At 35.6% G+C, this 250,014-nt stretch overlaps 17 protein-coding genes and 1 long non-coding RNA gene across 30 annotated transcripts in view; 6 read left to right on the forward strand and 12 right to left on the reverse strand.

The window, feature by feature from the left end:
• LOC128238438 (probable pyruvate dehydrogenase E1 component subunit alpha, mitochondrial) overlaps positions 1-13,943 on the reverse strand; it is a 15,278-nt gene extending 1,335 nt beyond the window's left edge. Inside the window, exons 1-9 of one of the 2 annotated variants that reach the window (XM_052954359.1) lie at positions 13,806-13,943; positions 8,281-8,340; positions 7,558-7,731; positions 6,771-6,897; positions 6,328-6,419; positions 5,631-5,797; positions 3,907-3,988; positions 2,578-2,714; positions 800-908 (exon numbers count right to left, since the gene is read on the reverse strand). In XM_052954359.1, coding sequence (XP_052810319.1) covers positions 800-908; positions 2,578-2,714; positions 3,907-3,988; positions 5,631-5,797; positions 6,328-6,419; positions 6,771-6,897; positions 7,558-7,731; positions 8,281-8,340; positions 13,806-13,856 — 999 coding nt within the window. In that variant the 5' untranslated portion in view covers positions 13,857-13,943. Of the gene's footprint in view, positions 1-799; positions 909-2,577; positions 2,715-3,906; positions 3,989-5,630; positions 5,798-6,327; positions 6,420-6,770; positions 6,898-7,557; positions 7,732-8,280; positions 8,341-11,979; positions 13,547-13,805 lie in introns of those variants that run through there. The other variant, XM_052954360.1, reaches the window with a different exon arrangement.
• A 3,359-nt stretch (positions 13,944-17,302) lies between these two features.
• LOC128236941 (uncharacterized) lies at positions 17,303-22,646 on the forward strand. The gene is made up of 6 exons (XM_052952080.1): positions 17,303-17,320; positions 17,551-17,790; positions 18,675-19,370; positions 19,714-19,962; positions 20,895-21,180; positions 21,431-22,646. The coding sequence occupies exons 2-5, from the start codon at positions 17,777-17,779 to the stop codon at positions 20,908-20,910; spliced, it is 975 nt and encodes a 324-aa protein (XP_052808040.1). The 5' UTR covers positions 17,303-17,320; positions 17,551-17,776; the 3' UTR covers positions 20,911-21,180; positions 21,431-22,646.
• A 1,849-nt stretch (positions 22,647-24,495) lies between these two features.
• LOC128237623 (uncharacterized) lies at positions 24,496-30,495 on the reverse strand. The gene is made up of 6 exons (XM_052953211.1): positions 30,272-30,495; positions 28,642-28,749; positions 27,566-28,022; positions 26,714-26,888; positions 25,356-25,550; positions 24,496-24,554 (listed from the first exon to the last, which is right to left on the reverse strand). Exons 3-6 carry the CDS (start codon positions 27,725-27,727, stop codon positions 24,496-24,498), a joined length of 591 nt encoding a protein of 196 aa, XP_052809171.1. The 5' UTR covers positions 27,728-28,022; positions 28,642-28,749; positions 30,272-30,495.
• A 13,949-nt stretch (positions 30,496-44,444) lies between these two features.
• LOC128237624 (uncharacterized) lies at positions 44,445-52,743 on the reverse strand. The gene is made up of 5 exons (XM_052953213.1): positions 52,672-52,743; positions 50,499-50,562; positions 47,110-47,349; positions 46,667-46,932; positions 44,445-44,561 (listed from the first exon to the last, which is right to left on the reverse strand). The coding sequence occupies exons 1-5, from the start codon at positions 52,741-52,743 to the stop codon at positions 44,445-44,447; spliced, it is 759 nt and encodes a 252-aa protein (XP_052809173.1).
• Positions 52,744-66,966: 14,223 nt separating this feature from the next.
• On the reverse strand, positions 66,967-74,985 carry LOC128237493 (zinc finger protein 37-like). The gene is made up of 5 exons (XM_052953071.1): positions 74,872-74,985; positions 73,530-73,645; positions 70,923-71,079; positions 69,328-69,876; positions 66,967-68,360 (listed from the first exon to the last, which is right to left on the reverse strand). The coding sequence occupies exons 2-5, from the start codon at positions 73,629-73,631 to the stop codon at positions 67,747-67,749; spliced, it is 1,422 nt and encodes a 473-aa protein (XP_052809031.1). The 5' UTR covers positions 73,632-73,645; positions 74,872-74,985; the 3' UTR covers positions 66,967-67,746.
• Positions 74,986-79,424: 4,439 nt separating this feature from the next.
• On the forward strand, positions 79,425-83,504 carry LOC128237497 (defensin gallicin-like). Of its 2 annotated transcripts, none has more exons than XM_052953077.1 (5): positions 79,425-79,527; positions 80,951-81,012; positions 82,109-82,135; positions 82,950-83,074; positions 83,408-83,504. In XM_052953077.1, exons 2-5 carry the CDS (start codon positions 80,973-80,975, stop codon positions 83,444-83,446), a joined length of 231 nt encoding a protein of 76 aa, XP_052809037.1. In that variant the 5' UTR covers positions 79,425-79,527; positions 80,951-80,972; the 3' UTR covers positions 83,447-83,504. The 2 variants fall into 2 exon arrangements, with proteins under 2 accessions (XP_052809037.1, XP_052809039.1); XM_052953079.1 differs by lacking the exon at positions 79,425-79,527 and adding an exon at positions 79,912-79,968.
• Positions 83,505-86,993: 3,489 nt separating this feature from the next.
• Positions 86,994-92,690, reverse strand: LOC128237494 (zinc finger protein 771-like). Of its 4 annotated transcripts, none has more exons than XM_052953073.1 (7): positions 92,600-92,690; positions 92,087-92,206; positions 91,230-91,452; positions 90,624-90,744; positions 89,669-89,825; positions 88,500-89,027; positions 86,994-88,086 (listed from the first exon to the last, which is right to left on the reverse strand). In XM_052953073.1, the coding sequence occupies exons 4-7, from the start codon at positions 90,723-90,725 to the stop codon at positions 87,482-87,484; spliced, it is 1,392 nt and encodes a 463-aa protein (XP_052809033.1). In that variant the 5' UTR covers positions 90,726-90,744; positions 91,230-91,452; positions 92,087-92,206; positions 92,600-92,690; the 3' UTR covers positions 86,994-87,481. The 4 variants fall into 4 exon arrangements, with proteins under 4 accessions (XP_052809033.1, XP_052809032.1, XP_052809034.1 ...); XM_052953072.1 differs by having other exon boundaries at positions 90,834-91,452; XM_052953074.1 differs by lacking the exon at positions 91,230-91,452.
• A 3,107-nt stretch (positions 92,691-95,797) lies between these two features.
• LOC128237496 (zinc finger protein 721-like) lies at positions 95,798-101,887 on the reverse strand. The gene is made up of 5 exons (XM_052953076.1): positions 101,755-101,887; positions 99,951-100,070; positions 99,079-99,235; positions 98,079-98,582; positions 95,798-97,112 (listed from the first exon to the last, which is right to left on the reverse strand). The coding sequence occupies exons 2-5, from the start codon at positions 100,050-100,052 to the stop codon at positions 96,526-96,528; spliced, it is 1,350 nt and encodes a 449-aa protein (XP_052809036.1). The 5' UTR covers positions 100,053-100,070; positions 101,755-101,887; the 3' UTR covers positions 95,798-96,525.
• Positions 101,888-110,971: 9,084 nt separating this feature from the next.
• Positions 110,972-124,755, forward strand: LOC128238382 (superoxide dismutase [Cu-Zn]-like). 2 transcript variants are annotated; one of them, XM_052954254.1, is made up of 5 exons: positions 110,972-111,163; positions 111,948-112,030; positions 115,532-115,719; positions 123,787-123,913; positions 124,393-124,755. In XM_052954254.1, the coding sequence occupies exons 1-5, from the start codon at positions 111,067-111,069 to the stop codon at positions 124,531-124,533; spliced, it is 636 nt and encodes a 211-aa protein (XP_052810214.1). In that variant the 5' UTR covers positions 110,972-111,066; the 3' UTR covers positions 124,534-124,755. The 2 variants fall into 2 exon arrangements, with proteins under 2 accessions (XP_052810214.1, XP_052810213.1); XM_052954253.1 differs by having other exon boundaries at positions 110,977-111,163; positions 111,948-112,048.
• Positions 124,756-124,901: 146 nt separating this feature from the next.
• On the reverse strand, positions 124,902-139,396 carry LOC128238381 (cytochrome P450 4F6-like). The gene is made up of 11 exons (XM_052954252.1): positions 139,151-139,396; positions 137,646-137,799; positions 135,514-135,695; positions 133,779-133,903; positions 133,429-133,485; positions 131,105-131,228; positions 130,449-130,587; positions 130,112-130,241; positions 129,129-129,410; positions 128,649-128,714; positions 124,902-128,094 (listed from the first exon to the last, which is right to left on the reverse strand). Exons 1-11 carry the CDS (start codon positions 139,313-139,315, stop codon positions 127,974-127,976), a joined length of 1,545 nt encoding a protein of 514 aa, XP_052810212.1. The 5' UTR covers positions 139,316-139,396; the 3' UTR covers positions 124,902-127,973.
• A 2,493-nt stretch (positions 139,397-141,889) lies between these two features.
• On the forward strand, positions 141,890-155,407 carry LOC128237348 (leukotriene-B4 omega-hydroxylase 3-like). Its single transcript, XM_052952775.1, has 11 exons — positions 141,890-142,115; positions 144,207-144,360; positions 145,851-146,032; positions 146,966-147,090; positions 147,805-147,867; positions 151,726-151,849; positions 153,409-153,547; positions 153,930-154,059; positions 154,276-154,557; positions 154,748-154,813; positions 155,185-155,407. The coding sequence occupies exons 1-11, from the start codon at positions 141,951-141,953 to the stop codon at positions 155,288-155,290; spliced, it is 1,536 nt and encodes a 511-aa protein (XP_052808735.1). The 5' UTR covers positions 141,890-141,950; the 3' UTR covers positions 155,291-155,407.
• A 4,522-nt stretch (positions 155,408-159,929) lies between these two features.
• LOC128237349 (cytochrome P450 4F6-like) lies at positions 159,930-173,556 on the forward strand. 4 transcript variants are annotated; one of them, XM_052952777.1, is made up of 12 exons: positions 159,930-160,258; positions 160,460-160,482; positions 161,641-161,794; positions 164,083-164,106; positions 165,144-165,268; positions 166,249-166,311; positions 169,425-169,548; positions 170,164-170,302; positions 170,629-170,758; positions 170,972-171,253; positions 171,439-171,504; positions 171,812-173,556. In XM_052952777.1, exons 1-12 carry the CDS (start codon positions 160,094-160,096, stop codon positions 171,915-171,917), a joined length of 1,401 nt encoding a protein of 466 aa, XP_052808737.1. In that variant the 5' UTR covers positions 159,930-160,093; the 3' UTR covers positions 171,918-173,556. The 4 variants fall into 4 exon arrangements, with proteins under 4 accessions (XP_052808737.1, XP_052808740.1, XP_052808739.1 ...); XM_052952780.1 differs by lacking the exon at positions 160,460-160,482 and having other exon boundaries at positions 159,933-160,258; positions 171,812-173,555; XM_052952779.1 differs by lacking the exon at positions 161,641-161,794 and having other exon boundaries at positions 159,935-160,258; positions 164,083-164,264; positions 171,812-173,555.
• Positions 173,557-184,122: 10,566 nt separating this feature from the next.
• On the forward strand, positions 184,123-189,551 carry LOC128237350 (cytochrome P450 4F6-like). Its single transcript, XM_052952781.1, has 9 exons — positions 184,123-184,373; positions 184,783-184,907; positions 185,196-185,252; positions 185,654-185,777; positions 186,258-186,390; positions 186,597-186,726; positions 188,085-188,366; positions 188,725-188,790; positions 189,307-189,551. Exons 1-9 carry the CDS (start codon positions 184,209-184,211, stop codon positions 189,425-189,427), a joined length of 1,203 nt encoding a protein of 400 aa, XP_052808741.1. The 5' UTR covers positions 184,123-184,208; the 3' UTR covers positions 189,428-189,551.
• Positions 189,552-189,687: 136 nt separating this feature from the next.
• On the reverse strand, positions 189,688-192,847 carry LOC128237351 (uncharacterized). Its single transcript, XR_008261582.1, has 3 exons — positions 192,171-192,847; positions 191,054-191,170; positions 189,688-190,765 (listed from the first exon to the last, which is right to left on the reverse strand). It is a non-coding gene; the product is annotated as an uncharacterized LOC128237351 (long non-coding RNA).
• Positions 192,848-196,883: 4,036 nt separating this feature from the next.
• LOC128238978 (snake venom 5'-nucleotidase-like) lies at positions 196,884-204,872 on the reverse strand. 3 transcript variants are annotated; one of them, XM_052955359.1, is made up of 10 exons: positions 204,747-204,872; positions 203,299-203,660; positions 202,853-203,066; positions 202,427-202,612; positions 201,923-202,120; positions 201,637-201,768; positions 201,194-201,322; positions 200,393-200,548; positions 199,630-199,824; positions 196,884-197,322 (listed from the first exon to the last, which is right to left on the reverse strand). In XM_052955359.1, the coding sequence occupies exons 2-10, from the start codon at positions 203,632-203,634 to the stop codon at positions 197,120-197,122; spliced, it is 1,749 nt and encodes a 582-aa protein (XP_052811319.1). In that variant the 5' UTR covers positions 203,635-203,660; positions 204,747-204,872; the 3' UTR covers positions 196,884-197,119. The 3 variants fall into 3 exon arrangements, with proteins under 3 accessions (XP_052811319.1, XP_052811318.1, XP_052811317.1); XM_052955358.1 differs by lacking the exon at positions 204,747-204,872 and adding an exon at positions 204,615-204,744; XM_052955357.1 differs by lacking the exon at positions 204,747-204,872 and having other exon boundaries at positions 203,299-203,970.
• A 7,270-nt stretch (positions 204,873-212,142) lies between these two features.
• LOC128238178 (snake venom 5'-nucleotidase-like) lies at positions 212,143-220,351 on the reverse strand. Of its 2 annotated transcripts, none has more exons than XM_052953797.1 (10): positions 220,218-220,351; positions 218,785-219,146; positions 218,339-218,552; positions 217,913-218,098; positions 217,409-217,606; positions 217,123-217,254; positions 216,680-216,808; positions 215,879-216,034; positions 215,108-215,302; positions 212,143-212,783 (listed from the first exon to the last, which is right to left on the reverse strand). In XM_052953797.1, the coding sequence occupies exons 2-10, from the start codon at positions 219,118-219,120 to the stop codon at positions 212,581-212,583; spliced, it is 1,749 nt and encodes a 582-aa protein (XP_052809757.1). In that variant the 5' UTR covers positions 219,121-219,146; positions 220,218-220,351; the 3' UTR covers positions 212,143-212,580. The 2 variants fall into 2 exon arrangements, with proteins under 2 accessions (XP_052809757.1, XP_052809758.1); XM_052953798.1 differs by lacking the exon at positions 220,218-220,351 and adding an exon at positions 220,100-220,118.
• A 9,690-nt stretch (positions 220,352-230,041) lies between these two features.
• LOC128237625 (snake venom 5'-nucleotidase-like) lies at positions 230,042-235,584 on the reverse strand. Its single transcript, XM_052953214.1, has 9 exons — positions 235,261-235,584; positions 234,815-235,028; positions 234,519-234,704; positions 234,031-234,228; positions 233,723-233,854; positions 233,233-233,361; positions 232,430-232,585; positions 231,689-231,883; positions 230,042-230,244 (listed from the first exon to the last, which is right to left on the reverse strand). The coding sequence occupies exons 1-9, from the start codon at positions 235,582-235,584 to the stop codon at positions 230,042-230,044; spliced, it is 1,737 nt and encodes a 578-aa protein (XP_052809174.1).
• Positions 235,585-239,993: 4,409 nt separating this feature from the next.
• Positions 239,994-242,962, reverse strand: LOC128237626 (autotransporter adhesin SadA-like). The gene is made up of 4 exons (XM_052953215.1): positions 242,944-242,962; positions 242,062-242,402; positions 241,268-241,898; positions 239,994-241,057 (listed from the first exon to the last, which is right to left on the reverse strand). Exons 1-4 carry the CDS (start codon positions 242,960-242,962, stop codon positions 239,994-239,996), a joined length of 2,055 nt encoding a protein of 684 aa, XP_052809175.1.
• Positions 242,963-250,014: the final 7,052 nt, after the last annotated feature.

Here is a 250,014-nt window from a genome sequence, read left to right on the forward strand (position 1 = left end):
TATAATAAGCTATTATACAAAACAAAGGAAATATTTAATTATATAAAGCATTCAAATCTAAGAAGGAAGAAGTGTTGCCATTCTGGTCTCAATGAGGGTAGAAGGGTGCTAACAACAAAGGACAGAGCGCAGCACCCTCCTATAATTTACTAAGCTAAAACCTATGCATAGGAAGTATAAAAGAAGAAGATGAAACCCGTTTTCCTGGTACGCTGTATCCAGGGTTTTACCGAGCCTTTGAGACTCCAGAGTGGTACGCATAAACTCAAATATTGTCAATATATGCAGACTGAAAGTTATCTAATTGTATTTGAAATGCACAGTAAAAATGAGAGTGATTTTGTTAGGCAAGGAGCTAAGGGGGATTACAACCTCTGAGTTGGTATCTGAGATGAAACCAGTGTGTGTGTCACATAGTTATTACTTCAATATAAAACATGCAAGTTAATTAACTTTTCAGGTGTGTTTTGGTCATGAGGTATCAAGTTTGAAAGGCATGAGAGTTAATGAAAGACCACACACAACTATCACATAATATAAAATGAAATACCTTAAGTTCCTCAGCTGTAGCCAGGCCATTTTCAATCATGCCGTTCTTGAGTTCTTGTTATCATGGAAATACTGTAAGTATACCTTAAGTTCCTCAGCTGTAGCCAGGCCATTTTCAATCATGCCGTTCTTGAGTTCTTGTTATCATGGAAATACTGTAAGTATACCTTAAGTTCCTCAGCTGTAGCCAGGCCATTTTCAATCATGCCATTCTTGAATTCTAGTTATCATGGAAATACTGTAAGTTTACCTTAAGTTCCTCAGCTGTAGCCAGGCCATTTTCAATCATGCGGTTCTTGAGTTTCAGTATCGGGTCTTTCCTCTCTCTAACCTCCTGAATCTCATCCCGGGTACGGTAGCTGCCGGAGAAAAAGAGTGATTGGTTTTGTAATAAGAATATCACCCATTTTGATAAGAATAAAACATAATGGCACCCCTGAGCACTGCTTTGTTCAAAACGTTTGCAATACAGCATTTATGTATTTCAAACAGAAATGCATTGCTCATAACTGTGACCATAAACAATACGGTTCATATACTGGCAGGGGTTCAAATAGCTGATTATTGTCAATCCTAGGTCTGTTTCAATATATGGGATTCATGTTCTTTTCAAATTGTTTCCCAAGTAATTTATATTCATTTCAAGGTATAATTATGTTCTTCCTACTGTTTAAATTTTCAAGCAAAAAAGACAGTCTTTACAATGGTACAATAGGTACAAGCTCTCAATCCTGATTTAGGGATTAAATCTGAACTTTAAAACTTTATACTGGTCAAGTACAACATACCAGTGATGTTTATTTGCCCTTAATCACTGTTTTCATGACACTGATTATCATGATATTGTCCTTCAACCTAATGATCCCGAAAAGCAATAGGGGTGATCTATTGGACAAAGGCAACATACCATTGAAGTATGTCCAATGTTTTAAACTTATGGTATGGAAAAAAGTTTTCCAAAAACAGCTGAAGTAACCTTTACCTAACATTTGAACTACTGACCCCAACGAAAGTGGTATCTTATTGGTCAAGGGCAACCTTGCACTGATGTTTCAAGGACCTTGGTCAAACTGTTTTTTTTACATTATTATAAGGGCAGTGTTGTTTTCATTACACTGTTGACCAGAACCATTGACCTACTAATCCCTTAGTAATAGGGAATAGGGATCATGAATTGGTCAAGACTGAAGTTTCATAGTCCAATGTCGAACTGTTCTGAAGCTATTATAAGTTTTCATAACACAGTTAAATTCATCGGATACCCCATTACAGACGTTACACACTACCCTATGCATTGTGTACCATAGGCAATTCGGCTAGGAAAATCTTGTTATCATAAATAATCAATAGGGCAGTTTCACTGGTTCCGCAAACCGCAAAGTACCGGATGCTTTATAATTGAAAAAAATTCTGGCGTTTGCCGGATTTACACCGGGTCCGCCTTTTCAGTACAATAATATTTGGCAGTAGATAAGACCACACGGCCATGGAGGCTACTGACAATGTATAGTTATTGAACAATATTTGAGTGTATTATACAAATTCATTGGCAGAAGAGCTGTCCCTCCTGCCTCATGCATATTCATTAAAGCAAATTTTGTCAGTCAATTGTCCTACAGTATGTATAAAGTGTAATGGAAGAAAGTACCATGGTTGCCGACGATGAAACAGATTAAACACTGATCCTTGACCTAGTGACCCCCAATCAATAAGGATCATCTACAGGTCAATGGCAACTCACCACTGAATCCATGATTCTACATACAACCATTCTCAAAATGGTGTGTGGACAAGATATGGTCTACTGAAAGACTGATAGACCTACCAACATTTATGTTAACTTATGTTAACTACGCTAAGCTCATAGAAGTTTATTTCAGCCATACCTTTTTAGCCAGATTAATGGGTCTTACTGCTAAACACTGATTTTATGCCAAGGTTAATGAATTTGCATAGGTCAGCTGTCTCCAATATTACTGACAACAACAACACCTGAGCTGTTAGTTCTTTTAACAGACAATTTATTACCTTGTGCCAGGATCGCTCATGCTGTGACCATGGTATCTGTAGGTAGCGGCCTCAACCACGAGGGGACCGTTCTTGATGGAATACTCCTTAGCCCACCTGAAACACTCCCGGACAGCCAGCACGTCCATACCATCAACCTGTGCATCACAGATATTATTACACATCTTCTGATATTGTTTGTTATTTAACTGTTTGATGTTTGATTTGTAGAAAGTTTTTTTTTAGTATATTCTGTTTTTCTCACAACCTGACTGGTTAGTTGAATATGACAAAAATTATACACAACCACTGGTCAAGAGTGGGAATATCGAAAATACAAGTTTGATCGGTTACCTAAATATTCTTGGATATATGAACATATTATAAAAGGATATTTGTTTAAGTTATTCATATTGTGTGAAGTGTAGGTCAGATCAATGTCAAGGATATTTTGGAAAAAACAACAGGAAAATGAGTCCTTGATTTATAACATCGATGATGTAGCAAGCCTTAAGTATTTTTTCAATAAAGTAATATGGTAATCCATCAATTCATAAGTAAGTTATAGCCCGGACACCAGCATGTGTACGCTGACCTTTAAGTGTCTTGTATGACCTTGACCTTTGAGGTATGGACCCTGGTCAAGGTCACTGCACATCGTCTCAATGAGGAAAACATTTGTACCAAGTTATATGGAATATTTCCATCAATGCATAAGTAAGTTATAGCACGGACACAAAATGTTACAGCCAGACGGACAGACCGACAGACAGACTGACAAAGTGCATGCCTATAATCCCCTCCCCACTCCGAGGCGGGGATTGAAAAGGATGAATAAATGTTGAAAAAATGGTTTATATGAAGAATACCACGTTTTATTTAAAAAAAGGTGCAGAAAAACGCAGTATTTCTACCTTAAGGTAAGTAGTAGATCACAGTAAATCTTTTAGCACTTACTAATCATTTTAATATTTTTTTGCGTTTTCAAATTAATGGTTACGATCTTGATATCAGTTATTGTATTTTCCTTAAATGCATTATTTAGTAAATAGTTAAAGGTTTATCAAATTTATGTTTGTTGTACATGTGTATGTATTGATTTTGAATAAGAGTGTCACTTTAAAGTCTAAAAACTCCAGTATCAGGCTAAAACATTTACTACTTTTGAAATGAGAAGTGTCAAATCTTTGAGAAATCAAATGAACCTTTAATTAAGGCATTCCATGAGGATTCTAGCATCGTCATTAATTCTGTATGATTTTAAATAGTGTTCAAATTTCAGAATGGGACAGAACATAAACCAGTATGCCTTGAATGCATAGGAAAAAGGCCCATCTGTTTTCAACCTACCCATATTCCAGGAATGTAATCTCCTCTAGTGTAATATTGACTGCTTGCTGATGACCGGCCAGCACTGGTTCCCATACCGTACCTGGAAAGATTATAACGTTGAAAATTAATATTTTGTACATGGTACTCTTAAATTGAAACAAGAGCGTAGGAAGTGAAGCCAATGCTGGTCTGTTGATTTTGTTTTCAGTCCAATAATAACATAACTCAACAATCATCAAATCTAGAGTTGTGGGACTTTTTTTTTTTATTTATCGGAACATTAATCTGAATTGAAAAATATATGCCATTTAGGTGCAATATAATTTTGGTGACCCAATATGGAAAACAATGGGGTCACTGCATGACCAGTCCTAGGCCAATGGCATTGTGTCATTTATGTTGGAGGCGTGATATATGTTTATATGGGTTGTCCCTGGCAACATGTGTACCAAGTTTCATTTGAATATCATGAACAGCTTTTGAGTGATGGCCAAGTTTCATGTTTTTGTACAACCCTCAGGCTTGTTTTCTTAAAAAAGGACAAGCTTAAAATATAATGGGTATCTTTGTTTTTACAGGAGACTTGATTGCAACAATGGACATATTAAGCACATGCCCTTGGCCATGCATTGGTAAAACTACTTAAGTCTTTTTTAAATTCGCCGACTAGTTTCCACTTGCAAAGCTAAACAGTAATCAGTATTTTTTGTGACTGGTGGAAATGCACAAGATCAGTCATTGAAAAAAATGCACAAGATCAGTCATTGAAAAGACTTTTTTTGAGGTTGTTTTCAACATGCCATGCTTTATAAATATCCAGAATTTGAGCAAGCTGGGAAAGCATTTCACTTGTGCAGAGCTTGCAGGCTAGTGCTCATTTATACCACTTTAAGATCACCATTCTATTCAAAAGTTGAAGAAGTAACTGAAACAGTGGTTTTCACTTTAAATACAAGCTTCTTTGTTTTAACACAAAAAATATTCAGAGCATCATAAACTGATAAATTTGACAGAGGTTTAGAAAATGACAGGTTTGTGCACTGCATATAGTACTGTAAGTGTGGACTAAATGGCATTAGATAAAAACTAGAAATCTACGAATCAATTGCATCGCCAGTTAGAAGCGCCCATATTTTTTTCTAGTATACATGTAGGTCACCAGGACTTTGACCCTAAAATCAATAAGGGTCATCTACTGACCATACATACCAAGTTTGAAGACTCTATACAGAGTCAATTATATGTTATTGATTGAAAATGCCCATATTCTTTCTAAGAAATGTCACAATGACTTTGTCCATTTGCCAACCAAATCAATTGGGGTCATATAATGATAATATTGAAAGTGCACACCAAGTTTGAAGACTCTAAAACAAGTTTTTAAACAATTATTGATCGGAAAAATCCATAATTTTTATAGCAAAATTCACCATGACCTTTACCTTGACCCCAGAATCAGTAGTTGACATTTACTGACCATGACAAATGAGCATTCCAAGTATTCTGTAAAAAGTTACTGATAGGAAACGAAATTTGGTCGCCGACGATGACGCAGCGGACAATAATGTCAGACTATTTAAGTGATACATGTATGTGTCAGCCATGCTTTACAAGGGACAAAAAACAAGTGATCAACTGATCAGGCACAAAAGAAATTCTATGCAATTGAAATGATAACATTCTTGACTCTTTGCCTCAAAGTACAAACTATCTTTGACAAATCGGTTCAACCTGTATCCTACCCGTTGTTTTCGCAGATGAAGATGCATGGCAGATTCCAGAGGGAAGCCATGTTGTAGGCTTCGAACACCTGTCCCTGATTGGCTGCACCGTCCCCATACAGTGCTAGACAGACATTGGGTTTCTTCTCATATTTGTATGCCAATGCAATGCCTGCACCAAGGGGCACCTTGATAATATAAAAAAAAACTAATGTTTATTTGCATTACTTTGAAAACTCCACCCAGGCTACAAAATCCTCATATAGCGTCAGGACAATGCTTCTTCTCACAAATGTAGGACAGGGGGATTTCGCACTCAACAATTTTTTTAATTTTAATACCAATTTTAAAATAAACCCGGTTTTGAAGCTTGATCCCTGTCAAACCAATTGTACAGTCGGGCACTACTGGGTAATTCCATTTTGTACTTGTAGACCATCATCTGCACCCCGTTGATTCTTTTTTAAATTGATTGTTTAGCAAGTTGGTTGGATTGAAATATTTAATTTCAATTTGATAATGAATTATAAGCTGAGTATCACGCTGTCTGTAGGTACAGCTCCAGTGTTTGATGTAAGTCCCAGATAAATGGCCACAGGAAGACATCTTTAATAGTGACAGAACTCAGAGAATCTAAGTCCCCTTGAAACGAGACACACATACAAAAATTATCTTATTATTTATTTGGCCAAATAACTTATTGCAATATCCACCACACCTGAGCTCCGACAATGCCGTTGCCTCCATAGAAGTTTGGAGCATACATGTGCATGGAACCACCCTTTCCACGCGCACAGCCTGACTGACGACCTGAAACATACAAGCACAAAATAGATACATGTACAAACAATACGCTCTCACGTCAAGAACTTGTGAAGGTCATTATTTCTCAAATAATTCTGCAATGTTGGAATCAAAGTTTCAGACTCTGTAATTGATAACTGTTAAACATAAGTGCCACGACAACGCTAGTCTAGCTAAACCAGAAGAATAACTCAACAATTATAAAAGCAAGAGTTATGGACCATGCTATACCAGGAGTGTACGTATTGTTTTCTGGCAGCATGTTTTTCCTGACAATAACACTGATAACACCAAGACTATTGCTTTGAAAAACAGACAAGCTAAAAATGAAATTTCTTACTCTAAGTGTAAACATACCAGTGAGCTCTGCCAAGACCCCCACTAAGCTAATGCCACGAATGTAGGCCCAGCCATGCGCCCTGTAAGCTGTGATGACAGCATCCTCCTTTGTTAGAGCTGCCTCCATTCCCACACAGCATGCCTCCTGCATGAACAACATACAATTACAGGCTACAGTTCATATGTGTAAATGCGAGAAAATGGCTTTCATACAATATATGGCATACAAACTGTGTATGGCTTACAAGACTCTCTCTGAGAGTTAACTGACATGATTGGATTATGACTGCCCTCGATAATTTCCTACTTTGTTCATCAAAAGAATGATCAAACCCAAGTCAACATTCATTAGTGTGTTCTGTGTTATCATATAAGTAAAAAATCTGTTCATTGGTTTAACAGTTATAAATACATGTATATACAACAGAGTGGTTCAGCATATGTCAATAATCTATCCAATTCAAGTTGTCCAAATTTCCTAATTTGATTAAGAAACAATAAAATAGAGAGGAGGTAAATCTATCCAGAAATAGCTGTTTTTCATTAAGTTTGCATATAAAGATGGTCCCTGTTTCAATTAGATATCTTAGTTGTAAACCTTATGCTGCTACAGAGTGATCAGGGACACCAGTACAGTTACAGGCAGAATCCTTATGATATTTTTATTGAAACGCAGTTTACGCCAAAAAACGAGGCTACATCTGAAAATTTACAATATCAAGCCTTACATGATTTTTATTGAAATGGGTCCTGAACTGTCACTCTTCAGTATGGAATTTGTTAATGCATCATGCAGTGCATTTACCTGTCCAGAGTATAGATGGCAGAATCCCCGAACAGCCTTGGACTTGTACAGGTTGGCAGCGACTGTCTCCAGTCTGCGGATGGTGACCATTTCCCTGTAGAACTGCATGCCTTCCTCCTTCGTCATAGTGACAGTGCGGCTTGGGCCCTCAGTGAGCTTGTGAAGCTTGTACGGCTGTATCGGCAAGGAATGTGGTTCTACATGTCTTTATTATCAGTGGTTCAATTTGCTGAACATCTGAGTCCTATTCTTATTGTTTTGACATAGATTTCATTATTCCTAAACATGTGCATTCGCATTTAAAATGCACTGAACAATGCCTGGGCTCTTCATTTTAGCCCAGAACCCATGGTTTTAAAGTGTGTGACTGTGTCCAATAGTATTATAGCAGATTTCAAAATATATCATTGTATCAGTATAACAATAGTGTATTATTATTTTTACAATGAACACACAGTTTTACTTTTCAATAAGTGTTTATTCACAGCTTTAACATTAAGATAAAGCAGTAAATCTGTTTCCTATTTTATTGGTTATTAGCAAAGATGCTACTCAAGGTTTGACAAAATCATAAAATTTGAGTACCAAAAAATTAAAAGAATATCATGTTAGCTAAATATTGCTTGCCTAAAGTATTTTAGAAAAACATATATTGTTATTTGTGATAATATAAACTTATATTTGGTGTTGTAAAATTTAAACAATGTCTATTAATTTACCCACCTCTGTTTCAAATGTTGCCTCAGATGCATAGTTGCAGGCTTGAGTTGTACTACAAGCAAACTGAAATATATAACAAAACATTGAAAACAGATAGTGCATTTTATTCCGAAAAGATTCTTGAGCATCTTGAAGCAAAACTAAATTTAAGCACAAGGTTATCATCATGACAGGAATCTAATATCAAGATAACCTTAACACACCAATATAGTGTTGTGCTGATGATCGATTATAATCGACAATTGATCGGAAAGGCCTACGTCAGCGACAATCGATAGTGAAATTTTAACAATCGATTATAGAAACAAGGGACATTAACGCTACCGACCAATTTACTTATTTCTGGTTAATGCTAGTTTTTGTTGAAATGTTAAGGTCTTACTATGTTAAGTTATGTACTTATATTCTTATCAAGTCAATAAGTCACTACAGTACCTTATTACAAATTTTCTTTGTAATTTAACTGCTAAAGGATTGGTTCTCAACTTCTCATGTTTGTGGTTTAAAAGTGATTTTTAAAACATGTTATCGTTTACTTCTAACCATGTAAAAATTTAGTTTTCTCAGTTTTCTGAAAGAAACTGGTTCTGTTAAACAGAAACTGTTCTTGTAAAACATACAGAATATTCAACTGCTTGTTGTACTTGTTACTGACTGATTACTAAAAAGAGATTGATATCTTTCTTTGTGTTTATTTTACACATGTATACAATACTAAATGTAAGGCAATAATTAGAGCCTGTGGTCTCATGTTCTATAAAAGTAACATGTAAACACTAAAAGATAGTCGCTTTCCAAATAAAAAATGTAATTTATATAAAGAAATCTGCAAACAATATTGTAAGGGAACATTGGTGCTTAAAACTGGTGCATGCACTGTATCTGTTTGCCTTAAATATGATGAGCACAGATAATTAAATAATAATTAAATTGATTAATAATCGATCATTGATCGGTTTCATAAACCGATTATCGATAGTAATTTTTCTGTCCGATTCCCAACACTACACCAAAAATAACTAAATACTGTCTTGCTATCAAAAGTTTAATTTATTTCCTCTTCTTCACTACCGGGTACATGTACATTCAATGAAGGAACCTGTTTATAACACCAGAGACATTCGGATTTGAATCCACTAGCTCATTCAGGCTACTAGATAGGAAATTTTACTAGCCCGAAACTAATTTCAAAAGCCCAAACTTAAACACCATAAAGTAATGTAGATTATTATAGTGATACATATAATAGTGTAGTTGTCAAAAATTCAGTAAGAGTAAAGCTTTCAAAATGGGAAAAAAGAGGAAAATATTTTTTGAACATATCATTTTGTTTAATGGATGATGAGAATTATGCATGTACTGTAAGTGCCGATATGCACCAGCGAATGTGCAATGACATTTTTCTCTTTTCTACTTTCAGTTTCACTTTCAAGTTTCGAAAGTAACAACAAAAATACTTAAAGTTTCTATAGCCAATATTCCTATACTTGTTCTTCAAAATAAAAGGCAAAACAATTCAAAGGAGTAAAATAGAACCTTACACTGTACCTGTTTAACTATGTCCAACAGTTCTCCTGTAACGTGTGAGATCAACAAGCATGCTCGACCCTGAAGGGGTCCACTGGTCTTTATATACACTAGATTCTCTATTCACACAGAGCCCGGGCTTTGCAAATTTGCATATTACCAACCAAGTTAACATACATACTATAAACGTACTTCCGTTTATAACGGAATGCTATGAACGCACATCCGCCGACTACAGCGGACCGTTACACTCCTTTCACTTTGATTAAGTTTGTCAGGAAGTGAACAGGCATCTGTTTCCCGCGCATTTAAGACGATGTTTGTAGAATGATAACTTTCTGTTCGCATTCAAAATTTGAAGATCTTTCTTTTTATATTAGCTTATATATATATATTATCAAATATATTTAAATAAAATAAATAAAGTATCAATGTTGATAATGATATTGCTATTTTAGCATTTTTTATTTTCATAGCCATCATAGTTAGCGTTAATTTACATAATGGGCGGAGTTATTGACGTCAATGAGTTTGCAATGAGTTTGACAGCTGCTAAAAGACGCAGTTACTGGTTAGAAACTGAACGATAATCATTTATCACCTTGGGTGTTAATTAATTTTGACATGTGTTTATATTAATTAATTGAATAAACAAACATTCAGCACATGGCTTGAAGCCCTGAATCTCAGAGCAAATAGCTTTTTTATCATCGTAAATTTCTGCGTATCCGACTTCCCTTTTGTCAAGGCGACTTAGTGTCAAGGACGCATCTTTGAATAATAAGGCTAAAAAAATAAATTGTGTGGTTAGGGTAACATGGCCCCTAAGAAAAGGTAGGGTAGGTAGGGATTTTTTTTTTTTCAGTTTGGTACAGGTTTGTCTGCTTTGTTTTTGTCCCTTTTCAACAGTATTTCAGTTATATTAGGACATTGCTGGGGCTAAACATTCGGTAACTATGATTTTCCTAGGTAAACAAACTCTTAGATTGATAGACCGGCGCTCTCCCAACTGAGCTAGCCGAGTTTTGTTGTCAACTATTACACACCTTCCGAAAGCAAAACATATTGATAATTATTTTCGACAATACTGACCTGCTTCAGCATCTCAAAAACACTTCTCTGCCATTCTCCAAGAAGTAAAGTTAGGAATATTTTATAAACTGTACAAATGGCAGACCCAGGCTTCAGTCCAGTTTAAAATAAAGTCACATTTTGTCAAGCACCAGCCTGTGTGAGAACTCACATAATTATATTTCCTTTCTATACTAGTAGTATGGATGCCCTGCTGCTATTCTATTTAAACTATTTTTTTATGATTGCATTATTGGATAAAAGCATGACAAGTGAAAAGGGTCATGCCTTGTCCTGCAGTGGTGGGTGGGGTATATTAAAATTAGACGGCATTTTTATCTTATGTTTGGGAAAACTTTTACTATTATCCAGAGACATTTTGTTCCATTGTATATACCTTACTCTGAAGAACGAAAAGTCCCGATGGACTGTACGACAGGAATTACACAATGCTGAACAGCTGTTCTTCATACAAACGGGTCCATGGCCCCTTGACAGCTGTTGACATGTCAATCTCGGATATAGACCCCGGCTCGTACAAAAACATTATCTATACATCTTCGAAACTCATTTTAAAAATTTTGGTGTTATGAGCTTAAACTCCCAACATTCTGTAGTGTTACGGTGACCACATGCCGTTTTTATGATGTTTATGACGGCAGAATTGGTCGCCATGTTTTTGTTGTGTAGCGATTTGAACGCATTTTTTTTTTTGCTGTAGCAATTTGTACAACTCATTTTTTTGGCAACGTGCCAAGCATAACCCCCGGATAGTACCGTACAGTTACGTATAGGGCACAAAATTGCGATTTTATTTTTCGCAAGTCCAATAAAAACAGTAAGGTCGGCGGCATTTACCAGGTAGGGTCGGGTGACCCGAACCACACAATTTATTTTTTTAGGCCTAAGCATATAAAAAAGATGATGCCTTACGTGTTTAATTGGCATAAAACACAATATCACCTCCAATCATTTGTATGATCGAACTGTATAGAAATAGATAGGCGCTTTAATTTACAATTAGAATGCATGCAAGTAAGTCCAAATAATTGTACGTTGACAGATTTTTATTACGATTTTTGATATGGCAAATCCTTCACGTACAAATTGTTTTGTACGAAAAGTGGGTAGTTATTCCGATCGGGATTCCAGGTTAAAGCATACTGCGTCTATAAAATATAATAAAAGCAAGAAATATTACCAGATAATATTATTTTATATTAGTTCCATACACAAAAAATAAATATCCAACAAATAATTATGAGTTTGACAGGTTTTCTTCATTTCATTCTGTCAAAACGTAACATTATATGTCCATGAAGGGCACCTGAAAGGCTTCAGGGCACAATTTTAAAACAATCGGAACATTTCGGCAATGGCAGAATTGTTTTACGATGTCTATCTCGAAGCTTGTCGGAGGTGGCCGAGTTATTACGATTGGATCGAGTTGTTCCGCTTGGCATAATTGTTGTCTGTATCAGTCAACTTTTGTTTTATTGGAAAGGTACACAATGTGTTTTAATGCATTAAATGCTTGTTTTGTGCAAAATAACTTTTCACTTACGTGGTAAAATATGTATATAAAAACCTTTATGATCAATTTCTACCTTACTACCTTGTGTCTACCTTGTGTCTTCTAGGGAAATGTTTAGCCCTTTAGGCTAGTTGATCCCTTTAGACTACTTCTATGCAAATCTCCACTCCGATCTGATTTTGTTTATCAATGAAAATATTGAAATTCACTCCGGTCTGATTGTTTGCTGATAAAATTAATACACATCACTTAGATCAAAACGTTTGTGTGCCCATAACTTATCCAGTTGTGATTTAAAACTGTTCACGGTGCTGCATGTAACAATATTATGTGGAAGGCCGTTCCAAATGGATATAGTACGATGTCCAAAAGAATTTAATCGAATAGACTTGTGAGCTTTAGGCATTGCAAGCTTCAAACAGTGACCTCTTGTTCCACTATTGTCCGCAAAATTGAAAAATACACTTGCATTGATGTCATCAACTTCGTGAATAATTTTGAAAACTTGTATCATATCAAATCTTTTTCTACGGTAGTCCAATGTTGGGAGATTCAGTTCATTCAATCGTTCTTGATAGGAAAGTCCACAAAATTCAGGTATTAGTCTTGTGGCTCTACGTTGCGCATTCTCCAGAACTTGCTTACATTTCTTTGTGTATGGGAAGTATATTAAATTTCCATAGTCCAAGTGGGAACGAACAAGAGACTTGTACAATGTTAAGAACAAGGATTTGTCCATGAAGGTGAATTTCCTTCTAATAAGCCCAATGATTTTGTTTACTTTGTTGACTGTATTATTAATGTGGGTTTCAAAATTCAAATTATTTGTGAAGAGCACACCCAGGTCTTTTTCAGAAAAATCCCTTGCAAGTTTGTGAACATTTCCATTCTCATCTATCATGTTATAGTCATTGTAAAATTTTTCATTACCAAATGACACAATTTTACATTTCTTAATATTAAATTTCAGTAACCAGTCCTTACTCCACTGACATAAACGGTCAATATCTTCCTGAAGCTGTTGTTGATCAGTTGCGGAAAGAATATTATTATAGATTTTACAGTCATCTGCAAACATTTTACAGAGGCATCCAACTACATCCGGTATATCGTTCACGAAAATTATGAAAAGAATCGGCCACCATAAAATACTTCACTTAATACGATTTCAATATTTTTCAAAGACCCCCGGTTTTTGTACAAACCCGTTTTGACGTTAAGGATTGAAAGAATTTAATTTCTTTAATTTTCAAATGAAACACCCTGAATACCGATGTACGACGAATCTCATCTTTAAGATCGACGTATATCCGGATACATTGTGTCCGAATATTTTTATGTTCAATATTGCTCATTTTAAACAATAAATACATTAAAACAAGATAAAGTTACTGACCTGTCGTTTCAAAATGCCGTTTCCAACGGCTCGAATAACGGCATGCATCATAAATATAAAGAAAAAATATTTTTCCAGCCAAGGTCAACAACGGGCCGCTTGCGTTCACTGAGTGAAACGTGGTTACGCTAAACTATTACTGAACATAACCGATTATAGAGTCGAGTGGTACGATATTTGCGAGTTTCACGCCCCTTAAGAACTATACGATTATCAATATTGTAAAGACATAAGAAACACGTACAATTATTTATATATAAACTATATGTTATTATTTATTTACAAAGCCAATAATGTAATTATTTAGATGACCCTCGAGGAAAACAGCATTTATTCATTAAAAACAATTCGTATGAAAATGTAATTTGCCTTTTTGAAAATGCGAGCAAAGATGTTCAAAACGAGCAATTGTCCTGTCATAATTGAAGTAAAACTTACACTACATGTCCCTCTTCTGTAGGTTTAATAACTTTTCAGGCATGATAATTACATATATAATACACGGTATCGGATGTGAACGAACTTAATGTACCTAGTGGTAAGTCATACTTGAATGAATTAAGTTGAGCATTAACTCTACTATAAAAAATACAAAAAAGAGAACCCCCCATCCATTCAAACACCCTTAACCATAGCTCTACTACTATACCACTACCTGACTTCCACCACTTTCACCACCACCAACACAACCACCCGGCACAATCACTACCGCCGCCGCCGCCACCACCACCACCACCACCACCACTACTACTACTACTAGAGCTATCCTGTCGATTTCATTTATGTTTTGCTTTTATACATTTTTCTTTTTGTCATTTATGCTGATATAAAATGACCTTTTATCAAATTAAAAGTTCATGGTCATGAGTCTCGAACTCAGCTGTAGCACAAACGGCAGTTGCGTTAGCATGACCCACTGCCCTATGGCCACACCACCGTCCTTATAAAAATACAGTCCAAAAAAGTTTCAGGAATAAAATTATTTGGAACATGATCATCTATCAAAAAACAGCCAAAAAATCAATACCCCTCCCCACCCCCCACAAGAACAAAATAAAAATAAAAATAAATAAAAATACTAATAGTCTAATATATAACTTTTTTAACGACGGGTGTGGCCATAAAGTAAGTCATGTCAACGCAACTGCCGCCTGTGAGCAGTAGCTGTTGATAAAATACAAATATATAGAAATCGCTTGTGCCAAAACCTTTTCAAAACACTTACGATTCAGATATACTACATTTTTATTACATTAATTGTGTGCATATATGCACAGTTGTTTATAAATCACTAACTTTTTCTTCAGTAGAAAGTGAGATATTAACTTATAATTTCTGTTTATATTGTAGGAGGGGGAAGCAAATGTTCATTTTGATTGAATATGAAATTTTTGACAACTATCTTAAAAAAGGTTAAAGAAACCAACCTGTTGTTTTTTTACCACTCCTGAATGGTAGGCTGGCATTCCAAAGACCCCCAGCATTCCAAAGACCCGCCAAAGACCAACTTGAGACACCATCGCGGCTGTTTCATGTGTGTCTGTGTGTGTTTAAATAATAAAGCTCCTTTCGCTTAGAAAACACATGTATTATACAATGTTATCCGTCAACGAGCACGTCCAAGGAACTATTATAGTATAGACTTGCTGTATATAAATGAAATATAAAATTATATTAAAGAATTTGTGACCTAAAATGAATTCGTGCAGTTTTGAACATTATAATCGGCACCCAGTCGTATCCAGAAAAAAATCCTTTTATACGGAGCACTAATATGCGGGAAGATTTGGTTCTGGAAGTCCGTCAGCCAGATCGGTTGTTTCCCGCATTTGAGGAACTGGAAAAGTCGTCGGGCGCCGAGGCGGAATCGGTCCAACGCTCAAACTAATGCGCTGCAGCATCAAAAGCTCAACATTTTCATATTCGGTTAATCCATAAATAGTTATTAATTGAATATTCCGCCGTGATTGAGATAGATTTATATCCATAGACATTTCCGTGGAGTACGTTATAGTAGTTAGTTCGTTTTTAAAATAATCCGCACTGTCCGATCGTTCAACATTACTTTATATTTTTGAATTAAAGGGACAGATATAATTTCCGAAGGTGACATATACAGTTCATATTGAACGTGTGTACATCGGATATCTGTACATACATAAAGCTAAATAGCCTCGGAGATATGATATGTAACTACATCATTAAGTACTAACATGGCAATTTTGTTTTGTCCATATGCAAGTAGCAAATAATTAAGAGCTCTCACAAGATTGGCAAACTCATTCATGATATGCCGTAAATAGTGTTACTGTAAATACCTTCATGATAATATACGCTCCATTTGATTGCGCTAACGCGTAGTTTTTCAACCGTTGAGTTTGGTATAAACTTACCTGAAGAAACCATGAAAGTTGCAACAACTGATTAAACTTATATTAAATCATGATAAAAAATATGTTGATTAAGTAGTCACTCAATGTCCTGTAAAATCATATCAATTGATATATTGATCAACTAATTGATTGACTGATTAAATGACCGTTTGTTGACCAATCGATGGACGTATAGATCGTTGATACATTAGATTTGCTAGCCAAGGCTACAATCGCCGCCACTGAGAGTCATTCGGGTAAACTCCTTAGAAATTAGTGAACTGTCAGTTAAAGACTTTATATGAATATTTCTCTGTTCTTGTCATCATATATATATATGTTTATCTTAACGAATAAACGCATTTAATTCAAGTTTGGTCAATCAGAAATTTGGATCTGCTTAATTTTTACTATGCAATACTATGGACGGGAAATCAGCTAAAAACTCAAACCTTGGCATTTGAACCAAAATTATGTTTTCCTTTTCATAAGCGTTATATTTGACAGAAAAATCAGTCATTTATTACAAGGAAAACAACTTTTTTATGATCCAAAACCTTGGTTCTATGAACAGTTTTTATACTGATTAATGTATTATATTAGATTTTTATTTGAATACTTCAATAATCAAGCTGGGCCTTTAGTAGATCTGACAATGTTATCCATGCATAGTTAAATTTTTTACTACATGTATAGTAGTACAGTTTTGTGTGTTTTACCAACATTGATGCTCGCGCATAAACAGACCACTTGTCAAAAACATTCGGAACTCCTCGGCCATTTTTTCAAAAACAACCTCGGATGTATATGGACGGTTTACATACTCAAAAAGTGGTACGTTTAAGTCCGCTGCAAATAGATCGCGTAGTAATCTTATTTAGTAGTTAAAATTTATGACTTAACTCTTGGGAATCGTTATTATGTTTGCAATAATACACTTCACTGACAATCAATTTAAACTGAGAGCAATGAATACAACTCTTAAACACTACATTTAATTAATGCTTTTATTAAAAAAAAATACGGACTACTTCAACAGATGTACCGGAATACATCCGAGGTTGTTTTTGAAAAAATGGCCGAGGAGCTCCGAATGAGTCAAAAATTGATGGACGCGGAAGTAATATCGAAGTTTATGGAAGGGTATTAACGCAAAAATTACATCTTGCTTTCTTACGTTACATCGTGCTTTCTAACTTGTACATCTTGCATTCTGACTTTTACATGTTGCTTTCTTACATGCACATTCTGCTTTCTGCTGTGTGCGTCTTGCTTAATTGTATGTTGATATCGTTATTTAACGATCAATTATTATTCATTTGTTGATCTGGTATATTAATTCAATAACTTAACCTGCAACTGTTTGTATTTAGGTCTATTTACTCAGCTTGAATGACGAATGTCATAAGGTAGAATGACGCATAGCCGAAAGCCGAATGCAGCAAGCATAATACGACGCGACATCTGGTGTAATAATATGTGACACCCAAATTATGCTAACAGGTGGCGCTACAGTTATATTCTCGGTAAAGTCCGTATTGCGGTTCGGATTCAGTTTACCAAGTTACGTCCCTTTGTTTTAAAATTTCCATTTCCACTATGGAGGAAATAAGGTAAATATATATACAAAACGATTTAACCAATTTTTGTATTTATTACTAAAACTCTGTGGGTCAAATTATATTTCCAGCTGACAATGACAAGTTGCAAATTTCCAAATCAATGATTTTAGAATTATTTTTTTTATCAACAAAATAATTATAAAAATAGAACAGTTGTTCAAAGTGCTTGGGCCGTAAAAAAACTTCTTAGTAAAATATTTCATCCTCTTGAAAAGTTCCTAATTTTTGACATGGCTTCTTTCCAATACCTGTGACCATCCACAACATTTTTTAATGTGTTTTTATTAATTAGGACATTTTCTTGCCTATTTTCAAACTAAATTTGTACACACATTGTTAGATTTTTTTAAATTCAACTTGTCAAAAAATGTCATTTTTCACTAAGTTGAAATTATTCACTAAGATGCTTTATGAATACGGCCCCAGGTTCTTGTTCACAGTGTCAGCTTAAAACTGAATTGAAGGAACTGCTGCCAAAATCAGCTGATTCTGAGAAAAAAATAAAATAAATTGTCAAAACTGTCAATCTGTGAAAGTGCAGCTTTAAGACGAATGATAACATAATATTAATTGATGAGTACATAAAAACAAAATGTACAAAAATGGTCCCAAGAAATGGTTATAAAATGAATATTGCATGTTGGGCTGAAGATGCCTTTTTAGTAGTTTTCTTTAGTTGTAGCCTTCATGATATTGGAAATGTATAACAGATCTTATTCATTTAAAACAAAAAAGTTTTATACCTTAAGGCAATAGTATTTGCAATACAAACACCACTGAGAATGTAGAAAAAAATGTTTATTAATATCTTCTATGACAAACAATTCATTTGATTAACCTTATATTTTGTCATTGGTGTTTTGTTTCTGTTGTAGGGAAAACCATGAGCAGACGGAACTTTCGCATATAAAATCTGCTATTAGAGACAGAATCATCCAGGTCGCTAATAATGTTGGCAATTTCCGGACTGAAAACATAGAATATGAAATAGACTCAGTAAGGACATTACTAACTCAGTTGTCCTATCATGTAGATGTAAATATGAGTTTTGATAAAGTTAATGAAGCCTTTGATATCCTTATGAGTGCTGAATCAGAAGAGTCTGTCTGTCAGAAGAAACCAAATTTATTGTATACTTCTGCAAAAGGCCGACCTTCTTATAACATTCCTGAGGAGACACTTTTATATTTTATTGAAAAAGGATTTACATTAAAGCAAATGTCGGATATGCTGTCAGTCAGTACAAGAACAGTCAGCAACAGAATGGAAGACTATGGGCTTTCAATAAGGCAGTCATACTCTTCCATAAGTGATGAAGAACTGGTGGCAGTAGTTCAGCAGAAAGTGACCCAATTTCCTTCCATTGGATACAAGTCAGTTAAAGGACATTTGATGTCAGTAGGCATTCGAATAACGGAATCACGCATTTGCAGAATAATGAGAGAAGTTGATCCACTTGGCGTTATGCTTCGCAATGTTCTCTGCAGGACATACACGATCAGGAGACGGTCATACTCAGTGCGAGCACCAATGGCATTATGGCATGTGGACTCTAACCATAAATTGATAAGGTTACTATAAATAGTTTACTTAGTTATTTTGTATGAACTGTAATCCATACATTTCAATTCTTATCAAACAAAGTATTTTAGATAAGTATACAGTAGTGTAGTAGTTACGAAGTGCCAATAACTATCCAGGTCATACATCTTTTTCACTGTATATTTTATATTACACTTAACCTCATGACAACTGTCAATCAAACTGAGTTACTCGGTCATACATGCATATATTTTTATTCATAACATTACCCGGTAGTTTTTTTAACATGCCTGTCTGATATAAGTACCATTGTATGAAATTTAAGTTAAAATGAATTAATATTATCATCGCATGTGATTTGTTTTATTTCAGATGGAGATTCATCTTTCATGGTGGCATTGATGGCTATTCAAGACTTCCTGTCTACCTACAAGTAGCTGCTGACAACACTGCTGCTACAGCTTTCACTTCCTTTCAAATAGGTGTTCAGCAGCATGGCATACCAGAACGTGTCAGGACAGATAAAGGCATGGAAAACATCAGAATAGCTGAATTTATGCTTCAGAATCATGGTGTTGAGAAAAGAAGCCATATTACTGGCAGAAGTGTACATAATCAACGGTTTGTAATAATATTCCTCTTTTAATTAGTTTGAGTTTTAGAATTAATGTTCACCATTTAATACTTTTTACATTGTAGTTGTAATATCATACAATCTTTTGAGCCAATTTACTATACAAATGGTCCGAAGACTCAAATGAGTCACTATGTAGACATTTTTCATTAGGTGAAAAAAAATGTAAAAAAATGTATGTTTGTTTTTGGTTTCATGCCCAAAAAGAAAAGGGTAGGTGGGTAGTAATTTTTTAATCTTTTTCTTTTTATAAGGCAAATTGATTTTTGAGATTTTTCTGTTACCCAAAACTACAACTTATATGCTTATGAACATCTATACAATCAGCATGAGCAACACTGGAATTGTTTAGACCAAAAACACTTCTTTCTTAACTTTTAAAAGAAAAAAATCAACCAAATGATAAAAAATATTTCTCAAGGCAATAAAAGGTTTAGGGTCCAGGCAAAAAAATAAGGTAGGTCGGGAAACTGGAAAGAAACATATATTTTGTACGCCTTATGATTATTATGAATTTGACCATACCATGATGTTTCATCCATATATTTACTTTTGGCATTTGATTATGTTTAAAATGTAATTTGTGAAGACAGTTAAAATTTAAGGTCAGTCTCTCCCAATTCCATTTCTTGGGAAACACAGTACTAGCATCTATTAAGAAAGGACATAAGAAAGTACTCTTTTAAGGGAATAAACCCATGTTTTTGTGGTTAGCAATAGAACACATGCACGCTACATTTTATGGAAGTTTAAGACTGTACTTGCCAAAATCGTGTATAGTAGGACATTTATATAGTGATTTATGATATGTCCCAAATTTTTTTGAAAGAAAAAGATTCAATTAATCAATTAATCAATGTCAGCCATTGTTTAGTATCAAGTTCTTGTTGAAGGTTAACTACATATGTTTTGATTTCAGAATTGAGCGGTTCTAGCGGGAACTGTGGCAGGGATGCACCTGCACCTACTATGAGCTATTCCGTACAATGGAACAGGATGGAATTCTTGATGTAGACAACGATGTAGACAACGAGGTCAACCTCCTTTCTCTTCACCTTGTCTTTCTGAAGAGGATTCAAAGTTCAGTGGACCATTTTGTACATGCTGTTTCCAATCGACCACTACGGACATAACACAATAAAACACCGATGCAAATGTGGATTATGGGACAATTCTTGGACCCAAAGATTCAGCTTACTGCTGAGGTAACTGAGCATTATTGGTGTCTTGATCCTGTGACAGTTCTTTTTCTTGATAAACCATTAGTGTTTGAGCTTATTAGCATTTTAAAAGTTTGCATGTATACTCGTTTTGGCATATACGAGTCGTACTGTCTCCAATATTGGAAGTTTTTAACACCCCTTATACACTGTCAAAGCAGTATCATAGATGTTCATATCAATGATCACTCTAGTTCCACCTCTAATACACCGAAGGTGGTTGTATATTTTTCAGGAATCAGAGGTTTATGGCATGGACTTTGGTATTCCTGAATCTGTTTGCAATGATGATGAAGAAAGTATAGTTGTACCACAACTGTTACAAGTGCCGGAAGTGAACTAAAAATAATCCTGAGGCTGAGATAAATGCAATACTTGAACAGCCTGTTGACACACCATTCAAAGTACAAACGTACATGGATGTATGTTCTCTCTTTGAATCCATTTGATTGGTTTTCATAAAAATAACAGATAGCTCACACAAGTTTTGCAAAAACAAAGGGACAACGAAAACAAGTACTCTTAAGTTGGAAGTTTGAAGTCTTGCATTCTTGGTATACATAAATGAATAAGATATCACTACAGTACAAATTCATGTGGGCAGTATAGTGATGATTGATTGTATGATATTGCGATATTGCATGCACTATGAGTTGTCCAGCTTTTGTTTTATTTTTACTGTTTAACAGGCCAGTGGTCTTCATATTTCATATACAATATTTTTCTATGGTAACATTGATTACTTTTAGTCAATGTAAACAATAAGAGCTGTAAATTGGACCGATTGTTTGGCATGTTGTGCAATGAATGGAAATAATTAACAATATTTGAATGGTGTTTTGAATGCAAGTCTCACTAACCTCTCATTGTCATTTGTGTTTAATTTAAATTTCAAACAAAGCAGAAAAAACTTGCGATTGGATTGTCAAATGTTATGTTTTCCTCACATTTAAAATTGACCAAGTTAAATAACTTTTGTCTGACTTTATCCAACTTATCTAGGCACTTTCCACTTTAGACTTGGGTAAGGCCAGGGTGTCAGCTGAATAGTTAAGCATAATAGCCAGGTCCTAACTTTTTATGTTAACCATTTTGCACAACAACATCACAGCTGTGACAATTAAATTGGAATAGCCTTTTTTATATAAAAGTACAGCATAACACAAAGAAACACTTTACATGGTTTAAGATTTATTACAAACATGATGAGTTTTTAAATATCATATATGTTAAGTTGTGCCTTGTCAAAAGCCACGTATATCAGATCAAGCAGTATCATCTTGGTGATTACAAACAACAAGATATGCTTAAATACAGCCACATCTGTGGCGAAAGTGAAACTGTTTCATTAGATAATGGATACAAATGTTTATCACTTGAATTATGTGCCTTGTCAGTGAAGGAGGGCTATATGCAATGTTTTGTATGTAGTTATAAAAACAATAAGTACATGTATGTGTTGTTTTTTATATTAAAAGTAAATTGTGTAGTGCACTTGCTGACAATGATGTTTCATGAACAAGAGCACGGCTGAGAGAAGCCTAATCCATATCCATAATGTCTCGGATAAGATAGTTTTCTGCATTATGTATAAACTGTATATTGTGCGTAACAGTTCTGTATTACATGACCCATGATATCATTTAGTTGCATCATTGTTCAAGAAAACATAGATTGTAATAACATATAAATACAGGATATGGATGTATTTATACAAATATTGTTTTTATGAAATACAAGATTTAATATATCATAGAACAATGCAATCTGAAAGAACTGTTTCATATTGCTCCATGAGAGCAGAAAAATACTCTGTTAGCCTTATTCATTCTAGAATAATTCTTAAAATATGTTTACAAAGGGATTAGGCAAAAAAGAAAACCTCAATTTTATTGTATTGACCTTACTTAAAGGTCATAGGTGAAGTCCAAAAATGATGTCTTTATTAGTGAAAATTCATGGCTGTCACACAAATTACAGTCCATATGGTAAAATATTGACCTCTCAGTGGTAATTTGAAAAATCAGTTTTTGTTCTAAATGTATAATTTATAAAATGGCAGTTCTACATGTGCCATATTGATGATTGATTTGTTTTTAAAATATGCCATGAAAGGTCTTTGATTACAACTTGGTATAGATACAAGAGAAAACATCATCTTAACAACAACTGTCTCTAGAAAACTGAGGCACTCACAATAAACAATTTGCCACATATTCAAAATAATGCTATAGATAGATCATTGCAATCTATTTCTTGATTATTTCTTAGCTAGGTAAAGCGTCTTCGAATGTATAAAAGATGTGGTCCAGTCTACATGGAAATAATTTCTACAGTTTACATATAAAAAACAACAGTATCGCTAAAAGCGATGGATGCCTCCCAAACTGTTCTATGATATGGCACACATTGTAATACAATGCACTGGGTATCAGATGAATTGTTGTAGCAGCATTATACACAAGTTGAAAAAAATAATAACATGCAAAAATATTGGCAGGTTTGAGAATTTTATTTTAAAGTATATTTCAAGCAATGAAATAAAAGAACAGCAATTGTTAAAGGGATAAATAAATATATATGCTGGGCAAAATTAATATTCTTGTGCACTGCACTTCCTGTCATTGCCATCTATACCAAGTTTCATTTGAATCCCTTTAGTACATATCAAGATATGGCCTCAACAAGCACTAACTTTATAAATTTGCATGATTCTTGTGCAGTGCACTTACTCTTATTGTCATCTACCTATTTATCAAGTTTCATTTTAATCCCATACCTAGTTTCGAAGTTATTTACTCGAAAAAGGTATGACAGACGGGCAGACAGACATGCAAAGGTACAAAGCGGCGACTATATGCTGCCCTCCTTTAAAAAGCATAAAAATGGGGCCATCCCAATGAAAACTGTTGTTTTTTTTAACCCAAATCATTTGAGCAATCTTGGGGTGGTAATCTAAGGAACATTTTTACAAAATCTGTTCAAATCTAGCCATCTTTGGCAAAATGACATAGTATGGTAAAACATGGCTAGCAAATGAACTTTGTTCTATTCTTTAAAGATCTCTTTACTTTGGTCATACAACATTACGCAATTCCAAAACCAACAGCATCAACAATAAGGCTCAAAAAGTGCTTTTCAAAAGTCTCGTACTCCTGAATACGAGCAGTCTGTGAGAACATAATTGAAGGTGCACATGTGTTGACAGTTGTTAAATTATTTGATGTGTGGCTAAATTCAACCAATCCACATTCTATATTTCGTGGAAGTGTTTCACATCCTATGAGAGTCCAGTGTTAATCACCGCTGTGTCTCAACTCCATCGTAAATATCAATCCATGGTGTGGACAGTGTTCCGCCTGAAAAACGAAACAAGGGCATGAACAGAATAATAATTTCTACCTGAATGGAGTATATTGCCCATATTGTTAAAAAAATAGATGGTAGGTAAGGTTAGATAATCATATCCTTACTATTTTCCCAACATACATACAATGACCAGTTCACCAGTAATGTATAGGTTTTATCAAGAAAAAAATAACAATGACAGACGATAATGCTAGTTCAAAGATTGGCTTGTCCTTTGTTGTCTCATCAATACTCAAAAGATCAATTTTTATGTGAGGCGATTGTTAAAAAAAATGCAGTGGCCCAACTCAATTTTTGTTATGCAGTTGGAAGGAAATAAGGTTGTTTTTTTTCTTCAATTTATTTTAGAATCAGGGAAGAGAAGTATATCCTCACAGGTGCAGAAAGAAATAACAGTTTGGAACATTTTTGCAGACTTAAATTAATAAATAATTAATAATTGCTGACTTGGTGAAATATATCGAACATCTTTAACTGAAACAAACAAATTTACTCTAAATTAAATTAAATTCATGAATCCAAAAACATTACACAACGAAGTGTCAATAATCAATGATTTTTTTTGCCATTTGACTTGTAATCATTTTTTCAAAGGTTAAACATTTTGGGATAATGGAGGGGAATTTTGACCAAATTTGGGGAAATAGGTACATTCCTTGGCTAGGTGAATGGGACCTTATACTGGCCCTAAAAATTAGGGACAGCCCTGGGGGTTCTGTTAAATTTGAAGTGCATATAAAGATGCTCACATGCAGACATGAATAACATATTAAATTTTTTTAAGTACATACGTTCCGCTTTCTTTAAGAATTTCCCAAAGTTATACATGATCATTTCTTCCCTTGGCTTCAATTCGCTATCTGGTGTGTAAGTCAGTTTGAAGAAACTTTGTACATCCGACGCACTAACTGGAGATGTGGTAAAGAACTTTATACTCTCCTCAGCATGTCCCTGGATGGCAGTTTGAACACCAAGAAGTTTCAAACCTGCAAAGAATGATTTAGGAACATATAAAAAATTATACTTTTCAATGTCTTTAGACGTTACCTGAAATTAAAATGTATACCAATTTGCTTCCATCTGCTTGATTTGAAGTAAAAGAGAAAAAAGATCACATTCGGTTATGGTGAATACATATCAACATCCAGTGAAATGTATGCTTTAGAAGTTTTAAAAAAGGTTTAATTTTGACAAATCTTATTTCATATTAATCTTTAAATAAAACGGGTGCACATCTCAATAATGTTTTATATGAGAGTGATGTTCCTTGCTATATATGTGCAAAATGACACTGGCAATGTGTGCATACTATGTGTCTCACTATATACTTGACCTGCATGTTTGAAACTTTAAAAATACTAATAACAAATTGTTTCCTTACTGAAATCATTTGAAATCATATTCATGTATTTACAACACAATACATAGTTTTTTTTCCCAAAAGTACTCGGTATCAATACTGAATACAATCATCCATACCATTGAGTCTTGTGACACATATACCTTAGTCCATTCAAATATTGGACGTTCTTTAGTTTATAATGTCCAACCTTTTGCATGACATTGACAAGAAATGATCACAATGGCTTGATTCTTTTCTTTAACCCCCCCCCCCCAAAAAAAAAAACACATTGATTTTCAAGGCCACTGTATACATTAAAACAAAAATATAGGAAACTGTGACAATCTTTTTCACTTTCCAATTTAGAATATAATTACTAAATGCAAATACTATATACATATTCACATTCTTGCCAGTTAAATTCCCTATATGAAGTTTCCATAGTATCAAATTTCTGAGACAAGGCTCCTAACTCATTCCAAACACAACCAGCTTCCCAGTATTAAAACCATGTTTAACATTTTTCTTTAAAATCTATTTAAATTCTTAAATAAATGGCTTCAGAACTTTAATAGTACCTTTAATTGTCACAGCGTTTAATTTTCTAATACATCGTAAATGAGCCCTTAAACTTTGCAGTCATGACTGGTACCGAAGAAATTCAAACTGCTGACAACCTATCTTTTTCAAATTAAACATTGATATTGATATATCCTTTAAAACATGTATGCAATCAAGATGGAGAAATGCATTGACTAAAAATATTGATTTCAAACAAGTATTTTCAAACATTAAGTAAACCCATGCCTTGTCTGAATTGAAGAAGTGGTCCAATCACATGATAAAAGGTGAAGTGCTGTTTCAGAGCATGTACAGCTTCACTGGTAGTTGATGATGACAAAACTTTTCTAAAGCCCGCCTGCTCCAGCAGATCACCATGTCTTTGAACAAGGTCTCCAGATCCCGTACTGTCTGTTGAGATCTGCAAAATAATTACCGATCATAAATGGGGATTATACCCTTTTGAGAGAGGGAGTCATATTTTTATTTGTTTTAGACTATATACAAAGTTGTTAAATACACTAACCAAACGGTATAAGAAGATTGAGCAAAGGGAGATGATCAACATAATGTATATGTTTGATTCAAATATATCATAAAGTTTCTTACAATTTGTACATGTTTACACTGGAGACTAATTGATAGCACTGGTCACAGTGTTATGGTTTTTATATAATTCCACTGTCATTATCATAATGATGAATGAAACTTCATCCAAAACATTTTATTCAGTATAACATGCTTTAGCATTTTCTTTCAAATCAGGGGAGGCTATTTCGTGACAACAGGTAATAGAGTTGTGGTTCTTGTACATTAATTAGGCCATATTGTCATTACTAAATTGATAATTTAAGTTTCATTCAATTCCTTTTAAATCTTTCCAAGTTCAGATAGGTTACAAAGGACCATAAATCATACAATATGTATGAAGTTAGAAGTTGGTATCTGAAATGGTTTTAAAAGTTGTAAGGAAAAAACTTGCATATATTTTTTCAAATATAACAATGGGCTGTGTCTTTTATGTTGTATTTACAGAGAAAAATTACTTTGAAAGGAGGTAAAGTAAACTTCAATTCGTTAACGAAAGTCTAAACATACCTCTTGTATGGCTGCTAACACATCAGGCCTTCCAACATATTCATCTGGTATATCTGCTAGATCTGGTTCTTCACCAGTACAAATGAACCTGGCCAGCAATGGATTAAAACATTTTGGGCCTGGGTGTCCTGCGAGGATGGCACGTGCAGTAGCTCTTCCCATTGTTTCATAGGTCTTCTTTTCAAGCAGGCCTGAATCTAATCTGAATGATCCATTTTCAAAAAGGTCATTGTTCCTAAACAACAAGCTGAAAAACTCCCTGGTTAAGCCACCTGCATCTAAGCCTTCTTCTCCTATGAAGTGAATTTTTATAGGTTTTTCCCAGTCAATTGTCAAAGCATCCGATAGTTCTTCAAATGTTGTTTTAAAGAAATTTCTCCTCACAACATTGATTAGCCAGTTTTCATTACTGTCTCCAACCTTTGCTGCTATGGCATCTAATTCTGCATCAAGAGTCCTTAAAAACAAATATTTCTTATAAATACTCAAGACAGGGAACAAATTGTAGATGTAAAACAAAGCTATACAAGGTCCTAAACTAGATGACAGCATTTTTCGTAGTATAAAGTAAACTCCTAAAATAATAACTCCGGTTATAATAAAACTTCGGATACAACAAACAAATAATTTTGGTCTGATTTTCACTTCCTTATTCCATGTAATGATATACAGATATAACATACTCTGGATATGTTTAACAATTTTATAATGCATGGTCAAGATACACCCCAGTTCAGACAGAAGCACACATGCACATACACGGAGCCGCCATTGTCAAAGCTATGTCGAGCTTACCACATGCAGGTTCGACAAAAACAGTTATTGTCACCTTATTAAATCTACAGACGGTAACGTTATGCTTATGGACTTGACCACAGCTTTTTACATGTATTGGTTTCTGCGTTTTATCAATGTATTATATTATGCTGACTGTATATAAGTTGTCATATGTTTAATTATGTCTTTTGAATAAATTGTTACAATTTCATTTTAATAAACAATCATGAATACCAAATCATCCAGCCAATGAACTAAAATTGAGTGAGAACATTATTTGGGCTACCAAAAACACTTACCTAGCAAGGGTGGGATTAGACAGCTGGTTCTCACAACAACTTGCAGCATGCTCTTCTATGGTGCTGACAGGGAACTCATCATGGCATATAGGACACAGCTCTGTACTGCTACATATAAAGAATATTAGTGAATTGTCATTCAATACTGAAATCATTTAACCTAGGTATGTTGTTTTTTTGGTTTAGTAGATTTTAATGATTTCATATTACATTACAATGAATTTAATGGTATATACATGTAGCAAAGTTGTTTTGAAATAAAAACTTTGTCAGTAATTATTTATTTTGATATATTAAATGAAGGAAAACATCATAAGCTGCTGACCTATTAAGTAGTTATTGTATGGAAATTCCACAGAACAAGTAGACTGACCAAACCACAAACTCATTGCTGTACACCAATATACCGCTTTATGTCATAAACTGTTTTATGGGTGTATAAAAATGACATTGTGCAGATTTTAACCAGAACTTGATTTTAAGTGGAAATGACATCCACATGAAATACTTGAAAAAAAAACTGCAAAACCTATATGTTTGGAAATGTTCTTCATTACTTTACACTGGTACTATTTGGTGCAACAGAAAAACATGCAACAGCTGAATGAACAGGAAGTCTGGGGGAAGGGGGTGCAAGATATGTAGACAATATATTCTTCAATATATTCTTAAAAAGCCACAAACAGTAACTGATAAATTGTGTGTTCTGCCAACATTTCAAGACACTGAAGTAATTTTTCAAAGACTCAAACATGATGTTATTCAGATTCATTAATAAAAAGAAACGTGTCACAGGCACAGGTGCCCTTGCTATGTGATGTTCAAGATGTTTGACAAAAAAAATACTTTAATATTTTTCAGTATCACTGTAAATAAACACCAGAAGTGGAATTTGACAGAGTTCAATGAAGCTTTTTGACCTTTAACCTGGCAACAAGGTTGATTACCTCTTTATCTTGTACAATCCCCTTTGAATGTTTGTTATTTTGGTATGTTCTGGGAGTGCAACAAAGGTCCTTTTCTTGTGTACATGATGAGACAAATTTGAATTACATACTATAATGAATTATTCAATTATTATATTTTCAATCTTGGCAGAACACTTATAAAACTTGTAACTCATAAACTTAAAAAAGAAAATTACTGTTCTGATGGTTTGCATGTATCCATTGCCTTTAAATAACACAACTGTAATTTTAGCTAAACTAGGTCTATCACAGAATGTGAAAAAACAACTGAATAATAGCATATTTGTATGAGGAGTAGTTTGAGGTATTGATAAAATGAAAGTGTGGTAACAATTGAAATATTTATTAGCCTTTCAATAAAAAAACTCTCTTATCAGATATAAAGAAATCAATTCATATTGGATTATAATACAAAGTTGTATATTACACAAACCAAGCCATATAATAAGATAAATTTGCTGATCAATCTATAAATTGAATATCCTTCAAAAATTAATTTGGCTTTAAAACATTTCAACTATTTTATAAAATTTGTTTTCAGATTCATAACTGATTTTTTTTTTAGATCTTAACAATTTCTTTCCTACTGCTGAGAAGGAGTTTTCAAACTTTAATAATTATTGGCAATGTGTAACTTGTAAATAAACAAACAAAATAATTACACATGCAAATTTGCAGACTGGAATCTGTCCCTGGCTCATCTTTGCACTGGGTGCATCTACCTGAAGTTTACAATTTACACACATTTAAATGATAACAACATATTATGGTAATTAATCTCACTTGCATGAATTGAAAAGTTTGTCTTTTTTGAATATACAGCAGAAACATATATACAAACTCTGGCTCAGTTTTCTTTATGCAAACATGATGTCATATCCACATACAAAATATACAGACCTTTGCTATTGCATATTTAATATTGTAAATTGAATGGTCAATAATTGCTTTTACCAATGGTAAGAGTTAAGCACAAAGTAAGTTCCCCCCCCCCCCCTTAAAATAAAGATTTAAGCTCACTACAACTAGTTCTCTACCTACACATGTACCACCCAATAAAATCTTAAAGATTCCTTGTTATCAACAAATGCCTAGACCTTAAGTTTATATGAAATATGAAGAGTTCATTAAAATGGATGGAATGATATGAATTCTGTATCATGGAATGGGTTGGTCTTTAATCAAAATCTAACTTTTGATAGATACAAGTAATTACTGGTGAGGTACCTAATCAGTCCCACAAGCATCAATATGGAGGCGAAGACGTTGAAGAGGAATACTTTTACCACACCTCAAACACATCTCTGTTGTTTGATCATCAGTATCAACCTGTTTCAAAATTCTTAATACATTTATACATGCATACACTTACTATGCAACTTCGATAATTATTCTTTCCTAAATAGTGCTAATAAATTTATGCAGATTTGAAAAATTACATACATGTCACTTAGACTCTCTGCTCTAAAAGATGATAATAATTTCCGTATAGGATGCCGAGTAAAAACGAAGACTATCATGTTTATAAAAATGCAATGCTACTTTGAGCAGTTTAAACCAAAAATAGTGACACAATAAACATTTCTAAAGTTCGGAGCTTTGAGCACATGAGTATTATCTTACTGTGATACAGTATCTAGAAATAACTCAAATAAAACAAAAGCTAAACCTTATAAGAGGCAATCAAAGAAATCAATATCCTTATTTCAATTATACCTGTGAGGAGCATAGATTTATATCAAGGTCTTTCTGTATTGGCCTGATGTAGCAAACTGCCTGTCCTAGAGAACTTTCATCACAAAGATATTTTGTGGTATACCCTCCTGGGGGAATTGGCAATGGCTGCAATGTGTATTTGGAGTTCCCACAAGTTCTTAGTCATTCAAATCCACCACAATTGATAATGGGTGGAAATGCCTCCTCTAGCTTTTGTTTAAACAAATCTGCATCGTATGTTTTGATGATGGTCAATTTCTTCTCACCAACACCTGCCTGAAACAGCAGGGCTTTTTCTTCCCGTGAAGGAACTGTATCCTTTAAAAATATGAAAAAGACTTTTTGTGAATTTTTCTTAAATTTTTTCTTTTGCAGGTTATTTTTGCTTTTCTGACTTACTTTCTTATTCAAATGTTGTCAAAATATGACGATACATTGTACATGTACGCTACAAATATTTCCATACAGGAGAAATCATTATCACACCAATAACATAAAACAGGAAATCAGGAGTACAAAAGAGAACTGTTCAATGTTTATTTGATGTTGTTTTTGTAGTGTCCATTAAAAAAGGGAAACACATTAAAATAGTAATAAATTCACAGTGTGAGCCTTGAGTATGGATGAATCATGCAGCATTATCTCATTTGTGACTTAGATGAGCATAAACTCTTTGGCAACTTAAATAACTTGTTTTATTGAACATCATGGATAAAGTATAAATTATTTCTTCATAACTCCATTGATACCTGGTGAGCGACACAAATTATATGGCACTTCATACATTCTTTGCAGAAAAACAGACACAGAAGTTAAACATTGAACTATACATCAAATGTGATGTGTGGTAAAGAGTATGGCTATATCCAAGTGTATAAGACATACAAATAATCTGTATACATATCATATACATTGGCTGTCAATATGTTTATATATATATCTATTTACAATATTTTTTAATTATGTCTCCCCCTCTCTGGGGGAGACATATTGTTTTTGCCCTGTCCGTCAGTCCGGTAGTCCGGTAGTCCGTCAGTCCGTCAGTCCGTCAGTCCGTCCGTACGTCACACTTCGTTTCCGATCGATAACTGGAAAACCGCATGACCTAGGATCACCAAACTTGGTAGGGAGGTTGGTCATGAGGTGTAGAAGATCCCTATTGTTTTTGGGGTCACTAGGTCAAAGGTCAAGGTCGCGGCGACCCCCAATGTAAAAAACATTTCCGCTCAATATCTTGACAATGGTTTGACCTAGGTTCACCAAACTTGGTAGGGAGGTTGGTCATGAGGTGTAGAAGATCCCTATTGTTTTTGGGGTCACTAGGTCAAAGGTCAAGGTCGCGGCGACCCCCAATGTAAAAAACATTTCCGCTCAATATCTTGAGAATGGTTTGACCTAGGTTCACCAAACTTGGTAGGGAGGTTGGTCGTGAGGTGTAGAGGATCCCTATTGTTTTTGGGGTCACTAGGTCAAAGGTCAAGGTCGCGGCGACCCCCAATATAAAAAACATTTCTGCTCAAAATCTTGAGAACGGTTTGACCTAGGTTCACCAAACTTGGTAGGGAGGTTGGTCATGAGGTGTAGAAGATCCCTATTGTTTTTGGGGTCACTAGGTCAAAGGTCAAGGTCGCGGCGACCCCCAATGTAAAAAACATTTCCGCTCAATATCTTGAGAATGGTTTGACCTAGGTTCACCAAACTTGGTAGGGAGGTTGATCATGAGGTTTAGAAAACTCCTATATTTTGGGGGGTCACAAGGTCAAAGGTCAACGTCGCTGTGACCTCTAATGTAAAAAAATATTTCCGTGCAATATCAGGAGAATGCTTTGATCTAGGTTCACCAAACTTTGAAGTGAGGTTGGTCATGATGTCTAGTTGATTTTGCAATCAGTTGGTCAAAGGTCAAGGTCACTGACCTTGAGGTGAAGAACCGGTTTCTGCTCAATAACTCAAGAACGTTTACACCCAGGAACTTCATACTTGGTATGCCAGTTAGTCATGACTAGTTGATGGCCCCTATTGATTTTGGGATCCATCATTGATTATTTCTCACCTACGACCACACAATGGGGGAGACATGCGCTTTTTCGAAAAAGCAATCTCTAGTTTACCTGCAAACATTTTGACAATAGACAAAATCTATGAGTCCAATATGTTACTGGTGGCCCTGTTGCATTTCCTCGCCTGCGGGTCCCACTGTTGTAAGGGGCAAACAGTGCCCTAGTGGCAGCATGAAGCTCTGCAGAGTGGTTTCTGTTGGATGTTGTCGAACCAATAGATGTTGCTGTTGTCACTGATGGAGTTGATTGTGATTCAGAACAAGTAGTTGATGAATTTTCCGAAACCAAAAGATTTGCTGCCTGCCGCAAAAGCTCTGAAGCCCTTAACTGGTTACTCATTTTCCTGATAAAAAAACATTACTGTAGTTGTTCAGTATGTACATACATAACAGCAAACATGGAGGATTTTTATACATAAAAATCTTTGGACAGCCACTATTTCCTAAAGACAAGAAAACATTACCAATCTTGAACACATTTAAATAATAAGGATAAACACTGAACAAGACGAAAACAAGACAGCTCTGCACATTTAAATGATACAGGGCTTTTTCAACAAATTTTGGAAAGAAGCCTAGCCTAATTTTAGCATGTGAAATTCAACAAAATGGGAAATCTAAGCGCAAAATGCAACCAGTGTGCGCCTGCCCTGAAATCGGCTTAGTTACTTTTTATTTCAATGTTTCCTTGATCGGCCACATAGGCATACAGGATTTGCAATTACAGAGGGTGACACATAGGGGAACAGCGTGCGCTCCTTCCTAAGAACTACTTTAAATATGAATTATTATGTTGGCAGAGGGGTTGGATGCCATCTTTAAACCACTAGTGGCATATTAAAAACAAAATACGTTTAGCTTTAACTGTCTAACGTCTCGTAAAACTGTTACTGTGTTAGCACAGTGGCTTGATGACAGGAGTTCATATTAGTCCATCTAGCCATAATAAATAAGTTCAACTAGCCAAAATTATATTTTAAACATACTTCAACATGTACATTTGTATATCATCAATATAATGCATTGCCATAAACAAAGACCAATTCTTGTTCAAAATTATAACTTCTTCATAACCTAATATTCATAATATAAACAGTGTTCTAATTTGAGAAAATGCAAAGTATATGACGGGTTGATTATTTGACAGGAGAACCCAGGTAAGGCAACGATAGACTATGTAAAAGTGTTGTGTGTTTCTTGATTTACATGTATATATGTGGTTCCTGTCCTTTGGTCGCTTTCGCTAATCGATGAAGGCGAGCGGGGTTCGACGTCATTTTGACAGAAAATGTATGGCGAGTATTTGTGATAATTCGCTATCTGAAGGATTTTCGTCGTTGACTGTTTTTCTCGACAAGGATACTGGTGTTATCATGTACATTTAGGGCCACTGCATCTAGGAGCCAGGTATTTTGCTAATAGCTTACAAGGAAGTTATAATTTTGAAAGAGAATTGGTCTTTGTTTACATTTTCGCTGGGCGAGCATTCCTCACTTCATTATACTTACAGTATAGTGTACTTTTTAATTTTGTCAAATCTCATTTTTTCACTGTTAAAGTTTATGGCAATGCATTATATTGATGATATACATGTATGTTGAAGTATGCTTAAAATATAATTTTGGCTAGTTGAACTTATTTATTATGGCTAGATGGACTAATATGAACTCCTGTCATCAAGCCACTATGTGTGTTAGGCGAGACGGCAATGTACACGATCATGTACATCAGACGCCTGTCGCCTTTAATCCAATACCTGTAATATACCTGTAATACCTGTAATCTTCAGGCCGTAAATTTAGCTTTCGCTATCGTGGCCCCTCTGGTAAATGTCTTCTTTAGTGGTTTCTCGACTGAGTGCGGTTATGTTAACATAAAAACTTTTTTCTATTCCAATGTTCAATGTTAAGCATTGATTTAAACTGGTTTATGGACTTGGCAGAAACAGTCTCTTCACTAAGGGAATTCCAGTACATAATCGATCTCTGACTGAATGAATAAAGTCTTGAATTGTGTTTGCTTTTCTTCTTGACAAATTTGAGATGATGTCCTCTTAGGTCTCCAGACGAAAGAGTGAAGAGATGATCCAATCTTAACTCATCGTGGCCATACACAGATTTATAAATCTGGATCATATCTGCCCTATCTCGTCTATATTCCAGAGTTGGAATTCCTAAGGCTTTTAGTCTTTGCTCATATGACAAGTCCGATACATCTTTAACTAATTTGGTGGCGCGTCTCTGAACATCCTCTAGTCTTTTTATGTCCTTCTTTAGGTATGGAGACCATACACAAGAGCCATATTCTACAATTGGTCTAATAATTGACTTATAAAGGTTGAGAAACATATCTTTGTTCATGAACTCGAAGGATCTCCATATCATTCCAGTAACTCTGTGTGCTTTGGAAGCAATTTCTGTGATGTGTTCTTCAAAAGTTAGCCTCGAATCAAAAATCACACCTAAGTCCTTTTCTGAAGCAACTGGCTCGACTTTAACGTAGTTTCCATCAATGTCCTGCATAGTGTATCTAGCACAATCATTATTAGACCCAATGTGCATGACCTTGCATTTGCTTGCATTAAAGCTAAGTTTACTTTCAGTGCTCCAGTTACATAAATTGTCAAGATCCTGCTGTAACTTTTCACATTGTTGAGGATCGCTTACGGCCGAATAAATCTTAGTGTCGTCTGCAAAAATCTTCACTATACCCTCCACCACTTGCGGCAAGTCATTTATAAAGCACAAGAACAGCACCGGTCCCAGCACGCTTCCCTGAGGTACCCCACTGACCACGTTTGACCAAGATGAAACGCATGATCCAATACGAACACTTTGGACACGATGTTGTAAGAATGATTTTATCCATTTATGTACTGTACCACAGATACCAAGATTATTCAGTTTCATAGTCAGACGATCATGTGCCACCTTATCGAAAGCTTTACTAAAATCCAAGTAAATCACATCAATTGGGTTACCTTCATCTATCAGTTGAGTCCATTCGTCTAATATTTCAAGAAGTTGAATTGCGCAGGACCTGCCACTTCTAAATCCGTATTGGTCATTGGATAAAAGTTTGTTTTGATTCAAGTGGATCATTAATGCATCACGAACTAGCTTTTCACAAAGTTTGCAAATACTACACGTTAAACTCACTGGCCTATAATTGCTAGGATCCTTTTTACTTCCTTTTTTAAAAATGGGTGTGACAATCGCCTTTTTCCAGTCTTCTGGGACTTCTCCTTCTCTCAAGGATTTACTAAATAGTAAGTACAATGGATAACTGATTAAATCACTTGTTTCACATAAAACTTTTGGGTGAATATTGTCAGGTCCAGGAGATTTATCTGGCTTCAGAGTTTTAAGCACTTTATCCACATGTTCAGGAGTAATATGTAAATCAATTAGCAGGTTCTGAACATTTATATCCCTTTCAATTGAGTCACTAATAGGGTCTGTTCTCACGAACACACTGCTGAAGAAATCATTTAGTACCTCAGACTTCTCTTCATCTGTCACTGCTGTGGTATTGTCACTCTTGTTAAGATGACCTATTTTGTCCTTTGTCTTCCTTTTAGAATTTACATATCTCCAAAACGACTTTGCATTTGTTTTCACTTCAGAAGCAATTTTCTGTTCGTAATTTCTCTTGGCACTTTTAACTTCTCTAGAACATTCATTTCTTGCCTCTGCATACTTATTATAATTTGTCGTAGATCTAGAATATTTGTATTTCTTCCAAGCTTTGTTTTTCTTTATAGTTGCAAGTTTTGTATTTCTGTCTAACCATAATGGACTGTTACAATTCTTGATACTGGACTTTTTCTTTGGTACATGTTTGTCTACACTGTCACATAAAGTGTCTCTGAACACAATCCACATTTCGTTCACACTTTTCCCCTCCATCAAATTGTCCCAGTTTACACTAGAAAGATCTTCTCTGATTTTTTCATAATTACCTTTATAGTATTGAAATCTCTCATTCGCCACATTATGATTCACGTATGAAGCGTCCAACTCAAAACTTATCATAGAATGGTCACTACATCCCAGAGGGGAATTAATAGTTATTGTCTCTTGGTTGATAACTGAATCTTCTTTTGTAAAAACCAAGTCTAAGCAACTGGGTGCTTGGTTATGTCTAAACCGTGTCTCTGACAAAACGTGTTGGTGTAGAAAATTATCCTGTACACAATCTAAAAATTTGGTTCCCGATGCTCCCTCTGTGTACTTACTTTCACATTTTTTCCAATCAATGTCTTTGTAATTAAAGTCTCCCAATAACACATATTGGTCATATTTTAATGAAACAGAGCTGTTTATCAAGTTAATAAGTTTTTGGTCATTTTCAACACTTGATGATGGGCTTCTGTAAATCATACCCAGTAGTACACAGCAACCTTTTACTAATTCAAACTCACACCAAACATTTTCATTAAACTCTATATGGTCAAAATTGTAGACTTGCGTTACCAACACTGACAATTCTTTATCATTTATCAAAAAAGAACAAGAGATGTTTGTCAAACATTATGCCCCCTGAGCGCCAAGTTGCCAGAAATATTTGGACAATTGAATGAAATATGCATGGACTGAAATGACAGCTGATTTGTCATTGGATGCATATGAGGCAGGTCATCTACTGGTCATACCTAATCTTCATGTCAAGTTTGATGACCATAGGTCCGGGAATTGTTGAGTTATCACTCGGACAAGCTTTGGTCTTCCAACAGACCGACCGACATGTGCAAAGCAATTATATAACCCCTCTGCTTCGAAGGGGGGCATAATTAAACTAGATGTTCACTGAAAACTGATACTTCAACTCATGCATTTAGTGACATATAAATTTCTACTGTCTACTATATAAGAAAATAAAATATGGACAATCAGAAAACCTTTTTTCAGCTTACAGTCACACTGACCTTGACCTTTGACCCACTGACCTCAAAATCAATAGGGTTCATCTGCTGGTCATGACCAATAAGCCTACCTAGTATGAGGTCCCTGGGTCAAAGCGTTCTCAAGTTATTGATCGGAAACCGTTTTTCATGTTAAGGTCACACTGACCTTGACCTTTGACCTCAAAATCAATAGGGTTCATCTGCTGGTCATGACCAATACACCTACCAAGTATGAGGTTCCTGGGTCAAAGCGTTCTCAAGTTATTGATCGGAAACCGTTTTTCATGTAAAGGTCACACTGACCTTGACCTTTGACCCACTGACCTCAAAATCAATAGGGTTCATCTGCTGGTCATGACCAATAAGCCTACCTAGTATGAGGTCCCTGGGTCAAAGCGTTCTCAAGTTATTGATCGGAAACCGTTTTTCATGTTAAGGTCACACTGACCTTGACCTTTGACCCACTGACCTCAAAATCAATAGGGTTCATCTGCTGGTCATGACCAATACACCTACCAAGTATGAGGTTCCTGGGTCAAAGCGTTCTCAAGTTATTGATCGGAAACCGTTTTTCATGTAAAGGTCACACTGACCTTGACCTTTGACCCACTGACCTCAAAATCAATAGGGTTCATCTGCTGGTGATGACCAATACACATACCAAGTATGAGGTCCCTCGGTCAAAGCGTTCTCAAGTTATTGATCGGAAACCATTTGGTATTCCGACCGACCGACCGACAGACCGACCGACCGACATGTGCAAAACAATATACCCCACTTTTTTCAAAAGGGGGCATAATAAATCTGCAACTGCCTTTTGGTGTACATGAATAGCAGATGTTGTTTATTTATAACAAATGATCAGATGATAAAAAAATCAACCACATGACAAATAAGATTATGACTAAATTGCAAATAAGGGACATAACTATTGTGATCGATATTCCGGATACTCGTATATTTTCGGTAATTTCCGTATGGTTCCGTACATGTTTCCGAACTTGCGCCCTCTGTCGTAAAAAAGAGTGTAGTTTGCAACCTCCCTTGTTGTATTTGACAAAGTGCGTGCTTCCATGTATTATTTATACATGTATAATCGATTAACATAGGTTTCCTATTTTTGTACACATTAAATGTAGACAGTTTAAGATCATTATAATTAAACTGAACTGATTTTAGCATCAAACATATAACTTTAACGTAGACAAATTTGAAGATAGTCATATAACGAACGATTCATGCAATTTAAAGCAAAATGTGCAAGTCATAATGCAAAATGTGCAAGCCAGAATGCATTGTGTGCATGTCATAATGCAAAATGTAAAAGTAAGAATCCAAGATGTACAAGTCAGAAAGCACGATGTAACGTAAGAAAGCAAGATGTAATTTTTGCGTTAATACCCTTCCATAGAAGTTACCGAAACAAATTTCAAATTGACCTCAGACGAACTTTGATCTATTTACATAGTGAATACTGACTTTTGGGTCGACCAAAAATGGAAAGATGGATGAGCTAAGTGATATGACATTAGATCAGTTCAATTTGTGGTCCATTCATACATTGAAGGTATATTTAGCCAAACCATAGTTCTGGCTTCTATAACTTTAATGTTGATATTTATTTTTTTGATGTTTACAACGCATTAAAGTTATGGCGTAACCCCCATAGTAAAGTCAACCAGAATCAATTGAGTGTGATGATGCATTGAAATCACATGACCATGATGACGTCGATGGATTCTATTTATAGCATCGGATTCACATTGTTCATTTAGTTGAATCCAATTGCAGTAAGGCTGTAAATACCTTTTGATAAGTAAAAACAATTTATTTATTCCAAATTTGTTATTAGTTATTTATTAATTATTCGAAATAGAAAAAATAACAGCAAAATAAACACTAGGTCACATGGGTATTTTCTGAAAATCTTGGTGTCACGTGATTAAATTTGAACACAACTATGACCTAGATAAGGAATGCTTGTAATAGGATTTATTAAAAAGCTAAATCAACTATCTTTAAAGCGTTTTTTGGTTTTGAAAATGAGTTTGTGAACTACATTTTACTTCATTAACCTAAGGATACAGCTATTTTGTCTGTACAATGCATACAAGTGAAATAACAGCGTGACATAAAAATGTCACGAATTCTGGTAGGGTTTGGATACGGCGTTCTCTTCAGCGAACACATCCAAAAAGGTAATATATAACGTGTTCGCTGAAGTTCTTTAGCTAGCCAAACCAAAGCAGTCAATAAATGGCACCTTCGAAGAGCTTGCTGCAAGGTAACTTGAATTTGATTATTTATGCGTATTTTGGATAATATTTGTTAACTACATTGTGTTTTTATTTTGTTGTTGATATTACTGAATGTTGAAATGAAACAGAAAACTGCATATTTAAAGAAATATATTTCAGAATACGATTTATAACTCATGGTCTTCCATAGTGCCAAAGTGGGTGGGGAAATGATATAAAATTTTAAAATTAAATTTGACTGTAAATCCTGCCTCAGATAAAAGTAGCTTTAATTAAGCTCTTAATACATAAGGTGATGTGTGACATACTAATTTATTGAGAATGTCATCTTAATAGTTGTATAAGAAATGGGAAATGACAACACCAAACATTCTTTTTTTTAAAAAATGTATGCTATTTTTTCAGAGCCTTCTGTGCATGGGAAAAAGGCATTCCAGTAGACCATGATGGAGAGGAAATTGAAATGCGACTGCAAAGCTTAAGGAGTACAAGGCCAAGCTTCTTGTGGATGGAGAAGTCATACCAGATCCAGTCTCATTATCTTCCGGGTGGACAGGTGAAAAAAAGGCATCCAGCAATGGCCATCCATTTATATCACTGACATATATATGTATATTGAGGGATGTGGTCATAGTGCAGTTATGAACAAGTTAATGAGTGAATATAAGTTAGGGAAAGCTTACAGATATTTTGACAGTGGCTGGGTCCGGGAAGTGTTCATTCATGAAATAAGACATAACAGTGACAAGTGTGTGCTTAAGGCCAAAGTAACTCCCTCACAAGGCACTAACAATGCTTGTTATAATGTCTGGATATGTGTGCGAAAGGATCTGCCAGACAAGCCAGGAGGTGAGCTCCTGAGTGCATACTGTACGTGCACAGCAGGGATGTATGGGACATGTAACCACATAGGAGGGGTGCTGTTTCGGTGTGAACATGCAGTGAAGACTGGTGAGACAAGTACCACATGTACAAGCAAACCCTCTGCCTGGAACGTTCCAAAAGGGAAACCAGTCTTCAAGCCTCTCAAAGCTACAGATGCGACTTGGAAAAAAGGGTATTTTACCAAGACAAATATGGACAAGGGTGAAGAGCACCAAAGGAAAACACTAAAGAGAAACTTCACCCAATATAACAAAAGGCAGAAAACTGATCTTGAAGACACAGCCAAACTGAGGCAGTCACTTTTTAGTATAGCCACTGAAGAAGTGAAGGACTCTTGCTTCTGCTTGGCATATGAAGGCTGAAGATTAAAAAAAGAGAGTTTAGAAATGCCGCCAACTGTTTTGGAAAATGAAAAAACCTCCTCCTCAAAAGAAGACTTCCTTAATAAAATGAACTTTACAAGGAAACAAATGTAAAAGAAGAAACCGTTAATCAGTCTGATACACCAGAATGGTTTGAACAAAGAAATGGGCGCATTACTGCCAGTAATTTCAAAAGGGTCTGCACACGAGTCGATACACTAAAACAGAATGAGATCAAAGATGCGGCAAAACTTGTTAACTCTATTCTTGGAAAGGACAAGCCTGTTAAAACGAAGGCCATGAAGCATGGAATAGCCTTGGAGGCTTTCGCAAAGAAAGAGTATAAAAAGATAATGAAAAAAACGCATAAAAAGTTTTCATCTATAAACACTGGGTTGCAAATTTCTGCTGATAAGCCTTTCTTGGCTGCAAGCGTGGACTTGGAAACCAGTTGCAAATGTTGTGGTGAAGGACTCTGTGAAATTAAATGCCCCGAGACAATCAAAGATCAGAAACAGCCCCATGAAAATGTTAAGTACATCAAAGAAAATGATGGCATTGTTTCACTGTGTGAAAATCATCAGTAATTCTTCCAAATTCAGGGACAAATGGCCATTTCAAAACGTGATCATTGTGATTTTTTTGTGTTTACCTATCATGGTAGTTTATGCATTCGTGTACCATTTAGTGCAGAATTCTGGGCAACAATGGAAGAGAAGTTACCCTGGTTTTGGATGGAACATGTGCTGTGTAATTTAATGGATGGAATCAATGGCAAAGAAAATGCATGTATAGGGGAAGCAAATGTCAAGCAAAAAGCAGAAAAGTTTACACCTTTTTCTAAAAAAGATGTGTCAAGCAATGGAAACAGAACTCTGGAAAAAAATCTGAAATCAACAACAACTGTGTGTCTGTTTCTTCAGACAAGCCTGTTCGTAGAACCCTGCTCCTGGATGTAAGCACTAAGAAGACACTCAAAATAGTCAACACCAAGTAAAGACGGAAAAAGGCAGCGAAAACACCAATCTACTTATGTGGAACTTATGTGGAACATGTGGCGATGAATGTGTACAAGACCGTGTTCTGTGGCAACGACTGAGAAGGGGGCGAATAACAGCCACAACAGCACATGATGTTCTGACCTTAAAGCAAGCAACAACAAAGTCAAATGTGCTGAAGAAAATAATGAAATACCATGAGTGTGACCTTTCACGTCTTGATGCCATTAAGTTTGGCAGACAGCACGAAGAAACAGCAAGATCAATGTATAGTGATAAAATGAGGCAAAGTCATGAACACTTTAATGTATCTGATTGTGGGCTTTTTGTTGACAGCACATTCCCATTGTTTGCAGCTACACCCGATGGACTCAGGGAATGTTCATGTCATGACAAGGGGCTTGTAGAGAACAAGTGCTGATACAAACATAGAGACTCAAAAATAGACATTAAGGATCAGACTTTCTTCCTTAATAGTGACAATAAACTGAAAACTAACCACCGCTACTATTCACAAATTCAGTTTCAAATGTATGTTTCTGGGAAGACATTTTGCGATTTTGTGGTGTTCACATACAAAGGAATAGTAATACAGACTGTACCCTATGATCCCGAGTTTGTAAATAGGTTAATTAAAAAGTGTACAGATTTTGCGATAAATGATCTTGTACCTGAGATTATTCAACACAAGTTGAACATGTAAAAAGAATTTAACCTTGTGAAATATAAAATGTCCTAACTGTTTTTGACTGTATTCTTCGAATTGTTGTATTAAGCTTTCAGGATTGTTCAATACTATGCCTTTACCTTATTTTATTATGTACTTAATTTTCATTGTATTGTGAAGCTTGATATTTTTTACTCCTTTGCAAAAAGCATTGTTTGTAGTTTGTATTTTTGTTCCATTTTTATATGATAACATGTAAATAAAGAGATTACATCAAAATTGTGTTTCTCTTTTAGCTCACACTCTCATATAAATAAAGGTTGATTTTTACACTTTTTTACATTTAATAATGTTGTAAGGCCATCCTTAAATAGTGTTCGTTTTTCAGGCCATGTTGGAACAAAAGAGGAACAACAATTTATATATTTTACTTTGTCATTTCTTCATAGTCTGTCAGATGACTGCAAATAAATATTTGTTTAATTTGGCCATATAGAAAACAAAAACAAAAGAAGATAAAGTTCATTCTCATTTTAATACTTCCAGTGACTTCATTTAAATTAGCTTCCAATAAGTTACATGTATAAGAAATATACCATTTATCAAGCATTAAACAGCACATTCAAAAGCACATTATAAGCATACATAAGTTATAAATATGTCTTTGAGTAGTAAATAATTTAAGCTTCCTGCTTTTAGCATTAACATTAATGTACACTAATTAACATGAACATAAAAGTTACTTCACAAGTTTGGGGAGAAGGTTTGTGAAAGCCGCACAAATTGTCAAAATAGAATCTGCGTGTCTAATTAAAAAAATAGGCAAGGTGTTTTTCAAATTTTGAAATCTTTTTACACGCTCAATTGCCCTCTCAACATGTATGCCAGACTTTGAGAGTCTTCTCACACATTCCACTTCCCTCTGTGAGAACTGACTTTTCCCTTTCGCAAATGGTGGTATTGCCAGAGATGCTCCATGGGCTGCTAGTTCATAGCAATGAGGAAGCCCCTATCGGCAAGAACAAGGTCACCTACTTCTAGAAGCTCATAGAATCCAGATCGTGCTGTGATCTCCTTGTCAGATACTCGCCCGCCCCAGCACTTCGATAGGAAACTAACTGATCCATAGGGTGTTATGCCGATTAGGAATTTCAGGGTATTGTGACTTTTATAGTTAGACCATGTAGAAGCCCTAGCATCAAGATTTGTTGGCCTTTGAATGAAAATCTCACTACAGTCAATAATTACACGACACTTTTTGTAGTTCTTTTTGAATGTTCTTGGCATATTTTTCATAATACACTCATTCCAGCTAAAGTGCGACATTTGATGTCTTCAGGGTTTAAAACAGCACACACTAAAATATTGGCACCTAATCGAATTTTAACGGGCAAATTCAGGTTTAGTAAACTGACTAGAAAAAAAACGATATGCAACATGAACAGGTATATATTGTTACTTGTTACATAAATATAGTCTGAAATTTGGATGTTAACAAAAATTGTGTGTCTTCGCCAAATTTGTTTTCTTATACTGCGTTTATTTTTTGAAGGATATAAGGTTTTTAAGATTGCTTACCTTTTAAAAATCGTAAATGCATTGATATACTTTGAAAAAAAAAACATTGTGAAGGTAGCGTACATCAGTTCTCTAAAAATAGCTGATATCTGGATGTCTTCAAAATTGAAACCAGTTACGAGTCATGTTGTTTAGAATGCCTGTATGAATGCAAGATTGTTTTAATTGTTTGTTAGATACATTTAAAATAAACCTTTTATATCACAATAAAGTTATAACAACACTTTTCCGATAACACTTTGATTTTAAATTCAAGAATTGTTATCAAATTTTAAATTTATTGGCGTAATAATTCAAAAATCATTTACGAGACAATTCAGAAACAAGTACACTTGCTAGTGTTGGACAAGAACGCATATCACTGATAGCACTTAATAGGGGTTGTTTTTAAATAAAAATACTACTTTTATCATCTTTAGGTTATATAATTTGCCACTAAAGCAATTAAATGTTATTTCAAAACCATTTACGAGCCACCAGTTACGAGTCAAGTAAAACAATTATGTTGGTTCTAAATTGTTTCTTTCTGCTTAAAACATTCTGTTTGTGTTTTTTTGTGTAATGACGTCATGTATGAGTTGTGCATGATGTCATAACTTTGGATCCGCCATTTTCTGGAAGTGGATTTTCACAATAACAAAAAAGCGAAGGGTAAGTGTCTTTCTTTGTATCCTGTTTTTATTTTTTATTTTTAATTATGGAATTTATAAGACAATTTTCAAATTAAACTCTAAATATTTTTACTAAGTAAAAAAACTTAGAAAAATTATTAACTGTATGAAATGAATGCTGATTAAGTTGTGTCCCGTAAATGGTCGTTTCGTCCCGTAACTGGTCATATTTTAAATTCATGTTTCTACTGGGCATTGTTGGTTTAAAAAAGAGTTTTTGGTCGTTATCTTTTATTCCAAGGGGTAAAGAATAATAGTATAGCAATGATACACCATTATATTGTTACAAGCTTGTGAATTAATAACAAAAATGTTCACAAATGACAACTAAAAAAAATATTTTTATTGTAGAATGGCAAAGTCAAAGGCCCAAAGAATGAAGGAATATCGAGCAAGAAAAAAGGCTGAATTGGGCAAAGAGTGGTTTAAGCGAGAAAACCAACGAGTAAAGGGATATTTTGTACCAATATCAGAGTTGAGCGAAGAGACGCAGGCTCATAAAAGACAATTAAACAGGAAGCATTGTGAAACGTATAGAAAGAAACGTAAGATAATTGCCCACGAGGAAAACACACAGGAGGTTGGAGAAAGCAGTCAGAATATTGATTCACTTGAAGATGAAAATGGTGTTTCAAGCAGTACTGTCAGTACAGCAAATGAACAGTCTTTAACAGTCAAGATGAATTTTGGGATGCCAAAAGAATCAAGTAGACAGTCACGCGGGCGAAAAAGAGTGTCTAGAGCGCTGGCCAAGCAGTATCGAAAAAATGAGACACTACAAGACGAAAATGAAGCATCTTTTGAAGGCCATTGCAAAAGAAATTTGAGTCGTTTTGCGAGATTAGGCAAGCTTTGAGTCAACAATCTTGACACCTGTGTTGGGCATGTCTGGAATCTCATAGCAAGGTCATTATTAGTGAGATTTAACTTAAGTTTCATCAACACCATTAGCAGTACATTGCCCCGGCAAAGCTTTCCGGTTGGTTTTATGACATCAGATACTGTTGCCAGAAGCCAGGTAAACATTGTCATTGATTGCAGACCAGTCAATGTTGATACCTCACGGTTGCCAAGGTTCTTGTATGAAAAGTTTGTTTTCTTTATCTGCTCTTTTAAGTCTCTATTTTCACACATAAGGCGCTGATGATCCTTCTGCAGGGACGTATAGTCTGCCTTTAGGTTGTCAAGCTCTTCCTGGATGGGATCAGGTCCTGGATCTGTGCCTGCAAGTATGAAATGACTTGTGCTTTAGGCATATATACAGCTGCAGTCTGTGTGTGTGGACAGTTCTGGATTTATTATGTATGCATGTCTTTAATTAGCCTTCTATATAATTCTTAGTGTGATAGGATGCTAAGTTATTTTTTTAAGTACATAAAGTTTAAAGCCTAATCTAATACCTTGGTCAAACGATTGAGGTAGATCATGTCCTAACATCAGGAGTTCCTCAGCAATTTCGTCTTGGTCATTGGCTGGTTGGCGGTTTTCTTTGTCATTTGGTGTTAAGTCAAGTCTGCGTCTCTGGAGGCGCTTGAACCTATCTGCTCGTGCAGGAGTCTGCTCAGGCTGCTTGGCTGTGGTAGCGAAACTGAATACACTCGGTATGTAATCCTGGTGATATTGGTCCTTGGACGGTGTTCCTGCCAATGTATAACAAATTATGGGTCAATACTAAACTGCTGACCGATTAGCTGACCATATAGAAATAGAAGAGAGTTGCTGACCAATTGCTGACCATATAGACAAAGAAGGAAAACAATTGAAAAAAAAAAGTTTAGATATTTAAGATCTTTCAAGACATATTATGTTAAATTTATTTTATATACTCCTTAAAAGTGTAAGAATAGACGGATGTTTGTCGGGTTTTTTTGGAGGGGAAATTACATTTCAATGAAATGAATTGAGTTATTTTTTTCTGGGTTGTTGAAAATATGTGAAAAATATCACGGTTTTAATTACGATGTACAGTACAATTATTTGAAAGCAATATTTTTAATTGTTAATGTAGCTTTAAATGTTAGCTTCATTACCTGTGAAAAACTATCTGCACTACATTAAAGAACGATCAAAAGAATGGTGTTTGCCAAATCGGTATTGATCATTTTAATTAAGAAATTATTTCTCTTTAATCTGTTGTATGTTCTAAGTTATTTTGTGAATAATAAGGCAATGATAGGCAAACTGTTGCTAATGATTAAAGTTTGATAAGTATATATTTCATTTAATTGGTCGAGAATATCACTTTCATAGTCGTTGCAAAATTAACTCCGAAATATTGCCGTATTTTTCATTATTTTTCTGTAATTTGTGTGATTCCATTTGTAAATTTAAAAGGATTTTGTCTAGTGCAGTTTTGCGTGCTCATATAGTTAAATATAGTGAAATATCTTTTTAGCTGGACTTTGTGTTTTCTAATAGTTTCATTATGGCTTTGATTGTTGGACATTCGCAGGCGAAATACTTAGGCAATTTAACCAAGTGTCCCGTGTTTTCATACTCTGGATTTAAAGCGCGTGATTTCCTGGATAAAAGTTTGAAATTTTATCCGTTGGTGCCAAAGGAGTCGATAAGTGAGAAAGAAGATTATTATATTTACTCAATATGCGTATAGGAAAACTCGATATTGAAAAGTTGCTGACCAATTTCTTAGCTGACCAATGTAACGTATAAGGAAACCCGATATTGGAAAGTTGTACTGTTTCTATATGGTCAGTCAACTTCACGGTTCACTGCATAGTGCTGACCAATGTAACGTATAGGAAAACTTGGTATTGAAAAGTTACTGACCAATTTCTTAGCTGACCAATGTTACGTATGGGGAACTCGATATTGCAAAGTTGTACTGTTTCTATATGGTCAGTCAACTTCACGGTTCACTGCATAGTGCTGACCAATGTAACGTATAGGAAAACTCGATATTGAAAAGTTACTGACCAAATTCTTAGCTGACCAATGTAAATATAAGGAAAATGGACTATGATATATTTATCATTTATATATATATATATATATATATATATATATATATATATATATATATATATATATATATATATTGCTCACAACATTGATACTGCGATTTCTGCCATTGATATAATGCCGACGAGCACAGCGGAGAGCACACCCGGCAGTGATCTACCACCAAAGGCAGCGGGCCTACCATCGGGTATTTGCTCAGCGGAGAGCACACCCGGCAGTGATCTACCACCAAAGGCAGCGGGCCTACCGGCGATTCGTCACGTATGGTCTACTGTCCGCAAGTCGCCTCGGAGTAGAGTTCGTTCTTCGACATGCAAGGCTACTACGAAGGGCAACACACGAGAGGCGTTCATACTTAAAGCACTCACGGAACGGTCCGCTTACGAGGTTAGCAGGGACCTGCATTCAGCACCACTTCACTAAAGCTCAGAGAACATTTAGTATTCTGTTTAGAAAATCAAGAGATGTCCAAATTCCCAATAACAACAAAGTGGATTAGTGGAAGGCGGAAAAAACAAAAAATCATTTCAATAGAAAATTTTTGTGTGTGTATTTACCTGCCTGCTTAAGTTAGGTGATCAAGTACAGTGTAACAAGTGTTCCCAATGGTTTCATAAACATTGCGTAAAAGCACCAGTCGATATATCACATGTAGATGTTGAATTCATATGCCCAAAATGTTCTAAATGATTTAAAAAAACATCAAGCAGTCAGTCAGTCAATCAATCAATCAATCAATCAATCAATCAATCAATCAATCAGTCAACACATCAATCCTTGTTTAACTGAATATTTCATTATTCATTCATCAAGCACACTGTAACATATGCTTCGTTCACTTATTCACTAGCACACCCATTCAATCAATCACTCACTATCAATAACTCTTTCACTCACACAAGCAATCTATCAATCAATCACTACTCACTAGATCATTCACTCAAACAAAAATGGGACGTGGTGTGGCATGGATGTAGACAGTTTTCTTTCTATCTTTTAATGATAAAAAGACATCTATCTGCAACGAAACGCTCTTGGAATAACAAAAAAGAACAGTCGTCAATTCAATTAATCATTTCATATAACAGTAAAACATTTAAAACAAAAAACAAACAGAAAAACTTTAAAAAAATCCATCTTTGTTCATATGGTCAGCAATTCGTCAGCAAATCTCATCTATTCCTATATGGTCAGCTAATCGGTCAGCAGTTTAGCACGACCCCAAATTATGTATATATAATATGAAGTTATAATTATTATTCACCTGTTGAACACTATGTCATAATATTCTTTTAGGGTCTAACCATTGATACCAAAACTGTAACAATTAAGCCAGCATTCTATACAGATAATACAAACATATCCCGGATACTGTACTTTACTACCAATTATTTTTGTCTGGTAGTAAATCTACTGGTACAGTACCATTTTTACATCTCGAACACGAAAATGGGATGATAATTAAAACATGATACTGTAGTACTTAAAACAATAACATAATTACTTAGTACCTTCGGCGAAATGCATGCTGCAAAGACGGTCATGATCCGAAGGCTCCCACAACTTAACATGTTGACGGTCGCTCAGGCTTCTTCTCCCAATAGCGAGTAACCACTTCAAAAATATTTTTCTTTAGGAAATCTAAAGAAACGAACTCCAGAATCTTTCACAAAACGTTGTGTGCACCCTGGTGCAGAACAACTAGTCGGCATTCTGAGTTTTTGTTTACACTTTCTATAAATAACGCTGTCAAAAGATCCCGCAATATTCACGCTCTGATTGTAAATAACAATGGCGGTGTTTTGCCAACCTGTATTCGAGGCCGACCAGCAGGTGCGTGTGACGTCACGCTTCAATGTGCCTGTACCATCAGCCTGAAAAAAAGACGTAAAGGTGATGGAACCAGTATTTTTTCTGTTCATAAACTATATTGAGCGCGTGCATGCCGGACACCAGCGTCATCAGAGCGTGACGATACGGAAGAATGAAATTTAAACTATGAAATGCGGCGAAATAGCGCCCTACTATTTATTAAAATAATTCAAAATATGCTTATAAGCAATTACTATAAATACTTTTGGTAAACTCAAAAACACAAATAAAACATATTTCTATAGATTGTCTGAGATATATACTTTGTTTTCACTTGTTTATTAAAGATATTCATACGCATTGTTTACCTTTCATACGAAGGTCACACTTGACAGTTAGTAGTTGTCATTTTAGGCTTTACAATTTCAATGCTATTTAGATGTTTGACAGTTGTTGATCGGATAGAAATTGCGAAGAACAATACAATACAATGCAATACAATAAGTTTTATTTCAAGTCGGCAAGACACAAACATATTCAACATAAGCTCTGATGAGCTTTTTAACCGACCGTTAACAAATGTATATGAGATCAACAAGAGTAAAAATAGCTATAAAAGGAAAAAGTATTAGATATTTCTATATTATATATCATCTAAAAGCACACATATTAGGCATATCTAAAGCTGTGGAAAACGCTGCTGATCCTGACCAGTGGCCTAAAAGCTGCTATAAGAACTTGTGTAAATAAAACACTGAATTATCAATACCAGCACAAAAGTGCGACTGCAAAGAAAAATGGTTTTAAGAAATCAATTATTCCCCAAAATCAGATTTGAGAAGAACTGATCAGCAACTTTCTCACAGAGGGTAACTACATTAGCTAAACATCCTCAGTAACATATTAAAACATTTAATGAAATCAGAAATAAGATTATACGACACATATAAAACAGAATGGATGTTATGATGTCCTAAACAATTTTACATGCATGGAACAAAAGCAGAAATATTGACTACAAAGATGCAAAAACTTTGTCACGAGCAAGCACAACTCAAAAATAATAAGCACAAGTTGACATGCAAACATACAAAGGCAAGCATAACGCATATACTGAATAAGGCAGAAAGCAAACAAAATATTATTTGGGTATACGCACCTGTGCTGTGATTAAGTTAGAAAATGAGAAAACAATAATTTAATTTGATGAGGAATTACAGGCAATGCATCTACAGTTTTTACCATTCCAGGAAGCCATTCGAGATTTAAATTGATTAAAGTTTGAACATGTTCTGTAGTTTTCTGGTAGTGAGTTCCACAGCACAGGGGCAGCATATCTGACGGAATTCTTACCAAATTTAGTTGTTTTCACTCTAGGAATTTCCAAAATATTTGTATATCTGAAATTATATTTAGATTTTCTTTTATGTACTAATTCTGATAAGACAGGAGGTGCTAAGTTATTTAGTATTCTGAAAGTTTCTATTGCCATGGTTTTCATTCTTCTTATATGTAAGCTTGGTAAGTTAACTTTAGCTAGTAGGTTATTATAAGATGATTCATAGTCATTGTAGACAAATCTTAAAGCTCTTTCCTGATTTTTTTCCATTTTTTTAGTATTATTTTCAGAACAAAAATGCCATGACATTGGACAGAAGTTAAAATTTGAATTTATAAATGTATGGAATACAGTAAGCTTATTTAATTTACTTAAATTAGACCCAATTCTTTTCAAAACATTAAGTTGTCTTGCTGCCTTTTTACAAATATTACTTATATGAACATTAAAATTTAACTGATAATCTATGTCTACACAAGCAGCTTAACAACTTCATCGCAGGTAATATCATCTGGACCTATATTAAAAGTTTTGTTTTTTTTCAAAAGTTCTTTTTCCAACAGCTATAGCCTGAAATTTAACTGGATTAGCTTGCATACAATTAAAATTAAACCATTCAATGAGAATTTGACTTTCTTGTTCTAAAACGTTTTTAACTCATTAAAATCAGGTGAACTAAAAGATAGTGTGTTGTCATCTGCGTAATTATAAAGTGTTCCTTTCTGTATGAAATAGAAAATATCGTTAATAAATACATTAAAAAGTAAGGGACCTAGTATGGAGCCTTGAGGCACACCTTTCTTTATATTTTTCCATGAGCTGATGACATTACCAATTTTGATTTGCTGTTTGCGTCCAGTGAGATACGATTGAAGAAGATTTGTTGCTGATTCGGATAAGCCATAGGCAGATAGTTTACTTAATAAAATGTTATGAGGTAGGCAGTCAAATGCTTTTGATAAATCCATTAGGATAGCTGCTAAGTATAAATTTTGGTCTAAGGCATTTTTCCAATCTTCTAGTAATTTTAAAAGTGTAGTTTGGCAACCATGGCCTTTCCTAAATGCACATAAAAAGTTATCAAAGATACTGTCAAAATAGTCAGAAAGCTGTAAGGACATAACTTTTTCAAATATTTTAGATGGAATTGGTAAGATACTGACTGGTCTATAATTTGATTTTGTCATTGTGTCGTTTTTCTTATGCAGAGGAGTAACCTGGGCTTGCTTAAGTTTATCTGGGAATACTTGTGTTGATATTGAAAGATTGACCAGGTCTGTTATTGGTTCAACAAGTGACTGCTTACCTAATTTTAATAATTTTACTGATATTTTGTCTGCTTCTGTGGCTTTTTTTTACATTAAACTTGTCAATAATTTTAGAAACAGTCCCTCTAAACAGTACTCTTAAAGCTAAAATTACTATCTATGTGTTCTTGTTTTATTTTATTTAAACTTGGATGGTTATTCTTATCAAAACTATAATCCTTCCCTATACTCTATGCTACATTTACAAAATAGTCATTAAAAATATTTGCAACTTCCCTATTTTCAGACACTATTTTTTCATTTTCAGTTAAAATTATTTTGGGTTGTGAAGTACTTGATTTATTTGACAAGTAAGGTTTAATTGTATCCCAAAAATCATTTTCCTTACAACCACCTATACAACGTTCTTGGAAGTAGATGTTGATCGATTTCTTTTTTAGTTTATTTACATAATTTCTCTGTTTTCTATATTTTCCCCAGTGTTTAGAGGTTCGAAAGTTCAAAAGTTTATGGTAATGCATTTTTTTTTTTGTAAATAGCCTTTCTTAATTCTCTATTCATATTTGGGAGTTGTTTGCTTCTTCTGTACATTTCTTTCACAGGAACATGATTATTAAAAACATCTGTGACATCTGATTCAAATTTCTCATAAATACTGTCTATACAAGATTGTTCATTCTTGGTAGGATCAAAAGTTTGTATATTAATTTTCGAAAGATCATCATTAAATGCTTCAATATTCAAGTTTTTAAAACTTCTGTACTCAATTTTTTTTAAATTCCTGTTGGATTACCGATTTAATTACAACCATGGATTATACCGGTACACATAGCAGAGCTTGTCACGTCAGCCAGGTACAGTATGATTATTTTGTAAAAATGTAAAACCACTTCAGTAAATCATACAATGAAGATATCAATTTCATAAACTTATGACATGCGGTTGACCAGTTCAGAAATCGCTATGGCTGAGCGAGATATTGTCACTGAACAGATGGATGGGGTGTACAGTCTGTGAACCTCAACAATGGATGAGTGAGATGTTTTGACTGAGATCAAAGGATGGGAACACCTTCCAATTACCAACACGCTGGTTGAGAGATTGAAACTAAAAAGATACACAGGAATTGTGTGACAGGTGAACTCTTGTGCCATGCAACACCACTTTTTTGTAAATTAAGAAGTTGGGCGGGGAGGGTGCGGGAGGGGTATCCCCTCCTGCCAAGTAAAACCATGGCGGAGCGCAAGATTATGACTGAAAAGATCAATGGACGGTTGCGGTCCGACACCATGTGAATGATAAAGATTGTATGTAACATTAAAATATTTAATATGTAAAAATATACGACCAAAAGTGGATTATTTGTTTATTATATGTATCAAAGAGTACACAGTTGCAAACACATTTTTTATAATTCTCAGACCAAGAGATCACCCAAGGGACCGAATCGCCCCAATCAGATAGCTTGACTGGCCACAACTGCAGTCCAAATACCAGGTAACTGAAATGCAGCACCACTTTTTTTGTGACAGATTTTATTAAATTAAGAAGTTGGAAGGGGAGGGCGCGGGAGTGGTTTCCCCTCCTTCCAAAAAAAACCATGGTGGAGCGCAAGATTATGACTGAAAAGATCAATAGACGGTTGCGGTCCAACACCATGGCTTTGTGAGCTATTGTGACTGTAAAGATGAATGGTTTTGCTTTGATCCACAGATTGTGTGAAAGATTGCAAATAAATAGTGCCGAGTGAGCCCTCGTGCCTAGCAAAACTATGGGTGATTAGAGATTGTGACTGAATATGTTGAGAGGAAGGCTGACACCATAAGAGTGCAAGATTGTGATTGAAAGACAAATCGGCAAATGCGGGTTGATGGTTTTGCTGTGGGCCACAGATCGTGTGATATATTGTAACTAAATAGTCAGTCGAGGGTGTGGAGAAGGCGAACCATCCTGCCAAACAACCTCCATGACTGAGTGAGAGTTGCCATACCATTACAATGAAACAACATGGCTTTGTGAGAGAATCATTAATGTTACTAAAATACACTTAACTTTACAGGTGCACCTGTATGTTATCAAGCTGTGCAATTCTTTATTCATACGTTCTGTTCTATATATATTTTAAAACTTTAAAATGGAGGTGCACCTCTTACATAAATACAACTGCACCTCTATATTTAAGATGGAGGTGCACATCTTTAATATACAACTGCACCTCTATATTTAGACCGTCATGCCTTTTCTTAGACCTGCACCTTAAAAAATTAGGTGCAACTCCATTTTTTTTTTCAATTTACATCGCCGTTTAGTAATTTTTCACCCAAATGTTAAGCCAATCTGTACTGGCTTGCTCACACTCAATTTCATGGTCAAGTTTTTTTTATAGAATTGCCATTGTGTCAAAATTTCTGCTTGTTTATAAGTAAAAAAGTCTAAATGAGATGCCTAAAGAAGTTTGTGTTGTTGACAGTAAATACTGTAAACACTCTCTGCGATTCACTCAAATCTGCATGCGATAATGCACCAGTCAAATGGTCCCCCCAGGTCTGGGGAATAGTGGGGACTTTTGACATTTGGTCCAGCCAACCCTGGCTAAAATCCCCGCCCTGTGGGGACGAACAGATGGTAAGATCCCTGCCAAATGCCCCTGCACCCCAGGGACCCTAGGTAAGGCCCATTACCCGTTATATTTAAAGCGAAGACAAAAATACCGCATTCACCCGGCACTGAGGGCCACCTGAAAGGTAAACACACGGCCCATTTCCCCGTCTATCCCCTGTATACCCCCGGATCTGGGGGGCCGTGGTTACAATTGACTGGTGCATAAGACCCCAGCTTCTCGATAAATCTTAAGCGTAACGGACTTAAAAAGCTTGAACCTGTTATAAAATATTTCCATAAATTGGGGGAAAGAAACATGATATACAAAATAAAAAGTCATCTACATACAGTGTACTAATGCTCAATAGGAATATATATGTTTGGTCATAAAGAAGTTGTGTTACTATAGTTTAGATTTCAGTGTAAATCACTTGTAAATGGGATATGTAAGATTATAACAAATTACAGACTTTTTTGTATTTCAGAATGCATCCATGCCACCTGGTTTTTGACATTACTGCTGTGGACAGATTTTCAGCAATGCAGGTATTGCCATGTTATGTATTACTGGAGGCAATAAGTTTGGAAATAAACCAGACTTTTGTCAAGGTTTCCCTGAAATAAATTGCCAGTATGTTTCTTGCTCTTTGATATTAACATTCGCTTGTTATGACGTCATGATCAGTGTTTATTTCAATAGCTCATTGATGAACTGTTTCTTTCCGAATTGAATTTCTTTCATGCCGTTTTTGTTGCGGCTTTGAGATAATATCATTTTCTAATAGAACTGCTGACCTTCTTGGTCTTTGGACTGTATTGTGCATCTATTCGCACATTTTGTTTGCTCTTTTAACAAACATTGCATTGATTGCAAACAAGTATCACAACTTACTACACATGATGCAGAATTATGTTTCATTTAGTGTGCATATGATTTTTAGCTTATGAACATGAAAAACATCTACTTAAACAATCACAGCAACACAATGAGATCCCTATCTAAAGAAATATTGCTACTTTTCATTCATTCATACTGTCAATTATTCATGAATATATTCATTTACTTGAAGTTAATACATTTATTAAATTTTTATTTTTTTGTTATAATTTTTTTTGAATTAATGAACTTTTCTGCACATTTATCGCATTAATGCACCAGTCAGTTGTAACCTTGGACCCTCCAGGTCCAGTGGTAAACTGGGAATGGCCGGGGAAAAGGGCTGTGTTTTTACCATTCAGGTGTCACTGCAGTGCCGGGTGAATGCGGTGGTTTTGTCTTGGAGCAAAATATAGTAGTGCGGGGGCATTTGGTGGGTATTTTAACATCATTTCTTCCCTGCAGGGCGGGGATTTTACCCTGGGTTGGCTGGACTGAAAGTCAAAGTCCCCGCTATTCCCCGGGCTTGAGTGGTGTTTACAATTGACTGGAGCATAATTCCTACATAAAAGGTTATGTATGTCTCAAATGAGTGTTTACAGGCATTTTTCATACTTTTACAGTAGAAGATAGTCTTATTCTGTGTCAAACATTGATTTTTTGTCTTGCTTGCAGAATATGATGTGCCAATAAGCGCCAGTTTGCTGCGGCTTTTCGCCCATGGCAGTGGTCCTGCAATCTAGATCCAGGAGTTGCAGCTCTGAATCTAATATTTCAGAATGAAGATGTAAGTTAACTTTGTAGTACTTGTTTGTGTGTAAATGATTTCAAAGAGTGAGATTTATACTAATCAGGTGTAAATAAGCAACTTATAGACACTAGTTAAGAGCTGTAATCTTAATTTTAAGGCAAATCTAGCCTTCAAAACAGATACTTTAAGCAATTTTTTAAAAACTTAGCATAATTATGCTATCACTGCATTTTCTACATCATGTAGCCATCTCATACATGAAAACACTAGCAGTTGTCATGAATCTTTCAGTTTTGGTGTTTTTTTACCATTTTCTTTGCTTCGCCATTTGTCCCTGGAAGCATTTCAGTTTGGCTCTATGTCATTTTTTATATAAACGCTAAGCTGATAAAGTGGAAAAATCTTATTTCGCTTTGAAAAAATCTTAATAGAGTAGACAGGCCATTTATATATATATATATAAACTTTACTTGGTCAGATTAATTCAATGCATGAGGAAATAATGGCTCTTTAAAAGTTTGCGGCTTACCGATTGATGGAAATGGCTATTTCTGCTTTTTATGAAAACACCACTGGTGCTTATACTCATTCTTAAAGTGTTTAATATATCATTGCCAAACTTTCAGTATGTGTTGCATACAGCCTGAAATTAAACTATAGGAGTTTTGAAGTCTGTTTTTGCAAAAATATATGAAAATACTGTTTTGAAGAGATACATTGTAAGCTTGGTTAGTGTCTATATGAAACATATAGTTAGAATAACTGTGGTCTTCGGCCATATTTACATATTTTTAACAACGGTGACTTCACTTCTTCAGTGTGATAGTCTCTTCATCTGCGTCAATGTAAACAAATTGACCCTTGTTATCATATTCTGAGTTTAAAATAGGTGTTAATCTGTTTCAGATCGGAATTCATCACTATAGTACCGTATTCACCAGTAAGGTTTTATCAAGGATACCAGAGTGGCATCTGGGATTGATCTCTTCAGTAAGTTGGATTCACCAGTAACGTTTTATCCAGGATACCAGAGTGGCATCAGGATTTGATCACTTCAGTACTGTATTCACCAGTAACATTTCATCCAGGATACCAGAGTTGGCATATGGGACGATCACTTCAGTACCCTATACCAGAGTGGATTATGTATCTTGGATCAATGACTTCAGTACTGTAATCATCATGAACAATTGGAATAAGAGACAAGAATTGCATATGTATCAAATGCAGAGAAATGTGTCAATTTTCTTGGAGAGTATTCCCCTATCAATAGATCAATACATCATAGTTTATTACAGTCATCTTGTCAGTAGGCTGCTAAACTCTTGCTGTGGGGGGGGGGGGGGGGGCAATTTACTATGTCTAAAATACAGTGACATTGTTAAAATTAAAACAAAGCCTAATATGTTCTGAACAATTAAGTGGATTGGCAAAGTATATACTTTTTTTGTAGTTTTAAACTGAATGAGCTTATGAATGAGCTAATCTAAGCATAATTATAGTACATTTTTGTTCTGATAATGTTGTGAACAGTTAAATTGCTTTATTGTGCATATATTACAAGTTTACAACATAAATATATATGTATCAATAACAAGAACTAATGTTTTGTTGAATAATCTATGTGCTTGTTTTTAGCTCACCTGAGCACAAAGTGCTCAAGGTGAGCTATTGTGATCGCCCTGTGTCCGTCATCCGTCGTAGTCGTCCGTTGTCGTCTATCGTCAACAATTTGACTGTTAACACTCTAGAGGTCACAGTTTGGGCAATATCTTAATGAAACTTGGTCAGAATGTTACTCTCAATAAAATATTGGACGAGTTCGATATTGGGTCAGCTGGGGTTAAAAACTAGGTCACCCGGTCAAATGAAAGGAAAAGCTTGTTAACACTATAGAAGTCACATTTATGACTGTATCTTCAGGAAACTTGGTCAGAATGTTAATATTGATAATCTCTAGGTCAAGTTCGAATCTGGGTCAAGTGTGGTCAAAAACTCGGTCACCTGGTCAAATTGAAGGAAAAGTTTGTTAATACTCTAGGCCCCAATTTCTCGAAACTTCTTAAGCTTAACAGGCTTAAGTAACTTTTAATATTTCAATTACTCAAAATACATGTATACTTGAATGGAATTTTGATAAATGAAAAAAGGTTTAATTTAACTAACATATAGATAATTCCTATCTAAAGTATAAAAACTCTTAAAGAAGTAAATATTATCCAAATTATTGAAAACCAAAAATAGTGAGTTTAGCTTAATCCGGTTATAAGGGACTTAAGAAGTTTCGAGAAATTGAGGCCTGAGGTCTCATTTACGACTGTATCTTCCTGAAAGTTGGTCAGAATGTTTATATCGATTAGCTGTAGGCCAAGTTCGATCTTGGTCATGTGCAGTCAAAAACTAGGTCACCAGGTCAAGTAATAGAAAAAGCATGTTAACACTCTAGAGGCCACATTTATGACCATATGTTCATGGAACTTGATCAGATTGTTATTCTTGATGATCTGTATTGGATTAGATGAGCGATACAGGGCCTTCAGGGCCCTCTTGTTTTTTTAACTGTTACAGATGTATAATTCAGTTTAAAGACTCATACTTTAATTATTAAATATTTTCATACTTTCTGCATACATCGTTATATTCAATGATGGAATGGTGCTAACAACATCAACTACAGGGAATTTATATTCATTTCAAACTGCTGAGGTGGTCAAACCATTTTTCTAGGTTATTTGCAGAACCTTAAAAATCTAAAATATACACAATGCTGTTTTACATATTAAAATAGTTTAGTACAGGTTAATTGTCAGATAACTGTAATAATTAGTTTTAAGTAAACTCAATCTGTTTCGTTTACCTTCTTATGTTTAAAGTAGGAATCATTTATTTGTTCTGTAAATGCTTGTATGATATTCAGTATTAGGTAAATTAATATACTTGTGTTTGTTATTATGAGTTTTTTCAAACATTAAAATATCAAATTTGCTTTGCATTGCCTTACCCGTACCTTGTTATGCACCTTAATAATCTAATTGGTGTAGTCAAAGTCATAGTATGTCATAACAAATGAATTTTGCCTTTGACACTTGTTTACCTAAGAAAAAATGTACTGCATTAGCAGTTTCTGCAGTTGATAAAATACATAGAGCCCGTTCAAGGCAGTGCCTTATTTCATATTATAAAATGCGCAATACCTGTCCGTTGTGGTATTGCTATCACGTGTACGTCGGGCTAATTTTATCTTATATTTTTACAGTTGTGGAAATAAATGACAATTTAAAAAAAGTTTAACAAATTTAAAATCATACTTGTAATATATGTAGTATTGTTTAATGTCATTTTAATATTTAAACTCACCTTGGTAAAATTCGCCTAAAATACAAGCTTAAATTAGCACGACATACCAAATGATATATATGTAATGTGACCCTGGTTCTTTAACGTGCACCAGTGTAAAGCACTGTAACACGGGACCCCCATTTAACGTCCCTCCAGGCAGACGATAAGTATTTGTTTAGTGGTGCGGCGGGTAATCGGACCTGCGACCCCTGGATTGACGGTCAAGTGTGTTACCACTAAACCAAGCATCCGCCACAAAACTACAAAAAAAGTGTTTGCCTTTATATAGTCCTAAAATTTCATTAGGAATTTAGATGTGAGCGCATAAAATTTGATAAGTGACAATAAACAAAATATAAAAGGAAAATCTTTGTCTTCAAGCAAAACAATGAAATAATAAGCTTGATTACAGAAATATCATAATACAATGTTACAGACGTTAGACCCACATATGTGAGAACTGTCAATCAGAAAATTAAGTGCCTTTTTAGATATACATTAATAATTTAGGAGGTGTCATAAAACAATATTATGTAATTACAAAATGAATTAATTAAAAATATTTTCTAAAAATAAATGCAAATAACAGACTTAATTTATGTACGGCATAATATATGCATGGATAGAAAACGAGATATCAGCTTATTTTTATGTTAATATTGTGGGGGGGGGGGTGTTTATTGCAATGTGACTGATAATGAACTTTTGGAGAACTTTCCTAAAGAAAGTTAAAGAAACCAACCTGATGGTCAATGACTACCTCTGAAAGGTAGGCTGGCATTCCAAAGACCCGACACAGACCAACTAAAGACACCATCTGGTCTGTTTAATGTTTTTGATAATAACTCCCTTTCGCCTTGGAAAACACATATATACTATGGTATCCGTCAACTAGCGCGTTCATTAAAATGTGTACGAAAAAAAAAAATAAACATGATAATATTAATGACTTTGTGACTTCAAATTAATCATTGAATGCCACGTGTCGGTAAGAGTGCATCAATTACGGACTATAACATCTGGGAAATAAGGTTTGATTATTTATTTTTAGTTTTTTGAGTGGACAAAACAAAAACAAAACAAAAATGTTTATTTTGTACAGTTGAAGTTAACACCTTTAAACATATCAGGATTACACATCAACGATTGACAATTGCTCAAAATGCTGCACCAAGATTTATGAATCAAGTGCACTGCACTAATCCCAAATGAGATCTACTTGAAGTTTAAAGTACATACATAAAAGGCGTTTCAAGTAATGCTACGGACAAGATTGCCGGCGGAGAGAAGTAAAAATTATAAAAAATAATCCAAAGGGAAATAACTCTAAAAATACTATACACAAAGTAATCTTGTTTTTTGTAAAACACTGCTCTCCTCCACACAGCCAATGTAGATTGAAGTCTATATCGTAACAACATGGAGTAATGGAGAAAAGAAGACTTGTCTCAGGTCGGATGGAGGCTACGGACGGACGGACGAACGGGATAAACCGATTCCTATATAGCATGAGGGTATAATAATGAAAGGTTTAAGGCCTAGTTTAAGGTATGTTTCGCATGACAATCCCCTGTTGTGCATCTCCTGCTAATTGCACTGATGTCACAGTAGGGGCCAATTTCCTGTGTATTGCTTATTTGCTCAGGGCCATTTAGGGTCCATTTCCATTATAAAACATCCAAGACTGCACAGCAGGATACTCAGGATTGGACATCTGATAAGACAATTAGATAAAGGTCAATACACATAGGTTGTTTACTATACACGTTTTTTTTGTTGTTGTTTTTTATTTTTATTTTTTTATTTTATTTAATTTATTTATTTATTTATTTATTTTTTTTTGTGGGGGGGGGGGGCACTTATAGAAGGATTAAACTAGGCATTTAATTGATGAGATGTTTATGATGAATATGATGATATAGTGACTGTTATGATTCACAAAGAAGACCCACTTTCCAGTGACTATTATTGCCGCAAGTTAGAGAACTACAGTGTAAAGGTTAGCGAAGACAGAATGAATACCATATTTCAAGAGAATATTCGTTGCATTTACCTGAGTCTAATGATTACATCGGTACATTAAAATCAAAGGAAAAACACCGTTATAGTAAGTTAACAAAGATATATGTAAAAGCAAACAAGTGTACACTGTTTATGAAAGTTATCAGAACTGGTCTGATTGAACTGAGTACTTTAACCTAACGTTGACAACAAACATTGAGAAAGTACTTTAAAAAAATAATCCCCCCGTCTGCAGACCGTAACGTGATATTCATGACGAAAGAACAATTATTAACGCTGGGAAAATTAAATGTCTTACTAATGTCGCGACATGATGAAAATGAAGACATGTTTGAATTACATACATCTGGAGCAAAATTAATAGCAGTGGACATGAACAGAGAAACCACTATCGTAATCTAATGAACATGATGAAATGTCAAGCAAAGCGAAAACATTGAAACTGACGAGGAGAAGTATGAGGATACACAAGATGTCAGAGATCTTAAGGAACTACTTTAAAAACTTATAAACGAAAATAGAAATCTCATCAACGAATTACACATCGGGGAAAACTACTGAATCCGAGCATGTTTTAAAATAAGAACGTCCCGCAACCAAACTTAGACTTGAATACAACCTCAGAGCACCTTTAAAACTTATCAGAACACCCAACACCTTTAGTAGTTTCCAGAATTCCATCAATGAAAAATACATAACAGTCACCAACTGAACATGACTACGACATCCAGTCAAACGACGAGAAGCCAAGTAATGAAATGACAGGACAACTCAACAAAGAGAGATTAGCGAACTTTCGCGAGACGGAATTAAACCAAAACTGAAAATAAAAGAGTACTTAATAAACGAAAACTATATGCCTTGGCAATCTCTAAAGGATCAAGCTACAAACATGAATCACAAACGCGGAACATTTGCTGGATTGAAGCTGAAAAGACATAAGGCATACGGCAAGATGATGAAAGAACATATGCGACGTGACAGGTTAATGACAGCACCGACTAACACAGAAAGAATGGCACTAGCTGCAGTTATCAATGAAGATAATCTAAGAATCCAAACTCCACGTAAACCATCAAACCGTCAAATTACAGAACAAACTACAAACTTCAATCCGTTGGAGGCAGGAAGTTAAAAGAAGAGAATGATTGCCGTAACGGAAAAGATGACTTGCATGACGATGACGAGCAACCTGCGCGGGATTCTGGTAGCAAAGAGGTATGTGTGAGTATTGTTTGTGATGTTTGCCTTATGATTGCCTTGATCTGATGGGCTACCCGCCTCCTAGTTACATGTGTGAGAAGCTTAAACTAAAACGTCTTGTAAGAGACCTTCTCGAGCATCTCAGAAAACAGCCACTCGAGCAAAAAAGCGAACACAACAATAGGATACCTGAACCAATTCAGCGACGATTCTCCTTTTTACCAAAGCGGAAAAATCAGACAGTTCTAAAGCTAGTGACTTTATTTGCCGTTTAATGAGCGTGGACAAAAACGATGTCACTATCAAGCGTCGGTTATCATTTATACCTGGTGATGACCAATCAGTTTGCTAGTGTAGAATCCCTTCCGCTAACCCAGATAGACTGTTCATCGACATCACTGTTAACCAGGTGCCTCCCTATCGCTGTGTTCGGGCAGAGTGAGAGGTAACACCACAAAGCCACTCAAACACTGGACAGAACTGCCAGCGATCGGGACAAATATATGCGGGTCAACTTATCACAGCAGTCCCTAGCGAATAATCTAGGAACTGGTGTCAAACGGATGGACACAACGGCGCTAGCGCATAATCTAGCAACAGTGTCAAACGGATAAAGAAGACGACCACCATTTCCGTTCGGCAATCACTTGACAACAACATTTCTTCGTCTAGACCAACACTTCTAGCTATGAGGAAAGAACCAGACACAGAAAATACATACGAGAGTACCGTCTTATCGAGACTAAAATCACGCACAAACCTGGACGGAATATAAAAAATCATTTTATAATCTAATGAGTGCAGCTAATACATATAAATAAAAGAATACAATACAATATTTCATCAGCACTTAATATCCGTTTGATTTCCTTGTAAATTTAATGGTATTGGTAATCCTTGATAAAATAGACATCGAATATGATTTGGAAAATATAATAAAAGCTTTATTTATCATCGAATATGATTTGGAAAATATAATAAAAGCTTTATTTATCAGATATTTCGCTAGGTTTTCAAAACCGTTTTAGAGATATTTTTATAACATAAGTTTTCTTTTGTATATTAAAACGGGTGTAATTCAGACAGCCTCTGTCTTGACTACAAACGAGAACAAAGCAGGTTTGTGTCTTGCAGAGGACGAAAAAAATGTCTTTTACAGCTTGGATATATTATGTTAAGATTATGTTGCATGGATGCATTTAAGCTACTATGATTTGTGACAGTTAAAACAACTATTTTTCACTGATAACGCAGTAAATTCCCAGGGACGGGTCTGTAGACCGTCAACATGCATGTGTTCGTTGAAATGCGCGTTAAAAATGATCCATAGGGCAAAGGTTTGCCGCAAGTTGACATATTACGCCAGACGAATAACGCAAATGCAAGTTGGTGTTTAAAAGGGTCAATAAGCCGTACACGCATTATGTACCAAGTGTCATTTGGATATCTTGAGTTTGGGTTAAAGCTTGGGTTTGAAGTTTTAGTTTAAACAGTATTTATTTCAAATCTACATATAAAAGGTATTATAACAACAACACAAATATTAAGGATTGGAAAACAAGTCACTAATCCGTTCCTAATAGTTATTTGGTTCAATAAACATATACTATTCAAATCCGATCAAGATGCTTAAAATAAGATGTGTGATATATTTGCTTATATGTTGTTATCATTTCTAAAACACGTAGCTATATAGTAGGTTTATCATCTCATGCATGACACACTGCCTCCGATACCGAACACACCCGATCAAGAATAGAATCTCCTTGAACTTGATATAAACCTCTGCACACACAGAAATATATCGTTGTTTTGTTCAAAAGTTAAGCGATCGTCACCGAAAAGTAAATTATGAATAGTTGGTGCACAAGGAAGTTCATTGAAACATCGCTGTCTCTGGGTGGAGTATAAAGGGCAGATCATGGGGAAAAGGGACGCATCTTCAATCGCGGCGCACGTACATGAAGGGGATTTTGAAGTTTTAGTTTGGGTTAAGCTTTTGCATAAGGAAAACGACATCAACGCTGTGCCAATGCATCAACATTGTCTTCAAAACCATGAAGGTTAATGTCAGAAATCTTACAACAGATGCTCAGCTCTAAGGAATTGCAGTCAACCGTCTACCATAGAAGTCTACAGATCTTCAAAACGAAAATATTAGCACGGGATTAATCGGTATTTTGTTAAGTAAATCGACAAAATGCTACACAGCATTTCCTTTGATATGCTGGGATCCTTAAATACTCTTAATTTGCTGCTTTATAATCTGATTAGTGATCGAAAACACCAAATAATCAATGGGCGGACTGTAACTGTACAAGGTTGTAAAAGATGTTTGTGTTTGAATAACAAGGGTGGATTTTCATTTTTTGACAAATGTAATTTTGCAGCAGGATGTATGTCAATAGAAGAAAAGTAAACACTGCTGACCCATATTCACATTGGTCCTACCTTGTTTTCAACCCAAGATGACCCATATTCACATTGGCCCTACCTAGTTTTCAACCCAAGATGACCGATATTCACATTGGCCTGACCTAGTTTTCAACCCAAGATGACCCATATTCACATTGGTCCTACCTAGTTTTCAACCCAAGATGACCCATATTCACATTGGCCCGACCTAGTTTTCAACCCAAGATGACCGATATTCACATTGGCCCTACCTAGTTTTCAACCCAAGATGACCCATATTCACATTGGCCCGACCTAGTTTTCAACCCAACATGACCCATATTCACACGGGTCCTTAATATCATGCTAATAAACATTTAAACCAAGTTTCATGAACATGGGATAAACACTGTTGAATTTCTGAATGCATTTTCTTCTGATAAGACCTCGTTTTTTACCCACAATGACCCTAATGGCACTGGACCTAAATCTCAAGATCATGCAGAGAAATTTTCTTACTGAGGTTATTGGATACAAGTTGAACACTGTTGTAAACAACTTTAAAACAACATGCGGTCTAAATATTTGACCTAGTTTTCGACACGAGTTGACCCCATATTTACACTTTACACTCGTGTTACTGAAGATCTATAGAAAACTGTTGAATAAATATTTTGTTCGATGAAAAATCAGGCGAAATTCTATGTATTTCATTTTTGTCATGCAACTAGAACCATGCAGTCAATATAATATTGTCCATATTTTTAACTTAAACTGTATTATATAACTGAGCCACAGCCTGCTTGTTTTACATAATAAATTATTATCAAATTTGTTTTTATGATTTATCATAGGTTAACATCCACAATTTTCTGTTTATTATGTACACAAGAACATACAGCATTCTTTACAATCAGTTGTACATATCAGACTTTTATAAGTAAATATTGAAATGTTTGTATAACTATGAATGTAACTGTTGACAATAAACATAAATGATTTCCACTCAAAAGCTTAAAGTTGGGCGTTTTCTGAGTGACCACAGTATACTGATAATCACTACTATCAAAGCCAAAATATTGGTCAACACTGCAATATAAAGAAATGTATAGAAATATTATTTAGTTTGCATATACATAAAGTCACATATTCTTAAGCAATTTCCTTGCCTATTCCTCACTTGACAAAATATCTTTAAACATTTCATTGCAATGAAACAGATATATTTAGAATGCGTTGGTCAATCTCATATCATAACCAGCAATTTTTGTCCCTAGTGTCTGCTTGCTGCCAAAACTTATCGTAAAACATGCCTTGTACGGAAAAATATAGTTTATGTATTTTTTATCGGTCATTTTTAATATATCGTTTTGGTCTCTGGTGCCACCTCCAATGCAAAAATTTGTCAGAATCATAATTTTTGGAATTATATTTTGCTTCTATCAGTAACAGTTATTGCTTTTCAAGTGTCTCTTTATCAATCTCCAGGGATACCTCAACAGGAAGGTTGTCATGGAAGACAACCTGTTCTACGATAACCTGTTCACCCACAGCCACATGTGAAGCCTTGGCGTGAATGTTCTGGTGTTGTCGCATCTGGCTTTTTCTCCTGAATGGTCTTTCACATATTTCACAAACAAATGGCTTAATATCCGTGTGAGTGAGGGCGTGACTTTTCAGACAACCTCTTGATTTAAAGCGCTGACCACATACCATGCACATGAACTGCCTTTCACCAGTATGAATAAAAGAGTGCATTTTAAGTGTATGCTTGTGTCGGAAGGTCCTCTTGCATACCAAACATTTGAATGGCTTGGCACCAGTGTGGATGAGCTCATGATCTTTGAGATGCTTGCCATGTTTGAATGCCTTCCCACATGTAGCACACTGGAATGGTCTCTCATCCGTGTGAGTACGCATGTGGCAACGAAGATCCCTTTTTGTGCCAAGACATCTTCCACAAACCTCGCATTTATATGGCTTGGAGTCAGGATGGTGGTCTACGAAATGCCGCCTTAGTTCAGCTTGACTGTAGAACTCGTCTTCACAAACATGACACTTGGAAACTAAAATTGATATTTAGTATCAATGGTTAGGTATAATACATGTGTACTTGCTAAGAACTGTTGATATCTGGTGACTCCACGATATTTTGGTCTCATTTGATATGTAGAGAAAGAAAATCTAACATTATACCAAAATCAAATAACAAACAAGCTTATTTGGCTTTGGCAAATTGCAAAAAAATGACTTTTTACGTCCGATTTGACCTGAACTAAAGAACAAGATCCCAATCCGCCCTTACAGTATCAGTAATGTTTTATCAGACATTTATTTCTTTTACATGATGTATGACCCCATCAAATGATACCAAAGTATATGGGGTCACCAAACCCAAAAAATTCAACATTCAACAGTTGTCTGGTTAGCCCAGTAGTTAGTGCACTCGCTTCTCACCTAGGCGACCCGGGTTCGATTCAAGGCCTGGGCGCATGTGAGTTTGGTTTGTGGTCACCAACTAAGACAACTGGGTTTCCTCCGGGTACTCCAGTTTCCCCCACAACACAAGACCACACTCTCCCGCAACATCGTGCCAACAAGAGTTATTAATACAAGTTGCAACAGCTTGTTTCACAACGGTTGTAAAATTGATGGTTTGAAATAAAATTCTTAATTCAATATCAAATAATCAATTGAATTTAATATTAATTCAATGTCTCGATAAAAATCTTACTGTAGATAAATACATGTATACCTTGTGTCCACTAACACAGAAGACTGCTTAGCTTTAGATAACAGCATATTAAAATTAATAAAGAATATACAATGTACATATAAACACTCACTTTAATTTTAAGACAATGGAAAGTAAGATATTTGTGAGAAACCAAATAAAAAAATTAAATGTATTAATTAAGTTATGATGCAGCTTTTTACCTTTATATGTGAGATCTAAGATTATAATTTATTTGGAAGTCTGCCACCCTATTAATACAAATTGAACATCTATTCAAGAAACCCACTTAAACTGACCTGTTCTCGTATCTACATATTCTTCATCATCATCAGCATTTGCTTCATAATTTGTCGTGTCCATAGATAATTCAGAACCATTATCTCCCATGGCAGCATGCGCTACATCATTATCATCATCCCCTTCATTATAATCATCATCACTGTCACCTTCTATTTCATCATTGTTCATCATTGAGACTTGTTTCTTATCATCAGCATCATCACTCCCCTCAAAATCCTCCTCTTTAATATCTTTCACAATTTTATAACCCTCAACTTCATCAAATGCTTGATCCCGGTCATCATTATCGGACTTACTAATAGCAACATTGAATTGTCCTATTCCAGTTCTTAATGTCTGTGGTCTGTTTGATTTCCTGACTGGGGACATCCCTTGTGTTCCGTCCATGTTGAAGCTGTACGGTGCACGTCTTTTAACTTGTCGAGGTGAGCTGCGGGCCGGGGTTGTAGTTTTGGGTTTCGAGACCAAGGAAGTCGGTGTTTTCATTCCAGCAGCTTGCTTTTTCTTGTTGCTGTTTCTACTTGTTAGTGGTTTCCATTCTTTTGCTGAAATATATACACAAGTGAGTTTACCAAAGTATATGCAAGCTTGATTGCAAGAGAGGGTCAACTATATACATTTATTGAAGGAGTTAATATACTCTCATAGACAACTATACATATCATCGAAGCATGAAGAAGAGTATTATTATGGCTCCATCGTTGTGCAACTGGCTCCTCAACACAACAAGAATTTGTAAACAAGAGTGTTACAAGCAGATGGCAATGCAGGTCTGTTTTTTTCAGTCCATCAATGAACAAAAATCATTCCTTATGCAGAGTTATGGCATCAAGGAACAAAAATCTTTTCTTATGCAGAGTTATGACACTTTCTACATAATTACCAATGCTGGTCCGTTTTTTCTTGAACATTCCCTATGCAGAGTTATGGAACTTGCTTCACAATTTAGTTTCTAGTATCATAGCTAACATGTGTATCAACAGTTTTCAAGTTATGGCCAATTAAAGCAATGATGCCAAGGTTATTATAATATATTTTCTTCTTCTTAAAATCAACAACAAACTGAGCTAAAAAAGTATCCCTTAATTGATCTTTAATAATAATAAAAAATTTAAGCATGTGTTTTTTTAAAAGCTGCATAATTATTATTTTCAGTTACAAATAGGGTTTGGGGTACAATCAATAAAACTTTGCTTAAAGTGACACTCTTATCCAAAATCAATACATAAACATTTATAACAAGATTGTAACCATGTATTTAATAGCAAAATGTGCAAAAATATTAAATGATTGGTGAATGCTGAAAGATTTACTGTGGTCTACTTCAGTCTCATAAGGTAGAATACCGTGTTTTAAGCTCATTTTGTTCAAATTAAACTCGGTATCCTTCATAAGAACCATTGTTTTCGACAGTATTCATCTATTTTGGTATATATAAAAAAATACTATTAATTGTGGTAAATCTTATTTGGGAGAAAGAGTTCATCTTTAAAAATGGATCTTGTTTTCATACCATCATGTGTGATAGCGTGTTTACCAGCTCTATCAAACAGACTTTGGAAAATGGCTTTAGGAAGCAAAAAATGCTTACCTTTTATACAGTGATCCAGAAACTCAGTCTTAATATTATCATGGTCTTCCAGGAAGCTTTCAGCCACATCTGAGCCAAGATGAGTAAGTGTACCATTCTCCACACTGGCTGTTAGAAGGACAGAATCTTCACCACCAATCTCGGATAGCTGTACAATCTGTTAGATATCAGAGAATGAAAAGCAACTTCTAAATTTCAAAACCACATAAGGCCAGAGTTTTTTTATCTTTAGATTTACGGGAGATTTTTCAAAAAGTTGGGTAAGGAGGAGGAAATAAAAATAAAAATAAAATGCATAAAATGTCCCAAAGGAGAAATAAATAAAAATAAAACGGATTTTTCTCCGATTTTTTTTTATTTTTTAAAACTTCTTATATCATGAAGACAAAACACACCTTACTTGTGTCAGCTATTTCATAGGCTGAAAAAAGGGTGATAGATCACCATAAAGTTTCAAAAGCATAATTAAAAGATCCTTTTAATGAATGAAAATATTGACCTCAACACTGTGAGTTCAAGCGCTCATTGAAATTAATTGTATATATTTGTTCGAATGCATCTATGCATATGAGGTGCATATATTATCAACCCATGGATTTTATGAAACATGTCAGTGTAATAAAGAAGTTTAAATGGCCAATTCTAACCTTTTGCCCACAATATAAGCATATCCTTTCCATTGTGAAGTAATCAAACATTGAACACAGTTTCAGACATGGTATAATAAGGAGGTCAAATGTGTTTTTTCTGTCTTTAACGAAATAGCACCGTGACAATTTACCGTGATGTGGTTTTTACATAGAAAATATAACCAAAAAAAAGTAGAAGCCCTGATGGAAATTCCTCTTCACTTCAAAGTTTGACAGGGCTTACGGATACACAGACAGTCAAAATCTACATTTATGTACTTCACCAAAGAAAATTCGGGAGCATTCAGATAAATTTTACAAGTGTTATATGTTTAAAAAAAAAACAGGTCTAAGAACTGATTTTAGAATCAGTCCTGAAAAATATCCTTCTAATTCCAGCTATGCCCGTTGGCAATAAGCAACCGATAAGTTTGACTTCTTGCACTGACTGCCAGATATCTTATGTTCAGATTTTTTCTCTTTTATCGGAAACACACACTATGTTATTATTACATCATTTTCAGTATTCTATAACGATTTAAATTCGAAATCATTATTAAACTAATTAACAACTACGAATATCACGATACCTTGTGTTTTTCTCTTCAAATATGTGATTGTGAAGCAGTGTGTTCAATGCTCCCCAGAGTCAAATTCAGAAAAAAATATCCATTTTGACTATGATGAACACGATATCATTTTGCAGTTTGTGTTTGTCAGAAGCTATACATTTTTGCGCTGTAATCCAATTCATCCTTGTTAATATACGACGTGCGCCAACGACTTTTAATAGACAATACAACCCACGAATTTCTGTCTCCTTATTTTGACCGGAAGTTTCGCAATCATTCCACGAAACGCGAACAACATACTGAATCTACAAAAAAAATCACAATAAACACGCTTTAAGTTCACCACGGTTTGATTTAAATAATGAAATATAAACATCGGAACGTTTTTTGTAGAAAAACATTTCTATATAGCTGCAGAAATTGCGAGAAATAAGGGGTATGACAAAAAGTACTTTCACTTTTGACAGGACGTTGTTATGGTAACGGGTACCTGTTCTGTTTCTCCGCGTATTTCCGACTGGTTTACGTGGTTTGTGCAGTAAAAAGACCGATAATGAATGACAATTGGTACACCAGTTGGTTCTGAGATATGGGTTATAGAACACTAATTTTATTTTGTTCTTAACATTGGAGCAACGTTCGTCGGAAAAAATAAAAATAAAACTACGAAAATGAATTTTATTTTTATTTGGGTTTTGCAATATTTAGGTACGGCGCTCCCGTAAATCTAAAGATATAAAAACTCTGGCCTAAACAACACTCTTACTCACTCTTGAAGAATTTATTCACTTCAATTATTTCAACATTTCACTGTAACAGAAACTCAAGGTAATATGAACTGAAATATTGACCAACATATTTCTGCAGTTGCAAACAAACCTTCCACACAACAGTGTCACTGGTAATGACCAAATATGGGATAATTGTTTATTTGATGTAATTCTAAGATATCAATATATTTCCCAGAGTGAGCACCTAAGGTTATGTTTCACAAGTGGCTTTGGAAAATATATTGCAGTCTTACACAAAAACAAGTAATTCTTCTATTATTTCATGCTTATAATTTGTTAAAAGTAATAATTTACTAACAGTAAATAGGAGAACAGCCCAAAATGTAAGCTTAATGGCGGTATACTGGAAAGGAGTGGTTATTTTTTTCTGTCAAGCACTTTCCAGTTAACTTTCATTCTTGTGGTTTTAAATAACAGTGAAATTATTTTTCAATAACATCAGTTTCAGGTATTAAGTTAATCAGCATAAAATTCACTCTTATTTATCAGTAAACTATCGGAAAGCATTAAAATATTATTATTATTATTATTATTATAAAGAACTCCACAAGATTAAATACTAAGCTACATATATATTATATATATATTTATTATATAAAACTATAAGAAACATACCAAATGATGGATTTGTGCCTTGAGAACTGCTCTCATCACAGTTTTGTAGCCCGGGACCTGGGCCACTGTGTACATGTCCACAGGTGCCTTTCGGGATGCCATAGATAATGTGCACTCTGAAAAATAAGTTATATCTGTTCACAATCTTAAGATCTGCATTGTGTATGCAAATCCATAGCTGATAAGCATCAGATTTATAAAGAGTTTTGATACCAGATTGCCAAGTTGTGAGTTGTGCAGGTAGAAAGCTAATTGGAAGTGCTTTTTACCTTAATATAATTGGTTACTATTAAAAAAAGAATTGGTTAACCAAAATAATATATATATATATTTTTTTTCTACAAATATCCATAAAAGCACATTTTTGTAATTATGTGGACTACTATCTACAATAATGAGCATTCAGGGATACTTTTACATTTCTCATGTATCCCAAGTCTGCCATAGGCATAGATCGGTCAAAAGACCCTTTAATGGCCATTTAGATGGACTACCATTACTATGTGGAGCACTTTGCAGTTATGCTAGACCAATTTATTGTATAATGTAGGCAGATCACCAGTGAAGTTGATTCCTGGACATTTTTGCCTGGTTCATTTTTGCCCAGTGTCAAACTCGTCTTAGTACAAATCCATCAAAAATGTGGTAAACCAGGGTGGACACAGTGTAGATAGCTACAACAATGAGCTATCAGGGATACTCCTATTATTTTGACATATCTTATGTATCCATGTAATGCACCAGTCAATTGTAACCACAGCCCCCCCCAGGTCAGGGGGTATCCCGGGGATAGCCGGGGAAATGGGCCGTGTTTTTACCTTTCAGGTAGCCTCACAGTGCCGGGTGAATGTGGTGGTTTTGTCTTCGCTTTAAATATAGCTGGGAATGGGCCTTACCTAGGGTCCCTGGGGTGCGGGGGCATTTTGTGGGGATTTTACCATCTGTTCGTCCCCGCAGGACGAGGATTTTAGCTGGGGTTGGCTGGACCAAAAGTCAAAGTCCCCGCTATACACCGGGGGGGGGGGGCCGTGGTTACAATTGACTGGTTGTTTGACTAGGTGCATAACGTCAACATATCTGCCATAGAAGAAAATCATCAAAATACTTTATAATGCCTATTTAGGTGATCTAACGGGGTAGGGCTAGTACCCATGACCCCCGGAAGACTTGCAAATCGCTCTTACTAACTGAGCTAACCGGGCTGCTAGTTCTAACCCACACACGCTACATAAACAACAATATTTAATTTTAAATCATATCAATTTAAGCGTTTGTTTACGAAAATAGTTAAAATGGCATCGTTGTACAGATGTATATTTTTTTGAAAGTAAAATTACCATACCTTGATAAAACAAATCTGCTTTACAACGACTGATCACATGAAATATTGAGAAAATTGATTAAACATTCAATCTTTAAATAATATATATTTCGTTTTCGGACTAATCGTTTCGGATAACTTATTTATCGAATATTTTCGTTGTTACTGTCTCGTGGTTACAAACTACTAAGTTAAAAGCTTGTTGCTAGGGCCGCGAGTGATTTGACTTTCTCACATCATCATCATCATCATCATCATCATCATCATCATCATTTTCATCATCATCATCATCATCATCATCATCATCATCATCATCATCATCATCATCATCATCATCATCATCATCATCATCGTCGTCATCATCATCATCATCATCATCATCATCACCATCATCATCTAGCGAATGATCTAACGACAGTGTCAAACGGGAATAGTTCAATTATTAAATGAAAATGGTGAATTACAGGATACACTTGTTGAAAGCAACATCTAGACCAAAGATAAAAATGACGATGGAAGTGCAAACGATCTACGAAAAATGAGAAATTCATCTAGGCCAACACCTACTGGCTATTAGCAAAGACACAGGACACAGGAAGAAGAATTCATAATTTGTGAATAACGCACATGTAAACTGGATGTTTTGAAGGATAAAACCTTTACTCATATCTAGTTTGAGTGATATCCGACGCATAACTTCAGCTTCACAACTTAGTAACGGTTTAAGACATAAAACATTAATTTTCGAACAGAAATATGAAAATCTGAGATCTGATCTTTTGTCATATATCATTAGTTTGCAGATATTAACGCAAAAATTGGCTCATTCAAGACAAAAAAATTAAAAAAGTCGTCAAAACGGCAAATCTGTGAGAGTGCAGGTTAAAGGATTTTAGCCCAATATATTTATATAGAACTGCCACTGGGCGGATGGATGGTTAAGTTAACAATGGTCAATAACTCTCGCCTGACTTGATGCAATCGTACTCAAACCTTTAATTGTTACAAACTTGCTAATTGTATTAAATAATTTACAATACACAGTAGAATAAAAAGTGTTCTTAGGTAATGGCAGTCACAAGTTTATCGGTTAGAGCTTTGGGCCACTGAAAACATTTTTGTATTCGATTTTTATTGCCTTTGAAATCACGCTTGTCGCGCCTGTACATCCGTTCAACGCTTTTATATACCTGTCCCGTCCCGTCATATTATACACAATTTTATTCAGATTTCAGGTATATGTTTGTAAGCGAGCCTTTAAATAGCTTTTTCGTTAACAAAGAACAAAAACGACATACCTCTTTTACGAAGCACCCTACATGCACCGCTGAAAACACTTCTTCGTTAGTGGCTGACCGACAATTATGACTATTATGTTCATGCGTGTGGGGTGTGTGTGCGTGTGTGTGTGTGGGGGGGGGGGGGGGGCGGGAGAATAAGAAATATCTGTACTGTCTAAGGGACTGAGGGATGTGTGGCAATGTAGCCAGTGCTGCCCTAAACGCAATGGCAGTGCTAACACTGACTATATGTACCGGCAGTGAATTCCACTCGACAATAGTGCGAGGAAAGAATGAACATTTGATGTAGTCTGTTGATGAGTGTGGTATCTGATATGCCAAATGATGACAATGTCGAGAATTTCGTTGATATGGCGTCATGTATCAAGACTGGCTGTAAAGTCGACTAATCCATAATAAATTTTATAAAAGAGGCTAAGGGGGCTGGTCTGTCTTCTTCTTTCAAGTGATTCCGAGTTCATTTGGTTCATAATGTCTGTTACAGTTCCCGGAGCTTTTAATTGGCGTAGTTGTTTGTAACAAAGCTTGCTGCTTTTGTGTGGATCTGTTCTAGTTTTTGAATATCATTCACCTGGAATGGATACAAAACGGATGAACTGAAATCCAAAGAGGGTCTGACAATGGATTTGTATGCTGCTACACACACTGACATTTCTTTGTGGTACCATAATCATTTGTTCACTCATTTGTGTTTTTAATGAATAACAAGCAAGCCAATGGTGGCAACGATAATTGGTGTTATCAATTTTATTATCAATTCTACATAATATCTATATATAAAGTTGAAATCCGTTAGATCGATTTCCCAGCGGCCGGCCAAAATACTTCGAGCCTCGCGAATATCGAGCCAAGCGGGAATGCTTACAAAGACTAAAACAAAATCGGTCCTCGGCATCCAGTTATCGCCAACGAGATAATCGAACCAAACGATATCGAGCCAACTGGTTTCGACTGTACATACAAGTTTGTTTCCCATCAGATGTGAAAAATAAAACCGTTTTTTGTTGGAAGGCAAGACAAAATGCTCTCTCTGGATGATCTTAATTTGTAAGGAATCCATTTATATATGGATATACCTGTAAATGTCAAATACATACTTATATTTGTATACACCTGAATTTATCAAGGATATGCAAAAGGTATTATTGAACGCAGTATTTGTACAGTCTTTTTAAATACAACCAACACATATTTTCTTATTTAACATATTGCAACAAGAGTTTATTACAGGTTTTATCCATATGCAATATGTACATGAATGAAGTTATTTCAAACAAACAAGTAGATGTATGTCATGTATACAATCTCAAAAAGATTATATTCCAGATGTACTGTGCGATTTTCTTGGCTACAAATAGTTCATTAACTTAATGAAGCATGTACACTAATTAATCCCTGCATATTTTAGAGGTTAGTGATAAATTTGTTTCCTTATTTGCATAAGTTATTTAGTAAATGTTTACATTGATTTTTATCTATTCAGTTCTTGTATAAACCGCCCATTACTCGTGTTTGTAATATTTTACTGTGTCGGCATTATTGTTATCTTAATATGTGATCATGCTCTTGATTTGTGATTAGTTTTATTTATTTTTCTATCTGTTACATGTTCTGATAACGCATTTGCGTACTTTTATCAATGCATATGATAGTATTTAAGTTGAAATGAACCGCACAACTTATTAACAAAAACATAAAATGCTGATTTTCTGCTGATGTTAAAAAGTAGAATAAATAATTTAGGTGAATAAAGTGATAATAAACGTCAGATATCATATCGAATAATTTGTAGCCACAAAACATCGGTCCGATTTGTAACCAATATTGGATAAGATGATATATATCGGTCCGATTTGTAACCAATATTGAATAAGATGATGTATATCGGTCCGATTTGTAACCAATATTGAAGAAGATAATATATATATCCGTCCGATTTGTAACCAATAGTGGATAAGATGTTATATATTGGTCCGATATAAACTAGATATTGGATAACTGGCTAGAGTTTGTTTTATTTGAGTTTATCAAGGTCTGCCCGCGCCCATTGGCTGCATTATGGCTTGAACCCGCCGTGACGCCATCACGACTTAAATTGTGTTAAAATGCCATAAGTGACCTGAGATAGAAGTGACATCAATTCGCAGTCAAATCCAGACATTGGAAGACTTGAAGAAACAGAGTGAGATACAAGAGATCCGGGTGCAATACCCTAGAGACCTTTTGGTTCTTTAACGTGCTCGGTGTAAAGCACCGATACCCGGAAACTACTTTCCTGGGTTGAACCAATACTGAGTACACCACTTTTCGAAGCACTACTATTTAAATGCCGAGCGCCATGCAGCAAGGGAGCTACTTGTACCAACTTTTAACGTCTTTCTGTATGCCGCGGCCAGGGATCGAACTCACAACTTCCGGCTCCGTAGGCGGATGCCTTAACCACTAGGCCACGGAGACGTTGTAAAACGTGGTAGGGGTGGTGTGTAAGCTTATTTATACACGCACTCGCTCCGATAAGGTTGTAAGTCATTTTATGTTTTAGAGCTTAGTACACAGATAGAATATAACCCTGGTTAGAGCTACCCTGGATCTTAAACGTGCACCAGTGTATAGCACTGTCACACGGGACCCCCATATAACGTCCCTCCATGACGGAAGAAGATTAGTATTTTTTTTAGTGGTTCAGTGGGGAATCGAAGTGATGTGATTTGACTGACAAGTGTAGTACCACTACACCACGGATCCGCCACATCTGGGTTTAGATGCCTCACACAATTTATTTTTTCGTGTGTATCACGTGTGATTAACGTCACCCTCCTGTGCTTATTTCAATGCCACTCTTATTGTTGTTTGTTTCTTTTCGTACGTAAGTCTTCAAGGTTGGCATAAGATAACTTGAACCAGGCTACTGTTAGTTCAGGTCAAGCACGCATCCTTGTCATTTTTAGAAGCATCCTTATCATGTTTACTGTCTAACATCGAACGCGTGCAACATGAAGGTCAAAGTTATTTTGAGGCCCTTTGTACAATAACAAGCTTAACATGCATAATATTGTTCTGAACTATTCTTCATTTAATCACTAGTTTTCTCTGAGGTAATGTTACTACATATGTAACTTAAACCCGACGGATGGTTCCTGAAGTCCATCCTAATATCGTGTTGTTCTTCCGTTTCTGTAATAACATTAAAGTTAGTATCGTGAATGTGTGTATCTCATTCTGTTTATTTTCAGTTCGGGCCTCTTATTATTTTTGCACACGGCCTACTGATGAGTTTATTTTGCACACGGCTCTCTTTGTTCGTCTGTATATAATGCATTGCAATTGTCGTCCGTCGTCTTAAATTTGTAACGGAACGGCTGAATTCAAATAAAAGGTACTTTTTTTCTTATTTGACTATTTTTAAAAGTTGTTGTTCTTTATGCAATTAAAATAAATTAAAAAAAATTAAATAAGATCTATGAGGTTTTATGGGGTTGAGTGCAATGCATCTGAACGCAATCAACGAGAAATGAAACAACTTCACATATTTACCGAGTAGTAATTAAAGTATTTATTTTAGTTAATTAGTATGTTTAATGAATTTTAAAAACATATAATAAAGTATTTATGTCTTTGTTTGATATTAATTAGATGTATATTTAGACCAATGACGTCAGAGCCAATTGTCTTATCGTCTTAAATCATGTGACTGAAACTTTAAACCACGTGTCTAATATCAGCCAATCAAGGCACTCCTACTCCATTACTCTTCGTTCAGATTCAAAGCGGAACCACGCTAAAATTTTTGGAAAACCACCCCCTCCTCTCCTACAACGTAAGACATTATTGGCTCACCTCACTTTTTGAATTAATTTTATTTTTATTTTCTTATTTCTTTTGTTTTTATATTTTATATTTGTTCTTATATTATGGCTGTTTTTTAGCTGTCAAGATATGAAATAATAACTTTAAACTTCCGGCATTCTAGAATAAATGCCCTTATTTCAATTCAAACAAGTGTTGTTATGATTTCCATACATAGTGAAACCAGGTTTTCCATTACTCCGGAAACAATAGAACATAAAAAATGACAATATATTAGTTTTCCGAAGCTTACATTTTTAAACATTTAAATCGATAACCTTCCTTTTTCTTTCGTATAATAATGCGGAAGTGGATTTAGGCACTGACCTACTGTAATTCGCAGTCCGAAAACACAGAGTGTAATGCGAGTATTATGTCCGGTGTTTATATTTATTTTAAAATCATGCAATGCTTAAGGCAGAATTTAACCTGTATCAAATAGTTAGCTTCTGTATCAACTCAATTTCGCAATATAATACGTTATGCACCTTTTCTCGCTGTTAAAGACTGATTTCTAAGAAAATTTTGCATTGATTGGCGTTAAAAACAGCTTTTTATTCGAAACACCTCGGCCATTTTCTTTCGAAAACACCCTCGTATGTATATGAACGGTTTACAATGTCAGACATCTAAACAGTTTAACTACACTGCACGTAGATCGCGTAGTAATTTCAATTTAGCAGTTAAACTTAATGACTTTTCTCCTGGAAATCATAATTGTTTATGCAAGAGTACACTTCAATGGCAATCAATTTAGACTAAGTTTTACACGTTTTAAAACACGTCAATTAGTTAATACTATTATCTAAAAAAAATCCGAACTTTTACTGATGTACCGGCATTCATCCGAGGTTATTTTCGATGGAAAATTGCAGATTTTATGGCATAATGTTTGAAAGCGTACTGTTCTTTTAGACAAACAGCTGCTTTAATGTATCGTTCTGTTTTTGTAGGACTCTTTAACAGTGAAGCAGGATGAAAACAATGATTCTGATCGTACTTGTTTGTTCTCTGGGTAAGTATATCGAATGGTACACCCCACCCAACCACTTTTAGGACGCTTGTTTTTGGACCATTTTGTGCAGTATTTTGGATGCCAAGTTTATTTACGACTGATCCACTATCCACCAAAACTCCATCTGGACTAGATAAGGAAATAAGCAAATATTAATGACAATAATACAAATAATAATAGTCAATATCGTCAAAATGGCATTATTTTGGAAGAATACATCCATACTTTTTGTATGGGAGAGGCCCTTCCAGCACATGCAAACCCATATTGTTTGGATCATAAAAAAGGGGCATGTTCCACGTTTTCTGACATCAAATCTAGGCACCGCAAATGGTCACGTATATTTATACAATATTGAAGGGAAAGCTAATTATATTGGAATATAAAATAGAACTCTGAAAAATATTTAATTTTAAAAAATGTATAATTACATTGAATGAAGGCGTAAATACGTCTCTATAATAACTAATCTAGGAAGTCTACGTGACCTATAACTAATATTGCAACTATTTCCTCGCCCGGCCGTTTGGTGTAGCTATAATTGAATGTAACCTTGTTTTGATGTGTAGGCCTGTGGAATTTTGAGAATCATGAAGTGCATAAAACCTCCAAAATGCACACTATTACAAGTTAGATCTGTGGAGAGTATTTATTTGTTTCTAGAATTTTTTGCATTACCGCATCCTTACATATACCTTTTCATGTACCCCTACCATAACGGCACTACACATTTATGTACGCCTTATTACGCGTGCGTTATAACAAATTGTTGTAAAACATGACCAGAGAAGCCAAGGTATAATTTAATTATAAGATAATCAAGCAATGTTGACATGCTTTATTCATTATTTATATTAGATGATATATCGAAGTCCAGCTTTTAAAACTAAGCGTTTTTCTGGATTCCGGTCAAACAATGGGGGTGACATACTCATACATTGAACGGGGAAAATGAAATATATGAAAAAACTCAACTTATTGTACGTTTGTGTTTATACACATTGTTTTAGTAAGTTGTTTTGGTTTAATGTGTATTGATTATTGAAAATTGAACTAACTAAGATCTAATCAAAATTATTGCATATTCATGTTGCAGTGGCTGTCCTTGCAGCACCCAAGGCAAGTAAGTACACATTTATATCTCAGTCTGGAAAAGTTCATTTTACACGCGTCGCCTCTTGTGTGCTATATCATATAAATCTCATATTCATATTTAATGCATGCCTACCATATATATGTATAATAAACGTTTATTTAATGATTTATCGCAATTGTTCTTGCGTTTATGCTGTATGAACTCAGTAGGGCACCTGAGCAAATTCCATGAAGCGCGCTAGCGCTTCTTGGTCATTTGCTCGCTTGCCTTACTACCGTAGATTATAAACCTCAAGCTATATATATATATATATATATATATATATATAATCTTAAGCAAATCAAAATCGTTTTCCTTAAAAAAAGATCTACAAGTTTGAGAACAAAAAGTGATATGAATGAATAAAATATATATTCCCACACATGATCTTATTAAACGCCTAAGAAAACACGACATGTGTTTGTTTCTTTTCTGCATATTTTTTTCTCTCAAACTTGTAGCTTTTTTTAAAGGAAAACTATTTTGATTTGCTTAAGATTCGATGGTTAAATATGCGAGATTTGAAATTTAATGCAGTGCATTTTTAATAAGTCTGTCCTGATAAAAGGACGGGATATACTGTTGTCTCTGCGCATATCAAATACTGTGCAAGTTGGAGGAAAAGGATTCAACGATTTAGTACATTACCAAAGTCTACTAGTTTGTAAAAGTATGCAAATATGCGTTTTGTGTTCACTCACTAGTATAAACGTATTGTTAAAATCCGTTTAAAACCGCGAACCGGATAATGACGATCAACATTTGTTACATTTTAATTGGAAAACTGCTTTTTTCTTGAAAGAACGTCTGGCATGTGCTGCGGGTGAATTAGGCTGCGCCGCCTACTGTGCTACTCGAGGGAATTTTCAAGGAGGCTGTTGCGGAAAAGAGTACACGAACTGTCACGGCACATGCTACTGCAACGGGGTAATTAAATTGAACACCATCTATATAAACACACCTCTGACAGCACAGATCACTTGGCTCGCAGGATATCATTAATGCTCTTGCTCGCATGTTTGGAAATATCGTATGGTTAAGCCAACGATACTTGTAAGTTGCGGAAAATATTTTATAAAGGTAAAACCAGGCGGTTACACAATCACAATCTCATATAATTTTAAAGGCATTATTTGTTCAAACTACTGATATGCTTTTCTCTTTCTTTAAATGGGCTCAAAATTAGTTTGGAATTATAGACTGCTTATTGTATATCCAACGGTTGTTTCTGTGACATACATGGTATTTTCTTTATTTAAGTCTGGCCTCGAATACCGTTGCTACAACTGCGACCTGTGACCTGAAAACAGCATGAATTTCCTAATGGAGTCATAACGAATAAATATCGTGACATAAATACTTCTTGTTTGGAATGTGTTTTGGTAATGATATATTATTGTTTAGGGAATAATGACATAAATACTTCTTGTTTGGAATGTGTTTTGGTAATGATATATTATTGTTTAGGGAATAATAATTGATTACAGCGCTCGTTATGCAGTGTTCATCCGAAGATGCTAGCAATGGGTCCAGGGCCGAACACACGAAATAGTATGATACTATTAGTTTCAATTCTAAAATTATTTTATAACACTGTAAAGAGTTTGGCTGCGTAGCAGGTGAAGGCCTCATCAGCCTGGATAAAAATGATATCGTAAATGTGTTCAAAACAATTAATTGATTTTTAAAATAGAAAATTGAAGGCCATCAGATGAAGCAATAATAACACAGCTTAAACAAATGACGTAACATGGAGTTAAAGGTTGATAGATCCAGTCCTTGTGGAATCTTGAGAACAGACACACGAAGGTTAACATAACAATCCGCTGGTGTTCCTTGATTACCTTACATAATCATCACAGCTGCCCCCGATGACCCCTCACCGTGCATGGGGAGATATGTTCAAAGTTTTTAAGATTTTGAGTTTATTTCTGTTCATATAAGGGAGGTTTCAAAACACAATTTGTAAGAGTTAGTGTAGGCTACTTTATGCACACGGCATAACTAAGGAGTGTATACATTGTACACATTTAAAATGGCATGTACAATAGCACAAGTGATTTATGCAATTATTAGCGAGCCTTTAAATACAATTTTCATATATATTTCGCAAACGGCGTTGAAACTAAACTGCAACTTGTACGTGTAGCTTATATTGCTCCAAGTGGAAAATAAATTCCTCTAAAATACGCCATTTTGGACTAGCAATTGTTAATTGTTCATAGGAATATGGCCCCAAACCCCATGCCAACTCTTTAAATAAAATAATTTCTGTTTCGAGGGAGGAGCGCAAGTCAAAACGTTTCGCCCCAAAAAGTATGCCGCCTCTAATGTCAATCCTCAAACAGCCCCTGGACCGGTCAGATTTTGGTGGGTAACGCTGGTTGCAGGGTCTTTTTAAATTATATTTTTCGGCTGAAGGCCGCTAAACCTGCATACTTTTATAACCGTAAATCGGATAATACCCTCGGAGATCGACATAAACCGCAGCGGTGTATGAACTGCGGTGGTCAACGACTTCAATTTCATTAGCATCTTAAGGGCGTTTTTGTTGGTAATAAACTGGTTTCGGTTTTATATCGGTTTCACGAACTGTGTATTTGTTGTTACAGTTTCAAATAAATCCCAAACGAGTTTCAATCGTTTTTTTTTTAACGAAAACCGAAACCGCCTTTTGAAACTATCGAAACCCTTACCGGAGGCGGTTTCATCGGTTCGTTACATCCGAAAACTAGTTTACTTCGAAAACAACATGGCGGAAAGTGATCAACCACGTTTGTTGAAACTCAATCTTTTTCATAACAATGCCTTAAAATGGGCAAATGAGCTAAATGAAAAGGGTTATATTTGTAATTGTGTAGTTCAGTAGCTCCGCCATGTTGTTTAAAAGGTACACAAAACCATGCACTTGTTACTTCAAGCAAAACTATCAAAACCGGTTTCGTAACTGCTGAAACCATTGAAACCAAAACTGAAACTGGTTTGGTATCAACAAAAACGCCCTTAATTACCTAGTTACCAATTCCCTCTAAAATTTATAAAGCTGTGTTCTGCATATTCAATATGATATGCAGTAATAAAGTGCGAATTAGCTGTTTTTGCAAAATTACGATGCTTTACTCACAGAAAACGCATTATTTTATTATCGAGGCGTTAAAAAACAAAATCAGAATATGCAAATCGTTTCGAAATGAACGCGTACTGAATCCGAATAAATACATGTATATACATATATATGTTTGTGTTTATATTTAGGCCTTAGGATTCGGACAGGTTTATTTCCCCAAATAAAAAAAGAACTCGTAAACATCCGAACAAAAAAGCATTGATCGTAATGAAAATGCAATTAAATGCTCAATAAGCGTAAGATATCAAACTATTTTTAAAGGAAATTATGATCTCTCACTCGGTCATAGTTATGCAAACTTTGAGCTTGAAAAAAGAAGTAAATGTGATTGAACCAGTCTTTTTCATTTCATACACCATACTGAGCGCGTGAATGCCGGACACCAAAGTTTCATGAGAGTGTGACGAAACTGCGTTCGGTAGTTTTCGTCATTATAATCTCGCGCTCAGTATGGTGTTTGAAATTAAAAAGACTGGTTCCATCACATTTGCTTCTTTTTTCAGGCTCAAAATTTGCACTTTTGAAAGAAAGTAGTACTAATTGTATACGCGCACACGTAGCCAAATAAAACCAAAGAACTTGTTAACATCCGAACAAAAAAGCATTGATCGTAATGAAAATGCAATTAAATGCTCAATAAGCGTAAGATATCAAACTATTTTTTAAAGGAAATTATGATCTCTCACTCGGTCATAGTTATGCAAACTTTGAGCCTGAAAAAAGAAGTAAATGTGATGAAACCAGTCTTTTTCATTTTTATACACCATACTGAGCGCGTGAATGCCGGACACCAAAGTTTCATGAGAGTGTGACGAAACTGCGTTCGGTAGTTTTCGTCATTATAATCTCGCGCTCAGTATGGTGTATGCAATGGAAAAGACTGGTTCCATCACATTTGCTTCTTTTTTTCAGGCTCATAATTTGCACTTTTGAAAGAAAGTAGTACTAATTGTATACGCGCACACGTAGCCCTAATAGGGCTCTGCCGAGCTTCGCTTTTTGTGGCGGATCCGTGGTCTAGTAGCAATACACACATGACTGTCGCAGGTTCGATAACCTGCCGCACAACTAAAAAATACTAAATAAATCGTCTTCTGCGAGGAGGTCTCGTGCGACAGTGCTATACCACAGGTGCACTTTTAAAGATAGAAGTTCTAACCAGAGATACATTCTGTTGGTGCCCTATGCTCGCAAAACCTTAATTGTCCAGCAATCTTATCGGAGCACTCGCCGAATGGGCCATGCCCAAGTGCGAGTATAAATAAGCATACACACTAACGCTTGATCGGTACCGTGTCCATGGCCTAATGGTTAAGGCATCCGCCTACGTAGCGGGAGGTCGTGGGTTCGACCCCGGGCCACTTCGTACCGAAAGACGTTTAAGTTGGTACAAGCAGCTCCCTTGCCTGGCGCTCGGCATTTAAAGGGTAGTGCTTGGGAAAGTGGTGTACTCAGTACTGGTTCAACCCGGGAAAGTTGTATCCTGTGTATCGGTGCTGTACACCGAGCACGTTAAAGAACCAAGAGGTCTCTTCGCAAAGAGCTAGGGTATCGCATCCGGATCTCTTGTATCTCACTTTGTTTCTTCAAGTCTTCCAATGTCTGGATTTGACTGCAAATTGCCATTGCTGTCACTTCTATCTCAAAACACTTTAGAGCGAGTGTAATAATCCATATTCTTAACATATAGATAACTGAGACACAACACTCTCGTTTTATAAATGGTACCTTTTATCATACATCCCCAAGCTTCTATATACTATACAAAATGACATACAATCATATAATCATACAAACCTAAGTTAGCATTAAAATGTTCATACTTTATAAACTTTGACAATAAACACAAATGATTTTCACTCAAAAGCTGATAGATTTGCCTTATTAACATGACCACAAAATACTGATTATCACTATCAATGCCCTAGACTTTGAAAAAATCAGGGTTAACACTACGCTCAAGAATGATCATAAACATGTATCATGTATGTACTGAACTATTTAGTTTGTGCTGGTCAATCTCATGACCTCTGTAACTTTTCTGTCTTTACTGTAAGCTCCTTTGACTAAATTGGTCATTAAACATTTTTGTACGAAAAAATATTATTCAATTAGATTGTATCAGTTTTGTTTTCAACAGCTCTTTTGGTATCTGGTAACAGCTCCATTGCAAAGTTTTAATCATCCACAGTTACATGAATGCGTTTTCAAATGTCTTCATTCTCATTCTCTGTGGACACCTCAACAGGAAGGTCACCATGGAAGACGACCTCTTCTACAATAACCTGTTCAACTACAGCCGCATGTGAAGCCTTGGCGTGAGTGTGTTGGTGTTGTCGCATCTGGCTTTTTCTCCTGAAGGGTCTTTCACATATTTCACAAACAAATGGTTTAATATCAGTGTGAGTGAGGGCGTGACTTTTCAGACAACCTCTTGATTTAAAGCGCTGACCACATACCATGCACATGAACTGCCTTTCACCAGTATGAATAAAAAAGTGCATTTTAAGTGTGTATTTATTACGGAAGGACCTCTTACAAACCGAACACTTGAATGGCTTGGAACCGGTATGGATGAGCTCATGATCTTTGAGATGCCTGCCAAGTATGAAAGCCTTCCCGCAAGTAGCGCACTGGAATGGTCGCTCACCTGTGTGAGTGCGCATGTGGCGACCTAGATCCCTCTTTGTTCCAAGACATTTCTCACAGACCCCGCATTTATATGGCTTGGAGTCAGGATGATGCTCTACGAAGTGCCGCTTCAGTTCAGCTTGACTGTAGAACTCGTCCTCACAAACATGACACTTGGAAACTAAAATTAATATCAAGTATTATAGTAAAGATTTCCTACATGTGTATATACAAAAATCCACATATAGTAAACGTAAGTAAATCAAATTATGGATGTCTGGTAACCCCACAAATTGCGAACAAGACAGCAAAAATAGAACATGTCCTCTCTGATTTGACTTGAATTAAAGAACTTGATCAAAAACTGCAATAACTGTATCAGTTATATATTTTAGTATTCAACATGCACTAAAAATAAACATTATGGAAAAGCAAGATATGTGTGAATAACAATTTAAATCAAGTTATACTGCTGCTATCATAAGTGTGATATCTATATGTCAAAATGTGTGACATCTATTATAATTTATTTGTAATTCAGCCGAGTTATAAATACAAACTGAACATCATTTCAAGATATCCAATTGAACTAACCTGTTCTTGTATCTACATATTCTCCATCATCATCGGGATCTGCTTGGTAATTTGTCGTGTCTATAGATAATTCCGAACCAATAACTCCCATTTCAGCATTCAATTCACCATTCTCATCATCACCTACATTATAGTCTGCATCACTGTCACCTTCCATTTCATCATTTACCATCTCAGTTTGTTTTTTATCAACAACATCATCACTCCCTTCAAAGTTTTCCTCTTTAATTTCTTTCACAATCTGAATATCATCAGCTTCATCAAATGTGTGATCCTGGTTTTCATTATCTGACTTACTAGTTGTTACATTTCGTTGCCCTATTCCAGTTCTAGATGTCTGTGGTCTTTTTGATTGCCTGACTGGGGACACCCCTTGTGTTCCGTCCATGTTGAAGCTGTACGGTGCAGATCTTTTACCTCGTCGAGGTGAGGTTTTAGATTTTGGAACAAATAATGAAGGCGACTTCATTTCAAAGTCTTGTTTTTTCTTGTTGCTGTATAAACCTGTTAGTGGTTTCCATTCTTTTGCTGAAATATATATACACAATTGAGTTTACAAAAGTATATGTAAGTTCATTTGCAAGACTAGGGCAATTATGGATTTATCGAAGGATTTAATTCACTCTTGTAGACAGTTAACTATTTATATCATTTTCGCATGAAAAAAGATCACATTTAAAGTTCTACATGTAGTATCATTTGATGTGTACTGAAAAAATATGGTGACACTTAATTAAAAGCAACACATTACAAACAAAGATTTTTTGGCCTTCCACTTCAGATTTCAGTTGTTAAGAAAAGGAATAAAAAACATGGACTACATAGTTTGCTTTTGGTAATTTTCTGTTATATTTGAGTAATCAGCAAGGAATACTTTTTCAAATGTCACCAAAACTGTTTCATGTACAGGGCGACACAATTACTGACTTCAGTTACAAATCGGATCAAATTGATAATACGACAATGTTTATTGTTTGTTGATTTATATTAAAAACATTTTGAAATATAGACACAGTCTCAAAACTTTCCGGACAACCCTCGTACATTGCCAAATCATTTAAATCAATCTAGTTGCCACTACATCATGTATATGCAAAGTATGATAGTGTATATACCAGTTCTATCAAGCTGACTTTGAAAAATCATGTAAGGAAGCCAAAAATGCTTACATCTTATACAGTGATCCAGAAACTCAGTCCTAAAATTGTCATGATCTTTTAGGAAGCTTTCAGCCACATCTGAGCCAAGATGAGTAAGTGTACCATTCTCCACACTGGCTGTTAGAAGAACAGAATCTTCACCACCAATCTCTGACAGCTGTACAATCTGTGGGATAAAAGAGATTTGAAAAGCATTCTGAATTTCAAAACCACAAGAACAATATCATTTCCCACTCTGGCTCACTTATAAAGAATATACTTCCATAATTTCAGCATTTTAATTTTAGAGAAATACCAGGTAATAGGAATCAAAATGTGTGAACTTATATCTCCATTTGTAGACAAATGTTTCACATAACATTTTACAGTACATAACCAAATAATAAAAGGACAATTGTTTATTTAGTGTATGCTAGCAATTTAATTCCCTAAGTGAGCACTAAAGGTTTTATTTCACGAGTGGCTTTGCCATAGGTGAAATATTTACTTGAGGTGTTCATGAGGAGAAATGTATTGCAATCTCACACTGAAATAAACAATTTTCATTTTCATGCTTGTAATTTGTTAAAAAAGATATTTCATTCAAATTTAATGGGAAAACAGCGCGAAAATGAAGCAATACTGTTATACTGGAAAAGACGTGCTTACCAGCACTATGTGCGCTAACGTTTGTTTTTTGTAGTGAAATGGGCTAAAATGGTACAAAACAGTGACATTATATTTAAATAAACTAAAACAGTGAGTTTATCAGTATGTAATCCACTGTTACTTTTCAGTAAACCAAGCATGAAATAAATTGTTCTAATTATAAAACTCTACAATATTATATACTAAGCTACATCATGTTAACTTAATACATTTGTATATATATATATATATATATATATATATATATATATATATATATATATATATATATATATATATATATATATATATATATATATATATATAAGAAACATACAAGATGATGGATTTGTGCCTTGAGAACTGCTCTCATCACAGTTTTGTAGCCAGGGACCTGGGACACTGTGTACATGTCAATGGGTGCCTTTCGGGATGCCATAGATAATGATGTGTGTACCCTGAAAAAAAAGTCACATCTGTTTACAATCTTTAGATCTGTATCATGTATGAAATTCCATAGCAACTGACTGTTAAAGAGTTTCGATACCTGCAGTTGTGAGTTGCGCAGGTAGGGTGCTATTTGGGAGGATCAGCAGACAGCACACACAAACTGGAGCTGAAGGGATGAAGCAACACAGCCAAGAACCTTGCACTTATCAGTTAAAACTAGCCCCAATAATAGACAACAGGGAAACAGTTTTGTCACCTGAACATTTTTTTTAACAGGTTGTCAATCATGATTATAATTATATGTTGGCACAATTTTCATTACAGTAAACCTTCCAATGGGAAGTTATTTACAAGCATTAGCCATTGCTATTATGTCTGGAACCCAATACAAGAAAATATTGTATGCAGTTATTCTCCACAGAATATGATTAAAATTATAATAAAAACTTGTTGACTTCCTCCTTGATGACATCACCAATGAAGGGGCATATACCGTCTGGTACAGTACGTGGAGCGCACATGGGTGGAGGGAAGTCTGTGGAAGCCAGAGAACTGGTCTGTCTTTAGAGAAACCGTGCGCACAAACAACGACGTAGAGGGTTGGCACCAGGGACAGCAGAGCCAACCAGTGCAGCCTACCGTTCTACGTTCTGGTTCCACTCCTGCAGACCGAAGCGGAGGACGTCAGTATCACAGTCTGACTGATGTCAGACAACCTTGTAACAGAGGCAAAAGTACAAGAATATACATGAGCGCCTCTTCGACATGTGGTATAAATATGAAGACGACAACCTCACAACATCCCAATTGCTCAGGGAAGCCAGTCACCTGATTGGTATGGGTCCAATCCCAGCATCAATCGAAAACCGCAGCGAAGACGATGAGTAGTATGACAATAAAATGACTAATTGTGTATTGTGCTGTATGTGGACAATATGTATTCAAGTATTTGTGATCTTCATGTTGATGATATGTATTGTATTTCATGTATGTTTCCATATTTTCACATGTTGTGTATTGCATTATGAATTATATGTATTACCATGTTTTATGTCCATATCATTGAATTTAATTTATTTATATAGTGCTTTTGTTATGACCATGTGCTTTGTATCATGTGCTTTATTATTATCATCAATTATTATTATTATGTGTTGTTAATTTATTGATTTGTAATAAATATCATAATATTTATGAATCCCTTGTATTTATGTTACAATCATAAAATAGCTACTATACTATTGTCATGAAGCTTAAAAGTCAATTTCTAACAGCTAATAAACTCTTTAAAAGTGTAGCAAATGTGTGAAGTCTTGCATTCAAATGGCGATAATTACTAGTTATTATCACCTTTCAGACAGTGTGTCATCACACAATAGCCACTATATAATACATATGTGGTTCACTTGGTCCTGAAATGGTACACTTAGGAACTGGTTCACTTGTGAAATGGTTCACTTCGTCCTGCACCTGCGAAATATAATTATGTGAATTCATTTTTTTGTACTTTCGCGTGTACTTTGAAATTTCGCCAACTCAAACCTGCTAAAAAATCCCCCTGAATACCACCAAAATCCCCCTGAATTTTCAGCCTTCTGAACAAATCCCCTGAATGATCTCCAGGAAATATGACATGTATGTAGAATAAATTCATAAAATTTGATCATCCATACTCTACTAATGGATTATTAAGCTCTCCAGTATGTTCGTAAAAACGCGTAATTAAATTAGTTTTGTTGTTTATCAGTGTTTATTTAAACAAATAACAATATTTACTGTCTGTACCAGGTATATTATGCGTTTGTCTACGAACATATGTGTTAAACAGGCTAAAATATTGTATATGTTAATAAATAACCATACCTGGGTTAAAAGAAATGTTTTGTAGCGACTGATGACATGAAATGTACTGTAGACAATATTTCTTTTTCGGACTAGAAAGTTTCGGATAAATAATTTCTCGACTTTCACGTTGTTATTGTATCGAGGTTAAAAACCACTAACTTAAAAGATAGTGCAAGAGCGCGAATGCTTTGACTGATTTCAAACATTATTTGCATCATCATCATCATCATCATCATCATCATCATCATCATCATCATCATCATCATCATCATCATCCATTGCATTCATTACTCTCAACAGAGTATACTATACTCACAATATGTTTAACAGAAGGGTCAGACTATAAAAATCGCTCGTGCTAGATACATGTAGGTTCATCCCAACCCAAGCTCAGCGGTTTTTCAGAAACGTGGTTTACCTTTGTTTTTCTAAGATATAACATGGTGACGATCAGATCTACTTTTTTAAACAAGATGACCCGTATGTTTTTATTTCCAGGCCACCCAGTTTATTGTGTTTTTCTTTTGTTATTTATGTCGGGAAATAGCTCATTGAGCTTATATTTTTTATCTATCTTTGAATACTGCCGAACCCCTCTTTCGAGTATTACTGGCAGGTGCGCGTCGGACTGTTAGTAAAGTGAAAGAAAGAAATAAAAGATAACATTGTGGGACATGGAATAGAAAAACAAAATCCAGTCATGGTTAAAACTAGTTAGTCGTGAGAACATTTTTAAAAAGTAAAATATGATAGTACGTAAAACTAATATTGTAAGCTTGACACTGCCTGTTTGAACCTATCAAGTTCTGTTGCTGGCAGAGTTGCTACATTGACGGGCAGGCTATTCCAAAGAACTATGCTATGGGGGTAAAAGGACCACTTGTGATAATCGGATTGGACTTGGATTTGCTGAAAGCTATGGGGATGAACGTGCCGGCTAAGTCTGACAGGCTTCTGGATATAGGGTGGAAGGTTAATGGCCACGATGTTGTGTAAGATTTTGAAGAACATGATGAGCCGCATGTCATTTCTGCGATATTCGAGAGACCGCCAGCCAAGGCTGTTTTGCATCTCAGTAACACTTGCAAGAGGGGAATAGTTGTATTTAACCCAGCGGATGGCTCTTCGCTGGACCATTTCGATTTTATTTTTATTTGACTGTGTGTAGGGGCTCCAGACTGTTGATGCATATTCAACTTGCGGGCGAATTAGGGTTTTGTAAGCCATAGCTTTCACAGATTCATTTCTTGTGGTAATGTTACGCTTAAGAAAGCCCAAGGTCTTATTGGCTGTTGCTGTTATTCTTGTAATGTGGGAGTTGTATGAAATATCTGATGAAAGGTCTAAGCCGAGATATTTTGCACAGGGGACAGGTTGGAGTGTTTGACCATGGAGTATGTAATTGTGCTAAATGACTTTTTTGTTTTTGGTGATGTGGAGTACTTGACATTTAGAGGGGTTGAACTCCATGTCCCAATCTCTCTCCCATTGTTCCATACATGCCAGATCTTCCTGAAGCATTTGAGAGTCAGACAGTGAATTTATTGTAAGATAAACTGCCGTATCATCGGCAAAAAGTCGTATTTGGGATTGTACTGTAAGGGGAAGTGTATTTATATAGATCAGAAAGCAGAGGGGCCCAAGGACAGAGCCTTGGGGCACACCTGAAGTGACTGGTACTGCTCTTGATTGATCGCCCTCTAGGACAACTGTTTGGTTTCTACCAATAAGAAAAGATCTAGTCCAATTAAGAATCTGGGATGAAACACCATGTTCCTGAAGTGTATATAGAAGTTTAAGATGGTTAACTTTATCGAAAGCTTTCGAAAAGTCTAGCAATATCAGATCTGTCTGTTTCCCTTTTGCCAGATTATTAACAAGAAAGTCTGTCAATTGAAGAAGCTGCGTTTCACAAGAACGCAGTTCTCGGAACCCATGCTGGAGGTCGTAAAGAATTTTGTTTTCTGTAAAGTGAGAAGATAGGGCAGACGCAACTATATGTTCGAGAGTTTTGCATAAGATACAGGTCAAAGAAATTGGGCGGTAATTTGCTGGGTCAGTGATGTCTCCCTTCTTAAAAAGAGGGCAAACAAATGCAGAAGTCCAATCAGATGGGATTTTTCCAGAAGACAAGGACTTTTGGAATAAGACTGACACAACATCAGCAATTTCATGGCTTAGTTCTTTTAAGACAACAGGTTTAAGGAGGTCAGGGCCAGAGGCCTTCCCAGTGTTAAGGTTTTTGAGAAGTTTTAGAACCCCATTTTTGTCAACAACTATGTCCTTCATGGGGGTGTACTTACAAAACTGCAGGGGGTTTAGGCGACGGAGGTTTTGAAGACATAACTGTTTTAGAGACAATGGGGAAGCTGGAGAGAAAACAGATTGGAACTGTTTGTTGAGGATGTTAGCCTTGGCAGTGTTGTCTGTTTTCAAAGTGCCAGTTGTACTATCCATAAGTGGGGAAGATACTTGTGAGTCTTGCTTGGAGTTCTTTATTAGATTGTACAACTTTTTAGTAGAGAATTTGCTCTGAACTCCAGGTTCCAAATTGTCACAGTTTGAGATATCCAATATATTTTCAAGGTATCGGTCATATGACTGCTTTTTTATTACCACATACGGTACCATGGTATCATTTTTTTTTAAAGTGACACTTGTGTTAAATATCACATGTGAGACAAACATAAGATTTGAGTGATAAACCTTAAACTACTATATAATAATATATTAATTTCTGATAACAAGATTGTAACTGTGTATCTAGTAGCTAAAAACACACCAATAATTAATGACTGGTGGGTCCTAAAAGATTTATAGTGATCAACTATTGTCTCATAAGGTAGAAATACTGTGTTTTCTGCACTTTTCTTTCAAATTAAACACGGTATCCATCGTAAGAATAATTGTTTATTTCATTGGTCGTAACTTGTGGCTTCTAGAGCTCAAACAAGCCAATTCTTGTCAACGCACAGATAATACACGACAGACAATCCAACTTCCACCATAGCTTGCTCAGACGAGCTTAAAATGTCAAGTTATCAGACAATGTATTCATTGAAGGTTAATATGTGCTTTCATGTTTTCTGCGCCTATATAAAACTCTATACACAATCACATGACATGAATGAATAGACCGCTTCGGGTATTGAGCATCAACTTTGTTTTTTGGGGGTAAGATTGAGGTAATGCCCATTTTAGGTATAAGAAATTTAATAAAATCATACAGAAATGCACTCTGGTAAAAAATAAGAATTTAAAAATATTAAGATCTTATTGTTAAAATTAACAATGTAAAAAACAGCTTTGTTAATGTATGAAGATAAACTATTTTATGATCTGCCCATATGACAAGTATGTATAAATAAAAGAAGTATAGTTAAAACTGTTGTATAACAAATTTTGTAATTACATGTACATGTAGTACTGCAGATAAAAAGCGTGTGGATGTAACTTCCAGAGTATCTAAGGGGCAAAGTATAGTATGATGCAAACAAACTTCATATTTTAACATAGCATATGATATGAGTACATTAAACAAATTATTAGCCTTTAGGAATGTTTTTTTTTTTTAAATTGGCAGCTAAATGGCCAGTATCATTTATTGTTTTATCTGTACTCAAATCCTATGCTTTGCTGTATTTGGTCATTCAAGTCAAATTATTATTATTTTTTATATTTTTTGCCTATATCAGCCTATATTGTACCCCTTAAAAGACATGAAAGTTAACAACACACATAAGGCACAAAGTTTATTTATACACAATGGCATGTTACCATCAATTGAATGTCCATGTACATAGAAATTCATGAACAATGCATATACAGGGAATTTCCTAATGGACTAACCACATGTTTTAACCAACAAACACATAAAACAACCTGCATAATCTCCAAATGGTCCTCTATCCTCATACTAAGTTGATGGCTGAAGCTAAAACATTCTAACTGTATGTAACCACTACTTTTTCAGCCTCATTTGGAGATTCACATATGCCCTCATATACGACCTCTTCCATCACTGTGACTGTATTAGGATGATTCTTCAGATGTTTGCGAAGGTGAGATTGTCTTTTGAAGGCTTTCTCACACCGATGACATTCGAATGGCTTCTCTGACGAATGCACAACTGAATGAGCTTTCATATCACCTGATGTCCTGAAACAATTGCCACACACTTGGCATATAAATGGTTTTTCACCAGTATGTATATATGAATGTGATTTGAGAACATGTTTATTTCTAAAACGGCGCTTGCAGACCTCACATTTAAAGGGTTTAAGTCCAGTGTGTATAAACTCATGATCTTTAAGGTTTCTTGAGTGTCGAAACCCTTTTCCACAAACTGAGCACTGAAAAGGTCGCAAGTCAGAATGAACGTTCATGTGTCGTTCCAAATCTCGTTTCGAGCAAATGCAGGTACCACAAATCTCGCATTTGTAAGGCTGCAAGTCTGGATGGTACATGGTGAAGTGCGATTTCAGATGTGCGTCCACAGAGAACTCTTCCCCACAAACATGGCATTTTGTTACTGAAAAATAAAAATACTGTAAAATAGGATTTAACAAGAATACGCAGGAGCCAACACCTACACTCTTATTTAATTTTTCAGTAAAAAAGGGGGTATAACTCAACAATTATTCAAGCGAGAGTTATGGAACTTGCTGTACATGTGTGTGCTATCTTCAACAACATCTGTACCAATTGAAATTTTACCGTAATAACTTGAACCTTTTTTAATAAAACAAAGTGTCAACTTTTTGCTCATGAAGGAAGATGATACCCACGACGACGCCAAGTCTAAGTAAATTCAGCAACATTTTTTCCCGAAGTGATAGATGATTTTTAAATCTGTCAGTTCTTTAAGAGAATAAATTATGTTTCATTAAAGCTTACTCTGTAAAAATTGGCTTATTCGTGACAGCTGAAGAAATATACTTCCACAAACTAGAGCTATCACAAGAGTAATAAATACTGCAAGATGCCACCAGGACTTAGGAATGATAAAAATTTCACCAATCTTTGTTTTAAAAGCATTTACATATGTAACTTGCAAGTACATTATCTGAAAAAGCGAAAATTATCACACTTTTTTGTGTCGATCTATTAAAAATTGTAATGCTAAAAACAAAGTCTCTTTCTGGCATGTACCCATGTGTAACATTCTCTAATTCATCTACAATTTTGGTTTCAAATTTGTTCAAAAAAGGGGCATAACTCTAGAAATAGTTGCATAAGAGTGATCTGACAGCATGAGAGGAAAATGTTGTCTGTCATTCATAATATATCTGCGGAGATTTTTTTTTTCAGTTTTGTACCTTCTTGCAAAAGTTTTTGCATTGCTCTGATGATGACATTGGATATCTGTCATACAACAACTGCTCTCTTTGTCTGTAGATTCTATAAAAAAATTAAAACCCAACAAACCAAGTTACTGGACAAAATCCAACAACAGGCCACATATGTTCTTACATAAGATTTACAACACAAACATTACTCTTTTTAGGAGGCTCCCTAAACTCCTCTTCACCAGCATCTTCGTCCCATGATTTGGAATCATCTAGTGTGTCTCCTGTAACATTATTTGCTGCATCATCAGTGTTTACATCCATTTCAGAACCAATGTTGTCGATCTCACTACTTGGCTCAGTCTTTATACCATTATCTTCATCACCAAAGTCATCATCACTGTCTCCGCTAACATGTTCCTTATCTGTGTCACCTGACTGATCATCCTCTCCAATATTCCCCATCTTTATGCCTTTGACTGCAGTTGCCTTGTCATCATTAGGACATTCAGCATTTGTCTTTGATCTATTTGACATGCTTCCCTTTGCAGTACCTTTCACTTTTGCGAGACACGTTCCGTCTGGACGGTAGTTGTAAGGTGCGTACCTCTTATTATTTGTCCTCTCACCGGAAGTCAGTTTTATTGCCTGTGATTTTGATCTCAGTCCAATGTTGGTGCGCAGTTTACTGGTATAGGGCCTCTTTTTTTGAGCTGCAAAATATGATGAATGTAGCAAATTATATAATTAAATAAATATTAAATCTGATTTGGCATCCTTTTTTGAAATTTTGTTAACAGTAAAATAGATCTGCTTTAAAAAATATATACATGACTTACATTTAAAATATCATTGAGTTATATAAAAGAATACAGAGCGCAAATCAGTGGTTTACCACACTAGAAAAATTTAGAAAGCAAGAGATTTTCAAGAGGATGCCAAGGGGCATAACTCAAGAAAATTATATATCAATTTAGCTAGAGTCATATGCCTTGCTACATGTAACAGTGTGCCTATATCGTTAAGAAGCATGTATTAAATGTTTCATGTGAATTTTGCTGTCAATTTAATGTGACTATTGCCCCCAAATTCATGAGAAAATTGCAGCCAATTCATGCGAATATCGTGGCGAACATCAAAGCCTTGCTAAACTATGTTCTTTTCTTAGAAAAAACAACAGACAAGCTAAATTGCTTAACTCTTGCCCACCTTGTATACAATGGTCCAGAAACTCTGTCTTAAGATTGTCATGGTCTTCAACAAAGCTTTCAGCAACATCTGAGCCAAGATGAGTAAGTGTACCATTCTCCACACTGGCTGTAAGAAGGACAGAATCTTCACCCCCAATCTCGGATAGCTGTACAATCTGAAAGTAGCAAGCAAGAGCAGATTATTTAAAATATATGAAAAGTCTTATTTTGACTTCTAGAAACTATTTCAATGAAGATCTTAAGGTTATATTTTAATAAGTTGGATAAATAAAAAACAGTTGTGGAAACGAAAAAACAAAAACTAGTGTTGCAAACTGTCTCTACAGATTTTATTTTTTCCAAGTTGTTTGTTTAAGTTTCAAGTGCATCTTCTTTCTGGTTAGGGAAATTTATGCAATTATCTTGAAGCCAAGACTTTGTTACCTTGTATAGAACATGCTGTGGAGCTTCAGTGCAATTCAATCAAAGGGAATTATCCGATTCTAACCATAAACACATGGTATATATAATATCATGTTGAGTTATTTGACATATAGTTATATAGTAGTACATATTTCATGAACAATAATGATATACAAATTTACGATAAACAATATGAGGTCGGCTCCACGGCCCAGACTTTAAAAAGTTCAAAGAATAAGACTTGGCTTTGGTATAAAAATAGCCCAAACTTTGAAGAGAATATTAAAGTAGGGAAAAGATTCCAATGAAGCATATATAGTGAAACTGGTAGTTCTTGTTTCAGATAAGATGTTTCAATACAATGACTGTTCACTGTAGTGAAGTTGGCTCTAAATCATGAATCCAAATTTTCCAGTTCAGCTATTTCTAAGTTATTGCAAAAAAAAGAGCAGCCTAATGGTCCCATACCAGATGATGTATTTGCGCCTTTAGAACCGCTCTCATCACAGTTTTGTAGCCAGGGACCTGGGACACCGTGTACATGTCAACTGGTGCCTTTCGGGATGCCATGGCTGCATGTACGAATATCTGAAAAAAACAAAACAATAATAGTTAGTATAACTAAACAAACCAGTGACTTTTTCAGAGAGATTTGTTTTCCCATTCATAACTAAGACCTTGATTTCTTTTTAACAAATCCAGGCACAAGTGAAATAGTAGCTAAAGAATTTCTGCTTACACTGATATTGGTAGTGACCCAGCCTGTAAGCTAAAGAGATGCTCCTATCAAAACTCAGAAAGAGCTTCACATTTATATAAAGCATGCTGTAAAAATTATTGGTTAAACAATACAAGAGTTAAATTTTACATTTAGAGTTCTGAGGTACAAAGGTGTGCAAGGGTAAAACATATCTTATGTATAAAGTAACTAATTACAGTAATCCTATTCATCAATTTTATTCTTCAAAGCATTGACAAAAATATAAGCGACATGATTTTGTTTGATTATTTTCTGCTTGAATAGTAAAAATAAATAAATAGTAAATTCCAGTGTCATTTATTTAAGAAAATATTGTTGAAATCTCATTATGTTTAAGTGATGGAAACCAATTTATCTGTATGCATGTCTAAATTACTTCTCTAAACCTTTTTTAAACCCTATATTGTTGCAACAAAAACCGAGAGTGTAATCTTAATTTAGGGCACTGATTGAAAATATGAAGAAAGTATTGTTTTTTGACTGGTCAAATAAACAGGCACTTGAAACTTTTCTTCTAAAAAAACTTATAAAGCAACAATCATGACAGTCTGAGATCTACTGCTATCCATGATCTACTCCTGGAACAATGGTTTTATAAACTTTGTGTATCACAGATGTACAGCAAATTTATGGCAGGAAATACAAGGCTATAAACAAACAAAAACATTTTTGTTAGTTTATGCACATAGTATACTTTCACCTCAAAAAGTTAAAGAACATCAAGGAACAACAATTTGTACATACTGTTTTATAAGTAAAAAAATAATGAATTTAATAAAAATGAATCAGTTTTGTGAAGTTAATATTTGAATATTTATATTGTAACGTGCGACTTCAAACAAGGCCAACAGATTCCTTCAGAGAAAAGCATGCCTGACCCTGAAGGGGTCCACTGGTCTTTTATATACAGAAAATTCTCAATCCACACAGAACCCAAATACCTGTGATATAAATAATCGCTGCAAAACCGAAAGTAGGGTGTTTTTTATGAATCTACTGCATATTTTAGACTGTTAATTGCCATTTGTATGAATATGATATATAAATGAATACATGTTATGTGTATGGGGTGTACATAATCAAACCAGTGGTTCATTTAAGCCCGCAGAACATGCAGAGGCGGTGGGCGAGGTAAGACATATCGATATTGTGTAGCTTATTGTGGAGTTGCAGTAATTGAAAAATGGGCACATTACTAAATAAGACATAGCTATAACATTCTAGTGTTCCGTGGTATACTTCTTTTGCACATGACATCCCTCCTTTCATCAGTTGAATGAACATTTACCAGCTTGTTGTCCATCGCCAATTTGTTTTCAGCAGAGACGGACAGGTGCATGTGGAAATAGGGTACCGTTTCAGAAGATTTCGCAAAGAGGGTACCGATATGGATATGCACCGTGATTTTGGCAGTTAGTTTGTATCTATACAGTATTATGGCTGGTTTACACAATCTTAATATCATTAGAAATGTCTATCTCAACAAATGATTACGATCGCTTCATTACTCACTCAAATAAATAAACCGGTTGGTTTCACTTAGAAACTCTTAAGCAAAGAACACCGATCTCCTTTCTTTAATTTGTTTAAAAAGTTGCCTTACTTAAGTACTTAAGTTACTAGACCTTTGTCCGAAAAACAGACAAAAAAAACAATTCGGATAGTTTAACGACTAAAAGTATTGTTGTCAAAATTTTAAATGTGCCATCATTGGTAGATCTCGTCTCAAACGATAATATCTTGAAATTAGGGTATTTCAATGAAATACATTCTCGTTCACCAGAGCGATGATGCTATGTGTTCCACACCGTAACGTTTATCATTATCAAACCTTTCATGAATGAGAATGATGAATTATAAAAGCGCACTTTTATTTGTTCGGTTTTTATTTCTTTTACGTGTTTACGTTGAATGATTATATTTTTTCAATCATTATTGCACATTCTTCCGTGAAAGCGTTAAGGGGAGGGCCGTAACTAATGTTGTTGATAACTTGTGGCCCGACCCTTTTGCATACAACTTTGATAACATTTATTTCAAACTTTTCTATATATACATGTATGTAAATATTTCGACAATTGTAATAATGTTTATAAATATGCAATAGAATATTATTAAACTGAAAGCGTGTGAATCAATGTCCATGACTTATTTCGCACAAAAGTTACCGAACTGAGTTTAGTTACCGGGTTTAAAATCGCCCAAGTTTACTTTTATGCCAATATCGGAGAAAAAGTAATAACTTATTCATGAATACTCTCTAGATAAATGTATAATTTCTGACAAATAACGGAAATTGTATAAATTATCTTTGGGGAGCACCCTGTCAACTTTTGAAACCATTTAAATTTCGGTTCTGAGGCAGGGGCGAATGTTAAAAGGTTGTTAGCGATCCCGAGCCATGCTCTTAGCTGCGTTTCATTATAGTGTATAGCAGCGTCCACAAGTGTCTTGTGATTTATGGAGACCATTTTGCGCGATAACGTGCCTACATAATGTTAACTACGCTCGAAGAATCGGCATTTACCCAATCTTGCGCGCAGATTGAACTTGCTCACTTTTTGTAGAACTATTACAAGATAATGTTTTATATTTGTAGTAGTGCTAATGTAAAGTCAACACAAGGGTGAAGGCAAGTACAAAAGGCTATGTCTATTTAACAGTTTAATACACAATCTACAGTTGCATGTTATCCTATCGAGCTATAGTTAATGACTGACGCTGGAGCGTGCCGGGCTCCGCGGGCTCTGGCCAATCACGTGGTCAGTCTATCTATAGTCCGTTCCATAGATATAGAACATCTTCCTCGTTCTGGAATAAAAGAAGTTATTGCATTACAAAATGAGATGCTAATACCAATGTGGATTAGTTGTATACATTACATGTAAAAACAATAAATCGTGCTAGTTAACCACTGCTCCTACATTGTTCAAAGCACAGGTAAAGGAAAATGTGCTTATCAGCATTTGATCGCTGATTAGTGGTTAACCCAGTTCTGATCATAGTTGCGCACATTCCTTCTCACAAATCTGCCAGACCGTGTTACATAAGGGGAGCCTGATTCACTGTTTGAATTGCTTGAAGTCGGAATTTGACCTGAGCTGACCGACTGGGGCGCATCTGGGGAAATCGGAGAGCTAGCCGAAATGTTGTAATCTAAAGGCAGGATGTCTGACACAATTTCATTTGTTTTATGTAGAACTTTGCGATTTCGGCGGTAAATTTTTCCATCTCGTGTTTGTACAGTGAATGACCTCGGTCCATTTTGTTGCGCGACTTTTGCAGGAACCCAAATTTTTCCTGTTTGAACTCTAACAGAGTCATTAATGGATATGGGCTTTAATTGCCTTGATGATGAATCGTGATGCTGCTTTTGCTTCGATTTTGTATGAATAGCCGTCTGTTTCACCTTGCTAGCATTCACTATTTGGGGCAATAGAGCTTTGTTTGTGATTGGCAAAACTGATTTGGTTCTGCGACTACAAAGTAGTTGAACAGGGGTGTATCCACAATCTAGTGGCGTATTTCTATATTCTAATAAAGCAAGGTATACATTTTGACCACTATCTCTTGCTTTTTTCATAATTTTCTTCGCAATACCTACTCCGCGTTCAGCCAAGCAGTTACCCTGGGGATGAAGAGGTGAAGACGTTTGATGTTTGAAATTCCATGATTTTGCAAAATCAGCGAATTCTGAGCTCGAAAATTGAGGCCCATTATCACTATGTAAAACATCGCAAATTCCATTGCGAGCAAAATGTGCCTGCAGTTTGTGAACAATCGTACTAGATCGTGTATTTGTCAAATGGTCAACTTCAAAAAATCTTGAATAATGATCAATCGTAAGTAGATAGTCTCTGCCGTCCAAATGAAACAAGTCTGTTGACAAAACTTGGTACGGTCTGTCTGGGAATTCTAGAGAGATCATGGGTTCTTTCGTATTTGAATCTCTGTGAGTCAAACATATAGGGCATTGCAACACGTGTTCTGTGATCTGCCTTTGCATGCCAGGCCAAAACAAACAGTCTTTGGCGCGCTGTAAAGTCTTGGTTACACCTAGGTGACCTGTGTGAACCTGTTTAACCATTTCTACTTGCAGGGATTTTGGAATGAGGAGTGTTTGACCTCTGAAAAATAGTTCATCTTCGAATGACAATTCGTCCCGGTGATTCCAGAAATCGGTTACCGCGGACTCGCAGTCTGACCGCGATTCCGGCCAACCTTGTAGTATAGTCCGTTTCAATACTTTCATGTCATGATCGTCTCTAATAGCCTGTCTTATTTTTTCAAGTCGTGAGTCGGTTACAAGAAGCTGTCTTTTAACCGAATGGACGTGTGTGTCCAAACCTTCAATCAGTGTCGGGTAAGTTTCATTTACTGAGTGCCTTGACAAGTAATCAGAAACGGGAATGTCCTTTCCGCGTACGTGTTCTACTGTTACGTCATACTTTTGCAGAGATAGCAGCAATCTCTGAAGCCTGGGAGGGGCTGCCGACAGGGTTTTTTTCATTATTGCAGAAATCGGTCGGTGGTCACTGTGAACTATTACGTGTCTACCATACGTAAACTGATGGAATCGCTTACAACCAAACACGATTGCAAGGAGTTCGCGTTCAATGTTTGCGTACATTTTCTCAGTATTAGTTAAGCTTTTTGAAGCGTATGCTATGGGCCTACCGTCCTGCCATAAGGAGCATCCGAGCCCGTTTTGTGATGCGTCACATTCTAAGACTAAGGGCTTCTTTGGGTCAAAGTAACCTAGAACGGGTGAGCTTGTTATCGTCTCCTTGACCTTTTCGAACGCGCGTGTCTGCGGCTCATCCCAAAAGAACTCGATATCTTTCTGCAAGAGGCTCCGGAGAGGGGATGTGGTTTCGGCGAGTTTTGGCGCGAATTTGGCCAAGTAATTGACCATGCCGAGGAATGTTTCTAACTCTGCGCGGGAGTCCGGCGTTTTGAGTTTCACAATGGCGTCTATTTTGGCATTGTCGGGTTTGAGGCCATGACTAGAAATGACGTGACTAAAGAAAGGGACTTCTGTCGCTCCGATAACGCATTTGTCGGGATTAAATTTAATGCCTATTTCGTGTGCTCTATTGAGCGCTTTTCGCAAATTTTCGTCGTGTTCTGACCGTGAGCGACCATGTATCAAAATGTCGTCTACTATGGCATGAATTCCGGGCAAGTTTTCAAAGATTTCATTGCATTTCTGCTGAAATATGTCGCCTGAAGATGTGATGCCAAATGGGAGCCTTAGGTATCTATATCTGCCAAAAGGCGTACTGAACGTTGTAAGTAGGGAAGACTCGTGATCTAGTTTGACACTCCAATACGCATGCGTAATATCTAGAATACTGAAATGTGTAGCCCCACATAGCTCTGACGTCACGTCGTCTAAAGTCGGCATTGGGTAATGCGGTCTACGGATTGAGTCATTTAGAGCCTTTGGGTCAATGCAAACCCTAAGTTTACCTGTCTTTGGCTTTTCTACCAAAACTATCGAATTTACCCAGTCAGTGGGTTCGGTGACCTTAGTGACAATTCCGTCTTTGACCATGCGGTCGAGTTCGTCCTTAAGTCGTGGTTTAAGAGCTTCGGGCACTTTTCGCGGGGGGTTCACAACGGGGACTGCATTTTCCTTAAGGTGTAATTTCGCAAACCCTGGAATTTCCCCAACTCCCTGGAAAAGCTCTTTGTATTCAGACATTACAGAATCCCTAGTCAGTACTTGGGGCTCTTTGGGGGAGTTTTCTACAGAGTAGGTCAGCTTGATCAAATTCAACTCTAGTGATGATCTGAGTCCTAACAATGGAGGGGCACGATTCTCAACAACATAGATTGTAGCCATGATTGTATCAGATTTATGGCAGCAGGGAAGACTCACTTTTCCAAGAACCTTGAGAAGGTCGCCTGAGTAAGAGGTCAGTTTGCTGTCGGGGGGCTCGAGAGGGGCACTTAATTTTAGGCGTTTGAACGTTTCATGTGAAACTATGTTGCATTCACTGCCTGTATCAATTTTGAAATGTATTGGTACTTTGCTATGACCAAGAGTGATGGGAACGAAGGCACGGTCTGGTGATAGTGATAAAGAACGTGTGCTTACCATGTCGATGTAGTATTCCGGTGTGTCACATGAATATCCACATGCACCGTCTACAGCACTAGCGTCAATGTCATGTACAGATTTGTGGTAATTCTGGTTACTTCTGCACATATGTCCAAAATGATTTTGTTTTTGGCACTTGTTACACAATTTGCCAAATGCTGGGCACTGAGTTTTGGTAGGTCCGTGCACTCGTCCGCAATTGTCACATGATTTCTCATATCGTTGATATGAACGTTGTTGTTGGCGCTGCTGTGGTGGTTGGCGCTGCTGTTGGTGGTTGTCTGGCGGTGGCTTACGTCCGTTACGTCTGTGTATGGCGTCCACGGGTGTTGGGGTGACTGGCGGTGTGTCCGTTTGCGTTGACGTCAAATTCATGGTTGCCATTTGAGTCTGGCAGTACTCAAAGCTTTGAGCTATCTGGAGTGCTTTGTCAAGCGTTAGCTTCTCTCCTTCATTGATGAGTTTTTCCTTTATTCTTGAATTGTTCGTGCCGAAAACGATCCTGTCTCTGATCATTTCGTCTTCGTTTGCGTTGAACTTACAGTCACGTGAGCGTAGTCGTAGTCGAGTGACAAATTTGTCGATAGTGTCAGCTCCTTGAACTTCGTTGTAGAATCTGAAGCGCGCGAAAATTGGGTTGAGTTTTGGCTGGACGTGAGCTTGAAATTTCTTGTAAATGGATTTCAGGCTCTTTTTCTCGGCTTCAGTCAGAGTCCACGCTTGATGAACGTCGCGGCCTTTGTCGCCTATCCACAAGAGAAGATATGACACTTTCTCTATCTCTGATTTGGAGCTCAAAGGTCCAGTGAAGATGAGTTCCACGTGTCGCTTGAACCTTTCCCACGCCTCCGGGAGGTTTGTACTGTCCCAATCCATGCACGGAGGTGTAATTCCTGACATATCCATATTTCGCTGTTATGAATTAAGTCCAATAATGTCAAGATCACTGTCACAGGACTACGTAATTCGTCTATTTTCTGACATCATGTTTTATATTTGTAGTAGTGCTAATGTAAAGTCAACACAAGGGTGAAGGCAAGTACAAAAGGCTATGTCTATTTAACAGTTTAATACACAATCTACAGTTGCATGTTATCCTATCGAGCTATAGTTAATGACTGACGCTGGAGCGTGCCGGGCTCCGCGGGCTCTGGCCAATCACGTGGTCAGTTTATCTATAGTCCGTTCCATAGATATAGAACAGATAATGTTGGTCGTGAGTTTTTCAGTGATAGGATATGTGATGATCTTGTCATATAGAATGGTGTCGAGTATGTCCTTCAATAAGAATTTGGTCGTGTTCAAGGGCAAAAGTTCCCAGCTGACCGTGACGACTTAAAGCTGCACTCTCACAGATGTACCGTGTTGACAATTTTTTTTTTTTTTTGTCTTGGAATGAGCCAATTTTTGTGTAAATATCTGCAAGCTACTGATATATGAATGCTGACAAAATATAAGATCGCAGATTTTCATATTTCTGTTCCAAAATTACTAACGGTTTAAGAAAAATGCATAAATCATCAGTTTTTGAACTTAAATATGAAAATCTGCGATCTGAATTTTGTCAGCAGTCTTATATAACCTATATAACTGGTTTCCATGCAATTTTGAATAAATTGGCTCGTTCCAAGTCAAAAAATTAAAAAAAAGTTGTCAAAACGTTCAATCTGTGAGAGTGCAGCTTTAATACTGGCCATAATATACCAATATGTGTGTTGCGTGTTGCTGAAATCTATGATGCAGTACAAAACCCTAATATATATATAGTATTTCATAGGAATATTTATCACGGATCACTTAACACCATCCTAAAGCTTGGGAATATTGTGAAGGAAGTCGACGGTGTTTCCAACGAGCGCACCTTGGATTGGAACATTCTTTGTGATTAACACAAGAATCATCATGTCATCACATGCCCCAATGATCTGACTTTGCCTTCGGAGTGGACGTGTATCTCGAAATATTGGACTGACTTAGTTTTTTTGGACAATGGGTAAGGAACCCAGCAGATATCAGCATTTATCTGCTCCAAGACCAGAACTTTCAAATCATCATAGTTATAATAAGTTTTGTATTTGAAGTTTAACATTTTGTTCGTATATGTTTGCAAACTTGCAACCAAGTTGTGTTTTTATCAAGAGTTTATAAAAAGGAAAAACAACAACATGACATTGTTTGTTTGTCATGAGAAACAAAACTCGACCAGATTTATTATTTTGTTGTTAAAGCGTAAAACTATTTAGGAGTGAGATTTTTGTCAGCGCATTTTATCGGTGTTTAATAATAGCTTGTTTGTTATCATTAATTGATTTTTTTTCTCATGACAATTGTTTGTGGTTTCAGTATTCAAATGTTGAGATTGATGGTGTATATGTCTCTTTACCACCGAAATGATATCAATAAATAGATTAGAGGATGAAATTGTTTCATTTTGTATATTTTTATAATTAAACGTCAAGTGAACAAGTGCGGCACAGTGGTACGGCGACCCAGGTTTTAGCAATAACTTTTCACCCGAGGGTGCCCCCTCCTAATACGTCGGATGTACCGGGTTGATCTCCGTCATGTTGTACTTAATATTTTACATTTTAACTCTGAGAGTATTGATTTTTCCTGTTTAATTTACACATTTAGCTGGGTAGAATTATTGAACAATAGACCAAAATGGATCCCTATCCTGAAAATCCTAAACATTTAAGGTTGAGTGTGAAGGATTCAGGCCCTTTAAAGCAGTGAGCTAAAATTCCTTTTGCCATCTATCCTCTGCAAAGTCATTTATATCCAGTTCCAAGTTCTTTTTACTATTTCGAACAACAATACAAACAGCAACAACTTACATTAAAATTGTTCGGTAGTTTGAAACGGGAAGCACTCAGTCCAGATATTAGGATAAATACTGAACATGATCATCGCAACTACGAATTTATTCGTCCAAACTTTGCCCCTTGATGCTCAGCACAATTGGAGGGATTAGTTTAAGCTTATTTATTTTACAACTATTGTGAAACAAGTTATTACAACATTAAATTAATCACTCTCGTTGGCACGATTTTACACGAGAGTGTGGTCTGGAGATATGGGGGGAACTGGAGAACCCGTAGGAAACCCACTTGTCCTGCTTGGTGACCACATATCAAACATGCGCCCAGGCCAGACATCGAACCCGGGTCGCCTAGTTGAGAAGCGAGTGCGCATACCAATGCGCTAACCGGACAATTGGAGGGACACATCACAGGTTCTGGCTTGTTTTGATAATGTTTGGATATGAATTATGCAAAACGTACCAGTCAATCAGTTCAACAAAGCACAATCGCATAGTCATTGTGCACCGAAATGCCTGAGAATTTTACTGCTTTTCAAAGAGGTTCGTTTGTCACCGCGTCGTCTTTGCGAGCGTTATCTCAAAGCTTCGATTACATGTTTAAATGAAACAAATGCGAACTGTACACGTATGTATTTTTTGTGGAGTAGTTTGCCCCCGTATTTTCAGTAGTTAGTTCAACGCGATACGCGTTTAACTAATACGCACCATCGCTGACGCAGGTAGACGGGTTTTTCTTCGATACTTGTGGTCGATTGACAAGCCATAAATGCTGCACTTGATTAAAAATTCAATTTATGGTTTTGGGGCGTAGCAAAGGCTACGATAACACAATGATTCATCACCTAAAAAGGCTTAGTTAATATGCAAAATGCAGTAATTAGACTCACTGTTTCCGCCTACATTACTCGATGGACAAATACATGATTTTAAGGTACCCCCAAACTGAAGGACAGAAAGGAAGCAGCACCTCCAATAATTCTGTCTATGCCAAGTACAATCATAACAACTCGGCCATCTCCGGCAAGCTTGTTGGATACTGGCCGAGGTGTTCCTATTATGCCAAGTACTGAACCGAACGTGTGTTCGATCATCGATGTCGTTTACACAACTAGCCACCTCCTTTACATCACGTTTAAAGGCAGTTCAAAATTGTCCTTCGAATCAACTTAATCTTGTAACAAAATGATGAAAACGGTACATTAGAAACCTCAAACGTTGAGCTGAGATGAGCTGAGATGCTATTTTACGTCCTTACCACTTAAAGCTGCACTCTCACAGATTTCCAACGTTTTGACAACTGTTTTTTTTTTTTTTTTTTTTTTTTTTCGAATGAGCCAATTTATGCGAAAGTGCAAGAAAACCAGTGATATAATACTGCTGACAAAACAAAACATTGAATCGCAGAATTTCATATTTAAGGTAAACAATGATGTTTTCTGCATTTTTCTTAAACCGTAAGTAACGCCATATAACAATAATTTTCGAATGGGAAAATGTAAGTCTGTGATTTGATCTTTTGTCAGCAGACTTATATCACTGGTTTGCAGACATTTACTTAACTAAAAAAATAATGAATTCAGTATATTGATCAACACAGTTCCTTTTTAAAGTATAGCTCCTTTAGTGCATACCGTGTACTGTCTTGACCAAAGATACATGCTTAACAAGGCTATAAAATGCATTTGTGATGGTTTAAAGCCCATTTTGTAGCACGTTTAATTAGTAACTTGCATAATTAGTCGGTGACACGTTCAATAAAAATCAACGTATTCGTTTTATGCTCTGATGCGCTGAGCATTTTCTAAGTTTAACGTAGTGTATGAAGTGGTGATAGTTAGTGAAAACATATCTTTTACGCCGCAATTTGTTTACTGACTGTTTTGTTTCATTCAAAATGTTTCAATGGATTTCAACGTTAACTTTATTGATGCTGTTTATTTGTCATTGGATAGACTGTCAGAAAACGGTGAATCTTAACGACATTTGTAAAGGTAATATGCACTTTAGACTTATTACACAATGTAATAAAAGTAATTTGACAGGATGTATGTAGAGATTATAACGTAAATCGAAAAAAGTATCGTAAGTTTATGGACATGGAACGTTGACAGACAATGCAAATTTCTTATTGGCAGTGAATTCCTAAAGTTGATAATTTGACCATCGATCTTGAACATTTTACGTCATTCTTCGACAACCAAATAGACACTCCCTTCTATATGACATAGGACATCGTCTTATATGACAGTTACCCTTCATTGATGACGTAAAACCCACAACACCCATATTGCTGTATTCTGGCCAGTACGTATTCACGCTTAGCTTTGAATCTGGTGCCGACGACGTTTGTTCAGATTTTTCAGACCTGTAAAACAGCGTTTGTTCAATGTTAACCAGTCCTGTAACGACTGCATTTGTTCAAGGTTTTAGACATGTTAGGACAACTTTTTTCAGACCCGTAAAATATTTTTTTTCAATGTTATCAAGTCTTGTTAGACCGAAATTTATTTAAGGTTTTAATACATCGCTTGAACATTTTTTTTCAGACGTCTAAGGACAGTGCTTTTCAATGATTTTTGAAAATTTATGTACACCGTTTGTTCAAGGTTGCCAGTCCTATTAGGTCTTATTTTTTCCAGATCTATAACGGCATCTGTTTAAGTTATTAAGGGCAACGTTTGTTCAATGTATTTTCAGTCATGTCAGAAAAACATTAATTCGATGTATCAGTCCTGAAAGTACAATATATATATAGTATATTTTTATTGTTTTCAGACAAGTATGCAGTATGTCACATCAACCCGCCTGCAGACGGTTCGAGCAACATCACTGGCAAAATCATGCTTCATCAGAAGGCCGTAGGTCAAGCAGATCAAGTAATGTCACGATCGGAATCCTTCGGTCATTTTCCATCGAAAACATCCTCGGATGAATATGAACGGTTTACAATGTCAAATAACACGTTTTAACACTGCAATACATTATAACTAATATTATTTATTTTACGAACTGCTTCCACTTATTCACGTGTCGGTAAACATCCGAGGTTGTGTTCAGATACCACTAAATAAATTCCCAACATATTTTTGTCAACTGACGAATTTGCATGCAAGATAACAATTGATTTATGTGTTTCATGACCCCAACATGGGGAGAAAGCTCCACTTGTGTACTAAAAATTAAAGAACCTTGGATTTTTTTGGATTTTTTTTTTCTTAAGACAAATAAAATTGGTTGAACGTAACCACTGTGTAATCGGTAAAATGGCCATATCCGGTGTACGAGGACAAACAATGCGATGAAAATGTAAACAATAAAAAGTAGATCAAGTAGATCCATCATGTTCAACCCTTCTTGAAATCAATACCATTTAGCTTTAAAATCTATATATGGAAGGTAGCCAGTGGTCTGAGATAGTATAACGTTGCTTTGATTAACTGTCAAGTGTTTATTATAACATATAAGGCATGTAACAATGAGAATGCACTTCCATTTTGGTGTAATTTGCCCTTGTTTGCGATGGAAAATGGCTGAATGGTTCCAATTGGTAATGTCAAGTCAACGTTGTTATGGCCGGTTTCTTTACACAAACAAGTGTTGTGTTTTAGACTTCGATTAAAATATACACGGCCTTTGTGCTTATCATTGAGCACGCACTGGTGAAAAGAAGCCGGTATTACAAACGATTCAAATAACATGACATGACCAATTAACATGACTAGCGGCCAAAATATTCTTATTTCCACTATCATCTCCAAAACCGTTTTTTTTTTCTAATTTTTGAGGACCGGGCGCCAAAAATACTCAAGTCAAATCTCAGTCTCAATCTCAACGCTTTTTATTAAATTACAGCAACATATGTTTCAAAATTGTAAATGTTTTACCCTTTTAAATCGTATTCTCCCATTTATTATGTTAATAAAAAAATGGTCAATATTTTATGAAAAAAAATGGAAAGCAAAAAATTGTACTTGAGTCCAATTCATTTTTTTTGTGTTTTACGCAAATACATTTTGTGCTGTAGAAATATTGTTTTTGAATATTGAGCAATCATGATACTCAACATATAAAATGCATAAGAGAATGTGCTTTTCAAAATAGTAAAACATTAGTAATTTTTGATAATTCATACTGTAATGTGGAAAAGTGAGTTGAGATTGAGTTTGAGATTTGACTTAAGTATTTTCGTGATATTGGGGCTGAGACTCTGTACCAAACCGACCTATATCAGGGTATATCACTATTGTAGAACATTTTAATGTTCATATTGTAACACGGTCACTTAAAATGCACAATGTTCAGTTAATTATAAAAAAGCACTCTACGGCAAACCCGTGTAGGGTCGGGAGAAAAAAGGGCCGGTCGGGTTAGTTTAGACAAACTATTGTTTTATTATTGTTTTTTTTATGTGAGTTTTGGAGGGCTCTCATCCCAGCTTCTTTTTGAAGCCTGCGCTGAACCTTCGCTTTATGCAATTACAACGGTTGTTGCTTTGTGAATGATTAGAATACTTCCAGCACCAAAAGTAAAGAAATCGACCATTTACATCAAATTCATTAACAATGTGAATATAAGATAAAACATTCATTATAGTAAAACGTACCAAATGACAGCTGACATAATAAAGTAAATATTGAAAAAAAAACACTTCAATGTGAAGGCTCATTTCTAGATAAATTGGACATAGTAGCTGCAAAACTTTAACTGAACTAGAATTTACTATATTATGAAATGAAAATGACCGCCGATAAATTAAATAGGGAATGTATTTCTATATGTATCATGTGTTAGAGTGAACATCACTTAGTACTACAATAAACGAACTCTACGTTGAAGTGTTCTTCCTTGAATGTTCATCAAAATTTTAGATACAATGCATATGACATTGTGTTTTTTTGAGACACAACCTCACAGTTATATCAAATACGACAAGGAAATAACTGATGTTTATGTCAACAGCGTACGCATATTGTGGTGACTTATGATATGGATTGCTTAAGGCTTACATAAGAAAAACGCTCACTAAACATAAACAATTATAAAATTGCGGTTTAAACGTCAGCGTTGAAATTACGCGCTATAACTTAATCATTGGAAAGAAATAGTTAGCTCATTACAATTTAGGTTATGGTCGTGATATTTTACTACAGCACATTTAAAGGGACTAGATACCGGGTGATACATTTGCAAGAACAAAAGTAAATTGTCAAAAGCCTATGTAAATGTAAAAGTTGATATCTATGTGTACAACGCATTAAATCTTACTTACTGGTGACTTTGACATCGCTTACGAGTTTTTGCGTATTTATTCAAATCGAAATAAATATCGCTTGGGTTTGCTATTCTATACGTCACAGTAAGTGTACAAATAGAGTCAGTATATGAAGCATAACTTATCGCATGACTTTCACATGCTAAATATACGCACTTTCTGCTTCCCAAAAGAATGAAAAGTGCAAGGAAGGCATTCGGAGCTCCTCGGCCATTTTATCGAAAACAACCTCGGATGTATGCCGGTACATCTGTTGAAGTAGTTCGTAAAATTTGGAATTATATCATTAGTTAAATGTAGTGTTTTAGAGTTATATTTATTGATCTAAGTTTAAATTTATTGTCATTGAATTGTATTATAGCAAACATAATGAAGAATCCCAAGAGTTAAGTCACAAAGTTTAACTGCTAAATAAAGACTTAAACGTACCACTTTTTGAGTGTGTAAACCGTCCAAATACATCCGAGGTTGTTTTCGATAAAATGGCCGAGGAGTTCCGAATGCAAGGAAGGGTAAAATTGGTGCAAAATAACGTAAACACAGTGCCCGACAGGTTAAAATTGGTGATGAAATTAATCGATGGAAACTTTTCAAATAGATCAACCCATACAATGACAGCGAGTTGACTTAAACTCTTATTGTAAAGTTACTGTGTGAAACGGTCACGTGACTTGCAACATTCCTCGCTTTTTTAAATGGGGAAACCATTCCATTTTTTTTAAACAATGAAACTGAACTGAGTTTGTGTGTGAGCCGGCATTTATTCCTTACCTTTTGCAAAATGATTTATTATCGGCCACATACTAGCTTCTGTTTACAAATGTAGACTTGTTTTGAGGAAATATTGTATTCGCCAATGTTGGGATCATCTGGTGTCTAGTCCTGTTAACAAAACCTTTTTATAAGAATGGAATACATTTCACCATATACATGCATGTCAGATATCGAAACACACCATCATTAACCTGATTTAGATTATACATACATTTGTCAAATGCAGACAACAAGTAATATTTGAAGTATATACATATTATAAGTAAGTGCATTTTATTATAGTTTTCATGACCCGTTACTTTTCTTCTTGTAGCGGGGAAACTGCAAGTATGACTTCCTCAACGTTCAAGTGAACATTTACAACGTGCCTGAGAACGACGGCACGGATATGCACGGTTTTCACGTGCATGAGTACGGGGACATGGAGAGGGGCTGCAGCTCAATGGGAGGTCACTACAACCCAAACAACGCACCACATGGTGGCCCATGGAACCCACCCCGGTATGGTATACAATTGATGATGATCTTATTAACAAATATGTTTTGATTACATAACTGGATTAACTATTGCTATTTTGCGAAATGAACGTATGTATCTAGACACCCCAATAGCCGAAAAGACTGAAAAGACAGTCAACGTAACACAATGTCAAGAGCCACAGTTGAGCGTTCGTTTCTAAATTAACATTTGGCTGATGAGATTGCCTTTGAAATGGCATCATTGCTTTATTAGCCAATTTTGCTTAACATTAGGACATGTTTTACAGATACAAGGCATATGTCAAAATTGTGTCTTAATAAGCTTGGATTTACCGTTCGGTTAAAGTTTCTTAAACTTAAATGTTTTTTTAAAAAAACTTAAGAGACCAATGAGGACGCTAATTTTGGAATAGTAAACCAAATCTGAGACATACAATTTCATTGGCTAAGATTCAGAAGAAGTCCCAATAAGGAACCAACGAAACTACCTCATTCATTATTCATGACTACATGGTCCAATGAAGCAGAGGATAAATGTGTAACGGGAGTATCTGACGTTGCTATAACTGCTGCAAGAGGTTTATTTTATGGACATCTCAGCTGTTTGATACAAACTTTGTTATGTGCACAAAAATGGCATTACATACACGTTTTAACTTCTGTATACTTAGGCAAAATGTTAATAGAAGCAAATACATTATTGAATAACGATAAAAAATCACAAGGTTAAGAATCAATATACTATGTTAAGCTTAGGCTTCACTCTATAAAGTTTAAACGTCATTATTTAAAGGTAAAAGCTCACTATGTAGAGTCAAAACACCATTATGTAAAGCTAAAACATCATTATGTAACGCTAAAACATCATTATTATTATGTAATGCTAAAACATAATTATGCAAAGCTAAAACATCACCAAGTAAAGTCAAAACAACATTATGTAAAGCTAAAACATCACCATGTAAAGTCAAAACACAATTATGTAAAGCTAAAACCTCACCATGTACAGTCAAAACACTATTATGTTAAGCTAGAACATCGTTATGTAACGCTAAAACATCATTATCATTACGTTATGCTAAAATATCATTATGTAAAGTCAAAACATATTATGCAAAGCTGAAACATCAATATGTAACGCTAAAACATCACTATCATTATGTAATGCTAAAACATCATTTTGTGAAGTAAAAACATTGTAATGTAAAGCTAAAACATCATTATGTAATGCTCAAAATCATTTTGTAAAGAAAAACATCTTTATGTAAAGCTAAAACCTCATTAAAATATGTAAAGCTTAACATACTTATGTAAAGTCAAAACAATATTATATAAAGCTAAAACACCATTATGTAAAGTCAAAACATCATAATGTAATGCTGAAACATCATTACGTAATGCTATAAAAACATTATGTAAAGTCAAAACATCATAATGTAAAGCTAAAACATCATTAAAATATGTAAAGCTAAAACATCCTTATGTTAAGTAAAAACATCATTTATGTGAAGCTTAAAATCATAATGTAAAGTCAAAACATCATTATATAAAGCTTAAACACGATTATAAAAAGTCAAACATCACAATGTTACGCTAAAACATCATTATGTAATGCTAAAACATCATTATATAAAGTCAAAACATCATTATGTTATGTGAAAACATCATTATATAAAGCTTAAACACGATTATAAAAAGTCAAAACATCACAATGTTACGCTAAAACATCATTATGTAATGCTAAAACATCATTATATAAAGTCAAAACATTATTATGTAACGCTAAAACATCATTATGTAACGTCAAAACATCATTTATGTAAAGCTTAAGAATAATAACGTTAACTCAAAGCATCATTTTAAAAAGCTAAAACACCATTATGTAAAGTTAAAACATCATTATGTAACGCTAAAACATCATCATGTAAAGCTAAAACATCATTTTGTAATGCTAAAACATCACTATATCAAGCTAAAACATCTTTACGTAAAGCTAAAACTTCATTATGTAGAGCTAAACTATCATTATGTAATGCTAAAACATCATTATGTAAAGCAAAACATTATCATGCAAAGCTAAAACATCATAATGTAAAGTCAAAACATCGTTATGTAAAGTCAAAATACCATTATGTAAAGTCAAAACATCATTATGTTAAGTCAAAACATCGTTATGTAAAGTCAAAATACCATTATGTAAAGGTAAAACATCATTATGTAGAGCTAAACTATCATTATGTTATGCCAAAACATTAATATGCAAAGTCAAAACATCATAATGTTAAGCTTTAACATCATTAAGCAATGCTAAAACATCATTATGTAAAGCTAAAACATCATTATCATTACGTTATGCTAAAATATCATTATGTAAAGTCAAAACATATTATGCAAAGCTGAAACATCAATATGTAAAGCTAAAACCTCACTATCATTATGTAATGCTAAAACATCATTTTGTGAAGTAAAAACATGGTAATGTAAAGCTAAAACATCATTATGTAATGCTCAAAATCATTTTGTAAAGAAAAACATCTTTATGTAAAGCTAAAACATCATTAAAATATGTAAAGCTTAACATCATTATGTAAAGTCAAAACAATATTATATAAAGATAAAACACCATTATGTAAAGTCAAAACATCATAATGTAATGCTGAAACATCATTACGTAATGCTATAACAACATTATGTAAAGTCAAAACATCATAATGTAAAGCTAAAACATCATTAAAATATGTAAAGCTAAAACATCCTTATGTTAAGTAAAAACATCATTTATGTGAAGCTTAAAATCATAATGTAAAGTCAAAACATCATTATATAAAGCTTAAACACGATTATAAAAAGTCAAACATCACAATGTTACGCTAAAACATCATTATGTAATGCTAAAACATCATTATATAAAGTCAAAACATCATTATGTTATGTGAAAACATCATTATATAAAGCTTAAACACGATTATAAAAAGTCAAAACATCACAATGTTACGCTAAAACATCATTATGTAATGCTAAAACATCATTATATAAAGTCAAAACATTATTATGTAACGCTAAAACATCATTATGTAACGTCAAAACATCATTTATGTAAAGCTTAAGAATAATAACGTTAACTCAAAGCATCATTTTAAAAAGCTAAAACACCATTATGTAAAGTTAAAACATCATTATGTAACGCTAAAACATCATCATGTAAAGCTAAAACATCATTTTGTAATGCTAAAACATCACTATATCAAGCTAAAACATCTTTACGTAAAGCTAAAACTTCATTATGTAGAGCTAAACTATCATTATGTAATGCTAAAACATCATTATGTAAAGCAAAACATTATCATGCAAAGCTAAAACATCATAATGTAAAGTCAAAACATCGTTATGTAAAGTCAAAATACCATTATGTAAAGTCAAAACATCATTATGTTAAGTCAAAACATCGTTATGTAAAGTCAAAATACCATTATGTAAAGGTAAAACATCATTATGTAGAGCTAAACTATCATTATGTTATGCCAAAACATTAATATGCAAAGTCAAAACATCATAATGTTAAGCTTTAACATCATTAAGCAATGCTAAAACATCATTATGTAAAGCTAAAACATCATTATCATTACGTTATGCTAAAATATCATTATGTAAAGTCAAAACATATTATGCAAAGCTGAAACATCAATATGTAAAGCTAAAACCTCACTATCATTATGTAATGCTAAAACATCATTTTGTGAAGTAAAAACATGGTAATGTAAAGCTAAAACATCATTATGTAATGCTCAAAATCATTTTGTAAAGAAAAACATCTTTATGTAAAGCTAAAACATCATTAAAATATGTAAAGCTTAACATCATTATGTAAAGTCAAAACAATATTATATAAAGATAAAACACCATTATGTAAAGTCAAAACATCATAATGTAATGCTGAAACATCATTACGTAATGCTATAACAACATTATGTAAAGTCAAAACATCATAATGTAAAGCTAAAACATCATTAAAATATGTAAAGCTAAAACATCCTTATGTTAAGTAAAAACATCATTTATGTGAAGCTTAAAATCATAATGTAAAGTCAAAACATCATTATATAAAGCTTAAACACGATTATAAAAAGTCAAACATCACAATGTTACGCTAAAACATCATTATGTAATGCTAAAACATCATTATATAAAGTCAAAACATCATTATGTTATATGAAAACATCATTATATCAAGCTTAAACACGATTATAAAAAGTCAAAACATCACAATGTTACGCTAAAACATCATTATGTAATGCTAAAACATCATTATATAAAGTCAAAACATTATTATGTAACGCTAAAACATCATTATGTAACGTCAAAACATCATTTATGTAAAGCTTAAGAATAATAACGTTAACTCAAAGCATCATTTTAAAAAGCTAAAACACCATTATGTAAAGTTAAAACATCATTATGTAAAGCTAAAACATCATCATGTAAAGCTAAAACATCATTTTGTAATGCTAAAACATCACTATATCAAGCTAAAACATCTTTACGTAAAGCTAAAACTTCATTATGTAGAGCTAAACTATCATTATGTAATGCTAAAACATCATTATGTAAAGCAAAACATTATCATGCAAAGCTAAAACATCATTATGTAAAGTCAAAACATCGTTATGTAAAGTCAAAATACCATTATGTAAAGTCAAAACATCATTATGTTAAGTCAAAACATCGTTATGTAAAGTCAAAATACCATTATGTAAAGGTAAAACATCATTATGTAGAGCTAAACTATCATTATGTTATGCCAAAACATTAATATGCAAAGTCAAAACATCATAATGTTAAGCTTTAACATCATTAAGCAATGCTAAAACATCATTATGTAAAGCTAAAACATCATTATGTAGTGCCGAAACATCATAGTGTAGAGTGAAAACATCATTATGTAAAGCTGAAACATTATTTTGTAATGCTTAAACATCATTATGTAAAGTAAACTCATCAGTATGTAAAGCTAAAACATTATTACGTTATGCTAAAACATTATTATATAAAGCTTAAACACGATTATAAAAAGTCAAAACATCACAAAATACCATTATGTAAAGGTAAAACATCATTATGTAGAGCTAAACTATCATTATGTTATGCCAAAACATTAATATGCAAAGTCAAAACATCATAATGTTAAGCTTTAACATCAATAAGCAATGCTAAAACATCATTATGTTAAGCTAAAACATCATTATGTAGTGCCAAAACATCATAATGTTGAGTCAAAACATCATTATGTAAAGCTGAAACATTATTTTGTAATGCTTAAACATCATTATTTAAAGTAAAATCATCAGTATGTAAAGCTAAAACATTATAATGTTATGCTAAAACATTATAATTTATAGTCAAAACATCGTTATGTAAAGCTTAAACATCATTATATAAAGTCAAAACACCATTATGTAAAGCTTAAACATCCATATGTAACGCTGAAACATCACTATCATTATGTTATGCTAAAACGTCATTTGGTGAAGTAAAAACATGGTTATGTAAAGCTAAAACATCATTATGTAATGCTCAAAATCATTTTGTAAATTAAAAACATCATTATGTAAAGTTAATTTAAAAAAACATCATTTTGTAATGCTAGGACATCACTATATCAAGCAAAAACATAATTACGTAAAGCTAAAACATCATTATGTAGTGCTTAACTATCATTATGTAATGCTAAAACATCATTATGTAATGCTAAACAATATTATGCAAAGCTAAAACATCATTATGTAAAGTCAAAACATCGTTATGTTAAGTCAAAATACCATTATGTAAAGTCAAAACATCATAATGTAAGTTTAAACATCATCAAGCAATGCTAAAACATCATTATGTAAAGCTAAAACATCAGTATGTAGTGCCAAAACATCATAATGTCAAGTCAAAATATCATTATGTAAAGCTGAAACATTATTATGTAATGCTAAAACATCACTATGTAATGCTAAACAATCATTATGTGAAGCTAAATATCATTATGTAAAGTTTAAGCATCATTATGTAAAGTACATCATTATATAAAGCTAAACACAATTATGTAAAGTCAAAACGCCATTATGTAAAGTCAAAACGCCAAAAAGCTAAACACCGTTATTTAAAGACAAAACATCATTATGTAGAGCTAAAACATCATTATGTAAAGCTAAAACTTCATAATGTTATGCTAAAACATCGTTATGTAAAGCTAAAACATCATTATGTAAAGCTAAACATCATTATGTAAAGCTAACACATCATTATGTAGAGCTAAACTATCATTATGTAATGCCTAAACTATCATTATGTAATGCCTAAACATCATTATGCAAAGTCAAAACAACATTTTTTCTACAGTTTAAACGTTAAACTATAAAGCTAAAATGTCCTGAAACATCATACAAAGTTCGAACGTATATACGTTTATATTATAAGTATCTTCCATGGCCGAGAGTGTAAGATAGGCTCATTCCGACCCTAGCGTAGTGTGTTTTGCGGAAACGAGGTTTACCAAGTTTCCGCAAAACACCCTGCGCGAGGATCGGGATGAACCTATCTTACACGAGTGGCTATACTATGGTAGATGCTTTTTCTCCCACTTCAGTTAAACAAAATTAAGTAAAACTGTATTTTTTGCTGGAACTCTTTTGTGCCAAGTGAAAATTATTACGTATGGATAAGCGATAACACGTGGTTGTCATGGCTATGCGCGCAGTGATCCAGTTAATGTTAATAGTCAAATCGGTCTTTTTAAATGGTCCTAAGGAGATTGAAGCATAATTTCTTGAATGGTGCGTGAAAACTGTTCTATGTTGACATCTGAAGCGAGAAATAATTAATTAGCGTTCTAAATATTACCATAAGACAAGATTTCCTTGATGCTACTGACGACAGTCTTCAACAAGGGAGGTAAATACAATGTGGTGACCATTAAAATGGAGTTTCATACGGGCATTTTATCTTCGCCCGTGGGCAAGATAAGAATATCTAGCATGGTTAAATTATTGGATCTACTTATCTGAGGTGGGAGAAAATGACGATCTCTCTTCTCGATATTCTTCTTCAAAGATAGCATTTTTAAATACACTTACCATGATTCCAAATAGAATTAAAGAAACTACATGTAAATCAAAATATGATTTTTAAATGTAGAACTTTTGAAAGGGATTGAAAATATTGTGTTTCTTTATTTTCAATTAATAGTTAAATATTACAGAAATTCAGAAATATAAGCATGTTCTTTAGAGAACATGCATTATTGTGAAATGCAGTTTGCAGATGTATTTGAGTACACTTATTCATTTAGTTAAATAAACAGTTTTGTTATGACAATTGCTAGTTGTAAATAGTGCTTAAAATGTAACAATATTTATGAAAGTTTTACAGAGAGAGTGACATGACAGTGCAATATAAGTAACCAGCTTATACGGATGTTAAATTGTTGAAATTATTGTTATCATATCGTCATTAAATAGAATGCTTTAGCAACAAATACATTTAGTTAAATGGTAGTACTGTTAAATAGTCTACACTGTTCAGTAACTGTACAAGGTACAGTAGGCTAAACATAACAGCACATCTATTAATGTACGTTCAATATCACGTGCGTGTTGTGAAGTTTTGGCGAATGAAACAGCTTCGTCTGAGATATATTACGTGTATAACTTTAGGTCGATAATAACAATAGTACAAATACTAGTACTAATAATTGTGATAATAATAATAATAATAATAATAATAATAATAATAATAATAATAATAATAATAATAATAATTATTAATAATAATGATAATAATAATAATAATAATAATAATAATAATAATAATAATAATAATAATAATAATAATAATAATAATAACGAAGTAATTTGTTGGGTCCCTACGATTTCGGATACTGTACATATACCATCTTCATTCATTTTTTTCTAGGTTTGCAATCTTTCTAAGCGTCCTATTAACATGCACCTACTTTACCTGATTGCTTAGAGTTAATGGTGCATATGCAATTTATATACTCTAAACATAAAATTCCATAATTTTAATCCATTGCTATAATTTCAGCTCCCGTCACGTGGGCGACTTTGGGAACGTAAAACAGCTGAGCTTGACTGGCAACATCGAGACTCGCATTGTGGACTACCTTGCCAAGCTTAACGGACCTGACAGTATCATGGGCAGAGGCATGGTGGTAAGCTGCTATCAAATAAATTATAATTAAAGTGGACACATTGCAAACCATTACAACATGAGCTTTACAGAACTGTGAACCTAACTTTTGATCCAACTGTATGTGGCAGTGAGTAAACATACATGTATTTCTTTCATGCTTTTCGGTGAAAATTGGAGGTTAATCAGTGAAATATTAGCAGTGAAAATATTATTTTTCAAAATTCAGAAATATACCTGCTATATCATTTTTCAAGTTTGACCACTCGTGGTATTTCAGAACAAGCTTTAAATCGGTGGCAAATTAAAATTAATAGGCTGAACTGGGCCTGTCCAAGATCAACAAACTTAACAGTTTTACTGTATCTTAAATCGCCATAAGGTAAACTTTATTTCGTGTACTCAACAGTTAACTAGTTAATTTCAAACATTGGGTGATCCGAATCCTGCATGCATGTTTTTTAAATTCTACTCATCACGACAACCTGCTGCTTTTTCCAGCTACATGCGAAGAAGGACGACCTTGGCCGGGGAGAGGGACCCGACAGCCGGAAGACCGGAAATGCCGGTCATCGATTGGCCTGCTGCATCATCACCGCCTGTGAACCATTCACTCTCGATGGCTACAACCTGTACCGCTAACAGCTAGCAGAGTTATCGATCAGAAGTGGCATTATGAGTTACAATCAAGAGCTATTTTACCATAAACATTTGTGAACAATAACCTATAATGGGAAGTAATTTTATCACTTGGATACCTGGCATGGTCCAATTTGAAAGAGTTGTGCTCCACTAAGTCACAGATTGAGAACTGTGGTTTCATATTGTATTATGTGTCCAAAGCAATAAAAGCTGATGATGCTTGCTCGTGTAAGTAATTTTATGTCATAGCCAAGGTTGAAAATGCGTGTTCATGTAAGTCGAAATAAAATGTCATAGCCAAAGTTGATGATGCTTGGTCGTGTAAGTCATTACATATTTTTCTAGCCAAATTCAATGGAGCGTGTTAGTGTAAGCCAATATATGTTATAGCCAAAGCTGATGATGTTGGCTCGTGTAAGTCAATATAATAACGCATAGCCAAAGTGGATGATGCTTGCTCGTGTAAGCCAATATACGTCATAGCCAAAGTTGATGATGCGTGTTAGTGTAAGCCAATATACGTCATAGCCAAAGTTTATGATGCGTGTAAGTGTACGCCAATATACGTCATAGCCAAAGTTGATGATGCGTGTTAGTGTAAGCCAATATACGTCATAGCCAAAGTTGATGATGTGTGTTAGTGTAAGCCAATATACGTCATAGCCAAAGTTGATGATGCGTGTTAGTGTAAGCCAATATACGTCATAGCCAAAGTTGATGATGCGTGTAAGTGTAAGCCAATATACGTCATAGCCAAAGTTGATGATGCGTGTTAGTGTAACCAATATACGTCATAGCCAAAGTTGATGATGTGTGTTAGTGTAGGCCAATATACGTCATAATGATAACGATGTTTAAAAGGAATTGAATCTAACTTACTGATGTATGCCATCGCTTACGCTACATTTAGTTTCGCAGTTTTGCGAAATTTTGCAATTGGAAGTCAGTCCCAGTAAGTTTAAAAAATATGGTCAATGTATTTATCATCACTCATCACATGACTTTCACGTGCTGATGTAAGCGATTTGAAGCGTACACAAAGTCAATGGCAAAATGGATGAATCCTTTGATCTACAGGTCTTCCCTTGACCTTGACTTTTTGAATTACTCTAGTGTGGGGTTTTCGTAAGGCAACTACTATCGAACGTATTCATACATTCTTCAGGTAAAACGCTGTTCTCAGAATAATTTTGTTTACGGTGTACTCGATCAATTCAATCCAATTCAATTCAATTCAATTCATTGAACCCAGTATGTATAAACTGAAACAACTCTTCGAAAGTACTAATATTTCTAAACTCAAAAAATTATGCACATACGTAGATAAGGCCTTTAAATTTAGGAAAAGTTTACAAAGATAAACAACCTTTATTTTTCATTTTTTTTTGTTATAATATGTTGCCTTAAATTTCATTTTATGTATTGGTAAATTATTATTGGATTTGTATGTATTGAAGATCGGTATTGTTGTCTTTGAAATGTGTGAATGTATCATGTGTAAAAAGTTCACTTTTCTCATATTTCTATGTTGCACTATGTTGGCACTGTTTGTAATTCTAGGTGTATGAACACCGTCTCCGTATATGATGTCGACTTTCACCCTTAAGTATTACATTGTCTCCAATCATGTCCTTCGTTACCTGTAAAATCTTTCGTAAATTTTAAACAATCCTTACGTTTATGCTCAACCTGCTATGTCATTTGTAAATGTTAAATCGTGTATTTTGTTTTTCTCACGGGCCACGTGGCTTATTGAACATGTATTCAAAATAAACTATCTAAACTAAAACTATGATAATGGCAATCAGTGTAAGCTTGGCGGATATATAGCTTGACAGTTAAACGGGTTCCACTGACACTAAGCTAAACAGGAACCACTCCGATCTTGGCAGTTTAAGAATAAATGGTATTGCAAACCATTGTGAGCTTGAGGGTTAAAGGATATCAACAGCCACTGATAGCTTAACGGTTAAAACTTGAAAATGGTATTACCAAACACTGACATTTGAATAGTATTAAAACCAGTTTAAATATTCGAATGGTTTGACAGTCAAAACTTTTTATCATACAGCGTATTGGCTCAGCCTCCACGCTTTGGCTCCAGCTCCCTGGCTTTGGCTCCAGCTCAACCCAGAAAAGGAGTATAAACATGCTTATTCCGGTAATCAGGTGGTCATTTTTATTACCGACAAAATAAAAGCACTCGATAATACTGGCTTTATCTTAAATGTAAGCTTCTTGAGTGAAATTCAGCTGAAAATTGGTGAAAATGTTCTACTTTCGTTTGTAAACATTGATGTGTTTGATGGGAGAATCGGTTTTTTAACTCCATAAACAATCGGTTTACAAAATAACCCAAATACGTGTGAAGATAAAACATATTTATATGGCACTGCATTCCCCGATTTCTCAAATAAGCCATCATAGTTGTGATATTAGATAAAACTACGAGTCAAACTTACGTTTTACGATGATATCCGTTCTTTTGCTCTAGCTCGAAAGTATCATTGGCTCCTTTTTATACACAGCTCCTAAAAGAGCTGGAGCCACTGTTTCGCATCCATGCCAATCACGTCGTTTAAACGTTATAATCTAATAAACGGAGTCGATTTGACTGACTTCGTAATCTAAACACCAAAGGATTTATTTTATATATGACATTATAAACATTATAACATGGGCTACTACATAGAAGACACTTGTTTGTAACAGTGTCAGATTGTTATATATTATAGGTGAATGTCTGCGGATAATGGGTTGTTTAATAAACACTGAGGAACCGGTAGCCGGGATACAGACTTTTAGGATTTTAATCCCGAGGTGTTTAGTTATCTGTTTCATTCATATTTACTGTTTAAAGTATAGAGTGGGTAAATTAATTTTATTTTCACAATTGATTTCTGTGGAAAAGATATGGTGTATATACACAGCTTATGTATTTTTATAAGTACATACTAACGGAGGTAAATATACACAAAAACGCGTAAATAGTTGATGTAGTATTACATAATAAAAAGTAACTGCATATTTTTATTTAGTATTTGCACGGAAAAATAAATTTAATGACAAAGCATATAGTGATTCAATAAAAGGTATGAGTTTTAAAAGATACTGCTATTATCTAACATGAGCAAACATGATGGTTCACAAGAAATTCCAATAAACACGAATTTCTGAAAAAATCATTATGCATTGTTCAATTTAAGAATAGCTTTGGGTAAAAGACGTATTCATCGTCCATCCTGTCCAACATGTTTCCTCATCTCAGGTGCACTAGGTTTTTTCCTCCCCGATTTACCAGTTTGCTCCTTCCCAGTTCACCAGTTTGCTGCTCCCCGGTTCACCATTTTACTCCTCTCCGGTTCACCAGTTTGCTCCTCCCCGGTTTAACAGTTTGCTGCTCCCCGGTTCACCTGTTTGCTCCTCCCAGGTTCACCATTTTACTCCTCACCGGTCCGCACATTCCGCTCCTCCGCATACACAAACATCCCATCAGCTGGTCGCATCACATTAGAATAAGTCTTCTTCACAACGTGAGTTGGGTCCAAGCGGAATGTAAAACTGGATGGTATTATTTAAAAAGTAAGTTAGTAAGTATACGAAAGATTGCATTTAAAACTGATAACGAAAAAAGGAGCAATTAAGCAACATGGTTTCTGTACATGTATTTGTAAAACAAATGGTGTATAACTTACCATAAATGATAAACATATATAGAAAACAATTGTCCTTGTGAAGGATTCCGTGTTTAATTTGAAAGAAATGTGCAGAAAACACAATTCTAAAAGTTCTGTCTACCTTATGAGAATATCGTTTATCTATATGAAGTTTTAGGAGCCAACAGTCATTTAATATTTGTGCGTTTTAAGCTATTAAATACAGGCTTACAATGTTATTATCGGTAATTACCATTTTTCATAAATAATCCATTATTTATTTTTGTTATATTAATTCTAAAAACAAGTATCACTTTAATTAATAATAAAAGAAATTATATTCAGAGTTTTCTAATATTTGTCTTACTACTACCTATGATTTATTATATACATATTATTTATTTTTATGCATAAAAGCATGTTTTTACTACTAGAAAATAAAGCAATTATAAAACTTACTTTCGTAACATTTTTGCTAAAAGAACCTTTTCTTCATTCATTGCAAAATGCTGGCCGATGCAGTTTCTGAAATGGGGAAACACTATACTTAGTAACTTTGCGTTAAGGTATCCATCGGATATTCCACAACGTCTGGTAACCCTATAACATGTTAGTATCATTTGAAAGGGTTTAAGTTTAGAAATAGGCTTTTTGTTCTTGAAATTTTGCGAAACTAGACTTTTCAAGTCGAGTTCAGTTGAAATAATGAAAAAATAAATAAATAAATAAAAATAAAATAATTTTATGTAATCTGTATTTTCGGTCACTTCCATAACTGATATGTAATCAGCAAGCAGTACACTATCAAATGAAACCAAAATATAACGGGGTCACAAGGCATCAAATTTAACATCATGGTGAATGGTTCCTTTTAGGGAAATAACTTAAGTCAATACATGAAATGAACAGAAACAATTTGTCATTGGAAGGTGTTCTTACCTCGAGCCTGCCGAGAAAGGGACAAACTGAAATGGAGACATCTTGCTGATGTTCTCCGGAGAGAATCTTTCCGGTTTGAACTCCATGTGGTCAAGGCCCCAAACACTCTCTTTGTGGTGGAGCGCCACGATGTTCAGCTGTACTATGGTTCCTTCTGGAAGTTTTCGACCTCCAAGCTCAAAGCCCACTTCAACATCGCGAGATGCTATAGGAACCGGTCCGTGGAGCCGCATGGCCTCCTTGATACATTGAGTCAGGAACTCAAACTTTGGCAGGTCAGACCTTCATAGATAATCCAATGACAATAAGGCCTAACACAAAACGTTGTTTATTTGCCTTTCCATGGTCGATTTTAATTGCTAAGTGTATTGAAATAATAAACACAGATTTACACAGCTCAAACTTTGTTCCAACAACATCGAAGCCTTTTATTTTCTCACTCGCTTTACTTGCTCAACAAATATTTTCGTTTGACCATACAATATCTTGTATAAAAATATAGTTTATGAGTAACCCATGGGTCCATGATCTTCTGGTCGTCACAAGAGATATTAAAAAGTGTAAAAACAAACAAACTTGATCAGGCTAGAACGTTGGTTTAAAATGGTAAAATTAACGGAGGGAAAAGTACATTCGGTTTTTCAAAATACAGGAATGACTGTTTATTGTTCGAATTTATGTGACAGTTAGTTGTGCATGGCTCCTTTTGTAGGCTATGTGATAAGATTTTTCCACTATCTGATGGCAGGTTATCATGCAACATTTCAATCTTACAAACCACACGAAGGAGGGAAAACCTATCAATCAGAAATGGGTGGCAAAACCACTAACACGCATTTTAAACGCTCAAGAAAAATATTGCATCGTAACCTACACATATTCGGAAGATAATCTACTTTGGAAACTAACAGCGAGAGCTGGTCATGCTAGTATGAATGCATTTTACATCAATTACAAATATATCAATTAATTGTTATGTATACCATTTTATGACGTCAGAGTCCCTCCCCTCGAGCACTTGATCAACTTCCTGTTGACATTTAAGCTGATAATCTGGGTTCCCCGCCAACGAATACAGGACCCACAATGCCGTCGACGCTGTCGTTTCGTGGCCTGGGTCGGGAGATATGAAATATAAACTAACATCATTAAGATACTTTGCAACGCTTTACTTTTCTCAAGAGAAAGAAACGTATCTTAACTCCTGATAACATACTGACATTGCTTCGAAGATTATGAATGTACTATGCATTGTATATGAAAAGAAATCATTTATGTACTTTACGTCTTCACATGGATTTATGTAGACCGTGAACGTACCCCCTGACAAGAATGTGTCGACTTCTTGTCTAATCTCGAGACGAGAAAGTCCTACGCCCTCCTCGTCCCGGGCCGTAAGTAGAATGTCCAGGAAATCCACATACCGCTTACCATCAACACCCACCTTAACGCCTTCATCCTAAATAGACAGTGAGAATTTAAACAGCTTTTTATTACTCTTAAAATGTAAACTCCACAAAAACATCACTTAACGGGAAAAACATGTTTTGCTTTTTTGTATGCTTAACAAGGTTTATTTAATGATTGATCGAATTTTGAACGCGCGTGTTTTCTGTATGAACGCCGAAAAGCACGCGTGCAAATTTGATTACGGTTATAAATAAGCAGCATCTTCTGTAATTAAGTATTGGTTCTTAAAGAAATGTATCCGACAATATATATTTGTATTAAAAGAAACGCCGTATATTATTGGTTAAATGACTTCTTGCTACTCCAATCGGAGTGCAATATTGAAATAAACAATGACGTCATAACTCTTTGCGTTTTAAACAATATGAATGCCATTTTTTATCTATACAAAGAATTTGACAAGTGTAAATATTCTTGATTGTTTTTCTACTCAAGGATCTGTCCATGTAGATTTCATTGCATTATTAATAACGAGTTTGTAAACTGCATCAGACATATAAGGGTACCAGAGCCTTCTGTCGTTTGTCAATGATTTCCTCGGCAACGCTGTGGAGAAAGTCGCAGTCTTTTTTAAACTGTTGGCCAACTTTGGTGATGCGGAACAAGAAGTCGAAAAGCAAGTAAGGATGACTGGAAAAGATTTTATTACAAATGTTAACTAATATTTTGCAGTCGACTTTTAATCTCTACTGCAGCGTGTGCAAGTGCATGAGGCTACACACGTACATGTCGATAAGAGTGAGTTTTGTGCACGTAAACTGGTTTAAACTCCCAGTAAATTTACATTTTACTGACCGTTCCAAGGCGTTACCTAACAATCCTTGATCAACATACCTAGTTTTTAGACAATCTGCGCATGTGCGCAGGTAGTCTTAAGACCGCAAAATCCGAAAACTTTTCATGTCGTTTTAACCCATTTTTCTGTGTCAATGCGCTCTATATTTAGCAGAATGACGTCGAAACCATAAACATAGATTAGTTGTATTGCGGTCTGAGTATGAGTTCTCGCTTGTTCGGCTATTTCCGCGCTGTATTTCTGTATCCCGGCGTTTTATTTTTAGCAGAAAATAACTATTTTTAGAGCGCTATATTTATCAGGATTAATGTGGGTCAAAATAATGGGATAAAAAACAAAAATGATTGTCTGAATGTCAAAATAGTTGTATCTCAGATTTCGCGTTGCTAATGCTTAAAATACTATGATTTGCCTGCAATACAATAACAAAACACTATTCAATTTATGACTTTTAGGCGTTTTCTTTTCTAATAAGATGTTTTCATTTGTTTGCATAAAAGCTTCGTTCCGGTGTATTCTTGGCATAGTTTTAGACATAAGGCTTTCAATTCATATTAACACACATGTCCTGATACGACAGTGAGTCATGCATACGTTTGTTCAAGCTAAGTAGTTCGGATTAAACCTGAACGTAAAACATCCAAAGAGTGCGAAGCATTCATAACAGCGCTAGAACCTTTTTTCAACAAAGATACTTACATAAAACATTAATAACATTAATTTATCAACTTGAAAAAGCACTATCAAATTCTCATTCTAAGAACTGACAATTTCCGATAATCTAAAAATAGTTTATACATACATTAACTGACCGATATTCTTAAAATAGTTTATACATACATTAACTGACCACTTGTTTGTCCTTACCGCGGGAAAACGACCATCTGATAAGCTCTGCATTTTGAAAGGAATTGTTGCTAAAGTTGTTCGTAAAATTAAATTATTATATTTTTAAATATTTATTAACTATTAAAACGTGAATGTTCATAAAACTTGCCTATACTATGATATCTAATCAAAGCACCGAAACACCTTTAGAAGCAATTGAAAGGGGCATGAATAATAACCTTAAATACATGGGGATGGGGAATACGTTGATTGAAGTAATAAGCTGTGCGTTTTGAAAGGAATTATTGCTGAATTTGTTTTCCTTAAACAAAACGTGTATACATATAAAAGGAAATGATATATATATGATGTATTATTCTTTCCTATCGTATGATATCTAAGCAAAGCAACGAAAACCCTTTAGAAATGATTGAAACCGGGTGCATGCATTGTAACCTTGGGGATAATACATGGGGATGCGGGATTAAGACGATTGAAGTGAATTTTACATAAACAAAATGACACCAGACGCAATAAAATAGATATAGATATTTTTGTTCCCTCGCCCAATGTGGGCATAAGCGCTCTTAGCCCTCGGCACAGTTTTCACTTCTATCTATGTTCCCTTCACCCATTTCCCTTGTTCATTTAAAATTTGCATCCCTCACATAGCTGCCCGCAGATAGACTTTCAGTGCATTCGCGTATGTATGCACTGTGCTGTTTGAGGAGTTTTGGGCTGTTCTTCCATTATTTTTGTTTGTGATGTTTTGTTTTTGTGTTCTATTCCTTTGGCGTTTACCCAGTGCCATGAAACAGGGTTTATGTTTAAACTATTGCTACTGAGCTTGTTTCTGTTCTGTTTTCACATAAGTAGTGAAACCTTTTGTATACTTCACTTTTAACATGCACAACAAAGATATAAGAAATAGTAGTTATTGCATTCTGTATGTATCACGGTTCTAGAAGTGTTCATGCTCCAAACAACAGACACTTCTCCACATATGTATTACGTTTCGTTTGGCATATATAATTATGCTAATGTATTATAATGTGCAATAAGCAAGTAACAAATTTGATATATAAATTGCAAAGTATCTAAAGTGCTCGACTGTTCAGACTTACTCTATAACAAATTAATATATATATATAACTACGTAGCAAATCAACACAAACATAAAACACATATTTATTAACGAATGCTTACACGATTCTGTAGAAAACAGAAGGTGTCATTCTGTTGACTGTTTCCTCATATGGATCTCTATAAAACAAATTAGCAATGGGTGAAAAAACATGCTGACAAATTGTCTTTTTATCACTTTGACAAACAATCAAAACTTACCCATTACATGAAAACACTTAATATAGAATTCAACCAAGAAGTCACACATAAAAAGGATTTTAAAAAGATTTATTCATTTACGAAAAGTTCATACCGGGCTTGTCCCTGTAATTTTTATCGATCACGAAAATGAGATTCTATAAACAATGCCAAAGAAAACACGAGTAAAGTATAGATTTATGATAATTTTGACCAATTTAAATTTCATTTACCCTGATTTCTGGATGTCCTTATCGCATGAGAATGCGCATTTCAGAATAATTTCGAGGGTACACAGTGACAATGTTTCATACATTTCGACCCGCTCTTTTTTCGCAGCTTTTCCTCTTAGCTTCGCCTGTATACATGTTATACGCATTACGTGTTTAAATAAAATAACACATATATTATACATATCCTGCCTTCTTAAACATTGACTTGATAGGAAAACGACCGAAGATTGTCAAAAGACTTTCGAGGCATATATTCTTGCTTTAACTCGGATGAGAAAATCAGAACCCGGAATGATCTACTATTTTAGTATACATGGTGGGGAATCCACGTGACCAAATGGTAGGTTTCAGTGCAAGATGGCGTCACCAAAACGCTCGACTCGAGCCGAAATTCAAGGTAAACCTTGTGTTAACCTAAAGTTACTTCAACTAAAGAAATCTTTAACACTTGATCAGGATAAAGATTATAAGTTTCTTCCATGGCCGAGAGTGTAAGATAGGTTCATTCCGACCCGAGCGTAGGGTGTTTTGCGGAAACGAGGTTTACACTTTCTTACGCGAGCGGCTATGGTAGATGCTTTTTCTCCCACCTCAGTTAAAAATAATTAAGTAAAAATGATTTTTTTGCTGGAACTCTTTTGTGCATAGTGAAAATAATTGCGTATGGATATGAGATAATTCGTGGTTGTCATGGATATGCGCGCAGTGATTCCGATTAAATCAATAGTAAAATCGGTCTTTAAATAGTCCTAAGGAGAGTGAACCATTATTTCTTGAATGGTGCGTGAAAACTGTTTTATGGTGACATTCGAAGCAAGAAATAATTAACTAGCATTCTAAATATTGCCACAAGACAAGGTTTCCATGATGCTACAGACGACAGTCTTCAACAAGGGAGGTAATTACAATGTGGTGACCATTAAAAAGGAGTTCCATACGGGCATCTTTAATTCAGAAAAATAAAAACAGTTTGTCACATTTCAATTCCTCCATGCTTGTATACAATATCAGTGATACAATCACATTACATAATTTGCAGTCCAGACGACAACCTTTATATGGAACTGCAACCTATCTCATATCTTTTAAAATCATTAAAATATTCGTTGCCAAATGCATATGCCTGTTATGTTTAAACAAAACTTGTGTTTTTTTTGCGATTTTCCCAAATTACAACCTCATTTTCTGCTAAATCCGAGCCAAAATGATAAATGGAACTGTAACCTACCAGTCAGATTTCGTACATTTTGGAATCTTTGCAGAAGTGTTCTCGAGAACGGTTAAAGTTTCAAGGAAAACATGGATATGCTAATACACACTAGGTAGGTGGGCATATGATAGGCTATGTTAAAAAATAAAGAAACTTTTATAATTATATGTATTGCCTTGATTTTCGGCTCGAGTCGAGCGTTTTGGTGACGCCATCTTGCACTGAAACCTACCATCTGGTCACGTGGATTCCCCGCCGTGGTATACAAAGAAGTCTGTTTCTTGATCTTTAGTTTTTCATATAAATATTAAGATCGGAGTTTATGATGTTGTTTCTTAAAATAGTTGTATTCGACAATAATAAACCTTTAAGTAAATTATAAATAGCCAGCCGAATATATATTTAATCCTATATATATATTCAACTGGTGAAACTATATTTACTGTCTTAAAGTTTAACCGTTATATATTTCAAATGAGCAAAAAAGTACACTTAAAAGCGAAATAATTATGATGGAACGTTTACCACAAGAACATCGGCTGCGCGGTTGAAGACATCGGTGTACCCTTTCAGGATGTCAAAGTGAAAGGCAGGTGTGAGGAGACGGCGGTTACGGGCCCACCTCTCGCCGTTGGCGAGCACAAGCCCTTCTCCCAACCACTGTTTGAATAGGTGACGAGCGCTCAATAAGCCCTGGGCTTTTGGAGCTGAAAAGAGATAATACATGAATTATACATGAAATAATATACATTTATAGTAACTTTACGATGTGTGTAAGTGTATGTTGTAAAGCTGTATTGAACTCAAACCATTTATATAAACTCTTACTAGATATGGAATGATTACATAACTCGTTTTCCACACGCATGTTATCTGGCTTGGATAGGTCTATGTAAGCAAGTCTAACTGATATTAATATATTTTCCCCAGTCAACTTCTTAAGATATGAGTGAATCAAACCGCAAATAACTTCCAAATGAAAAAAGGTAAATTGTCGATTTTCCCCCATATATTTAAAGTTAATACTAATTTATTTTAGCTGGATTGAAAAGACAGTGTAAGCTGATATGAATTACTCTCGGTAGAAACAAGTTCCATGGCGGTACGTAACAATCCTTGATAAACATACCTAGTATTTTGTATAGTTTATATGCACTGTGCTGTTTGTGGAGTGTTGTGCTGTTCTACCATGTTTCTTGTTTGTGATATTTTGTTTTTGTGTTCTATGTCTTTGGCGTTTACCCAATGCCATTAAACCGAGATTATGTTTAAATTTTCGGGTACTGAGCTTGTTTCTGTAGTTAAGTATTGGTGTCCTTTTTAAGAGAGAGAGCCTTCCCTATATGTGACTCGAACTCAATGTATCTTTATTGGGAGGCAGTTGACTTTAAAGTACATCACACTCACCTTGCAATACATTTATGCTACTGATCATGCTATATTCCCTGATTTGACTTTCCAACTAATCGATATATGTATCGAACTATCATCAAACTTGCATGTGTTTTCACTGTCTCTATCTCTGTTTTCATCCAGGCTCTCTTTATTCATTCTTTCTCATTTTTGTGGTTGCCAAAATCATCATTTTATACTAAGCATGTAAATACACACGCATTTTTAAGATTGTATGCTGAATAAAACATATTTAAATCAAAACATATTTATCATATCCCCCTTTCAAACAGAGCTACGATCTCACCACACCTATGCCGCTCATCCCGACATGAAGAAATGATCAAATCGGGGCAAGAACGATGTGAAAGTTTTGAAAATCGCTGAGTATTGTCCGCGGATCGCCTTATCTACGATTGTACTACGATTTATCAACGACCACCGCGTTTCCGATACGTTGCTTTCGCGCTTGGACCACGTTTTCATCGCAACCATTACCGACCGTTTGCCACTTCTACTACATTGTCACCACGATGTACACGACCGTACTACGTTAGGAAACAGACTTAAAATACTACTCCACGTTGTCGCAGCGCTCTTGCCGACTATACTACGTTTTCTCCACGACCATAGCATGATTTGATTCGATGAGTATATATAAATTGAGGGATTTCAAACAGCTTTTCACTTCAATAAAAAACGTTGAAAAATGAACAGGCCAGAATAAGTACAACTTGTTATCCTTCAGCAAAAGCAGATGGAAAATATTCGTAGGAGAAGAAGGTGAGAAAAAATATACCGGGTCCGACCATGGATAGCTTCAGAAAGAAGGCTTCAGTTCAGACATTACGATGGACTGGTCAGTGAGTTAGATTGGAAAACACGACGTCGGCTTGTATAAACGCAGTGCAATTATTCGCTGATTGCATTACTATGGTGTTATTACAATAATGAAAATCTTGCAAAGATGCTTCCATGATGCTCTATGCTTATGCCGATCTTACTACGTTCTTACAACGCTTTTACTCCGGTTCATTTTAGCCATCTCGCTTCTGATACGCTTGTTTAAAACATGTTTGAAATAAGTGTGGCGAGGTCATAGATCTTAACGATCTTCGCGATTCTACTTTGACCGTTCAACGTTCATGAATACCTTCTCTCGATCTGCCATGATGATACAACGATTGGTCACGATTCGGAACCAAGCTTAGAGCGTGGTAGAAGCGTTGCCCTTAGTAAACTTGTTATAAGAGTTGTCTACTCACCGTTACTCTTGCAGATTTTTGCCATGGATTCAGGTGTGCAGACGACGACGAGTGGTCTCCGGAACAGGCCCCAGAGGAACACCACACCATCCTGCTCGTACTCGTTACATATTTTGTAATAGTGATAAAGCCGTTTTTCGGGTTCCTTTGGAAACTGTGCAGAAATGAAACATTTATATAGCTTAACATTGAAAGGCTTACATATTATGTTATTAAGACCGACATCTGCCAATAATTGTGTTATAAAACTTCAGGAAAAAAAGTCGAAACAAGGGTGTAAACGCACCATTTATTATTTGTATGGGCTTTCGCTAACTGTACCAAGGTGGTAACCCTTATATCTTTATTCATTTGTGCATAATCAAGTGCAACATTGAATAGTAACACGCACCATTGTTTTAACTTCTTGACAGAGTTATTGGTCATGCTGTACATGGGAGGTATGTACGCCGACACAGCTTATAACGAAACAAGGCCGATGTAAGAAATACTCCATATCTAGAGTGTCTTTTTTAAATCATCTTTTTATTAAGCATGTGGTTACGGTCTGATTAAACAGTTCTAGTTTTCTCACTTGGTAACGGTCTGATTAAGTAGTTCTCGTTTTCACCCTTGGTAAAGGTCTGATTTTGCAGTTCTAGTTTTCTCCCTTGGTTACGGTCTAAATAAGCAGTTCTAGTTTTTCTCACTTGGTTACGGTCTGATTTTGCAGTTCTAGTTTTCTCACTTGGTTACGGTCTGATTAAGCAGTTCTAGTTTTCATCTTTGGTTAGGTCTGATTTTGCAATTCTAGTTTTCACCTTTGGTTACGGTCTGACTTTGCAGTTCTAGTTTTCTCCCTTGGTTACGGTCTGATTAAGCAGGTCGATTTTCACCCTTGTATACGGTCTGATTTTGCAGTTTTTGTTTTCTCCCTTGATTACGGTCTGATTTAGCAGTTGTAGTTTTTACCTTTGGTTACGGTCTCATTTTGCAGTTCTAGTTTTCTCACTTGGTTACGGTCTGATTAAGCAGTTCTGATTTTCTCACTTGGTTACGTTCTGATTACGCAGTACAAGTTTTCACCTTTAGTTACGGTCGGGTTTTGTAGTCCTAGTTTTCTCCCTTTGTTACCGTGTGATTAAGCAGTTCTAGTTTTTACCCTTGGTTACGGTCTGATTTTGCAGTTTTAGTTTTTTACTTGGTTACGGTCTGATTAAGCAGCTCTAGTTTTCTCACTAGGTTACGGTCTAATTAAGCAGTTCTAGTTTTCACTCTTAGTTACGGTTTGAATTTGCAGTTCTAGTTTCCTCCCTTGGTTACGGTCAGATTTTGCAGTTCTAGTTTTCTCACTTGGTTACGTTCTTTTTTTGCCGTTCTAGTTTTCTACCGTTGATATTTCACGAAGATAATGATCGTTTTCACGTAAATTTACATTTTACTGACCGTTCCAAGGCGGTACCTAACAATCCTTGATAAACGTACCTAGTTTTTTATATCATAGAACGATCATTTTGAAGCCTTACCTTCACTAAAGATCCGAAAAGCCAGTGGTACGGGGGTGTTCTGAACCCTTCAAATGCTTTCTCTACCCTTCGAACATAGAGATAGAACGAAATGGCTCCATAACAAAACAATATTACACAGCCAAGTAACGATGTTATTAATGCTGAATTAAAAGTTAAATCCATTTCTGTGTTTGCTTATATATAAGACAAAGTCTGTACCTAACTCAATGCATGTCACATGCAAACTGATACTACACATTTTTATACTATCATTCACAAACGTGTATTGCATATCGAGTCAAGTGCTCCTATCGTGTTATCATCTGGATTAGTTAGGCGGGTCAAGATTTCTAATGTCCATGTCGCTGTATTAAGGTGGCATATAACTGCCGTAAAATAACCTGTTAATGTTCGCGAATGGTTTATATTACGAATCTTATCTAATTAACCAGTTATTATGTTAATTATAAATTGGAAATAGCAAACCATAAATTGATAACCAGTTACTGCTAGAAGCCAAAAGTGCATTTATAGTTAAGTGGTAACACGAATCTGACCTTGTTATCCAGTTATTATGTTACTTATTAAGTGCAATTCGCAAAACCATAACTTGTTAACCTGTTAGCGTTGTATAGCTAAAAAGGGTACTAAGTGGCAGTTATATGCACTTTCAAGCCTGTTTTAAGTCTAATAATATTTATCTTACCAAAAAAAGGATCGCGAATATTAACTAGATAGCTAGATAAGTATCGCGAAAATTAAGTGGTTAACACGAAACAATTTGCGAACGCTATCAGGTTATCTTACGGCAGTAATATGCCCCCATACTTTATGAAACATTTATGTTATGACGCAGATTAGCCTCAAATTTTGTCATATCTGTTTTTGAGAGATGTTAACTTAGACATGCATTCCGGTTACATACAATTATTCACGTTTTGAAAAATATAAACTTTATTGATTTAAGGAGAATCGTTTAAGTACTCGTAGTACTTCAATACTTAGGTGGATTAGTTTTGCGGGACACTAGTAACACGATTTCCTCGTGTTTTTGTGGGTATATGGGAAAAAACGATATTGTTTAAGCCACTCGAGGTTTTGTATTTGGTGACATAAGAAGTTATTTTGACTGTCTAAAAGCGAAGATATAAATTTAATAATATTTCCCGCCCATCCCATCCCTATTTCCAGGTTAATTTTCCTGTTACATGTGCTCGATTAACAGGCATATTTATTTTCATTTACAGAATTTCACCGTTTAATTGCCTAACATTAGTTAGTAACGTATTTGTTACTTTAATGATTTAAGATTTACCGTATGTTTAGTTTCGTTCCAGTTGTTTTATGATGTTTTCTAAGATATCAGTCATTATTGATGTTGCTGACTCTAAGGACGGACGTGACCACGATCGACCAAGGTTACGATCCAGATGTGCTCAGACGCTATAACCAATCTTCCAGCATCCGAATACTGTCTTTTCCTGTGTACATGTTCACCAAATACATTGCCAATTCCTAAACTGTTTGTGTTGTTGTATTTTGAGATTAGTGAATAATTAGTTTACTCACATATTGAGTGAGTAAATGTATATTATAATCATTTTTTTTTCGTTTCAGACAATGCCTTTGTAATATTATATTTTCACCCCTTTAAAGATACACTCTTACCTCCCAAACAAGAATTACGACAATAATTACAATTGTTTAAATATACCAAAGAAAGAACACATGTCAAAATCAATGGTTTCTGTGAAGGATACCGAGTTGAATTTGAAAGAAAGGTGCAGAAACACGGTATTACTACCGTATGGGACGATAGTAGGTCGCAGAAAATCTTTTAGCATTCACCTATTATTTAATATTTTTGCGTATTCAGCTATTAAATCAGTAGGTCCAACGTGTTTTGTGTTTTCCGAATTTTAAGTGAGGGAAATGTGTGATGCGGAATGAAATGGCGGTGTTCGAAGGGATTTTAGTGTTTAAGGAGGATATTTTCACCTAGTAAGTAAGTTATAACACGTTTCTCGCAATATAAATACGACTACCGGTTCTGAGGTAGGGGCGTATGTCAAAAGGTTGCGCCCCTAAGTTACGCCCCCCTCTAACGTCATTTGCTGGACCCAACCCTGCCTGTGGTCAATAGTCTACGGGGTCAAAATTTACATGTGTATTTGATGAAAAAAGCCATTTAGATACAGATTGTACATTATAAATGCGTATCGTTTTGAATTCAGTTTTCAGCCAGTTTTGTGAAAATATCGGCATAAACAAAATCTATCACATAACAGGGGCGTAGTTTGGGTTTAAACGTTGTGTAGGCCGATTTTATCTGGGTTCGGAGCATGCCCCATGGATATTTATTTTTAAACTAGATTGATGGTGAGGCATTTTAGCGTAGTCTTTCGGTATTTATATATATTTAACAGTATTCCGATGGCCTTTAATTTTACGTACTCTAACCTTCCGTATTAATATTTAACAGTATGCCTTTTACTTTAGATCTTTAAATCAATATGGCTGGGTTTCATGTTTTCTATTTTTCGGATAGAACGTATATAGGTCGCGTCCTATATGACCTACGCCCCTGTAAAAATGCTAAAGTATATTTATAGGTCTGTTTGTACACTTGCACTATTAAGATTAAAGCAGAAATGACCACAATGTAGTTCAACTATTGCAAGATAATGAGGTCACCGCGGTCGCCATAAATATGTGCAGAAAAACCAATGTAAAACTTCTCATACGCTGTGTGGTACTTGAAGTCTGCACTGCCATTTACAACTACTCGTGATCTGCGTTGAATTTATACAGCTGAGTTATGGATATAAGTTTGTATTTATTATTTAAGACGATTTTAATTGGGATTGTAGTGTTAATTGTGTATGCGGTTGTCAAATTTTACCTTCACGTACGGAGGGTGGAGGCGAGGTTTAAAGGAATCAGGACTCCCCCATTCCACTGGCTACTTGGATCGTTCAGTCAGGTAAGACGTTCTATTTCTTGAACTTGTTTTTGTTTGATTTGTATCGCCCTCATATAAATGTTTATTATTGTTTAACTGCGCTTTCCAAGGGATATATTGACTAGTCATGTGATAACCCTAAAAATACGTTGACTTTGATTCAATATCTGATTTTGTTAAAAAAAGTATTTATTAATTAAGAGGGCTGTCTCAACCTGTAAACACATTGATAACGATTCACACCAGAGGCATCAGTTATTTTCATTTCTGATCATTTATCTGCATCTTATTTGATGTTCATTAAAGATTGTACTAGTCTCTACCCAAATCGAGTTTTTATGTAATAATAAAACATTTAAAGTGACATTGACAGGTCAAAATCTAGCATCTTGATCACCATGTTCTGGCACGTACATACATTGAATACATGACGCATATCATTTGTACTATGATTGTGTAAAAACTCGCACTAGAACATTGAGGTAGCATTTTATCAAAAGCAAACTAAGGGAATACTTAGTGATCAACATTACATTTTATTTTGTTTAATGAGAAGGCATTATTTCTCATGTTTTCCAATACATTTATTTCAGTAAATCAGCAGTCAGCCGTTATAAATTTTAATCAGGTGAACCGGTACATACGTCAACAATGGCTGACCCAGGTGGTTACTCCCGAATAAAAAGCCTAAAAAACAAACGCCATTCCAATGTACTTTTTATGGTATAGGATAACATTATTTAGAAACTTAATCCTTTATACGTTCAGTGGACCGACCTTGAATGGTTGGTTTATAGTCAACGGAGGGCTCTGTGCTTGACATACATGTATAACAAACATAAATTTTGAGGTATAAACCTTTCACTACTTCCTAAATCATGCATTTATGGAAAATATTAATTAGTGTTAACAAGATTGTAACCGTTTATTTAAATAGCTAATTACGCAAAAATATTAAATGATTGGTGAGTAAAGATTTACTGCGATCTACTTTCATCTCATAAGGTAAACACACCTTGCTTTCTGTACCTTTCTTTCAAGTTGAACCCGGTATCTTTCATGAAAACCAGTGCTTTTGACATGTATTCATCCGTTTTGTACATTAAAACAATCTTATTAATTGTGGTAAATCATATTTGGGTGTAAGAGTGCATCTTAAAAATTGTGTTTAAGTACGTTGATCTGACATGGAAATAACACGGAATGCATCATTTTCTGATATCAAATGCCAATAATATTAGTACAGAGAATGAAGCAGATGTTTACACTGTATTTAGAATTATAGTAAGCGGAAACCAAATAATTCGGCAAGATGGTTCATATAAAATGTGTTGGTTTTTCAATCGGGATGCCCAAAACCTATCCGTCCGAAGGCGCTTAACATTGAAACGATATGGTTTGGCCAAAATTAACAACCTTTCGAAAAACATAGTGTGAATTAGATCATATGGAGACCTATAGACCCAATGGGTCGGATGCAACTGTTTGTACATATTCGAAATTTCGAGAAGAAAAAAACTTTGACTGGTTCTTATTGGTACATAAATAATAATAATAATAATAATAATAATAATAATAATAATAATAATAGTTATGTCAATAATAATGATAATGATGATAATGATAATGATAGTAATGATTAATATAGATATAGTTTGTATAACTCGGTTATTCATTATATTATTTAAACCAATTGTCAATATATATATATTTTCGTATGCATGTTATTTTATATTTCTAATATTTGTTTATGTACGTTTTTGTCTTGGCCATATCAATATTTATTCTACGTGTAAATGACCAAAGGCAAGATGCCGATTTGCCAATAAAAATTGTAAAAACTTGTTGTTATAACGATCACCCTTAACTGCAATAATGAGAAATTGAAGAGGAAAAGTATGCTTATGTTTTATAGGGACACAACATGGGATTAATACTTTTGTGAATGTCTTATCAAAAGGAAAAACATATATACAATTACCAATTTGAAGGCCTATATGATGACATGTTATCTCTAGCTTTAGGTGATCCTTTGCAAATGTTGATTGGTCTATAGTAAATAACATTGATATTAATGTCATACTTTCATTATAATCTTCTTCGTTTCTTCAGTTCCCGAAAGACCCCACAGGACGGATTCTACATTTTATCAAGATTTGTAACGAGTACGAGGAAGATGGAATTGTCTTCCTCTGGGGATTTTTTCGGAGGCCCATCGTCATCGCCTGCACGCCGGAATCTATGGCAAGGATCTCAAAAAGTAACGGTAAGTGAAGCGTTTTCCAAGTCAACGAATGGCTCAGCAAGGCAGTAGACGGAGTATTCGAAAAAACAACAACATTTTCCTAGTATATGAAAACATCCCTTTTAGGCAGCAGAAGGGGTCTTCGAAAACAATGACCATAACTGAGGCTTTTCCTAGTTAATGAACGACCATTTAAGGCAGCAGACGGGGTATTCGAAAAAATGACCATAAGTGTGGCTTTTTCTAGTTATTGAACGACCCTTTAAGACAATAGACAGGGTATTCGAAAAAATGACCACAAGTGAGGCTTTGTCCTAGTTATTGAACGACCCTTTAAGGCAATGGGTGGGGTATTAAAAATGACCATAAGTGAGGCTTCTTCCTAGTTATCGAACGGCCCTTGGGTATTCGAAAAAAATGACTATAAGTGAGGCTTTTTCCTAGTTATTGAACGGCTCTTTAAGGCAATGGACGGAGTATTCGAAAACAACAACACTAAGTGAGGCTTTTTCAATGATTATGCACAACCCTTTCAGGTAAAAGACGGGGGTGTTTACATTGTGTTTGAATGCTGCAGCACTTCCCGATTCTGTTTACTCTACAAATTATGATTTTTAATAGCGTTTTATAGCCAATTAACATGTTAAATAAAAGACACCTCAGGAGAATGCGGATAAGTTAAAACGGCTTTATTCATTGAAATGTTTTATTGTCACAGCACGCTTTCGGTTTAATGTTGTCAGATAGATTAGATCAGCAAACTGTTCAACAGCAAAAGCTATTTTTCAATTCCTATTATTTTATCTACGATCGAATATTGAAGTACATTATGAAGCAGATGTATTAAATCATAAACAACGAAAATATCATAAATACAGAAAAAGTTGCAAAACCAATGATACAAAAGCCTCGTATTCCCACTTGTCTGTTATTAATATTATTCAAATAATAAGGTTCAGTTATTTTCGGTATTTTGGTAATATTAACTATAACCGTGAGATTGGGTATTTTTATTTTTGTCAAAATTTGGAATTTCTTTGTTAATAATTACAAATGATATAATATAAATACTACTACAGTGAATAAGATTTGTATTTTAAACATACTTTATACAGACTCCGTTAACACTTAACATAGCTCTAACCTCTTTGTTTTAGCTCTTTGAAATAGTCAATTGTTTGATCAACAAGTTCTTGGCTCAGAGATTGGTACACTTGATCAAGCATTCCAATTCTCAACAATGAATCAAAACTGCCGAATGCATAAATAAAATATCGATTAGTTTTGTCAGGGTTTTGTTCAGATAGTATTTTGACATTTTCAGGAAGTTATCAACTTTAATAGACGCTATCTTTCGGTAAAGTCTATTTCCCGGCTTTCATTTTTTAAATTTGAAAACATGTTTTGCTGGTTGAAAACATATTTTAAGAACACTAATATCTTTTTGGTCCACAACTTAGTGCAAACACTAAATAACGCTCCAATCACCGTGCTTCACATTTCTCTTTCAGCTCCTAAATCGCGAGGCCTCATGGGTGTGTACCGGATGATCGAGCCGTGGTTAGGGGAAGGACTCTTGGTCGCCAACGGCCAAAAGTGGGCCCGCAACCGCCGCCTACTCACTCCTGCTTTCCACTTCGACATCCTTAAGCCTTATACCAACGTCTTTAATGCCTCAGCGGATGTTCTTGTGGTATATATAATAGTCGACAGTCAGTCTTTGGCCTGTCAGTATTTTCTTTCAAAATTATTTATCAATGTCCATACTTAGGCTTGGGCAATGCTCAATAGATAGATGGCTACCGTCGGGTAGAAGGATCATAAATGTCGTATTTGATTTGAAATATTTCAGGTGTAATACTGCAGGTTTTCAGCGATTGCCATCTTATTAGTTCGGGACCTTCAACATCTTTCTTCTATCATTCTGTCATTCTAAACAAAGAGAGATTAACCTTATATATATATATATATATATATATATATATATATATATATATATATATATATATATATATATATATATATATATATATATATATATATATATATTTGTTTTTGTACTCATTGCCTGTACTTAGAAACTTCAGAACTTCAGAACATTACCCTCAGTTTATTTTATTTCTTGTGAATAATAAAATGAGTACAGATTCAATTAAAAAGGGTTCTTAAACTACAAAAGGAAAATGAGTGTTCATTGATATTGATGATAAACTATCTGTATTTTATTCTTTTGCATAACAGGCTGAATGTTAAATTTAGTGCAACGATTAAGATCAAAATTATGATTTTAATATTGGCATTAATCTTTAGGAGTAAATGTATCACGAAATACACCTGTACTGCATTGCTCATTGCTTCTGAACTACTGAATTAAATATCGCAATTGAACTTTAACTTTAAAACTAAATAATATTCTTGCAAACTAATGTACACTCAGTCATGTCTTTGTTTTTTAATAGATGTCTAGCAGAAGATTTGCCATCAAAATGATATATGATCCGTTTGCTTAAATTTGAGTTAACACAAAATTGAATTAAAATCTACTTAAATATAGTTAAAATGCCTTTTAAATGAGTGAACGATACGTTTGGAACACATTTTAGAATTGTTTATTCTTTATTTTTAGGCGAAATTGAAGTCAAAGGCAGCCTCAAACGATCGGTTTGATGTGTTCCAAAACGTGTTACTATGTACCCTTGAAATAATCCTTAAGTGCGCATTCTCCTACGAAAAAGATATACAGCAATCTGGGTAAGTTACAATGGCGGATCCAGGAAAATTCGTAACTGGAGCAGGGCACAACATTCAAACCCCCTCAAAACATTTATTTCTCTGATGTTTTGAAATGACTTTTATAAATTCTTGATTCAAGAATACTTTTATACACTAAATAACTATGTATCATTTGACCCCCATAGCATCACGACCCCACTCCATAATTCTTTTGAAAAAAAATACCTATGGGTCATACTATGTCCACTCGCGTTTTAAATAGTTCGCCTCCTCTACACATGTAAAATTATACCGCCCACACTAGAATCGTCGCTGTGTGTACCTAGTCAGTTGCTTTATTTTCGGCTACTGGGCTTGTCCATGTAGCTCCACTGTATAAACGATATTAAGGTCCCTTTTAATCTTAACTTGGAGTGCATGTAAACCACGCATTGAATGATCAATATAGCCTTTTACAAAAACACAAGGCTAAATGAATTTGAGGACTAAATTGTCTAACTACACTATAATTTTGAACTGTTTTGTATACGAAGACCCTATCTTAGACCAAACTTTAGACCATTGGCATGCGTATAGTAAGAATATTGTCACAGGCTATGTCGCTCACTGATCTTGTCATAGTTCACTTAAGTTGCTTTATAATATTAGAATACTATTCATCAAATTCAGTATTTGATATCACATAGTAGTTCATATGCTGTTTTGACCAAATGCTTGTATTGTATTTTTTAGGGACACGAATCCGTATGTGAAAGCTGTCAATAGGATTACAGATTCCCTCTTTCACAGATTTCTGTAAGTTTATGTAAGGCCACACCATTAAAGAATGGCATTCACGTGCGTCAAAACGTTTGACTTGCTTGTATTTGATTTAATTGCTGGCAAAAACGAACCATCGCTGAAAATGTTAAAAATAAGTCAATGCGAAAAAATTGTTGTGTGTTTTGCTTTCTTAAAGATTCTTTTCCAATGATAAATGTATGCTGTAGACAAAGTGCAAACTATTTAGGTACTTATATTTATATGAGCATAGGCATGATTTCCAATGCATGCAGCATTGTAGAATATTTGCTTATGTATTCACCACGAGAAGCATGTTTGTCAGTGCATCGTCACCAAAGGCAGGTTTGTCAGTATTGCGACACCAAAGGGAAGTTTGTGAATATTGCGTCATGAAAGGGAGGTTTGTGAATATTGCGTCACCAAAAGCAGGTTTGTTAGTATTGGGACACCAAAGGCAGGTTTGTGAATATTGCGTCACCAAAGGTAGGTTTGTCAGTATTGCGTCATGAAAGGGAAGTTTGTCAATGTTGCGTCATGAAAGGGAGGTTTGTCAATATTGCGTCATGAAAGGGAGGTTGTCAATATTGCGTCATGAAAGGGAGGTTTGTCAATATTGCGTCATGAAAGGGAGGTTTGTCAGTATTGCGTCAACAACGACAGGTTTGTCATTATTTCGTCACCAAAGGCAAGTTTGTCAGTATTGCGTCATCAAAAAAGGTTGTCAGTATTGCGTCACAAAAGAAGGGTATCAGTATTGCGTCACCAAAGACATTAATTCAACAAAGGCAAATCTGTCAGTATTAAGTCACCAAAGTCAGGTTCGTCAGTATTTCGTCACCAATGACGGGTTTGTCAGTACTGTGTCACCAGTGGCGGGTTCGTCAGTATTGCGTCATCAAAGGCAGGTTTGTCAATATTGCGTATCCAAAGGCAGGTTTGTCAATATTGCGTCACTAAAGGCAGGTTTATCAATCTTGCATCACCGAAGATTTGTTTGTCAATCCTGGAATCACCAAAGACATGCTTGTCAATCTTGCATCACCAAAGCCATGTTTGTCACTCATGCATCACGAAATGCAGGTTGATCAATTTTGCATCACCAAAGGCAGGTTGTCAACCATGCATCACCAGAGACATGTTTATTAATCTTGCATCACCAAAGACATGTTTATCAATCTTGCATCATCAAAGACATGTTTACCCATTTTGCATCATCAGGATGAATTAATTCCAGTTCAAACATTCAACATAATCAAATCAAAACGATCCCTGATCATTGGAAACAAATAATACCTACTCATATATGCATGGCGACCAGCGAGTCATGACACGAAACGAAAGAAATTTTAATATTTATAATAAATAAAAAACACAATATTTGTAGATTGTAATAAACACATTGATTTGATTCTAAAGAAAGTAAATGTAAATAATACCTTGACATGTCAATAATTATTACGTTTTCAGATGACATTCACACATAGAATACGTCTTCAAATATGCTTAAGCTAAATAGTTAACTGTTTCTTTTTTTAAATGCTCGTTTTACAAATACAGCGAGGTTTTAACATTTATATTATTTGACATGAACAGTTCATTTTTTAAACTGAAATTAAGTTTCCTTTGTATGCAGTAATCTTATAATATATCAATATTATATTGTTCCTCTGCACAATTGGCAAAAAATACAATATCATCTGCGTTATAAGTAAGAAAACATTTAATAACCCCGTACTGACTCCTTTTGCTCCTTTCAGGTAACGTTCATCTTCTAAATCATAAATATAAAGAGAAAAAAAAATTGGTGAAAGGCATTCACCTTGCCCTAATCCAAGATGACTGTCGAATATTGCACCTCTATCATTTTGAAGCTTAACTCTTGTATAAACGTAGTTATACATTGACTTTATAACATTTAAAAGTCTACCACGAATACTTAGTCTATATATCTTAAACCAAACGTTTTGTCTCATAATATAGTCAAATGCTTTAGTAAAATCAATAAATGTGCAGAATAATAATTGCTTATTTTGATTAACAAACTGTGTTATTAGTCTATGCAACTTTCTGCCCAATTTAACAGTCTACTTTTAATCATATTCGTAAATAATTTTCCAATGACACTTTACAGTGTAATGCCTCTAAAATTGTTTGGATAATTGCTACTCCCTTTTTATTGTTTGGATTATTGCTACTCCCTTTTTATGAATTGGCACAATAAGGCCTTTAGCCCATTTATCTCTAAAATATCCAACGTGTAAAATTTAATCAACAGTTTTAACCAGAAAGGTGAAAGTTCAGTCTTCCCATTAGTAAGAAATTTATTTAGAATAAGATCTGGTACTGCACTTTTTCTAGTTCTCATATTTGAAATACCCCTTTGCAGTTCTTCGATCGTAAACGGAATATCTAATATCTCAAACATGCTGTTTAATTCTTTCTGCATTACAATATTATTCAAATAGATAACGTCATCGCCAGCGTTAAAAAATATGTCGTTCGGATCATTTATAGCCCGAAAGTATTTTGTAAATGTGTCTATCAATATATTTGGGGTTGTTTGCTTAGAACAGCCTTCTTTCATTAACTTTCAATAATCGTTTTGCATTTCTATTTTTCGCTGTCATATGTTTCTTTTTGTTTTCTTTTAATTTCACAAGATTGAATTTCCTTACGCTAGACTTTACTTCTACTTTCAATCATAAATTGTTTATCATTCATCACCAAATATATGTCTGTCAAGCATGCATCATCAAAGGCATGTTTGTCAATCTTGCATCAACAAAGGCAGGTTTGTCAATCGTGCACTTCTAAAGGCAGGTTTGTCAATCTTGCATTACAGAAGGCAGGTTTATTTGTCATGCATCACCAAAGTGAGGTTTATCAATCATGTATTACAAAGGCTGGTTAGTCAGGCAAGCATCATCAAAGGCAGGTTTGTCAATCGTGCGTCATTATATGCAGGTTTGTCAATTACGCATCACCAAAGGTAGGTTTGTCAATCATGCATCATCCAAGACAGGTTTGTCTAGCATATATAACTTAAGGCAGGTTTGTCTAGCATGCATCACTAAAGGCGGGTTTGTCAATCATGCATCACCAAAGGCAGGTTTGTCTAGCATGCATCACTAAAAGCAGGTTTGTCCATTATGCATCACCCAAGGGCAGGTTAATCAATCATGCATCACCATAGACAGGTCATTTAATCATCCATCACCAAAGGCAGGTTTGTCAAGCAAGCTCCATCAAAGGCAGGTTTGCCAATCGTGCATCACTAAAGTCAGGTTTGTCTTTCATGCATTACCAATGGCAGGTTTATCAATCATACATTGCTCAAGTCAGGTTTGTTAATCATGCACGAAAGTCATGGATATCTATCATGAATCACCAAAGGCGCATTTTTATGCATTACCAACGGCAGGTATTTCTATCAAACAGCACGAAAGGCAACTGCTTCAATCAAACATCACGAAAGGCATGTTTTATGTATCACCAAAAGATCGTATGTCAATGCTTGCATTATCTAGGACTAGTTTTCGTTCATTATTCAATACTCAAAATAGTAACAATGTTTGCATCACCAAAGAGCGGTTCACGTCAATCATGCATCAGGTTTAGCAATTTATACATCTTCAGAAGCAGGTTTTAGAACGCATGCATCGCAAAACAAGGGTTAGTTAATGTATGAAAATATCCTAATGAATTTTTGTCAATGCATGCAGGACCTCTAGTTACTTATTACTACCTTGCCAATGCATGTATGGAAAAGGTAGTCAATTTCAAACTGGCACATAAACAGCTCGAACATGTTGGTATTTCATGACAGCTATTATAATAAAATAAAAACAACAATGTATTGAACTTATTCAGGTACCCATACATGCTGTTCGACTTTATCTTCTATAACACGTCAGTTGGACGACAGTTTAAGAAGGACTGCAACTTTGTTCACAGCGTGGCCGAGGAAATCATTCACAAACGTAAAAAGGCTCTGGTATGTTTTAAACGTATTGCCCATTTATATCATTAGGTTCATATTCCGCTCCAGCTTTATAACACACATTTATTTTCCGTTTAGGAAAAGTTCCGGTTCCAATTATCTTTGTCTTACTTAAAAGTTTTCTTAAATTAAAAATGTGATGAACAACGAAGCTGTTTATGGATTGCATGTAGTTTTTAGCTTGACTATTCGAAGAATAAGGAGAGCTATACTACTCAGCCTAGCATCGGACTCGGCGTCACACCTTGGTTAAGGTTTTTCATTTAAGCACCTTTAAGTTATTACCTCAGTTAATACATCATGTATTGCATTGAAACTTTAGATATTTATTCCCAACTATCTCAACTACTAAATTAATGGAGTAAAATAACACTTATTTGAATATAATGCAAATAATGGGCCTTTATTGCATTGAGACTTTATACAATGCTCCAACCATCCAATCTACTTAAATAACCAAGTAGAATTACTCTTATTTGCATTAAATTAAAATAATGGTCCTTTTAATTCGACATAGAAATTCTGATCCACTGTTGTTGAGGAAATATGGTTACTCTTGCATTATTGTATTCAACCTTTAATCTTTTAATATATTGCATGCTATTTCTATCAAGTCTGCATTTAATTGAAGGCTGAATGTTTGTGAATTCTACACAAAACTTCGCAGGCATCATTCTTATCTTATTTTACAGTGATCCATGCATGTTTTGCCAAACTTTTTCAATCCTTGCACTGAAAACCGGCGGAATAGTCGAGCGCGCTGTCTCTGTGACAGCTCTTTTCAATGTTTTGAATGAGTGTGGAAAACATGCTTCCTGACTGTTAATTACTGAACTATCGATTACTGTCTTTAAACGTTGATATCAATGGTTAACCTGCGAAAAAAGAGTTTAGAAAAAAGTTAGAAATACTTTCAACTTGTTTTAAAGGACTAGAGACCAGATGATACAACTTTAAGAAAAAAAGAAAATTGTCAGAACCTTACATAAAATTGACATCGTTGTGTACAACGTATTGAAATGTACTAACTGATGTATCACATGCGTCTTTTGCAGTTTTTTCGCATTTTCCCAATACGAAATTTACTGGGGTTGCCTACCACGTAAATATCAGTAAATTAAAAATAGCGTCCGTATGTTTAGCTGTGCTCATAAACACATATGATTTAAACTGGGAAACCATTATGCGCTATTTTCAAACGGGGAAACTCAGATGAGACAGCAACATTAGTGTTGCGTTTATTCTTTTAATCATCTTGTATTATCGGCCTCCTATTAGCTCGAATAGACAATTCTAGCTAGGCATATTTTAAGGAAACACCGTATTTGCCGATTTTTGGACCATCTGGTGCCGAGTCCCTTAAAATTCGACTGTCATCTCAGGAAGCGGATTGCATGCTTTTAATATAGCTGACTGTAATATTTAATGCTTTTAACATCTAACTTGTTCAGCAACTTAATTAAGGAATGCATTCAATGAAAAACCATAACCTGTCCTTGAAAAAGTGTTTTAAATGTTAAAATAACACTTTGTGATCATGTCTTGTTTGACAGGATGGTGGCGAGAATGTAGCTCTTGAGGGTAAGCGTTATGTGGATTTCCTGGATATTCTACTGACAGCCCGAGATGAGGAAGGCGTAGGACTATCTAGCCTCGAGGTCAGAAATGAGGTCGACACTTTTTTATTTGAAGGTATGGTCTGTTCTATATAAAGAATTTTAACCTTTTATCACATTCGTTGATGTGTTGAGTTTGTATTCCTCTACGCAATAAATGGAGATTCAAGATTTATTGCCATTCCATAGCGTAGGTGGACAAATAAATAATTAGATTTGAATTTTATGTATAGCTCGTGAACTCTTCTTTCAATCCGCTTCATACTTTGAACAATTGTTGACAAGCATCACACAATTACATAACTCCATGTTATCCTAAATGCAAATCATGGGTTTTGATCAACTTAAAAGCTTTGTTTTATACACAAATATATACAATACATTCACATGATTTAACACGATTCAATGCATATTAAAACATTGAATACATGTAAGCCGTTACATTCTTGTCTCACCAGGTCATGATACGACGGCGTCGGCGATCTCATGGATTCTGTACTCGCTGGCGGAGCATCCGGAGTACCAGAGGAAGTGTCAACAGGAAGTTGATCAAGTGCTGCAAGGAAGAGACTCCGACTTTGTAGAATGGTACATGGTTACGGGGTCATACATTTAAATAAACATGTGTTACATGCTACAAGTACATAGATGTCTCAGTTCTAATAGCAAGCTTTTTAAGAAGGAAAGATGTAATATGCATTCAATATCGTGCCAATTAAAGCTTTAGGAGTTAATACAAATTGAGAAATACCAGACTGATACCTATTTTGTTCCAATTCCAATATTTGTGTATCCAATTTAAAGGTCCGACATGCCAAAGTTTGAATTCCTGACTCAATGCATCAAAGAGGGGATGCGGCTCCATGCCCCTGTTCCTATAGTGAACAGGGAAGTCAAGGAGGACTTCGAGATTGGTGGTCGGAATATTCCAGCAGGATCAATTGTGCAGCTCAATATCTGGGCTCTCCACCACAAAGAGAGCGTCTGGGGCCCTGACCACATGGAGTTTAAGCCAGAGCGATTCTCTCCGGAAAATGTGGACAAAATGTCTCCCTTCCAATTTGTGCCTTTCTCAGCAGGCCCAAGGTAAAGTGTTTGTGTTAAATAGCAACAAGGCTTCCGGGAGCACAAACATTACAATATTGGTTCTTTGATGATTTTTTTTTATCAATAAGCAACTTTTGACTGATGAAAACTAAACTTATTTGATTCCCTGAGATTACGTTAATAGAAACCTCTTTGTTTCAGAAATAGTTTCTATAATGTTTTATTTCAGGAATTGCATTGGCCAGCATTTTGCAATGAATGAAGAAAAGTCTGTTCTTGCGAAATTGCTACGAAAGTAAGCTTTTACCCTTATCAATGATATGAGGAAATTCTTTTATACATTCAGATTATCCTTTGATTTTAAAGTGGATATTTTATTTTTTGTCACATGTTGAAATATTTTATTATTCTATTTTCTTTTTTAACAATATTTCCTAATCTTGGAGGCTTTCCACTATTAATGATTACACTTCGCAGTGTATGCATTTGCAATGTTTTCTTTCCGGTTCATAATTCATAATGCTTTCGTGATCAACATGATTATGTGAACAATAACTGTTATAAGTCAACTGTCAAAAGTGTATGTTCAAAAACGTGTCACTATAAATGTTATGTAAAAGTTTTCAACGAATTTTCACTATATTTTCTTGATTTATACTATTCCAGTTTCACATTCCGCCTAGACACAAGCCACGAAGTGAAAAAGAATCCGTCTGCGGTTATGCGGACAGTTGATGGCATGTTCATGTACGTTGAGGAACGGAATGCGTGAACAGGGAAATATGATGACTCAATAAAGAAATTGATGGTTAAGCGGGAATGTATAAAAGTCGAATTGGCTTTCATTGGAGGTTGCTGATCTTCGAAAATAAAATCGCTTTTTTAAATAGTTTGTTTCATTCGTTGTAAGATATTCCTGTGGTTCGAAAACGATCTGTTTCATTTTGTTTTCCTAGTCATAACGGATTACATTGCATCGGGCTATTCCATAGAATGGGTCTACACATTATATTCTTCAGCATTATGTCATTGTTCAGCTTTATCCAGACTAAACTGTTAGAAATGCTGAACGCACTATATACACATAGATTACCTGGTATTATATTCGTCAAGATCTTTAGAGAAATGTAAACGATTATCGTTTATAACAATCAAACACCTCGGCAATTTTCCATCGACAACAACCTCGAATGTATGCCGGTACAGTAGAAGAAGTAGTTCGTATTTAAAAAAATAAATAATTGTGATGTTTTAACGTGTATTTTGTATTAGTTCAAGTTGAGTCCTTGTTAAGTGTATTTCTGCATAAATAATTAAGGTTATTCAGAGTACATTCCTAAGGTTTAAGTATTCAATTTGAATTACTACGTGATCTCCATGGTGCGTAGTTAAGTTAAAGAATTCTGACATTGTAAACCGTCTATAAACATCCGAGGTTGTTTTCGATAGAAAAAAATGGCCAGGTTTTTCGATGGCTTTTATTATAGTAAAAAGTGCTTTCGGAAGAAAAAATCAATATCATTAAAGAAATGTAAAAGTAATGTTAATAAATAACCTTGTAAACGAAATTGCGTATATATAAGACGAAATTTAGAAAAAATGGACAGTTCATGTTTAGTTCAAAGAATTCCGCAGCACTCTTCGCCTCGATTGAAAACTTTTGACACGCAGTCCAAGTAAACTACAGAACTGTCTTACAAAATGAAGGTATCAATTACAGCGCTGGAACATTGTCGATGTAAGGAAATCTAATTGTTTAATTATGGAAAGAAAATAAACAAGAATACATACCGTCTCACTGGGCGCTGCCGTTTTTAGTGCTTGGTAACAAAACAATGTACCACGTGATTACCGCCTCAGTATTTTATAATAGTGCTGAATTCGCTTTTCGGTGTCCTTTGGAAACATCGCAGAAGGTGATACATTTATATAGGTTAACATTGGAGGCTAACATCTTATGTTTATTGAATGTACCGAAATCTGCATATGATATCAAATGCCGGTGTTATAAAAATGGAGGAGATAAAGTCGAAACAAGGGTATAGGCATTACACACCATTTATTATTTGTATGAGCTTTCTCTGACTGTATCAAAACGGTGACGGTGACTCTGTTTTCTGTATTTGTTAGAGCAGAATCTAGGGCAGCAATGAAAAGTAACACGCGCCATTGTTTTAACTTGTCAATACAACTCGACTGAGTTATGGGCCGTACTATACAGGGGCGAAACTGAGTTGACCCTGTGACACCCTGGCGCATCGGTACCATATTGTCTGACATAAACAATAACATGTATATAATCCCATTTCTTAAAATTGTGATAGAGAATAAATCGCACTTGTTGATGTCCAATGTTGATTCCAGAGTTTATACATATTCATTACTCATTTCAGTAATGGTAAAAATAAAATGTTAAAGACATGAAATCAAGGTAGACAGCTTCCTAGAGTGTATTTAAATCCTTTTTAAGCATGTGGTTACGGTCTGTTTTAGCAGTTCTAGTCGTCTCTCTTGGTTACGGTCTGATTTAGAAGTTCTAGTTTTCTCGCTTGGTTATGGTCCGATATTTGCAGCTTAAATGTTCTCCCTTTGATACTTGACCAAAATAAATGCTCGCTTTTGGAATCCAATTCGTGGTATGGGGTAGTTCTGCACCCTTCAAATACTTTCTCTACCCTTCAAACATACAAGTAGAACAAAATGGCTCCATAATCAATTAATACTAAAAAGCCAATTAACAATGTTATTTATGCTGAAATAAAAGTTTGATCCATTTCTGTGTTTGCTTATATATAAGCCAAAGTCTGTACCTAACTCAATGCATGTCACATGCAAACTGATACTACACTTTTTATACTAATATTCACAAACATGCACTGCATATATCGTCAATAGCTCCTATTATGTTACCATCTCATAATGGTTTATTTATGAAACATTGATTTAATAACGCAGTTAAGTCTAAAATTTTGGCATATGTTTTTGAGAGATGTTTGCCTAGACATCAATTCCAGTTACATATATGATATGATTTGTGTTTCGTTTCAGACAATGCCGTTGTAATGTTATATTTTCACACTGTTAATTAGTACGTTAGAAGTAATTTCTCTACGGATGACAGTTTAATAATGTAACGTGACCGTTAATGAAAGACCATTCATTGCGTGAAAAAACCCTCGTTGAAAATTTATTAAGGGTGGTTGGTATTTTCACCACGCAATGCGATTCGCTACATTAATCTTTGATCGAATTAAGACCAATATTTAACATTTCTCAAACTGGTTTTGCTTAAGTCTAGGGCAATATCTATGTATCTCTCTGCTGAAACTAGGCAAAAAGGTTCGTAACTTTACATACCTTTTTAATATACCTTCATTTATTAAATTATTATTATTATTATTATTATTATTATTATTATTATTATTTTTTTTTGTGGGGGTCGGGGGTTGTAGCAGAATAGAAAGCATGCGCTTTAAACATTACTCTTTGTGAAACTGAATAATTAGTACAATATCATGACCGGTAACATGATTGCTGTGTATTACAAAAACTACACTTGCTTTTTTGTGCATTAGTATACCTGATCTAGCTCATTGTTAACAGATATAATAACAAAGAGATAAACATGAAGCGAAGCGGAAAGAGAGTTTCAAAACGTGCCAACTTAGACTTTGCGATATTGAAAATGATTCTTTAGAGGACATTTTCGGAACAAACACGCACTTGTGTATAGTGAATCAACGCCAAAACTTTCGCAAATTTAGAAGAAAGGGATTTGTTTATATTCTGAAATATTTGTATTTGTCGAGAATGCATATTATATGCTAGAACTCACTGCTTATAACTCCGCTTATATAAATAGTCTCAAACCGAAGTCACACTGAAAGTATACGTAAGAAAAAAACAGCTGGAATGCATTCTGTAAATTCAATGTCGGTTGATATTTATGCATTATCAACTGGTCTAGAAAGGCAAAACTCGGATTCAAAAACACCTATTTATAAAGTATGTCCGCATATGCAAACAGTAGCCAGGGTTTAATATGTGCGCAGTAATAGCAATTTCCTTTAAATTGAAATGTAGTCTTAGCAGCTAGTAACGATTTTTCTTAAGTGAGAAACTAAACTTTTTAAAAATTTAGCGCCCCTGATTGGCTGAAAACGTAGGGAAAACACTTATTTTTTATTATGGTTTATTGGTGGTCGATCAACAACTAGTCACCCACCAGTCCCCGTTCAGTCGCAAATAGTAGAAGAAGACTCGCTGACTAGATAGCCACCTCGAGTCTATCTCTACGATACGTTGCCGATTAGTTGCAAAACAAATATGTGAATGGTCGACGATCATACCCTTATTCTAAACAGGGATAGAAGGAATTACACCGGTCTCGGCGTCGCTAGTCTGTCGAAAAGGAGTTCAATCGCGAAAAGGTCGTATGCCGATCGCTAAATTATTGACGGAGGAATATTTGCGACCTCAATAATTGTATAACGAATTTCCTGTTGACACGATGTTGCTTGAAATATTGTCTTATAAAACATAATATAACTTACATGCAAGTCGATTAACTTACATATTTGAAAAGTATGTAAACGATAATAAAAGGTTCAAGGTGCTTAGTTGCATTAATTCACGGTATAGGAGTCAGTTATGAGTCAGTTATTTACGGTAAAAATGGATCCGTTTTCCGTAGAAAAATAAGCCTGTCACTAACGGATTAAGAGTCTAGAACCGTCCAAGTTAATTTTTTTATTTCAATATGGGAGGAAAAAACCCACATGCAAATAGTTTATGCCATATATTTTCGGTTCTGAGCTCGGGTCGTATATCAAAAGGTTGTGCCCCTAAGTTACGCCTTCCCCCTCTAACGTCAATTGCTGGACCCGCCCCTGCCTGTGGTCAATATTCTTGTATGGTATTTGATGAAAAAATCAATTAGATACAAATTGTACACAAAGATACATTAGTCTTATAAATATTTCTCGTTTTGAATACAGTTTTCAGCTAGTTTTGTGAAAATATAGATATCAACAAAGTCCATCATATAACAGGGATTAAGTTTGGGTTTTAACGATGTGTAGGCCAAATTTTATCTGGGTTCGGAGCATGCCCCACGGATATTTAGTTTAAAACTAGATTGATCGAGGGGGCATTTTAACGTACTCTTTCGGTATTTATAAATATTTAACTGTATTACGATGGCCTTTGATTTTAAGTACTCTAACTTTCGTTATAAATATTAAACAGTAGCGATTTTACAGTACTTGAAATCAATATGGCTGGGTTTCATGTTTTGAATTTTTCGGACAGAACGTGTGTAAGTCGCTGCCTATATGACATACGTCCCTGTAAAAATGCTAAAGTATATTTATAGGTCTGTTTGTACACTTACACTAATGGCCGCAATGTAGTTCAACTATTGATAATAAGGTCGCTTCGCTATTAATATGTGTAGGAAAACCAATGTAAAAATTAAACTTCCCATACGCTGTGTGGTAATTGAAGTCTGCACTACCATTCACAACTCGTTATCTCCTATGACGAGCAAACTGCGTTGAATGTACACAGCTGAGATATGGATATAAGTTTGTATTTATTATTGAAGACACTTTTTATTGGGATTGTAGTGCTAATTGTGTATGCGGTTGTCAAATTTTACCTTCACGTACGGAGGGTGGAGGCGAGGTTTAAAGGAATCAGGACTCCCCCTAGCCACTGGCTTCTTGGATCGTTCAGTCAGGTAAGACGTGCTATTTCTTGAACTTGTTTTTGTATGATTTGTATCGCCCTCATATAAATATTCATTATTGTTTAACTGCGCCTTCCAAGGGAGAGATTTACTAGTCACGTGATAACCCTAAAAAATACGTTGACTGATTCAATATATGATTTTGTTAAACAAAGTACTTTATTAAAAAGGGCTGTCTTAATCTATAAACAGATCAAGAACGATTCACACCAGAGGCAAGTTATTTTCATTTCTGATCATTTATTATCATCTTATTTGATTTCGATTAAAGTTTGTACTAGTCTCTACCCAAGTCGAGTTTATATGTAATGGTAAAATGATGTATACATTTCAAGTGACATTGTCAGGTCAAAATCTATCACTTTGATCACCATGTTCTGACACGTACATTAAAAAGAAATCTTACGTCATTTCTATTGTGACTGTGTAAGGACTCGCACTAGAACATTGAGTTTACATTTAATCAAAAGCAAACTAAGGGAATACTTTGTGATCAACATAATATTTTGTTTAATGAGAAGGCATTATTTCTCATGTATTTCAATAATATTTATTTCAATATATAAGCAGTCAGCCGTTATTTACTTTAAACAGGTGAACCGATATACACTTAAACAGCGACTGACCCTGGTTTTGGGTAGTTTACACAATGTTATGGAGACCGCTATTAAATATTAAAGATTGTTAGTATGAACGAATTTGCACAAAAAAGATTATGCAATACAGTCGCAACAAACCATTTCTTTTTGTAAGTACAAACTAACAGTCTTCAACCAATAATAAATATGTTGTATTCGTAAATACCTATTGAAAAACGTTTACAATATAAGATTTATATCATTTATAATACTCGCTAATACTTCACTAAGGATCACTTTAGTCTTGTAACTTTTTTTCATTCAAAATATTTTGTTCTTATTGGAAAAACTAACTGCTAGTTTATACCTCATCGAATGTAACATCGCATAGCATCACGTAGCCGTGTTTTTCAGTGCTAATTAATAAGGTCATAACAAATTGCTTTTATGCTTAGCGTCAACCCTTAGTATAAAAACCTATCTAGCTATCCTTAAAAACAGGTCAAGAAAAAGAACGAATACAAAATGAGTGACATCTAATGTAGTATATACATACTGTCGGTTTTTCAAAACTTCCTGGTTGTCGCTTTATTACTGCGTAGAAGATTGATAAATACAGATTTTGTAGATCAATCATGTTCAGCCTGTTCTTGAAATCACGAACAATTCAGCTTTAAAACCTATTAAGTTGGAAAGTAGCAAATGGTCTGAGATGGAAAAAAATGTTTCATTCATTGTCATGTATAATTAAGAAGAAAAAGGCAAGTGACACTGAGTAGTAATTTCTCCCTCCAGTTCCCGAAAGATCCCACGGAACGGATTTTTCATTTTATCAAGATTTGTAACGAGTACGAGAAAGATGGAATTGTCTTCCTCTGGGGATTTTTTCGGAAGCCCATCGTCATCGCCTGCACGCCGAAATCTATGGCAAGGATCACAAAAAGCAACGGTAAGTGAGGCATATTCCTAGTTAACGAATGGTCCGGCAAGGCAGTAGACGGGATATTCGAAAACAACAACAACCTAAGCGAGGCATTTTCATAGTTAACAGATGGCTCTGCAAGACAGTAGAAGGGGTATTCGGAAAACCCGACCGAAAATGAGGAATTTTGCTAGGTAACGAATAGCCAGGCAAGGCAGTAGACGGAGTATTCTGAAAAACCGACCGTAAGTGAGGCATTTTCCTAGGTAACGAATGGCTTTACAAGGCAGTAGACGGGGTATTCGGTAAAAAACGACCGTATGTGAGGCATTTTGCTAGTTAACGAATGACTCTCAAGGCAGTAGACGTGGTGTTTGAAACCACGACCGTAAGTGAGGCGTTTTCCTATTTAACGAATGGCTCTACAAGACAGTAGAACGGGTATTCTATAAAGGAGACCGTAAGTGAGGCGTTTTGCAAGTTAACGAATGGCTCTGCAAGGTAGTAGACGGGGTATTCGATAAAAAGACCGTAAGTGGTGCGTTTTCCTAGTTAACGAATGACTCTGCAAGGCAGTAGACGTGGTATTCGGGAAAAAAACGACCGTAAGTGAGGCATTTTCCTTGTTACCGAATGGCCTTGCAAGGCAGAGGACGGGGTATTCGAAAAAAAGCGACCATAAGTGAGGCGTTAACGAATGATGTTTCAAAAGAAATCATGTCGGTGTCAACAAACTCAAATCCACGATTTAACGAATGTGGAAGAAGTCTGGGATTAATCCAAACAAACACCTCCCTGATCACAGCGCCAGAAAATACATCGTCCTCGTCAAGAAACTGAATGATAACAATGTTCCTGCGAACCAGATTATTTATGCAAACATCGATACACAAAAACATTGCATCTATAAACAACTATAGCCACATAAATCCAAATCAACACAAGGAAATGGCCAGCATCCTGTACTCCAGTTAAAATACCCGTCTTCTTACTTGCAAAATGCTTATTCTTGGTAGTTCGCCAGCAATGCTCAAGTTCACACACTGTCAGAGTCACTGATTCCACATCAATTCCCACTTTTTCTGGTGGATTTTACAACATTTATGGTGCTCCAATTCACGGAGGTTATGTCCTTGTGCACATCCATCAAAATCTATGCTCTAATCGACCAGCTACAAAGCGAATTCGCACTATTGAAAGCGACTGTGACGTCATGCAGTTATGACATTGGTCTTTTTATTGATTTGCTTGATTTAAATGGATTGAAATATGTATTTTTGTAGTGTTTAAGTCAATCCTTTGAAAATCGGTTGATAATTGAGACCTGATTAATGGTTTTTTATTGTTTATAACAAAAAATATGTCGGGCTATTTTTCTTTCCTGCGGATGAAGCCTCCTTATAACACACAATGTAAATACTTCGCACTATGACAAGAGAAGTGTATTGAAGAAACTTTGACCTAGATTTCGACCGTAAATGAGTTATGTTATAAAAAGAATCTTAAACTCGTTTTTATTTTGTATCAAATTTATTAAACTCGTCATTTAAAACCGATAAAAACGAGGCTCTGCACTCTATATATTTATGATATTTAAGTTGCGTGTGATTTAAACCATCTGCTTCATTTTGTACTTCAATAGTCAGTCGAAGGGAAAATAATACAAAATGTAAAATAGCTTTTGCTGTTGAACACTTTGCTTAACTTATCTTTTTGACATTATTAAACAGAAATCGTGCTGCGACAATAACACATTTCATTAAAGCTGTGCTCACTAACGGTCGTTTTTTTCCGAATACCCCGTCTACTACCTTGCAGGGCCATTCGTCAACTAGGAAAATGCCTCACTTACGGTCGTTTTTTCCGAATACCCATCAACTGTCTTGCAAAGTCATTCGTTAACTAGGAACACGCCTCACTTATGGTCGCTTTTTCCGAATATCCTGTCGACTGCCTTGCCGAATCCTTCATTAACTAGGAAAATGCCTCACTAACGGTCGTTTTTGAACTATCTCAAAGAATGGTTTTGGTAGATGCTTTCTCTACAACCCTGTTCCTAGGGAAAATAATTACTTAAAAGTTTTTTCCTGTAACTAGTTCGTTACTTAGGCACTTTTTCTCGTCCTTTTTCAATTACATTTAATTATCTTAAAATCGAAACTTATAATGTTAGTACGTTCTAATAAATATAGACATATCGTTCACCGAAATATAAACAGGCGAGAATTTGAATAATACTCAATTTTCATTGGACCACAAATTAGTGCATACACTAATTAACGCTCTAATCACCGTGCTTATCATTTCTCTTTCAGCTCCTAAATCGCGAGGTCTTATTGGTATGTACCGATTGATCGAGCCGTGGTTAGGGGATGGACTCTTGGTCGCCAATGGCCAGAAGTGGGCCCGCAATCGCCGCCTACTCACTCCTGCTTTCCACTTCGACATCCTTAAACCTTATACTAACGTCTTTAATGCCTCTGCGGATGTTCTTGTGGTAAAAAGAATAGTCGACAGAGTCAGACTTTGGCCTGACAGTATTTTCTTTCAAAATTATTTATGAACGTCTATTGTTAGGCTTGGGCAATGCTCAATAGATAGATGGCTACCGTCGGGTAGACTTGAAGGATCATGTGTAAATGTTTTTCGATTTGAAATATTTTAGGTGTAATACAACAGGTTTTCAGTGCCATCTCATTACCTTTTGGGACCTTCACCTCTTCTCACTTCTATCATTCTGTCATTCTAAATTAAGAGAGATTAACATTTTTATAATAATTACGAGTATATGTTGTTTTTGTACTCATTGCCTGTACTCAATCACAAACTTCAAAACTTCAAAACATTACCCTCAGTTTATTATATTTGTTTATTTTATTTCTTGATACATTTTAAAATGAGTACAGATACAATTAAAAAGGGATCTTAAACTACAAAATGAAAAATGAATGTTCATTGATATTGATAATAAATTATCTATATTTTTTTTCTTTTGCATAACATGCTGAATGTAAATATATAGTGCAATTATTTAGTTCAAAGTTATGATTTTGATATTGATATTGATCTTAAGGAGTAAATGTATCACGAAATTGTCATTCCTTATTGTTTCTGAACTACTGAATTAAATATCGCAATTGAACTATTACTTCAAGGCTAAATAACATTCCAACAAACCAATGTACACTTATTCATGTCTTTGGGATTTAATAGATGTCTAGTAGAAGTTTTGCTATCAAAATAATATATGAATTGTTAACTTAAATGTTAGTTAACACAAATTGAAATTAAGATTCTTTCTTAAATAAATTTTAAATGCTGTCTAACTGAGTGAACGATACGGCAGAATACAGAATTATACATTCTTTTTTTCTAGGCGAAATTGAAGTCAAAGGCAGCTTCAAATGATCGATTTGATGTGTTCCAAAACGTGTTGCTATGTACCCTTGAAATTATTCTCAAGTGCGCCTTCTCCTACGAAAAAGATATACAGCAATCCGGGTAAGTTAAAGTGGCGGATCCAGAAATTCATAACTGGAGGAGGGCACAACCGGCAAACCCCCATCGAAAGATTTATTTCTCTGATGAATTAAAAGGACATGTATAACAACGCTGAAGCATTTCTATTCTTCATTCAAGAATACGTTAATAAACGATTTTAAAACAATTTGTATATTATATATAGGAGGGGAGGGAGGTTGGGATTGAGTCGACCGGGAGTCTTTTTCTTTGGGTATGGGGGTCAAAAACTTTCGTAGTATTTTGACCCCCATAGAAACATGACCACCCCCATTATTCTTTGGAAAAAATTACCCACGGGTCATACTATATCGACTTACGGCTTAAATAGTTCGATTCATCTACACGGAGTAAAAATATACCTGGATGTGTTGAAAGTCTTCGTAAGGGTTCATTGTACTGCGTGTATGGGAATCGTAATATTATGACCCGAGAGTCGATATAACATTCTAAGGAATAATTGCCGAGGGGTCGTCATTCTATAGGGGGTCAAAATAGTTCTTTACACGCCGATATGTCCACGTAGTCAATTGCTTTATTTTCGGTTACTTTGCTTGTCCATGTAGCTCCACTGTATCAACATTATTTAGATCCCTTTAAATCTTAACTTGGAGTCCATGTAAACCACGCATTGAATGATCAATATAGCCCTTTACAAAAGCACAAGGCTAAATGGATACGAGGACTAAGTTGTCTAACTACACTAGAATTTTGTTCTGTTTTTTATACGAAGACCCTATCTTTAAACCAAACCTTCGACCAAAAATTAGACCATTGGCATGTTTATAGTAAAAATATTGTCACTGGCTTTGTCCCTCATTGATATTGTCAAAGTTTACTTATGTCGCTTAATATTACTAGAATAATATTCATCAAGACCAGTATCTGATATTACATTGTAGTTCATATTATAATGATCGTTAACTGCTGCTTTGACCAGATGCTTGTTTTGTATTTTTCAGAGACACGAATCCGTATGTAAAGGCGGTCAACAGAATTACAGATTCTCTTGTTCAGAGATTCCTGTAAGTTTATGTAAGGCCAGAGCAATTATAGAATGTCGTTCACGTACGTTTACACGTTTGACTTGTTTGTATTCGATTAATTGCTGGCAAAAAGGTGCCATCGTTTAAAGATGTTAAGTATCGGTTAAAGCGAAAAATTCATGTGGCGTTTTGCTTACATAAAAATCCATTCTATTATGTGTTTGAACCTAAACTTTAACATATGCAAATGGAAATGGGATGTCTTTTCATTCGAATGGTGTAAACAAGAACTTTTGAAAAATGTACAAACTATCCATTGCATTGAAATACTTCCAATGATAAATATTTTTGCTGTAGTCATAATGCAAACTATTATCCACTTTGATTTTATTTTAACACATGCATGCTAGTCAATGCATGAATCACCGTGAAAAAGTTGTTTATGTATGTACCACAAAAAGCACGTTTGTAATTCATCATCACCAAAGGCAGGTATGTCAATTTTGAGTCACCGCAGACAAGTTGTTCATTTTTGTGTCACCAATGGCAGGTTTGTTTATCTTGCATGTTAGTTCATCACTAAAGGCAGGTTTGTCAATCATGCATCAAAAAGGCAGGTTTGTCCATCATGCATCACCAACGGAAGGTTTGTCAATCGTGCGTCACCAAAGGCAGGTTTGTCAATCATGCATCACCAATGGAAGGCTTGTCAATCATGCATCACCAAAGGCAGGTTTGTCAATTGTGCATCACAAAAGGCAGGTTTGTCAATCGTTCATCACCAAAGGCAGGTTTGTCAATCACGCATCACAAAAGGCAGGTTTGTCAATCGTTCATCACCAAAGGCAGGTTTGTCAATCGTGCATCACCAAACGCAGGTTTATCAATCATGCATCACCAAAGGCAGATTGTCAATCGTGCATCACCAACGGCTTGTTAGTAGTTTAAGATTCACCAAAGACATGCGTGTCAATCTTGCATCAGCAAAGGCAGGTTTGTCAATCAAGAAATAAAAAAAGGTAGGTTTGTCAATCATGCATTACCAAAGGCAGGTTTGTCAATCACGCATCACAAAAGGCAGGTTTGTCAAGCATGTATCACAAAAGGCAAGTTTGTCAATCATGTAGTACTAAAGACCATTTTGTCAAGCTTGTATTACTAAAGGCAGGTTTGTCAATCATGTATACTAAAGGCAGGTTTGTCAATCACGCATCACAAAAGGCAGGTTTGTCAAGCATGTATTACTAAAGGCAAGAGTGTCAATTATGTATGACTAAAGGCACGTTTGTCAATCATGCATCATCAAAAGCAGGTTTGCCAATCATGTATCACAAAAGGCAAGTTTGTCAATCATGTAGTACTAAAGACCATTTTGTCAAGCTTGTATTACTAAAGGCAGGTTTGTCAATCATGAAGACTAAAGGCAGGTTTGTAAATCCTGCATCATCAAAGGCAGGTTTGTATATCCTGCTTCATCAAAGGCAGGTTTGTCAATCATGCATCACAAAAGGCAGGTTTGTAAATTTTGCATCACTAAACAAAGGTCTGTCCATCATGCATCACCAAAGACAGGTTTGTTTATCATGTTTTACTAAAGGCATTTTTGTCAATCATGCATCACTTAAGGCAGGTTCATCAATCATCCATTACCAATGGCAGGTTAATCAATCGTGCATCACTAAAGGCAGTTTTATCAATCATGCATCACCAAAAACAGGTTTGTCAATCATGCTTCACCAAAGGCAGGTATCTTAAACACCAATTACCAAAGACAGATTGCCAATCATGCATCACCAAAGGCAAGTTTTTCAATCATGCATCACTAAAGTAAGGTTTATCAATCATGCATCACCAAAGGCAGGTTTGTCATTCACGCAACACAAAAGGAAGGTTTGTCAGTCACGTATCACAAAAGGCAGGTTTGTCAATCATGCATCACCAAAGGAAGGTTTGTCAATCACGCATCACCAAAGGCAGATTTGTCAATCATGTATCACCAAAGGCAGGTTTGTAATTCGTGCATCACCAAAGGAAGGTTTATCAATCACGCATCACCAAAGGCAGGTTTGTCAATCATGTATCACAAAAGGCAGGTTTGTCATTCGTGCCTCACCAAAGGAAGGTTTGTCAATCACGCATCACCAACGGCAGGTTTATCAATCATGCAGCACAAAAGGCAGGTTTATCAATCATGCAACACAAAAGGCACGTTTGTCACTAATGCATCATCAAAAGCAGGTATACCAATCATGCATCACAAAAGGCAGGATTGTCAATCATGCATCACCAAAGGAAGGTTTGTCAATCACACATTACAAAAGGCAGGATTGTCAATCATGCATCACCAAAGGAAGGTTTGTCAATCACGCATCACAAAAGGCAGGATTCTCAATTATGCATCACCAAAGAAAGGTTTGTCAATCACGCAACACAAAAGGCAGGTTTGTCCGTCATGTATCACAAAAGGCAGGATTGTCAATCATGCATCACCAAAGGCAGGTTTATCAATCATGCAACACAAAAGGCAGGATTGTCAATCACGCATCACAAAAGGCAGGTTTATCAATCATGCAGCACAAAAGGCAGGATTGTCAATCATGCATCACCAAAGGAAGGTTTCAATACCTCTCATAAGTAAAGTCAGGTTTATCAGTCATGCATCACCAAAGGCATGTTTTATTCAACGCAAAAGGCAGGTTTTTCAATCAAAAATCACGAATAGCAGGTTTGTCTCTTATGCATCACCAAAAGTTGGTATGTCAGTGCTTACATCACCAAGGACCGGTTTTCGACATTCATGCAATGCTCGAGACAGTTTCTTTCAATGTATACATTGTGTAGCAGTTTACGTAAATCATGCACCGCTTAAGACCGGTTAAGGAATTGATACATATTCAGAGGCAGGTTTTAGCATGCATGGATCGCTAAGGACGGGTTTGTTAATGTATGAATATGTCCTAATGACCTTTTATCAATGCATGCTCGACCTCTAGATGGTCATTAAATAGATCACAAATTTCTACCTAGTCAATGCATGCATGGAAAATAAAGTGAATATCTTTGACAATTGGCACATAAACCGAGCAAAGATGTTGGTATTTCATGACATTAATTATAATAAAATAAACGAAAAATGTATTGCTCTTTTACAGGTACCCATACATGCTGTTCGACTTTATCTTCTATAAAACTTCAGTTGGACGACAGTTTAAGAAGGACTGCAACTTTGTTCACAGCGTGGCCGAGGAAATCATTCATAAACGTAAAAATGCACTGGTATGTTATTAACGTACTGCCCATTGACATCATGAGGTTCATATTCAGTTCCCGATTTATAACTTATTTTTTTCGAAAAAGTAAAGATTCCAATTGCTTCCAATAAATTTTAAATTACGTGTGGCAAACATGCTTCCTGACTGTTATTTACTGAAATACCGAATACTATGTATAGACTTTGTAGCTTTTGACAGCAATGGTTAACCTGCGACATAAGTGGGGTTTTGAATACTTTCAACTTTTATAAATAGGACTAGACACCAGATTATACCACTGCAAGAAAAAGAGAAAATTGTCAAAACCTTACATCAAAATGATATCGTTGTGTACAACGATTGAATTTTACCTACTTATGTTCCACATACGCTTACGACACGATTTTGCGCATTTTCCCAATACGAAATTTACTGGGGTTGCTTACCACATAAATACCAGTAAATCACATTACATTGACAATATATTGAGGTAAATTTGCCGATATATGGACTTTCTGATTTCTAATCCCTTCAAACTCAACTGTTATCTCACTGCATTCAATGACAAAACCTGACCTTTCTTTAAAAACAGTGATATGAATGTTAACATAATACTTTGTGATCATGTCTTGTTTGACAGGATAGTGGCGAGAATGTGGCTCTTGAGGGTAAGCGGTATGTGGATTTCCTGGATATTCTACTGACAGCCCGAGATGAGGAAGGCGTAGGACTATCTAGCCTCGAGGTCAGAAATGAGGTCGACACTTTTTTATTTGAAGGTATAATCTGTTCAGCATTAATTATCTTAACCTTTTATCACCTTCGTGGATGTGTTGATCTTGTATTTCTCTACACACAAAATGTAGATACAAAATGTATTGCCATTCCATAGCATATGTGGAGAAATAAATGACTAGATTTGAATTTGTATTAATAGCTCGTAAACTCCTCTTGTAAATCACTTCATACTTGACACAATCACATCACACAAGTACAGAACTCCATGTAATCCTGAATACAAATTATAACCTTTGATCGACTTAACAGGTTTGGTTAAATGAAAAATATATACATTCACATGTTAGCCGTAATTTCCCCCCACCAGGTCATGATACGACGGCGTCGGCGATCTCATGGATCCTTTACTCGCTGGCGGAGCATCCAGAGTACCAGAAGAGGTGTCAACAGGAAGTGGATCAAGTGCTGGAAGGAAGGGACTCCGACTTTGTAGAATGGTACGAATTACTGGGTCTACCGTTATAATACACATGTCTTACAAGCTACAAGAACATGAATGTCTCAGTTCAAGATGCAAGTTTTTTTAAGAAGGAATGATGTAGAGTTATACAATATCGTGGCAATTAAAGCTTTAGGGGTTCATAAAAAATGAGAAATACCAGACTGATATCTATTGTGTTCAAATTCAAATATGTGTATCCAATTTAAAGGTCCGACATGCCCAAGTTTGAATTCCTGACTCAGTGCATCAAAGAGGGAATGCGGCTCCACGGACCTGTTCCTATAGTGAACAGGGAAGTCAAGGAGGACTTCGAGATTGGTGGTCGGAATATTCCAGCAGGATCAATTGTGCAGCTCAACATCTGGGCGCTCCACCACAAAGAGAGCGTCTGGGGCCCTGACCACATGGAGTTTAAGCCAGAGCGATTCTCACCGGAAAATGTGGACAAAATGTCTCCTTTTCAATTTGTGCCTTTCTCAGCAGGTCCAAGGTAAAATGTTTGTGTTAAATTTTAACTTTGCTTCTGGGAGCACAAATATATGTTCTTGGATTAAATGTTTTTTTTATCAATTAGGTACTTTTGACTTATAAAAACTAATCTAATGTAATTCCATGAGATTGCGTAAATAGAAACTTCTTTCTTTGAGAAATTGTTCATATAATGTTTCATTTCAGGAATTGCATTGGCCAGCATTTTGCAATGAATGAAGAAAAGTCTGTTCTTGCGAAATTGCTACGAAAGTAAGCTTCTACCCCTATCAATAATATGAGGGAATTCTTTTATACATACAGATTGTCCTTTGATTTTAAAATGGATATTTTTGTCACATGTTAAAAAGATGTTATTATTCTATTCTCTTTGTTAACATTATTTTCTTTTTCTTGAAAGATGTCCACTATTCATGATTCCGCTTCGCAGTGTATGCATTTACCATGTTTTCTTTTCTTGTTTATGATTTTTACTTGAAACAACATGAATTTGTGAACTATAATTGTAATGTTAAATTCTTAAAAGAATTGCCACTACTTTTTATTTTTAATATTCCAGTTTCACATTCCGCATAGACACTAGCCACGTAGTGAAAAAGAATCTGTCTGCGGTTATGCGGACAGTTGATGGCATGTTCATGTACGTTGAGGAGCGCAAAGCGTGAACAGGGAAATATGATGAATCAGTAAAGATATTTATGGTGAAGTGGGGAATGTATATAAATGGAATTGGCTTTCATTGGAGGTTGTTGAACATAATAACGAATGTATTTTTGTAAATATTTAACCTCATTCGTCGTAAGATATACCAGCGATTCTATAACGATCTGTTTCATTTTTGTTCTCCTAGTATTAACGGATTACATTGCATCAGGCTATTCCATAGAATGGGGCAACAAATTATATTCTTCAGCATTACGTTATTGTTCAGCTTTATCCAGACTAAACTGTTAAAAATGCTGAACGTGCTGTATAGAAATAGATTATGTGCTATTATTTTCATCAAGATCTTTAGAGAAATGTAAACGACTATCGTTTATTACAATCAGACACCTCGACAATATTCCATCGAAAACAACCGCGGATGTATGCCATTAGAAGAAGTTCGTAAAAGTTAGAATAATGATAATGATAATAATTAATTGTGATGTTTTGTAATTTGTATTACTTAGTTTCAAAGCTCGAGTTAAAACTACAATTACAAAATATAAACGTTGGTGAAATAACTGAACAAATCTCGTACTTAGAAATTGAGCGAAACAAAATTGTATCAAAACTTGTTGATGGTTCAATTCTTTGATCAAAAGGCAATTCATATTATAAACAATGAAAACATACAGCATACTTTTCAAATGTCGAAACAAAAAGTGCAGAAATAAAAACAAGGCACAAACTTCAAATAAATAATAATGTTACATATTTGTCCAAAAGAAATATTTAAGGAGCACCATATAGAGTTATTCTAATTTATACAAGAAAAAAAACACTAACTGAAGCTGATTAATCTTTATCAGTTTATAAGACTTCTCCAAAACCAAATTAAACAATGAACACATGTGAAGGCCTATTAACAGATCAAATGTTTCAAAGTACTTAACGAAATGAAAAACAAAGGAGGTCTAGGATCTGTAACTAAATCGTTTACATCTGGACATTCAAGTGTCGCTACTCCAAAAACAAGTTCTTATTTCCCTCGTTCCAAAATGTGGTAAACCTGTGGTCTCAATATTTTTTTATTTGATCTTAATTCTAATTCGATTAACGTAAACTTAAAACAGAAACTTTTGGTGTATTTGAAAAATCACAACATACAACAATTATAAACTTTAAAATAATGCTAATTAATTTTTTTCATACGTAGCGTGTTAAGAACAGAAACACTATGCATCCTTTTTGACCATTTCAAACTAAGAAAAAATCGCGAAACGGCTCTTATCTACAACAAAAACTTCCATGGGAACAAATGGCATCGCCTTAGTAACTACATACACATTTCCGTTTTACCTTTCTTCCTCATTATTATCTAACAGATGTCCCTTTTTTCTATAATATTAAAGTCTTTGAAGATAAAATAAATGATTTCCTGTTTTGGTAGCCATCAATATACTGTAGAATATTTTGTACAATGTATTTTCAATGAGATATACGTCCGTTATCGATATAAAAAGCACATATCATACAAATAATATGTACCTTTATAAATGTCTAAATAATATGTTTACATATGCTTTATTTGTGCTGTGTTATATATCGCTTGTTGATATTAAATACCAATGAACAAAATGCCTGAGTATGCATGATTGACAAACCTGCCTTTGTTGATGCATATTTGAAAAACCGACCTTTGGATATGCATGATTGACAACTCTGCCTTTGGTGATGCATGATTGACAAACTTGTCTTTGATGATGCACGATTGACATCCTGCCTTTGGTGATGCATGATTGATAAACCTGTCTTTGGTGATGCAAGATTGACAAACCTATCTTTGGTGATGCATGAGATGACACATGTGCCTTTAGTGATGCATGATTGATTAACCTGCCTTTGGTGGTACATGTTGGAAAAACTGCCTTTGGTGATGCTTACTTGATTGACCTGCCGTTGGTAATGCATGATTGACAGTCCTGCCTTTGGTGATGCATGATTGACAAACCATTTATTTTTGTAATGCATGGATGAAAAACGTGCCTTTGGTGATGCATAATTGAGAAACCTGCCTTTTAGTGATGCATAATTGACAAACCTGTCTTTGGTGATGCATGAGTGACAAACGTGACATTGTTTATGCATGAATGTCAGCCCTGCCTTTGATGACACATGTTTGGAAATGTCCTTCGTTTTGAATAATTGACAAACGTGCTATTGGTGAAACTAGATTGACAAAGCTGCATTTGGTGATCCATGATTGCTAAACCTGCCTTTGGTGACAAAATACTGACAAGCCTGCCTTTGGTGACGCAATACTAACAATTCTGCCTTTGGTGACGCAATACTGACAAACCTGCCATTGGAGGCATTATACTAATAAGCCTGCCTTTGGTGTAACAATACTAACAAGCCTGTCTTTGGTGACACAATACTGACAAACCTACCTTTAGTGATGCAATACTGACAAACCTACCTTTGGTGACGCAATATTGACAAATCTGCCTTTGGTGACGAAATACAGACAAACCTGCCTTTGGTGACATAATACTGACAAACCTGCCTTTTGTGACGCAATACTGACAAATCTACCTTTGGTGACGCAATTCTGACAAACATGTCTTTGGTGACGCAATACTGACAAACCTACCTTTGGCGACGCAATACTGACAAACCTGCCTTTAATGACGCAATACTGACAAACCTGCCTTTGTTGACGCATTACTGACAAACCTGCCTTTGGTGACGCAATACTGACAAACCTGCCTTTGGTGACATAATACTTACAAACCTGCCTTTGGTGACGCAATAATGATTATGATTGACAAACTTGTCTTTGATGAAGCAATAATGACAAACCTGCCTTTGGTTCCGCATTAATAACATACCTGTCTTTGGTGACGCAATAATGGCAAACCTGTTTTTGGTGACGCAACAATGGCAAACCTACCTTTAATGACGCAATAATGACAAACCTATCTTTGGTGACAGAATACTCACAAACTTGCCTCTGGTCTTGAAGACGTTTCAATATTCAATGATAGGTTTTGCAACTAGTCGGCAACGTATCGTAGAGATATACTCTTTGTATATGAGGGCAGACCTCTATAAACTCAACAACGAACCAAACCACAGTCATGGTGGAGAACCCAATTGACTTATTGGTCAAGTGCACGGCAAAATTTGTAAACAAAAGGCCTGATTTAGGTATTACTTTTTAAAGATTATTTTCTTATAAAAACCATAAACCGCGCAATAAAGAACACTTTTCATGGTTACGTATATAAAGTTGTTAGTTGAGCGCGGGAAGTAAAACACCCCCACAATAGGTTGAGCAAAACGCCTTCTTTCGTGTTCTACGAGTTTGTTTGATTGTTTTTTTTTTAATATCAGTCTCCATTTCCTGAAATTATAACTGTGCTATTTAGTACATTGTCCAAATGCAAAGTGATTAAGCAAATATATTTTACTTAACTGTATGTCACGTGTTCTACATGCGAAATGTAATAATACAAACGAAGGTAACGTGGAACACTCATCACAATAACATACAAGCTTTTTTTATCTACTCATTGCGGTTTTATTGTTGAAATACACGACGGAATTTTACTATAATAACACACTTTTCATTGATTGATGAAAAAAAGCTTATCAGTTTCCGTGACTCCGTCGGTCAAAATGTTTAAACGCGTCCATTCTTTTATTTCCAGAGACAAACGTTCAATTACGAGTTTTATAGAAGAGTACAGAAACAACATGTTAGCATCATTCTATGAAATTATAAAGATATGCACTGATAGTTGGGAAACGTCCGTGTACGTTATACAATCTAAAATGTCCGTGCACTTTATCAATTTCGTTTTTGCTCTTTTTTCGCTTTAAAATAAAACTGTAGCCCATGAAACCTACGAAATGCATAAAAATTGATTATCGTATGAATTACTTACGCATAACTTCAAGCTGAGCAATTTATGTGTCAGGAGTCGTGTACTTTGTCGAGATATTCAACTCCGAGAAATCAGTTGGTCAAGATTTTGATAAAAAGTTTAAAAGGACTTTAGAGAGGTTTATTGTTTTTATACGGCAAAAAAACTCCCAAGTAAGCAGGTCTATATCTTTAAAAACCCTACCTGAATCGAGACTTGTTGTTTACAATATGTGCCTTTACCTTGTCCGATAAGTCACGTGGGTTCTAAACCGTGACAGTACTCAGAAGGATTCTATGTTATGAGTAGTACAGGATTTGTGTTGAAAATGAAATACTCCTGCACAAAAAACAACGTTACTTAAGGCAGACAAAAACTTTTAATACACATCCAAGTTATAATTAGCTTATGTAAAATTAGATGTTGAACCTGTTGGAAATTGAGCCCAAAAACATTTCAACATTAATTTTTTATCAAACAATCGTTGAAGACTGATCGGTTTTAAATGTGATTTAAAAATGGAGTCATGTTTAACAATAAACGTCAAATACCGATTGTCCGTTAAAGAAAAAGAACTAGGTGTCTCTAATCTTAAGTTTTGCCTTTCTAAACTGGTTGTTAATGCACATATATCAACCTACATGAGATTTACCGAAAACATTCCATCTGTTTTTTTCATACGATATGAGCTGGATTATAAGAAGCGAGATCTAGCCTGTATGCATTTTCAACAAATACAAATATTTCTAAATTTGCGAAAGTTTTGGGTTCACTCACTCTGCACGAGTGCGTGTTTGTTACGAAAATATCTTATTGAGAATCATATCGAATGTCGCAAAGTCTAAATTGACTCGATTTGAAGACAACACTCGAAGCCAACTTTCTGCTCCGCTTCATGTTTAGTTATATCTTTTTATTATCTTATCTAAAACCATGACGTAGGTCAGGTATACTAATGCACAAAAATCATTTTTTTCTTAGGTAAACAAGTGTCAAAGGCAAAATTCATTTTATATGAATACTATGACTTTGACTACACCAATTAAATTATTAAGGTGCATAACAAGTAAGGTTAAGGCAATGCAAAGCAAATTTAATATTTTAATGTTTGAAAAAAACTCATAATAGCAAACACAAGTATATTAATTTACCTCATACTGAATATCATACAAGCATTTACAGTACACATAAATGATTCCTACTTTAAACATAACAAGGTAAACGAAACAGATTGAGTTTACTTAAAACTTATTATTACAGTTATCTGACAATTAACTTCTACTTAACTATTTTAATATCTAAAACATCATGGTGTATATTTTAGATTTTTAAGGTTCTGCAAATAACCTGGAAAAATGGTTTGATCTCCTCAGCAGTTTGAAATGAATATAAATTCCCTGTAGTTGATGTTGTTAGCACCATTCCATCATTGAATATAACAATGTATGCAGAAAGTATGAAATATTTAATTATTTAAAGTATGAGTCTTTAAACTGAATTATACATCTATAACATTTAAAAATAACAAGAGGGCCCTGAAGACCCTGTATTGCTCATCTGATACAATACAGATATCAAGAATAACAATCAAGTTCCATGAACATATGGTCATAAATGTGGCCTCTAGAGTGATAACATGCTTTCCCTATTACTTGACCTAGTGACCTAGTTTTTGACTGCACATGACCCAGATTCGAACTTGGCCTAAAGCTGATCAATATAAGTATTCTGACTAAGTAAATTAAACATACAGTCATAATTGTGACCTCTAGAGTGCTAACAAGCGCTTTCTATGATTTGACCTAATGACCTAGTTCTTGACCGCACATGACCAAGATCGAACTTATAAACAATCTGATCAACTTTCAGGAAGATAAGTCGTAAATGAGACCTCAGGCATCAATTTCTCGAAACTTCTTAAGTCCCTTAAAACAGGAATAGGCTAAACTGACTATTTTTGGTTTTCAATAATTTGGATAATATTTACTTCTTTAAGAGTTTTTATAATTTAGAATTATCTATATGTTAGTTAAATTAAACCATTTTTCATTTATCAAAATTCCATTCAAGTATGTATTTTGAGTAATTGAAGTAAGCTACTTAAGCCTGTTAAGCTTAAGAAGTTTCAAGAAATTGGGGCCTAGGGTATTAACAAGCTTTTCCTTCAATTTGACCAGGTGACCTAGTTTTTGACCACACTTGACCCAGATTCGAACTTGACCTAGAGATTATCAATATTAACATTCTGACCAAGTTTCAAGATACAGTCATGAATGTGACTTCTTTAATGTTAACAAGCTTTCCCTTTAATTTGACCTGGTGACCAGTCACCTAGTTCTTAACCCCAGCTGACTCAATATCGAACTCGTCCAAGATTTTATTGAGGGTAACATTCTGACCAAGTTTCATTAAGATAATGCCCAAACTGTGACCTCTAGAGTGTTAACAGTCAAATTGTTGACGACGGACGACTACGACGGATGACGGACACAGGGCGATCACAATAGCTCACCTTGAGCACTTTGTGCTCAGGTGAGCTAAAAACAAGCACATGGATTATTCAACAAAACATTAGTTATTGATATATATATATGTTGTAAACTTGTAATATATGCACAATAAAGCAATTTAACAGTTCACAACATTATCAGAACAAAAATGTACTATAATTATGCTTACATGAGCTCATTCATTAGCTCATTCAGATTAAAACTACAAAATTTATATCTTTTGCCAATACACATAATTGTTTAATTTTAACAATGTCACTGTATTTAGTACATAGTAAATTGCCCTCCACGAGCAAGAGTTTAGCAGCCTACTAACAAGATGATTGTAATGAACTATGATGTATTGATCTATTGATAGGGGAATACTCTCCAAGAAAATTGAAACATTTCTCTGAGTTTGATACATATGCAATTATTGTCTCTTATTTCAACTGTTCATGATGATTACCGTACTGAAGTCATTGATCCAAGATGCATAATGCACTCTGGTATAGGGTACTGAAGTGATCGTCCCATATGCCAAGTCTGGTATCCTGGATAAAATGTTACTGGTGAATACAGTACTGAGGTGATCAAATCCTGATGCCACTCTGGTATCCTGGATAAAACGTTACTGGTGAATCCAACTTACTGAAGAGATCAATCCCAGATGCCACTCTGGTATCCTGGATAAAACCTTACTGGTGAATACGGTACTATAGGGATGAATTCCGATCAGAAACATATTAACACCTAACTCATAATATAATAAACAAGGGTCAATTTGTTTACATTGACTAAGATGAAGAGACTATCACACTAACAAATGAAGTATGTAACACATACCGAACCTGTGGTGTTTTCATAAAAAGCAGAAATAGCCATTTCTATCATTCGGTAAGCCGCAAACTTTCAAATAATCTGACCAAGTAATATATATATATATATATAAAGACAGCACCATGGTCTGCCTACTCTATTAAGATTTTTTCAAAGCAAAATAAGATTTTTCCACTTTATTACCTTAGCGTTTATATAAAAAATGACATAGAGCCAAACTGAAATGCTTCCAGGGACAATAGCGCAGCAAAGGAAATGGCAAAAAAACACACACCAAAACTGAAAGATACATGTCAACTGCTAGTGTTTTCATGTATGAGATGGCTACATGATGTTTTAAGTATCTGTTTTGAAGGCTAGATTTGCCTTAAAATTAAGATTACAGCTCTTAACCAGTGTCTATAAGTTGCTTATTTACACCTGATTAGTATAAATCTCACTCATTGGTATCATTTACCAACAAACAAGTACTATAAAGTTAACGTCTTCATTCTGAAATATAAGATTCAGAGCTGCATCTCCTGGATCTAGATTGCAGGACCACTGCCATGGGCGAAAAGCCGCAGCAAGCTGAAGCTTATTGGCACATCATATTCTGCAAGCAAGACACAAAATCAATGTTTGACACAGAATAAGACTAATCTTCTTCTACTGTAAAAGTATGAAAAATGCATGTAAACACTCATTTGAGACATACAAAACCTTTTATGTAGGAATTATGCTCCAGTCAATTGTAAACACCCCGAAGCCCGGAAAAAAGCGGGGACTTTGACTTTCAGTTCAGCCAACCCAGGGTAAAATCCCCGCCCTACAGGGAAGAAATGATGTTAAAATACCCGCCAAATGCCCCCGCACTGCTATATTTTGCACCAAGACAAAACCTGAATGGTAAAAAACTTTGACTTTCAGTCCAGCCAACCCAGGGTAAAATCCCCGCCCTGCAGGGAAGAAATGATGTTAAAATACCCGCCAAATGCCCCCGCACTGCTATATTTTGCGCCAAGACAAAACCTGAATGGTAAAAAAACTTTGACTTTCAGTCCAGCCAACCCAGGGTAAAATCCCCGCCCTGCAGGGAAGAAATGCTGTTAAAATACCCGCCAAATGCCCCTACACTGCTATATTTTGCGCCAAGACAAAACCTGAATGGTAAAAAGAGCCCTTTTCCCCGGCTATCCCCGGTTTACCACTGGACCTGGTGGGTCCAAGGTTACAATTGACTGGTGCATTAATGCGATAAATGTGCAGAAAAGTTCATTATTTTCAAAAAATGTTAGATATATAGTCTTTTGGACGATTTGCAATAACTTTTTTAAAAACTCAAAGGTTAATCTTTACTAAATGATTACCCAGAAGCATTTTGAAAGCCTTTAAACCAGACTTTCTTAGAAATCTTTCTTACTTTCAGACAATATCCCTTTCTAAAAAAACCTTGCCAAGAACGGGTATGGAATTCTATCACTAGACCATGTTTTGATCAGGATTGGTTCTTGTCCTTGAAAATACCTCTGTGGCTTCAGCAACCACGCTGGCTATATTAAAAAAACCAGTAAATAAGTGTTTTTAATTTATTAAAGCTGCACTCTCACAGATTGAACGTTTTGATCAAATTTTATTAAACAATTGTCCCGAGATTCGCTACAGAAATAAATCGTTTTGGTGCCAATCTGGTGTACCCTTTAAGGCATTTTGAGTGTATTTATGTTTTTCTTTAATGCATAAAGGGAAAAGGTTCTTACCTCAATCCCTCTGCTCCCTTTTTATTGCTTTTGTCATCAGAGATGTAAATTTTTTCAATGTATTAACTTCAAGTAAATGAATATATTCATGGATAATTGACAGTATGAATGAATAAAAACTAGCAATATTTCTTTAGGGATACCATTTTGTTGCTGTGATTGTTTAAGTAAATGTTTTTCAAGATAAAAATCATATGCACACTAAATCAAACATAATTCTGCATCATGTGTAGTAAGTTGTGATACTGGTTTGCAATGAATGCAATGTTTGCTTAAAAGAGTAAACAAAATGTGCGAATAGATGTACAATACAGTCCAAAGACCAATGAAGGTCAGCAGTTTTATTAGAAAATGACATTATCTGAAAGCCGCAACAAAAACGGCATGAAAGGAATTCAATTCGGAAAGAAACAGTTCATCAATAAGCTATTGAAATAAACACTGATCATGATGTCATAACAAGCGAATGTTAATATCAAAGAGCAAGAAACATACTGGCAATTTATTTCAGGGAAACCTTAACAAAAGTCTGGTTTATTTCCAAACTTGTTGCCTCCAGTAATACATAACATGGCAATACCTGCAATGCTGAAAATCTGTCCACAGCAGTAATGTAAAAAACAGGTGGCATGGATGCATTCTGAAATACAAAAAAGTCTGTAATTTGTGCTAATCTTACATACCCCATTTACAATTGATTTACACTGAAATCTAAATCTTGTTCTAAACTATAGTAACACAACTTCTTTATGACCAAACATATTGATATTGAGCACTAGTACACTGTATGTACATGACTTTTTTATTTTGTATGTCATGTTTCTTTGCCCCAATTTATGGAAATATTTTATAACATGTTCAAGCCCGTAAGTCCGTTACGCTTAAGATTTATCGAGAAGCTGGGGTCTTATGCACCAGTCATTTGTAACAACGGCTAGCCCCCCCCCCCCCAAGTCTGGGGGTATACAGGGGATAGACGGGAAATGGGCCGTGTGTTTACCTTTCAGGTGGCCCGCAGTGCCGGGTGAATGCGGTTATTTTGTCTTCGCTTTAAATATAGCGGGGAATGGTCCTTACCTAGGGTGCAGGGGCATTTAGCGGGGATTTTACCATCTGTACGTCTCCACATGTCAAATGTCGCAGGTGTTTACACTGTAACAGTATTTACTGTCAACAACACAAACTTCTTTAGGCAACTCATTTAGACTTTTTTACTAATTAGCAAGCAGAAATGTTGACACAATGGCAATTTTATAACAAACTTGACCATGAGATTGAATGTGAGCAAGCCATTACAGTTTGACTTACCATTTGGGTGAAAAATTACTAAACGGCGATGTAAATTGAAAAAATGGAGCTGCACCTAATTTTTTAAGGTGCAGGTCTAAGAAAAGGCATGGCGGTCTAAATATAGAGGTGCAGTTGTGTATTAAAGATGTGCACCTACATCTTAAATATAGAGATGCAGTTGTATTTATGTAAGAGGTGCACCTCCATTTTAAAGTTTTAAAATATATATAGAACAGAACGTATGAATAAAGAATTGTACAGCTTAATAGCATACAGGTGCACCTGTAAAGTAAGTGTATTTTAGTAACATTGATGATTCTCTCACAAAGCCATGTTGTTTCATGGAAAGGGTACAGCAACTCTCAATCAGTCATGAGGGTTGGCAGGATGGTTCGCCTTCTCCACACTCTAGGCTGACTATTTAGTTACACTATTTCATACGATCTGTGGCCCACAGCAAAACCATCAACCCGCACTTGTCGATTTGTCTTTCAATCAATGTGTTGCTTGACACAAGGGGTCACTCGGCACTATTTATTTACAATCTTTCACACAATCTGCGAATCAAAGCAAAACCATTCATCTTTACAATCACAATAGCTCACAAAGCCATGGTGTTGGACCGCAATCGTCGCTTTATCTTTTCAGTCATAATCTTGCGCTCCGCCATGGTTTTTTTGGCAGGAGGGGAAACCACTCCCGCAACCTCCCCTTCCAACTTCTTAATTTAATAACATCTGTCACAAAACAATGGTGTTGCATTTCAGTTACCTGTTATTTGAACTGCAGTTGTGGCCAGTCGAGCTATCTGATTGGGAAGATTTGGTCCCTTGGGTGATCTCTTGGTCTGAGAATTATAAAAAATGTGCTTGTGTACTCTATGATACATATAATAAACAAATAATCCACTTTTGGTCGTATATTTTTACATATTAAATATTTTAATATTACATACAATCTTTATCATTCACATGGTGTCGGACCGCAACCGTCCATTGATCTTTTCAGTCATAATCTTGCGCTCCGCCATGGTTTCACCTGGCAGGAGGGGATACCCCTCCCCGCCCAACTTCTTAATTTACACAAAAGTCGTGTTGAATGACACAAGATTTCACCGATCACACAATTCCTGTATATCTTTTTAGTTTCAATCTCTCAACCAGCGTGTTGGTAATTGAAAGGTGTTCCCATCATTTGATCTCAGTCAAAACTCCTCACATATCCATTGTTGAGGCTCACAGACGGTATACCCCATCCATCTTTTCAGTGACAATATCTCGCTCAGCCATAGCGATATCTGAACTGGTCAACCGCATGTCATAAGTTTATGAAATTGATACCTTCATTGTATGATTAACTGAAAATACAAAATAATCATACTGTACCTGGCTGACGTGACAAGCTCTGCTATGTGTACCGGTATAATCCATGGTCGTAATTAAATCGGTAATCCAACAGGAATTAATTCTTCGCAATTTCTATCCGATCAACAACTGTCAATTATCTAAATAGTATCGATATTGTAAAGCCTAAAATGACAACTACTAACTGTCAAGTGTGACCTTCGTATAGAATGGTAAACAATGCGTATGAATATTTTTGATAAACAAGTGAAAACAAAGTATATATCTCAGACAATCTATAGAAATATGTTTTATTTGTCTTTGTGACTTTACCAAAAGTATTCATAGTAATTGTTTATAAGCATATTTTGAATTATGTTAATAACTAGTGGGGCGCTATTTCGAATCTAATTGTTTAAAATTTCACGAGGAGTTGATGTCTAGGCAAACATCTCTGACATATGACAAAGTTTTAGGCTTATCTGCGTTATAAGTACATGTTTTATAAAGCGACATGGACATTCGAAAATCGGACCTAAATAAACCATTTAAGATAATAACACGATAGGAGCACATGACGAGATATGAAGTGCATGTTTGTGAATATTAGTTATTTAGTATCATTTTAAATGTGACATGAGTTATGTACAGACTTATGCTTATATATAGGTAAACACAGAAATGGATTTAACTTTTAATTCTACATTAATAACATCGTTAATTGGCATTTTAGTATTAGTTGGTTATGGAGCCATTTCGTTCTACCTCTATATTCGAAGGGTAGAGAAAGTATTTGAAGGGTTCAGAACACCCCCGTACCACTGGCTCCTCGGATCTTTGGCGAAGGTTAGGCTTCAAAATACATTTAAAGTGTTTAAGGTTGTATTTGTGTACTATATTTTGCTTAATCGTATTTAACTACTTTAACGTATATCGCTACCCACACCCTTAAATCGTTCAATGTTACTTTTTATCTCAATATAGGAAAAGAAAGGCAATAACCTACACCATAAACACCATTTCGGACAAGTAATTTTTTAAATTTTGCGAGTACACACAAACCCTCTGCCAACACTTTAAACTAAATACATTTCGGTTTTGAAGGAGGGGGCGCAAGTCTCAAGGTAACGTCGAATCCTTGAGCCGCCTTTGGTATATTGACTCTTTCCTTTCAAGCCAATGTTTGAGAAGACAGCATATGTATATGTTATAGGTGTTATTTTATTTAAAAACTGAATTTTTATGCCATTGTAAGGCGAAGCTGAGAGCAAAAGCTGTGAATAGAGAGCGGGTCGAGGTGTATGAAACCATGTCACTGTGTACCTTCGAAATTATTCTGAAATGCGCATTTTCATGCGATAGGGACATCCAGAAATCGGGGTAAAAGAAAATTGGTCAAAGTTATTATAAATCTATAATTTACTCGTGATTTCCTTGGCACTGCTTATAGAATTGCATTTCCGTAATCGATAAAAATAACAGGGACAAGCCCGGTATGGACTTTTTGTAAATGAATGAATATCTTTGAACTTTGTATTTGTCACGTGTTGTTTGAATTCCATATTTAGTATATTTAAGCATCGGGATAGTTTTGTTTGTTTGTCAAAGTGATAAAAAATAAATTTGTCAGCACGTTTTTTTCACGCATTGCTGTTTTTTGCTTTATAGAGATCCATATGCGGAAACAGTCGAGCGAATGACGGCTTCTATTTTCTACAGAATCATGTACGAACATATGTAATAAATATGTCGTTTATGTTTCTTTTTCTTCGCTGCGTTGTTATTTAGTAGGTCTTAATAGTCGAATACTTTGCAATTTATATATCAACTTTGTTCTTTTTTATATTAAACATTAGAATACATTAGCATAATAATATATGTCAAGCTAAACTGAATAGATATATGGATAAGTGTCTGCTGTTTGGAGCATGAACATTTCTAAAATCCGTGATACATACAAAATGCAATTACCACTATTTCTTTTGTTTTTATACTGCATGTAAAAACATATTTAAAATAAAAAGTTTCAAAACACAAGTGTGTGTATAACAGCATGCCCTTGAACAACCTGCAATAGAGAGTAAACCTCGTTTGCATTGACTCACACACAATTTGTACTTTTTCAGTCATCCGTACTTGCTTTTCGACTTCTTGTACCGCATCAGCCCAGCTGGCAGACAATTTAAAAAGGACTGCGACTTTGTCCACAGCTACGCCGAGGAAATCATTAACAACCGACGGAAGGCTCTGGTACTCTTATATGCTTGATGCAGCTTAAGAATTCGTAATTAATAATGCTTTGACAACTATATCGACGAAACCATCAGTAGGAAAACAATCAATTTTTTTAAAAATTGCCTAGCTCTTTGTATAGATAGAAATTAACGTCCATATTGTATAACACGCAAAGAGTTATAACGTCATGGTTTATTTTAATTTGGCGCTCCGATTGGAAAAGGAAGACGTCATCAGCTTTCCTTTGTTACAAACGTATGTCGTCGTTTATATTTCTTTAAGAACAAACACTCAATCACAGTAGATGCTGCTAATTTTTAATCGTAATCAAATTTGCTTGCGTGGCGTGCCCTTCTACGTTTATACAGCAAAAAACGCGATCAATCCTTAAATAAACATTGTAAAGCATTGACAAAAATGTCAACCTTGCCTTTTTTCGTCAACATTCTAAGAGTAAAAACATATAGCTGTTTGAAGTCCTACTGTTTATTTTAGGATGATGGCGAGAAGGTGGGTGGCAAGCGGTATGTAGATTTCCTGGACGTTCTACTTACGGCCCGGGACGAGGAGGGCGTAGGACTCTCTCGTCTTGAGATTAGAAACGAAGTCGACTCATTCCTGTCTGCGGGTAACTTTCCGGTCTACATAATGCTATGTAAAGACGTGAAGTACATAAAGGATTTCTTTTCATATACAATGCATAGTACATTCAGTATCTCTAAAGCAAAACCAGTATATTTTCATAAGTTAATATACATTTATTTTGCTCGAGCCAAAGTAAATCGTTACAAAGTATCTAAATGATGTGAGTTAATATTTCATTTCCCGACCCAGGCCACGAGACGACAGCGTCGACGGCCTTGTGGGTCCTGTATTCGTTGGCGAAGAACCCAGATTATCAGCTTAAATGTCAACAGGAAGTGGATCAAGTGCTCGAGGGGAGGGACTCCGACGTAATAAAATGGTTAACATAACAATTATAATATATGTTTGTAATTAATGTTTAATGCATTCATATAAGCATGCGCAGCACTGTATGTTAGTTTTCAAAGTAGATTATTTTTTCCAATTATAGCTAGGTTCCATTGTCAAATTGATTTCGGGCGTTTAAAGTGCTTTTGAGTTGTTTTGCCTCCCCATATCTGATTGTTAGGTTATCCCATCTTCGTGTGATTTATAAGGTTAAAATGTTACATGAAAACCTGTGATCAGATAGTGAGAAACTCCTTATAACCTATCGTACCAAAGGAGCCATGCTCAACTTACAGTCCGGTAAACCAGAACGATTAACAGTTATTGCTGTGTTTCGGTACATAGCCCGCCTGTATACCTCCATTAATCTGATTATCTTCTGAACCAACGTTCTAGCACGATGAAGAGTATAACCTAGGTATTTATATATATCTTTACATCTGCGTTACAACGTCCTCGTTCTCCCGTTGGACTACACTCTTGTGATCAACGCCAAACGGCATTCAAATTTGTAAATACCAGTTTTGAGCTTAAATGTTAATGTGACGCTAAAGTGATCAATTTACATTGATAACCTTACATTGTGTTTGAAGTAAGATATCTATGTGTTATTAGAATAATAATGTTTAACAAAAAAGCTTGGAATGTCAATCATTAAGCACATTAATCACCAGAAGTTTTAGTAAAAGTTTGAAGAAAAATAGAATACCAGAAACTCAAAAATCAGAACATATACTTAACATTCATAATTCCATCAAAACTAGGCCATGCTTTAAGATTGATACCCCCATTTCATCTGAGTTATTGACGTACATAATGCGAACATTTTTGATTTGAGTCTAAACCATTGGTAATTGTGCATTAAAGTGATGAATGAAAAAAGTAAACACTATTTTTCTTTAATCTTTATTTTGCAGATTTAAACACATCTAAAGCCCTTTCCTAGCTTTGTTTCTCTAATTTTATGTGAAAATTATAAATGCACTTTCTTTTATCATAAAATATCATAAAAAGATTAAATCGCTAAAATTAAGGAATCCAAAAAAAGGCAGAAATCAGTTTGTTTTTACGCATTTTCAATAACTCTTTTGACGACCAGAAGTTAATAGACCCATGGGTTACCCATAAGCCCATCATTTTTCTATACAAGTTATTGTATGGTCAAAAGAGAATATTGGTTGAAGCAAGCAAAGCGAGCGAGAAAATAAATAGCTTTGATGTTGACATAAAGTTTGAGCTTTGTAAACCTGTTTTTATTATTTCAATACATGTATCATTGAAAATCGACCATGAAAAGTGAAACAAGCAACATTTTGTTTAGGCCTTATTGTAATATGATTTTCTATGAAGGTCTGACCTGCCCAAGTTTGAGTTCCTGACTCAATGTATCAAGGAGGCCATGCGGCTCCACGGACCGATCCCTATAGCATCTCGTGATGTTGAAGCGGGCTTTGAGCTTGGAGGCCGAAAACTTCCAGAAGGAACCGTAGTACAGCTCAACATGGTGGCGCTCCACCACAAAGAGAGTGTTTGGGGCCTTGACCACATGGAGTTCAAACCAGAACGATTCTCTCCGGAGAACGTCAGCAAGATGTCTCCATTTCAATTCGTCCCTTTCTCGGCGGGCCAGAGGTATGAACACTTTCCAATGTCAAATCATTTCTGTTTTATTTTATGTATTGAATTAAGTTAATTCTCTAATACGATCCGTTAACCATGATGTTAGATTTTGATGCCTAGTGACCCTTTGGTTTCAATTGATAGCGTATTGCTTGCTGAATACATATAACCCATGAAAATGTCCGATAAAACAGATAAGATAACATGCTATAGTTGTTTTACTTTTTTCTTTATTTTAACTGAAGTCGTCTTGAAATGTCATATTTTGCAATCATTCAAGAACAAAAAAACTATATCTAAACTTAAACCCTTTCAAATGATACCGATACCATAAAGCAAAATTACTAGATATACTGATTCCCCTTTTCAGAAACTGCATCGGCCAGCATTTTGCAATGAATGAAGAAAAGGTTCTTTTAGCAAAAATGTTACGAAAGTAAGCTTTAAAATTGCTTTATTTTCTAGAAGTAAAATTTGTTTACATGTATAATAATGAATAATATGTGTATATAATAAATGATAGTTAATAGATTTACTTAAATAAACACACACTCTTAATACAATGATTTTTATTGTTAGTTAAATAAATTGTGTTAAAGAATCTCTGAATGTATTGCTTTTATTGTTTGTTAAAGTGATATTCGTTTTTAAAATCAATATAACAAACATAACTTTTGACTAATAAACCTTTAACTACTTGCTTATAAATGCTTTAAATGAAAATAAGAACTACCGATAACAAGATTGTAAGCATGTATTCAACAGCTAAACACTCACAAAACTCAAATGACTGGTTGGTCCTAAAAGATGAACAGCGATCAACTATCGTATAAGAATGTAGAAATACCGTGTTTTCTGCGTCTTTCTTTCAAATTAAACACTGAATCGTTTTCTGTTTTAAATTAAATCTTTCGTATACTATCTAATTTTCTTATCAAATTATACTATCCAGTTTTACGTTCCGCCTGGACCCAACTCACGTTGTGAAACAGACATACTCTGGGGTGATGAGGACAGTTGATGGGATGTATGTGTATGTGGAGGAGCGGAATGTGCGGACCGCAGAGGAGTAAATTGGTGAACCGAGGAAGAGCAAACCTGGTGAACCGGGGATGAGGAAACAGAATGGAAGATAATATATTTTCTATCCACAGTTATTGTTAAATTGTACAATGCGTAATGAATAATTCAGAAATTCGTGTTAATTGGCATTTTTTTGTAAACAATCATGTTTGCTCATGTTAAATAAGAACAGTATCATTTAAAACTCATTCATTTTATTGCATCACTCTATGATTTGTTTATATTAAGTTTATACTTTACACTGTAATATATACCAGAAAAGCAATTATAAAAATCCTTAAATGTATAAGAAACTGAAGACAATAAAGAATAACACCCATTTATGAATATCTCCAAAACAAATCAGAGGTCACCTATATATAAAACAATAATCATTCGTATAATTAGTATCAAATGTGTCTAGTTTTTGTGTGTCTGTTCATTATCTTTAAATGAGCATCTTTAAAGTGAAACTCTTATTTGAAATCAATACATATAATTGTATATATAACACACATCAAATTGAATGAAAAAACAATAACTACTTACTAAATAATGCATTTACTGAAATATCGTTTACTGATAACAAGCTTGTCACCATGTTTATAATAGCAGAATGCATGACAAATATTAAATGATCAATTGGTGATTGCTAAAAGATTTACTGTGGTCTACTATAGTATCACAAGGCAGAAATACCATGTTTTAAGTTCATTCTTATTAGGAAATTAAACTCAAGATCCTTCATTAGAAACATTGTTGTTGTTGAAATCATTTAAATATTTTCTATGATGTCTAATTAACAATTCAAAAGACAATTTATGATAGTTTACCGTTCAGTTTTGAAGAAAATATACATAATGTCATGTAACTATACATTTTTATAACTAATAAAATGCTTAAAAATCAACCTTTTTCTTGTAAAAAGCTCAATTGGACTTATTCATAAAATGTAATCATTCAAATAAATGAATTTTACTTATGATACTAACTCAGAATTCAGATTTAAAAACAATGAATGTACTTTTAAATTAAAATATGTAAAGAAACAAGAACACTAAGTAGGCGGTAATGCCCCTCCAAAAATGTCAGAGTGAAAGTTCTCAACTAATGTCTTTTGAATATTATAACATGTAAACAGTCTCTGTTGGTAATCGATGTCTATTTGTTTTATTTAGTCAATGGTATTCTAACATTTAGAACTTTTCACAATAATTCTTCACTCTTCAACATTTGAAGTTTGGTTTGTTCCCATGCGTTTGTACTTGTAGTGTCTGTACAGATGAAAATTACTCAATGCTGAGTCAATGCTGATTTAACAGGTCTTTACCCATCTAGAATGTTTAGTGCTGTAAAAGAAAAAAAAAGTTCTTTCTAACTAATTTGTATAGGTAATAATACTGCCATACATATACAAAATAAAATATAAACAGTTTAATATTTCTCAACATTATTTAAAAACAACAACAATAAGTTGATACATACATGTATATAATATAAAGAAAATTACTAAATTTATCAATAAAATTCATCATCACCACCACCATCACCACCACCACAACCACTGGATTATTGAAAACAGTGAGTTTATAAAACAACAAACACCAACTCAAATATGTTTTATATGAAATACTCACATCATCTCTATCAAATGTGGATAGACATGGATGTCAAATCTGTCTCAATGATCCAACAAAGTATTTAATGCAGGCTGGAATTCTTCATATAATAGTAATATTCAGTCCTTTTCCTGCCTGAAAGAAATTAGACTTCTGATTATCAACCAACAGAAACTACAACCGTAAAATACAAATGCACATGTATTAATTATACATTCTGCACTAATATCCGTTCAGAGTAAGGGTTGGCACAAATGTGTAGATGTTGTGCATATGGTTGATAATGATTCACAACAGTATGGCGTTCAACGAGACCTACACCAAGCAAATGAATGTCGTTTGTGTCCAAGCTGTTGTGGCTTCCAGCCCGAAACCATGTACATCTTTTAATACAGGTTTATTTTGAAAATATGCAGTTTGTAAGCAAATAATGGGTATTTTTAAGTCTAATATTTTTCTAAGATAAAACAAAGATTACATACTCATATCATATACATAAATGATGTACATAAGTACATTTAAAAATATGTAACATGTACATAATGCACCAGTCAATTGTAACCATCGCGCTCCAGGTCTGGGGATATGCCGGGGAAATGGGCTGTGTTTTTAACTTTCAGGTGGCCTCACAGTGCCGGGTGAATACGGTGGTTTTGTCTTTGAGCCAGATATAGCTGGGAATATGCCTTACCTAGGCTCCCTGGGGTACTAGTCTAAAATAATAGACGTGTTATACGGGATTCTTCCAATCCCTAACGTCGTGAAGGATTTGCCATATCAAAAATCTAAAAAAAATCCGTTAACGTACAATTATTTGGACTACCTGGGGTACGGGGCATATGGCGAGGATTTGACCATCAGTTCGTCCCCGCAGGACGAGGATTTTACCCGGGGTTGGCTGGACAGAAAGTCAAAGTCCCAGCTATTCCTCGGACCTGGTGGGGCTTTGGTTACAATTGACTGGTGCATTATAAGTAGATGTAAAGTATTTAACATGTATATTTATAGTACATGTATAAATATTAAAACGCTGTCTTAACGTTTAGCAAATAAAAATGATTTAAGAATTCCAAAGAAATTAAAAAACAAACATTTTTGAACACATAAACTTACACAACTACTCAAGGATACTTACATGAATAGCCCTTTGATACGAATATCCCAATTCCATGCTGATTGTTGACATTAGTTTTTTCGACAGAAAATCTTCTCTTACGCGTATAATTCACTTATAATCCATGTTTTACTGTAATAACTCAAATTGTTAGATGTATCGTAATCAACTGTCAGTGTGCACTTTTAGTGTTTACTTATATTAAACTTATATTCATGACAAAAAACGGGTTTCCAACTATTAATCGAGGATGTAGAAATTCCATTATTGACCTATGAATAGCGGGGAAATACCTTCTGGTTCTAAAAATAGCAACATCCGGATATGTGTTGTGTTCTAAAAATAAAACAACTCGGGGGCAATCGTAATAAAATTTATGTCACCTTCAACACATTAACAAATAAAGTTAGGTGAACATTTAATCCAATATCGATTAAATTAAAGAAAACAGCTTAACTCATTGTTTATTAATGCAGTAAACATAACAAAACAACATAAAACATAATTATTCCAATTCACATAATTACCGGTCCACACATTTTACATTTCATTCGGAACTCCTCCGAATATTTACATTTCCGGCACATGATATTACAGTTAACCAATCGGAAAACGTAAACGAAACGGGAACAGTTATTAAACTTATTTGTCGTTCTTCAAATATAATGTTTTGAAGATAAATTGAAGACAATCTATTCAACCACAAATAGCATTTTTAACACTCATGCAATCGCAATCCATTTGCATTTTTTAATCATAATAAAATAACAGTAAAATCCAACTGTCAATCAACTTAAAAACCGCTCCTACCACTAACTAAAATAAATTCCCATTCCATAATAGGCGCGCTCTCCAGAGCGGCGCCAATAAATCAATATTCATTTACCATGACCAATACTTCTACGAATTGTGTTATAATAAGCAATCAGATAGTATATATCACCCCAGATAATGGATGTTTCCCACCATATGACAGTTACAACCTTATACTACGATAGTAAACCTGTAGTAAACAGGAATTTGTAGTGAAATTCAGTTGGCTGTTAGAGGGGTCATGAACTTTCAAGATCTGTCAATCTTGCTAGGAAATTTGATTTTGTTTGACAGTTATGAAAAAAATATTTCAAAGTAGTAATTATAACTGTTTGAGAGACTTGAAATTCACAAAATATGTTTTTGATACATTTAATGAACCATCTTGCAAGTTTTAGCATTTTTTGTTTGTTAATTATTTTTATATTTGAAAAAATGTACTGGCAGTCTGTACTAGCAGACAGCTCTGTGAGGTCAAGTGAAATGGCCATTTTTCTGACTATCTGCCTTTTATACTATTAGCCCGGCCTTTAAATGGATTGAAATATGTTCGTTTTTGTTTTTAAGTGAAACCATTAAAATCGGTTGATAATTGAGACATAAATTATGTTTTTCTTATTGTAAATAAAATGTTTTATGTCGTAATATATTCTTTCCTGCGGATGAGACATCCTAATAACACTCAATGTAAATTATTCGCTCTAGGACACGAGAATGTGTATTGAAGAAACGTTGAGCTAGATTTCGACCGTAATTGTGTTATGCTATAAATAGAATCTCAAATTTGTGATTATTTTGTATCAAATTTAATGAACTCGGCAAAGCCTCGTTTTTATCGTTTTAAAATGAACTCGTTAAATAAAATTGATACAAATTAAACACTTATTTGAGTCCTCTCTCTCTATATATATACATATATGGCAGAGGATATTTATAAATAGGATGATGAAACAATTATTCCGCAAGTCACAGACTAAAGTACACAGGTCTTGATTCAAGATCACTAGTGTTTACAAACAATCGTCACATGTTAAATGGATTTAATAAATGTTGAATTCAAAGTATAAAGTTTTGGATGTTCAAAATTTCACAGGCAAAGGGATAAATCACTTTTGTTTTAAGCGAGGTTTGGTTATTCACCACAAATGAAATTAATTATCGTTGAATGCTGCACAGTTTTAAGCATTTGCGGGTGGGGTAAGTACACACGTTGATTTTCTGGCCTACTTTTGCCAGAGTCATTATTATGCAGCGTGATGGGATTTAATGGGCGCGTGATCGTTTAGGTCGGTTTATGGCGGACTTTTTAACAGATACTGAAACATTATTTGTGATTTTTCTCTGACATTTCAGATTAGAAAATAATCCGTTTTCGCGGTCACATGACCAACTGATTGTAGATAAAACATCGCGTTGCCTACTATCCTTTTAAACAAAGATTTCACGACACCTTGTTATTTGCCCGATGCAAGTAATAGGATAAATTGTCTTTTTTCAGTGTGTTTTATACGCCATATATCAATTAAATTATAAGTTTCATTCACATTTTTTATGCAAGTCCGACATCGGTTATAGCTGTTTTGGTTGCCGTTCTTCTTTTATTATATTGATAGTTTCTTCCGAATGCAATTTGAGGGGGGGGGGAAGCTTTTACTTTTATAAAAGCCATCGAAAAACTTGGCCATTTTCTATGGAAAACAACCCCGGGTGTATACGGACGGTTTACAATGTCAGAATTCTTTACACTTAACCACACTGCAAGGAGTATTGCAAACAGGTTGCTGGACTGTGTTCTTGTCTTACAAATCTAGTAGTGCATACAGGTTGCTGGACTGTAATCTTGTCTTACAAATCTAGTATTGCACACAGGTTGCCGGAATGTAATCTTGTCTTACAAATCTAGTAGTTCAAACAGGTTGCTGGACTGTAATCTTGTCTTGCTAATCTAGTATTGCATACAGGTTGCTGGACTGTAATCTTGTCTTACAAATTTAGTATTGCAAACAGGTTGCTGGACTGTAATCTTGTCTTACAAATCTAGTATTGCATACAGGTTGCTGGACTGTAATCTTGTCTTACAAATCTAGTATTGCATACAGGTTGCTGAGTGGTGATCTTGTCTTACAAATCTAGTATTGCATACAGGTTGCTGGGTTGTGATCTGGCCTTGCAAATCATGGGGAAAATCAATTTACTTAGAAACCTCAACTATTCATGAGCAAGTTTGAGTTTTCTTTTATGTTTGCTGATAAAGATCCCCCATACCCCTTTATATTTCCATGAGTATAATTGATAACAAATAAACTGATACGAACACATGATTGAACACGTTTACTTATGACCAGGTGGAATGACCAGATTTCATTGTTATGAATTTGTAATGACTCTAAACAACATTAAGCCGTTCGTTATACACGTCGTTGACTCACATTCATATCTGAAAAAGATTGTATAGGAGAATGTCTCAGAGACAGAATGTCTGAGAGATGCCTTTATTAATAACGGAAACAATATGCTACAATAAAAAGTCTGCTCAAGAAGTAAGCGAAATGTAAGCAAACACCTGTTATGTCATTTCAAACAGCAATATTTAAGGACTGCTCTACAGATTTATTTCAATGACAGAAAATGGGTCTAATTTGGGCAAAGCAGTCCAGAATATCTCTCTCCGAGCAACAAAACCCTCTCATGATCACAGTGTACCCCACCATGTTCGCTGCTATAAATAGCCGTCTTCCATGTTTCATTTCGTCGGATTTAAAAATACCACTCGTGCTGTTATTTTCACTATTACTTCTCTCAATTTTATCCGACAACTTGTTTGCACTATCCTGTGGTAACATTTCTAACGACGTTTGATTATTTTTACCATTTAATGAGCCACAATTATTATGGAGTTTTTCCAAAGCTTCGCAAGTCTCGTGTTCATCAACGTCCCTCTTTCCTCCTATTTTAGTGTGTTCCAGTGTCTCTTCTGTGTGACCTATTTTTATAATCGGAACCGGAAGTTGTACACGTCTGGCTCCCAGATCACTATCCAGTCCCCGGCCAATCAATAGACCTCCAGGGGAGAGAACCGTTTCATATTTACTGCCAAATATTTTTATCTGAAATGATTGACCACGCCGTTCCCCCAAAAGAGCTTTCAAAACACACATCTCTGTATCAGAAATTGCCTCGTTTCCAATACTGTAGTTGAGAACAACATTTCCGAATGGTTCGTAAATAAGAAATGACACTTCCTTGTGCAAATATGACCGCAAAATCTCCAATATCGATTTACGTTTAAGTCTGAAAGTTTCATCTGTTTCCATGATTTAAGCAATTCAAACTGTTCGTGCACATTTATAATATTTCTTTACTATTTCCAATCTACCATGTATGGTAAAACACTATAAGAGTTGCTTTATTAAGGAATTAGCATAACTTGAACGTATATTTTCTCATCCTTTGTTCTGTATATCAGGCTAATGGATCATATATGTCTATATATCAATACTCGGAATGCCTCAGGCACTTGCATGTCCAATATGCCTTGTTAATGTCCCTGGTAACATCTGGATCGGCATTAAGTAAAATGCGAACATACGATAGCAATATTATAAATATGATTGTAATTCTTTCTTTAAGTTAATTATATTCATGGTAATTAAATATTAAACACATAACAGAGAGAGGAAAAACCTCGGAAAGCCAATATTGAAACTAAAACGTATTGACGTGATATTTAAATGTGTCGCATGCTTAACCTGACAGTTTTGCTGCGCTATGTATTGACCTTCTGGTGACTCAAACTCTGAAATCAATGCAACCGTAGTCCCCATGAGCTTCGGGTATAAATAACACTCATCTGTACCATCTGGCTTGCACTGTTCAAGATCAATCGGGCCATACATGTGCCTATATATTATATATTTTCATTTTACTGCCAAGGGACAATCTATCTGATTTTATTTTATTGCTAGTTATAATGAAATGTTTTCACAAATACATTAAATGGCATAAACATGCTTGATATTTTATATCACATTAGCAAATTTGGTGATGAGATATTATGTAAGATTGGCATTTTTTGTATTTTACAAATCCATGAATGTTAAAATACAGTGTCCATTTACATTGAGTCTGTACTTAACTTAAGATCATGATTGTGAATTCTAGAAGATACTCTCAGCAAGACTTAATAACAATCCGCTTAAAAATACAAAGGTCAGTGAGCTCCTATCATGCTGCCCCTGTGCCCCTCCCACTTGGTCTGCATCAGTATTCTTGGTAACGAATGTAATTCGGCCTTCCTCGGCTGGATAGACAGGACCATGCTTACCCAGATATTTGAACGTCACTTCGACGTCAAGCGTATCTGCAAAATAGAGAGTTTAATGTATGAGTGTGTGATTAAGTGTATGATCTCAGTATAATTCACCGAACGAGCACCTATTATTCACGAGTGGTATATTGCGTCAAATTGTTTGCAGACGTAGCGTTAATTTAACGCAGCCTTGTGCGCACTGGCGTCTTATTAAGGCGTCGGAAATATCTATGATAAATAGAGGATATGTGTTTGTTTTAGTGTAAGATTACATTATATCTCACCGAGTAGCATCAAAAGCTATATTTCGCGAGTTGCAAAGCCAGGCGTGAAATATATAGTGGATATTATGATAGGACGCTTTTCTGGTGACCTGTAGCACGTCGAGTTCGACGGTCTCGACGGATACGTGTTTACACACCGAACGAGACGGGATGCAGGTCACCAGAAAATCGTGTTATCGTAGTATTCCATTTATTATATACCTGCCTATTTATTTATTCCTTTTAATTTTTTAGTTTCAATTTGATTTAATTTTACCGCCATTTGCCAAATGCGCGTTTGAATTCGAATGTGTTAACGTAGTTTGTGTAATTAAGTCAAGGGAGGCTACTACAGCCAAACGAAGTAAGAAGTTACAGAATTCAATTTATTGAGCAAAATAAGAACAAAATATTTTATATTTTAGCAAAATTAACAAATTGCTAATACGAAAACAATTATTTAATGTCACAGCACCAAAAAAACAACATCAAAAACGGTACTTATTTTACGAGTATACACTAATCGTCATTTCATGTAGGGGTAACGCGGCCATTTTTAAAAATGTAAATATACGTGGGATTTTTTTTACGATAATGATATGGAGAATTAAGGGAAGTTCGTGAGTCAAACGCTATTTGTATCAATGACGCGAATTCGCCTTCTTCTTTATATTGGCGAGCTGCTCACATTTATGATAATAAACATGGATAATCATTAATGCAACAATTTATGAACTTAGAAATGGACAACAACTAGTTCACTGAAGTAGCTATCTAGATAGACTGAAAGTGTTCTCTGCTTCATGCTTGTTCTCATGGTTCTTTGAAGAACATGAGAACCATGTTCCTGAATATTTACATGCTTCTGGAGCGTGAGTAAAGTTAGATAGTTTAATGTATTTAAAAGTTGACAGGTTTTACCAGTTGTTTGTCATGCTTTTTTTAGCAACGCGAAAGTAGTTCCGAGATTACACACGGTAATCGCATGATACGGAATCAGAAAACGACAGTATCATGATACGGATTTTTCAATACGCCATGCTGTATTTTCACTGTTGGATATGGAAAAGGAATTTGATTGGCATATAATAAATACTTTTACTGTTCACGTTTGCATGAAAATAATGACATCGTTAAAATGGAAATTAAGTCATATACGTGCTTACATTTGATTTGGACCAGAGAGGCTTAAGGTTTGACAACAGTTAAGTAAGTGGTAGGCATCAAAAATATGTGCAGAACCCGTGCTTTATGCTCATAAACCTGCAGAAATGTGATATGTGTTTAAACTTATTTTAAAACATTGACTTATTGTCAAGCGTCCACGAATGTGGTCACACTGTATCACACATGTGCATTTGTACTACCAATGTTCTGTTCAACGTCAAATACGCGTTTTTATTGAAGTTATTATTTTTCTCCAAAAAAGTACTTGAAAGAATTAATTTTGCTCATAAGTTTTATAAGAAAATCGGACAATGCATTTTAAAGTGGTCGAGTGGTGCTGTCTTCCAAGTTTTAGAATTTTTTTTTTATTTCCATTGTCCACTCTACTGTTCAGCTGTTTATGCATCTGTGTTTATATCTAACGATTCGTTCATAATCAAAATTGTGAAGACAAGATTTGTTCGTATCTTGTTTCGGTCCTGTAATACTGTACGAGGTCCTATAACAGGACCATACCATATATTTTGCTTTTTGTTTGGTATACACGTTTTTGACCGCGGGCGTCTTGAAAGACATTTTTGTCGTACATCCAAAACATACCATGTTCTTATATAAGCTTATAAACGCAAAAACGAATATGTCTGCATTGAAAATAAAACATCAAATAACGCAACACAAACGTTTTTGTCACAGGCTTTCGGTTCTTTGTGTACTCCAAATTGTAAACTTATATCATTTTGGGGACAAATAGTGATGTTGATTCTGTTCCAAAATAACCATTATTTTACATTAATAAGTTATTAACACATAAAATAAGGCGATTGTCTAAGCTTTCTTCTCTCAATTGAACACCAAAGATTAACCCAACAATCAGATTTTCCGGCCTCTATCTAAACTTTGTGTTCGGAAAACCATCTAAATATCTTACTGAAGAGAAGATGTTCGATCGGCTCAAACTGGTATCCGTCGCCTCCCTCGATGAGAAAGGTCGGGAGTAGAACGTTGTAAATGACGTCATCCTGCAATGGGGAGTAACTGGGCACAGCGCAAGTGAGACAGCGCACCTGTACGTCATGGACGCGCCGCATGGCCGGCTGCCTGAGGTCGTAAGTCACTTTTAACCCTAAAATATACATATGTATTTAATTAAGGTTGATGAGGTTTGGTAGGCTCAAAATACTATTATTCTAAACGGTATCCTAAGTCTGATATGGTGATTTCTTTACTTCCTTCTAATGCATCTTGGCACCAAAGGGACATATTGTATTTCCTTTAAATGTCGTTCTGATATATAATGAGTGCGCAAATGCAACGTTTCATACGCATTAGAATGTCAATAATACACTTAAAGTTGTTGTTCTGGCGCCCCATAACAGCTTAATGACTCGCTTGTTATGTCATTCTTGTGTGTATTTTGAAAGACACATATGGGGGGGGGGGGAAACACGACAAATACAGTGGCGTTCTTGTGTGTTTGTATGTTGACGGGACGCCAAAACACCAACATGGCAAAAAATACATCAATAAATTCAAGAATCGTTTTAGTTTCTTTTAACAACATTTGCAGTCCTTACAAGATAGATAGTCGTATGCCTACAAATAATACATCAATTAATCCAATAATCTTTTCTGCTTCGTTTCGATAACTACTGTGGTCGTTACTAGATAGACAAGCGTTGCATTTATTTAACCTGAAAACTGCAGAAATCGTCCATGCTTGTCTGTGACGTCATATTCGCTAACGCTGATCTCGAGCTGGTGACGTAGGTTACTTCCGTTTATTCGAATCATGTCCACTTCGTTCCTAAACGGTTGTACGGTGTTAACGTCCCCAGCAGTGATCGTACCTTATGAGTAACAACAATACCATTGTTATCATCGTTGTCACCATCATTATCAACAACAAAAATAAAATAAAAATTCCTTCTTCTGAACTAGCCTATTCATGCTGCGTCAAAACCAGAAACAAACATTTGTTTTGCCTAATGGACAATTTCTCGACAGATGTTAAGTAAATGACGCAGAAAAATGACAGCTTATGATAACACACGTCTTCATTTCATCTATATACATTTACCACCTTTGCCTACCTGAAAAATATTAATGGCCAAATGTCATTTTACATTTTTATATGGTTCATAAGACTTCAGTGATAATGTTTTATATTTAATGCGTTTCGCTGACAGTTAAATTGCTTGGTTCTTAATGAATTGAAACGATTTCAAATGATTCATACATTTAATATGCTTACATGGGTTAAAATAAAATAAGTCTTGTTTTATATGATAACAGTCAATTCCTAAGGCATGAGAAACCCGATATGTAAATTGAGGAGCCTGGTGAACCATAGTATGTGGTATCATTTAATCAAGTTTTATTCATTTATTTGTTCTCAATTCATTAACGAATTGTTTGCACATCTCTAAAGAAAGGTCATACTTTGATATGGATTTACTATGTTTTGATTTTGATGACATTTCTAGTTTATATACCTTTCTGGATGGAGCTTCTTATACTGCCTGAATTGAGGAGAGCAATAGCCGCTGGCGCCCAGGCCTCGTTTGACAAGTTGTAACCGGAAGTGACGTAATAGTCGATCATGGCGTCAGCGAGCATGTTACCTGAAATGATACAGTTGTCATTAGTAGTTTTATGTGGAATATCCACATATTTTCATTAATAATCATACTTAAACATGTTCGCAAGTTCAGAAGAGTAAGTAACCTTATTTTCTGTCCTTGCAGTTTATTAAACCACCTTCATGAGTCAGAATGTGTGTATGAATATCGTCTTTTGTATAAACACAGTTCTATCAAGCTCTCCAACATTCTGGTATACTAATAAAACGCATGTGTAGTCATAATACCTATACATTTGTAAGACTTAATACAGTTTTCTATCACGCAATTCACTTTATTTTCAAAAGAGTACGTACCCAGGTTGCATTCTCGGAGGCGGCAATGCTCCCGCAGACCGTCTAACTCCACCAGCGACAGGCCGACCTTCTCCAGCTTTACAGAATCCACCGGAAGTCGCCATGTCCCCAGCTCCCGAAGAATGCCCGCGTCTGCAAAAAATAGCTATGGTCGATAAATCTTATACAATCTTGTATCTAATATGAACGAAGTGTAGTTAGTTCTTCATCTTGGGATGCCATGGTTTGCACGTGTTAATTAATTAGACATAATTTAGTAATAATTAGTAATAATTTATTACACCACCTTGTTCAATAGAGGAGTCAAGAAGTATGGGGTTTCCGCTCCAGGAAGTTACGTCACCATTTGTGTTGAATGTGACGTTGAGGAAACCGAGGTATTTTCCATACGTAAAATCTTGAACGACGAGAGCTCTGCCACCACCTGGCTGGCTGACGACGACCGGATATAGACCCTCGGGCGTTTCGTCGGATGGCGGCTGTCCTGTATGTACAATGTGGAATCAATGACATGACTCGCAAGGAGCATTTCAATTACTATTAGCACTATTGAAAAAAAACGGTAATACAAAAAGTGTTTGTACCTGCCTAGTATAACACTGCTAAAAGCATTACCGGTATCCAGGAACAACAGCTAAGTTCCGTACCCGCGTTGGAAACACTTTCTTTTGTCAATTCCCGTACCATAGCGTACACTTCAGCAATTCTCTATACACATATTGAGACAAGTTATAAGAAAGTACCTTATCGCCGTAAAGTACAGGTAAATCTATACAGCTCATGTTCCTACCGGTGTAAAGGAATGTGTCCGTGTGTCCGCCTACGACAACGTCCACTCCGTCTATAGCGGCCACCTGCTGATCCATCCGAAAGCCTGCGTGACCCAAAGCCAAGATCTTGGTCACACCTTGAGATTGCAGTACCGCCACCTCCGCGGAAACGCTGCTGATGACGTCTTTAAACGTCACCGTCGGTCCTGATATAAAAGCATATTCAGTTCGATATTTTTCAACATGTAATCTTATGAATTGCAATAACATATTTGAATAAAAATAGGTGAAAGGAAAGAAAACGAGAATAATAGAACAACAGCAGGCCATCAGTTATGTTGCTAGAGACAATAGATTTTCGATTGCCTAAGGTTAAAATGCTAAATTGGCCAACACAAAGGAGAAAGTAAAAACTATAATAAAGTGTGTATTGAAAATATCTTCACCTGGTTTGGATATAATTTGGGTTTCTGGTGTTATGTAACCTATAACCCCAATATGTTCTCCCCCAACGTTCTTAATGACGCTTTTTGACAAAAGTCTGCTGAGCTTTGGTTCATTCGTGACGTCAACGGAAGAACTGACGACGTCAAAACTGACGTTACCCAAGAAGGAAGCCAATGGGTCCACTCCAAGATCGAATTCGTGATTTCCCAGACACTGTACATGTTGAAATAGATTGAATATAAAGCAGTGTCAATGTTGAAGCATTTTATAAAGAACCTGAATATAATTTATAACATTAAAATAAACTGTTCGTTTACTAGAAACTACTTTGAAAATTTGGTAGCTAAATCAGTCCTATGATTTCCTAAAATATCTAATATACACATGAAAGAAAGTAATATATAAACTATACACGAAAATTGTATGGTCTACGAGCGAAACCCACCATGACGTCATATCCGAGCTGATTCATAAAGTATGACGTGGCTTTGCCTCTGTGAACGAAAAACCAGAGTGTCCCCATGAACTGATCACCTGCGTCTAAAAGTAGCACATTGTCATGGCCACTCCGAATGTCCTTGATCTTCGTGTTTCGCCTAGCAACGCCACCAAAGCACTTTCCAGCTGCGGCGTCATCGACGCTGCAGTCCGCACCGTACTTGTTGATCTGTTCAAACCGAGCGTGCACGTCGTTGGTGTGCAGAATGGTCAACTCGTAGCTGGCCACTCTGGCCGAAATGGCGAGCACAAGACTCGTGTAGCAATACATCTTGTATAACATATTTCCTTCTGTTTGATATATTTCCGCTTTATTTAGAGGAAAACAAATTAGAATGTATTTACAGCATCAAACATATATGAAATTAATGAGAGTCTGAGCATCTACCATAGGAACACATAGGAACACACATTGTTTATATTTTAGACGAATTTTATCATAGATATATTGTCCCAACAAATTAATTCGAGCTGGTCCTGACCTTTATATTTGCTTACATCTTACGCTGAATACAGCCAGTATACGTTTACATAAACCATTCATGCATTCTCTATAAATTTAGTGGCAAGATAAATGCGTACAATATGTTTGCGCAGATGAAACAAATCCTAAATAAAACCACATGTTTTTTGCTTTGTATAACCTGACGATGCCTGTTTCAGGTAATACAATCCTTACAATGTACGTATGTTCTTCAACTATTTGTCGGTTGTTTATTGAAGGGTAAAGATGGCTTATACTTAGAGATATTTGAGACCGTTTCGCTGTCAAAACAAATACGAATGAAATACGTCATGTGATAAAAAAAACAAAACAGTTTCCATTTAACATACAACATGTTATAAAACTCAGTACACACGCACTCGGCCCACTTAATAACCTTTCCCAAACATATTTTATTTTTATTAAATGATAACTCATTTAAGATTCTCTATACTATAATATAATATTTATCCACTAGCAATATGAGTTTGGGCTCTCGTTATACCCTTATTACTATAATTATTATGATTATATAAACACATTGGGAGAGGGTCGTAACTTATGTTGGCAACAACTCGTGGCCAATTCCCTTTGAATATATAATATGTGTTTCAATTATTGTGTAGATTTTGCGTATATATTCGGAATGTAATATTTATTTTCATGCAAAAAACTATTATGAAAAATTACTCTTTAGCTTTAAATATGACAATATTTAGGCAGTAATAACTTAAACGATTATTTTTAATTTATTGTTTTGATACAATTATTTATCCTACCGTTTTATATATTTTTTATACATCCACAAGAATGTTATCGCGAGTCAGTAATCCAATATTTGTAATAATTAGGTACCTCGAAGTAAATGTTACAAACAGAAAATATTAACAGTCAACTTTTAAATTATTTACCTAACCCGTATCCTTTCACGAAGATGTCACAATTTAATTTAAGTCATCCTAGCGTGACCACAGGTAATTTGCATAAAACAAGATTTCTATCACCGAAGTATTGTTAAGTATTTACGCCAAGGATAGTATCGATTGCACCCCGACTATGACGCAATTTCAATAGACATCGTAATTCTAAAGATTGCTGACAGTTCGCAGGTTTAAATGATGTAATAATTACTTGTAAGATATTTATAAGCGATAGGAAATACGTTCAAATAACATTCATACCAAGTATAAGTATATTTATCTCTGTTCGGTCAGACTAGACCATGACAATAATCGTATTAGAATATTTTTCGTTTTCAGTATGTCATTTAGCTTGTGCAATTATATTTTTTAATTTATAATTGATATTAAACAAACTATATTTCCTTTAAAAATGTGATAAATTTTATTATCTAAAAGTGTCTTCTTATGTCAAGCTATTTTTTTACCACAAGGACCACAATGGAAATAAGGGATTTACAATTCCTTTATTGTGATATCCTTTATGAACAATGTATTGGACATGGATTATTTTACTTATGCTTAATGTTTTAATCATGTAAAATGTGACCCTGTTTTATACATTTTATACTGAACTAGATAGATTTATCTATCTAATCACGTTTTAGTTCAATATAAACTGTTTTAGTAGTCTTAGCATAATAAACTAGCAACAATAAAGACATTGCAAAAAAAAATAAAACTTGGTGAGTAAGAAGGTCGAAACTCAAAATTTGATTTTGAGTTTTAATTATTTGTATTTTTATTTCCTTATTATTGAAGCAAAGATCAAACTACTGGACTTACCGTCTGTTGCTTATTACAATTTTATTTTAAAGTGACATTCTTATTCAAAATCAATACATACACATGTATAACAAACATAAACTTTGAGTCATAAACCTTTAACTACGTTTACTTGCTTAATAATGCATTTATGGAAAATCATAATTATTGATAACAAGGTGGTAACCATATATTTAATAGCTGAATACGCAAGAATATTAAATGATTGGTGAGTGCTCAAAGATTTACAGCGATCTACTATCGTCCCATAAGGTAGAAGTACCGTGTTTTCTGCACATTTCTTTCAAATTAAACTCGGTATCCTTCATAGAAACCATTGGTTTCGACATTTATTCATCGTATTTGGTATATTAAAACAATTGTATAAATTGTGACAAATCTTATTTGGGAGTAAGAGTGTATCTTTCATAGATTGACACGAACGTCACAACATCGCGGAATTGAGCAAGTTTCTCCTATCGCGGTTTATTATAGCGATTGTTCATCATACACGAATACTGTTTTTAGTCCCATTTACTAAACATTTTGGACCCACGTGTGAAGTATATTCAGCGTAAAATTAACATATATCTCTTTCGTTTTATTTAGCCGTCCATCTCATTAAATATATGAACTCATACACATGGCATTAATAACACAATGTCGAGTTCATGACGGAATTAATTAAGTTCGTGTTAGATAGAAGATATATGTAACCATTTACCCTTAAGCCTATTCTTTATTATTATGGAAACTTAAATATAACTTAGGCTGAGTACAATGCAGAAACATATCATTAAATAATTTTATTTTAAAGTTATTGCATCATATATGTGTGATAATTTACTCAAACTATTAATACCGTATAGATAAAAATAAAAACTAAAATTACACCACACGTTTTTGTTTGGTGTTTGTTGAAACCTGTAGGCATTTAAATAAAACAAATACCCATGTTACTAGTATATTGTTCGTGCCATGTTTGAGATTGTTTTTCTTTGTGCACACACTCACTTCCATATCGGAACACTAACAAGCAGAATGGGCGTAACCGTTCTATAACTACTGTGCGGATAAATTACAATGTTATCTGCTTTAACCGCATGCTTTTTATTGAATGGTTTGCTTTACAACGTGGTACCAACCAGTCACGTATCCCACGACCTTCATGTATGAAAGGGACTTTTTAAGTCACTTATTAAGTAGATAACCTGTTAAATAACTATATTTATATTATATTCACATATATTATTTTATATTTAAAATGCATCTATAGTTAAGTGGTAAAACGAATCTCATCTAGTTAAACAGTTATTATGTTACTTACTCAGTAGAATTCGCAAACTTAATTATATAACCTGTAAGTTTCTGCATCTGGAATGCATTTAAAGATGAAACTAGAACTCCGCGAGTCGGATGTGTCTCCTGATGAATTATTTACTGTCGACATTATAGCTGTAAGATTGGCATTTTATACATTTATAAACATTGATGTTGCCATTTAACTTTCAAGTGTGGGTGGCATTTGAACTGAAGGTAACAGCGTTAAGCCGGACAAAAATATACAATGGGCAATAACTCTAAAATATGGAAGCAAGAGTTACGGTTCTTGTGCACTGCACTTGCCCTCAATGAGATTTATCTAACTATTAAGTTTCAATATATATGCAAAAAGCTACAGAAACATGCTCAGTAGCAAAAAGTTTAAACATAAACCCGGTTTAGTGGCAATGGGCAACGCCAAAGACATAGAACACAAAATTCACAAACAAGAAACATAGAACAGCACACAACTCTACAAGCACAGTGCATAAATACTATATATATATATATATATATATATATATATATATATATATATATATATATATATATATATATATATATATATATATATATTAATAATTGGTATTTTTATGAAGAATTGTTAGGTACCGCCTTGGAACGGTCAGTACAATGTAAATTTACTGGGGGTTTAAACCAGTTTATGTGCACAAACCTCACTCTTATCCCAACAATTCTTAATAAAGATAAAACGCAAAAGATAAATCTTATCAAAGTATGCATTAACTTGAGGAAACTTATCAATAAAACAAATAATAATAAAAAGCGAAAAGGTAAACCCCAAGTACTTCAATGATTAGAGATCCCAACTCTATCTGCAGACGGAGGGAAACAATTCAGAGCACCTAATGCTAATACTTTTCAAAGATACGATGCAGTCATCGTTAGAAACCAAAAGCTTCACTTACAGTCTGCCTTAAAAGGTTTAAAACTGTGTGATCATAGAGTTTCTTTATAAAAAGCATCATTGTACTAAAACTGGGAACAAATGAAGAAAAACATTATCTAAAATAAAAGCGACTAGTATATGCTATTCTCTCCTTCCAAATGATTAGAAAACGTAAAATATTTGAAGAAATTAAGGTCACGGCCAAAACACTCGGAGTAAGTCAACACGTGTCCGCCAAAAACGGTTTTAAAGATAACATGAATTAGCAAATTCTTCATAAAAATCAAAGTACTGAAAGTTTAGTTATGAAAGGATGCTATATTCAACCCAATATTTTGCTTCAGGTATTCATCTTCAAATACAAGAAGGCAAGTGCTCTTCAAAATATTGCCTTTATATCCACGGTTGAAATAAAATCCAAATAATTCATTAAGTCTATCTGCCCAACTGCCTGCTGGAAACATTTTAATTTTACGAATTTTCTTTAAAACATCACCATAAAAATCGGGATGAGCAATACTATCAGCAATGAGCGATTTAAGACTACTATTGTACTTTGATATGAGATTATAATGACCATTAACAAATTTAGAGAAAGTTTTCCTTAATTTAAAATATCGGAAACCCTGTTTTAGAAGTTTTTGCGTCATAAGTTTACTGCGAGAGCTGATTTTTTTTTTACATCTGTACATATTTTAGCAAATCGTATTAAGTGTGCAATAAAACACCATACGATGGTGAAATAGGAACATCACCATCTAAAGAAGGGTAATTAATTATTTTAAAATTAAAATCATCACGTTTATCATAAAGATTGATGCTCAATATATCTTCCTTTACTTCTAGTTGCAAAACTAAATAGGATCCTTTTAAAACGGATGTATTATCAAGTTGATAACTCTTATATTCTTCAAGATATGCCCCGGACAAAACTTTAAGCATGAAAATTAACAAAGGGCAATTACTCTAAAAATATGGAAGCAAGAGTAACAGTTCTTGTGCACTGCACTTGCCCTCAATGAGATCTATCTACATATAAAATTTTAAGTTGATACCACTAATAATTTACCAGATATACGCCGGACAAGTGAAAACGGGACGCGGACGCCAACAAAGGGCAATTACTATAAAAAATATGAACGCAAGAGTTGCGGTTCTTATGCATTGTACTTGCCCTCAATGAGATCTATCTACGTATGAAGTTTCAAGTTGATAGCTCTTATATTCTTTAAGATATGCCCCTGACAAAATCTAAGCTTGAAAATAAACAAAGGCCAATAAACATATAGATGCAAGAGTTACGGTTCTTATGCGCTGCAGTTGGCCTCCATGAGATCTATCTACATATGAAGTTTCAAGTTGGTAACTCTTATATTCTACATGATATGCCCCGGACACAATTTTAAGCATGAAAATGAACAAACGGCAATTACTCTTAACATATGGAAGCAAGAGTAACAGTTCTTATGCACTGCACTTGTTCTCAATAAGATCTATCTACATATAAAATTTCAAGTTGATACCACTAATAGTTTACGAGATATGCCCCGGACAAGTGAAAACAGGACGCGGACGCCAACAATGGGCACAAACTGTAAAATATGGAAGCAAGAGTTACGGTTCTAATGCACTGCACTTGCCGTCAATGAGATCTATCGAGCTATGAAGTTTCAAGTTGATACCTCTTATATTCTTTAAGATATGCCCCTGACAAAACTTTGAGTGCGACGTCATATACCAAATGGAAAATTTCGAACATAATTTTTTTCCAATATCTGTAGCTTAAAAAATGTGAACACTTTTGACCAGTGAATTAAACAGGAAACAATACGTATACATGATGATTAACAAAGATCTAATAACAATACCGTGGCTATAATGATATTTGTCGACAGAGGCCCTAAAGCACATTGTCTGGGTCATAATCTATATCATGAAAAAGGTCCTTGCATTTATAAAAACACCTAACCATTGCTAGTATACGCATACATATCATGTTCCAGCGTATCAAATGCATCTTTATCGTTGAATGTATTTTAACCTTTGGGTCTTCACCCTAAAAATAGGATCCACACAAATAAATGACTTCACATAATTATATTAAAAGAAATATGATTTAATTTCAAACATATTATGGTATCATGGCGGTTTTTAACAATATGTATTTCATCTTGTAAATTATCTTTGTATAGTAAAACTATTCCCCCCGCTACAAGTGCATTATGGTTTTGAAACTTTCTGTATACATTATAAGTTATATATCCATTCAGATTTAATTTGTTAGACGAATTTGTCCAAGATTTGTAAAAGAAAAAAATATCATGCTTAGTATTTTCTCGCTTGTAAGTCCATGCACATTCTATGCCATCACGGAGAGGTCATCCTCAACGTGTCCCTAATCTCGGACTGGGCGGCCGTCGACGTATAACGTGTCGTAGGCAATCCACGAACGTTTACAACTTTCCCTGGCGGCTTTCATTTTTGGTACGAGCTTCCCCTGCTTCGCAATCACTTCCGGTGGGTACTGTTCAGACACGTGCAAAGCGGTTCCACGTAATTCTTCCATTGCCGGCGCACGGTCTTTCGATCATTTAATATCGTAAATGTGGCTATGATTGACCTAACTTTGCCCGGCACCGAATGCCATGGAGACCTGAGCGCGCTCGAAGCGTATGCTGTCCGCGGTCTCATTGGCAAATTTGAGCGCTTCATGTATGTGCTGGCGCAGCTTCCGCTCCGTTACCTCCGCGGTCTCGTTACCTCTGATGTTGTCTTTCAGAACATTGTTGAAGACATCATGTGGCCTTGGCCTTTGACCAAGTGACCCCTTAAAGTAACATGGAACTTCTACTTTACATTTGAAGTGTCAGTATCGAAAGGTAAAATAAAAAATAAAACGTTTTGTACACGTTGCTCAGAAAGTTCCATAAGTTCTTTCTAACTGACAAGCCATAACGAATTTAAACGATTAACGGAGAACAGTAAAAAAAACAACGTGCATTTGTCTGGATTGATAGTTGCACACAGCGGGTCGGAAGTATAATTCGGTTTTAAAAGTGAAACCAAAAGTAGACACTTTTAAAACGACGAGTTGCATTGTTCATTGACTCGATGTCATGTCGAATAGTGTTCAATTTCTTATTAAGATTGTATAAGAGAATTTCTGAGATATGACCTTTATTAAATAGGGACAAATTATGCTACAATAGAAAGTCTGCTCAACAGGTAAGCAAAATGTAAGTAAAAATCTACAATGTCAAACAACCTGATTTTTAAGCTCTGCTTATCAGATTTAGTTCATCGACAGAGAATGGGTTTAATTTGAGCAAGGCAGTCCAGAATTTCTCTCTCCGCGCAACTTAACCCTCTCATGATCACAGTGTACCCCACCATGTTCGCTGCTATAAATAGCCGTATTCCATGTTTCATTTCTTCGGATTTATAAATACCACTAGTTTTGAACTTTTCACTCTTACTTCTCTCAATTTTATCCGACAACTTGTTTGCACTATCCTGTGGTAACATTTCTAACGACGTTTGATTATTGTTACCATTTAATGAGTCACAAGTATCGAAGATTTTTTCCAAACCTTCGCAAGCCTCGTGTTCACCAACGTTTCTCTTTCCTCCTATCTTATTGCGTTCCAGTGTGTCTTCTGTGTGACCTATTTTTATAATCGGAACCGGAAGTTGTACACGTCTGGTTCCCATATCACTATCCGGTCCCCGGCCAATCAACAGACCTCCAGGGGAAAGAACCATTTCATATTTACTGCCGAATATATTTATCTGAAATGTTTGACCACACCGTTCCCCCAAAAGAGCTTTCAAAACACACATTTCTGTATCAGAAATTGCCTCGTGCCCTATACTGTAGTTGAGAACAACATTTCCGAATGGTTCGTAAATAAGAAATGACACTTCCTGGTGCAAATATGATCGCAAAATCTCCAATACCGATTTACGTTTAAGTCGGAAAGTATCATCTTTTTCCATGATTTAAGCAATTCAAACTGTTCGTAGACATTTATAATATTTCAATACTATTTTCAATCTACCTTGTATGGTACTAACACTAGTAGAATTGCATTATTAAGGAATCTACTTAACGCGAACGCACTTTTTTCTTTTCATGCTGTATATCAGGCTAATTGATCATATATATCAATACTCGGAATGCTTTAGGCACTTGCATGCCCAATAAGCCGTGTTAAAGTCGCTGGTAACATCTGGATCGGCAATAAATAAAATGCGAACATACGATAACAATATTATAAATATGGCTGTATTTCTTTCTTTAATTAAATTCATGGTATTTAAGTATTAAACACATAACTGAGAGAGGAAAAACCTCGGGAAGCCAATATTGAAACTAAAACGTATTGATGTGATATTTAAATATGTTTCATGCTTAACCTGACAGTTTTGCTGCCTTCTAGTGACTCAAACTCCGATATCAATGCAACCGTAGTCCCCAAGAGTTTCGTGTATAAATAACACTCATCTGTGTCATCTGGCTTGCACTGTTTAAGATCAATCGGGCCATACATGTGCCTATATATTATATATTTTCGTTTTACTGCCAAGGGACAATCTATCTAATATTATTTTATTGCTAGTTATAATGAAATGTTTTCACAAATACATTAAATGGCATAAACATGTTTATTTGGTGATGAGATATTATGTAAGATTGGCATTTTTTGTATTTTACAAATCCATGAATGTTAAAATACAGTGTCCATTTACATTGAGTCTGTACTTAACTTAAGATCATGATTGTGAATTCTAGAAGATCCTCTTAAGAAGACTTAATAACAATCCGCTTAAAAATACAAAGGTCAGTGAGCTTCTATCATGCTGCCCCTGTGCCCCTCCCACTTGGTCTGCATCCGTATCCTTGGAAACGAATGTAATTCGGCCTTCCTCGGCTGGATAGACAGGACCATGCTTACCCAGATATTTAAACGTCACTTCGACGTCAAGCGTATCTGCAAAATAGAGAGTTTAATATACGAGTGTGTGATTAAGTGTATGATCTCAGTATAATTCACCGAGCGAGCACCTGTTATTCACGAGTGGTATAATGCGTTAAATTGTTTGCAGACGTAGCGTTTATTTAACGCAGCCTTGTGCGCACTGGCGTCTTATTAAGGCGTCGGAAATATCTATGATAAATAGAGGATACTTGTTTGTTTTAGTGTAAGATTACATTATATCTCACCGAGTAGCACCGAAAGCTATATTTCGCGAGTTGCAAAGCCAGGAGTGAAATATATAGTGGATATTATGATAGGACGCTTTTCTGGTGACCTGTATCACGTCGAGTTCGGTGTGTAAACACGTATCCGCCGAGAACGCAGGTCGAGACGGATACATGTTTACTCAACGAACGAGACGTGATGCAGGTCACCAGAAAATCGTGTTATCGTAATATTCCATTTATTATATACCTGCCTATTTTATTATTCCTTTTACTTTTTTTGGTTTCAATTTGATTTAATTTTACCACCATCTGCCAAATGCGCGTATGAATTCGAATGTGTTAACGTAGTTTGTGTAATGAAGTCAAGGGAGGCTACTACAGCCAAACGAAGTAAGAAATTCACTTTATTGAGCATAATAAGAACAAAATATTTTATATTTTAGCAAAATTAACAAATTGCTAATACGAAAACAATTATTTAATGTCACAGCACAAAAAATAACATCAAAAACGGTACTTATTTTACGTGTATACACTAATCGTCATTTCCTGTAGGCGTAACGCGGCCATTTTTAAAAAAAGGTAAATATACGTGGGATTTTTTTACGATAATAATATGCAGAATTGAGGGAAGTTTGTGAGTCAAACGCTATTTCTATCGATGACGCGAAATCGCCTTCTTCTTTATATTGGCGAGCTGCTCCCATTTATGATAATAAATATGGATAATCATTAATGCAACAATTTATGAACTTCGAAATGGACAAAAACTAGTTCACTGAAGTAGCTATCTAGATAGACTGGAAGTGTTCTCTGCTTCATGCTTATCCTCATGGTTCTTTGAAGAACATGAAAACCATGTTCCTGAATAGTTACATGCTTTTGGAGCGTAAGTAAAGTTAGATAGTTTAATGTATTTAAAAGTTGACAGGTTTTACCAGTTGTTTTGTCATGCTATTTTTAGCAACACGAAAGTAGTTCCGAGATTGCACACGGTACTCCAATGATACGGAATCAGTAAACGACAGTATCATGATACGGATTTTTCAATACGCCGTGCTGTATTTTCACTGTTGGATATGGAAAAGGAATTTGATAGGCATATGATAAATACTTTTACTGCTCACGTTTGCATGAAAATAATGACATCGTTAAAATTGAAATTAAATCTTATACGTGCTTACATTTGATTTGGACCAGATAGTGGGCTTAAGGTTTGACAACAGTTAAGTAAGTGGTAGGCATCAACAATATGTGCAGAACCCGTGCTTTATGCTCATAAACCTGCAGAAATGTGATATGTGTTTAAACTTATTTTAAAACATTGACTTATTGTCAAGCGTCCACGAATGTGGTCACACTGTATCACACATGGGCATTTGTACTACCAATGTTCTGTTCAACGTCAAATACGCGTTTTTATTGAAGTTATTATTTTTCTCCAAAAAGTACTTGAAAAATTTAATTTTGCTCATAAGTTTTATAAGAAAATCGGACAATGCATTTTAAACTTGTCGAGTGGTGCTGTCTTCCAAGTTTTAGAAAAAATATATTATTATTTCCATTGTCTAGTCTACTGTTCAGCTGTTTATGCATCCGTGTTTATATCTAGCGATTCATTCATAATCAAAATTGTGAAGATAAGATTTGCTCGTATCTTGTTTTGGTCCTGTAATACTGTACGAGGTCCTGTAACAGGACCATACCATATATTTTGCTTTTTGTTTGGTATACACGTTTTTGACCGCGGGCGTCTTGAAAGACATTTTTGTCGTACATCCAAAACATACCATGTTCTTATATAAGCTTATAAACGCAAAAACGAATATGTCTGCATTGAAAATAAAACATCAAATAACGCAACACAAACGTTTTTGTCACAGGCTTTCGGTTCTTTGTGTACTCCAAATTGTAAACTTATATCATTTTGGGGACAAATAGTGATGTTGATTCTGTTCCAAAATAACCATTATTTTACATTAATAACACATACAATAAGGCGATTGTCTAAGCTTTCTTTTCTCAAATGAACACTTAGATTAACCCAACAGTCAGATTTTCGGGCCTCTATCTAAACTTTGTGTTGGGAAAAAGATCTAAATATCTTACTGAAGAGAAGATGTTCGATCGGCTCAAACTGGTATCCGTCGCCTCCCTCGATGAGAAAGGTCGGGAGTAGAACGTTGTAAATGACGTCATCCTGCAATGGGGAGTAACTGGGCACAGCGCAATTGAGACAGCGCACTTGCACGTCATGCACGCGCCGCATGGCCGGCTGCCTGAGGTCGTAAGTCACTTTTAACCCTAAAAATATACATATGTATTTAATTAAGGTTGATGAGGTTTGGTAGGCTCAAAATACTATTATTCTAAACGGTATCTTAAGTCTGATATGGTGATTTCTTTACTTCCTTCTAATGCATCTTGGCACCAAAGGGACATATTGTATTTCCTTTAAATGTCGTTCTGATATATAATGAGTGCGCAAATGCAACGTTTCATACGCATTAGAATGTCAATAATACACTTAAAGTTGTTGTTCTGGCGCCCCATAACAGCTTAATGACTCGCTTGTTATGTCATTCTTGTGTGTATTTTGAAAGACACATATAGGGGGGGGGGGGGGGGGGAACACGACAAATACAGTGGCGTTCTTGTGTGTTTGTATGTTGACGGGACGCCAAAACACCAACATGGCAAAAAATACATCAATAAATTCAAGAATCGTTTTAGTTTCTTTTTAACAACATTTGCAGTCCTTACAAGATAGATAGTCGTATGCCTACAAATAATACATCAATTAATCCAGTAATCTTTTCTGCTTCGTTTCGATAACTACTGTGGTCGTTACTAGATAGACAAGCGTTGCATTTATTTAACCTGAAAACTGCAGAAATCGTCCATGCTTGTCTGTGACGTCATATTCGCTAACGCTGATCTCGAGCTGGTGACGTAGGTTACTTCCGTTTATTCGAATCATGTCCACTTCGTTCCTAAACGGTTGTACGGTGTTAACGTCCCCAGCAGTGATCGTACCTTAGGAGTAACAACAATACCATTGTTATCATCGTTGTCACCATCATTATCAACAACAAAAATAAAATAACAATTCCTTCTACTGAACTAGCCTATTCATGCTGCGTCAAAACCAGAAACAAACATTTGTTTTGCCTAATGGACAATTTCTCGACAGATGTTAAGTAAATGACGCAGAAAAATGACAGCTTATGATAACACACGTCTTCATTTCATCTATATACATTTACCACCTTTGCCTACCTGAAAAATATTAATGGCCAAATGTCATTTTACATTTTTATATGGTTCATAAGACTTTAGTGATTATGTTTTATATTTAATGCGTTTCGCTGACAGTTAAATTGCTTGGTTCTTAATGAATTGAAACGATTTCAAATGATTCATACATTTAATATGCTTACATGGGTCAAAATAAAATAAATCTTGTTTTATATGATAACAGTCAATTCCTAAGGCATGAGAAACCCGATATGTAAATTGAGGAGCCTGGTGAACCATAGTATGTGGTATCATTTAATCAAGTTTTATTCATTTATTTGTTCTCAATTCATTAACGAATTGTTTGCACATCTCTAAAGAAAGGTCATACTTTGATATGGATTTACTATGTTTTGATTTTGATGACATTTCTAGTTTATATACCTTTCTGGATGGAGCTTCTTATACTGCCTGAATTGAGGAGAGCAATAGCCGCTGGCGCCCAGGCCTCGTTTGACAAGTTGTAACCGGAAGTGACGTAATAGTCGATCATGGCGTCAGCGAGCATGTTACCTGAAATGATACAGTTGTCATTAGTAGTTTTATGTGGAATATCCACATATTTTCATTAATAATCATACTTAAACATGTTCGCAAGTTCAGAAAAGTAAGTAACCTTATTTTCTGTCCTTGCAGTTAATTAAACCACCTTCATGAGTCAGAATGTGTGTATGAATATCGTCTTTTGTATAAACACAGTTCTATCAAGCTCTCCAACATTCTGGTATACTAATAAAACGCATGTGCAGTCATAATACCTATACATTTGTAAGACTTAATACAGTTTTCTATCACGCAATTCACTTTATTTTCAAAAGAGTACGTACCCAGGTTGCATTCTCGGAGGCGGCAATGCTCCCGCAGACCGTCTAACTCCACCAGCGACAGGCCGACCTTCTCCAGCTTTACAGAATCCACCGGAAGTCGCCATGTCCCCAGCTCCCGAAGAATGCCCGCGTCTGCAAAAAATAGCTATGGTCGATAAATCTTATACAATCTTGTATCTAATATGAACGAAGTGTAGTTAGTTCTTCATCTTGGGATGCCATGGTTTGCACGTGTTAATTAATTAGACATAATTTAGTAATAATTAGTAATAATTTATTACACCACCTTGTTCAATAGAGGAGTCAAGAAGTATGGGGTTTCCGCTCCAGGAAGTTACGTCACCATTTGTGTTGAATGTGACGTTGAGGAAACCGAGGTATTTTCCATACGTAAAATCTTGAACGACGAGAGCTCTGCCACCACCTGGCTGGCTGACGACGACCGGATATAGACCCTCGGGCGTTTCGTCGGATGGCGGCTGTCCTGTATGTACAATGTGGAATCAATGACATGACTCGCAAGGAGCATTTCAATTACTATTAGCACTATTGAAAAAAAACGGTAATACAAAAAGTGTTTGTACCTGCCTAGTATAACACTGCTAAAAGCATTACCGGTATCCAGGAACAACAGCTAAGTTCCGTACCCGCGTTGGAAACACTTTCTTTTGTCAATTCCCGTACCATAGCGTACACTTCAGCAATTCTCTATACACATATTGAGACAAGTTATAAGAAAGTACCTTATCGCCGTAAAGTACAGGTAAATCTATACAGCTCATGTTCCTACCGGTGTAAAGGAATGTGTCCGTGTGTCCGCCTACGACAACGTCCACTCCGTCTATAGCGGCCACCTGCTGATCCATCCGAAAGCCTGCGTGACCCAAAGCCAAGATCTTGGTCACACCTTGAGATTGCAGTACCGCCACCTCCGCGGAAACGCTGCTGATGACGTCTTTAAACGTCACCGTCGGTCCTGATATAAAAGTTTATTCAGTTCGATATTTTTCAACATGTAATCTTATGAATTGCAATAACATATTTGAATAAAAATAGGTGAAAGGAAAGAAAACGAGAACAATAGAACAACAGCAGGCCATCAGTGATGTTGCTACAGAAAATAGATTTTCGATTGCCTAAGGCTAAAATGGTAAATTGGCCATCACAAAGGAGAAAGTAAAAACTATAATAAAGTGTGTATTGAAAATATCTTCACCTGGTTTGGATATAATTTGGGTTTCTGGTGTTATGTAACCTATAACCCCAATATTTTCTCCCCCAACGTTTTTAATGACGCTTTTTGACAAAAGTCCGCTGAGCTTCGGTTCATTCGTGACGTCAACGGAAGAACTGACGACGTCAAAACTGACGTTACCCAAGAAGGAAGCCAATGGGTCCACTCCAAGATCGAATTCGTGATTTCCCAGACACTGTACATGTTGAAATAGATTGAATATAAAGCAGTGTCAATGTTGAAGCATTTTATAAAGAACCTGAATATAATTTATAACATTAAAATGAACTGTTCGTTTACTAGAAACTACTTTGAAAATTTGGTAGCTAAATCAGTCCTATGATTTTCTCAAATATCTAATATACACATGAAAGAAAGTAATATATAAACTATACACGAAAATTGTATGGTCTACGAGCGAAACCCACCATGACGTCATATCCGAGCTGATTCATAAAGTATGACGTGGCTTTGCCTCTGTGAACGAAAAACCAGAGTGTCCCCATGAACTGATCACCTGCGTCTAAAAGTAGCACGTTGTCATGGCCACTCCGAATGTCCTTGGTCTTCGTGTGTCGCCTAGCAACGCCACCAAAGCACTTTCCAGCTGCGGCGTCATCGACGCTGCAGTCCGCACCGTACTTGTTGATCTGGTCAAACCGAGCGTGCACGTCGTTGGTGTGCAGAATGGTCAACTCGTAGCTGGCCACTCTGGCCGAAATGGCGAGCACAAGACTCGTGTAGCAATACATCTTGTATAACATATTTCCTTCTGTTTGATATATTTCCGCTTTATTTAGAGGAAAACAAATTAGAATGTATTTACAGCATCAAACATATATGAAATTAATGAGAGTCTGAGCATCTACCATAGGAACACATAGGAACACACATTGTTTATATTTTAGACGAATTTTATCATAGATATATTGTCCCAACAAATTAATTCGAGCTGGTCCTGACCTTTATATTTGCTTACATCTTACGCTGAATACAGCCAGTATACGTTTACATAAACCATTCATGCATTCTCTATAAATTTAGTGGCAATATAAATGCGTACAATATGTTTGCTCAGATGAAACAAATCCTAAATAAAACCACATGTTTTTTGCTTTGTATAACCTGACGATGCCTGTTTCAGGTAATACAATCCTTACAATGTACGTATGTTCTTCAACTATTTGTCGGTTGTTTATTGAAGGGTAAAGATGGCTTATACTTAGAGATATTTGAGACCGTTTCGCTGTAAAAACAAATATGAATGAAATACGTCATGTGATAAAAAAACAAAAACAGTTTCCATTTAATATACAACATGTTATAAAACTCAGTACACACGCACTCGGCCCACTTAATAACCTTTCCCAAACATATTTTATTTTTATTAACTGACAACTCACTTAAGATTCTCTATACTATAATATAATATTTATCCACTAGATGTATGAGTTTGGGCTCTCGTTATACCCTTATTACTATAATTATTATGATTATATAAACACATTGAGAGAGGGTCGTAACTTATGTTGACGACAACTCGGGGCCAATTCCCTTTGAATATATAATGTGTGTTTTAATTATTGTGTAGATTTTGCATAGATATTTGGAATGTAATATTTATTTTCATGCAAAAACTATTATGAAAAATTACACTTTAGCTTTAAATATGACAATATTTAGGCAGTTATAACTTAAACGATTATTTTTAATTTATTGTTTTGATACAATTATTTATCCTACCGTTTTATATATTTTTATACATCCACAAGAATGTTATCGCGAGTCAGTATTCCAATATTTGTAATAATTAGGTACCTCGAAGTAAATGTTACAAACAGTCAACTTTTAAATTATTTACCTAGACCCGTATCCTTTCACGAAGATATCACAGTTTAATTTAAGTCTGAAGTCGTCCTACCTTGACCACAGGTAATTTGCATAAAGCAAAATTTCTATCACCGAAGTATTGTTAAGTATTTAGGCCAAGGATAGGAATTACGGACACTACGGACCATGGACATTACGGACCAGATTTAGGGACACTACGGACCAGATTTAGGGACATTACGGACCATCTTCGGAATCTTACGGACCATGATTTAAACATATTTTTTTTTTAAATTAATCACTCATTAGTTTATAATTTGTTAATAAATACTTGAATATGAGTGCTCAGTATGACGTTATATCTTCCATAAAACTGTGAAAAATCCCGTGAAGTTCGAACAGATCTCAATATAAAATCTTGTGAAATTACAAAAGGTGTTAAAGACCTATGCATTTATAACAATTATGTGAACAATAATGAGCGAAATTTGAAAGATCGGCAGTTAAATCAGTTAAAAGCAACAGAAGATATATTTTCCAAAACAGTTTATTTCCCAAAATAAATCGAGCAGAAATATTTTCCAAAACAGTTTATTTACCAAAATAAATCGAGCATATATTAAATAAACGATGTGTGTTTGTTGCAATTCTTGCAAACTGATGTTAAAAACCGGCAATTTCTGTTGTCTTAATTAGTGTTTATTCGTTATAATTGTACCCGTAATTATCGGCGGTATATAACAAAAGAAACAAACAGTATACTGACAACCTTTAATTGGCAATCATAAAAGTGTGAAAACCCATTGTAACGGCGCACTTTCACTGAACCCACGGCTCAATACACAATCCGACTGGTAGGTTACATTGCCATTTATCATTTTGGCTCAGATTTAGCGAAAAATGAGATTATGGCATGTTGACATTAAAAACCAGTCGAGTGTAATTCGTTGATCTTGTTCAAACGTAAGTAAAAAAGTTAAAGGTTATACTTTTGGCTTGGACACTAAAACTAAGTCAAAGAATTCGCAGTCAAGACGGACGCCTATATATGCAACTGCAACCTATCTTTGTAAAAATCGGAGCTGCAACCTATCATTTTCTTTTCGTTCTCATATCTTTTAAAATTATTAATATATTTGTTCACAAATACCCGTACCTGTTATATTTAAACAAAACTTAAGTGTTTTATGCGGTTTTCCCGAACTTTTATCTCATTTTCTACTAAATCTGAGCCAAAATGATAAATGGAACTGTAACCTACCAGTCGGATTGTGTACATGTTGGAAACATTGCAGAAGTGTTCTCGAAAACGGTAACAGTTTCAAGGAAAACATGGATATGTAAATACACACTAGGTAGGTAGGCATATGATAGGCTATGTTTAAATTCCAAGAAACTATCATAATTATAGGTATTACGTTGATTTTCGGCTCGAGTCGAGCGTTTTGGTGACGCCATCTTGCACTGAAACCAACCATTTGGTCACGTGGATTCCCCGCCGTGACTGAACCTTTCAATTAAAACAGTTGAAACGGAAAACAAACAAATATGACGATTCAAAGTTTATTTCAGATAGCAATCGATCACATATGAAAACATTAATATTCACATTTACAATTATAGGATAAACACATATTTCGCTCATTATTATTCAAATTATTATAATATTTTATTAAAAATACATTGATGTTTAACATTGGAATTTCCTGGATTTTCAGTTACATTAAAGATAATTTTCATACTGAGCACTAATATTAGAGTATTTATTAACAAATTTAAGACCAATGAGTGAATAAATTAAAAAAAAATGTTTAAAAATATTATAAATGATGGTCCGTAAGTTTCTGAAGATGGTCCGTAATGTCCCTAAATCTGGTCCGTAGTGTCCCTAAATCTGGTCCGTAATGTCCATGGTCCGTAGTGTCCGTGACCCAAGGATAGTATCGATTGAACCCCGATTATGACGCAATTTCAATAGACATCGGAATTCGTAATTATAAAGATTGTTGACAGTTCGCATTTGAATGATGTAATAATTACTTGTGAGATATTTATAAGCGATAGGAAGTACGTTCAAATAACATTCATACCAAGTATAAGGACATTAATCTCTGTTCGGTCAGACTAGACCATGACAATAATCCCATTAGAATATTTTCGTTTTCAGTATGTCATTAAGCTTGTGCAATTATATTTTTTAATTTATAATTGCTATTTAACAAACTATCTTTCCTTTAAAAAATGTGATACATTTTATTATCTAAAAGTGTCTTCTTATGTCAAGCTATTTTTCACCACAAGGACCACAATGAAAATAAGGGATTTACAATTTCTTTTTGTGATATCCTTTGTGTGCAATGTAGTGGACATGGATTATTTTACTTATGCTTAATGTTTTAATCATGTATAATGTTACCATGTTTTATACATTTTATACTGAAATAAATCTATCTATCTATCTAATCACGTCTTAGTTCAATATAAACTGTTTTAGTAGTCTTAGCATAATAAACTAGCAACAATAAAGAAATAGCAAACAAATAAAACTTGGTGAGTAAGAAGGTGGAAACTCAAAATTTAAATTTAAGTTTTAATTATTTGTCATTTTTATTTCCTTATTATTTAAGCAAAGATTAAACTACTGGACTAACCGTCTGTTGCTTATTACAATTTTGGTTTAAAGTGACATTCTTATTCAAAATCAATACTTACACATGTATAACAAACATAAACTTTGAGTATTAAACCTTTAACTACGTTTACTTGCTAAATAATGCATTTATGGAAAATCATAATTATTGACAAGGTGGTAACCGTATAAGTAAGTAAGTAAGTAAATTGTTTATTACCGTGACATGTGTATAAACATAATTTACAAATTCAATAGTTAAGTATCAAACAGATAACACCCGGCCCAATGGGCCTATAGGTCACCAATTAGAAAAAGTTACAATAATTCAGAGAATGCATACTAATACAAAACAGACATATATGAATATTAAACATTTAGATATCATGAGTATATGATGTGCACTATTATAACAATAGCAAATATTGGAATTTCAGTATAGTTTAGCCGTGGAAATTAGCTAATTGAAAATAAAATAATTATGATGCTAGAGATAAATAAAAAAGACATCAATGCGATAACGCTAGTACTTATCATGGAGATGTATTATAAAATATATAGCAACATTCTACGTCATGCATTATATAAGTCTATCTATCCAAAGTATTTCTTCTGATCAAAAAGGCATGTACCAGGAATTTGGCAAGCCTACGTGGATAATTTGACATCACATGAACTAGTTTTTCATTCACATTTAGGTTGATGTCTTGGTTAAAAATATCGCTGTAGTGCGTATTTCTCAAGTCACTATAAAGACTGCAGTCAAACAGAAAATGCTTTTCGTCTTCAATGGACGAAAGTTCACAGTGCCTACAGTGCGTATATTTAATAGCTGAATACGCAAGAATATTAAATGATTGGTGAGTGCTTAAAGATTTACAGCGATCTACTATCGTCCCATAAGGTAGAAGTACAGTGTTTTCTGCACATTTCTTTCAGAGTAAACTCGGTATCCTTCATAGAAACCATTGATTTCGACATTTATTTATCGTTTTTGGTATATTAAAACAATTGTATAAATTGTGGCAAATCTTATTTGGGAGTAAGAGTGTATCTTTCATAGAATGACACGAACGTCACAACATCGCGGAATTGAGCAAGTTTCTCCAATCGCGGTTTATTATAGCGATTGTTCATCATCCACGAATGCTGTTTTTAGTCCCATTTACTAAACATTTTGGACCCACGTGTGAAGTATATTCAGCGTAAAATTAACATATATCTCTTTCGTTTTATTTAGCCGTCCATCTCATTAAATATATGAACTCATACAAATGGCAATAATAACACAATGTCGAGTTCATGACGGAATTAATTAAGTTCGCGTTAGATAGAAGATATATGTAACCATTTACCCTTAAGCCTATTCTTTATTATTATGGATACTTAAATATAACTTAGGCTGAGTACAATGCAGAAATGTATCTATCATTAAATAATTTTATTTTAAAGTTATTGCATCATATATGTGTGATAATTTACTCAAACTATTAATACCGTATAGATAAAAATCAAAACTAAAATTACACCACACGTTTTTGTTTGGTATTTGTTGAAACCTGTTGGCATTTAAATAAATCAAATACCCATGTTACTAGTATATTATTCGTGCCATGTTGAGATTGTTTTTCTTTGTGTACACACTCACTTCCATATCGGAACACTAACAAGCAGAATGTGCGTAACCGTTCTATAACTACTGTGCGGATAAATTACAATGTTATCTGCTTTAACCGCATGCTTTTTATTGAATGGTTTGCTTTACAACGTGGTACCAAACAGTCACGTATCCCACGACCTTCATGTATGAAAGGGACTTATTATATAAGTGAAATTCGCAACTCATAAGTAGATAACCTGTTGAATAACTATATTTATATTACATTCACATATTCTATTTTATATTTAAAATGCATCTATAGTTAAGTGGTAATACGAATCTCATCTAGTTAAACAGTTATTATGTTACTTACTAAGTAGAATTCGCAAACTTTATTAGAAAACCTGTAAGTTCCTGCATCTGGAATGCATTTATAGATGAAACTAGAACTCCGCGAGTCGGATGTGTTGCCTGATGAATTATTTACTGTCGACATTATAACTGTAAGATTGGCATTTTATACATTTATAGACATTGATGTTGCCATTTAACTTTCAAGTGTGGGTGGCATTTGAACTGAAGGTAACAGCGTTAAGCCGGACAAAAATATACAATGGGCAATAACTCTAAAATATGGAAGCAAGAGTTACGGTTCTTGTGCACTGCACTTGCCCTCAATGAGATTTATCTAACTATTAAGTTTCAATATATATGCAAAAAGCTACAGAAACATGCTCAGTAGCAAATTTTTTTAACATAAACCCGGTTTAGTGGCAATGGGCAACGCCAAAGACATAGAACACATATTCACAAACAAGAAACATAGAACAGCACACAACTCTACAAACAGCACAGTGCATACATACTATATATATATATATATATATATATATATATATATATATATATATATATATATATATATATATATATATATATATAATTGGTATGTTTATCAAGAATTGTTAGGTACCGCCTTGGAACTGTCAGTAAAATGTAAATTTACTGGGGGTTTAAACCAGTTTATGTGCACAAACCTCACTCTTATCTCAACAATTCTTAATAAAGATAAAACGCAAAAGATAAATCTTATCAAAGTATGCATTAACTTGAGGAAACTTATCAATAAAACAAATAATAATAAAAAACGAAAAGGTAAACCCCAAGTACTTCAATGATTAGAGATCCCAACTCTATCTGCAGACGGAGGGAAACAATTCAGAGCACCTAATGCATATACTTTTCAAAGATACGATGCAGTCATCGTTAGAAACCAAAAGCTTCACTCACAGTCTGCCTTAAAAGGTTTAAAACTGTGTGATCATAGAGTCAAAACACTCGGAGTCAGTCAACACGTGTCCGCCAAAAACGGTTTTAAAGATAACATGAATTAGCAAATTCTTCATAAAAATCAAAGCACTGAAAGTTTAGTTATGAAAGGATGCTATATTCAACCCAATATTTTGTTTCAGGTATTCAGGTATCTTCAAATACAAGAAGGCAAGTGCTCTTCAAAATATTTCCTTTATGTCCACGGTTGAAATAAAATCCAAGTAATTCATTAAGTCTATCTGCCCAACTGCCTGCTGGAAACATTTTAATTTTACGAGTTTTCTTTAAAACATCACCATAAAAATCGGGATGAGCAATACTATCAGCAATGAGCGATTTAAGACTACTATTGTACTTTGATATGAGCTTATAATGACCATTAACAAATTTAGAGAAAGTTTTCCTTAATTTAAAATATGGAAACCCTGTTTTAGAAGTTTTGCGTCATAAGTTTACTGCGAGAGCTGATTTTTTTTACATCTGTACATATTCTAGCAAATCGTATTAACTGTGCAATAAAAACACCATACGATGGTGAAATAGGAACATCACCACCTAAAGAAGGGTAATTAATTATTTTAAAATTAAAATCATCACGTTTATCATAAAGATTGATGCTCAATATATCTTCCTTTACTTCTAGTTGCAAATCTAAATAGGATGCTTTTAAAACGGATGTATTATCAAGTTGATACCTCTTATATTCTACAAGATATGCCCCGGCCAAAATTTAAGCATGAAAATTAACAAAGTGCAATTACTCTAAAACTAAGAAGGCAAGACTTACTGTTATTGTGCACTGCATTTGCCCTCCATAAGATCTATCTACATATGAAGTTTCAAGTTGATAACTCTTATATTCTTCAAGATATGCCCCGGACAAAACTTTAAGCATGAAAATTAACAAACGGCAATTACTCTTAACATATGGAAGCAAGAGTAACAGTTCTTATGCACTGCACTTGTTCTTAATAAGATCTATCTACATATAAAATTTCAAGTTCATACCACTAATAGTTTACGAGATATGCCCCGGACAAGTGAAAACAGGACGCGGACGCCAACAATGGGCACAAACTCTAAAATATGGAAGCAAGAGTTACGGTTCTAATGCACTGCACTTGCCGTCAATGAGATCTATCGAGCTATGAAGTTTCAAGTTGATACCTCTTATATTCTTTAAGACATGCCCCTGACAAAACTTTGAGTGCGACGTCATATACCAAATGGAAAATTTCGAACATAATTTTTTTCCAATATCTGTAGCTTAAAAAATGTGAACACTTTTGACCAGTGAATTAAACAGGAAACAATACGTATACATAATGATTAACAAAGATCTAATAACAATACCGTGGCTATTATGATATTTGTCGACAGAGGCCCTAAGGCACATTGTCTGGGTTATAATCTATATCATGAAAAAGGTCCTTGCATTTATAAAAACACCTAACCATTGCTAGTATACGCATACATATCATGTTCCAGCGTATCAAATGCATCTTTATCGTTGAATGTATTTTAAGCTTTTGGGTCTTCACCCTAAAAATAGGATCCACACAAATAAATGACTTCACATAATTATATTAAAAGAAATATGATCTAATTTCAACCATATTATGGTATCATGGCGGTTTTTAACAAGATGTATTTCATCTTGTAAATTATCTTTGTATAGTAAAACTATTCCCCCCGCTACAAGTGCATTATGGTTTTGAAAATTTCTGTATACATTATAAGTTATATATCCATTCAGATTTAATTTGTTAGACGAATTTGTCCAAGATTTGTAAAAGAAAAAAAATATCATGCTTAGTATTTTCTCGCTTGTAAGTCCATGCACATTCTATGCCATCACGGACAGGTCATCCTCAACGTGTCCCTAATCTCGGACTGGGCGGCCGTCGACGTATAACGTGTCGTAGGCAATCCACGAACGTTTACCACTTTCCCTGGCGGCTTTCATTTTTGGTACGAGCTTCCCCCGCTTCGCAATCACTTCCGGTGGGTACTGTTCAGACACGTGCAAAGCGGTTCCACGTAATTCCTTCTATTGCCGGCGCACGGTCTTTCGATCATTAACTATCGTAAATGTGGCTATGATTGACCTAACTTTGCCCGGCACCGAATGCCCTGGAGACCTGAGCACGCTCGAAGCGTATGCTGTCCGCGGTCTCATTGGCAAATTTGAGCGCTTCATGTATGTGCTGGCGCAGCTTCCGCTCCGTTACCTCCGCGGTCTCGTTACCTCTGATGTTGTCTTCCAGAACATTGTTGAAGACCTCATGTGGCCTTGGCCTTTGACCAAGTGACCCCTTAAAGTAACATGGAACTTCTACTTTACATTTGAAGTGTTAGTGTCGAAAGGTAAAATAAAAAAGAAAACGTTTTGTACACGTTGCTCAGAAAGTTCCATAAGTTCTTTCTAACTGACAAGCCATAACGAATTTAAACGATTAACGGAAAACAGTAAAAAAAACAACGTGTATTTGTCTGGATTGATAGTTGCACACAGCGGGTCGGAAGTATAATTCGGTTTTAAAAGTGAAACCAAAAGTAGACATTTTAAAACGACGAGTTGCATTGTTCATTGGCTCGATGCCATGTCGAATAGTCTACTTTAGGCAATGTCTACTTTGATAAACCGATTTAGAACACTTATACTATTCGAACTTATTTATGGTTTTGTTCAATTTCTAAATAAGATTGTATAAGAGAATTTCTGAGATATGACCTTTATTAAATAGGGACAAATTATGATACAATAGAAAGTTTGCTCAACAGGTAAACAAAATGTAAGTAAAAATCTACAATGTCATTTCAAACAACTTTATTTTTAAGCTCTGCTTATCAGATTTACTTCATCGACAGAGAATGGTTTTAATTTGAGCAAGGCAGTCCAGAATTTCTCTCTCCGCGCAACAAAACCCTCTCATGATCACAGTGTACCCCACCATGTTCGCTGCTATAAATAGCCGTCTTCCATGTTTCATTTCTTCGGATTTATAAATACCACTAGTTTTGTACTTTTCACTGTTACTTCTCTGAATTTTATCCGACAACTTGTTTGCACTATCCTGTGGAAACATTTCTAACGACGTTTGATTATTGTTACCATTTAATGAGTCACAAGTATCGAAGATTTTTTCCAAACCTTCGCAAGCCTCGTGTTCACCAACGTTTCTCTTTCCTCCTATCTTATTGTGTTCCAGTGTGTCTTCTGTGTGACCTATTTTTATAATCGGAACCGGAAGTTGTACACGACTGGTTCCCATATCACTATCCGGTCCCCGGCCAATCAACAGACCTCCAGGGGAAAGAACCGTTTCATATTTACTACCGAATATATTTATCTGAAATGTTTGACCACACCGTTCTCCCAAAAGAGCTTTCAAAACACACATTTCTGTATCAGAAATTGCCTCGTGCCCTATTCTGTAGTTGATAACAACATTTCCGAATGGTTCGTAAATAAGAAATGACACTTCCTGGTGCAAATATGATCGCAAAATCTCCAATACCGATTTACGTTTAAGTCGGAAAGTATCACCTTTTTCCATGATTTAAGCAATCCAAACTGTTCGTACACATTTATAATATTTCAATACTATTTCCAATCTACCTTGTATAGTATAACACTGGTAGAATTGCATTATTAAGGAATCCACTTTACGTGAACGCACCTTTTTCTTTTCATGCTGTATATCAGGTTAATTGACCATATATATCAATACTCGGAATGCTTTAGGCACTTGCATATCCAATAAGCCGTGTTAAAGTCGCTGGTAACATCTGGATCGGCATTAAGTAAAATGCGAACATACGATAACAATATTATAAAAATGGTTGTATTTCTTTCTTTAAGTTAATTATATTCATGGTAATTAAGTATTAACCACATAACTGAGAGAGGAAAAACCTCGGAAATCCAATATTGAAACTAAAACGTATTGACGTGATATTTAAATGTGTCGCATGCTTAACCTGACAGTTTTGCTGCGCTCTGTATTGACCTTCTGGTGACTCAAACTCTGAAATCAATGCAACCGTAGTCCCCAAGAGTTTCGAGTATAAATAACACTCTATCTGATTTTATTTCATTTCTAGTTATAAAGATATGTTCAATACATTAAATGGCATAAACATTTTGGATATATTATATCACATTAGCAAATTTGGTGATGAGATATTATGTAAGATCGGCAGTTTTTGTATTGAACAAATCCATGAATGTTGAAATACAGTATCCATTTACAATGAGTCTGTGCTTGACTTAAGATCATGCTTGTGAATTCTAGAAGATCCTCTCAGCGAGACTTAATAACAATCCGCTTAACAACACAAAGGCCAGTGAGCTTCTATCATGCTGCCCCTGTGCCCCTCCCACTTGGTCTGCATCCGTATCCTTGGTAACGAATGTAATTCGGCCTTCCTCGGCTGGATAGACAGGACCATGCTTACCCAGATATTTAAACGTCACTTCGACGTCAAGCGTATCTGCAAAATAGAGAGTTTAATGTACGAGTGTGTGATATAGTGTATGATCTCAGTATAATTCACCGAGTGAGCACCTATTTTTCACGAGTGGTATAATGCGTTAAATTGTTTGCAGACATAGCGTCAATTTGTCCTAGCCTTGTGGGCACTGACGTCTGATTAAGGCGACGGAAATATCTATAATAAATAGACGATAATTGTTTGTTTAAGTGTAAGATTGCATTATATCTCGAGTAGCACCGAAAGCTATATTTCGCGAGTTGAAAAGCCAGGGGTGAAATATATACTTTTACTGTTCACGTTTGCATACAAATAATGTAAACTGGCAGTTAATTGTAGTTTGTAAGCGTGCTAAACTGTATGCGAACGTAACGTCTATTCGGAAATGACGCCGTTGAAATTTAAATTAAGCCTTATACGTGCTTACAACTGATTCGGACCAGAGAGATGGCTTCAGGTTTGACAATAGTGAAGAATGTGGTAGACATCAAAATTATGTGTAGAAACCCGTGCTTTATGCTTATAAACCTGCAGCTATGTGATATGTGTTTAAACTTATTTTAAAACATTGATGTATATACGTAGTTTCCGTTATTTAAGGTTCTTTAAAACTTATTGTCAAGCGCCCCCGGATGCGGTCGCACTGTATCACACATGCGCATTTGTAAAACCGATGTTTCCGGTATTGATTCCTTTTTTTGGTAAGAAACGCTACGTCAAAATACGCGTTTTCATTTCTTTTTCTCCAAAAAATTACTTGAAAGATTTAATTTTGTTCATACGTTTTATAAAGAAAATCGAACATTATATATAATTTGAAACTGGTCGAGTGGTGCTGTCTTCCATGTTTTAGAAACGAATATTTTATTATCAACATTATCAAGTATACTGTTCAGCAGTTTATGCATCCATGTTTATATCTAGTGAGATGCTTAATACCTTATATTCATGATCAAAGTTGTGAAGTTTTTTCGTATCTTGTTTCGGTCTTGTAATACTGTAGGACCAGGACCATACCAAAATTATGCTTTTTGTTTGGTATACAAGCTTTTAACGACGGGCGTCTTGAAAGACATTTTTGTCGTACATCTAGAACATAGCATGTTCTTAAATAAGAATATAAACGCAAAAACGAATATGTCTGCATTGAAAATAAAACATCAACCAACGCAACACAAACGTTGTTTTTGTCACAGGCGTTCGGCTCGTTGTGTACTCAAGTTTGCGAGCATGTTTAAATGTGTAAACTTATATCATTTTGGGACAATTGGTGTTGTTGTTTTTGCTCCAAAATAACCATATTTTTACATTTTCAACACATACGATAAGGCATTAACCTAAGCTTTTTTTGTCAATTGAACATGAAGATTAACCCAACAGTCAGATTTATGGGCCTCTATCTAAAGTTTGTGTTCGGAAATTATCTAAATAAAAATTATCTTACTGAAGCGAAGATGTTCGATCGGCTCAAACTGGTATCCGTCGCCTCCCTTGATGAGGTAGGTCGGGAGTAGAACGTTGTAAATGACTTCATCCTGCAATGGGGAGTAACTGGGCACAGCGCAAGTGAGACAGCGCACCTGCACGTCATGGACGCGCCGCATGGCCGGCTGTTGGAGGTCGTACGTCACCTTTAACCCTAAAAATATACATATGTATTTAAATAAGGTTGATGAGGTTTGGTAGTCTCAAAATACTATAATTCTAAGCGGTAACCTAATTCAGATAGTGTGGCTAATTCCTTCTAGACAGATATTGTATTCCCTTTAAATGTCGTTCTGATATATACTGAAAGGACAAGTGCGCAAATACAACGTTTTATACGCATTAGAATGTCAACAATACACTTAAACTTGTTGTTCTGGCGCCTCATATATAGCTTAATGACTTGCTTATTACGTCATTCTTGTGTGTATTTTGAAAGACACATTTAGGGGAAAATACGACAAAAACAGTGGCGTCCTTGTGTGTTTTCATGTTGACGGGACGCCAAAACACAACATAGCAAATGCTACATCAATATATTCAAGAATCGTTTTTGTTTTGCATTGCCAACAACTGCAGTCCTTAAAAGATATATAGTCGTATGCCTACACATAATACATCAATTTATCCAAGATTTTCTACTTCGTTTTGATTGCTACTGTAGTCCTTACTAGATAGAAACGCGTTGCATTAATTTAACCTGAAAACTGCAGAAATCGCCCATGCTTTTCTGTGACGTCATATTCGCTAACGCTGATCTCGAGCTGGTGACGTAGGTTACTTCCGTTAATTCGAATCATGTCCACTTCGTTCCTAAACGGCTGTACGTTATTGACGTCTCCAGCCGTTATCATACCTTAGGAGAAACAACAATGTCATAGTCATCATCAATGTCACAATCAGCATCAACAACAAAAATAAAATAATGATGCCTTTATCCAACGCCCCTAAATTTTCAGCGTCAAATCCAGAAACAAACACATGTTTTGCCTGAAGGAAAATTTCTCGACAGACGTAAGTTTATGACGCAGAAAAAATGACAGCTGATGATAACACAAGTCTTGATTTCATAAATATATAATAATACATTTACCACCTTTGCCTACCTGAAAAATATTAATGACCAAAGATCATTTGAATATTTATATGGTTCATCAGACTTCAGTAATAATATTTTATATATAATGTGTTTCGCTGACAGTTAAATTACTTGGTTCTATATGAATTGAAACGATTTCGAATGATTTATACTGCACATTTAAAATGCTTACATGAGATCATATTTAGTAAGTCTTGTTTTAGATCATAACATTCCTATATGTAACTCGATATGTAAATTGAGGAGGCTTGTTATCCCATGTTATTATGTATCATTTTGTCAAGTTTCACTCAACTATTGGTTCTTAATTCATCAACCAATTGTTTGCATATCTCTAAAGAAAGGCCGTACTTTGATATGGATATACTATGTTTTGACTTTGAAGACATTTCTAGTTTATATACCTTTCTGGATGGAGCTTCTTATACTGCCTGAATCTTGGAGAGCAATAGCCGCGGGCGCCCAGGCTTCGTTAGAAAAGTTGTAACCGGAAGTGACGTAATAGTCGATCATGGCGTCGGCAAGCATGTTACCTGAAATAGTACATTTGCCATTAGTAGTTTTGTTTGGAATATCCTCATTTATACGACGAAAATAAGACTTAAAACATGGTCGCAAATTTGACCCAGTTCAGAAGAGAAAGTAACCTATTTTCTGTCTTTGCAGTTTATCAAACCAACTTTACGCGTATGATTGGATGTATGAATATCGTATTTTGTATAAACACATTCTATTAAGCTCTGTTTCATTCTGGTTATACTTTTCAAACGCGGATGTAGTCAATATATATATATATATATATATATATATATATATATATATATATATATATTTGCAAGACTAAATACAGTTTTCAATTACGCATACAAGTTATTCTTTCAAAAGAGTACATACCCAGGTTGCATTCTCGGAGGCGGCAGTGCTCCCGCCGACCGTCTAACTCAACCAGCGACAGGCCAACCTTCTCCAGCTTAATCTCATCCACCGGAAGTCGCCAGGTCGCCAGCTCCCGGAGCGTATCCGCGTCTGCAAATAAATGTATGGCTATGGTCGGTCAATCTTATACAATACTATCTCGTATCTCATCCACATTAAATGAAAGCAGACTAGTTATTTCTTTATATGGGGATGCCATGGTTTGAACTTGTTCATAAATTAGTTCAAAGGCTCATCTGTTAAAATGAACAAATTGAATACACCACCTTGTTCAATAGAAGAGTCAAGTAGTATGGGGTTTCCGCTCCAGGAAGTTACGTCACCATTTGCATTGAATGTGACGTTGAGGTAACCAAGGTATTTTCCATACGTAAAATCTTGAACAACGAGAGCTCGGCCACCACGTGGCTGGCTGACGACGACCGGATATAGACCCTCGGGCGTCTCGTCGGATGGGGGCTCTCCTGTGTATACAATGTGGAATCAATGGCATGACCCGCAGGGAGCATTTTAATTACTATTTACACTATTGTGTGAACCACCTTAGAGGAACATGGCTATTAGCTTAACATGTATTCAGAAACCGCAGTTAAATTCTGTACCTGCGATGGAAACACTGAGGGTTTATTTTGTTGATTCCCGTACAATATCGTACACTTTAGCAATTCTCTATTATACACATATTGAGACAAGTTCTAGGACAGTATTTTATCGCCGAAGTGTACATGTAAATATATACAGCTCATGTTCCTACCGGTGTAAAGGAATGTGTCCGTGTGTCCACCGACGACAACGTCCACTCCGTCTATTGCTGCCACCTGCTGATCCATCCGAAAGCCTGCGTGACCCAAAGCCAAGATCTTGGTCACGCTTTGAGATTGTAGGACCGCCACCTCCGCGGAAACGCTGCTAATGACGTCTTCAAACGTCACCGTCGGTCCTGATACAAAAGCATATTCAGTTCGATATTTTTTATCATGTAATCTTTAACTGGCCATCACAAAGGAACAGTAAAAACTATAATAACATGTGTATGGAAAATCTCCTCACCTGGTTCGGATATAATTTTGGTTTCTGGTGTTATGTAACCTATAACCCCAATATTTTCTCCCCCAACGTTCTTAATGACGCTTTTTGTCAAAAGTCCGCTAAGCTTCGGTTCATTCGTGACGTCAACGGAAGAACTGACGACGTCAAAACTGACGTTACCCAAAAAGGAAGCCAATGGGTCCACTCCAAGATCGAATTCGTGATTTCCCAGACACTGTACATATTGAAATAGATTGAACATAAAGCAGTGTCAATGTTGAAACATTTTATATAGAACCTGAATAGAATTAATTTAATTAAAATGAACTGTTCATTTACTAGAAACTACTTTGAAAATTTGGTAGCTAAATCAATCCTATGATTTCCTCAAATATCTTATATACACATGAAAGAAAGTAATATATAAACTATACACGAAAACTGAATCGTATTTGAGCGAAACCCACCATGACGTCATATCCGAGCTGATTCATAAAGTATGACGTAGCATTGCCTCTGTGAACGAAAAACCAGAGTGTTCCCATGAACTGATCACCTGCGTCTAAAAGTAGCACATTGTCATGGCCATTCCGAATGTCCTTGATCTTCGTGTGTCGCCTAGCAACGCCACCAAAGCACTTTCCAGCTGCGGCGTCATCGACGCTGCAGTCCGCACCGTACTTGTTGATTTGTTCAAACCGAGCGTGCACGTCGTTGGTGTGCAGGATGGTCAACTCGTAGCTGGCCACTCTGGCCGAAATGACCAGCACAAGACTCGTGTAGCAATACATCTTGTATAACATATTGCCTTCTGTTTTATATATTTCCGCTTTATTTCGAGGAAAACAAATAAAATGTATTTACAACATCAAACATATATAAAATTAATGAGAGTCTGAGCATCTACCATAGGATCACACACTGTTTATATTTTAGACTTATGTTATCATAGATATATTGTCCCAACAAATTAATTCGAGCTGGTCCTGACCTTAATATTTGCGTATATCATACGGTGAATACAGCCAGTATACGTTTACATGAACAATTCATGCATTCTCTATAAATTTAGTGGCAAAATAAGTGCGTACAATATGTTTGCGCAGATGAAACAAATCCTAAATAAAACCACATGGTACTTATTGTATGCTCTTTACTTTATATCGCATGACGATGCTTGTAACGGGTAACACAATCCTTACAATGCACGAATTTTCTTCAACTTTACTTTTTCCGGTTGTTTATTGAAAAACAATGGTGGCTTATCTTCGGACATATTTGAGACATATTTGAGACCATTTCGCTGTAAAAACGATTATGAATAAAATACGTCATGTGATTAAGAACAGTTTTCCAGTTAATATATAAAACGTTATAAAACCCGGTACGCACGCAGCTGGCTCTCTTAATAACCTTTCCTAAACCGTTTTATATCAAATGATTTATTTAAGATTTAAGAACCAATATTTGTAATAATCAAGTTTCTCGAAGTAAATGTTTCAAACAGAAAAAAATAACAAACAATTTTTCAAATCATATATTTATATCCTGTATCATTTCACGAAGATGTCCGTCACATGCTAAATTAATATCTGAAGTCATGCTACTATGACCACAGTTAATTTACACAAAGCAAGATTTCAACCACCGAAGTGTTGTTAAGTATTTGAACCAAGGATAGATAGCATCAATTGGCCCCCGATTTCAATAGCCATCGTTCTTCGTTATTATTAAGATCGGTGACAGTTTGGATGATGTGAGATGTGTATTTGCGATATAAAATAAGTTTAAATTAACATTCAGAACAAATATAAGGATAACTATCCCTGTTTAGTCTGACTTGGCCATCACTGAATTTGTATATAGTGTCTGAAACAAAATTTCAGTCATTAATTTTAAATATGATACTTTCTTTCAAAGTCCTTATTTCTTTTAAGGGGCTCATTTCGTCACTTATTAAGTGAAATTCGCAAATCATCAGTAGATAACCTTAAATATGTTAAAAACTTTATTGATAAGTAGTAACACGAATCATGTTGTTATCCAGTTATATGTTACTTACTTGGTGGAGTTCGCAGACCATAACTAGATTAACACGGCTGAAAATGTAATATATTTATAAATAAATTGTTACTCGAATCTTATCTAGTTAACCAGTTATTATGTAACTTATTAAGTTGAACCCTCAAACCATAACTTAATAACGTGTTAGTGTTGTACAGCTAAACATCTAACAGGTTGCAGTTCTGGGATCTTTCAAGCCTGCTTTAGTCAAATGATATTTATCTTATCGAAAATGTTTCGTGAATAATTTCTAGAAAGTAATATAATTATCGCGAAACATAAGTGGTCAACACGAAACTATTCGTAAACGTTATCAGGTAATTTTACGTCAGTAATTTGCCAACAGGTATACCCCCAATAACTTATTATTACTCTAAGAAATTTAAAGAAACATGCAATCAAAACACAATCTTGTTTGTCTGCACCGATTAGTGTGCGTCAACATTTTAATTATTGTGAGTTAAAGAACAGTTTGCATAATCGTTTTTGTCTCTTTTTTCAAGTATTACAGCTTTAAAGGAAATATTGGACAATATAAAAAAATCAATTACATTTTTAATTGTTATTGATCGCTTTTTTAAATCTTGGTATGCGAGTTCAGGAATGGGCGCATCAGATAGAAAATTATCTGTCATAATCTACTTCTATATTTATTATTTACAGAAGGAGTAATACACACAAAAAAGTAGTATTTCATTTTCCGTCTTCAAAGTACATTTCATGTTTTGTTAACATTTTTTTACTGTTACTTTGATTTTCTGTCAACATGTTGACGAGGCCGAATTCCGATTTAATCGTTATAGATATACCTGAGACGAGAATGAGTGAGATATCGCAAAGAGCCAGCAGAGAACGATCTAGATATCCGTACAGGGCCGGCCGAGAACGAGCGAGACATCGTACAGGGCCGACCGAGAACGAGCGAGACATCGTACAGGGTCGACCGAGAACAAACGAGACATCGTACAGGGCCGACCGAGAACGAGCGAGACATCGTACAGGGCCGACCGAGGAAGAGCGAGATTTCGTACAGGGCCGGCCGAGAATGAGCGAGATATCGTACAGGGCCGGCCGAGAACGAGTGAGATATCGTACAGGGCCGGACAAGAACGAGCGATATATCGTATAGGGCCAACCGAGAACGAGCGAGATATCGTACAGTGCCTGCCGAGAACGACCGAGATAACGTAGAGGGCCGACCGAGAACGTGCGAGATATCTTACAGGGACAGCCGAGAACGAACGAACAAACGTACAGGGCCGGACGAGAACCAACGAGATATCGTACAAGGCCGACCGATATGTTGAACAGGATCGGCCGAGAACGAGTGGAAGCCTCTACATGCCAGCCGAGAATAAGCATTATATTGTACAGAGCAAGCCGAGAATGAAAATCTGAAGGAATAAATCCGGTCTTAAGTAAACGTTTTTCTTACATGTAAAAGCGTATATTTTGAACGAATAATCTTATGTACATTTTAAATCCAATCATCAATACTTTTGACCGGTAAACTAGCGGATCCATTGTTGGGAACAAACCTTCACCTATGTTTCAAATGTAAAGTTTTGTGTTAAACCCGAATTGAACCCATTTCTTTTAATGAACCGAAACTTCAAAATGTCTGACAGATACAATTGCATTATTAGTTTAATTCGATCCCATGTTTTGCACGTTATTATAAGTCATCATTATGTAAAGTATTTGCTTTGTTTTTGGTTTGAGTCCGTTTTCCCGTCCAGGAGCGAGCGCAAATATATGCAGTTCTTTGAACTACATGACATAATGGGCAAAAGTATACAAATTCGGAAGTGACAACTCTATTTTACATTTTTTTTCTATTTTTTATGAACAGGTGACCGTATAGCACATCATTGTTATGCAATATCAGACCATGTGCCACTTCTCTTCTTGTAGATTTTGAATCTCTGTGCTTTGTGGTTGAACTGTATCTTCGAGATCTACTTTTTACTGTTTACATTTTCACCACATTGTTTGAACTCGGAACTGCACAGCTTTAAACAAATACATCGAAGCCACGTTCAACCAATGTCAGTTTTTGTTATTACAAACGTTATTTTTTTCTTATATCATTTAATGTTTCATTCATACCGTACGGCAGACAAATTAGAGAGTTGACTTAAGCTTGCAACGGAGGGTATGGAAAATGTTTTAAGCTTGATAAGTTGTTTAGACGCCCTAGTAAAGGAATCCGTTTGATTACCTCCTGCCGTCGACGTATAAACACGCATGACTCAATTTTAGGACAAAATATGCCAAAACTACTAAAAATAAAATGTCATTACAATTTCAGGTAACTTAATTCAGGTATCGTGAAATAACCATACCAAAATGTCGTTCAAAATGGCCGTTGGATATGAAAAATTTCAAGTTTAAAATCAAATATGCTATTGTTTAGTTTAATTTGTTCGAACAAACGAGGCTAGGGTTAGTGATATTGTGTCTGGTGTTTAAAAACACGAGTCTTGGGTAAGTGCCATTATGTGTCATGTTAGAACTCACCAGGACAGGGTTAATGACATTTTTGTATTAGAACTCACCAGGCTTGGTTAGTGCAATCGTATGTGATATAAGAACTCACCAGACTATGGTAAGTGCCATCGGGTGTGGTGTAAAACCACACCATGCCTTGGTTAGTGCTATTGGGTGTGGTGTGAGAACACATCAGGCCGGTGTAAGTGACATTGGTCGTGGTGTTAGAACACACCAGACCTGGGTAAGGGCCATTGGGTGTGGTTTTAGTTCCCACTAGGCCTCGATAAGTGCCATTATGTCTGGTGTTTGAATTCACCAGGCCTGGGTTTGTGTCAATGTCAATGGTGTTAGAACTCACCAGGCCTTGGTTAGTGTCAATGTCAGTGGTGTGAGAACTCACCAGGCCTGGATAAGTGTCAATGTCAGTGGTGTTTGAACTCACCAGGCCTGGGTAAGTGTCAATGTCAGTGGTGTTTGAATTCACCAGGCCTGGGTAAGTGTCAATGTCAGTGGTGTTAGAACTCACCAGGCCTTGGTTAGTGTCAATGTCAGTGGTGAGAGAACTCACCAGGCCTGGATAAGTGTCAATGTCAGTGGTGTGAGAACTCACCAGGCCTTGGTAAGTGTCAATGTCAGTGGTGTTTCAATTCACCAGGCCTGGGTAAGTGTCAATGTCAGTGGTGTTAGAACTCACCAGGCCTTGGTTAGTGTCAATGTCAGTGGTGTGAGAACTCACCAGGCCTGGATAAGTGCCATTATGTCTGGTGTTTGAACTCACCAGGCCTTGGTTAGTGTCAATGTCAGTGGTGTTAGAACTCACCAGGCCTTGGTAAGTGTCAATGTCAGTGGTGTAAGAACTCACCAGGCCGGGGTAAGTGTCAATGTCAGTGGTGTGAGAACTCACCAGGCCTGGATAAGTGCCATTATGTCTGGTGTAAGAACTCACCAGGCCTGGGTTAGCGTCAATGTCAGTGGTGTTAGAACTCACCAGGCCTTGGTAAGTGTCAATGTCAGTGGTGTGAGAACTCATCAGGCCTGGATAAGTGCTATTATGTCTGGTGTAAGAACTCATCAGGCCTTGGTTAGTGTCAATGTCAGTGGTGTTTGAACTCACCAGGCCTTGGTCAGTGTCAATGTCAGTGGTGTAAGAACTCACCAGGCCTGGATAAGTGCCATTATGTCTGGTGTAAGAACTCACCAGGCCTGGGTTAGTGTCAATGTCAGTGGTGTTAGAACTCACCAAGCCTTGGTAAGTGTCAATGTCAGTGGTGTGAGAACTCACCAGGCCTGGATAAGTGCCATTATGTCTGGTGTAAGAACTCACCAGGCCTTGGTTAGTGTCAATGTCAGTGGTGTTAGAACTCACCAGGCCTGGGTAAGTGTCAATGTCAGTGGTGTGAGAACTCACCAGGCCTGGATAAGTGCCATTATGTCTGGTGTAAGAACTCACCAGGCCTCGGTTAGTGTCAATGTCATTGGTGTTAGAACTCACCAGGCCTTGGTAAGTGTCAATGTCAGTGGTGTTTGAACTCACCAGGCCTGGATAAGTGCCATTATGTCTGGTGTAAGAACTCACCAGGCCTGGGTTAGTGTCAATGTCAGTGGTGTTAGAACTCACCAGGCCTTGGTGAGTGTCAAAGTCAGTGGTGTAAGAACTCACCAGGCCGGGGTAAGTGTCAATGTCAGTGGTGTGAGAACTCACCAGGCCTGGATAAGTGCCATTATGTCTGGTGTTAGAACTCACCAGGCGTGGGTTAGTGTCAATGTCAGTGGTGTTAGAACTCACCAGGCCTTAGTAAGTGTCAATGTCAGTGGTGTGAGAACTCACCAGGCCTGGATAAGTGCCATTATGTCTGGTGTAAGAACTCACCAGGCCTTGGTTAGTGTCAATGTCAGTGGTATTTGAACTCACCAGGCCTTGGTTAGTGTCAATGTCAGTGGTGTGAGAACTCACCAGGCCTGGATAAGTGCCATTATGTCTGGTGTATGAACTCACCAGGCCTGGGTTAGTGTCAATGTCAGTGGTGTTAGAACTCACCAGGCCTGGGTAAGTGTCAATGTCAGTGGTGTGAGAACTCACCAGGCCTGGATAAGTGCCATTATGTCTGGTGTAAGAACTCACCAGGCCTGGGTTAGTGTCAATGTCATTGGTGTTAGAACTCACCAGGCCTTGGTTAGTGTCAATGTCAGTGGTGTAAGAACTCACCAGGCCTGGGTAAGTGTCAATGTCAGTGGTGTGAGAACTCACCAGGCCTGGATAAGTGCCATTATGTCTGGTGTAAGAACTCACCAGGCCTGGGTTAGTGTCAATGTCAGTGGTGTTAGAACTCACCAGGCCTTGGTAAGTGTCAATGTCAGTGGTGTGAGATCCCACCAGGCCTGGATAAGTGCCTTTATGTCTGGTGTAAGAACTCACCAGGCCTTGGTAAGTGTCAATGTCAGTGGTGTTTGAACTCACCAGGCCTTGGTTAGTGTCAATGTCAGTGGTGTTAGAACTCACCAGGCCTGGATAAGTGCCATTATGTCTGGCGATGGCACTTATCCAGGCCTGGGTTAGTGTCAATGTCAGTGGTGTTAGAACTCACCAGGCCTTGGTTAGTGTCAATGTAAGTGGTGTGAGAACTCACCAGGCCTGGATAAGTGCCATTATGTCTGGTGTTTGAACTCACCAGGCCGGGGTAAGTGTCAATGTCAGTGGTGTTAGAACTCACCAGGCCTGGGTAAGTGTCATTGTCAGTGGTGTGAGAACTCACCAGGCCTTGGTTAGTGTCAATGCCAGTGGTGTTAGAACTCACCAGGCCTTGGTTAGTGTCAATGTCAGTGGTGTGAGAACTCACCAGGCCTGGATAAGTGCCATTATGTCTGGTGTAAGAACTCACCAGGTCTCGGTAAGTGCCATTATCTCTGGTGTTATAACTCACCAGGCCTGGGTTAGTGTCAATGCCAGTGGTGTTATAACTCACCAGGCCTGGGTTAGTGTCAATGCCAGTGGTGTTATAACTCACCAGGCCTGGGATAGTGTCAATGTCAGTGGTGTTAGAACTCACCAGGCCTGGATAAGTGCCATTATGTCTGGTGTTAGAACTCACCAGGCCTCGGTAAGTGCCATTATGTTTGGTTTTAGAACTCACCAGGCCTCGGTTAGTGCTATTATGTCAGGTGTTAGAACTCACCAGGCCTGGGTTAGTGTCAATGTCAGTGGTGTTAGAACCCACCAGGCCTGGGTAATTGTCAATGTCAGTGGTGTAAGAACTCACCAGGCCTTGGTAAGTGTCCGTGTCAGTGGTGTTAAAACTCACAAGGTCTGGGTAAGTGTCAATGTCAGTGGTGTAAGAACTCACCAGGCCTCGGTAAGTGACATTATGTGTGTTGTTTGAAATCACCAGGCCTGGGTAATGGTCAATGCCAGTGGTGTAAGAACTCACCAGGCCTTGGTTAGTGTCAATGCCAGTGGTGTTTAAACTCACAAGGTCTGGGTAAGTGTCATTGCGTGTGGTATAAGAACTCACAAGGCCTGGGTATGTGCTGATATGTGTGGATTTAGAACTCACCAGTCCTGGCTAAGTGCTAATTTGTGTGGTGTTAGAACTAACCAGGCTGGGTAAGTGCCATTGCGTGTGGTGTTAGAACTCATCAGTCCTGGGTATGTGCTAATGTGTGTGGTGTAAGAACTTATCAGTCCTGGGTAAGGGCCATTTCGTGTGGTGTTAGAACTCACCAGGCCTGGGAATGTGCTAATGTGTGTGGTGTTAGAACTCACCAGTCATGAGTAAGTGCCATTGCGTGTGGTGTTAGAACTCATAAGGCCTGGTAATGTGGTAATTTGTGTGGTGTTAGAACTAACCAGGCTGGGTAAGTGCCATTGTGTGTGGTGTTAGAACTCACCAGGCCTGGGTATATGCTAATGTGTGTGGTGTTAGAACTTACAAGTCCTGGGTAAGTGCCATTGTGTGTGGTGTTAGAACACACCAGGCCTTGATAACGGCCATTGTGAGTGATGTTAGAACTCCCCAAGCCTGGGTAAGTGCCATTGTGAGTGGTGTTAGAACACACCAGGCCTGGGTAAGGGTCATTGTGAGTAGTGTTAGAAATCACTAGGCCTGGGTAAGTGCCGTTCGATGTAGAGTTAGAACTTACCAGGCCTGGGTAAGTTACTTTGTGTGTGGTGCTAGAGCATCCCAGGCCTGGGTTATTGCCATAGTAAGTCGTGTTAGAACTAACCAGGCTGGGTAAGTGCCATTGTGTGTGGTCTTAGAACTCACCAGGCCTGGGTAAGTGCCATTTTATGTGGTGTTAAAACTCACTAGTCCTGGGTTAGTGCCATCGTATGTGATATAATAACTCATCAGACTTTGGTTGGTGCCATCGGGTGTGGTGTAAAAACACACAATGCCTGGGTTATTGACATTTGATGTGGCATTAGAACACACCAGGCCTTTGTTAGAGATATTGTTCGTGGTGTTAGAACACACCAGGCCTGGGTTAGTGGCATTGTGTGGTGTGAGAACTCATAAGGCCTGACAATTGGTAATGGGTTTGATATTAGAACATACCAGGCTTGTGTAAGTGAATTGTTCGTGGTGTTAGAACACACTAGGCCCTGGTAAGTAATATTTGGTTTGGTGTAAGAACTGACCAGGCCTGATTAAGTGTCATTGTTTGTGATGATAGAAACTGACCAGGCCTTGGTAATTACCATTGTGTGTGGTGTAAGAACACGCCTGGTAAGTGCTATTATATCTGGTTTAGAACTCACATTGCCTGGTTTAGTGCCATTGTGTGGTGATAACTCACCAGGCCTGTATAAATGTCATTGTGTGTGGTGTTATAACTCACCAGGCCTGGGTTTGTGACATTGTGTTTGGTGTTAGAACACACCAGGCCTGAATAAGTACCATTGTGTGTGGTGTAAGAACTCACCAGACTTGGGTAAGTAACATTGTTTGTGGTGTTAGAAACTCACCAGGTCTTGGTAAGTGGCATTGTGTGTGGTGTTAGAACACACCAGGCCTGTTTAAATGCCATTGTGTGTGGTGTTAGAACTCATCAGGCCTGGGTTAGTGCTATTGTGTGTGTTGTTAGAACTCATCAAAACTGGTTTAAGTGTCATCGTGTGTGGTGTAAGAACACACCAGCACTAGGCCTAGTGCCATCGTGTGTGGTGTAAGAAAACACCAGGACTGGGTAAGTGAATTGTTCGTGGTGTTAGAACACACCAGGCCCGGGTAAGTAACATTTTGTTTGGTGTTAGAACTTACCAGGCCTTGGTAAGTGTCTTTGTTTGTGATGTTAGAAACTGACCAGGCCTTGGTAATTGCCATTGTGTGTGGTGTAAGAACACGCCTGGCCTGGTTAAGTGCTATTATATCTGGTTTAGAACCCACATTGCCTGGTTTAGTGCCATTGTGTGTGGTGTAAGAAACTCACCTGGTCTTGGAAAGTGCCATTTTGTGTGGTGTTAGAACACACCAGGCCTGGGTAAATGCCATTGTGTGTGGTGTTAGAACTCACCAGGTCTGGTTTTGTGACATTGTGTGTGGTGTAAGAACTCACTAGGCCTGGGTAAGAAGCATCATTTGTGGTGTTAGAAACTCACCAGGTTTTGGTAAGTGGCATTGTGTGTGGTGTAAGAACACGCCGGGCCTGTTTAAATGCCATTGTGTGTGGTGTTATATCTCATCAGGCCTGGGTTAGTGCTATTGTGTGTGGTGTTAGAACTCACCAAACCTGGGTTAAGTGCCATCGTGTGTGGTGTTAGAACAAACCAGGACTGGGCTTGTGCCATCGTGTGTGGTGTAAGAACACACCAAGCCTAGGCTAGTGCCATCGTGTGTGGTGTAAGAAAACACCAGGACTGGGTAAGTGCCATTGTTTGTGGTGTTATAACACACTAAGCCAGGACTAGTGCCATCGTAAGTGGTGTTAAAACTCACCAGGCCTTGGTTAGTGCTATTGTGTGTGGTGTTAGAACATACCAGGCCTTGGTAAGTGCCATTGTGTGAGGTGTTAGAACACACCGGGTTTGGGTTAGTGCTATTGTGTTTGGTGTTAGAACACACCAGGCCTGGGTAAATGCCATTGTGTTAGGTGTTAGAACATACCAGGCCTTGGTGAGTGCTGTTGTGTGTGGTGTTAGAACACACTAGGCCTGGGTAAGTGCCATTGTGTTAGGTGATAGAACACTCTAGGCCAGGGTGTTTGTGGTGTTAGAACTTACCATATCTGGGCTAGTACCATCATGTGTGGTGTTTGAACTCACTAGGCCTGGGTTAGTGCTATTATATGTGGTGTAAGAACACATTAGGCCTTGGTAAGTGCCATTGTGTGTGGTGTGAGAACACACCAGGCCTGGGCTTGTGACCTTGTGTTAGGTGTTAGAGCACTCTAGGCCAGTGTGTTTGTGGTGTTAGAACTTACCATGCCTGGGCTAGTACCATCATGTGTGTTGTTGGAACTCACCAGGCCTGGGTTGGAGTCATTATGTGTGGTGTTAAAACTCACCAGTCCTGTGTTAGTGCCATCGTATGTGATACAAGAAATCACCAGACTTTGGTTAGTGCAATAGATCTGGTGTAAAAACACACCATGCCTGGGTTAGTGACATTGTGTGTGGTGTTAGAACACACCAGGCCTGTGTAAGTGGCATTGTTCGTTGTGTTAGAACACACCATGCCTGGTCGTTCGTGCAATTTATTGGTGTGAGAACTCACCAGGCCTGGGTACTTGCCATTGGGTATGGTGTTAGAACACACCAGGCGTATGTCAGTGAATTGTTCGTGGTGTTAGAACTCACCAGGCCTGGGTAAGTAACCTTTGGTATGCTGTAGGAACTCATCAGGCCTGGATAAGTGCCATTATTTGTGGTGTAGGAAACTCACCAGGTCTTGGAAAGTGCCATTGTGTGTGGTGTTAGAACACACCAGGCTTGGGTAAATGCCATTGTGTGTGGTGTTGGAACTCACCAGGTCTGGGTTTGTGACATTGTGTGTGGTGTTAGAAACCATCAGGCCTTGGTAAGTGCCATTATGTCTGGTCTTAGAACTCACCAGGCCTGGGTAAGTAACATTGGGTATGGTGTAAGAACTCACCAGGTCTTGGTAAGTGGCATTGTGTGTGGTGTTAGAACACACCAGGCCTGTGTTAATGCCATTGTGTGTGGTGTTAGAACTCACCAGGCCTGTGTAAATGCCATTGTGTGCAGTGTTAGAACTCACCAGGCTTTGGTTAGTGGCATTGTGTCTGGTCTTAGAACTCACCAGGCGTGGGTAATTGCCATTGAGTCTGGTGTTAGGACTGACCAGGCCTGGGCAAGTGTCATCATGTGTAGTGTAGAACTCAACAGGCCTGGGTTAGTGCCATTGTGTGTGGTGTTAGAACTCGCCAGGCCTGTGCTTGTGTCATCGTGTGTGATATTAGAACGCACCCGGCTTATGTATGTGCCATTGTGTGTGGTGTAAGAACTCACCAGGCCTGGGTAAGTTCCATTATGCGTGGTGTATTAACTCATCAGGCCTTTGTTAGTGCTATTGTGTGTAGTGTGAGAATTCACCAAACCTGGGTTAAGTGCCATCGTGTGTGGCGTTAGAACACACCAGGCCTGGGCTAGTGCCATCGTGTGTGGTGTAAAAACACACCAGGCCTAGGCTAGTGTCATCGTGTGTGGTGTAAGAAAACACCAGGTCTGGGTAAGTGCTATTGTTTGTGGTGTTAGAACACACCGGGCCTGGGCTAGTGCCATCGTAAGTGGTGTTAGAACTCACCAGGCCTTGGTTACTGCTATTGTGTGTGGTGTCAGAACACACCAGGCCTGGGTTAATGCCATTGTGTGAGATGTTAGAACAAACCAGGTTTGGGTTAGTGCTATTTGTGTGGTGTTAGAACACACCAGGCCTGGGTAAGTGCCATTGTGTTAGGTGTTAGAACACACCAGGACTTGGTTAGTGCTGTTGTGTGTGGTGTTAGAACACATCAGGCCTGGGTAAGTGCCATTGTGTGTGGTGTGAGAACACACCAGGCATGGGTTTGTGACATTGTGTTTGGTGTGAGAACACACTTGGCCTGGGTAAGTGCCATTGTGTGTGGTGTGAGAACACACCAGGCGTGGGTAAGTGCCATTGTGTGTGGTGTGAGAACACACCAGGCCTGGGCTTGTGACATTGTGTTAGGTGTTATAACACTCTAGGCCAGTGTATTTGTTGTGTTAGAACTTACCATTCCTTGGCTGGTACAATCATGTTTGGTGTTAGAACTCACCAGGCCAGGGTTAGTGCTATTATGTGTGGTGTAAGAACACATCAGGCCTGGGTAAGTGCCATTGCGTGTGGTGTTAGAACTCACCAGGCCAGGGTTAGTGCCAGTGTGTTTGGTGTAAGATCTCACCAGGCCTGGGTTAAGTGTCATTGTGTGTGACGTTGAAACACACCAGGCCTGGGTAAGGGCCATTGTGTGTTGTGTTAGAATTCATAAGGCCAGGATTGGTTCTATTGTAAGAAAATATATATACTATTATGTATATTCATATTATTAATAGTTTTTCATTACAATATCTTTTGGGCGTATTTGCTATTTTAGAACAACCATACAACATACTCTTTTATATCGTCATAAGTTAAATTGGCAAAAGAGTTCAGCCTAAATGTCGACAAAAGTTAAGTCGACATATTCGGATAATAAGTGAGCACGTTGGTAAAACGACACAATTTTGACACTTTGTAAACTCGACAAAAACAAATCGATAAGTTAGACTAGATGATCAAAGCACAGTATAAACGGTACACGCTTCCATTTTATATAATCTACTGACGAGTCAATATACTGACGAGTCAATATTTTAACCAGATTTTTAATAAGGAAAGTCGTGTTAAAACCGCTGCTTGCGAATGTTAAATTGGACCGTTGAAATATTTCGATACTAGCCTGAAAGCTGAAGATACAATCTAACTCCATAAAAATTCCAATTGACCCATACATTTTTGGTATCATTTGAAAGAAGTTATAATGAACATATATAGGAATACATGTATGATGCGGCCGATGAAACATTTCAAAAATTATTCACTGAACAAATATTTACAAACAATTTACTTTATTTTACTTTCGATTCCCATGAAGGTTTAGAAATGAGCTATGACCCAATATGAAGCGCAAAGCGAATGCCAAGAAGTTTACGCTATTTCAATTATATTTCGGATTTTTTTTTTCAAATCATACTATTGAATGAAAAGGAAGCACCCCTTTTGCAAAGGGTCTAACCACCTCCTACCAACCACATTCCCTTTTAATGAATACCGTTTCCCTTTCTAACATATGCTTTTAATCTATTTTGAGACTGCGTAACACCAAATTCCGAATCGCCCATCACCAAAGTTTTTTGCTGAATATGTATTTATACCATTGATGGCAACGACTGACCCAGCGATAATTGAAGCAATTTTAATAGCCAATGCACACTTGAACTTTTTACATTGCCATTGTTTTCGTTTAATATTTTAAATGTTGCAAATGTAATCATATATGGCAAACTAATATCGTTCAAAACCGGGTGTTTATGCCCATTTTAGGTTTACAAATGTCGGTAGGTCCGATGGTCGGTCTTTCGGTCCGTTAGTCGGTTATTACACTACACACCACGCGTTTTTTTTTTGCACATTTCGCACATTGCCGCGATTTTTCAATTCTGCGGAAGTTATCTTTATAATCTTATTTTCACTATACGCCGCGACTGAGGCATAATGCCCACCGCGTTCATACCTGTAAAATCCACCGCGTTCCACCGCGTCGAGTCACCGCGAAACGCGGCGTTGCGTAGTGTTTATATAAGGTTAGTAAGGCAGCTTTCAATTACCTGAAGGCTTTTTCTTTGTTCCCGTTTTTTACATTTGATTTCTAGTCAGTTTTATTAAACTACTATAAACTCGACCCGTAATCTACAAATCTTGGTTCGTACACAGAACGTAGTTTTATCCCTGAAAATTATGCTTTGCAACTGTGAAAGTATTTAAACGCTATTGTCACCTTGTTCGAAAAAATCCAATGCCAAAAAACGTTGTGAATAAATAATGTATTGAGTCAATTAACTTATTAAAAATACTTAAACAAACACTCACTATTCCAGCGACATAATAATCAAGTTTTGGGTATGAGAGTGTTTACCCTCGCAATCGAGTGAAATCCATCCTGCGAGTATAGTGCAATTTACATTTACAATCTTTCATTTGTAGCACCTTTACGTTTTAAAATACCTGCATTTCGCGGTTGCCCGCAAGCGGCGATAAGCCGCGTGCATGTTTTCAGAAGTCGTTCGTGATAGCAGCAGATAAACGCGACGATGAGGCGAACCACTGCCATGGCGACCGCGGATTATATATCAGCGATTTTTCACGATGCTGCAATCTCTCCCGCGGTGGTTGGTAGTGTATACCATTTCTGTATTGCAGAAGTTATGGATAGATGGGTGATTTGTGGGACATTTGATATTAGACAATATTCACGTCAAGACTGCCACACATGTAGTATAATTGGCCGGTCTTTAGATAGCTAGAAGTCCAACGACCGAAGGCATTCCGGATTCAGAGGCATCACTGCCACTGTTTCTATACATATAATACCAATGCGACCTCAACTTCTGTCCATTTGTTTGTAAGTCTTGGAGCTTAAATCAAACA

This window comes from Mya arenaria, chromosome 6, assembly GCF_026914265.1.
Source record: "Mya arenaria isolate MELC-2E11 chromosome 6, ASM2691426v1".
NCBI lineage: Eukaryota > Metazoa > Mollusca > Bivalvia > Myida > Myidae > Mya > Mya arenaria.

Excerpts from the sequence above, each read along its gene's own strand:
- LOC128237497 (XM_052953077.1), top strand. The coding sequence starts at position 80,973 with ATGAAAACAATGATTCTGATCGTACTTGTTTGTTCTCTGG. Across the intron at positions 81,013-82,108 it reads CGTACTTGTTTGTTCTCTGG|TGGCTGTCCTTGCAGCACCC; the intron begins GTAAGTATATCG and ends TTCATGTTGCAG. Across the intron at positions 82,136-82,949 it reads CCTTGCAGCACCCAAGGCAA|AACGTCTGGCATGTGCTGCG; the intron begins GTAAGTACACAT and ends TTTTCTTGAAAG.
- LOC128237623 (XM_052953211.1), bottom strand. The coding sequence starts at position 27,727 with ATGGGAAGAGCTACTGCACGTGCCATCCTCGCAGGACACCCAGGCCCA. Across the intron at positions 26,889-27,565 it reads TGTTAGCAGCCATACAAGAG|ATCTCAACAGACAGTACGGG; the intron begins GTATGTTTAGAC and ends ATTATTTTGCAG. Across the intron at positions 25,551-26,713 it reads ACTTCTTCAATTCAGACAAG|GTTTGAAACTTCTTGGTGTT; the intron begins GCATGGGTTTAC and ends CATTCTTTGCAG.
- LOC128236941 (XM_052952080.1), top strand. Across the intron at positions 19,371-19,713 it reads TCTAACCATAAATTGATAAG|ATGGAGATTCATCTTTCATG; the intron begins GTTACTATAAAT and ends GTTTTATTTCAG.
- LOC128237624 (XM_052953213.1), bottom strand. The coding sequence starts at position 52,743 with ATGGCTTATCCGAATCAGCAACAAATCTTCTTCAATCGTATCTCACTG. Across the intron at positions 47,350-50,498 it reads CTGGTCGGCCTCGAATACAG|GAACACCGTCCAAGGACCAA; the intron begins GTTGGCAAAACA and ends ATACATTGGCAG. Across the intron at positions 44,562-46,666 it reads GAAAGCTTTGCCGGGGCAAT|TGCTGGGGCGGGCGAGTATC; the intron begins GTACTGCTAATG and ends TTCCTATCGAAG.
- LOC128238178 (XM_052953797.1), bottom strand. The coding sequence starts at position 219,120 with ATGTTATACAAGATGTATTGCTACACGAGTCTTGTGCTCGCCATTTCG. Across the intron at positions 218,553-218,784 it reads AGCTCGGATATGACGTCATG|TGTCTGGGAAATCACGAATT; the intron begins GTGGGTTTCGCT and ends CAACATGTACAG. Across the intron at positions 212,784-215,107 it reads GATCGAACATCTTCTCTTCA|ATACGCTTGACGTCGAAGTG; the intron begins GTAAGATATTTA and ends TCTATTTTGCAG.
- LOC128238381 (XM_052954252.1), bottom strand. The coding sequence starts at position 139,315 with ATGGATTTAACTTTTAATTCAGCATTAATAACATCGTTACTTGGCTGT. Across the intron at positions 137,800-139,150 it reads TTTTCGGATCTTTAGTGAAG|TTTCCAAAGGAACCCGAAAA; the intron begins GTAAGGCTTCAA and ends ATTTCTGCACAG. Across the intron at positions 130,242-130,448 it reads CGACACATTCTTGTCAGGGG|GCCACGAAACGACAGCGTCG; the intron begins GTACGTTCACGG and ends CTCCCGACCCAG.
- LOC128237625 (XM_052953214.1), bottom strand. The coding sequence starts at position 235,584 with ATGTATTGCTACACGAGTCTTGTGCTGGTCATTTCGGCCAGAGTGGCC. Across the intron at positions 235,029-235,260 it reads AGCTCGGATATGACGTCATG|TGTCTGGGAAATCACGAATT; the intron begins GTGGGTTTCGCT and ends CAATATGTACAG. Across the intron at positions 233,855-234,030 it reads TGACTCTTCTATTGAACAAG|ACGCGGATACGCTCCGGGAG; the intron begins GTGGTGTATTCA and ends ATTTATTTGCAG.
- LOC128237496 (XM_052953076.1), bottom strand. The coding sequence starts at position 100,052 with ATGGCATCCCGAAAGGCACCAGTTGACATGTACACGGTGTCCCAGGTC. Across the intron at positions 98,583-99,078 it reads TCTGGACCATTGTATACAAG|CTCAAAAAAAGAGGCCCTAT; the intron begins GTGGGCAAGAGT and ends CATATTTTGCAG. Across the intron at positions 97,113-98,078 it reads TAGGGAGCCTCCTAAAAAGA|TAACAAAATGCCATGTTTGT; the intron begins GTAATGTTTGTG and ends TTTATTTTTCAG.
- LOC128237494 (XM_052953074.1), bottom strand. The coding sequence starts at position 90,725 with ATGGCATCCCGAAAGGCACCCATTGACATGTACACAGTGTCCCAGGTC. Across the intron at positions 89,826-90,623 it reads AGGCACAAATCCATCATCTT|ATTGTACAGCTGTCAGAGAT; the intron begins GTATGTTTCTTA and ends TTTATCCCACAG. Across the intron at positions 89,028-89,668 it reads TCTGGATCACTGTATAAGAT|CAAAAGAATGGAAACCACTA; the intron begins GTAAGCATTTTT and ends TATATATTTCAG.
- LOC128237350 (XM_052952781.1), top strand. The coding sequence starts at position 184,209 with ATGGATTTAACTTTTAATTCTACATTAATAACATCGTTAATTGGCATT. Across the intron at positions 184,374-184,782 it reads TCCTCGGATCTTTGGCGAAG|GCGAAGCTGAGAGCAAAAGC; the intron begins GTTAGGCTTCAA and ends TGCCATTGTAAG. Across the intron at positions 185,253-185,653 it reads TCTATTTTCTACAGAATCAT|TCATCCGTACTTGCTTTTCG; the intron begins GTACGAACATAT and ends GTACTTTTTCAG.
- LOC128237493 (XM_052953071.1), bottom strand. The coding sequence starts at position 73,631 with ATGGCATCCCGAAAGGCACCTGTGGACATGTACACAGTGGCCCAGGTC. Across the intron at positions 69,877-70,922 it reads TCTGGATCACTGTATAAAAG|CAAAAGAATGGAAACCACTA; the intron begins GTAAGCATTTTT and ends TATATATTTCAG. Across the intron at positions 68,361-69,327 it reads ATATGTAGATACGAGAACAG|TTTCCAAGTGTCATGTTTGT; the intron begins GTCAGTTTAAGT and ends TATCAATTTTAG.
- LOC128237349 (XM_052952776.1), top strand. The coding sequence starts at position 160,094 with ATGGATATAAGTTTGTATTTATTATTGAAGACACTTTTTATTGGGATT. Across the intron at positions 160,259-161,640 it reads TTCTTGGATCGTTCAGTCAG|TTCCCGAAAGATCCCACGGA; the intron begins GTAAGACGTGCT and ends TTCTCCCTCCAG. Across the intron at positions 171,505-171,811 it reads CTTGCGAAATTGCTACGAAA|TTTCACATTCCGCATAGACA; the intron begins GTAAGCTTCTAC and ends TTAATATTCCAG.
- LOC128237626 (XM_052953215.1), bottom strand. Across the intron at positions 241,899-242,061 it reads ATGACACTTACCCAGGCCTG|GCCTGGATAAGTGCCATCGC; the intron begins GTGAGTTCTAAC and ends ACACTAACCCAG. Across the intron at positions 241,058-241,267 it reads TGACATTGACACTAACCAAG|GCCTGGTGAGTTCTCACACC; the intron begins GCCTGGTGAGTT and ends GCACTTATCCAG.
- LOC128238978 (XM_052955359.1), bottom strand. The coding sequence starts at position 203,634 with ATGTTATACAAGATGTATTGCTACACGAGTCTTGTGCTCGCCATTTCG. Across the intron at positions 200,549-201,193 it reads AAGAAGCTCCATCCAGAAAG|GTACGATCACTGCTGGGGAC; the intron begins GTATATAAACTA and ends GTTACTCATAAG. Across the intron at positions 199,825-200,392 it reads ACGATTTCTGCAGTTTTCAG|GGTTAAAAGTGACTTACGAC; the intron begins GTTAAATAAATG and ends TGTATATTTTAG.
- LOC128237348 (XM_052952775.1), top strand. The coding sequence starts at position 141,951 with ATGGATATAAGTTTGTATTTATTATTTAAGACGATTTTAATTGGGATT. Across the intron at positions 147,868-151,725 it reads TCCCTCTTTCACAGATTTCT|GTACCCATACATGCTGTTCG; the intron begins GTAAGTTTATGT and ends GAACTTATTCAG. Across the intron at positions 151,850-153,408 it reads ACAAACGTAAAAAGGCTCTG|GATGGTGGCGAGAATGTAGC; the intron begins GTATGTTTTAAA and ends CTTGTTTGACAG.
- LOC128238382 (XM_052954253.1), top strand. The coding sequence starts at position 111,067 with ATGTTTCAATGGATTTCAACGTTAACTTTATTGATGCTGTTTATTTGT. Across the intron at positions 115,720-123,786 it reads GGCCCATGGAACCCACCCCG|CTCCCGTCACGTGGGCGACT; the intron begins GTATGGTATACA and ends CTATAATTTCAG. Across the intron at positions 123,914-124,392 it reads TCATGGGCAGAGGCATGGTG|CTACATGCGAAGAAGGACGA; the intron begins GTAAGCTGCTAT and ends TGCTTTTTCCAG.